Genomic DNA, 288,358 nt, shown 5'->3' with positions numbered 1-288,358 from the left:
CCCCTGGTCCGGTGGTCTATAGCAGACTCCCACCACTAGATCATTCTTGTTGCTCACACTTCTAAACTTAATCCAGAGACACTCAGGTTTTTCTGCAGTTTCATACCGGAGCTCTGAGCAGTCATACTGCTCCCTTACATACAGTGCTACTCCCGCACCTTTTCTGCCCTGCCTGTCCTTCCTGAACAGTTTATAACCATCCACGACAGTACTCCAGTCATGTGAGTTATCCCACCAAGTCTCTGTTATTCTCTTGTCATTTCCATCACTGTTCTTGTCAAGTTACAAAACTTTGGCCCAGATTTTCAGTGGGTGTTAACTGGTGTAGCTCCACTGGTTTCTGATTTTCTCCAGCCGACGACCTGACCCCCCATATATTTTTTAAAAAGAAATTCCTTACCATGTTGTTAACATGATCTTGAATCAAAAGTGAAATAATTTTGAAACTAGTACATTTACTTTTTCTTATATATTTTCACTGAGACACTGAAGAGAACTCTCAGATGTCTCTCATTAAAATTCCACCACCAAACTGAAGGAAGGGTTGTGATGATTTCCCTGTTTATGATGAAATTTGGCCCCCTCTTTGGGAACTGCTAAATTATTCCTGCCACGGTTGCCTTTATCACTCAGTTCATAAAAATACTTAAGAGTGGGGTGGGAGGCAGAGGGGTTGGGAAAGAACCCCCAGCAATGTATTGGGAGTCTAGTTAAGTCAATTTTTACAGTCTACAATCATCTCTTCCTCCTGAAGAACAAGAATTCTAGCCGCTGTGGTGTCATGTATAAATGTGGCAGATGGCCCCACCTAGAGGCAGAGAACGGCATGACTGCTTCTGGGAGATATTAAGCTAAAACAGCTTAAATTGTTCCCATTGTTAACTGCTGTGCTCACAGATCATTACCTCATATAACCAAAAGTCTCACGAGCACACATGGCTCACTCAAAGTATACGAAGACCAATTATTCAAGGATCATGCCTAGTTAAATATACTCAAGTATGGTCCATGCCGTATTCATGTGGGATCCTTTACTTTTCCTGGTATGGAAAAGTTACCCAATAAGTTCTAGCTCCCTCTAATTGCACAAAGAGAGTAGCAATATAACATCTCCCCTTATATGTAGATTGCATTCAACCTCAGCATCAGTATAAACAGCCAAAGATATAATAGCCTTTGTCAAAGTTTAAGGCCAAAAGGAACCACCAGATCATCTAGTTTGAGCCTCTGTTTATCATAGGCCACCAACACCACCCAGTACCAGCACGCTAAACTCAACAACTGAAATTAGACCTAAGAAATACAGCCCTCAAGAGACTAGACTATTCTATTCCACAGGGAGTGAGTAGGAGTGACTGAAGTTCACCAGTGCCTGAGGCCTCCGCAGTCAAGGTGGCCACTCTCATGTTCCCGGAATACCAAACATTCTCGTACTTTCAGGAACAGTGTGGGCCCACCCCCATCAGCATGACGGTGGATGCGAAATCACACCGCATAGGGAGTGCCATTTTTAAGAGCCATTGGGGGCAGAGTGGCATCCGCTGGCCAATACCAGATAAACAATGTCTGGTTTTGTCCCGGTACCGGAGAGGGACAAACCTCTCAAAGAGAGGAATGTCTGGTCTACCACCCGAAGGCCCCCTCTCCCCTGGCTGGAGGAGCCCCAGGCTGGGCGAAGCCCTGCATCCACTCCCTGTCAGCTGGAGGACCCCTGGGCTGGCTGAAGCCCCAAGGTCCCCCCCCCGCCCTCCCACCTGCCTGGAGAAGCCTCGGACCAGCCACAGCCTGGAGCGCCCCCACCCCCCTCGGCTGGAGGAGACCCGGGCTGGCTGCAGCCGCCACGTGCTTCCCCTTGCTGGACCCAACCTGCCATGGGGAAAAGCGTCTGTTAGAAAACGCTTTGATTTCCAGGGTGTCTGAGGCGGAACCTGCATGGGGCATAATAAAGCAAAAACTTCACTGCCAAACCCCGCATCCTGTGGGTCCAGTGGCTGCGCTTACCACACTCCGCCCAATGTTAAACTCACCTTCTGGTTATTAGTACATCTTGTGCCCTGATTTATATTGTTTGTCTACTTAGTAAACTCTATGGGGCATCAACTGTGTTGTTCTTTATATTCTATATGGCACCGAGCACACTCTCAGTGTTTAAGTATTTCTAATATTGTTTATGGTTGGTTTGAAGTATAGTTCTACCCTGAAAAATGACTTTGTGAAAATCTTAATGGGAGGTTCCATACTTACCGTGTTTTATTGATTTCAGACCAAATTTACTCAGTTTATAATTAAAAAGCTTTCTAAGTGTCAGCCTTGTCAACTCTGTCTGGGATCTGAAAGTCAAGCTGTTTTTCTCCTTTCTGGTTCATGTGTCCTCAGTGATAAACATTTTGTAGTTCGTAAGCACATTCTGTTTGTAAATGCAGGAGTCATAGTAGACTCTAGCTCAGCCTCTCATAGCTGTGTTGGCTCTGCAGTACCAATAAGAATAAAACGTAATCAGATCTCCTTTTAATCACCAAAGAAAGCAGCCATACTCCCAGGGAACAGATCTGTTTAGCAAGAAGGTACCATATTTATATTGTTACTCTTCTGACAACAACAGCTTGTTGTTTTAAAAACTACCCTTCAACAGATGGATGCATATTTAGTTTAGCAGCTGGTGAGGAAGCCTTTAGTGTTACTGGTGCAGACAGGAAGATGACCATTTGCACTTTGGCTCCTGCTTTGCCTGAACTAGGTTGCATAGGTGGTTCATTCAGTTCCATTTTAAGTCTTTTTGTTCTTTTTTGTCCAAATGAGGTTTATCCTTAGGCCAGAAAAGTACAATAGGTAACTAGAGACCTAATTAACATAATAAAGGCGACCTAGTGAGATACAGTAGAATGAATTTAGCATTAACTGGGGGATTAGTGAAGTACTTGCTGATATGAAATCCTTCTCCCAGTCGTACTGGAAGCTTAACAGGAACATTCTCACACGTAGCCAATTTCTGTGCATTCTTTTTTCAGAAACAAAGCTTCCCTGCTGGTTCCAGTGTGCACCTGTATGTTGGAAAATCCACATGGCTTTGACATCTTGTTCTACAAGACAAATTTTAAATAATCAGTAAGAACTAGAATTAGCAGTAAAGTCAATTGTGGTGATGCAATGCAATTTAGTGCCAAGAGTCTGCCCGTGCATGAATTAGTATTTCATTTAATTGGCCATAATAGGAAATCCCAAGATTCTCAGTTCACCCTGTCAGTTAATGTCAACTACAGGTTTCAGAAAGTGTTAAAATAATAGAATGGAAATTGAATCCCACTGAGGCAACATCAGCACTTCACAAGGAATGCAAATAGAGCTTAATTGGGGACTGTTGTACTGACATTGTTGGTTCACACCAATGTAGGGCTTGCCCATCACACACTGGAAACAGTGCAATACAATTAATTTGTAACATGTTGTTCAGTCAGCTCACAGCAAGTGACAGGAATGGAGGTGTTACCAAAAGAAAACAGGAAAGTAGGTAGAGGCGGAAGACACAGAGGTAGCATATGATGGCTGACCACCTATCCTGTTTTAAGGAACATCCTTTATTTGAGGTCTAATGTCCAACAGTCTGTATCCCATAAGGAGCATATAAACACAGATAAAAAAGGACCATTCGATCATGCAAAGGATCATAGCTTGTGATACAAATCTCTGATTCTGTGCCATGGGTAAAATATTTTGGTGCCGTCCTTCAAAACAAGCTTTGTCTTGTCTCTTTCTTAAACTTATTCTTTACAGTCTTGCAACCTAGGAGTTATGGTCACCCTGTACACAAAAGTCTGGTAATAATATGCACTGATGTCAGGGGAACTTTTCCATCACTTACTGAGTGCAAACAGCGAACAGGATAGGCAGTCAGAGAGAGAGCAGGCTTCTCCAATTGGCAAAGGGTTGGAAATTAGAATTTTTCTGTAAAGATTTCCTTCTGGGTGAAACTATGATAGGTTTGCACACAGTTGGGGAGAGCTATTTCCCAAACTATAAGTGACAGAAGCCTAGATAGACTCCTTGAGTGCAATAACCCCAGGGTCCACCAAGCATTTGCTGTTGTCAGCAAAGTGCTGGCACATCATTGTCTTTGCAAAGCAGAGCCTCACTGTCAGAACAAAACATTTCCATTTTGAAATTTTAAATAATTGTGTTTTAGTATATTGCACAATATAATACAAAATAAAAAACAGTTGAAGTTGAAACATGTTTCAAACAGCCCAAAACAAATTAAAAAAAAATTATTTCTCAGAGAGTTTCAAAATTTTCAGGTTTTGCTCCAATTCAGAATGAAGCCAAATGTCTAAATCTTGAAATCCTCCACAAAATGGAACTTCCACTTTCCACAAACCTCTAGAACCAGAGTGTAGACAATGCCCCACATTCCTACTACCATACTATTTAAACCTGTTGAAAGCTGGCCTACCTGATACAATAATAAAAATAAATCCAGCATAGACCAAATTTGAGTTTTCTAAGGTGAAGCTTTGCTGAGGATTCCTTTCAACAGGCAGCACATTGCTTTTTAGGCTGACGGTTATACATTTTATAACAACACAGGGCAAGATTAATCAAAAATCTTTTTTGCAGCTTCCACCCCTCAGAAGCCCTCTTTTGCGAGGTGGTGGGGCTAACACAGTGTTTTTTCAAAAGGAAGCCCGGTAGATTCTTTTGCACTGAACTGTGTCAATAATGATTTAATCATAAACATGGATCGTAATGCAATGGAAGCGCTGGATGTCTAATTTTACTGCTCATGTGTATTCCCAGCCTTCTCTGTTCTGTAGTCTATAACCTGAAAAGTGTCCAAGTAGTTCTGACATGATAAACCATAATAGCACCAAATGCCAGTGGGAATAACTTCAGTTCAATAGACCTCACTGGCTCCCTTTATTAGGTAGTGATCCTAAGAATAATTCTTTAAATTGGCCTTGACAAGCCAGAGCATCACAGCTTCTACTTGTATTGTGGCAAATGTTTGCATTTATATAAACCGCTAGTACATCCAGTATTTACCTGATAGCTTTCAACACATCAGCAGTAAATACATTAATAGGGTGTATTTAAGCCATGAATTAATTTTATCTTCTGGTATTCTGGTACAGCAATAAAAAGTATATACAGACTATGTCACTGATTTCTCCTATGGGAACCTGACCTGGACATCTGCTACCACATGACAGAGGGGCATTCTGGTGTCAGTATGCGACACTGGTGTTAGAAGAAAGGGCAACAATATTTTTTCTAAGGAGTGCATTTAGTTTAGGCAATGGTACATCCAACACTTCCCTTGGAAGTCTATTCAACCGTCAAATAGGTCTCACCATTGTTATTATTTATTTATATTGCAGTAGCTTCCTGAGGCCACAAGTCAAGGATCAGGGCCGCGCTGTTAGATGCTGTGGGGCTGAAACTTTGTGGGACTGCAAGGTTGGGCCACTGCATCACCTTGGGAGGCTTAGGCTAGGATTCCACAGGAGGACCCTGTGAGTTGGGTTACCATCTGTCCAGGTTTTCCTGGATAAAGCCTCTTTTTTGAGCATCCTCTCTCTGTCCGGGGTGGATTTTAAAAATAACAGGAAATGTCCTAGGTTTTTGTGTAGCAGACATGCTGCAGCTCAGAAACAGCCCTGATTGGTCCACTTCCCAATTGGTCCCTCCCCTGCATACACAGCTGATTAGTTTATTCCCCTGTAGCCCAGTTCCCAGCCCTGGAGGGAGATCCTTCAGGGAGTCACTGACTGAAGACTGGCACCGGGTCCTGGGCTTATATCAGCCGCATTTCCACCATGACAGGGAGTACCTCTGCTGCAGGTACTCCCTCCAGCCCACTCCAGGTCCCCTACCAGTATACACACAGCCCTTCTGCACCTACAAGTATCCCCTCTGACACTTCCCAGATACCTCTCTCTGTACACACACACTCCTCCAGCACCCACCCCCAATGCCCCCTCCAACACCCCCAACTATACCCCCACCACTCCAGCAGCCCCACCAGTGACTTCTTTTGAAATATGGTTACTCACAGTGCAAGGCAACTGGAAGTGGTGTTCATTTCCATCAAGGACTGGAAGTGTCTGCCTACATTTTGATAAAAATCCTTCTTCAAAATATGGTGTGTGTTTTTTTTTTAAAGCAGACTTCCTTTATGCGGAGCAAGGGGGCTATCAAGAAGCTGTTTGGGTAAGTTACAAATACGTATTCTTAGTTGGTTATGTTCAAGGAAGAGCACTGTATGTGCCACAGGCTCTCTTTCTTAATAGAGTGTTGGGATGAATATTGACACAGTTGCCTGACTGCACTGTTGCATTCCTAAATGAAAAGGCTAGGTACAAGAAAGTCCATCATTAATGACAACAGGTCTTAACACGGGGAATTAAGAATGTGAAGGAAAGATCTAAAGAAGATAAGGGAAGTGGCAAGGACTACATGCAGGCAAAGATCCAGAGAAACAATATTAGCTCAACAAGCTTAAAATGACTGGGGACTTGTTTGCTTAGCATAAACATTTCCTCTAACCTTGGATTCATGATTTAGCATTTCTGATGTAAATAAAGTGGACTGTGAAAGAACAGCAACTCCCTCGGGGACGGAAGTGAATTTGCATCTAAACTGAAGGACATCCTTTCTAACAAGGGGCAATTACAAGGCCTGTAAGGAAAAACTAAGGCCTTAATCCTACAAGCACTACAAATCAATGGGACTACTCAAGATGATAAAAGTTAAGCGGCTACAAGATGCAGATGTGTTTGCAAGGATCTGGGACATAAGGTGGTATATTTGTCACAGTTGCTACCTGGCTGTTGGAACCCAGATTACATTATGAAAACTCTGGATGCTAACCCATGAAAAGACCCCAAACAGATTTTGGGGAACTGCTCAAAATCAGTGTTATGAGGTGATAATATTTACACCTCCACTGCAACAAAATTGTAATGACATCAGGACATATGAGTAGTCCTTCAGGATAAACCATTACAACAACCCTAGGCTGCTTCCATATGACACTTTTCACACAGCTCTGAGCTTTCCTTTTTAAAAATTTGTTTGTTACTGTTAAATAACAGAAACCACATTATACATCATGGATCAGACTCTGATTTCCTGCCAGTTTTATACTAGTTTAACTCACTGTTTAAAAAAGTTATCACTAATTTATACCAATCTAAAAAGAAAAGGAGTACTTGTGGCAGCTTAGAGACTAACAAATTTATTTGAGCATAAACTTTCGTGAGCTACAGGTCATTATGCTCAGATAAATTTGTTAGTCTCTAAGGTGCCACAAGTACTCCTTTTCTTTTTGCGGATACAGACTAACACGGCTGCTACTCTGATACCAATCTAAGTAAGGCCTCATATGCATATCACACATTCATATACACAATGCCTTCATTTTCCCTACACTTACTGTAGTGTGAAGCAAGAGTTACCCCACTGATGTCAACAGAGTTACACTGATGTAAATTGGGCTACCTTCTGGCCCAGTATGTATATATAACTATGCTCCCCCCACCCACATTCTTCAAGTTACTTCATGCTGCATGTAAACAGTCTGAACTGTTAACCAATGTATTCTACTGAAAGCAGATTCCTATCTGAATCTGCACCCCACCCGCCACAAGACAAAGAAGGAAATGAAAGGAAACATCTTCTTTCCTTCCTTTTCAGTGTGTCTGCCAGATTCTGCTCAGGTTGACTGGATCAGTGTCTCTTAACCTTTCCAGACTACTGTACCCTTTCAGGACTCAGAGTAACAGCCGTGTTAGTCTGTATTCGCAAAAAGAAAAGGAGTACTTGTGGCACCTTAGAGACTAACCAATTTATTTGAGCATAAGCTTTCATGAGCTACAGCTCACTTCATCGGATGCATACTGTGGAAAGTATAGAAGATGTTTTTATACACACAAAGCATGAAAAAATGGGCTCATTTCAGGACTCTGATTTGTCTTGCGTACGTCCAAGTTTCACCTCATTTAAAAGCTACTTGCTTACAAAATCAGACATAAAAATACAAAAGTATCACAACTCACTATTACTGAAAAATTGCTTACTTTCTCATTTTTACGCTACAATTTTGAAATAAATCAATTGGAATAAAAATATTATACTTACATTTCAGTGTATAGTATATAGAGCAGTATAAACAAGTCATTGTATGACGTATTAGTTTGTACTGCCTTTGCTAGAGCTTTTTATGTAGCCTGTTGTAAAACTAGGCAAATATCTAGATAAATTGATGTACCCTCTGGTTCATGAAGATCTCTGTGTACCCCTGGTTGAGAGCCACTAGATTAGATCATTTTAAATACTTCCTATGATTATGCATAAGGACTTTGTCATTCAGATCTCCATGAACGTAGATAGTAAAGGATTTCCATATGTCATAAACAGCGTCTGGCCTGTTTTGCATAATTATTTCATGCTCCTGAGTTAATTACTAATGTCAAACAGTCTAGCTACTCTGCTTCTGAAGAGCATGGATCTTCTCAGCTGCTGATAGATCTGTCTTTCTGTCTCCCTTTCTAGAGACCTTGCCTCTTCAGTACAAATGAAGAACAGGAGAGTCCAAGGTGCTTTGGAAAAATATAGCCTTGTGGTTACAATCCTGAACTAGGATTCATGAGCCTGGGGTTCAACTCCCAGCACTACCTCAGACTTTTCTGTGTGACCTTGGACAAGTCATTTATTGTCTTTGTGCCTCAGTTCCCAATCTCTAACCTGGCAATATTAATCCTGTCTTTCTCCTATCTTTTGTCTGTCTTGTCTATGTAGATTGCAAATTCTTTTGGGCATGGACGGTCTCTTTTTTGGCTTGTATAGTGTGGCAGAACAGGACCCTGCTCTAAGCTGTTACTGTAATATATATATATATATATTATATATATATATATATATATATATTACATAAATATAAAATAAAATAATATTTTATATATATTACATATATCCAAAATAAACTTCCAGACCATTTCTATTTTGTTTCACAAAATAGCAAGTAGAAGCATCAAACTTTCATATTCTATCAGTGCAGAATATTTTGGTCCCTCTCTCACACCCCCGAAGGAGCTGCTTTAAAGGCATTACCTCCTCCCGGAGTTTCATCAGCTGTTGCCACTTGGGTTATTAAAGAGGAACTGCAAGCCAAGAGCAAGCCTTCTCACAGATGGAGTTACAATGGAATGTTGATAATCCCATAATGCAACAGTGCTGGCTGTTGTCCTATTACACAGTATCTCCTTAAAGAGGAAGATGAACATTTATGTCCTGGCAAATGTTTTTTTTGGAGGAAGATCAGCAACGTTATCCCTGGCATTTTCTGGAAACTCCATTACATTACTATAACATGCAGTTTTGCGTTCCTATCTAATGGTGAGTACTACTTACTCATGTCAGTAGCCTCATTGACTTCAATGACTAGTTGCTTCAGAAAGTGTTGCAAAATCTGGCCTATAATCATAGAATATCAGGGTTGGAAGGGACCTCAGGAGGTCATCTAGTCCAACCCCCTGCTCAAAGCAGGACCAATCCCCAACTAACTCATTCCAGCCGGGGCTTTGTCAAGCCTGACCTTAAAAACCTCAAAGAAAGGAGATTCCACCACCTCCCTAGGTAACGCATTCCAGTGCTTCACCACCCTCCAAGTGAAAAAGTTTTTCCTAATAGCCAACCTAAACCTACCCCACTGCAACTTGAGACCATTACTCCTTGTCCTGTCATCTGCTATCACTGAGAACAGTCTAGATCCATCCTCTTTGGAACCCCCTTTCAGGTAGTTGAAAGCAGCTATCAAATCCCCCCTCATTCTTCTCTTCCGCAGACTAAACAATCCCAGTTCCCTCAGCCTCTCCTCATAAGTCATGTGTTCCAGACCCCTAATCATTTTTGTTGCCCTCCGCTGAACACTTTCCAAATTTTCCACATCCTTCTTGCAGTGTGGGGCCCAAAACTGGACACAGTACTCGAGATGAGGCCTCACCAATGTTAAATAGGGGGGAACAATCACGTCCCTCGAACTGCTGGCAGTGCACCTACTTATACAGCCCAAAATGCTGTTAGCCTTCTTGGCAAAAAGGGCACACTGTTGACTCATATCCAGCTTCTCGTCCACTGTAACCTCTAGGTCCTTTTCTGCAGAACTCCTGCCTAGCCATTCGGTCCCTAGTCTGTAGAGGTGCATGGGATTCTTCCGTCTTAAGTGCAGGACTCTGCACTTGTCTTTGTTGAACTTCATCAGATTTCTTTTGGCCCAATCCTCTAATTTGTCTAGGGCCCTCTGCATCCTATCCCTATCCTCCAGCGTATCTACCACTCCTCCCAGTTTAGTGTCATCTGCAAACTTTCTGAGGGTGCAGTCCACGCCATCCTCCAGATCATTAATGAAGATATTGAACAAAACCAGCCCCAGGACCGACCCTTGGGGCACTCCGCTTGATACCGGCTGCCAACTAGACATGGAGCCATTGATCACTACCCGTTGAGTCCTACGATCTAGTCAGCTTTCTATCCACCTTATAGTCCATTTCTCCAGCCCATACTTCTTTAACTTGCGGGCAAGAATACTGTGGGAGACTGTTTCAAAAGTTTTGCTAAAGTCAAGGAATAACACGTCCACTGCTTTCCCCTCATCCATAGAGACAGTTATCTCATCATAGAAGGCAATTAGATTAGTCAGACATGATAATGTTTGCATAACAAACTTGCTCTTTCTCAGACACCTTCTGCTTGCCTCATCTTGAAGCAATGGCTGAGGGTATGTCTTCACTGCAGTGGGGAGTATGCCTCCAAGCCCAGGCAGAGAGATGTGCTAGGTCTGCTGGAGCAAACACATTAAAAATAGTAGTGTGGCAGCCCATTGTTATTGTTAGCATGGTAGCTCAAACATAGCATGTCTGTCTACCCTTGTATGGCACTGATGCCACGTGGATTGTCATGTCACCAACTCTGAGTCTGCACTGTGTCTTCACTGCAGGACCTCTGAACAGAGGAGGAAACTGACCAAAACCATACTACTGTACACCTGGTAGGGGAATACATGTATTTAAGACTGTTCCCTGTTCAAATTGTTCGTCAAGGAACAAGCTCAGTTTAATAAAGTGGGACAGGGTGACATCCCATTCATTCCTTGGGCTTGGTCTTCACACACTTAGTCGTATCATTTTAATGATATCATTGCCACACCCTAGTCTGGATGCAGTTATACAGGTATAAAGATGCTTATATTTGTATAGCTTATTCCTCGAAGGCATTATAAGCACCTTTATACATAGATATAACTTGGTCCACACTAGGGGTTTTTACTACTTTATCATTCTCTAGAAAAAAGCTGCATTTAGACAAGCTCCTTGTTTAGTTCCTTTTTTACTTTAGCTATGTGTGTATAGGTGGGGTCATGGGGAGTAACAAGGCAACTTTGGCTTAGTCCACCAGCTGTTCTTCCTTTCACTGTGGGTGGAGACAAGAGGAAAATTAACATTTGTTGTGAGTAGCATTGACTCCTGTGAGACAGTTTGGCATTGACTGGAGGGCTAAACTGGAGAGCATTTGAAGACTGATAAGCACAGGAATCTGTGAAGTGAGTCATGTACCAGCCAAGTAAGTAATATTAAAAGGAGATTTATTTATAATACACTGCACATAACTAAAATGTAACAACTGAGGATGCACAAATGCATTCCCTGGCTAGTAATAACCATTTACTCTTCTCATTGTCGACAACAAAATGCAATGGCATTTTTCCACAAGATTCCCCAAAACACCGCATTTGTTCAAAATTGATTACTATAAAAGAAATGCTTCACAAGAATGATTTATAGCCTTTCTACACTACAACGTTTATAACTGTGTTTGTAAGCACTTGTGTGACAGCTGGCTCTAAATATGGCTTGTGTCTGCACAGCACATGGCTAAAACTCAGTTTGTAACTTGATCAGTTAAACTTGTTTTGCCCTGCCAGTATCTTAGGTTGTAGCCAGGTCAGCATGCTTTTTTGAAAGATGACAGGAGCCCCATCCATGTTTATCTAACCACTTTGGCCAGTCCTTTTTCTTCCCAGTTTCTGTTCTGAAAAATATCCCATAGTGCTTTGCTGCATATGCTGAACACCCACTCTTTCACAAATCAAGCATTGTTAAGGTGTCTAGTTGAAAACTCCGAAACGGAGGCACCCAAAATCATGAGTCACCTTTGAAATCTTGGCCATTATCTGTCTTTTTTTCTCTAGACAAAAAGCAGAATTACCCCACCTGCTGTTTCTGATCTTTACCTGCTTCAGAGAACTCGTGGTTTGTTTGATAAAAATAACAAAAGATTCAGTGGCATGTTCATCCAATCTGGCAGCAGTTAAACTTCAAATTACAGAGAATAAAAGAAGCAGAAAACCACGTAACCATTTCAGAGTAACAGCCGTGTTAGTCTGTATTCGCAAAAAGAAAAGGAGTACTTGTGGCACCTTAGAGACTAACCAATTTATTTGAGCATAAGCTTTCGTGAGCTACAGCTCACTTCATCGGATGCACACTGTGGAAAGTATAGAAGATCTTATTATATACACAACCATTGTTCAGTGCATCGGGAAATGGGATGACTTTAAATGCAACAGAAAACACATTTAGGAATGCAGTTCTGTTTTATTTAACCAGAGTGTAATTTTCAAATTTTCTGTTTTTATTATTATATATATTTTTGTTTATTTTTTTAGGTTTCAAATCTAACAAAAGGTTAAAAATAAAACAAAACAAAAAAGAGCTACACCCACATAAGTCACTCTTAAATGGAAATGTTTGTGTCCACACAGTTTTTCACCACTACAGTTTAAAAATCACACCTCAAGTTAAATTGGTGTAACTTTCTCATGTAGACAAGTTCTAAGTTTTAAAATGGACTTCGTTAAAACTTAGTTACAGATTTCTCAGGTAGCCCAGCCTTCCTTCAGGGTGTTAGCCCAAGAAGTCAGTTGTCCCTCCCAGTCTTCTCAAAAGAGAGCTCTCTCTCTCTTTTTAACTGCCCCCTCCAAACCAGCCTGAACTCCTTCACAGAGTTCCTGATCTAAAAATAGAAGTATGACACAATGCAATTGCTTATCATTTTTCTCTCTCTCGTTAGGATTCTTTGCAGACTGTAATTCAGATTGTCACAGAAAGTTTTGGACAGATTGCTGATCATGTGTTAATTTAGGTCATATATGCAATTCTGTTACTGATTTCTCATAGCTAAAGGCACATTCTGACTTCAGATCCATAGAGATTTTATCCATGCTAGGAATCTGCTGCATATTCTGCACTTGATCCTTATGTGCAAATCCCATTGAAGTCAAACTCTAGCCTACATCTGAAAAAAAATACTCTTACAATAATCATCCAAGGCAACAATGACAGGTTTCAGAGTAGTTTGGACCGTTACTGTCCCATTTATTATTTGCACCACAATAACATCCCAATGATCCCATCTGATCCTTGGAGGAGATTCCAAAGCCCAAATGGTTCCATCTTAGTGGTGCTCCTATGAGGAAGTCCCACTGTGCTGAAGTTAATTCTCGGCCAGGGTTCAAAGAGGAAGGCATTACCTGCTGGGTGCTAATTACTTACAGATAAGCCTTTATAGACTCTCAATCTTAAATAATGGGTATTGAGAAGGAGCCACCAAAGGCAATCCTGGAGAGATATAGATGTTGGTCTTTCTTGGTTTATTGCTTCTAACACTACCTAGGACAGGATGCAGCTAGGGACTGTTGCTAAACTGGCAGCAGTCTGGATTAGACCCAGACCCCTTGCAATAATTCTCTACTTGGGGAGAGTGATTTACTCAAACCTACATTTTCAATGAATGTTTCTCTCTTGCTGTTCCAGTCCTGGACCTATGTCAGGGCCTGTGAGTGACTGGGCTGGCTTAAGGCTTGTGACAAATCACTGCACTGCATGGACTCTGGTAGGGAGCAAACCAACAGAGGTTTATTTGGGAGTGGTCCTTCCCTTCAGGGGAGGCCCACTGACTGCAGTAGTTCCATTCAGACCATACGCGGGTCCCAGGCAGAACAGAAAACACAATACCCCAGGTCAAAAACAAAACACAATAATCCTACAACAGGCCTACCTGCCCTCAAGAAGGCACTGGCATGTAGCAGTCTTTGGTTGGCTCCAACTCCTAACCTCAGCCCAGCCTTCCTTCAGGGAGCTAGCCCAAGAAATCCGTTGTTCCTCCTGGTCTTCTCTCAAGAGAGCTGGCTCTCTCTTTTTAACTTCTCCCCTCCAAATCTGACAGCTCTTGCAGGTGAAGTGGGGCAGGGCTGAGTGAGCTGACCGCAGCTGATTAACCCTTCTCTATCCAGTATGGAGTTTGTACACCCCATCACAGGGGCCTATTGTCCTGGACAAACACAAAGTAGACACGGCCCTGTCCCACAGAGTTTAAAATCTAATTTGGTCGATACTGTGCAATTTTACTGTAAGGAGCAGGAGAAGATCAGTATAGAATTTATATGCTAATTATGGGATAGATCTGTGGTTCTCCACTTTTCTGTACCTTGATCCCATGCCACAACAGAAAAACATTTTGAGACCCTTTCCCCATCTAGCCATAAAGAAAGGAAGGGTCCTGGCCATTTTCATAATCCCTTCCCCCAGGCTGAGAACATATGCAATAGGGATTCACTAAGAATGAGCTGCTGGCCCGTGTTTGCTGTTGGGTATTCTGGACTCCTCTCATGTCCCAGGAATTCTCCTCACTGGGATTGTTGGAACATTCAACCTCTTTCTACTGGAGCGGTAAAAGATTATTCTGTCTGCTCCTGTTTACTTAGTTGAATAAAAATTATTTGAATTAATGATTTTACCTACTTTGAGGAGAATGTGCATGTACATGTGTTATCCTTTCATAACGACTGAACATTTTCAACTTCAGTACAGTCTGCTCCTTGGGGGAAGAAAACAAAGTGTTAACCAAACGCTTCCCTTGTAATGAGACCACTAGAAATGTAAGCATTGTGTTATTATACATTGGGTCAAAGTGTTTCATTGTGAAATATTCTGTATTTTTCCACTGTTCAGAATACACTACTTCCACCTAGTTTAACAGCCGGTGGCAGAGCATTCAGGTGCATGGCCAAAAGATTCTATAGCATGCATTCCCCGTGGAACCAAGGGGGAGAGGCAAGACCAAAATGGACTTCCACAGTTTCTCTGAGGGAAAAAGACAGGACCAAAGGGAAGGTGTTAGCTTCTGAATATATTTATAGGACTCTTGTACATTTTTAATCAAAGATCATGGTAAAGAGGACTGAGTGAGGGTGAATACCAGAAAAAATGCACAGAACAAGAGAAACATGTAAATGGAGCAAGAGTCCCCTATGTCTTTTTAATGATTTTGTGGCCCACAAAGTTTCCTAGTAGGCCTTGGACACAGCCATTTTAGTTCCTTCTATATCAGAACACCCTTCTACTGGTGCACCTTGTCAGTCAGTCATAATGGAAGTAAATGTATTCCATCAAAGATGATTATGATTCAGCTAGTAAATCATGTGGTAGCATATAATTTGTGGTGCTAAAGAATTCTTGAACACAAAATTAAAGGTGGGCAAAAAATCTGAATCATTCCATGCAATAGTTGTTTGCTTTCCACAGATTATTCTTCTGATGATCAGATCCACTTCTTTCCACAGGAAAATAAGAAAAATAGCATTTTTTTTGTGTAATATACAATATACAAATCCCTCTTCTTATAAAGCTAAGTCAGTTATTCTTCCACAGGGACAGGGAGAGCACAAAATGAAGGAAAGTTTGAGCGAGAGACAGGAAAGGAAGAAAAAGGGCTTATCTACATGACCATGTAGTTCGCTGCAAGCGGGGGTGTAAACCACACTAGCCTGCTGTACACTAAGGGCTAGTCTACGCTGGCAATGCTAAAGTGCTGCCGTGGCAGCGCTTTAACGTGGCTTGTGTAGTCGCAGCAGAGTGCTGGGAGAGAGCTCTCCCAGCGCTCTAATAAACCCACCTCCACAAGGGGCGTAAGGCTGGGGCACTGTCTACACTGGCGCTTTACAGCGCTGAAACGTGCTGCACTCTGGGGCCTACTCTGCTGCACTCTGGGCCTAGGGTTTTTTCACACCTCTGAGCAAGAAAGCTGCAGTGCTGTAAAGTACCAGTGTAGACAAACCCTAAGTGTGGAATCTGCTGCCACACACTAAAATTTCTCTAGTGCTTTGATCTACCCCAGGGGTGGGCAACCTTTCAGAAGTGGTGTGCCGAGTCATTTATTCACTCTAATTTAAGGTTTCGCGTGCCAGTAATACATTTTAAAGTTTTTAGAAGGTCTCTCTCTATAAGTCTATATTATATAACTAAACTATTGTTGTATGTAAAGTAAATAAGGTTTTAAGAAGCTTCATTTAAAATTAAATTAAAAGGCAGAGCCCCCCGGACCGGTGGCCAGGACCCGGGCCGTGTGAGTGCCCCTGAAAATCAGCTCGCGTGCTGCCTTCGGCACGTGTGCCATAGGTTGCCTACCCTGATCTACCCACTTTGAAACTGGAGCAGATCAAAGCACACTTGAGAACTTTTAGTGCCTGTTTTTTTTCGAGTGCTGCCGTGACTACACAAGCCACGTTAAAGCGCAGCCGCAGCAGCACTTTAACGTTGGTAGTGAAGACGTGCCCTTACTGCAGAACAGGGTCGCGCAGTTATACCCCAGCTTGCCAGGAACGAAATGTTCAACATGTGTAGACAAGCCCTAAGAGATACCGCTTGGGGAAAAAAGGAAGAAAAAATGAAAGGCGGGGGGTGGCAACTAACAAAGGAGGAGAATTAAGTAGAACAATGAAAAAGATAAGAATAGAATAAAGTGAGAAGAATAAAGCTATTTTCTGATTAATGGGTTATTAATTGTAGCATAACAGGAAAATTCTAAACTAGGTGACTCCTAGTTTGATCTCTTAATCACCTTCCACAGATCAAGATCTTTTTGGAGGAACACTGAGCTACATATCCCCAGCACCACCGTCACAACACACTCTTGTGAGTCTGACAATAGCTATTTCCATTCAAAAGACTCCTCTTTCCAAAGCTTGAGGGTTCATATATTTTAAAATAATGGTTTGATGTGTATAATATTATGAGGTAAAATGCCTTGTGTATACCAATCACTTAAGGAGCAGTAAGGTGGAAATACAAAGAGTGGCTACAAGTTACTCGGTACTGTAATACATTCATCCATTGAAGTACATTCTTCTGTGGGGGAGAAATGTGCTTCAGTTGATTACAGGAAGGACAGGGGACCAGGACTCCTAGGTTCTATGCCATGCTCGACCCTGGGGAAGCCCCCCCAGCCAGCAGGAAGGGCCAGGGTAAAAAGAAGGGTAAGGGCCCTGCAAAAAAGACCAAGCCCTCCATGGCAGCGGCTGTCCGCACTGCTGTGGCCCCACCACCGGCCGCAGAGTCCCTCCCCGTGTTTCCCTCCACCAGCTCTGCGGGTGTCCCTCCCCCAGCCCCCTGGGCATACGCCCAGGTGGCAGCAGCCCCCCCGCCTGCCGCTACATCATCTCTCCCGCCCACCGCCTCTGCTACCATCTATAGCGGCCGGGGCCCCTTCCCGATCTTGACCAGGAAGCACGGTGTCCGTTGCCTCCTGGTGCCCGCCTCGCCCCACGTGGAGACCTACGTGCGGGCGTTGGCGAGGGTGGTGGGGCCCACGGCCATTGTGGCGGCCTCCAAAATGTACGGAAAGGTCGTCTTCTTTTTAGCATCGGAGGCCGCTGCCCAGGAGGCGGTGGAGAAGGGCCTGGCAGTGGGGGCCATGTTCATCCCCCTACAGCCGCTAGAGGACCTGGGTGTCCATCTGATCCTGACCTCTGTCCCTCCCTTTCTTCCCAACATCACCCTATTATCCGCTCTCTCCACCCTGGGGAAACCCATCTCCCGTTGGGCTGCAAAGACCCCACCCTCCATCACGTCCTCTCGTTCCGCCGGCAGGTGCAGCTTCAACTGCCGCCGGTGGCGCTTGGCGGAGAGGCGCTTGAGGGGTCATTCTTGGTCCCCTACCAGGGGACCCATTACCGGGTGCACTACTCTACGCAGGAGGCCCGGTGCTGCTTCTGCCGGGCAATGGGGCATGTCCGGAGGGACTGCCCCTTGGCCCGGCAAGGAGGGGCATCCGGGACCCCCGAGCCCCGGCAGGGCACTGGCCCCGTCATCGCTGGCGCCCCTGGCTGCCCGGTGCCCGAAGCCACCCTTCCTCCTTCCCAGTCCACCACTACTCCCACTCGGGCCCAAGGGGCACCTCCTCCACTATGCCCAGACGAGCGGGAGAGTCCCGTCTCTGCTGCTTGCAATCTGGCGGGGCCTGTGGAGGAGGGTGCGTCAGGGACACCGCCGGGCATGGGAGAGGGCCCGCCCCAGAGGGAATCTTCCCTCCCTCATGCTGCCCCACTGTTACACCCCCGAGTCCCTGAGCCATCGCCTCTGCCCCCTGACACAACCCCTGCTAGTCAGCCCCCAGATGATGCCATGGAGGGCTGGGCCCTAGTACTGAGGAAGCGGGGCAAGCGGAAGGCTCGAGCTCCGCTCCTCCCATCCGATGTGGAGGCCCCCCGGAAGACCAGAAAGGGGGGCACCGATGCCGAGCCTTCTGCTATGCCCACGGGTGTGTTCCATCCACTGGTGCCGGCTGGGGAAGACATGGCAGCATTGGAAGGTAGTATCTCCCCTCCACAGGAGTCCCTCCCCTCCAAGGCCCCCGAAGGAGCCCATCCTGCCTCGGTACCATCTGAAGCCCCTGTGAGCCCCGAGGTGATCGTCACTTCGGGTGATGGCTGGGAGAACCCCGGGGTGGCGGAAAGTGATCTCTCATCCATATATGAAGAGATCGAGGCCCTGGGTCTGACACCGGTCACCCGGGGGAGGACGATCCTTTGCCAGCGGGCCTCAATCTGGGCGACCTCACTCCAGCCCCCCTTTCCCCATGCTCCCTTCCCCTGACCGTTGCTTCCGCTCCCACCTGTGAGGAGCCCCTGGACTCCTCCATCAACCCGGCCGCAGCAGGCACCCCGCTGATGGCTGCCGAGCCTGTTCAGGCGACGGCCAATGCCATGCAGCCGGGACCTGAGTCACCAGGGGCACCCCTCGTTGGTGTGGAGCAATCAACCTCCTTCCCAGGCGGGGGCTCTACAGAAGACAGTCCACCTCCTGATGCCGTGGCTGCCAAACCCACCATACAGCCTGCGCCTGGCATCGCTGCGAGCCCCCTCCCTACCCCCCCAACCCTTGAGCCCAACCGAGAAGTGCCACAGCCCAGTTGCTCGGCTTCCGGAGCTCAGAATCTTGCCTCTTCCCATACCCCTGCCCCCATCCCGGACCCCAGCCCTGCCCCTGATGCTAACCCTGTCCCTATCCCCTCCACTTCCCACGATGTTATTGCCGCCCCTGGGGCTGTCTCCTTCCCATTTCCGGTAAATGACACCCAGGGAGCGGCCTTTGTGTTTCCCTGTCCCGACCCACTAGGGGCTGCTATCTTCCCTCTGCCGCCCCCTATTGCCCCAGAGTTCGAGGCGGGCCGCGGGGCGCCAGCCCATCGGGTGCCCCGTCAGGGGTCCGTACCTTGCCTGCCCGTCTCAGTGGGCCACGGGGCTGTGCCAAGGGCCCTGTCAGGGGATGACCAGGAGACAGTAATCCCACCCCCCCATGCGCTGCAAGAGGAGCTGTGGGAGTTTTTAGAAGACGTTCGTGGCTCCCGCAACAAGGTACAGCTTGCTCTCCAGCGATGGGGGGACTTTCATCAGATCCTCTGGGCCGCAAGGGCCCTTATGCGGGAGGGTAAAAGGACCGGGAAGCAGGCTGCCGCAGCCTACCAGCAGGTCCATGGTTTCTGTGACTCGTTACACACCTACGGGGTAGGTCACAGTTTGCTGCGTGGCCCACTGGGGGCCGCGAGCATCCCTGCCAGCAAGGGATGCCAGCCCTCCTCATGGCACCGCTCACCATCACAACATTGAACACTAGGAGCTGTAGGATGGGTCTCCGCAGGTCCCAGGTGCTCTCCTTCCTTCGGAAGGGGGGTACTCTGTGGTCTTCCTGCAAGAGACCCATATGGATCCAGCCGCCAAAGACAGCTGGCAGCTGGATTGCGGGGACAGGGTCTACTTTAGCCATCTCACAGTTCGTACAGCTGGAATGGCGACCCTGTTCTCCCCCGACCTACGGCCCAAGGTGCTGGGGGTCGCTGAGGCTGTGCAAGGCTGCCTGCTGCACCTCTGGGTCCGTATGGAGGGGCTCATGGTCAACCTTGTTAACGTCTATGCCCCGACATCAGACCCGGAGCGGCTGCAATTCTATCAGCAGGCGTCCACCTTCCTCGGCACCTTGGATCCTCACAAGTGCCTAGTCCTGGGTGGGGACTTTAACACCACCCTCAACGAGCAGGACCGCTTGGGGATCGAGCAGTGCCCAGCCGCCGCGGACGTCCTCCAGGAGATAGTCGAACACCACTCCCTGGTGGACGTCTGGCACGACCATCATCCGGATGACATTTCCACGTTCACCTTTGTCCGGGAGGAGGCCCATTGGTCGCGCCACTCCCGGTTGGACCGCATTTATTTATCACGCTTCCACCTTTCACGAGCCCACTCCTCCAGCATCCGGCCAGCCCCATTTTCTGACCATCATTTAGCCACCGTGACGGCCTCCCTCTGCGCGGAGAGGCTGGGGCCAGCCTATTGGCATTTCAACAACAGCTTGTTGGAGGATATGGGCTTCGTGACGTCCTTCCGGGAGTTCTGGCTGGCCTGGCGAGGGCAGCGGCGTGCCTTTCCCTCGGCACGGCGGTGGTGGGACCTGGGGAAGGTGCATGCCCGACTCTTCTGCCGTGACTACACCCGGGGTGCCAGCCGACGGAGGGATGCGGCAATAGAGCAGTTGGAACGGGAGGTCTTAGAGCTGGAGAGGCGTCTGGCTGCCAGCCCCGAGGATCCGCCCCTCTGCAGAGTGTGCTGGGAGAAGCGGGAGGAGCTCCAGGCCCTCGACGACCATCGGGCCCGGGGTGCCTTTGTTCGATCCCGCATCCGCCTCCTACGGGAGATGGATCGCGGCTCCTGCTTCTTCTATGCCCTGGAGAACAAGAGGAGGGCCAAGAAACACGTCACCTGCCTTCTGGCAGAAGACAGCACCCCCCTCACGGAGCCGGTGGAGATGTGCGGGAGGGCGAGAGCCTTCTACACAAGCCTTTTCTCCCCGGATCTGACCGATCCTAACGCTTGCAAAGTGTTCTGGGAGGAGCTCCCTACGGTTAGCGTGGGCGACTGAGACCGGCTAGAGCTGCCTCTCACTCTGGCCGAGTTCTCGGAAGCCCTCCGTCGCATGCCCACCAATAAATCCCCGGGCATGGACAGGCTGACCGTGGAGTTCTACCGTGTGTTCTGGGACGTCCTCGGCCCAGACCTAGTCACCATCTGGGCCGAGTCTTTGCAGAGCGGGGTCCTCCCTCCTTCATGCAGGTGAGCCGTGCTCGCCTTATTGCCGAAGAAGGGGGACCTCCGCGATTTACGAAATTGGTGTCCCGTCTCGCTCCTCAGCACGGACTACAAAGTCGTAGCAAAAGCCATCTAGCTCCGGCTAGGGTCCATGCTGGCAGACATGGTCCACCCAGACCAGACCCACACTGTCTGAGGCCGCAGCATCTTTGACAACCTATATCTGGTCCGGGACCTTTTGGAACTTGGGTGTAGGGATGGTCTGTCGTTCGCCCTCCTGTCCTTGGATCAGGAGAAGGTGTTCGACAGGGTGGACCATGGGTATCTCCTGAGCACTCTGCGAGCGTTTGGCTTCGGACCCCAGTTTGTGGGTTTTCTCCAGGTGCTGTATGCCTCCGCAGAGTATCTGGTCAGGTTCAACTGGACCCTGACTGAACCAGTCAGTTTCAGGTGAGGAGTACGGCAGGGGTGCCCCCTCTCAGGCCAGCTGTTTGCTCTGGCGATGGAGCCCTTCCTCTGTCTCCTCCGCAGGAGGTTGACAGGATTGGTGCTGTGGGAGCCGGAGCTGCGGCTGGTCCTGTCGGCATACAGTGATGACGTGCTCCTCGTGGTCCAGGACCTGGGCGACTTGGTGCGGGTGGAGGCTTGCCAGGCCATCTATTCGGCAGCCTCCTCCGCCCAGGTCAACTGGGTCAAGAGCTCTGGCCTGGTGGTCGGGGATGGCTGGCAGGCGAGTTCCCTCCCACCCGCGCTTCAGGCCATCCGGTGGAGCATGGGTTCACTGCTCTATCTCGGCGTTTCCCTTTCTGCCACGCATCCCTCTCAGCCGGAGAACTGGCACGATTTAGAGGGCAGGGTGATAGAGCGGCTCCGGAAATGGACAGGACTACTCCGGTGCCTCTCCCTTCAAGAGAGAGCACTGGTGCTTTATCAATTAGTCCTGTCCATGCTCTGGTACCGGCTCAACACCCTGGTCCTGGCCCCGGGTTTTCTGGCCAACCTCCGGACATCGATTCTGGAGTTCTTTTGGTCAGGACTGCACTGGGTCCCTGCAGGGGTTCTCCATCTACCCCTGGAGGAATGAGGGCAGGGCCTGAAGTGTCTGCACACTCAGGTCCATGTCTTCCGCCTCCAGGCCCTGCAGAGGCTCCTTTATGGTGCAGGTAGTCCGGCGTGGAGCATACTGGTGCATGCCTTCGTGCACCGCTTCTGAGGGCTCCGATACGACAGGCAGCTCCTTTATCTCCATCCGAGAGGTCTTCCGCGAGACCTCTCCGGGCTGCCAGTCTTCTACCAGGACCTCCTCCGGACCTGGAAACTGCTTTCAACGACCAGGTCTATGGCAGCCACCAAGGGGGCAGATCTCTTCGCGGAACCCCTGCTACACAAGCCCCAGCTTCGCGTGCAGGTGGTGGAGTCCCCCTCGGTGCACCAGAGGTTGGTCCTGGCGGAAGTCACAAGAGTTGGAGACCTCCTGGACTATGACCGGGGAGACTGGCTGGATCCCCTGATGCTCGCTCAGCGCATGGGGCTCTCCAGACCTCGTACTCCCCGGCGTGTACTTCAGGAAGTGATGGCTGCTTTGCCGCCCGCTACTTGGGTTTACCTCGACCAGGTCCTGCACGAGGGTGTGCCCCGCCCACCCTCCATCCCAGGCCCGCCGGACCTTTTCATTTGGCCCGTGCCCCGTGAACCCAACCGACCCCCCCCACCTCTTCACCATGAGCCTGCTGCACAAGCTGCAGCCGGTCTGCTTCCGGACCACGCCAAGGAAACATCTATACATGCTCATGCTCCATACCCTTCACGCCCTCACCCTCGTGTCCCGCCCCGATACAAAATGGCAGGACCTCCTGCCACCTTTGGAGGGTGAGGAGCCCTGGTGGGCCAGCCTATATTCCACCTTGATCCCGAGGCCTGCTGGGGATATCAGTTGGCAGCTCCTTCATGTAGCCGTGAGCACGGGCGTGTACTTGGCGCAGTTCACCCCTATCCCAGACATCTGCCCCTTTTGCGACATGAGGGAAACCCTGGCACACATATATTTGGAGTGTGCCAGGCTGCAGCCCCTATACCGGTTCCTCACCAATACTTTATTATGCTTTTGGTTGCACTTTTCCCCTCACCTTCTTATTTATACACTCCTTATCCACGGCCCCACAAAGTCACGGGATCTCCTGGTCAACCTCCTCCTGGCCCTAGCTAAAATGGCCATCTATAAAACCAGAGTGAGGAGGTTGGCTGATGGAGTCTACTGTGACTGTGGGGCCTATCTCTGATCCTCCGTCCGTTCATGTATCCGGGTTTCCTCTGGGCGGCATCCACTGACTCCCTTGACGCCTTTGAGGAGCAGTGGGCACTGTCCAGGGTTCTCTGCTCTGTGTCCCCGTCCGGTTCCCTTCGTTTGACCTTTTGACCACACTCCTGTTCCTGTTATTTCATTAGTTGTCCCCTGCATTTATTTGGTGTCCAGGTCCTGTGGATCCCCCTCTTAGGCTGGGAGGGTCGGGGTGGGGGATCCTTTAGCACTTCCCGGATCCCAATAGGATTACTCTCCTGTAGCCATCTGGCCCGACCTTGTCACACTGGTGAATAACATTCTTCCCACCTCCCACCCATTTGCTGAAGAAGACCACACTTAGAGGAAATGTCAGCTTTTCTGTACCTGCTTTTTGTATTAGCAATTGCTGAATGCTATTGAAAAGCGGAGAAACCACTCAAGTCTCTGGTAAAACATGACAGGCATCTACTGTCAACAAAAAATATTTGGGGGCCATCTAAATGTTATAAATCTAGGCTAAAGAAAGAATTCTCTGCCTTAAACCTGTATGGGAAAGGGTTCTGACCCAAACAGGGGGAGTGCTGTACAACTGAGCAGCTGTCAATGTTGATCTTTCGGACTGAAGAGAGAGAGAGCAGGAAGAAGAGACTTGCTCTACTCAGGTCCCATTCTCACAGGACAAAGGCCGCAGGTGGTCAGGGATAGAGGTAGTCTAGGAAAGGCAGAAGAGTTTGGGAAGTGAAGTTGGACTGCTTCAGGGCCTGAGATGGGAACTGGAGTTCCTCTCTCCAATTAACACTGAGGGACTGCTAAGAGACTACCCTTGGATAGGCAGATATATATATAATATATATATAACTCCCCCACTGAACACACTAACAATTTAAGTGTGAGATTCTAGACAGATTCTAAAGTCTTGAGTACAAACTGTCACCAGAATAACAACATTAGTTTTAATTCACACTTTCAGTTATGCTGGTGCAATATTTGGGCACTCTTATTTGTTGTTTTCAATACTGTACCTTAAACTGATTTATTTTAAATGTTTTTTTCCTAATTTAAATCAAAACAGGTACTTGTAATCTCAAATAAGTGTGTCCATACTTTCTACCAAAACGAAAAAAGGTGTGAATTTAAACTGATATCATTATTTTGGTGGCAGTTTGTACACAAATCAGCACCTAGTCTCTGACAAGAATAATCTTTTAACTTCCTAATGACAAACCAGCATACAAATGTTCCAGTTCCCATCTTCTAATGAGTTTCTTTTTGCAATCTCTGTTCCCAATGTCCAGAATCTTCCTGTCCTTGAACACCACAGCATCTCTCATCCCCAACACTTAAACCATTATTAAAGGTTACATTTTCACTAACCACAAGCAAATCTCCCTCTTCAGCACCATCTATTAACGTTGAGAAGTGAACATAAGAACAAAGTGTCCTAAATTTTCACACTAACTCTGCTGCATTTCCAAAATTTTTAAAAAACATGCTTTTGTGTTTGCTTCAGAATTATTCTGGAACAGAATCTGAGCCCTGTCACGAACAAGCAGCTCTCGCTGGTGTGTCTTACTGAGTGATACTGAGGGCTTTCATATTGGTAAGTATTGGCTGAATTATAAGACACAACTCCAGTCTGACCACCATTTACCCCCGTTTGTGATATTAGCGGTGTCAGATGATCTATGCCGCACTCAAGTCTTTTACACTGTGTTGGATAGAGAAATAGCTCTTGAATTGCCTTAATACTCAGCTCCATGGAGGCAGGTGATTCTTCCACCTTTTCAACTTTTTCCCATATTCAGTTTTTTTAAAAAACCTCTTTTCTTCCAAAAATATAGTAACTAGAAGCAACAAATGGCATACACTTGTGTATAGCTAGGGGAAAGGATGATAGCAAAAGGGAAGACAAAACATTTCCCAAAGCAGGGGAAATCCCCGTAAAGAATTCTCAAAAGATTAGATACTATGGTAATGGGGGACATACAATATATGTATCAATCTCCCAAATAACCAGGGAGGGAGAGAGACATTAAAATGCAGACATTTAATGCACAACATTAAAATGCAAATAAAGGAACTCGTCTAAACGCAACAATGATAACATTTTGTAAGTGCTAAGAATCATCATAAACATTATTTCTATAAGATTCCTGTTAGTTAATCTTAGCTTACTGTTGAGTTAGGAATACGGTTTTTTGTTTTGTTTGTTTGTTTTTTTCCAGCACAAATTGTCTTGTGCCCATAGACAAGATTTTATTTTATCTGGCATCTTATCCTGCTCTAACTAATCCACTTTGGAAGCAACAATTCTATTACAGAATGAGTGATATTCATATGAGGTTTATATGTGCATATCCCAATTTCAGCTTCGCCATACAGCCTCAAGCAGTCTGTCCAATACTATTCTTTGCATTGCTGCACCTGGACCAGCCTGTTTTCTTACCTGTGTGCCCTCTACTGCTCCAGGGTCACTTTGAGCAGATGTCATCTCCTTGTTTAAATACTGGAACCCAGTCAGGTGCACCACTTTAGGTTTCCAGATGTGGCGAGCTCACCCACACAGAGTCCATTGTAGCAGCCAGGCCCCATGTTCCATCCAGAGGTCCTGGATTTCCTTATCCTCTGGGGAGAGGAACCTGACCAGTTCTATTGTGAAGCTCTATGATCAGCTAGCAGAGCAAATGCAGGTAAAGGGATACTCTCAGCACCCCAGTATCACACCAAAGCAAAGGGGCTCTGGCAGCATTACAAGAAAACTGAGGCCAGAAACAAGACCTCCAGTAATGTTCCTATTATCTGCCCTTACTATGAGGAGCTGGACCGGAGTTTTGACATGTACGTCACCACCAAACCCCAGTGTAGAGGGCATAGTTTGACCACAGCACTGGCAGGCACCCAAGCGACCACAGACCCCAGCCAGGAGGAGATCCTCCCAAACAACCAAGATCTCTTCACCAAGCACAGTCCTGAGCCAGAAACCCAAGCAAAGATAGCAGCCAAGATGGGCCTCTGAAACCCAGGCAGACAGCCAATATGACAGTGCTGCAGAGGGGACCTCGACTAGTAAGTATTAAAATACAACTATCAACAACTTTGTTCTGGATACTGTTTGGGTGCCACGTTGGGTGGATATGAGCAGTGAGCCTCTCTCCACCTGCTTAGCTTTTATTACCTCCTTCCCTCCCCCCAAACACACACACTTCAGCATGCTCAAAACAGCATCCATACAAACGTCAAACTCAAAACAGTTAATTCCCCTGAAATATCAAATCCCATTATAATCAGGACAAAATATTCCTCCCTAGCCATTCCAATGCTGCTTGATGCTCCCTCCTAGAGGACCATGTCTCTCTCACACACCCCTCCTGCTTTGCCCCATCCCTTCCTATGCTGCTTGATGCTCTCTATCCGTCCTGGTGGACTGCTCAAGATGGTGGCACTGTGGGGTTACAAAAACTATGTACCTTGCATAGCAGACATTGCCCTGATTATTTTAGCTCCCATTTTCGCTTTCAAACACATACTGGAATAGGAGGTAAGCTGTCCAAAGGAAGGTTTCAGAGTAACAGCCGTGTTAGTCTGTATTTGCAAAAAGAAAAGGAGGACTTGTGGCACCTTAGAGACTAACCAATTTATTTGAGCATAAGCTTTCGTGAGCTACAGCTCACTTCATCGGATGCATACTGTGGAAAGTACAGAAGATGTTTTTATACACACAAACCATGAAAAAATGGGTGATTATCACTACAAAAGGTTTTCTCTCCCCTCACCCCACTCTCCTGCTGGTAATAGCTTATGTAAAGTGATCACTCTCCTTACAATGTGTATGATAACCAAGGTGGGCCATTTCCAGCACAAATCCAGGTTTTCTCCTCCCCCCCCCCCAACACACACACAAACCCACTCTCCTGTTGGTAATAGCTTATCTAAAGTGATCACTCTCCTTACAATGTGTATGATAATCAAGGTGGGCCATTTCCAGCACAAATCCAGGGTTTAACAAGACGGTCTGGGAGTGGAGGGGGGTAGGAAAAAACAAGGGGAAATAGGTTACCTTGCATAATGACTTAGCTCATTATGCAATAACCTATTTCCCCTTGTTTTTTCCTACCCTCCCTCCCCCCAGACGTTCTTGTTAAACCCTGGATTTGTGCTGGAAATGGCCCACCTTGATTATCATACACATTGTAAGGAGAGGTTTCAGAGTAACAGCCGTGTTAGTCTGTATTCGCAAAAAGAAAAGGAGTACTTGTGGCACCTTAGAGACTAACCAATTTATTTGAGCATGACCTTTCGTGAGCTACAGCTCACTTCATCGGATGCATACTGTGGAAACTGCAGAAGACATTATATACACAGAGACCATGAAACAATACCTCCTCCCTCCCCACTCTCCTGCTGGTAATAGCTTATCTAAAGTGATCATCAAGTTGGGCCATTTCCAGCACAAATCCAAGTTTTCTCACCCTCCGCCCCCCCCCCCCCCCCCCCCACAAACTCACTCTCCTGCTGGTAATAGCCCATCCAAAGTGCAAGGATAGGTTCCTGGGTTAGTGGTTCTGTTGTGTGGTATGTGGTTGTTGGTGAGTTATTATTATTATTATTATTATTATTCCCAGAAGTCACCTACTACAGGACAGGCCTAACAAAGAAAATAACAGAACGCCACTAGCCGTCACCTTCAGCCCCCAACTAAAACCCCTCCAACGCCTTATTAAGGATCTACAACCTATCCTGAAGGATGACCCAACACTCTCACAAATCTTGGGAGACAGGCCAGTCCTTGCCTACAGACAGCCCCCCAACCTGAAGCAAATACTCACCAACAACCACATACAACACAACAGAACCACTAACCCAGGAACCTATCCTTGCAACAAAGCCCGTTGCCAACTGTGCCCACATATCTATTCAGGGGACACCATCACAGGGCCTAATAACATCAGCCACACTATCAGAAGCTTGTTCACCTGCACATCCACCAATGTGATATATGCCATCGTGTGCCAGCAATGCCCCTCTGCCATGTACATTGGTCAAACTGGACAGTCTCTACGTAAAAGAATAAATGGACACAAATCAGATGTCAAGAATTATAACATTCATAAACCAGTCGGAGAACACTTCAATCTCTCTGGTCCCGCAATCACAGACATGAAGGTCGCTATCTTACAACAAAAAAACTTCAAATCCAGACTCCAGCGAGAAACTGCTGAATTGGAATTCATTTGCAAATTGAATACTATTAATTTAGGCTTGAATAGAGACTGGGAGTGGCTAAGTCATTATGCAAGGTAGCCTATTTCCCCTTGTTTTTTCCTACCCCCCCCCCGCCCCCAAGACGTTCTGGTTAAACTTGGATTTATGCTGGAAATGGCCCACCTTGATTGTCATGCACATTGTGGGGAGAGTGGTCGGTTTGGATGAGCTATTGCCAGCAGGAGAGTGAGTTTGTGTGTGTGGGGGGGGGTGAGAAAACCTGGATTTGTGCTGGAAATGGCCCACCTTGATTATCATGCACATTGTAGGGAGAAAAGGAGTACTTGTGGCACCTTAGAGACTAACCAATTTATTTGAGCATGAGCTTTCATGAGCTACAGCTCACTTCATTGGATGCATCCGATGAAGTGAGCTGTAGCTCACGAAAGCTCATGCTCAAATAAATTGGTTAGTCTCTAAGGTGCCACAAGTACTCCTTTTCTTTTTGCGAATACAGACTAACACGGCTTTTACTCTGAAACCTGTCATTGTAGGGAGAGTGGTCACTTTGGATAAGCTATTACCAGCAGGAGAGTGAGTTTGTGTGTGTGTGTTTTTTTGGAAAAAAAAGGGGGGGGTGAGAAAACCTGTATTTGTGCTGGAAATGGCCCACCTTGATTTTCATGCACGTTGTAAGGAGAGTGGTCACTTTGGATAGGCTATTACCAGCAGGAGAGTGAGTTTGTGTGTGTGGTTTTTGGAGGGAGGGGAGGGGGTGAGAGAACCTGGATTTGTGCTGGAAATGGTTAGTCTCTAAGGTGCCACAAGTACTCCTTTTCTTTTTGTTCTAAGGAAGCTACACAGACATTTCAGTACACAGAAAGAAGACATTCAGAGCTAAACAGATTAGAGGACCACACTTATTTTCAATCAGACCTTAAGTACTGTTAAGCCTGCTACAGAAAAAGGGTTCAGACCAATTACTCTGTCTATTTTGCAGTGTACTTTGTGCTGATCATCAAGTATTATAACAGAATTTAAGGCAAAGATAGTCCTTTATTTTGACATTCACATGGCATACACTGCAGCCCTCTTGGGACTAAAGAGGCAGAACAAAAAATACAGAGGAGAGGGACAAAAATTCCACAAATTGAAAATTGAATTATTTTTGGTTTTCAAAAACCAAACCAAAACATTGTTTCATCTCAATATTCCAAATCTACATTAAAATTTTCATTTCAAAGTATTGTGTTGAAATGAACATTGTGTTTAGTTTCTATACAAATTTCCATGGACTAACTAAACAGACACTGGATTTATGGTTTATTACAACCATCTGTAACCCGCTAACCTCCTCTTTGTCCTATGACTGCAGAGGTGTTAATGGACCACTCTACCTTGAATGGTCCCTTACAATATGTGTTAACTGCTTATGCTAAACAACTTGTTCCACCTTGCATTTTGCTGTATGCTGCTGGGAGTACTTTTCCAGACCTGAAGAAGAGCTCTGTGTGGCTCGAAAGCTTGTCTCTCTCACTAACATAGGTTGATTCAATAAAAGATATTACCTCACTCACCTTGTATCTCTAATATTCTGGGACTGACATGGTTACAACTACATGGCATGCATGGAAAACCTGAGGTTTTTTGGTTTAAATATCCCCCCCCCCCCCCCCGCCAAAAAAGTGTATTTTCCAACAACTATCCTCAGAACACAGGGATGTAGGCTTTACACCCGAAAGCTCAGTTTTCAGCTGTTCTAATATTTTCGTTTTGTTTTTTTAGCCTATCCTGATGCCACCCCCAGTAAAAGTAAACTTTCAGTTTTGCCCTTGGGAACTATATCTCTGCCTTCTGACTTGGTTCTCTCTCTTCTTGCAGCATGCTAGTTCGTGACATTTTTCAGTTTCACATGAGAATGGATGTCTCTCAAGAGTGCATTGTTTTCTGAGCCTCTCAGCCCCATGTTGCTAAACGGCCAGTAGCACAAGTTCATTATCAGTGAGAGGTGCAGTGTAAGTAAGTTCAAGCCTGGGCTATCAAAATTTGGAGGAATAAACTGATAAATTTCCTCCCTAAAGCTTCCTGGGCAAGAAAGAAGTAAGCATAATGATTAAAGAACAAACCCAGAGGGAAGATGTCCCTCAGGATCCATAAAACTGTGAATGTGATGATCCTTTCTAGAGGAATAGGCTTAGATAAAAAGCCAAACCATCTTTGTTCAATAAATTATTACTAGATGTTTTTTCCTGTGTCTAGCATTTTTTTCTTCTGTAAAATATTTATTTTCTTTTTTTTTATCTCATACTTTATAGGTGCTGGAAATTAGAAAAACTTGTCTTAATTTTTCACGCCTGTAATTTCTATTTATAAGGGATTATTAATGGGAGAGCGATTAGATACCCTCAAACAACTTTGCCATCAACCTCCTCATCACAAGGTAGTCCTCTTGAGAGTCCTTTCAGGACTTAATCTCTCTCTCTCTCTCTCTCTCTCTCTCTCTCTCTCACACACACACACACACACACACACCACACACGCTATCTCTCTCTCGGCTCCTTTCACCACTGCTGTGCTTTTATTATATTCTGTCAGCAGGCCACAGCTTGTAGTATTATTTAAATTCTATATTCCATTCCCCATTTACGGCTGAGGAATGGGACTGTACTAGTAGCAACCAATCCTGCCTACCTCAACCTTCCTGTAGGCTCCCTGCTCTCTCCCAGAACCGCCTCCTTGTCTGTTTATATAATCCCAGCTGCTGGGGGTTGCCTCCACCTCCATTAACTCCTCCACTGTAACTCTACTCAGGTAATTGACACCCTTTTATCACCTGTCTTCCAGGTAGGTCCCAATGAATATACATGGGTGAGTATTAGAGTGACAGTATACTGAGTTAACTCCTGACTCAGCATGCCCTGTTTACACCCATTGTATCTCCATGAAATGCTCAAGTTTGTCTTCCCAAGCCCTGCCTATAAATTACTGTTACACAAATAAATACAGGGATTGAGGAGACAAGCTTGAGCATTTAATAGAGATAAAATGGTAGTAATGTCAACAAATTCAGTGTTTGCCTCTAGAAGAGATCGCCAATTGCCTTGATTATTATTGTTAGGTCCTGCAGGAGCCAGCCCTGAAATTCTAACTCTCTTTGAAGATATTTACCTGGAATTTGGGGGAAAAGATAGTGCAAGTGGGTGGTGATGGCTTCGTCAACATCCTTGAGGAAGAAATTGAAGAATTAATTGAGAGCCATAGAGAAACATTGACTAAGGAAGAGTTAGAGGAACTGATAAAATCATCGACAGAAGATGAAGATAATGACGACGAACAGGAAGAGCCAGCAAGTTGGAATCTTCATAAATTTGATGAAGTGTTCCAAGCAGCGAAACATTTGAATAATTTAATTTCTGAATACGATCCCTCTATGGAATGAAGCCTCAAAATCACACGTAGTATTACGGATGATTTGAGACCATATCAAGAAATGTTTGAGCAGCTCAAGAGACAACAGCGACAGTTGCCGATCATCGTGTTTTTCAAGGAAAAACAACCAGCAGCAGATGAGCCTATGCAATCAACTTCTCAAGCTGAACCAGAGCCAACCACTTTGTCTACAACTCGCACTCCGTCACCTCCATCTCCTGGATCGACATCAAGCCCTGACGACCCTCTGTAATTACCCCCCTGTAGTTACCGCCTGTAATTAAAAATACAGTACTGTAAAATTATATTTTGCATACGTACTCTTTATTATATACTGTACATTACTGTATACATTATACATTTATACATATTACTGTACAAGGTTGTATACACAAAACCATGTACAGTATACTGTACTTTATGGGCGATTTAAGGGATTTTCAAGGGTAATTTTGACTGTACGCGATTTTCGCCTCACGCTCTGACTTTAGAACCTAACCCCTGCGTAAGATGTGACTCCATTGTACAACACCACTACTTCTAATGAAGCAAATAGACGCATGATTTCTAACACTACTGATTTACCTTTGGCAGCAGCATGATCAAATGCTAGAGTTAATGTAATCCTCAGACAGCTTGTGGGGTCTCTTGTAGAGACCACAGATGTGGATGCTTCCTTTGCATAAAAGGCCAATTGGAGCAAAGCTGAAATAAAACATTTAGTGCTTTGGTTGCAGGGGGTGGAGTTATGATGAAATTAAATAAAAAATGTAATTTGTGTAGTGGGGGAAGGAAAGAATAACAAACAAGTTGTCTGTAAGCAGATTAACATGAGATCTGGCATCACTCATATCTAAAACAAATGAGGGAACTGACAGGATTTGGGCAAAGAACATTAGAAAATGGAGTCAAAAACATCTCTGGTGATTTAGGATTTGTGAATGTGTTTGAAGATTTGGTTTATAGGTCTTATCAATTTGATCCTGTACATAAAGATGAATGTCATACAATTCCTATCCCCAATCACTTAGATGTACTGATTTCTACACTGTAATATACAGAACAGTAGTACATAAAACCACATGGTGTAAAAATCAGGCACCATTCAGGATCCAAGATTCAGAGGCTTTCTGCAGGATAGAAGCAGCTGAATTATTGAGTTATTCACAAGAAAATGTGATGGTTTTCAGGGAGACAACTGGGAGAGCAGCACAGAGTGGAAAGCAGGTGCCTGTGGGTCTTTCCTCTTGCTTTTAGCATTTTCCACCCCAAACAAAAAGCTAGATGGACTGCCGTTGGAGTCAGCACTCACTGGATGTCTAGGTCCTGTATGATGAAAATCTTTAGCTCATTTTCCTCTAACCTTCTGTTTTCCTTTCATGTCACCCCACCACCTGCACCAACATTTGTTTTCTCCCTATAAGAGTCTCTTTTCACTCAACAAAGGACAAAATGTGCTAGAGATACATGTTGTAATTCCCTTGGGGGAATTGACGACTCTCAGCCTAGGAGAGCTCTCCTTCAGGTTGGGATGCTGTGACGTTCCCCTCTGGTGTTATCTGGACCAGTGATCGGCTAGGTCACTCCAATCCTTGACTCTGGGAGCCAGCCTTATCCTGCTCTGCTGTGAGAACCCCCACTCCTGGGCTGTTCACGCACAGCCTCTGGCATGTAAGCTGCTTGCAGCCGAATGACACTGGACAATATGTCCGATCCTGGACAGAACCCTAGGAAACTCCATCTTGCAATGTCCAGTTATGCCTGCTGGACGCTGCAAGCTTATACGAGTTTGTCAGTTTAACAAAGAAATTGATATGTACCAGGCTTGTTATCCCAAGGGAAGACTCTGTCACACTTCAAACCAAACACACTGCATCAGGTAGAATAAACGAAGAGATTTATTAACTATAAAGATAGATTTTAAGTGATTATAAGTCAAAACATAACAAGTCAGATTTGGTCAAATGAAATAAAAGCAAAATGCATTCTAAGGTGATCTTAACACTTTCAGTGCCCTTACAAACTTAGTTGCGTCTCACCACAGGCTGGCTGGTTGCTCTTCAGCCAGGCTCTCCCCTTTGATCAGCGCTTCAGTCGCTTGGTGTGGTGTCTGTACGTATAGGTGGGAAAGAGAGGGCATGGTAAATGTCTCTCCCTTTTATCATGTCCTTTCTTCCCTCTTGGCTTTGCCTTCCCCCCTTCAGAGTCAGGTGAGCATTACCTCATCTCAGTTCCCAACTGACCAAAGGAAGAGGGGGGACTCCCTCGAGAGCCTAACGGATTCTTTTGTTGCTGCCTAGGCCAGCGTCTTTTGTTCCTGTGAGGCTGGGCTGGGTTTGTCCCATACCTGCCCTGATGAGGTGTGAACGGCCTCTCTGCTCTTGGAGAGTTTTTGCCTATGCTTATTTTAAACCATGAGGATATGTTTTCAGCCTCATAACTACATACATGAAATTATAACCTATAACATTACTGTAACAGTTACTATAATATCACTATAACAACCATGCTCAGTGCATCATGAGCCTTCTGGAGACACCCAACATGACAAACTTTGCATGACTACTACACAATCATTTTATAAAGATGAACATGGAGATGTAGGGTGTTCCCCCGAGGTACAGAGTGTCACTGATGCTGAATAGCATCTTCCTTATATGGTCATCGGAAAAAGGTGAATGTGCAGGACCGGTGACGTGAGTGCATGCATTGGGGATAGAGAAGTGGGTTGCATGGAGTAACATTGCAGAGAGAGCAATTGCTGAAACATGCACCTTTGTGCCCCGATTCAGATTAGGTACTGTTGGTAGTAACTCAAGAAAAGCTGTGTGAGAACTGGAATCTCAGAGTGGGCCCCTGGGAATGCAATATTCAATGTTACCTTAAAAATATCTTTTGATGAAGGCTTTCAGAAACATCCCATGCCATCGACTTTCATTACTAATTGCACTGAAGCTAACAGCCCCCATTAGGGTCACTCAGCAGCACTGAGTGGCTGAAAGGCCTAAGAACTACGACACTGAGATTCAGCTAGCCAGTATGAACTAAGAAAAACCTCCACTACATGGGCCTGATTCTCATTTACACTAAGGCCCCTTTCCATCATTCTGGTAATGTAAAAGGGGCCTTAAAGTGGGAATACAGTCCAATTACACACTTTTGACACTGCCACAGTGCTGTAAGGGGGCCTTAGTATAAATGAGAATTAGGCCCTGCATGTTCTTCCTGCCAAAAGCTTCACAGGATAACACACAATTTCTGAAATGTGTGGTTATTTTTCACTTTCTCCGTAAACGATTTTAAAACTGAGAGGTAGAAAAGGAAGTTGAGCTTAGTGTGACTTTAATTAGTTTTAGCATGTATTTTTCCTGTTTGTTTTTAAACGCAGACTGACCGCTAATCGTAACCTATAGCTATACACAAACAGTTTTGCATCTGAGTTAATTTGATTCCTTACATTTCTGGCATAATTGTATGTTTGCATGTTCCTTAATTGCAGAGGATGAAAATTAATTCACCAGCACAGTGAAGAAATGTAAGACGACTATTATTCAAGTCAGCTAGTAAAATCAACCTTCCCCCTCCTTCTCTTTTTCTAGTCATATTAGGATAATGTGTTGCTATTATAATGCAGATTTAAATCTGTCAGAAGCAAGAAGATAACATTGTTTTTAAGTGGACACCAATTTTATAATGTAATGAAACAGAAGCCTTAATTTGAATGGGGCAAGGGCCTAACTGGGCATGTGCAGACCCTGCAGGCTTTTATATTTAAATGGAAGCTGCTGGTGCCGCTTTTTGCTAAGCTGGAGAGGGAAAAGAAGCAATCTGAGGCTCTACTGAGAAACCCTGCATTTCACATAGTTCCAGAGTAGAAAAGCTGACACCCTGCTCAGTACTAAGGGAAACTGGGGTTAATGTTTAAAATTCAGAGCAGAGCTTTTTTGTGACATCTGTTGCTTTTGGAAATTGCTTTTATTTCATCCGATGAATATTCAATCCATTCGAAGGGGCATCTTTTGTCCCCCTCAGAACCCCAACTGCACCAGTACTGTGGAGTCCCTTAAGGGTGTCTGGAATGATACAGAAGCTAATGCCTACAAACTGGTGGACCTGCCTCCTGTAGCCCCAACAGTAAGTGTGGCACTAAATAGTTTTTCTGTGGATAAAAGCTGTAGCAAATAGTTCTGCTGGTAAAAGTTGCCATTAAGGGACATGGACATCTAAGGTGAGTGTTGCCTGCTCACATTTAAAGGTAGCAATGCTCTAACAAACAACATAAAAGGAAACTTAGGAAATGTCATTTTTTGAGATTCTTGTAACGATTTTAACGTTATTGTCAGCAGGGTTACATGAGCAGATGATGAAGTGGAGTGTTTAATGTTAAAGTATGTACAGTATATTGTAAAACTATCAAACATAGTCCACTCCTGAATGTGAAATGATTGGCTCAGCAGGTTAAACACAACCACCTCTTCTGTAATAGCTGTGGGAGGGAAACCCAGGACAGTTCTATAGTAGGCTGTTGGTACAAAGAGAGGGCGTACCTGAATTACAAGAGCTGCTATTTTCGGTCACCTGTAATGAAGTCTGGTTGGAGTTTTTCCGTGTACTTCCATGATAAGTTCTACCAGAGCCTTTTTTTTTACAATTGTTAAATTCTAAATAGAAGGAAACTGCTTTTTTAAAAAGCTCGAGGGTGAGGAGAATCTATTGCACTGAGATTTCACTGAGGTTTATTCATTTGAGGAAATTAATAAAATGAGAATTTCCTCAGGTTTTCTAAAAGTCCTACAGCAACCAAAAACGAAATAAAAAAAAAGTAAAAAGCCCTTCATCAGTGCATCGTTCTGGTTGCTCATATTTTGAAAACGTGTCTGCAAACACTAGTAGGAATGGAAGTTTTGTTTGTTTGCTGTTTAAAGCAGCAGAGTACAACATTTTCTTCAGTAGCAACAAGTATCTGGACCATTTAAAAAACATTAATAGAAATGGGTTCAAGCTGCAAAATTCAGTTATAGATTTTGTGAGCACTCATACTTGGTTTGGCCCAGTATAAAACAGGAGCTGTTTGCATAATTTGTGTTCAGGTTACAAACACCTGAGGGAAGGGGGGGTACTGAATTAGGTGTTTTGGTTTAGTCCAATATTTAATAGAGCAGAAAATATTTTCTTATTGATGTAATTGTATAGGAAGAACAAAGTTTGATTATTACTTTTTTCTGTAACAAAACTGATGTGCACAATGTTTTAGAGGCCAGTAAATAGGTAACTTCCCTGTGCCAAGGAGCTTACAAGCTAAATTAGATGGATAATGTGAAAGAGGATAGCAGACCACAGCACGGAGGGTGAAGAGAAATGAGAGAAAACAAGTGGAAAAGGAAAAAGTGCTTGAGTGAGATCATGATTTCCCAAAAAACTTCAGACTTCCTCTGCTGAAAGACCTTTAGAAATCAAAAGACTTTGCTTATATTAAGTTCCTTTATCGTTAAAATTTCTAACAGTTTTTAACTTATACACAGTTCTGCTTAACAGAATGCTAGAGGGACTGCATATCTTTTTCAGGATTTAGACAGGAATCTGAGATGCAACACTAGTTGCACAACAGGACAAAAATCATACAGCAGAGAGCCTCACTGCCCACTAGATATTGGGGCTTAGAAGTTGGCGTCACCCTGCTGAAACCATAATTGCAGTAGGATTACTTTTTTTGCTTCTGCTCCTAACCACAAAGAAAATGCCTATGAAAGCAAGCTCTGAAAACAGATCAAGGAGATGTGAGGAGTAACATGTTTTATCAGACATATGGGGCCTATTGCGATGGCAGAACCTATAGCCGACGTTCAGAATTTCTGCTTTGTTTATTTTTCTGGGATGTATAATTTGCTCCAGTATAAAATCATAACTTGTAATAAATCTGGATGACTAAACCATCCTAAACTGCATAGGGAATTCCCCTGTCTCCATTAGTATCAGCACCCAAATTTGGAACAAGAAGAAGTGCCAGCTATGTGATTGAAACTTATTACCAAAATCTGAGGTATTCTTGGAGCCAGGCTATATACTCTGTTAAAAATGGGCACTTCTCTGAACTAGTGAATTCAGTTTGAAGCTAATTTATATCAGGAGGGCAGTAAGATCTTAGTTCCTGTTTCTTTTTTTCTTTTCTTGTTTTATCTTGTTATACATACTAAATTGAATTCCAAATTCCTCTAGTACCTCTGAGGGGAGTACTTGCAAAATGCCCTGATCCTGCTCTGTTTACTTCACAAAGCCTTTTCAAATGCTCTGTATAATTCTAAACACTGTGGACCAAACCAGGTCACTTGCATACAATATCATGCTGTCATTTTTTAAAAAAAGATATACTTCTCAAATAAAGCCATGTGCGCATAACAAGGCTTAACACGCGTATGCAGAGAGGGATACTGAAATACATTCAAGTCCCAGGACAATGTCCTGAAGATTCAGTTTCCCTGTAAGTGAAAATTAGATCTTGCATCATATCACTACTATTAGGAAAGTGTGAAAAGTAGAAAATCATTTCTTTACACATAGAAAATAAATTTATGAACAAACACTTGCATATATATGTCTGTTGCTGCAGACTTCATTCCCAACTTCAGTGGGACTTTTTAATAACTAAAGTCTCCAGGATAAGACTTGTTAAATGTATGATTTTTTTTTTTTTTTTTTTTTGGTTTACTGAGCTGGAAAAATAGAACTCTCTCTTCTGAAAATAGTTTGCAATTTATTCACTACACTTTTCCTTCTGTGTCACAGAAGGAAATGCCAGCGGGAAGAGTCAGACTTTAAAAGGGTATGTGTCCTTTCATTCGTGCAATTAAATTAATTTATTCAAAGGTGAACTGAACTTTTAAAAGCTCACTTTAAAATAACTGCTTAAGAGTCCATCTTGTTAGAAAAATACATGTAAATGCAGTGCAGACTAGTGGTTAGAGCAGGGAACAGGCATCTGGGACAAATACTGGTTCTGCCAAAGACACTCACTGTGACATGGGGGAACTCACTTAGGGCACAGTTGTGCCTGGTCTTCTGCAGGTAAGGCTCCTTCCATCCTCTTCTCTCACACCTTGTGCCCATGTACAGGGACTGGACAGGATCCCATTGAAGAGTGCAGGTCCTCTCCTTTCCTAGCATCCTCCATGAGTGGTAGCTACCCTGGCTGGCTGAAGTTTGCCCCTCTTCTTCCCCTGCACTAGCCAGTGGATCTGGCCAGGCATGGAGGGGTGTAAACATTGCCCCCTTTTCGGGGTAGTCAACCAGCTATTGCATTCATTCCTCAAAGGTTCCTAGAGGAATTCTGCCTTAATTATAACCAGTTAGGGCCACTGATATTTAATACAGAACAATAAGGGTCTATATCTTTTTGACCTCCAGTGTCAGGTCTAGAGGAGTGAGATTTGGACAAACTTGTCTGGCTATCAAACATTTCCTTTTCTCCCAACCCCCAAAAGTAACCCAAGCCTCAGAAAAGCTTACTGCATATTAACTAAAAATATATTCACTTCTGTTTTAGATGTTGTGTTAGAGGACATTGGCAAGTATTAAGTTCACCCCTCAGAAAAAAAATACTGTTCTCCCTGTTTCTACTCCTTGTCTTCTGCAGAGTACCATCCAAACACCAGCCTTCACTGCAATTACAAATATATTCACTCTATGTTTTAGGTAGTATGGGCTTGATCCTGCACTCTTGTCACACTCCAAACTTCCATGGATGTCACTAGGAGTTAAGTGTCCAAGGAATGTGTGATATGCATTCACATCAGGAAACCCAGACTTGTCCCTTTCTTCTAGTGCTTCCACAATGACACACTTAAAACTGCTGGAAAGAAAGGTATGCTAACATGATGAAACTGTGGAATTCCCTGCCACAAGACTCTATTGAGGCACAGAGCATAATGGGATTTAGAAAAGGATTACATTTATACGGATAATAAAAATATCTTCCTTTAGGATTATCATGTACAAGAGATAAAACAACCTTCCAGCTTCAAGGTATAAACCAAATGTTAAACTGCCTAGGGTGAGAAGAAAATTTCTTCCATAACTTACACCTTTCTCTAAAACTTCTGGTACTGGCCACCGCCAGAGGTAGGACAGTAGTCTTTGGCCTGATCTGGTATGGCATTTTCTATATTCCATAGCAAGCAAACGGTACCTAAGAAAGCCTCCAAACCAAATGTGGTATGACTGCCAGAGCTGAAAACCTTGAACAAATTGCTGTGTTATTATCCAGGTTTTCATATACGCTTGGGTATTACTGTAAAACTAACCTTCACGTTCACACATATCCCTGAAATGCAGTCCACACCTAGATGATTTGATTCTCTAGGTCTTGCCTTGGTATAGCCCCTGTAATGGAGTGGGCTCCCTGCAATCTATTTCCTCAATGATTTTCACAATGTCAATATTTGTGTTACTGAGAGACATGTAACATTTAATTGTGTAATACAATACGAAGGAAGCCTGCTTTTTCCCAGTGAATTGTTTCTGCAAATTTAGTACCATGCTAACACATCCTCAGCACAATGAGCCTGTATGTATACTCAAAAAGAAAAGGAGTAAAGGAGAAAAGGAGCTGTAGCTCACGAAAGCTCATGCTCAAATAAATTGGTTAGTCTCTAAGGTGCCACAAGTACTCCTTTTCTTTTTGCGAATACAGACTAACACGGCTGATACTCTGAAACCTGTGTGTATACTGGCACCCAGTGGTAAAAAGCCTCAGATGCAAGTGTCTTTATTCCCTTCGCTCTTGGTTGGCTCAAGGAAAGCTGAGGGACATTCTTAACCTGCAGGAAGCCCTTAACCTTTCAGCTCACAGTTTTAGTTTCTCCATAAACTAAAGCTGAGCCACGTTATATGAAACAAAAACAGCATTTTCTGTTTTAAAGGGTAAAATATGTGGTATGCTTTGTTGTTTTTCTTGCCTCCTCTATAACCTGGATAGTGAAGGAGTGCTCCGTAGAAGAATACATAAGGGAACAGTGCTATATAGAAACTCAATCTGAATGCTCCCACCGAGTTATGCAGTCAACGGGTAAGGTACCTGTAACCTTGCCTTGACAAGGACCACAACAATGGTTACTGCATTCTTTTTTAAGTACTAATACCTTCAGATGACAATGGGGAACAGAGACTAAACAAGGCCCGTGTGGTGTGGAAACAATAGAGAAAAGCAATATGAATTGTCTTACTTTTTGATTGTCCAGCTGACCTGATTTCCTTAAGCAGTTTCTCTCCCTCCTCCTCCTCCCTCCCCCGCGGCTTCTTTTGACCTATAATTCTATTTAGAAAATCTAGAGCCAGATTCTACTCAGTGATGCAAACGTTTTGTTCCCCTACTGATGTCAATGAGAGCTATGTATGCTAACCCAGTTTTGAGCGCTTAGGACCTGATCCAATGCCTTTTAAGTCAATTAAAGTCTTTCCACTTTCTTTTGATAAGGCCCTTACTTTTTAGGAAAAAATATGAAATGAAAAATGTTTTAAAAGTAGGCATTATCCTCCTAAAGAATGGCAAAAATTAGACTATGGGATCTGAGTCCCAAACATTGGGAAAATTCAGATTGTAATGTAGATCCACATTTTGTGACTTTGGCCCATCTTTAATACGTCTCTACCAAAAATTTTTCTTTTGCCATTTATTATATATATACTTGTTATTAAGCCTTGACATTTACTTTTGGTCCTGAGTGATTTCCTTCCTAGATGATTTGTTTCAAAACTTGTATTTTCCTTTAAATAGCCTTCCTCTCTAATTGGACTTTACTTATTCATTGTATATGATCGTTTTTGTACTTAATCCTGGCTTGTAGTTATTTATTATTTTAATTCAAATCAAAGGCATTTTTGCAATTTGTTCTTTTTAACCAAGACAAGTTCCTTCAGTTGTTGTACTTCTATTATCGTGACCCAGGTCTGTGTAAAAAGACAAATACAGGCACACACCACAGAAAAATAGAGAACTGGTTTTTCATACAGAAAACCTTAATCAGGTCTGTGTATTATAACAATTAAAAATGTTCCAATCTCAGTTTTACTGTGTTAGAAAAGGAGATTTATTTTCTCCTGTAAAGTAATCTGAACGCAGACCCCTATTATTGATACAGTATTTTGTGTTACTGTACTGTACTGTACTGTCTGAGGGCCAAATTATGCAATCTCTACTCACGCAAAATCCCCATTTATATTTCTGTGCTATGTGGCTGAGTCATACTTGCTGTAGAAACCTAAACTGTGAATTTCTCAACTCTTACGAAATTAAACGGTCAACCTTAATGTAATATTAATATTTTCCCCTACAGATAATCTGCCACAACCATGCCTCAGACAGCTTGCCATATGTTTAAATCCCATTAATGTAGAAACACCAAGGAATGTGGCTTACTGACTAGTCTAGCTGCAGGTAGGTCCTCTGTAAGCAAGCAGTGATAATCACATTTAAAATTCCACAGCCACTCCTGTGGCCAGGTTTGGCTATCACTTACACCAGTCTAAATTCAAAGTATCCCCATTAACGCTAGCTGACACAGCCAACCTCACAGGGCTAATTGAGAATAGAAGGTAGCCACTATTATCTGAGAATTTGCATAACGTTCAAAATAATTGGGATGCCACTGACACAAAAGGGTACCACCATAGCAATGAGTGCCAGGTTATAGAAGGAAACTAGAGGGGGAGACTGTGAGGTAAAGTCAGGAGGGGCTGGCCTCGGCCCAACTCCAATTAAGGTTGCCACCTGACCTCTTTTTAACCAGCCTGGACAGTTTTTCTCCTGAGTTGCTGGACTCAGGTATTTTCAAATTACTTGTAAGTTTCAAGTGAACCCCTCCTCCCAGCACATTGCAATTGGCAATCATAGCTGCATGCACATAGAGGGGTGCCGGCAGCTGCTTCAACTACAGCCCACAGGTCCCATAGCATATGTCTACACTGTAATGTAAGACCAGGGTTAAGGGGACCCAGGGCTGGACCATCTACACTGATTGTAATCCCTAGGTTAAGAATTGTCTAGCCCAGGCTTGAACCCAGGGCTCTGGTATCCACACTACAGCACATATACCTGAGTCAAATCAACCATATCCCAGAGGCCCTAGTGTTCTCCCAAAATGTGGTCACTCTAGCCCTTTGACTGTGGTGCACCACAGAAAAACTTTACTGTCCTCCCTGCACATTACAGGAGGTTTGAATAGACCACCAGCACACCCTGCCAAGGAGTCATTTTGGTCTGCACGCTTCCAGTTAATGTAGCCAACAACATGGAGGATGCATCTTTTGAAGAACTTCTGTTGCTTGTGCTTTCATCCTGTGACAGGAAACAACATTTAACCATTGCGAGGCAGGCCAGCTGCCATTACCACACCAAAATACCAGAAACAAGAGAACCTTAAAGAAAAAAGTGCATGGACAAGTGCAAACAATGAAGCCATGTACAATACAGAAACCCCCCTACTGTTGACTGTCCCCTACATTCTCCTTTCCCCATGAACCTGGCACTGGGCAGGAGAGGGGTGCACTCAACTGCATGGGCCACTCAAGCTGTTTCTGGTCTGCATCACAGTACCACTGAGGGGCTCAGGCCATGATATGGGTAATGCAGCAGGAGCTGATGCTTTTGCGGCCAGTAGTGATATGAACCACTCAAGCAATCCTTTCTGCTGAGCTCTGTCCCCCTCCCTCAGCCACTGTTCCTGTTCCAGGAACTGTGAAGCAAGTGCCTGCTCCTGTGCTGAAACCCTGTCCTCAAACTGTGCAGCCAACCTGCCTTTCCTCTGGCTGTAATTCCCTTTGTCTTTGGTACTGGACCTGTATGTTGGCCCTGTCCAGAACTTCAACCATAAATTCATCATGGAAATGCTTTCTCTTGGAATGGTCTGTGAAGGTACCTGGGGACAAGCTTGCACTGAACTGTGGGTGAGCTGTGGAGATGCTGCAGCCAGGAGAGATTGAGGGGCCTGGAACAGGACAAGACACAGTGGGTTATAGCCTTAAATACCCCAGAGAAGGAGCACAGAACAAGTCCTTGTGAAACTTCAAGGACATAAAATGTTACTGTTCAAGACTGAACTTTAATAGATTCTGAGAGGGATGCTTCAAACCAAAGAAGCTCCTTGGACATGGCCTGATTAGTCACAGCGAAATAAGTGCAGAGATGTTCTTTTCAAGACTGAACTTTAGTAGATTCTGAGTGGGATGCTTCAGACCACAGAAGCTCCCTGGACATGGACTGATTAGTCACAGCGAAATAAGTGCAGAGACGATGGTAAGTTTAAAAATTCAAAGCTGTTTTCTTCTCCCCTAAAAATTGCAGAACTACTTGGGGTTGAGCCGGGGGGGGGGGGGGGGGGGGGGGGGGCGGAGTCAGTGGCCATGTCACAAAAGCTTTTTCTATCATTTTAGGCCTTCCACATTTTGGAGGACTTAACAGTTCGAGTGGGGCCCAGTTGGCAAAGGGCGATGTTAATCCAAGCTGTTGGTGGGAAACCTGCAGTGTGTGCAACCGAAGTATTCAAACATAAAGTGACAGCACATCTATGGGCAGAGTGGATCGCTCAGCTACCAAGGAGGGCCTGGAAAATAAGTCCTTCCCTGAAATGTGACGAACTATCTGGAGTTCCTGCTTCAGGACAAGTTTGCAGATATCCACAAAGGGATATCAAATGATTTTGTCACCTATGGACTCCATTTAACTAAAATGGACTCGATTTGTAAATGGAACACACTGCCCCCTCCCCCAGTTCACTGTTTCCATGTGGTTCGTCAACTGCTGGGTGGTTACAGAGCAGCGTAGGTACAGGCATGGCAATGTAAGGTTACTGTTTTTAAGAAACAGGAATGCCCTAGCAAAAGTCTGTGCCTTCCCAGTAAAAATTCACTTTCAAGGTGTGTTTACTGTTTGCATTTCCTGGTCACCATTTTGAACTCCACGGAGTAACAGGGGGGAAGCCAAGGCACTGATATACAATCTGCACTAGCAGAGATACCCTGCTAGCTCGGGCTTCTAATAACTTTGGCTTTGGGTCCTTTGGGGGGCATCAAACAGCTCCTCTGAGTACAGCCCCACCAGGTGCCGCTGCTGCATCTGTATCAAAGGCTCCTCTGGATCTAGTTTCAACAACAGAGTCATTTTGCTGGCCTCACTCTGCACCTGCTGCTGGCTCTCATTGGTCCCCATGCTGGATTCTGGGGCCAGCAGAGTACCATCCCACATGGGCAGGCTAGCATGCACCAGCATTGGCTCTATGCAGTCAGATCCCAGTCAAACTCCTAAAATGGACATGCTGTCAGCAAGTTGCCTGAGGTGTGGGTCTTGTTTTCCTGTACACAATCTTCAGCTGCTTAATCTGCTCCTTGCACTGGTCACACCATTCCAGTAAATTTTCCGTGCTGCCAGTTTCTTCGCTATTTGCTAGTATGCATGATCATTCTTGGTGCTCTTACTAAAGTCCACTGTTTTGAGGGCCTCGTACCAGAGATTTACCAAAATCTGGCTGTGCTCCCACAAACAGGAAGCAGTGCACTTTCCAAAAGACTTCTGTTCTGTCTCCATTGCAAACACAGATGGCTCTGAGGTATTTGCACCTTGGCAGTCAGAAGGGTTAAATGCCGATTCCCCAAACTGCTGCACTACACCAAGGGGGGCTGTTTCCATTTCCCTAGAGTCGATTGTCCTCTCTATCCCAAGAATTGCCAAAGGAAATTGGCCCATGGGACTGTGGGATACTTTTGGGGGACTCCCAGAGCATGAGTTCAGTGGGGCAGCATCTACACTGAAGAGCAAGAGGGCTGAAACTCTGGGTCCCAGTTTGATGCAAGCTCGAACCCTCAGCCCCCACAGGATCCTGTGACCCTAGATCCAGGTGCAAGAGATTTGCGTGTAGACAGAAGGAGTTTTAGGTCAAGTCTGAGTCTGGGCTCACATTGCAGTATAGGGTATGACACTGCAGTGTATGCCCAGGGTTTGAAATGAGTCTAACTCCCTCTTCTATCTATCCCAAATTGCTCTAACCCAGGGCTCAGACCCAGGGTCCCAGGACCTAGCTAGGGTGGAAAGTTGAGTCTGCATCAAACTGGGACCCGGGATTCTAGCCCTATTGCTCTGCAATGTAGACGCAGCCCAATGGGATTCATGCTCTGAATACTCCAAAAGTATCCCACAATCCCATGGGCCTATGTTTTTGTCCTCTGGACAGTCATGTTTGGTGGACAGTCAAGTTTCCCCCCCCCTTCACCAGGCATAAACTTAGAGTTGTCAGGTTGTGGGTGGACACTAGGAAGTCTGGGAGATATGGGTGGTTGGACACGGGTCCGCATAATGCAGTGTAGCCCGGGGTGGGGAGGGGCACAGGCAAGTGTGGGAGTCGGTCCCACAGAGGGGAAGAAGAGAGGGTCAGTTGGGTGCCTGGGAGGGATACGGGGGAGTTGTAGTTTTCTGCCTCAGAGATGGCAACCCCATGTCCTAGCTGCCTCATCCACTGGCAGGCCTCCTTTATTAGGATGGCTGCTATCAGTTAGTTCTAGCACAGATAAGGAGTGTTAGGATTAGCTGGCAGCTAGTGCTGGCGGGAAGTAGGCCTGTTCCTACCACTCCACCCCCATTTGCCAGGAGATGCATATTGTCTGTTCTGCATTTCTGGGAAGACTGCTATCCCTGCCCTCACCACACCACACAACACTCTAGAGAACCCTACTTTCCATCCCTTCTCCTGCATTCTTGGTAGGAGATGCTCCAGCTGAGCTCTTCCATATCCCTCTTAGCAACATTAAACATGACAATTTAGAGACATGTTTTCCAGCTGCTTCTACTAGTCTGGGCTGCTCCTGTACTGCACAGGAAATGGAACACCCCTGCCCTCTCAATTTGTTGGCAATCCTGCAGATGACTGCTGGGGGTGGGGAGCTCATACCTTCCTTCCTTTCCCCTCAGGGATTTGCTTGGATCATCTGTATTTACAGCAGGGTCACCCTGCACAGCACTCCCTTCTGTCTCACAGCACCTTCTGGCCCCTTGTCTGTACCCAGATGGAGCATTGATAAGTAAACAATGGTCCCATAAAATAGAAGGGTCTTCTACCCTTTCTGGGCTTAGTTCTTTTATGCTTTCTTACAGATCACTGATTCTCAGGGTTCCCCAGCCCCACCAGTCTGGCTCTTCACAAGGTAGATCCTTATTTCCAGACTATTTCCTGGCCACCTGCCTGGGGTTTAACATGGCCACATGCCTCTCTCATGCTGTCCTATCCCCACAGGACTAGTCACAGGAGAGAATCCCCCTCCTGCAACACTCTTCCCCAGTGGGGTTCTCCTAGCCTTTTATGGCTTCTTCCCACTTGGATGTGATAATTGACCCAAACCATCTGATCCCCAGCTGATCAAGATCAGCAAGTAAAGTCATGAGACAGCTACTGACTGGTCACAGGAGAGGCTATGATCTGGATAGTAGGCATCCTGTGCTGGGCTCAGAAGTGGGTGGCTGCATGTCAGCAAGCATCTCAACTGGGCTTTATTCTGGACCAGTCTGATTCTTGCAGTTCAGTAATCATGGCATGTGATGGCATCAGCTAACTCCCTTGAATTATGAGCTGTGATGACAGCACCCTCACCACCTCAAAGTTATTGTTCTGCATCTCAGAGTGGGAAAAGCTTGGTTGTAGATAAGAGAACTGAGCTGTTAATCCATGTGAAACAGGATTGCTCTTTGCTTTTTCCAGAGATCATATTAGTGTGGTCTGAGCTACTACTATTTTGGCACATGCAGATCAATGGCAGTGGAATAGGTGCAGAAAGATATTAACTGACTGACGAGTTTTAGCTCCTTCATCTGGGGGCCAGAGGTCTGATTCTGAATCACAAGAGCATTACCTATGATGGCTATGGGCTCTTTTGACCAGGTGATGTGCACCTCTTGGACTGTGAAGCCAATATTTTCAATCTGGATATACCATCTTGGACTGAGAACTGGTGGCAAGGCTATAGGCATCTGTGGTGGCTTGTCCTGGCATCAAGAGTTAAATTCCTTTCGGGGAGGATTAGAATTATTGCAGGAGAATAGATCCTTGACCTCACCTATGCTGAGGTGCAAAATACCCTTTCCTAATATTTAGACATTGACTTGTTTATGTCTGAAAGAGGTTAGGTCCCCATGTAGCACAATTTGGGATTTTCCTGCAAATTAGCTAGCCTGGGAGGACTGTATCTTGCCTATGCTTCTGAATTGTGCTGATCTATTAGGACCACAGAAAGTTACATGCTCAGGGTATGCATGTCAAAAGTGGGCAGGGTGGTGACACTTTGGGCATCATTCCCCTTCCATCTTCCACTGCTATCAGGTCACCATGCCTCTTAGCTGTTATTGTCTAAGTCACAAAGTTGGGGCCATGATAAAAATGGAACTTGTATCGAACACAAATGTTTAAAAAAATGTTTGTTTGTTTTTTTCAATCCTCAGTTTAATCTGTAAGGAACAGTGTTGTTCAACACTACAAGGTAATCAGGTCATGAGGGTATTAGTAATTCAGCACTGGTTAGTCAATGGGAGAAACCAGATTTCTACTGTATTAAAGGCTTGAATAAACAAGTGTTTATCGACTGGACTTACCATTTTCACTAAAGATGTGTAATATTTATTTATTAGAAAACTAGCCAATGATTTAAGGAAATAATAGAAATCAAACTTTACCACAGGCATTGAAATTCTCATAGGATGAAAATTACAAAGAACAAACTTGCTGTTATTTACAGCATTCCTTGAGGTCAAATGCAATAGAGTCCCAGTGTATTTCTGTCAACTATTATGTATTTTGTTCTGTTTTTGTTTGCTCCTTTAGATTTTCCAATCTCTGAAACACTAAACTGGTAGTAAAAACAAAAAAATGGCCCTTGATTCAAATGTTGCTGATACAATCATGCCTGCCATGTTTATTTGCAAAAGAGGAATAAAAATAAATGTAATTTGAAAGGGATTAGTTTACTCCAAAGTGTTTGTTTTTATCCAGCTTTTAACCTCCTTTATCCATCTCATCTCCCAGAAGAATAGCAGATGCTAGCACATTCAGTTAAGTACCACTGTGCATTTATGAATTCCTGCTTGTTCTGCAGGAAATGACAGTGCAAGATGTTCCTCATGCCTTCCCTACACTGGATGTTCCAGACCATGCCCACTACACAATTGGAACTGTCATTCTGATGGTGGGGATCACCGGAACGCTGGGTAACTTCCTGGTCATCTATGCTTTCTGCAGGTACGTATACATCTCGTTTGTTCTGTGTGTCTTAAATATTCCTGTGGATAGACTTTAATACTGGTGGGATTGTGTTAAGGAAATGTGGTACAGGAACACTATCATTATGATTGTACTAATGCAAACTAATGAGCTGTGCATCAAAGTAACCCAGATCCATGGCCTTGTATTTCTTATCTTGCATATGAAATAGGCCTTAATGAAAGGTGAAGTATAATTTGCTGCTAGTGGTTTTGATAGTGGAAGTATCCCAAACCAATCTCTCAGATTTTCATTACAACTCCCTGTGATAGTTATGCAATATCCTGGATAAACCTTATTGAATTAAGTTAAACCTTATTTAATTAAGCTGAATACATTTGGGAACCATTTATTTAAAATGCAATTGTTTATGTGTTATTGTGAGATTGTATGTAACTTCTCTAGGTGGAGGGTTTATGCTAATGTAATTCCTCTGGATATCAGCCCTTTGAAGGCCTGTTACCTATTCACAGTCTCTTCAAAGGTTCAGACCGGATTCTAGAGACCAGTGGACAAAGAAAGGATGTTGGGATAAATAACCTGGTGGTAAACTGACTCAGAGCTTTTTGTTCAGATCCAGCAAATGGACAGGACTTCTGGTCCATAGAGGGCCCCAATCCTTAGGAAAGGGTTGGAAGGACTTTGGCCTATTAAGGCCCCATAAGACTGTGAGTGATGAAGTAGAAACCACATGAAAACCTTTGGGTAGGGCTTTCAAGGACTGCTCCTGCCAGAGGCCATGTTGAAGGGGTGATCTCTGGTGAACTTTTAGCATGCGTGTAGGTTCTTTTATTGTTTTTAGTGTTTTCTCTATAATGCTTTTCTCTGAAGAACAAACTGTGCTTGCTCAGAAAGAGCTATGTGATAACTTATAACAGTGGGCAATTCACCGTGATTAGTCTATGAAGAGAAAGCAAGTACGTCTGCTTAGACAGCCTGTCTTCTGATGGAAATAACACTTCAGCCTGGAAATACCCTGGTCAGATGGGACAGAGATGCAGATCTCCACCCGAGTGAGGAGATGACTGGGGAGCCATAAGCCTAGGGGTGCTCTTCATGGACCATAGAAAGAGAATACAGGTGCAGTTGACCTGAACTACGACCTCCCCCTCATCTAACATTTTCTGTTATGTTTCATAGACTATAAGGTCAGAAGGGGCCATTTTGTGATCCTCTCGTATGTGTCCTCTGAGGACAAAACTCAGGACCTTCAGATTATGAGACTGATAAGCTGCCGACTGAGCTAGGCTGAACAAGAGCATTTATATCAGATATTGACCCTTCTGTGGTTTTGAGACTTGGCCTGCCCACCCAGGAAGATGCTACCATATAGCCTACACAGGGTGGGGGAAGAATACAGCAGCAGCTGGGAGAAGACTAGAGCAGTATTGTGGTGTGTCCCACTCTAGAAGAGGCAGCTCAGCAGGAAATCTGGCAGCAACAGCTGTGTCTGTGGTAGGGGACAGGTGTGGGGCTGGCTGTCTCTCTCCGTGGAGTTATCTAAAAATGTAGAGGTGGGTGGGGAGACTAGAGTAGAACTGCAGAGCTGGGGGTGCACTGATACTACACATACCCACCACTGATGCGGTATCAGTAGTTGCATAGCAATAACAAACCACCAACTGCCTAAAGGAGTTAGTTTGTAAACAGTTACTGAGTATTTTGCTGCCCCTAAAACTGCAATTGCAACAGTACTTTAAAATTGGTGATTGTGGGCTGGTCCAGGGAACATCTGCCAGTTTCTCTAGGAAAACAGAACCTCTTGAGACAGCCTTGTAATGCACAAAGATTGTCAGGGGCTGGAGGGGAGTGACTGAAATGATGTGTGCCCCTGGGACAGCTCTAAGTTACACTGGGGGCAAAACAGAATATTTGCCCTACACACTGATCCTCCTGGAATACATCTTCTATGCTACAGCTCTCAGGAGGTGCAACGTATTATCTGGCCAATTGTGTCTGAGACTGAAAACTCAGGAAAGCAGCTGTAGAGACATTAGATAAAGTGTCACAATTTCAAACAGAATAAAAAGCCAGAATCATTAAGTACTGATATTAAGAACTCTCAATAGCAAATAAGTTTGTACAAAAACACTACAGGACACTCTATTTTATGTTTGCGCGAATAATGTATGGAGGTGGGGATGTAATAAGTATGGCAATAGGTCCCTTCAAACTCAGTGCCTGGTGCCGTTAACTGCCTGTCATGGAGAGGAGTTGAGATAAAATAAAATGCTGCATGTGGTATAAAATCAGCCTCCTTAATCCCCATATTTGGAAGTTGCTGTTAATCTCATCAGCAGTGGAAAATGTCCCCTCAGCTCTGCATGACCCAGATCTAGAAAATCCATAGAGTACATCAACTTTAATTTCCTGTTAATCATGGACACAGGGTGCAGTGGGTCAAAGTATTCAGAGAACAATGTCTTTTATTCCTGTTTCTGAGCTGGTTATCAAAACCAATCCATATCCTCTACTAAGGCACAAAGAAGTGTAAGGAGTTTGCTATTAAAATGATGGTGTCTCATTTAGCTTGTCTCTTCAGGAAAATCAGAAGCCAGTTTGATGTAGCTTGACATATTCTACACCTTGATATTTGTGAAGCTGCCAGTGCTCACAGCAAAGCAATAGAGAGCCAAGGTGGGTGAGAGAATATATTTTATTGGACCAACTTCTGTTGGTGAGAGAGACAAGCTTTCGAGCTACACACAGCTCTTCTTTGGTTCATGAAGAAGAACTCTGTGTAAGCTCAACAGGTTGTCTCTCTCACCGGCAGAAGTTGGTCCAGTAAAAGGTATTGCCTCACCCACTCTAATCTCCTGGGACCATCATGGCTACAATAACACTGCATACAGCAAAGAGCAATGGCATAATTACCCACAGATCAGCGCTTAGCAATGTTCCTTCTGATCTCTTCTCTGTAGGAGTAAGAGCCTTCGAACTCCAGCCAACATGTTCATCATCAATCTAGCTATTAGCGACTTCCTAATGTCCATCACACAGGCTCCAATTTTCTTCACTACCAGTCTCCACAAGCACTGGATTTTTGGCAAGAAAGGTTTGTACATATATCTCCTGAAATATAATTTAGTTTGTTGTCCATGGTATGACTTCAAGTTAAGAATTGACAGTATAAGTATCAAAGCTATGCAAAACTATAGTTACTAAAGCTGAAAGCACATAAAACCTGCCTGGTTTCAAGTTTTGTTGAGCATTCAGGACTTAGTCCAAGTTTGTCAAAAGGTTTAGAACAAGCTTGGGTCTGTACTTGGAGTTATTTATATTTCAGTGGTATAGATATGATAACAGCTGAAATTTGACAGTTTTCAATGAGTTTGATTTTGAACAGGTGTATGACAAGGAGTTGATACAGATGCAAAAATCAAAATTTGTTTTCATCTTTGTCCTTTAAAAAACCCAGAGGAAATTACACTAAAAACTACATTAAAAGAAGGGTATTTAGGTTGTAAAGTCAAGCATTAAAAAGTTAAGAAATGCCAGATTTATGATGGTCTGTGTGACCTTCAGTGAGCCCCTTTGTGCATGTGCATTATGATACAGTTTTAATTACATGATCACATACTTTTTTTTCTCTAGAACGTTTGTCTCCTTCAATGCAAATACTGGATGCACAAGAGGGGAAATCCAGTTTGCATGGGAAACCATAAATCTGGTATTTCCTAACTTCTGAGTGCTTGACTTTGCAACCTAAATTACTTTCTTCTAATGTAGTTTCTGTTTGTTATAAATATATTTACATCACTAAGTCTATACCATTACTGCGAGAATAGTGAGATAGAAAAAGGTCTTCTCTAATGTTTGATAAACAAAAATACTCTCTCACAGCTCGCATTCACTCACAATCATCTCGCACCTGAATTTAAAAAAGAGAGGAATAAGGCCCAGGAGCACCTGCTCCCAGCATACCATCTGCCACTGGCACTAATTAATTTGAATATGGAATTTTTATCTTGATATTTCTGCTGCTAGAAAGCCTGACAATAAATGTAAGTTTTTACAATGTAAATATAAACCAAATATTCTCAGTGTGGTCAGTGAATATGCTTTGTATTTCACGCATTGGGTCTAAACTACCAAACATCCCTCGTCAAACATGAGTTACTGTTGTTTATGTGACAGCAGTGCCCAAAATATGCTAAGTGAGAGAGAGGCATACAGGAAAACACAGTCCCTGCCCCAAAGAGTTTACAATCTATAAAGACAAAGCCAGACAAAAGGTGGGTGAAGGGGATACAAAATCAAGGAAAGTGATCTGGATAGGAAATGGAACATGATTTGGTTTATTTAAATATACATATGAACTATCCACCCCTGGTCCTTTCTCCCCCTCTCCCGCTTGGTTTTAAATGCATGTCAATTACCTTTTTATTTTAAACTGTCTACTTTCAGAGTCTAATCCTTGCCTCTTAAACCTTGTCCAACTATCCTTTCCAGTGACCCATCCCTGATTCTCCACAGGCTCAAACCTATGTGCTGCTTCATTGAGCACTCCCTTCCCCCTGCCTACCAACACCAGAGATTCAGATTTAAGGTGAAATCCTGGCTCCTTATAAATCAATGGCTAATCTCCCAATGAGTTCATTGGAGCCAGGATTTCACCCTCTGTGTATGAGACAAATATACAGATCATACAGCCAGTCTGATGGGGCCCATCTGTTATACGGCCTAAGCAAATCTGTGGAATAAAGACTCTTCGGGTGGGATTCAGAAAGGTATTTAAGTGCCTAACTCCCATTGAAATCAGTGAGAGTTAGGTACCTAAATACCTTTGTGAATCCCACCATTTGACTCTTTCCATGCAGGGGCTACTCTTCCTCTTGCTGCAATTATTTCTTGCATGCATGGGTGGGGAAGGTGAACAAGAGGAATGGTATTGAAATGTTGGTTATTGTTGATTTGCTCATTAAATTAAGCAGATAATAACAAATGCTTGTTTCTGCAGTTCTTCATGTTACAAAACTGAAAAGACTATACACAGATGTATAAACAAACTGTCTAATCTCTAGAGCTGGCTGAATAATTAAAAGCAGACTTTTGAATATATTAATGAGTATGTCCTCTATGGGTGTTGTACTATTTGTATAATTGCAGATATTAATGAAAAAGTTGGTGCATCTCAAACACTTCATGAATTTACATGTTTTAATCCCCATTCATCATTAATTATTCTCTTAATCTAAAGATTTCTGTCCAACAGCAGAAAACAAACTGTGACCAATCATGTTCCACAAATAGCAAATAATTAAAGTAAACAACTGACAACCAATCCATTGTCTGAATTATTTATTGAAACTATGCTGACCTCCTCTTGGGATATGAGTTGCTCCATGGTATCTGAGTGACTATAGAAATACTTTTAACTAAAATAGGTCTTTCCATGGGAGTTAGAGTAAAATGAAAGCTAAATGAGCTGCCATGGGATCTCTGAAATACTCCCACTAGAAACTTCAGAAGCTGAAAAGTGAATGTTAAGTGAATATATATTAAGTCACTGTCTTGAATAATAAAGGCAGGTAAATCTTTGAAGTTTACATCCATGAATAATATAATTAGCAAGGCCAGCCCACAGTTGGAAAGTATATTGCTACTGGAAAAGTGAACTTCCTGTTGCTTTAAGAGTTCTGAAAGTAATTAGGTAATGTGTTACTAGCCTAAGGCCACAGGATAAGTGGTCTCCCAGGAATACTCCTATAACCAGCATGGATGGTTAAAACTGTTGGTTAACCCTATTGTACTCTCCATTGAAAGGCTGTGAACTGTATGCCTTCTGTGGAGCCCTTTTTGGCATTACATCCATGATCACATTGATGGCAATCGCACTGGACAGATATTTTGTGATCACACGACCACTGGCCTCCATTGTGTTGATGTCCAAGAAGAAGGCTTTGATAATCCTTCTAGGAGTCTGGCTGTACTCTTTGGCTTGGAGCCTCCCACCCTTCTTTGGATGGAGTAAGTGAGATAGAATTCAAGTCTATTTTCTGATACCAGGAGAAAATGGGGGGATTAAAGAATGGTCTATTAGACACAAGGATGAATAAACAGAATTTACATATTAGGATGAAGTTTGAAGAAATCACTGTGAAGGAGATTGCTTATAGCTAATGAGTCTTAAGCAATTTAATCAGCAGAAAAGATTGCAGTGCACATATCCCATTTAATTATCTTACTTTGTCACTTTTGCAGGGAATCTCATTAGCATGCTGTATAAAAAACATATAAAATAAAGGGCAAAAAATAATGCAAAACAGGCTTCCCTAATAGTGCATAACCTTCTGCAATCAAGCAGAGTTGAACAATAAAAAGTAAAGGGGACAGATGAGCACAGTTTTTAAGTTTTCAAAATGATTTTCAGTGCTCAGAATGACAGCCTGTGGAACCTGAATTCCTCTATTTATACCTTAAAGCGGTACAGTATGGGCAGCAAGAGTGCAATTTTCCACACCCCTACAATGTGCCTCAACCCGATTAGCAGGGACCAATTCTAGAGGTAATAGTGTTGTTTACTCTCTATGCCCATTTAGCCCTTGACATCTTAACAAAGGATGACAAGTAGTAGTAATTAGGTAGCTGATTTGCTTGCACACGTTAATTTTGTGTGTGTAAATTGGTATGTGTTCGTATTTCACATCTTGACAAATTGAAAATTTGGCCCTTACTGTTGGCTCAGATAGCAGTATTTCTGTTTCTCTGTTAGAAACTAGACTAATACCATTAACTTGTTTCACTCAGGCCACCAACTTACAGTCAGCATTAACCTACAGTAGGATGAACTTGAACCTACCAGTTAATCGCCTAAGCGCCAACATTACCCACCCCTGGAGCAGGCCTGGTCCCCATTGGTGGGGCAAGGTAGGGTTAAATTGAGGTGAGAAAGTAGCACTTTCTCACTTGCCTACCAGGCTGTTGCAACAGGGTCAGACATTATTGAGTTATTTTTGTTATTCATTTTTTCTCCCCCCAAATGTGTAGCATGCATAGCTGGTAAATTCCAGCTGTTTAACATTATGGCTTTTAGCTTAATGAGAGAATTTCAAGAGAGTAATATGACAAATACTCTTAGATGAGAGAACCTTAATGTGATGAGGCAGAATAATTACTTGAAGGGTATTATAACTGCTGTCTTATAATTAGATTCTAATAGTATCCATCAGACTGAGTCTCATACAATAATGAGACATATCTGAGCATAGCACCTGGTGCAATATTTTCTAGACCTGGTTCCACAGAAGTTAGCATTAAAAATGCTGGCAATTAAATTAATGATTAAAAATAGGTTGGTGTTGAATTTGCTTTATTCTTTAACTGTCTGACACAGTTTCTCTAAGGAGAATATTTCTTATTTCAGGTAGGAATGTGCATGTGTTTTTTACATTTATTTCATGGCAAAATTAATTGGAATTGCACAGTAAACTTCTGTTGTCTGCACAATTTAAAAGAGCAGAGGTTAGTACAGTCAGTTTCGTTTCACTCCCAAGCAAGAGAGGTGATAATTTAAGAGAAAAATTGAGACATTTTAATGATTTTAGAAACATGGGTCTGATCCAAAGCCCAGTGAAGTTAATGGAATGAGTCCCATTGACTAAAGTGGGCTTTGGATCAGGTCTGAAGGCTGGAATGAAAAAGAATCATTATTTTATTAGTCTAAAGATTGGTTCATTAGATCTATTAAATTCTAAGAGCCTATAAAGCAGTGGAATCAGTAATGGTAAGAAGTGCTTTAAAACAAGAAACAGGTGCCCTTATTAACCATCTTCTCTCTACCAACAGAGCCAGGTTTGATCTTTTTCAAATCCCAGGGATATGCTGAATTCTTTTTCCACTTGTTCCTCCACAGAATGCCCAATAAAAATCTTTTCATGGCTCATGTGTTTTTTTCTTTCTCTCTTCCTAGGTGCTTATGTTCCTGAGGGTTTGTTGACTTCCTGTTCCTGGGACTACGTGACCTTTACCCCATCAGTCCGTGCCTATACAATGCTCCTCTTCTGCTTTGTCTTCTTCATTCCTCTGATTGCCATCATATACAGTTATGTCTTTATCTTCAAGGCTATCAAGAATGCCAATGAGTGAGTTGTCAATAGTCTAGGTTTTCATTCCTTGCTTGGGGGAGAGCCTTTGTTTTTATGGGTTTATATATATTGTTATATAAACCCCATAAAAACAAAGGCTCTCTCTCTATAAAAGGCTATATATATATATAAAACTTGCAACTCTATTTTAACAAGTTTTTTCCTTTAATGGAAATGGGTAAGAGACAAAACAGAATAGGAACAGACAGTGAATTTTCAACATGGCAAAAATGTTAAATGTGTGTGGAGCAGGGTGGTCTCAAGGTTTGGTACTTAGCCCGCATTGTTTAATACATTTACTAATGATTTGGGAAAAGGTATGAATAGAAAGGTGGGAAATCTAGCAGATGCTACAAAACTATTTAGGTTAGTCAAGTCTAGATAAAGTGTGAGGAACTTCAGAGAGGCCTAATAAAGCTAAGTGATTGTTCAGCACACAGGCATATTCAATGCCAGCTTCTTTGGTTTGCTTCAGCCACTTATGCCATGTGTACATGGCACAAAGTGGCCTTGAAACAGACAGGGATATCCAGTAGGGAATTTCCCTTGCATATGGGTCAACAGAAGGACTCTGAAAGGACTCCCCTGCAAAATGTCATCGGTCTACAAGTGAACAAGTGGAAGTTGGTTATGAACTCTTTGTTAAAAAAGGTGCAGTGATGCAAGATGTAATGTGTTAAACCAGCGATTCTCAACCGGGGGTTCGCGGGCCATTTCAGGGGATCTGCCAAGCAGGGCTGCTCAGAGCCCTGAGCCCCGGTATCCAATGCTTGGAGTCCCGAGCCCCAGCACTCTGGGGGACAGAAGCCCTGATCCCAGACACCCCACATGGCTGAAGCCCTGAGCTCCAGCACCCTTAACCCTGGCAGAAGCTGCCCAAGCCCTGAGCACCAGCAGAAGCTGCTCCTTTCAGCTGAAGCCCCAAGCCCGGGTGCCTCAAACCCCGGCAGAAGCCACTTGGAGGGCTGAAGTGCCAAGCCCTGGTGCCCCCCAGGTCTGAAGCAGTGGGGCTGAAGCCCTGAGACCTGGCACCCCGTGAGGCTGAAGCCCCGGCAGAAGCCACCCCACGGGGCTTAAGTCCCAAGCCACCACCCACCCCAAGGGGCAGAAGCCCCAAGTCCCCTGCCCTTTGAGCCAAAACCCTTAAGCCCTCCATCCCGTGGGGCTCCCAAGCCCCTCCCCAGCAGCCTTGAACCCCCCACCCAACATCTGAAGCCAGAGAGCCCTCCCACAAGCTGTGGAGTTTTTATAGCATGTTGGGAGGGCCTCCCAAAGAAAAACGGTTGAGAACCCTTGTGTTAAACGAAGTGCAACAATTTGCATCAGGAATATGTGAAATCAGAACTACTGGAGTATCAAACCAGGGCCCGATTCTGCCATATTAACTCTTGGTGAGCAGTACCTTACTACATGTTCAACCCCATTGATTTCAATGTATCTACTCACGTAACAGTGTGAGTAAGGGTGCCAAAATCTGGCCCTAAGAAGTAAATAAATAATTTTCTCCTTCCACAATTAGAGGTATCATGCAGATTAATCTGGGTACCTGAATAATCTGAAGCCTTATTTTGGAAACATATTCCTCACATAGCCCTCCATCCTGCTCCTGCTGAAGGTTTTGCCCCTGATTATTGTGAGCGGGAGAGGGCCTCTACTGTGGAAAAGCAATTACACATAATCTACATACATCATAGTATATTACCTTGGGGGAGAGGGGCTGGAGAGGGTTGGCATGATCTAGTTAAAGACCAGTCCTTTGTTCTATTTTGTTAAGTTGTTTGCTCAATTTCTCCCATATATTTTGCATTGTAATTATGGTTTATTTCCCTTAGGGCTGTTCAGAACATTGGTTCTGATGCTAATAAAGTATCTCAGAGACAGTATCAGAAGATGAAGAATGAATGGAAAATGGCCAAAATTGCCTTGATTGTCATCTTACTTTACATCATTTCCTGGTCACCATATTCTATTGTAGCTCTGGTGGCTTTTGCTGGGTAATTATGAATATATTAGCAAGAAAAACATCAGTGAGCCCAGAAGGTGTGAAATTGTAAAAGAAGCTAATTATGAAAGGCCAAGTAGTTGTCAACTTTAATGCTCAACAATGGAAATGGGAAACCTTCACATATTCAGAAGTAATCCTTTGTTACACATTTGGTAAACGGAGCACATGCTGGTTGTAATTTTTCTCAGTTTGATTTTTCAGCACAGAAAAGCTAATTATTGGCAATACATGAAATCATGCTAAATTAATTCTAAAATAAAGTTTCACAATGCTAAAATATTTGAACATGACCATATGGCTATTCCAGGTTGCAAAACAGATTCGTAACTTGTTTTGATTTATTTTCTCTGGGCCTGATTATCCACTCACTTACACTAGTCTGATGCAATAAATCCATTGGCTCCAGTGGAATTACCCCTCAATTACAACAGTGTAAGTGAGCTCAATATCAGGCCCTATAACTGGCATAACTGGCTTTAGTTCTTTTGGTGCTGCACTGAAAAGTAACAATGGATGACCTAACCTTAAATATATTTCAAAAAATCCTGGAGTATGTTGCGTTTTTACCTCCTATTTAACTGCCAGCATTTTATACAATCATTTTCAATAAAGACATAATGTCCATTAAAAAAAGTATCCATTAATATGGACTGGTTAAGAGCAAGGGATAAGCAGTCAGACTCCTTCCTGGGTTCTGTTCAGGCTCTGCCCCTGATTTAATGTGTGACACTGAACAAGTCACTTAACCACCCTGTCCTCCATCTACCTACTTCTAAATAGATTTAATATCTTAAAGCACTTTGATGTCCTCAGGTCAAAGACCCTATACAAGTGCAAAATAAAATAAATTAAAATTAATGATTATTAATTAAAAATTAATAGATTAATACTTGCTGGCAGGGTTCCCTCCCCACTCTGAACTCTGGGGTACAGATGTGGGGACCCCCATGAAAGACCCCCTAAACTTATATTCCACCAGCTTAGGTTAAAAACTTCCCCAAGGCACAAATTCCATTCCTCGTCCTTGGACGGTATTGATGCCACCACCAAATGATTTAAACAAACATTCAGAGAGGGGCCACTTGAAGCCCTATCCCCTGCAAAATATCTCCCCAAGCCCCTTCACCCCCTTTCCTGGGGAGGCTTGAGAATAATATACCAACCAATAGGTTAATAAAGTGAGCAAAATCCCTGGTTTTTAGGACACTGGAAATCAATCAGGTTCTTAAAAGAAGAATTTTATTAAAAAAAAAGTAAAAGAATCACATCTGCAAAATCAGGATGGAAGATAACTTTACAGGGTAAATAAAAAGATTTAAAACCCAGAGGATCCCCTCTGACTTTGCTTCCCAGTTACAAAACGGGAATAAAATTACCTCTTAGCATAGGGAAAATTCACAAGCTAAAACAAAAGATAATCTAACGCATTTCCTTGCTATTACTTACAATTTCTGTAATTTCAGATGTATCTTTTTAGGAGATGCTTTTTCCTGTTTGGTCGCACACAACAAAAGAGCACAAACCAAAACGTTCTCCCCTCCCCAGATTTGAAAGTATCTTCTTTCCCCCTTGGTCCTTCTGGTCAGGTGCCAATCAGGTTAATTGAACTGATTAACCCCTTAAAAGTAAGGGATTCTGTACCTCTGGCCAGGAGGGATTTATGTTACTGCATATATAAAGGTTGTTATCCTTCCCTTTATATTTATGACACTTGCACTAACCCACCACTGCCTCTTACTTATAATTTTCCAGTCATCTGATGAGAAATGTGCATCTGAAACTTAACAACCAATACAGGATAAAATTGACTGTGATAGAGTTTATGAGAACTGAGGCAGGAGTTACTGCAGACACTAGGAAGCAGAAAACTGCCTTTGTCCTCTCTGTCAACCTTTTCAGTTTGGGGCTATACCTTTTTGTTCCCCTTGGGAGCCACTGTGGCTTCTCAGGGATTAATAGACCAAGTCCCAAAGTCTTATGTTGACTTTACCTTGACAGCATTGTCACATACAGCATAGATTAGGAGACAGACCTAGAAACTGTGGCTACAGTCTTGCAGTCATTGAGGGTGGCTGGTCTGATAGATTAACAAAATGTACAATAGCAAAGAATGAAACCTAATAACTACAGTACATGCTGTGGGAGTGGAAGATTTAGCTAACATGATACAGGCTCAGTAGGACTGTTGCACTCCAGCCACCATGACACAGATGTTGTTTTTCCTGTGTCTGGCCAGCAATGACAGAAAGTTTGTGTCACCGTTTACCTCACTGAATGCACTATTGACTAATCTTACTAAAGCATCCGTCCCCTGAAAGGTTACTACGACCTTAAAATGGGAGACAGCATTCCAGGACATCCTGTGTCGCCAGCAAGTACTATGTTCTTCAAGGAATTCATCCTCTAGATCAATGTCCTAGGAGCAGGGGTAGGGGCCACCCTGTCTCAAGAACTGCAGGAAAAAGAACACACTGTGCTCTGGAAACTATCACCAGAAGTGAGTCTTAGGTTAGTGCTGGTAGGAATGCCTGCAGTCAGCTGCCCCATGAAGACACTCCAATATTATCTGCTGGGGACCCATTTCCATTTGGTCACATAACACACACTTCTCCGTTGGCTGAATGTGATGGAAAACTCCATTCCAAGGATGATGAGCTGCCTCCTTAGTCTGCAGCCCTGTTCCTTCTTGGTGCAGCAAAGCATTGGGGCACAACATAAAGCCACAGGCAACTTTCCCTGGGAGAGAGGGAAATGATTCTACAAAGTGTGCTGCTATTCCCACTGCTGAAGGAAAGACCCACTCAGGGTCTAGCTGATGCAAGTTGACCCTGCAATATTACTGATATTTAAGTGTAGGTTCCACTACTGACTTTATTTTTATCAAGACAACCTGAACAGGGCCTGACCTGGTCTGTTAAAGGGGTGGTACCAGCTAGCAGCACCACAGTCAGAACTTCCACCATCTCCTCTAAACATACATGTCAGGTGATGAAGATCCTGCAAACTCTCAATAAAACATAAAACCACCCTCCACTGCATGAGGATTCTTTGACTTTGGTTCCCAGCTTTCGGCAGATAAAGTCAAAGTGTAGGTGGGAAGCTGATTTATCAGGTACTCTTGTGTTAGCTGCTTTTCATGCAACACCCTCGTGCCTTATTCAGCACACCTGTTAAATGCCATATCAGTGCAGGTTATGCTACCTTAGCCCTTACAGCTCTTTTCTGACCAACTTACACCACCATTTGGGTCACTAATGAATTTAGCTCATAGACTCCAAAGGAACAGCACTTGCTTATTAAAGGCTGAACTTGTCCCATGGTCTTTACCCTACTGTAAACAATCTGGGATTAGCTTGTGGCCTGCTTAAGCCACAACCATGAGTAGAATATGGTACACAGCAGCACTTGTAAAGAGGAGCACCAAAGAGATTGTACCTCTCTGAAGCACAGTCTGGCATGATCCTTCAATAAAATGGGTATGAAATCTGTCCCATGCGCTAGGCTGAAAAAGAATGTTCCTTGACGGTATGTTGGTCCTGCTCCTTGCCCCTCTTATTTCATCCTACCCTCCTGGGAGAAGAGGAAGGGAGGGAGAGTGGCAGCAGTAAAAAGCAGTCCCTGCACTCTGTAACTAATTTTTGTTTTTTACTGTGTGCTGACTATGCAGTAAAAAATAATCACTTTGCATTTCTTTAGGTATTCCCATCTCCTGACACCCTTTATGAACACCGTACCAGCTGTGATTGCCAAAGCTTCTGCCATTCACAACCCCATCATTTATGCCATAACTCATCCCAAATACAGGTAAGGTTGCTCTCTTCAAACACAAATAACATAGCAAAGAAAACCAAATCTATCTCTGATACAACTTTCTCGGATTCACTGAAATCCCGTTGTATGCTAGTGCCTGAGCTGTGCTTCATCTGCTTGTTTTACCTTTATGCTGGGTTTTTTTACCTCTGCAAGTGTGCATGAAGCCAAAAAAGAAAACAGAAAAAGCAGTTCTAAATGCCCTATAAATGTCAGTGGAGTTTGTACTCCGAACAAATTACCGTGCAGATGGGAGCTAGAGACATTTATGGAAGGGTGATAGCTGTACTCATTGATCATCTGATAAAGGGTAGAGACCTTTCCTGGCTAAAAACAAGTTTTATGGTCTTTTGCTTTGAAATATTTCCTTGGGAGATGTACCCATTTGTCAATGTTGCAAATAGCAGTTTGTCAAGTTACCCAGACCAATGAGAGTTGGAGTTTGGTAAATGGCTCCATTTCTTTCATGTGTTGTGGGCTTCCCATTCCTCCTTCGCGCTTCCATTGTTCAGTCATCTAATAATTGTTTTTTAGTTGTAACATCCAGGTCAACCCCAGTTCAAGTTCAGATGAGGGACACGTGATGTGAACAAGCACAGCTAAGCCATGCAATATTGCTTCTCCCCTTTCAAAAGCATTCTGGGGACTCTGGGGATTCTGGGGTGGGGAAAAGAGCAGTGTAGTAAAAATGATCCCTTACCCGTCATCTAGAAAGAACAGTTTGCTTTAGAGTTTATACCACCACACCGATACTAAGTGAGCAGATGCCCAGGAGGAAGTTAGAATAGCTGCTTAAGGGGAGATTAAAATAATTCTCTATGTGGTAATTCTGCATAGTTCAGTTTAAAGGGCCAGAAGCTTTATTTTTATCCCAGTTCGTCTTTAAGCAGATAAAACATTTTAATAGCTGGTTTCAGTGAAAAAATTACATTTTAATATTCTTCTCCCCGCCCAGCAATATTAGTAGTAAATTCTGACTCAACAGAATGCTGTAAATCACTCATGTCTTGTTTCTTTAAAATTGTCTTGAAGAGAAGTTGCACACAAAGCAGTATCTGAAATCTGGGAAACTTTTCAGTCTTTGCAGCATGTGTCTGTCTGAATGAATTTCATGTTTATGGTGAGTGGCTTTTTGTGCTGGCAATTTTATTTAGGCAGAGGGAATTGACTGGTTGGTTCTATTTTGTATCCACTAGAATGGCCATTGCAAAGTATGTGCCGTGCCTTCGACCCCTGCTAAGAGTTTCTCGTAAAGACTCCAGGTCTTGCAGCAGGTATCTCTCAACCAGACGATTCACTATTACCAGCCAGTCTGAGATAAGTGAACTGCAGAAAGGAAAGAGACGGATATCCTCTCTCTCAGACAGTGAATCAGTAAGGAAAACCCTTCAGATATGTTTATTTTGAAAAAGCAAGTAAATAATTTTCATACAGCATCCTTCGAAGTGGTAGGTAGATTAGATGGAAAGATGCATTGTGGAGCTAGGTACAGAGGCTCTCTGAGGGGGTTAATTGGGGATAAAGCAGAATTTAAAAAAGGAAGTTAAAGTTTAAAAGCAGGATGCAAATAACATTGATATTCTTACAGGTTTGTGTCACTCATGGGAGAATGGACAGATGCACTAATTGGAAGACAAAAAGTGAATGGGACTTAGTGTGTGGTGCTTCAATGACCACAGATCTGGAACTTGGATACTTAAAAGTGAAATTGCAGTCCCCAAGTAGTGCTTGGAGGGAGGCAAGGTTGTAAAGAAAGAGCCAATGCGCTTTCTGAATGTGAAATGGGCTGCATTTAGAAACAGATTATTTGGCAGATTTAGACAGATCAACAAAATCCATCACAGAACTATTTTTCCAGAAGATCTCAAAAGCTTGCTGCTGCTGCCAAACTAAGTATTGCGAAATGTTGTTTCTGCATGGTAGCCGGAAGCAGGTCAGATTTCTGGAGTCCACATCTCTTTCTAGGTTATTAATGGCACATTAGTGTTCTATTTTCAACCATTTTTATGATTCCTAAAATGGAAAAATGCCATTATGTTCTATGTGAGTGTTCATGTTTTCAAGTTAATATCCTTTCAGATGATGTAGTCAAGCTCTGAATTCTGACAGTTACTTTTAACTGTGATTTTTTCCAACTTTTTTTTAATGTTATACTTCTGACTTATCAAGCCAATCAAAATTAAACCCATCAGGCTAAAAGACATTGTTCAACTTGAATGTTTTGAAATTCACTAACAGTTTCTGACAAAACACCCTTTAAATGATGTATCTTGAATTTTTAAAAAAGAAATAATCCTTCAAAACTATTAGTACGCTCTCCCTCTCCCCTTCTCTACTACCCTGCTGATATAAGGATTTTTCAGCAAGGGAGAAATCTAAGGCCCTCATTCTGCAACCGGATTTGCCCAATCAGACACTTGCAGTCATGTAGATTGAAGCCTGGCTACACAGGGAAAATAGTGAAACTGACAAACTGCTGTCAAATTCTCAAAGTATATAAATGTTAAAAAGTTGAATTTTTTTCCTAGCTAACTTCTATCAGGCATCAGTAACCTTAGGTCTGCTTTGGAACTACAGTAGATACAAAATTAAACCTGTCAAACAGAAATGTTATTTTCCCCCCCCCCTCCCCCCCCTCCCTGCTGTGTCCTTTAAATTGTTAAGTTGAACACATCACACCCCGATTTCATTAGGAATTCTGACTCATCACTAATTTAGTAGGAAGTTGAAGTTTGTCACACATACCCTTCTCTAAATACTGAAGTTCAAGGGGAAAGCAGGTATGACTTTAAGACAGAATTTGGCTAAATGTTGTTTTTGACAAGTTTTTCCTTGATTAATATGTTTGATCATCACATGCAATTCCATGAAACCAGGAGTTTCCTTTCCCTAGACATGTACAATACAAAAAGGCAGAGCAAAGACATATTTTGTGCCAAGGTTGGTCAGTCAAGTTATAACTGGCTCTAATTTAGCACCCCCACAAGCAGTTAAATTCTCTATCTACAACTTAGTTGCACTCAAAAGAGTGCAATTTTTTTTCATGCCTTTGAAAAATCTCAAGGAAAATAATTTCCAAACAGATCTTTGCAGTAGAAAGTGGCCAAGTACAGCAGTACAAGAAGAGACTGGCTTTACAAAACAGAACTGTAACTCATTTTATAGCCAACTGATCCAATGCAGGTGGTGATAATTAAATCCATTGTATATGTAAAATGTGAACTATAGAATGTGTGATGTTTCACCATTAGGGTGAAAACAGAACAAAACTGGTGACAGATCCAAAAAGGCATTGAAGCAAGTTCAGCCCCGTCGGAAGCAGATGCAAATTCTGTTGAAGTCAACAGAATCATTACAGGGCTGACCTTCCTCTAGATGAGTCTGTATCCTTTTGATAAAAACTTATATCAAGGTTTTTATGCAATTTTGAACAATGGCCCCATGAAAAGGTCTCTTATGTGTCTACTCTTTTTTATTCTAACATGTACCAATTTAAAAGGACATTGTCAAGATATTTTAAAACATATTTTTTGACAATTGCTTATAACAACTTCCTTGAGTTTGGGAGTGAAATCTGTGTCCTAACTAGTGTTACCCTTTATTAATATTTGGTTTGTTGTTGTAGGGCTACTCACTGCTTATGAATATTTGCTATACACACTTTTCTTTCTTTGTTTTACACTCTCTCTTGTGCTCTCTCGCTCTCCCAATATAAGGAACAATTAGAGCGGATAGAAAACACGAATTTCTGTCTGGTAGGAAATTCTGATATTTTGACACTTTTTTAAAAAAATCAAATCTTTTCACTGAATGAAAAACTCCAAAACATTTTCCAGTAGTGAAATGTCAAAACATTTTGATTGACCTTAATCTCTGCTTCCACTTGAGCTGCTGTGATGCCTCATGGGAGTTGTAATTCTGCGTCTCTCATGTCCCCATTCTTCCCAGAGGGTGCTGCTTCCTGGCTGGACTACATTTCTCCACTCCCACACCATGGAAGTTTCAAAAAAACTGATAGGAAAACTTGATCAAAATTTTTCAACCAGCCCTAGAAAAATATGTAGACCAAGTTTTAGGCTTTCCAACCTTTACAGTGTTGTTTGCACTAATCTAAAACTTTTTGGGTGTATGATGTTGTGTATAATCAGCTATCTTCTTTGAAATATCTTTCTTATAGTCTTTCCCCTTTATGAACCATGTCCATGTAAAATGTAACTTCATGTTATTGGCCAGAGTAACTGAACCCAAAGGCAACCTAAAGTGCTTGTTTCCGATGTATTCATTGCAGGGCTGGACTGATACAGAAGCTGATGTCGTTAGTGTGATCTCCAGACCAGTCAGTAAACAGCTTTCCTATGAAACTGGCAAATACGCTGTTGAAACCAGTGACACAAAAGCCAAATCTAAACCGAAAAGCCATGATTCTGGGATTTTTGAGAAGGTAATAAATGCTGTGCACCATCCAAGCCCTCAAACAACCAATGAGTTAACAAATCTGCACATTTTTTCATAATTAGAATAAAGTCATAGAAAGGTAGGGCTGGAAGGAACCTCAAGAAATGATCAAGTCCAGCCCCCTGCACTGAGGCAGGACCTGGTAAACCTGGACCATCCCTCACAAGTATTTGTCTAACCTGTTCTTAAATGTCCAATGATGGAGATGCCACAACTTCCCTTGGAAGCATAGGTAATAACACCATGGGATGCTCTGGGGAGGGAGCACCCACAGGAAAAAAATAGTGGGTGCTCAGCACCCACCAGCAGCCCCACGGATCAGCTCCTCCTCCTCCCTCTCAGCGCCTTCCACCTGCTGCGATCAGCTGTTCAGGGGTGTACAGGAGGCGTTGGGGGAGAGGGGAAGGAGCAGGGGCAGGAAGAGGGGGAAAGGGGTAGAATGGGGTGGGAAGAGGGAGAGCAGAATGGGTGCAGTAAGAGGCGGCGTGTGGGTGGGAGCTTGGGGGAAGGTGTAGAGTGGGGGCGAGGCCTGGGGCCGAGTGGAGGTCCAGCACCCCCGGGAAAATCACAAAGTTGGCACCTCTGCTTGGAAGCCTATTCCAGATCTTAATTATTCTTATAGTTAGTTTTTCCTAATATTTAACCTAAACCTCCCTTGCTGAAGATAAAGCCCCTTACTTCCTGTCCTACCTTTAGTGGACATGAAAAACAATTGATCCCCATCCTCTTTATAACAGACCTTAACATATTTGAAGATTATTATTAGGTCTCCCCTCATTCTTTTCTCAAGATTAAACATGCCCAGATTTTTTAACCTTTCTTCATAGGGGAAGTTTTCTAAACCTTTTATCATTTTTGTTGCTCTCCTCCGGACTCTCCAGTTTGGCCAGATCGTTCCTGCAATGTGGCACCCAGAAATGGACATAATACTCCAGCTGAGGCCTGACCATTGCCGAGTAGAGCAGGACAATTACCTCCTGTGTCTTGCCTATGACACTCCTGTAATATACCCCAGAATGATGATAGCCTTTTTTGCAACTGCATCACATTGTTGACTCATATTCCATTTGTGATTCACTATAACCCCCCGTTCTTTTCAGCACTACTGCAACCTAGAAAGTTATTCCTCAGTTTGTAGTTGTGCATTCGATTTTTTCCTTTCTAAGTATAGTACTTTGCATTTATCTTTATTGAATATCATCTTAATTTCAGTAATGAGGGTTCCTACATAGTGGGGGAAAATAACCCTGAGGGTTAACTTTATGTGGTTAAAACACTTTACAGCTTGCAGTGATATGAATGTGATGAGTAATGACCTTGAGGTTGTAAAAGGTCCTCAGCTTTCTATTTTCAGCACTGGTTCATTTTCCAGTTGTCTTTGTTACATTTGCAAGGGGCAGAGGAGGCAGGATGTTTGTTCTTTGCTTCTGAACGTCTTGTATTTTTGTTTTTAAACTGTCATTTGTTGCTTATTCATCATGTGTTCTGCAGTGTCTAAATTACTTATCATGAACACACTTTTTTATGCTCTGTAGTCATATACTGTAACTAATTAACTGAGATGGTGGCTAGAAATACAAAATAACACTGACCTTTGTAGTTCACTATATTTCAATCCTCCGGTTTCCTCCCCCGCCATTCCCCCTTCTTCTATTTCACATGCCACTTGGTGTAGAATATTGTGACATGCCTGTGTGTCATGTATGGGCTTTTTTTCTCATTTATCTTTTAGACTTCTGAAGATGCCGATGACATTTCCATGGTGGAGCTGAATGTCAGAGAGTGCAGTTCCTCTCCTGTTGTAAGTATTATTTTAGTATTTGTCAGGAGTTGAACTGAGGAAAGAAAGCAGTGATTTTTTTCTAATCTCTGAACACAGACTAAGCTCTGCCCCCCACTGTTGACTGTGCAAGATATGATCATAAGTAAGGATGTGAGTTTGTCACAGCGGTCACAGATTCCATGACTTTCCGTGACTTCTGCAGTGGCTGGTGCACCTGGCCCGGGGGCAGCTCAGGTAGCCCCTGCAGCAGTCGCACCGACCAATGCTGGAGCAGACTCGGGCCACTGCTCTCCCTTCCTCCAGCAACAGCAGGAGTTTGGGTGTGGGAGGGGGAAGGGGGTTAGGGCCTGGGACAGGGTGAGGCAGAATCTGTGCTGCGCTTACCTCAGAGGGCTCCCTGGAAGCAGCAACATCCCCCTTACTCAGCTCCTAGGCGGAGGCATGGCCAGGCAGCTCCGCACGCTGCCTCCACCTGCAGGCACCGCCTCTGCAGCTCCCACTGGCCGCGGTTCCTGGCCAGTGGGACCTGTGAAGCCGGTGCTCTGGGCGGAGGCAGCGCGCAGAGCTGCCTAGGAGCTGAGTGAGGAGGATGTCCCCACTCCCAGGGAGGAGCGGAGCCAGGTAGGGAGCCTGCCAGCCCTGCCCACCCCAGCACCACAGGAAACTGGGCCGTGCACTGCTGCCCACCACCCCCAGCACCAGTGGGGGTCCTGGCCAGGCTGCGCGCCGCTGCCCCCCCAGCACCTGTGGTGCCCCTGGGCCACACCCCAGCACCCACAGGGTGCCCCCCCCAATTTAGTCAGGGGTATATAGTAGAAGTAATGGACCCCACTGGGCTCCTCACTAGTGCTTAGAAGCCCTTTGTGCTAGGTTCTGTATGAACACATATTGTAGCAAGATGAGAGGTTCCTGCTCCAAATAACTTAGTCTAAAATACTAAACAACTAAGCTAATTGTAAAATAGTTTGTTAATTAAATGTTAAACAGGATTGCTGTTGGACTATCAATTGAAGATAAAGTATACTATATAAGCCTTAATTATATCTTGAAACAAGTAAGATGAATGAGGAAGAAAAGAGTTCTCCTGATGAACTTTTAAGTGGAAATCATGACTCTAAAACTTGACTGTGCCCTTACTGCTGTCCGAGCCATAAAGTGTCAGCAAGAGTGCAAAGGAAAACAGAAGGAGGATCCTCAACTCATAAAAACCCTAGAAAATGTTATAGAAAATATATCTTTGCTTGCCTCTTAGATTATTTAAGCAAAAATTGAAAAAAATTCATATTCTACAACAGTTAATGCTGTATTTGGGGTCATAATTGTAGCATACTATGACAGGTTTTGCAAGGGCAGTTTTGAAACATCAGGTGCTTATCTTTTTTCCTATCCAAGATGGATCATGCTGGAGAAAGGAAATGGTATGCAAGAGATTTATTTACTCTCATGCATTTAAGATAAGGGCATAGTAGTCCTGTTGTGTCTTTTTCTTTAATAACAGACACTTCCTTTCCAACCCCCATTAAGAAAGAAAAAAATATTTTCTGACTCTTGTTTTGTAGAGGATTTGCTTTGGAGTAAGGTGTTTCTTCCTACAAAAAGTCAATATTCCACAGTCACTGAATATTGCTGTCGAAAAGAAAGCTGTTAACCTTTTGTTACTCTTTGTGTAGGCCCTGCCATCTATAACCTATAGCCTTGAGGAAATCCAAGTAAGTGTTTTTCGGGGCAGGGGGAGAGGGGGGTTTGTGTGTGATTTTTTTATATACTTTTACAACTTGGGAGAGCACCACCCTTTTGAGCAATCCCATACTAACGTATTCTTATCTGATGACGATGCTGTGGCACAGCGATAATTTTTTAACACATCCCATGAGTGGATTAACTCTAATCCATCTGCCCTAAATCCAGCTAGATGAAAAAAAAAAAAGAGAGAAGAATTATTGGCAGAAATCAGCATTTGAGTGTGAATCTGTGTTATCTTTAGACTGCACTGTGAATGCTAACACACGTGCCTGAAATAGATCTTTTCATAGTTAGTAGTAAGCTTTACTATTCTCTCTACAGCTTTATGAAGATATCATTCCAACACACTCCTTTTCTTGGTCCTTCACTAGTATCATCCAGTATTTTCCATTGCTGAATTAATTCTATTCACCTTTCCACTGTTTCCTCTCTTAATTCACTATTTACTTCACTATTTGGTGTCTCATTTCAAGGCCTCCATGCTGTGGTTCACTTTGGTCTATCTTTTATCATCTCTAACCCTGATAATGCCTCATCAATTGCCATCTGATTTGATTAGATTTTTGGAGGGAAGTAACCATCTATTTTCTGGAATTCATGTGTACTTCTAGCTTTACCAGATCCTTACGCTGGCTTCCTTGCACTATTGTTCACAGAGGCATGTGCTATTATTAACCCGAACCTTCATCAGAGTACTGGGGAGTGTGCCTGAAGTATCAAAGTGTTAAGGAATGTAAGCGCTGTGCTTTGGTATATTAGTTTGTTTAGTAAGATATTTCTCAGAAGTGACTCCTGGGATACATCAAAAAAGTTTCTAGGTCAAATTCTTTCCCATTCCTATAAGATTTGTTTTGGTTTAGCAGTGGTGATTGTCAGAGTGCTTGTCCAAATGTTTGTCACTTTCCCCTTTAGTGGACTGTTGCAATCTGATCATCTTGCAGACAACTGTGTTTTACATTTCTCTTAAATCCTTGCATGCTTAAGACAGGTGAGGGCCTGAATGGCACTGGACTACGAAAAGGAGACTCTCACTCTAGACCGTCTGCAACCCAGATACCCAGCATTATAATAACATACAGCAACGTCCAGGGAATGGAACAGCCTTCTGAATACAGCTCTGACTTCAGGTTCCCTAAGAATAGTAGCCACAGCCAGGATAAGGACTACAGTAGCCAACCAGACAGACTGTACCAGGGTGTTGCCTTAGCCAGTATCTCAGGAGAAACCACAGATCAACTGAGCGCAGAAGACCTTCCAAAACTGCTCTGATCCACGGAAAGCCACCATTCCTACAGTGACCCAACACGAGATAAGCCAAGGGTAAAAAGAAGACACTGAAGCAGCATCTGAGCTCTCTCCAGTGGTTGGTTTCCTGTTCTAGCTCGTATGTTAGAACAAGTATATTATTTCTCCACAATCTAGATCATGAAATTACACTTTTCACTCAGATTTCACTCTGTTCAGGAATTAGCAACTATTGCGTGAACACCACCTTCAGTTACAGTATATGCAGGCTTCATGATAAGACTTCATTCTGTGGGGTTAAGATTCAGATAATGGTCTTTGTTCATTGCCAGATCTCAGCCACAGTTACTATACCAGAAAGAAACACTTTTAGAAGGTAAATTATAGAGTTGAGAGTATTTGGGAAAACGTACAGTACCTGGTGGAGAAGGTTTCTTATTTTTGTTAAAGCTCTCTAAGTAGACCATGTTTAAGTGCAATATCAGTGCTCCACTCCCTTCTTAGTTCCATGCTTTTTCTCAAGCTCTTGTATGGTTTTGTTAAAAAGCAATGCACTTAAAAAGCAGTTTGAGGTCTAAGATCATTGTCCTTATCTCAAGGAAGGGAAATCATTTTCAAGTGTGGCCCATGCTCTCCTTCCCTCCTGTCTTCCTTCTGTGTCAGTTATTAAGTGACCAGTCCAATCCTGGCTCAGCTCACTTGCCCCAGAACAATATGAAAGATTCTGGAAGCTAATGAGCTTCAGTCACCATGTTTCAAGGCTGAGGAAGCTGTAATTAAATGTCTTATTGGTAAAGAGCTGCTGCTGGCTCAGAAAGGTACTCTATTAAGAAACTCTTTCAAAATTAACTTAGAGCTCAACGCATTCTGGTTCTGATTTTTCTATTATGAGGGGAAAGGAGGGTTTGACACCACCACCCCAGGCACCCACAAAACATGGAATCCCCATTACCTCAGCATTTAACCATGCTTCTTACCTCTTCTGGACAGCAACAGTCAGGGCCTCCTTCAACTGTAGCTATCCCGGCTACTCAACACATGTGAGTGTGTGTGGGTGTGTGTGTCTCTCTCTCAGCACACAGGAGGAAAATAGCTGTCTGTAGTAATAATTTATGCTGGCCTTCCCCTGTAGATCTTTCTAGGGTATCAGGTAAAGGGGTAGAATCCAGATGAAATCTATGGAGTCAGTATTCTGAGAAGACTTAGGCCTGGTCTACACTGCAGAGTTACATTGACAGAAGGCAGCTTATGTTGACCTAACTCTGTGAGCATCAACACTAAAATGTAGCTCCCACTGATGTAAGTCACCTACTACATTGACTTAATAATTCCACCTCCACAAAAGGCATAGCACTTAAGTTGATATAGGTAGGGCAACAAAGGGTCAATGTAGACACTGCATTACTTACATTGCCTGTTAGCTATCAGCCCCAAGGCCGGGTGGTGGTGGTAGTGGCTCCAGCTGTGAGCCCCATGCAGGGCTCACAGCTTGGGCTGTCAACCCCCAGCAGCAGGGCTCCAGCTGAGGACGCACACCACCAACGGCGGGAGGGAGGTGGGGAATAGTATGGACATGAAAAACCTCAGTAATTAAGTCGACTAACTAAGGTCGACTTCATTTTGTAGTGTAGTGTTGCCCTTAGATAGGTGGGGAAAGCATTCTGCAGAGATGGTACTTATATTTTGAGCACCACCAAGCCTGGATCTGTGAGGGCTGATTCCCCTTTGAGCACATTGGTGGCAAAAAACAAAGTGGGTTTTATTTACTTTAATGCCTCTTTACACCAATCTGGTACCATAAAGGGCCTTAAAGTGACTGTAAATGTAATTCCAGAGTGGTGTAAAGAGGCCTCAGTGTAAATGATGTAAATGTAAATGTAATGTAAACCAGGTCCTAGGAATGTTGATTTGAAACAAACCTTTTGAGATTTGCTCATCTCTAATTATAACCTGTGTTTGTGACATGACCATAACTTCTGCAGTAGCTAAGTGTGACATCACAGATAGGACTGTGAATTCAGGAAGGGAACAAACTGCAGGAGGAAATAAACTATTCAGAAACCAAGATGTTTTCATGTAAATGAAATAAAAGGAATTTAGAGATGGAAAAGATCTATCATAACTCCTTCACCATTAACTTGCCTGGGCAGGATATTGTCCCCAGATACAGCACATAACAGATATTAAATTGATAGAACAGATACTGTTAGTTATAAAGAACAGGGAAAGAGGTGAAAAAAGGATATTGTATCTTAACAAAAGGTGTGTTGGAAAATTCCCATCAACTATAAACAGTTCTTTAAGAGCTATTATTCACGCTATAAAAAATATTTTAAACACAGAGGGTCTGATTCACCCCTTCCTTCCCACTTGTGTAGCCATTTGCTTTTGTACAAAATAAGTGTCAAATGCTACCAGATGATTATGCTCCACTCACACTGGTGGGAGTTTTGCACCCACTTCTTATAGGTGTAAATTAGGTGCAAAGCAATGGTGAAATCATGCACAGAGTCTATTAAGAAAATGTTCAAAGCTCATATACATTCTATTGTGTATTAATAAGAGACATGAGAATACACTATGTGTCACTAAAACTATCCTCATCACTTGTTATGATTTTATTCCTCTGTAACATACTTGGAGATAATACTCCGAACTGTACTGCATTGCCTGCTGCTCTGGTCAAACTTTGCTTACAGAATATTTAAAAGAATACCTCCATGACTGGGAAAGCCTTCTGAATCTGCAGCATGTTGTTCTCCATTTCCTTCTTCTCAGCATGTACCAGAGATTATTCTGCATCTATAAAAAAAAAAATTACAGCTCTTAGCACTTGTCTGCTTACAAAGACATTGAAATGTGTGTATTAATTAGTGAAGAGTGAAGCATTAGTGAAGCATTTCAAGTCTCTTCTGTAAAGTCTTGTGTCCATGAAATCCAGTCCAGCTACCCCACCTCTCCCAAAACTATGGAAATCATTCATGGCATAGACTAGTAAATTAACTTCATCTATCTTCCCCTGTCAAGAATGCTGTAATCCCCACCAGCATTTGTAATAAATAAATAATTAGTTCACATTTCATCTAATTTTAGTGGCTTTATTTTGTCCCCTATCCCTGACTTACCAGCCACTCTTTTTGCTTTACTGTCTCTTTATACTTCCTTAAAGTGGACGACCAACTGGATTAAAATGAGTTAGGACCGAGATGATTTGTGTTTCAGTGAAAGTTGGCTGCCCAGTGTGATTTCCACTGGAAAGTGGACCTGTTGTTTTACACATGTGCATGTGTGTGTTTCAGAGATTGGGATGTAAAACAGAACTATAATGAGGCAGAAGCACTTCCCTTTGGACTTTTGTGCTGTAACAGGTATTCTGAGGCCAATCTATTGTCAAGGAAATCTGTGGGTTGTGCTATGAGTTAGAGTTAATTCATGCATGACTTTGCACCTCCAAAGAGTTGAGTTCAAATTCTGGCTTAGGTCCCAAGTGAAAATGTGTTTGATGGTTTCTTCTATTCATGCACAGCACAAAATCACTATGCAATCTGTTACAATTCATCATGACTGGCAGTTCCCACTAAGGAGAGCCTGAGGACTGGAAAAGCAGGAGGCTGTTGCAGGTCAGGACTGAAGTGCATTTGCACAGCTTCAGAAGATGCTTACGGGCAGACAACCGGCACTGTAGTCAGTTGTAGCCCAGATTCTTAGTCCCTTGCTCTCACGGACTACATACTCACTTTCCTTAAAAAAAATACCTAGCTATTATTATTATGGAAACTGTTTTGCAACCACTACTGTAATGAGGGCTGCAGCAACTGCTGTAATTAACAAACTGTTACATTATTATTTTGGTGGCTGGCCACAAATATCTCAGTGGTGGTCTTTGAACAAGCGCAAGGGTTCAATGTAATAGGGATCCTAGTACTAGCAGCCTTCTGTTAGAAATAGGCTTATATAAAAGAAACTCTAAAATAAGAAATGTATTAATTCCCTTAATTTTTCTATTACTATTTCTATGTGAAGCTCTTAGTCGAGGGCTTTATGTTAGCATATCTATATTCTTGTAAATACTGTGGCTTAAATATATCACTGGTAATTCCATTCAAGTCAATGAAGTTTCTCCAGAAGTGAATTTGTCCCTGAGATTCCACTATGCTGTGTTAGAATTACAGTCCGGCCTTGTTTACACTAGGAAAATCTTTCTTCAGTGGTTCAGCTCCAATAGTTCTGCCAATGGTAAGGGTTCTAGTATAGAACCACTGCAGAATTTCTTAGAGCTATGTCCTTTAAGAAGGTAGGTGGCTACCTTCTTAAAGGAGTGCACCTCTACAGAAAGGCTCATATGTCTTCCAAGTGTAGATGCTCCCTGACTGTGTATATACAGGTGAGGCTCCCGTGATACTTGCCATATGTGCTGGCATTATTGTTGGGTGGCAGATCCTCACTCACTTATTGGCTATAATTTTGGCACCAGTATTGTGGGGATCTTTCTGCCCTTGCACAGCCAGTGCATCAGTGGTTGAGACTGAGGAGAGAAATTCAACCCCCAGATGCGGCAAACTTTGTTTCAGTTTTTAAAGCAAACAGCACATAGACATTAAGTGTTGAACATTTCTGTGCTCGCTCTCGGGAGAAGCACAAAGATGGCAGCTGTGAATGGTCTCTAATTGAGAAGGTTGGGATGAGGGGGAATGCCTTCTTATGCCCTCCCCTTGGTTGGGCACCTGTGCTGTGGCTGGCCATAAGCTATCTTTGATCAGACAAACACAGAAACTGACAACAGAAAGGGAAGGGATCAGGTTCAAGGTAATCACTGGATAAAAAGATGCAAAATGAATGCTGTCTATGAAGCATATTTGGGCCTGATCCAAAATCTGTTTGAGTTGATGGAAAGACTCCTGTTGACTTCACTTGGTTAAGAATTAGGCCCTAAATGTGTTTGTAAAACCTAAGCAAACAGAGTGATCTTACACTCAGCTTTAATTTTGACAATCTCCTTGCTTTGGTCTGGATCTCACACAAAATTAACATGTAGGTAAAAGCTGATATTGTGTCTTATTACCACTGTTTGTTATGGATTGGGATGTGATCTTTTGTTTGTTTGTTAAAATTTATCATAAGGAAAAATTGATTTGCAATAACATAACAAGTCGTAGAAACTTCTGAAAAACAGAGGAGTTCATGTTGTGAAACAAACCCACACAGCAGAAGACAGGAACTTCACAATTACAAATGAAATTCCTGTTACTTTACAAAACCAGCTTCCACTGGGTAAATTTAAGCCAGGCTCTTCTTTGTACCTACATTCTGGAATTGTCCGGTAGTTGTGGGATTGTTTCACAATGATAAGGTTCTTTTCATGCAAACTTTATTATGTGAATCTGCCTTTTCCTACATGTAATTTGTGGGCTGATGATCAATAGTGTCATGATTTCAGTAAATAACTATATATGTGTATATATAATTGCTTAATAAAATATGTAAACTTGATGCGTAGTTATGTAAAAAATCATTAGGAACCCGTGCTGAAAAATTATATGCATTAAATATATAGTTCTGACTGTGGACTCTGTGCATGGAAAATGAAAGCTGCCTAGTTCTGAGAGAGAGAACAGATGGAGTTTAAAAGATATGTAAAATGTGAATTTTTGTTTGGTAACTGAGGCTGCACCATTGTGTAGCACAAAATCCATCATGCATAACTTCATAAGGGACATTTCATTACAGTAATGGTTAGTCATGTGGCAGTTTCAAACATTTTGTTGCAATCACTGTATATTTTTCAGTGTTTAGAGCAGGGGTGGGCAAACTTTTTGGCCTGAGGGCCACATCGGGGTTGCGAAACTGTACGGAGGGCTGGGCTGGGTAGGGAAAGCTGTGCCTCTCCAAACAGCCTGGTCCCCACCCCCTATCTGCCCCTCCCACTTCCCGCCCCCTGACTGCCCCCCTCAGAACTCCCAACCCATCCAACCCCCTTGACGCTTCCTGTCCCCTCCTGGGACCCCTGCCCCTGCCCGCCCCCTGGCACCGCACCCCCTATGCAACGCCCCCCCCCCCGCTTCCTGTCGCCGACTGCCCTGACCCCTATCCACACCCCTGCCCCCTGACAGCCCCCCCAGGACTCCCACCCCCTATCCAACCGCCCTCTGCTCCTTGTCCCCTGACCGCCCCTTCCCAGGACCCCCTGCCCATAACTGCCCCCTGGGATCCCACCCCCTTATCCAACCCCTCTCTGCTCCCTGTCCCCTGACTGCCCCCCCACCCCTATCCACACCCCTACCCCCTGACAGGCTCCCAGGGACTCCATTCCCAACCCTCCCTGTTCCCCGTCCCCTGACTGCCCCCCCAGAACCTCCACCCCATCCAACCGCCCTCTGCTCCCTGACTGCCCCCTGGAACCCACCACTCCCTTACCATGCTGTTAAGAGCAGCAGGAGCTCGCACCCCTGCTGGAGCCAGCTGTGCTCCCCCACGCTGCCCGACAGGAGCGGCAGGCCAGAGCGCTGCCATGCGGCGACATAACTACAGGTGAGGAGGGAACAGCGGGGGAGGGGCCAGGAACTAGCCTCCCGGTCCGGGAGCCCAGGGACTGGGCAGAACAGTCCCGCGGGCCAGATGTGGCCCACAGGCCATAGTTTGCCCACCTCTGGTTTAGAGTGAAGAACTGACAATCCAAATCATACAAGCAGGAACATGCCTTAAAAGGTGAAACATAAATTGCCCATGCATCTAATGTGGCAGCAATTCCTGTGAAACAAAGTAAAGTCCAGTACTGCGAACGCTTGCAGAAGCGCCTAACTATAAGCCTGTGAGCAGAACAATGGATTTCAATGTGGCTTCTCATATGCACAAAGCTAACTACGTGCATAAATATTTGCATGATTCGGCCCTACAACTAAACTAGGTAGAGCGGTTATACAGGACTAGGGTTCCAGTTCTCTTAGCTCAAGAAGAGCAATACAGTGTGGTTTAATTTTTTAATTTTGTGAAATTTTATTCTTAGCCTAATATTTCTGATGACAAACTGGAGCATGGGTTATTTGCCTCCTAAATTATAAATCGTTCAAAACAGAGGCTCATATTGAAAGCATAAGCACTCTTGCTGAAGCCTGAACTGTAAAAAGGAAAGGCTATCATATTTGTTTTCAATGGCATTCACTTCAGTGAAAGCCTGTAACAAGCATCTACTGCAAGAAGGAAAGATACTCTTGTGGTAAACATACAGGAGTGGGAGTCAGGATGTCTGGGTTCTATTTCAGAGTAGCAGCCATGTCAGTCTGTATCCGTAAAAAGAAAAGGAGTACTTGTGGCACCTTAGAGACTAACAAATTTATTAGAGCATAAGCTTTCGTGAGCTACAGATCACTTCATCGGATGCATACAGTGGAAAATATAGTGGGGAGATTTTATATACACAGAGAACGTGAAACAATGGGTGTTACCATACAGACTGTAACAAGAGTGATCAGGAAAGGTGAGCTATCCCCCTTCCCCGCTCTCCTGCTGGTAACAGCTCACCTTTCCTGATCACTCTTGTTACAGTCTGTATGGTAACACCCATTGTTTCACGTTCTCTGTGTATATAAAATCTCCCCACTATATTTTCCACTGTATGCATCCGATGAAGTGAGCTGTAGCTCACGAAAGCTTATGCTCTAATAAATTTGTTAGGCTCTAAGGGGCCACAAATACTCCTTTTCTTTTTTTGGGTTCTATTTGTAGCTTTGCCACAGAATTCAGCAAGTCACTTTACTTTGATGCTCTCAGTTTTTCCGTCTGTAAAATGAAGATAATACCTACTTCACAAGGATGGTGTGACACTACATTCACTGTTTGTAAAGATCTCCAAGATCCTTTGACAGAAATGCAAACTTATCTCATTGTTTAGTTATCAATATTTGACACACACACTGCAAAAACCAGTGTATGTGAATAAGGGATGTGTAATAACTTTTTCCACAGACTGGGAAATTCAAACAATACTGCCAAGATTTAATTAAGTTGTCAACTCAAGATGCACTGTATGCATGTGTTGTGTATACCAGAAAACATTTTAATACTAAAATGTGGTTTAACACTATGTATCATAATTCTGTACATCGTTTGAAGTGGCCTGTGTATAATGTATTTATTGGACAAACTGTATATTAAAAATATCAGACCAAGTTCTGCTCCATTACACACAGGTAAAAGAGCAAAAATTGACGGGGAAGGGGCCAGAAACAGAGCTAAGGTGAGTAGAAAATAACCTGAAAGTAGTTAAAGCAGACCAGTGGGACAAATGTTAGAGAGCAGGCAAATGTGTACTTGATGGCCCACTTAACTATTATTGGCCTTTACACAGTGAAGTTCCTAGATAAACATTGTGGTTGCTCAGGACCAGGCCCTATATCTATTTAAACAATGACTTTCTGTAATATTACACTATACTGATTGTGAATTTAACTGCAGGTACATGTGAGGGCCATGTTCTTTCTGTATTCATTTCTTTAACACAAAGCGAGCCAGAAAGATTTGATTTTTTTTTTTTGTCCGAAGAACACTGAAAGCAAGGAATATGAGAAGGGGGAGGGAGAGAGAATGGAGCAGCAAGGATGGTAAAGCAAGAGAAAGGACAGAAGCAGCGATATAAAGCAACAGCTTTTAGGAAGGTGATCACAGTGATTGGGGAGGGGAATGGAATGCTCAACCTGCTGATTTTTTAATCATTCTATAAGACAAGACATATTATAGAAATTAGACAGTTATTGCTTTTGGGATGACGAGGCCAATCTCAAACACCAGCACTGTCTACTGATGCAAGGACTATAAATAAGAAAAGGAAGCGGAAACACTCAGATTATTCACTCGTGAAATCAATAGCTTTTGAAGGGCAGCTATAGTATCCAGGACCTGAGGGAAAGGGGCTATGCTGTCTACTATTGCACACACAAATGTCAAGAAAAGGAGGAAACCTCATCATCTGAATGAGAAAGTGGTTACAAGACAGAGATTCAGAAGAAAGTCAAGTTTAAATAGACTTTGCTGTGGACGTGCTAGGGATCTGTCTAGGTTTGGGTTTTCACTCACAGGACCAAATACTCTTCTCATGCATGTGAATTGTACCTCCAGTAAATTCAGTGGATTTCAACAGGGGTCACGGAAATCAGAATTTAGTCTCTAGGTTGACAGGTGTTGGGTGTGCTGTGAAGTCTCAGGCCTTGATGGCAAGAAAAGAAAGGGAGGGGCTTGGGTCACTTGACTCCTTTGGCTGGTTAATAGACACCATGGCTAGGTACCATGAGCATTCCCATCCACAGTGAAGAATGGTGGCTTCAGGGCCAAGACTGAAGGGGGATGAGATTTTGTTTTTTTTAAATGCTGCTTTCCCACCTGCAGCACTTGGAACATCACATCTCCGTCACAAGGGTGTCGCAGTGGAAATGAAGCACATTAACTTTCTTTGAATGGAGGTGTCAAGCTCTGTCACCATATCTGTGAATGGTATCATCTGAAATATAGATATGGCAGGTAGTTAAATTATGATAAAACAGTCTGAGAAAAAGTCATTGTAGCTGAGCTGCTTAGTTAGTTAGCAGCTGAGCATAAATAGAAGGCAGTATTTTCTAGTAGTTAGGATGCAGGCCATGATTCAGCCCTACAACTAAACTAGGTAGAGGGGTTATACAGGACTAGGGTTCCTGTTCTCTTAGCTCAAGAAGAGCAATACAGTGTGGTTTAATTTTTTAATTTTGTGAAATTTTATTCTTAGCCTAATATTTCTGATGACAAACTGGAGCATGGGTTATTTACCTCCTAAATTATAAATCGTTCAAAACAGAGGCTCATATTGAAAGCATAAGCACTCTTGCTGAAGCCTGAACTGTAAAAAGGAAAGGCTATCGTATTTGTTTTCAATGGCATTCACTTCAGTGAAAGCCTGTAACAAACATCTACTGCAAGAAGAAAAGATAGTCTTGTGGTAAACATGAGTGGGTTCTTGATTCTATAAGTGGATCTGTCCACAACACAGTGTGTGATTTTGAGGAAGTTAATTAGGGCTCAGTCCAGCTCCCACTGCAAGCAAGGGGAGTTGGACTGGGCCCTTTAACCTGTGTGCTACTGTTTCCCACTCTGTTAAATGGGCATAAGGCTAAAGACACTTGCCTTGCACATTATAGACCTACTTCCCAGAAGCAGGCTATACAAGTGCCAAGTATTAGTATGAAACCCATATTACTTACATAGAGGGTGATACATAAAGTATAGCCCTTCACATGGGAGGATGCATCTCACTATTTTCAAGTAATATTTTCCCACTGAATTGGCCTATATTTTGTGTATATTACAGATAAATCAAGGGGTCTTGATTTGCCTTTTTTTTTTTAAAGGTGACCTACAACCATTTAAAAATAATTGTTTGTTTTAACTGCTTTTAAGTTTGAGGAATACAATCAATTTCCCCTACATGTGGTCACTCTTGGATGCCTTTTTTTGCATATAAATAAAGGGAAGCCAGGTTTGAAATCATCCTTAAAGTGCTTTTATAAAATATTAACTCTTCGCTGTTGTCTGCTGCTGAAGTGTTTGGGCTACAGGAGTATATAGCAGCATTTTGAAAATCAATAGATACATCCCCTCCAGTGAGCTGATGTTCCTGAATCACTAGATAAAAAACAAACCTTCCTGTGAGCTGAGAAAGAAGCAGCACCGTTGTGGTTAAGGTGCTGCCTGGGACACAATGAAGTGTAATGTGATATTCATTGTGTAGATTTCCCCTTCGAAACCCACTCCCCAGAAAAAGAGAGTCACTGGTCTTTTAGGCCCTGGATTATGATGTACAGGCAGATGAGAAATAAACTAAGAGTTAATTACAAAAAAATCTTCCCTTAGAGCACTGTAGGGCCCATTCATTTCTATTGGAGGAATTAAAAAAAAAACAAAACATGGAAAAACGATCTCATGTATTGAAGGCACTCACATTACAAACTCCATTTCAATAAATTACACCCATTTTAATTCTACTTGCACTTACATCTGTCACTTTAAAGCGTGACTGTAAAGAGGTAAAGGAAAGGGGAACAATACAATTTTGGACACTAATACTGCACCATGACACAATGACTGCAAACCAGAAGGGAGTTCTGAAGAAGCATATGAAAACATATAGCAATATGTACAGAAATCTGTCTCTTCTCTTTCCTGTTATATTCTGTTATCAGCAAAGGATTTCAGAGTTACCAGTTTTCTTCTTGATTTCTCCCAGACTCTTCTACCAGAACATAACACTTTCCACGCGTGTAGAAGGCCAGGGTATGCCATTTGCACAGAGGCACCTACTGAAGCCATGACAGGAGTTAAAATATCCCACTTGGCATCATCCCTTAGTGTGGCCAGTCCACCCCTCTGTAGGGGAAAGCATCCCTCCAAAGCTGAAGCTGCTGCTTTTCTGCTGGATGATGGCACAGAAGGCAGTTGGTTGTTATATCAGGTCTCACTGTGATCTATCTCAATTCGTCCCCTCTGAAGAAAAATCGTAAGCAGTCTTCCTGAAGAGGCGGCAAATCCAGTAACATCCCTATATCTTTGGAGGCCGTAGCTTCACCTGCACTCAGCTGGAAAGTTTTCTCCTGCACTCCCTCCCGCAAGTTGTAGCTAAACTCTCCTCCACCCTTTTTCTCTCCCACGTGTTTGGTATCACCAATATTTGGAGCACTTTTTTCCCCTCTTCCCATGGGTTTGATCCTGGGTTCTAGCTTAGCAGTTGGTTCCACTAAAGTGACTCCTCACCGTACCAAATACACAGGGCCATTGTCCCTTGAGAAAGTCAATGATAATACTACTACTGGCAAGAAAGTTAAAGTCAGTACAGAGGACAATAAAGTAAAAACCACCAACAAAGCAATATCACTCTAAAAACCAATAGTATAACAAGGTTGCAGTCGGGTTGTTTTTATTGGCAACAGGAAAATAGGATTGGAGGAAGGAAGGGGTTAAGGTTAATTTACAATTAATAAATATTTATAAATAAGCTGAATTCCCTACCTCCTCACATTCACAAACTCATCCAAATCTCAGCTCCCTCCCTAGCATCTTCCCAAAGTAGATGATACAGCTGAATTTGCATTTCCTGAGATGGAGGGTTGCAGCACTATGGCCAGTTTAAACAACAGTCACCATACTTTTTCTTCTCTCTTTGATGGGGCAAAGTCCTCTCCCAAACCCAAGCACGGTAACTGGTTTCCCTGGTCTCAAATACTCCTTGCTCTCAGCAGTCAGCACCAGGTCAGCTCTCTCTACTTGTAGATGCTGGCTGCAGCAGTGCTGGAGCTGCTGATCCATGCAGTTACAGTCTCAGAGCCATGCAAATGCCCACTTCGGGGGAATTTAGCAGGGACTCCCTGAGCTGTGTTGTGTCTCTCTCAGCTTCCAAAAAAAAGGCTCTTTTTCTCAGGATGCTAGTCACTACGGTGATGGAGCTGCCTAATCCATACAGCTGAAGTCACAGAATAGTGCAAAAACTCCCTGGAGAGAGAGGCATCAGCAGGAACTCCCTGAGCTACACTCTGCCTCTCCTAGGGTTTTTGTTTGTTTTTTTCCCTTCAAATTTGCTTCCCTTTCAGCCAGGATCAGCTGTCCCCTCTCCTGTTAACATGTGGGGGCTGTGCAGCCCTTACTTGTTATTGGTGTAGCCGACTGCCTGTCCACTTCAAGCTCCCTAATTGGCCCCAGTGGGGGTTTCTGGTTCCTTCTGTCCCACCCCTGACTCCAAGCCTGCTGCAAGCCAGGGGGCTGTCATAGGCCTCTGGTAGCCATCTTGGGATAGGGCCTTGGGATAGGGCCCCCTGGAGGCTGAGCCCAGAGCTGGGAATCCCCAAGTGAGGGTTCCATCCCCTTTCTGCGGCCCTCAGGAGCAAAGACAGAGAAGAGGAGAGAGGGGAAAAACCAGACAGGCTGCTGGCAAGCTGGGGGAGAGAGCACCACTGGCTCTGTGCCAGAAGGTAGGTCTCTGCCTTTAAGTTTCTCCCTGAGCTCCAAGGAGGTGAGACCCCCCCCCCCATGCTTTAGCTTTTGGCACCCACACTTTTAATTTAACAAGAAACCAAGTGGGAAGGGATTTATCTAAATATCATCTTCTTCTCCCTTTCTCTGCACGTGTCTCCTCAAAGCCTTGCACCATAGGTCATGCCGGTCAGCAGTGGCCGCAGCGCACCAGCCGCAGAGGGAGATGGACTTTGGGAGGACATGTGAGCACCAGAAGTAAAACTGCCTTTTGATTGGGAGGTTGCATTCACTAGGGCCTACATCTTGCAGCATTCGAGTCCATGGGAGGTTTCCCATTGACTTGAATGGGAGCAGGACTAAGCCCTTTCTGAGCTATGTTGTTTCTCATCTCCCGCCGCCATTTGCTCCTCCATTAATTTAGGATGAGGAATTCTGCCCAGGACTCTTATGAGAACCCATAATCTTACTGAACCTGTGTAATGGATGGCTGTAGAATAAAGTCTCCCAAATTGGGTGGGTTGTGGTGGGTGGCCACTGTGAGGTTATTGGGAGGGGGCATGAGGACCTGATGGGAATGCGATGAGGGGCCGGGATTAACAGGGGGCTCTGTCCAGGAGAGGAAGTGGCCGGTTCTCTGAGAAGGTGCTCTCAGCTGCTGAGACCATGCTCCCTACATGTCTTGCTCCCCTACTGGCATAGTTACCAACTGGCAGTTACCCTCCTCTGCTGAGGAGGCTGGCAGGGACTCTGCACGCTGTGAGTATTGATGCCCCTGTCAAACAAAGGCCCCTCCTGACTCCAGTCCCTGGCCGTTCTGCACAGAGCCCCAATGCACAGAGCCCCATCTGCTTCCCCTGCCAGACAGAGTCTGCATAGGGGAAGTGGATGGGGCTATGCTGATGGGTCAGGGCAAGGAGTGGTCTGTGTCTGACAGGGGGCCAGAACTTACGGGTGTAGCCTTCTGCTCCCGACCCTTCACCATGACCCTTCACCACAGCACTGCTTACTTCCCTACACAGCGGGGAGCGAGACAGGCAGGGAACCAGGTCCTGGCAGTCAAGACCACCCAACCGCTGCAGACTGCAAAAGATTTCCTCATCTGCTGCATAGTGAGTACCCACCCCCATGGTTAGTAGGCACTGGTCCTGCTACCAGCCACTGTGGGTACTGGGCACCCTCTCCCCATAGAAAGCCCTGCAAAAGCTTGTATTATTGAAGCCTCCAGTAAACCTGTGTAATAAATTCATGTAACTTTCTTTTAGCTACTGTGATAGAACTGAGGCAGTTGAGAGATTTTTCCTTACATGGTGTTCCTTTCACTTTGTCCTTCATTCTGCTCTCCGCACAAAAACATTGCGAAGTGCAAATTACACAGGCAATTTGTTAATTCCTGTTTGCTCTTATGTGATTTATACATTTCTCAAGTAAGCAGAGTCAGGATGAGCTCCACCCTGACATCTGGTGGTGAGTTGTGGCAAGTTGTGGAAAAGAACTTCAGGGGCTGATCTCATTTGCCTAGCATGAGCCCATAGCTGCCCAAATGGTCACTTTGGCTGCTGTGGGATCCCCAGTTTCTGTGTTATTGGGGCAGGAAGAATAAATTGTTATTATCCTGATTATGTGAATCAAGGACAGTGGAACTGTACTTGGCCGTTTGTTATGATGGAGGGACTTGCCATCAACTAAGTAGCACTCGCTAGGCAAGGGACATGGGTTCCAAAACTCAGTGAATTGAGAGAGGTTGGGGGTGAGTATGGGTCCCCTGGTGAGGGTTCTACATGCCAATTACATCTCCTCTCTCCACTGTGGAATATCAGAGCTAATTTTGATTCCATTAGGAGTCCAGTTACAGGCTGCTGAGCTGAATTCTCTTTGGGCCAATGGTGCACCAGCACTGAGGCTCCCCTACTACAAACTGAAATCACAAAAGAGCTAACATTACTAAGAGCTGAAATCACTGAGTGTTGTGGTAAGTAGTGGCGGGGGAGGCCTGAAGATATATTGCGGGACAGCTGGAGCGACTCTTGGGACAGCTGGCAGAGCAGAGCGGCTGGTGGAGCCGAGCAGTTTGCGGGGTGGCTGGCAGAGCAGAGCGATTCGTGGGACAGCTGGTGGAGTGGAGTGGAGCAGAGCGGAGCCCCACGGAGAGGTGGGGCAATCTGCTTCGGACCACGTAAGGTGTTCCTTAACCCCCAATCTCCACCCAGGTTGGGAGGTAAAATTCTGCAGATAAACTTTCGAACTCTGGGGCTGCACTGACCAGGGACATAGACTTTTGGGACTTTGGGTGACTTTTGGGTTGCTGGACTCAAGAACCAAACGGAAAGGACACAGCCCAATTTGCTTAGGGTGGGTTTTTTGCTCATGGGTTGTGTTATGAATCCTGTTGGTGGTGTTTCCCCAACATAATGACACATTGTTTCTCTCTGTTATTAAAAGGCTTTTGCTACACTCAGACTCTGTGCTTGCGAGAGGGAAGGTATTGCCTCTTAGAGGCGCCCAGCGGGGGTGGTATATAATTGTCCCAGGTTACTGGGTGGGGGCTCAAGCCACTTTTGCACTGTGTTATTGGAATGGAACCCCTAGATACTGAACCCGGCCCTTGTTGCTGCCAACTCTGATGGACAGAAGGGTTACATCATCTAAGCATCAATATATTGCTGATCTTCTTTCCTCTCTGCTGCAGAGAAGTAAAAACAATCTTTCTGCATACCTTTTGAATTGGAAAAGTTTACTACTTGGAAGAACAAAGCTAACTGAAGTGTTAAAGATGTCAGTATTTTAGGCGTCAAGGGCTGGAGAAAATTGTATGGTTCCTGTATTTGATGGGCCAGAGGTTTTAGTCACTTAGGTTTGTCTCACCTGAGCCATAGGATTTTTTTTCCCCCTTTTGTATAGTGATGGGGCTGAGCCACAAAATTTGGACCAGATTTTGAATATCCTAAAATTGAGATTGGGTTTTGAGCTGGGATTTTGCTTTTGTTCCATGGCATAGAAAGGATAAGTGATATGCCCAAAGTTACACAGTATGTTAGCATCTCATCCAGGATTAACATGCTGACTCAAAAGTCCATGTCTTACCTAGGAGGCACATTGCCGTAATGGATTAGTCACTCAACTCTGAGCCTCAATTTCCCCCAGAGTTGTCTGATTTAAATAAAAAACGATTTAAATAACTGATTTTAATCTTGATTTAAAGCAGCAAGCATGAAATCTTGATTTAAATAATTGATTTTAATCTTGTTTTGCATTTGTACTTTTTAGTTATTTACCTAACAAAAAGTTTAGTCCTGTTGGTTGGTAACCATTAAAACATATTGATTTGCAACTTAAGTATAGTTTTTACACTCTATTTGAAACATATTTTTGCTAACTAGGAAGATATAACATATTTATGTATTTATTTAAGCAGTTATGTAGCTTAAATATTCATGTTCTTAGTTTTTAGATTTTGTATTATGTTAGAAAATGGTTCATGATACATTTCTTATTTGCTAGATTAATTTTTTATTTATGATTTGGGTCAAGCAATGTATGAATGGAAATTGGAATTCAATTAAAAAAGCACTAAAACATAATATAATAATGTTTCATTTGTTAAATAAAACTACCTTAAAACATAAGGAAAAAAAAGATCAAACACAGTTTTGCATTTAAAACTAACTGCAAAGCAAAGGAACTATTTTATGTAGTCACTGAATTGACGTGATTGTTTCTGATCACCAAGCCCTTCAGGGTTTTAGAACTGGTAGATCTCATCCTCTCAGACCTACTTTTTATTCACAGAATTAAAAAGGAAAAGAAGCTTTCCTTCTTTTCCAACTCCCAATTAGTTTCTTAACTTTAAATGAACTAGACATTGAACTGAACTAGTTGAATAAACAGAAATGAAGAAATATTCTTTCTACACTGGCAGAAGAGAGTACTGCCATCAAAAGCTGCTTTAGCACTTAAACAGTCTTTGGTTCCAGGTGCTAAGCGAGTGATTGACACCAGTCCAGTGGTTTAACTTTCTTTAAAAGTTTTTCAGCAAACATGTACTGCTTAATTATTTTAATTTATTTTATTTTATTTTAGTTTGGTATTTAATTTAAATGATTTTAATAGATTATAAAAATTTAGGCCTTAACACAGGTTTTCATAATTTCAAATTTAATTGGTTTAGTTTTAAAAAGAAAAATGTCTTTAATTTAAATTTAAAAAAATGATTTAAATAAATCTCATTTTTAATTTTTTTTTACATCAATTTTTATCCACCATGGTCTCCCCATATGTAAAACGGAGCTAATGATAGCTATGTAGTAGACGGGAGTTACGTGAGACATAATTGGATAATGTTTGGAAAATACTGTACAAACTTGGGAGCAGATTTTAGGACGCTAGGCAGTTAAATACCATGTATGCGTGCTTCACAGTACACACTTTTGCTTGAAAGTTAATGCTGTTTCTTACTACATGTTGCCATGGCATGCTTTCAAAGTTCATAGATTTCATATTTCAAAACCATCCCCCCCCCCCACCCCAACTTCTGTGAGCTTATATAGGTCAGGGACTATGCATGTGTGACATTTAAAATTTGAAGGTTCCGCTGTTTTTTGCCTTGGGAAGAATTAATAATTTAGTTTTTATATTGGTGAAAATTGGTTGCTTGGCGTTTTCTTATTATTTTGCTCTTTCTCATAACTAAACACTCTAGTTGAAGCAGTTTATCATGAAATGCAATGGATCGTATGTCACTGAAAGTTTAAAATCAAGACTGGGTGCCTTTCTAATAGATATACTATAGTTTATGGACAAGTTATTGGGCTAAATGCAGGAATTACTGAGTGAAATCCAATGGCTTGTATTATGCAGGAGGTCAGACTAGCTGATCACAATGGTCCCTTCTAGTCTTTAAATGAATGAAAAATGGAAGATTTTTGCCAAATTATAATAGAAATCAGCAGCAGGCAGAGACATATCATGGAAAATTTCAGTACCAAAGATAAAGGTTTTAGAAAGTGATGAAGCCGTGAAAATGGTTAACAATGGAAACTGTTCTGCAACATTAACTAAAGTGGGCACAATCAGTAAGTCCTATCATACACTCACATTTCTATTAGCCCTTCTTCGACAAATCAGTGTCATGTCACCATTATTTCAAACCTCTGTGAATTATTTCAGTTTGATTTGTCATATTGTCCAAAAAATCAGTTTGCAGCATGTTCATTAGGGCTCATGCTAGATTGAGACAGTCTGCCTGTACACAGTACTGTGACCTTTAATCTAGCCGTAAGCATCCAGGAACTGTTCCAAAGGGATTTATTACAACACATCTCCTCTATCTATAAATTGTTCAGGCAGCTCTATCTCAAACTGTTGGATTGCCCTCGGGTTTAATTCAGTGCCACATTCTGAGGCTTAATTCCCATAGCTAGAGCTGAGGAGACTATATGAGCTATAAAGATTTGAACCACAGCAGCTAAAAATTGTTCCCAGTACTGTACATATGCCAAAGCTAAAGAATACAAAGAGGGTAGGGAAGATTGGCTCACAGTGCTTACAGATTCATCCCTGGTGTATAATATAACTCCACTGAAGTGATGGTGAGATTAGCCCTTTGTCTAGAACTGGGTGAAGTTTTTAGACTGAAATTTTTTCAACAAAAATGCAGATTCAGTGACTGAAATTAATGTGTGTCAATTTTTACTGAATTGTTTTGGTCGAAAAAAAAACTTTAAAAATCAAAAAATGTTTGGTTTAGACAATTTTTAAAAACTAGACCCGTCTGATTTTTCAATTAAAAACAACTTTTTGTTTCAAAATTTCCTTAATTTTATTAAAAAATGTAAGACATTAAGAAACCTCAGAATTTAAATGCAACATTTTGTTTGCCCTGAAACTTTCTTTTCTTTTTTTTATTTTTACTGAAAACTTTGAAAAATATCATTTTTGGTTTGACACAAAGTGATTTTTTTTCAGAATTACTAGCAAACCAAAAAAGCTGTCATCTATCCAGCTCTATTTCTGTCTATTGCACTGTAGTTAGTTGATGGTAGGTTAATTTCTGTCCTCTGCCACAGCACAGTAGGTATAATTAAAAACAGAATGAAAGAATCCCTCCAAGTGATGAGGAGAGTGAGAGAATTAGGCTGAATCATCATTCAGTGGCTCAGTCTTATCCTGAAAGCACCTTACTCACTGAACATCTCTGCTAGAGTCTTCTAACTGATGCTGGGTGCCAAATGTTACCTTGTATATATTCTCTGTCCAGTTCTGGTTGATGAGGCACATCAAGACCACAGCTGTATTAGATCTAAATTGTCAGGCATATATTTTGGTCTAATCATGAAAATCTGTCCCCTGCCCTATTTAATAGTAAAATTAATCAAAATATAACAGACTTGCAGTTATTGGCCCAGCTGGTGGCGTTAAGAGGGAGAGGGACAGGATGCTATCCTACAAATATCCAATGAGAGATAGCACATGGCAGCGGCCATTTTCCAGAGTTTGCCATTATTATTTTTAAATCATTATCTCCATCCCTGACTATCGCATGCCAAAAGTGATACTTTGCAGGCACTGTGAGAAAGGCAGTTTATGTGTCACATCTAAAATAAGAGATCCAAAATTCTTGGAAAAGTCTGGGTAATTCTTCCCATCCCTGGAAAATGTTTTCTGCAGATTATCGTAGTGAGTGCACTGGTGAAAGAGCAAAATATTTCTCAGCTCTGGATTCTTAAAGTAAGGGCCTGTCTATACAGAGACTTAGTGTGTGGCAAGCGGGGGTATAAATCTACAGCACACTAGCTTGCAGTGCACTAAGTGATCTCATGGATCGTGCTGCCACACAGTTAAAGTTCCATTGTGTGCTTTGATATACAGCTGTTTAAGCTAGTGCACTGTAGATTCACACTTGACTTGCCACATGCCGCACTCTGTATAGATGAGCCTTCAATGTGATGAGTGTTATGGTCCGTTAAGGTATTATATAGAGGTCACATCCAGTTTGTAATGCATGTTTTAAAAAGCCTTGGTTATTGTTTTTAATGATCACATGATTTTAGTGTTCATGAAAAATGCTCATGTCTGAGGTCCTTTCTCCACAGAAGAGGTACGGCATGGGCAGCAGTAATGCAATATTGTCAACATTACATTATACTTGGTCCCTCCAGCTCAGGGCCAAAAGAACCGGAGTACCTGTGGCACCTTAGAGACTAACAAATTTATTAGAGCATAAGCTTTCATGGACTATAGCCCACTTCATCGACTGCATAGAATGGAACATATAGTAGGAAGAGAGATATATGAAGTTGGAAGTTGCAATACAAACTGTGAGAGGCTAATTCGTTAAGATGAGCTATTATCAGCAGGAGAAAAAAACTTTTGTAGTGATAATCAAGATGGCCCATTTAGACAGTTGATAAGAAGGTGTGAGGATACTTAACTTTAGGGAAATAGATTCAATGTGTGTAATGACCCAGCCACTCCCAGTCCAATTCAAGCTCAGCAGTTTCTCCTTGGAGTCTGTTTTTGAAGCTTTTCTGTTGCAAAATTGCCACCCTTAAATCTTTTACTGAGTGGCCAGAGAGGTTGAAGCGTTCTCCTACCGGTTTTTGAATGCTATGATTCCTGATGTCAGTTTTGTATCCACGAAAGCTTATACTCTAATAAATTTGTTAGTCTCTAAGGTGCCACAAGTACTCCTGTTCTTTTTGCAGATACAGACTAACACGGCTGCTACTCTGAAACAGCTCAGGGCCGACCTCTTGGAACTAGAGGATAGTTTACACTTCAGGCCATTCAGTCATTCACCTCCCTGCTGAGTCTGTCAACAAGAGGGGGAGGGGCAATTAGTGCCAGTTGTTATGTGGTTTGCGTGATAAGTGCTCCTGTCTACAGGGAGCCAGGCTGAGTCCAAGTCATTGCATGGAGGCCACCAAACTATCCCTTGTTAAAACTACAGATGTCTGTCTATTAATATTTGTGCATATATGTTTGGTTACTTTCACAAGTGCTATCTCAGTGCAGGAGACAACAGGACACCAGAGAGTTTTCTTATGGCTTTTGGGGTGTAATATAGTGGGATGATGGCAGTTGTTAAAGTCAGAAATTTCCAGATAGCAAACATGCTCTAGAAAGGAAGGATGATCCACAGGGTAGGGTGCTAATCTCAGACATGGGCGCTTCTGGTTCAGTTCCTTCCTCCACCACAGACTTCCTGGTATCCTTGAAAAAGTCACTTAGTCTTTCTGTGCTTCTGTTCCCTATCTATAAAATGGGAATAATAGTATTTGCCTACCTCATCTGAGGATAGATACATTAAAGATTATGAGGCCCAAAATAGATAGAAAGTTCTAATCCCAGCTCTGACACTGACTCCCTCTGCGACCTTGGGCAGATCACTTCACCTCTCTGTCCAAGTTCCCTCATCTATAAACAGGCATACTATTGTTTATCTCACAGAGGTATTGTAAGGCTTAATTAGTTATGAGAATGCTAAATATTATTTATATTATTATGGGTACTGATTTCTGGAAAAGGTAAAAATTTAGATGTTTCTTTCCCCTATCCTGACACACATGAATCAGTCTTTGTCTTAATAAAGATAAATGTACATATTAATCAGCCATGAACTGTGATGTGAGCATGGGAAGGTCTCTAGAGAGAGATGAAATGGAAGGGATGGACAATGCCTGTCACTGCATAGATGGCAGACATATGCCACTGATTATTTACTGCCTCTATTTATTGGGAAAGCTGGATATCTAATTTAAACTTCAGTGAATTCCTGTTTTCTGTTTACATCTGCAATTGGAGCATCAGAATTTATTTTGTAGACAACACACTGACATTTAGAGACTGGTCTGAACCCAGGGGGAGTTTGGGTTGTAAACTGCACTTTTGTGCTTGGGTTCATTTCCACTGAGACTCCACCTTGACTTGCACTTAAATAATGGTGTCTTGTCATACCAGGTCTTGGGATGTTATGTGAATGGTGCAGCTCAGTGAATTGACAGAGATTTCCAATGGAGATTACAGTATTTGACTTCCTCGTTTTTTCATTTGTGAGGAAAACTCTAAGGCAGAAGTCAGTAGGTAATAATGTTTTACTTGATTTCTGTATAACAGCTAAGTTGTCATATGGGTAATATTACAAATGCACCTTTTAAAAAAGTGTATGCTGAGCAAAGATTGTTGCTAAAACTGATGCAATCCTATGGTAAAAGTGTATAAAGTAATTAATGTAGATGTCCTGGAGTTCTTCATCTCATTTACAGCAAATCTGAATATCCTCTGAGTTTCACTTTGACTTGTTTTGCAAAATAAAATCACTTGTAAAACTCTAAAATAGTAGATTCCTTCTTTTATGGGTCAGTTTGGCATTATTCAGTAACTATGCCATATCACCATTTGAGCCAGCCTTTGTATTGGACACTTCTGTGGTCCTGTTTTTAAAGAAATTCCTTGCATTCTTTAATCAATAGGGAAGTGAAGATTGTAGGTTGGTTTGAGTCAGTTTATTCATCATTCACAAAGGGAAGAGCAGACCATTGAACCTTATACTTCTGCACTTAGCACTGGGTAGAAGATACTAGGAATCAATGTTGTTATTAAAGTGCTAAGCACTGTACATGATCACATGGTAAAAGCCAAGCTTTTCTGTCCTTTCTAAAAACTGAATGCAATGCTTATTCTGCAATGTGACCAATTGATAGCATTGGAGACTGAAATGCTTCATTTATTAGAACTGGTATAGTATGTGCAAAGTATAGGCAGTGCAAGTTTCACTTGTGCTTCTCTGCCACTGTACCTGATACCTGATCACCACTGAGAGTGAGTCTAGATCACTATCAGTGCTGCCCATTCAGTCCTTGTTCTTTTAGGCTGCCAGCTGATGCAATTTGTGATCCAAACACCTGACCACTAGGAAGTGGACCAAGTCATTTCACAGACTTTAGAATTTTTCAACTTGTCTTTAGTTGAATCAGTGAGCAAGAACCGAAAGACTCTTATGCCATTAAACTAATCCCATGAGCCATCCAAAACATATACATGTGAGCGTTTTCTACAGTCTCAGAGATGAGTTATGGGTAAAGAATATTCAGATGGGTAAGACAGTCCAACCACTTCTCAAAAATGTCTACCTCAAGACTGGCCACCGGGGCAAATTTGCAGCCACCTGTCTTTGCAGAGTGACCAATGACCAATGCCACAGAACTGCATGTTGCTAAAAGTCTGTTGTAGAATTTTACATTTGGGATCCTACATTTAATCTTTAATACACTCATTGCAAAGGGTCTGCCAGTGAGAATGTCTGGCCGCTGACAGTTTCATCCTCTGCTTCATCAGCCATTACGTTCCCTTGGTTACAACTGCTTTGGTGGATCATACAGAGCAAGAGAGAGCTCCACCCACTGAGGACTTTAAAGATTTGGCACCAGTATACCACTGCAGTTGAAGCCAGTGGAGAGCACCAGGGTTATGTGCAACTCATACAGTTGTCAGGATCAGACCCAAATGAAGGGTCAGATTCTGTCCTCATTACTCCCACGCAATCCTATTGAAGGAAATGGAATTGGAATGGCATGGGTGCAAATGAGGATCTAATCTTGCCCAGACTATTTTCACTTCTTCTCTTGGCCAGTGTTGGGAAGCTTGGTGGCACACAAAAGAAATGGGTTAACGTTAACCGAACCTTCTTGAACTCCAAATATAGGTTCATTTGACAGATATGCAAAAATTTGGATCTATTCTTATTTTATTTCTTGTCCCTCAAAAAAAGAGAAGCAAATCTAAACTAAAACAGTGGAATTTTCAAAAGCGGCCTCCCTCTGCTCCCATTAAAGTTAAAATTTTCTATTGACTTCAGTGGAAACAGAATCAGGCCAATGCTGAGCTCTTCTGAAAATCTCACTTAACATGTTCCTAATCATTCAAGTGGTGATGCCAAAATTGTTATAACTTTCCTCTGACAAAGATCTCTGAGAATGACACACTCAAAAATCTTAGTGGAAATTGAAGGATGCCGTCAATAAGATTAACAATGAAAATTAAAATTAATAATTGGATTGTGTACATAGTGTACATGTTTGCTTATAGCTGGCATGCATTTTCCTCTCAGCCAAAACTGTTGGAGTGTCAGTCCTGCTCCATTTCTGCATGTGGGAGAGAATGCCTTCTGCTTGTACCTCCCCTTTTCCCCTGAATCTCAAACTCACAGAAGTTTCATAGAGTTGGTACATTTTATTTCATCAGCTGGAAGCAACCATTGTTGCACGTATATGTCTATTCAATGACCACACATGACAATTCTTACTCATGTGAGTAGTTACATTTAAGCCAGTGTGGCTACTCACATGAATAACAGTTGCAGTTTGGGTCTAAGGGTAACATGATCAGCACCTGCTGACTACCCAATTTCATACAATTCAACTGTCCCTATTTATTTTAGGGTTAAATATTTGTTTTGTTCCCAAAAAAGTTCTCCCAATGAAATGGAGTGAAATATGTGTTCCAGTTCCCCCACCCCAAACTGTAGATTCTGAATGTTGGCCAGTATGTGGCCAAAAGGTAAAAACTAACCAAGTTTAAAGCAAACTCTAAAAATATTTTAAAAGAAATGTGGCACTGTGGCTTTAAGAGATCCACCTTAAGCAAGCTCCCCCCCCCCCCCCCCCCCCTTTTGGCCTGAGTGGACTACGTCACTGGGGATGCAGGGATCAGATAAATCTGCAGCTGGAGCAACAGGAGAGCCACAAGAGTACCAGAGGACACCTGCAGAGCTACTCTCAGGTAGAAGTGACCAGCGGGACTCTATCTAAGCATTGTCAACTATCTAGCTACACTAATTCTTTTCCTAGTAACCAAGGGCTTTTCTTTACTACTTTGCACTTACTGCATGTTGTTTCTATCTCTTGCTGATAGTTTTCTTCCCTTTCCTCTCAGAATGGAGCATGCTAATTTTATTTACTGAAGTGGCTGTCATGTTGTTTGCATTTCATGCTTGTGCCTGTTGGGGTATTTAATCAGTCTGATGTGCTAGCTGGGATTTACTTCAGACCATTTGTTCACTAATCACATAGGATCAGCTGTTCTTTTTTGTTCCCCGCCCCCCCCCTCCAAAGCACACAGGTCACCCAGTATTCAACAGGGGCTGTTAGCAGCCAGCACATCATTCCTCTCTCCCTCCCTTCCTCCTTCCTTCCCCCGCAACAGACCAAAAACTACTTTTAAGCCTCCTTCTACATTTATCATTTTATTTTTCTAATTAGTTGTATGCTAGGGGGTGTGTTTGTGATACACTTGGAATAATCCATTTGTATTTGCCAAACTGTCTTATTTTTAAAATTTTGAGCCAAAAATTGCTTCTGAGCTAGTCTCAAAAAATGTTTTTAAACCTATATTCTACAGCTAACTAGCAAAATATATTCTATTATTTGTTAATATGACCCATCATCAGATTTTGTTCATGAAAGCAATAAGCTGATGAACTTTAATTTTAATTGTATTATTAAAAATCTGTAGTCTTTTTTTTGTCCCCTTTTTTTGGGGTGCCAATCCTAGTTTAAAAGTCAATTTGTTTTAAAGCATCTCTCCAGCAGCAGCATAATTTCTATACATCCCTCTGTGAAGACCTGCACCATTTAAATAGTGTAACTTCTATATTGCATGATATTCGTAGGTTAAATGCTATAGGTATGTGAATTAAAGCTGGATGTACATACTGAGAACCCATGATCCAAACTGATAGTACTATTTCAAACCTTTTCTAATGCTAAAGGATGCAAGAATATAAACAGACATGCTGATTATCCATACGTAGTTTCTCTGTGATACACATCTGCTCTTTTCATGTTATTTGAGGCATTAGATCTAACAAAGCTTGTAGCTCCAATTAATAAAGGATTTATGCTGGCATCAAGTAGAAATGCATTACAATGTCATAACACGAACAAAGCTGAATTTAACAATCCCAAACTGCTGACCATTTAAGCAACAGTGGCTGGACATTATTATGAGGAAAGACTTACAGTTTCTAACTGCTTTCCTTCTTCTGCAAAAAAACCCCCCTCAGAAATAACTCTGGAATTGGAACAGCATAGAAAAACATAAGGTGAAAACTCCAGCTCTGCCCAGAGATTGGGTATGGTACACCCTAGCCAATGGAAGGACGTTGCCATATGCACAAGTAGCATATATAATTTGTAAATGAGCTGTGTATAAAGTGGGTTGCTGTGTATTTTTATAAAATATCCTTAGACATTAACATTTTTCTTTATTGGTAGACATTACCAAAAAACAAAAAGCCTTTGGTGTTGTGCATGTAAAAGCTGTTGAGCAAGTTGTTTGAATGTTGGTCTGACTTGATCATTTTGGGATCCGACCATCAAAATAAAATTCTTTCAGTTTATCCACCTCTGAAGGTGAAATAGTTTACAGGCCTCATATCACCAAATCATAGAGGACTACATTATGAATGATATATTCATTTGCAATCAATAGATTATACTCTTCCTACATATAAGACCAATCTTGTTATGGCTCAGGTGCCCTTGACTCTTTGTTTTGAAAACCATGGGAGTAGACGGTGCTCAAACTCAGGATTTGGTCCCATATTCTCATTTTATTAGAGTGTTTAGAGTAAATCCTAGTAAAACATTTTATAAAAGACAATTTTTTCTTAGTACTGTAGCATTTGGTAGAGTGAAGATTTTACTGCTTCCTGGTTTTACTGCTTCCAGGTAATTTGCTCTTCATGTAGCATTTCCACTTCCAGAGTCTCCCAAAATAAGGAAGTATCCAGAGGCATAGCAATTAAAACTAAGAACCATCCAAGGTGTGTTTGAATATGGAGTAAGCTTTGTGTCCTGGATCTACTAGTGGATTGCAGTTCACATCACAAATGGCCATCACAGCTGGCACAAATTGTCAAGCTTGATGGCAGTCTCAATACAGAAGTCGAGTGACTTAACTACCCACTCTCACCTATAATAGTGGGTCATCTGGGTAAGGAACAAGGCATATTGCTGGGGCCATGTGGGTAGACTCACATGGCTGCTGCCCACATGGTACACATTCGCTGGATAAGTAAGGGACCTCAGGACTGTCAGTCTGACACTTCTCATGAAATGTTTGTTTTTGTTTATTTTTAAAACTCCTCTGGATCTCCAAGGAGATTCAGATTTTTATCATTATTCTTCTGATGAAGTTTGAATCAGTTATTTTATCTGGACCAGTTTTCACTTCCCTTAATTTTGAGGCCCCAGTTATAAACACTTTAATCTTGCACATTTGATTGCCTAGCATTATATAGGCAAACCTCAGCATTATAGAAGTTCAGGGGACTTTAAGGGTGTCTGAACTCCATAGGCCTAATGCTAAGCTCCATTGAGGTTCCTGAACCCCACTTAGGAGCTTAGCCTGAAATACCATTCCTACAGGATCTGATTTGAACTAACTGCAGCCATGGGAAACATAACTAACCTTTGCTTAAACCAAAGATTTGGAATATCTGGGATTACCGTAACAGAACATCATACTTAAAATAGGCATATTAGTATATTGGATTGATTTCCCCCAAACAGATGTGTTGGTGAGTGCAACTAACCTAGTCACTTGCTTTAATGATTGGATATGTTAAATATTATTGGCACCTTAGAGACTAACCAATTTATTTGAGCATAAGCTTTTGTGAGCTACAGCTCACTTCAAGTGAGCTGTAGCTCACGAAAACTTATGCTCAAATAAATTTGTTAGTCTTTAAGGTGCCATGAGTACTCCTTTTCTTTTTGCAGATACAGACTATCACGGCTGCTACTCTGAAACCTGTTAAATATTATTGTCCTCATTTGACATATTATACTGAGGCAAAGAGATATTGAAGATTTAATTTTGAAGAAGGAAATTTCATTCAGTTTACCAAGGGGATTGTTATCAAAATAGAAACAGTAGCTTCTCTGAAGGACTATCTTCTGCATATGCATAGAGCTCATTGCAGGATCAGAGCCTAAGTCAAGTGTCAACCAACCTACCTCTGCTGTAAATATCTTGGAGATTCTTAATCTTATAGATCAGTGGTTTTCAAACTTGTTTCTGGCAACCCAGTTGAAGAAAATTGTTGATGCCCACAACCCAACAGAACTGGGGAGGAGGGACTTGGGATGTGGGAGTGGCTTTGGGGTGGAGCAGGGGGTTGGGATGTGAGAGGAGGTCAGGGCTCTGGGGTGGGGGTGAAGGCTCTGGGGTGGGGCCAGGGATGAGGGGTTTGGGATGCAGGAGGGGGCTCTGGGTTTGGGGGGGCTCAGGACTGGGGCAGGGGATTGGGAGACAGAGTTGGGACATGGGCTTACCTTGCGTGGCTCCTGGTCAGCAGTGCAGTAGGGCTGCTAAGCCAGGCTTCCTGCCTGTCCTGGCACCGCGGACAAATGGTCAGCAGCAGGTCTGGCTCCTAGGCGGAGGCGTGCAAGTGGCTCCGCGTGGCTCTTGCCCACAGGCGCCACCCCCCAGCTCCCATTGGCCAGGAACCAGCCAATGGGAGTGTAGAGCCAGTGCTTGGGGAAGGGGCAGTGCATGGAGCCCTGTGGCTCCCCGCCTTGGAGCCGGACCTGCTGTTGGCCGCTTCTGGGGCGCAGCATGGTGTCAGAACAGGTAGGGACTAGCCTGCCTTAGCCAGGCAGCATCTCAGACATGACTTTTAACGGCCCGGTCGGCGGTGCTGACCAGAGCTGCCACGACCCAGTGCCTTAGATTCCAGGACCCAGTACTGGGTTGCGACCAACAGTTTGAAAACCACTGTTATAGATGTTACAATTTTGTTCTCACAGTAATGTTCAGGGTACTAATTCACTGCTGCAAATAAAATATACAGGATAAGCAATGTGACAAAGTTAATGTAGTCAAAGAAACCTTGTCACTTGGAATTTCTGTGACTTGATTAGTGCTTACTTCCTCAATCTTAACTCTGCATTGATGCTAGGTTTTTGTCTTTCCATTCAGTTGATAGTAGTGTACTTCCAAGCGTCAGTCATAACTTTCCTCAAGCTCTTTCTTTATAGTACACCAATGTAGTATCCAAGCATTTACGAATTGTTTCCACTACTCATGAATTTGCTATTAGTTGTCAAACCATGACCTGGTTCTATACTGAGACATTACTTTGAGGTAACCATTCTCCCCCTTGCGCACGAGATACATTAGTGTCCACGTTAGAGTATCATTGTTACCTTTACAGTTGCATCTCCTTTGTGACATGAATTCACAGCTGTTTCTATCAATCAACTGCTGGGCAACACTGGTGGGACTTGCTGAACTCTGGATAATCCTTCATTTTGATATTGGAAGAGAAAATTTCATCCTGTTCCCTGAATTTTTTTTTAAATGTTGTTAGTCAAGTCTGTGACCTTCTCGTCTGATTAAACATAATTACTATCTACGTACATCTCTTGTTTTAAGGGGAAGTCTAAGCTGAAGAATGTGGGGGAGGTGGTCACCATTAAAGATAGTAAATGCCACCTGCTTGGGCAAACTAAAAGACTTTGAGAAAGATGCTCTTTAAAGGCATATTAAGAAACTAAAACAAGCTGTAATTAAAAGTCATCAGAAGTTTTTTTTTGACAAAAACAAGGGTGTTATGTAGAATAGTTTATTACATCATCAGGTTTCCTAAAGTGCTTTACTAAGCTCTGAGTTAATGTGATGGGGTATAAAAACCCCACACTAGGATGGAAGGGGTTCAAGAACAGTACTGGGCTCAGCTAGCCCCGCCCCTCCAACCCTGCAGAGCATGCTCCAATTCATAGGCAGGAGTTGTAGACCAACCTGGATGAGCAAGCATCTCAGAGAGGTGATTAAGAAAAAGCAGAAAGCCTACAAGGAGTGGAAGATGGGAGGGATTAACAAGGAAAGCTACCTTACTGAGGTCAGAACATCTAGGGTTAAAATGAGAAAGGCCAAAAGCCATGTAGAGTTGGACCTTGCAAAGGGAATTAAAAGCAATAGTAAAACGTTCTATAGCTATATAAATAAGAAGAAAACAAAGAAAGAAGAAGTGGGACTGTCAAGGTTCCTCCCCCACTCTGAACTCTAGGGTACAGATGTGGGGACCTGCATGAAAAACCTCCTAAGCTTATCTTTACGAGCTTAGGTCAAAACTTCCCCAAGGTACAAAATATTCCACCCTTTGTCCTTGGATTGGCCGCTACCACCACCAAACAAATACTGGTTACTGGGGAAGAGCTGTTTGGACATGTCTTTCCCCCCAAAATACTTCCCAAAACCTTGCACCCCACTTCCTGGACAAGGTTTGGTAAAAAGCCTCACCAATTTGCCTAGGTGACTACAGACCCAGACCCTTGGATCTTAAGAACAATGAACAATCCTCCCAACACTTGCACCACCCTTTCCTGGGAAATGTTGGATAAAAAGCCTCACCAATTTGCATAGGTGACCACAGACCCAAACCCTTGGATCTGAGAACAATGAAAAAGCATTCAGTTTTCTTACAAGAAGACTTTTAATAAAAATAGAAGTAAATAGAAATAAAGAAATCCCCCCTGTAAAATCAGGATGGTAGATACCTTACAGGGTAATTAGATTCAAAACACAGAGAATCCCTCTAGGCAAAACCTTAAGTTACAAAAAAGATACACAGACAGAAATAGTTATTCTATTCAGCACAATTCTTTTCTCAGCCATTTAAAGAAATCATAATCTAACGCGTATCTAGCTAGATTACTTACTAAAAGTTCTAAGACTCCATTCCTGGTCTATCCCCGGCAAAGACAGAATATAGACAGACACACAGACCCTTTGTTTCTCTCCCTCCTCCCAGCTTTTGAAAGTATCTTATCTCCTCATTGGTCATTTTGGTCAGGTGCCAGCGAGGTTACCTTTAGCTTCTTAACCCTTTACAGGTGAGAGGAGCTTTCCCCTGGCCAGGAGGCATTTCAAAAGGGTTTACCCTTCCCTTTATATTTATGACAGGGACCACTTAACACTGAGGATGGAGTGGAGGTTAAGGATAATGTAGGCATGGCCCAATATCTTAACAAATACTTTGCCTCAGTCTTTAACAAGGCTAATGATGAGCTTAGGGATAATGGTAGGACCACAAATGGGAACGAGGATATGGAGGTAGATATTACCACATCCGAGGTAGAAGCCAAACTCGAACAGCTTAATGGGACTAAATCGGGGGGCCCGGATAATCTTCATCCAAGAATATTAAAGGAACTGACACATGAAATTGCAAGCCTGTTAGCAAGAATTTTTAATGAATCTGTAAATGCAGGGGTTGTACCGTATGACTGGAGAATTGCTAACATAGTTCCTATTTTTAAGAAGGATAAAAAAAGCGATCCGGGTAACTACAGGCCTGTTAGTTTGACATCTGTAGTATGCAAGGTCTTGGAAAAATTTTTGAAAGAGAAAGAAGTTAAGGACATTGAGGTCAGTGGTAATTGGGACAAAATACAACATGGCTTTACAAAAGGTAGATCTTGTCAAACCAACCCGATCTCCTTCTTTGAGAAGGTAACAGATTTTTTTAGACAAAGGGAACACAGTAGATCTAATTTACCTCGATTTCAGAAAGGCATTTGATACGGTTCCACATGGAGAATTATTAGCTAAATTGGAAAAGATGGGGGTCAATATGAAAATTGAAAGGTGGATAAGGAACTGGTTAAAGGGGAGACTACAGCGGGTCACACTGAAAGGTGAACTGTCGGGCTGGAGGGAGGTTACTAGTGGAGTTCCTCAGGGACTGGTTTTGGGACCAATCTTATTTAATCTTTTTATTACTGACCTTGGCACAAAAGTGGGAATGTGCTAATAAAGTTTGTGGATGACACAAAGCTGGGAGGTATTGCCTATACAGAGAAGGACTGGGATATTACAGGCAGATCTGGATGACCTTGTAAACTGGAGTAATAGTAATAGGATGAAATTTAATAGTGAAAAGTGCAAGGTTATGTATTTAGGGATTAATAACAAGAATTTCTGTTATAAACTGAGGACGCATCATTTAGAAGTAACAGAGGAGGAGAAGGACCTCGGAGTATTGGTCGATCACAGGATGACTATGAGTTGCGAATGTGATATGGCCATTAAAAAAGCTAATGCGGTCTTGGGATGCATCAGGTGAGGTATTTCCAGTAGAGATAAGGAGGTGTTAGTACTGTTATACAAGGCACTGGTGAGACCTCATCTGGAATACTGTGTGCAGTTCTGGTGTCCCATGTTTAAGAAGGATGAATTAAAACTGGAACAGGTGCAGAAAAGGGCTACTAGGATGATCCGAGGAATGGAAAACCTGTCTTATGAAAGGAGACTCAAGGAGCTTGGCTTGTTTAGCCTAACTAAAAGAAGTCTGAGAGGAGATATGATTGCTCTCTATAAATATATCAGAGGGATAAATACCATGGCGGGAGAAGAATTATTTAAGCTCAGTACCAATGTGGACACAAGAACAAATGGATATAAACTGGCAGCCAGGAAGTTTAGACTTGAAATTAGGCTAAGGTTTCTAACCATCAGAGGAGTGAAGTTCTGGCACAGCCTTCCAAGGGAAGCAGTGGGGTCAAACGACATATCTGGCTTCAAGACAGCCTAATTTTGGCAATTAATTGATCTTTGACTACTAGTGGTAGGTATGCCCAATGGCTTGTAATGGATGTTAGATGGGGTGGAATCTGAGTTATTACAGAGAATTCTTTCCTGGGTGTCTGGCTGGTGAGTCTTGCCCACATGCTCAGGGTTTAGCTGATCGCCATATTTGGGGTAGGGAAGGAATTTTCCCCCAGGGCAGATTGGCAGAGGCCCTGGGGGTTTTTCGCCTTCCTCTGCAGTGTGGGGCACGGGTCACTTGCTGGAGGATTTTCTGCACCTTGAAGTCTTTAAACCACGATTTGAGGACTTCAATAGCTCAGACATAAGTTAGAGGTTTGTTACAGGAGTTGGTGGGTGAGATTCCATGACCTGCGTTGTGCAGGAGGTCAGACTAGATGATCATAATGGTCCCTTCTGACCTTAAAGTCTACGAATTGGTGACAGGGTTGAAAAGGGAGCAACCAAGCTCTGGAGGCTGCAGAGGAGTAGAGACGTATCCTAAAGGCTCTTCCCAAAAGGAGCTAGAGATGCCTTCCTGACGTGCCAGGACTATGCAATGAGCCTGGTTGGGGTTGATGGTTTGGTTACCTTTTCATTTGTCTTTTGCCTTATCTGGGACCAGAAGTGGAGGGAAGTAGTGGTAGGAAGTGACCCAGGGAGGGTAACTCAGAGGGTGCCCCCACCCCCCCAGAGGTCAAATGCTGCTGACCTTCTTAGGACCTTGGGTAAGAGCCTGGTGAGTAGTGGGCCTGGGCTCTGCTATCATTTCCCCATCGAGTGGATGCTAACCACTAGGCCTCACAGCCCACTGAGGACCCTATTACAGTTACATACTAGTGGCAATGACTTGCTGCTGGATGGTACTACACACTGCAGTAACCTATTTGTCTCTCTTTGCCCCAGATTCTCCCTACGGTCTTAGGGCCTGATCCCCCCACCGATGTGTTGAGCACCTGCATTTCCCATTGACTCCGGCAGTCGCTGGGTCTTTGAAAATCAGACACCATCTGATCAGCACAGAGGGCGGTGGACTTTATTTCATTTGTAGTGACACTCATGACTGCATATAACTGACTGTCACACCACCAGTCCTCTGCTCCAGATGCATGAATATGCACAAAACTAGCACCGTCTGTGCTGCAGGACTTCACAGCAAACTTGGTGGTATGGAGAAGGGAACAAGAAAGAGAGGTAGGTGAGGCAGAGTTAGTGGGGAGGGAAAGGGACACAGTAAAGGGAGAGCAGGGAAATGAGCATTCTAGAATCCCTTCTCTACAACGCTGCTGTTGGTACAGTGACTGTGTGGGAAAACATGGAAACATAGTTCACACTGCCTTGGGCATTAGATCCTGTTGTACTGAAAGGGAATGTTGGCCAGGACAGAAGAATGTGTTCCCTACATTCTACCTGAAAATGCCAAGCTATCTTGAACTTTCACATGGATATGGAGAACCACCAAAAAAATAGGCACAAGTGACCTCAGTTTAACAGTGTCTGAATAAGTGGCGTCTTTTATTTCTCAAACAGTAAACTGAACAGAGGTAGCCATTCAGGGATTTTACTCAGGTATTTTCCTGTCCCCTACTGCTTTTTAAGCCATTTTTGTAAACATCATTTGTTTCCTTTATCTGATTAAATCGTACAGACTTTACAGCTGTCCTCAGAGTTCTGTTTCATAAACTGTAACATTGATTTAATGATTTTAATTCCTTTTCCACAGCAGTATCTATTGTAGTGAGTCAGTGACTCTGTGGTCCATGAGAGGATCTCTCTCATATAGTGGTCCACAGAATGGAAAATGTTGAAGAACCATAGTAGTGAGACACTAAGTTACTGTGTACTTGGTCTAGTGCTACATTAACATTACGTAGATCTCGGTCACACAAGTAGAATTGTAATAGCTAGAGATGGAAGAGACCTAGTATGTTATCTGCTTCAGACATGGGTGCCAAGTTTGTATAATTTTTGCTGGTGCCCAGAATGGGTCCAAGAAGAGCCGGGACTGACTGGGGCAATCGCCCCGGGCCGCTCACATTGGGGGGCCCTGCGCTTCAGGGGGATGCAGGGTCTAGGGTGGCCTGAGGGGTCAGTGTGGGGCCTGGCGCTGGCAGCAGCAAGCGACCCGGCCCCAGGCCGCCCCTCTCCACTGGCTCCTGGCATCGCTCGGTGGAGGGTGTGGAAGCTGGAAAGAGATAAGGCGGGGGTAGAGGCTTGGGGGAAGGGGTGGAATGGGGGTGGAGTGGGGTTGGGGCAGGGCAGGTCAGCACCAGGCCCCCCACTGCTGCCAGGACCCCTGCTAACCCCCCAGGCTGCCCTGAACCCCATGTACCCTGAAGCATGGGGCCCCCCAAAGCTCAGAGCCTGGGGCGGTTGGCCCAGTCCATCTTATGGACGGAACGGCTCTGATTAAATATAAGCTCAAACATTGGTGGAGCCATGCACCACGGGCCCATATAACTTGCCACCTATGGCTTCAGACCTCTCCACATTACATGAAACACACTGCAGCTGATCTTTCTTTGAAGCTCTTCCGCTACATGTTCTGAAACTTGCCACAAATTCACAGGAGGGGAAGGAGGAGAAGACCATAAAGTCTCATTCTTTTTTGTCACTATTCTAATAAATTAGGGCTTTAAAGTGTTTGACCATTTTTTCCATAATTTGACAATATTTGGTCAACTGACCAGTCAATTATTTTTGTACCATATATATATTGGGTTGGATTACTCCATAATTGCCCTAATCTGTACACCTACATGAAACTTTGGTACAGACCGCTGTTGGAGAAAGGATACTGGCCAAGATGGACCATAGTCTGACCTAGTATGCAGCTTTTATGATCATATATTACACACAGCAATATATTTTGGGCCCTTTGCAGCATGTTTTGGAGGTGTCTATCTTGCATTTGGGTTGGAGTAAATTCTATTATTGGAGTATTATCTATTATCAGTGGTAACCCAGGGCAGCATTTGGACCTTTGGTAGGAAATACAGAGGTGTGATTTAAGCCAACTCCTTGCCAGTACACGATTAATCCCTGTTGTACAAATTGCTCTTCTGACAAACTGCCAAAATAAGCCTAAACATGAATACTTTCCTTCTTTATTTCCTCCTGGCTTTAAATCTTTACCCAAGAAATACTAAATAGGGCAGTGGTGGTGTTTTGCTCTCTCTAACCTCTCTACTGCATTTAGGATTTCAGTTGTAGCAATAGTGCCACTTACAGACTGACCTCCCATCAACACTTTTAACTGATTCTGGGTCATTATGTACCTTTGATTGTCTCAAGTTTATCTGAGGAAATCTGCTGTTTGTTTTTCACCAAAACACAAGGGATTACTTACATTCATCTGGGATGACAAGAAGGAACTATGTAGCTTCTTAGGAGGTGCAGCAAATGAAGAACATATTGTGCTTATTTGAAATTAAAGGGGAATATAGATAAACAGAATGCAATTACTCAAGTTGGAATGCAGCCAGAATTTTGGAAATAACAACCTTATTCCTGTAGAAAGTGCTATGGGATCTCTCTTCTTCAATGACCTGGACTAATTAAGTTCTCGATTTTTATGTTTCATTTGAAAGACAGTACCTGTGGCTGCATGGGTTCAGTAGTTTCTCCAAGGGAAGACTGCCCCCTCTAACACCATGGTCCCCTATACAGTATTACACTGTATTGTCAACACTGAGTAATTAGCCCAAGTGAGAGAGTAGCTGTTTAAACTTTATGACCTTCTCATCCATAACTGATGGTGTTAACAAATGAATTGTTTTAGCATCAACAAGTGAGCCCTGCAGTGAGGTGGGGCTTAAATAAGCTGGTGTCGTATTTTACAGAGACTTTGGGCATGTCTACACTGCACAGTAAGCCCGAGTCTGTGGGACCTGGGCTTGTAGACAGTGTCTCCAAGCCTGTGCCGGAGTGTCCACACTGCATTGTAAACCTGGGTTTACAGTTGGTGGACCCAGGTCTCACAGCCATGCTAACGTGTCCATACTGGACTATGCAAACCTTCTGACTCTGGTCTGCTGCTTGACCTGCATCCCCACTGCAAAATGACAGTGCTTGGACCCAAGTCACAGTGGGATCTACTTCCCCCAGCAGGGTCCTAGGATCTGAGTTCTGGCTGACCCATGTTAGACTGATTTGTGTGTGGATGGAAGTGGGGCGTGGGCTCAAACCTGAGTCAGAACTTGGGTTTCGTGTGCAGTGCAGACATACCCTTGGAGTCTAGCCATAGTAATGAATAGGCAGGTACAAACTGTGAATCTCTCATAAATCTGATCTTCCCTTTGAAGCCATGTCCACTTTGGTGCTGTGTTGATTTTAATTACATGGGTATTGTCCTTCAATTGTCCTTCAAAAACAGTCCTTCAAAAACAGACTCCAACGATAAACAGCAGAACTGGAATTAATCTGCAAACTGGACACCATTAAATTAGGCTTGAATAAAGACTGGGAGTGAATGAGTCACTATACTAACTAAAAACTATTTCCCCATGCTAATTTTCCCCCTACTGTTACTCACACGTTCTTGTCAGCTGTTTGAAATGGGCCATCCTGATTATCACTACAAAAGTTTTTTTTTCTCCTGCTTATAAAAGCCCACCTTAATCGGCTGGTCTCATTTAGAGTTGGTATGGCAACCCCCATTTTTTCATGTTATCTATCTATCTATCTACTGTATTTTCCACTGCATGCATCTGATGAAGTGGGCTTTAGCCCACAAAAGCTTATGCTCAAATAAATTTGTTAGTCTCTAAGGTGCCACAAGTACTCCTCATTCTTTCTGCTGATACAGACTAACACTGCTACCACTCTGAAACCTACACCACATGGTGGTTGAGAGATGTAGTTTAATAATGTTTGCATAGCGTCTTAATATCTTCTGACTTGCTAGAGAGCAAAATTTTTTTCTTTAAAATGTCCAGTTTACTAAGAAATGGAGACAAATTATCAAACCTTCCAAAAATAAACTAGAAAACAGTGCTGTGTCCAAGTGTATTGTCTTTAGCTACTCTTTTCTTAATTGACAATTCTTAAATGTCACCTGACAGTAACATGATCAAAATGCTTTAGCTGCACAGATCTTTTCTAAATCAAAGGTGACTTTATGAAAAACAATAAAAAGCCACTTCTGTTGCATGATAACAGAATAAATTATATTTTTCCCTAGAAGAAGTAAAGGCTGTAGAAACAAGGGACAAACATCTTTTCATGAATTGGTGGGTGCATGGGGCAGATATTTTTCCAGTGCTGCAGCAAATTTTCCAGTTTACCAGGTCAATGCAGAGAGAGGAGCAAATGCTTCCCAATTCATATACTTGGAATATAAGGAAAGGGTCAGTATAAAAATAACTTAATTTGTAGTGCATGAAATCTCAGAATGAAGTAAATATGAATGTATGCTCTGTGGAGCAACAGTTATAAGTGGCTTTGGAAAGCAAAAGTCTTGCAATTGTTACCAGGGTATTAATGTTCGGACTTCTAGTGAATCCTAAATTGGGTACTGGGGTTGCTGTTGGTAGTGGTTTTTTGTTTTTATTTAATATCCCCCCTAAAGTAGTTCTGAGCATGAAGACTGACTTGGGGAGCCTAGAAAGATCTGCTAACCTCCCAGGGGGCTATATTAGATCTGTGAGTCATGGAGTCCTTGCATAGTAAGTGTTTGGTTACAAGCCTTTTATGGGCCACAGCTCAGCTGGGATATCAGTATCTGTATTATAGCTCCTATCTATTCTTAGGTGGCACTTCAGCAGGACTGAGCAGGCAAGGCAAAAAAGAAGCAATTATTGTATTCTCAATATTTGTAAATGTTGTCTTTTTTTCTTTATTTTTAAAACCATTTTCTTTTATCCCTCCACCCCCCACCCCTTTTCTGTAGAGCCTTTTTGGTGACCTGTGTAAAAGAGTTACAAAATGTCTTACAACGTGACTCTCAATGGACCTGGACCATGGGGTTTCCGACTGCAAGGGGGAAAGGACTTCAACATGCCCTTGACCATATCCAGAGTAAGTGCTAGTGAACAAAAAGCCTTCTTGCATTTGCTTAGGTTAGAAAGTAGCAGCAAAGGAATTGCTAAATGCACGCTCTAACCTGGACGAAATTAAGAGATTGATCAGTCTGTTTAAATAGATGCAGAAGGGACTGAAAAAAACAGAGCATTTTAGAAGAACTAAAAATAATAGAATGTTTTCTTTTAGCACATTTAAACTTCCTGATTCAAGGCATAGCTGATAACGCCAAGAAGCGACATCTTAGATGGACTGTATAAGAAAGATGAAGCTGCATCTTTACTCAACAAGAGCAAAAACCTACTTTTAAATTAATGTTTCTGACATGCTATAAAACAATTTTATTTTCCGTAATGTTGCTTCTTTGCTGTGGCCAAAGGGCCTTATTTACTTTGTAATGGGGTTTGTTGATGGAGGGAAGGAAAAAGAAGTGATCATAATAAATCAAATGAAGTTTCCAAAAAACGAGCATGTAGCTCCCTATAAATGTGTATTGTTTGGGTTTTGTCAGACTTTTTTGTTTTGACATTTTTTCCCCGAAGGCTTTTCATCTGTAGTCCATCAAGCTTTTGGACCTGTGACTATTTCTTTTTCTTACTTGGCACAGAATAGTGTAGCCACATTTGCTAATAAGACCAATGTCAAAGATGATTTCAGTAAACTCCTGTTTTTGAGAAGAACATGGTGGTAGGTTTGGGGATTTTGTTGCCTTTTTTTATTTTTAATCTTAGATTTAAATAAAACTTGCTGAGGTTTGTAATGGGCTTAAAAGTACACAGAATGAAGCAGAAGGCCCCATAGTGCTGAAAATATTGTCTTAAATTGTACAGGGACCTTCTATTTGCTGATGAAAAACAGTGAATGATGTAATAATTAATTACTCAGTGCAGTTATTAAGTATAAATCAGTCCATTGCTTGCAGTTCCACCTCTTTATTTCCTCTAAGAGTAATTTTTAAAAGTAATCCAGGGGCATGCTCCAGTTATTACCCGACCTATTTTACTAGTTTCCTAAAAGGAGAGAGGTGTTACAAAACCTCTCAACACTGAATACTTTTGAATTTGTAGATGGGAAAGATTTCCTCTCTAATCAGCAACTAAGCAGTTATTTAACAGTTCTAATTTGGCAGCTGGAAATTTTGCTCCCTATTTGATTTTTGTTAAGTCAGTTTCAAGTATTATTTCAGACTATTTAGACATAAACACAGAAATGTACAGTCCAAATGTGTTCTGATTCCTTCACAAAATTAACTGCAGCAGGAGTTCCAGTTTTTGTGGTGGAGGCAAGAGAGGTTACTTATTTAACTAAGTGTTAAAAGAATAACAAACTGATCTGCTCAGATAAACAGGTAGATGGCAAATAAAAGAACTGTTTGGGGTGCTACATACTATCGACACTCATTTGGAAAGCTAAACTTTATCTGATCCTCCAGCATTTAAAGCTTTTAATACAACATTTATTATATTGACTTTTGGAAACAAAACTGATTATCTTTGCACCAGTCATGAGTCAAAGACTTCAGCAAGCTTTTGAAATCCTGGGAAGCTATCCATTTTAACCTTTACGCTATAAAGCTCTGTCTTATTTGATCTCCCTTGTGTATAGGTATAGTGTGTGTCTCTCTCCGTTCAAGGCTGAGTCTGCATTAATTTCAGGTTGCTAAATTTATATGCTCCTACTCTGATAGGAGGAACCCTTTCTTTATCCTCTCTGCAAAGGTGTCATTGTTCTGTACTGTTATTATAGAAGGCTGCCCTGTTGTCAGCATTACAAAAATATTGTCAGAAAAATAAAAATTACTTTTCCAGTTTTAAGCTAATTTTAGTACCCTAGATAGTGCTGGTCTCCCCTTATCCCGCACAAGGTAAGGATGTAGACTGCTTATGGTAGATTTGCTAATATCATGTAGACATACTTGTGACATTTTAGTGCCCTTTATTGTGAGGTCCTAGTTATTTGTAGTGCCTAGAGGCTACCAATCAAGGATCAAGGGCCCCATTTTGCTGACTGTGTACACACACAAATGAAAAGACAGTTGTTGCCCTAAAGAACTTAAAATCTCAGGCCTGGATCACTGTGAGAGACCCATTGACTTCAGTGGGACTGCTGAAAGCATATAATTTAAGCATGAGTGTAAATCTTTGCTGGATCAAGGCCCAAAAAAGTGCTTCAGCTCCCTCTGAACACCCTCAACTGCCAGTGATCTTAACAACTTTGAGCCCTTCATGAGGCTGACTTTCGGTTGCAGTGATAATGTCAAATATGATGTGAGACTGTTTGAAATCTTGCCCAGTGAAACATTGTTCTTAGTTGGGAATATTACTCTGGAACTGTGTTTTGTATATAATATAAAATAACAGCAGATCATGGTCTGTTTCTGTACATGAAAATGTACACAGACTTTTCCCTTCTCAGAGAGGGGGATGGGTGGGAATAGGAATGTTTGGAAACTGTGTTATTTTTTAATTGGAACATTGTGTCCCGTAGCTTTTGGTGATAATAGTTTAATAAACCCTGTTTTTTATATAAATATCGCAAAACAGATCAAGAGACCCCCCATTGTCAGCAATTAATTTGCAGTCATAAGCGAGGCAAGCGGTGAACTCAGTCATATAGCACACACAAAAATGTTTTCGCAGGAATAATATTGTACTTTAAAATTATGAGCCAAGTTCTGTTCTGAGGGAACACAATGCTCCATGAATCTCCAAGTGCTGTCAATGGAGATTACACATGCTTATCTGAAAACAGAATTTGACCCATAGAAGCATGTGATGGGACCGGAACCTCCAACTCTTCCCAAAGCAGCATATGCGAGTAGGTAGAGCCCTGGACTGAGACTCAGGAGTCCTGAGTTGTATTCCCAGCTCTGCTCCTGGATGACGTTGGACAAGTTACTTCACTTGTTTTGTGCCTCCATCTCCCTTCTGTAAAATGGGAGAAACAAAAACCTATGTTAAAGCCCTTGGAGATCTCACTGATAAAAAATACTATATAAGAGCTTTTATTATGATTTTTCTTCCTAAGACTAGCATTTACATTTTAAATCATGGGCAATGAAGGAGAATTGCGCCTTGCCAAAAATAAATGGTCTGATGGCTGGTTTGTTTTTTAATGCGCTCTGAGGCACTATCATTTGTTCTCTTCTGGGAGGTCCAGGTGATCAAATCCCTGCCAAGTCTTCAACAGCTTGAGACACAGGAGTCCCAGTCAATCAGCTGAATGACAGGTGAAGACATATCTTGGTGTTCCTATGAAATGGAGCATTGTGCCTAATACCCTGTTCTTCATCTAAAAATAAGTGTCTCTGTGGTGTCAGCTTTGGGGTAGGGGGAGAAAGCAAGCATGGAAGATTTAAGGTAACCCTGCAGCTTCATACTCCTTGAACTATGGAATGGAGTATTCATTAGCAAATAAAAGAGAAACCTTTGTAGTTTCACGTTTTTTTTCCCATCCCCACCTCACAGCTCCTCACACCCTCTAAGGCTAACCTTGCCATGCAGCAGGATAGGCAAATGTCTAGGGTAGCATTTTGCTCTATTCTAGATTTCAGTAGATCTGAGTACCTGTCACTCCTGTTGAAATGAATGGGAGTTACAGGTGCTCAGCTCAGTTACAGGTGCTCAGCCAATGGCCTGATTGTGTGAGCGATTCTGGTCCTTTCTAAATTGACGAGGCCAGCAAAAATCCTAGTGCTGATGTAATCCATTTTCTTCTAAGCCTGCATGTGCTCTTCATTGACTGGTGGTGAGGAGGAGGAGGATGCTCTGAGACAACAATTGCATTGACACATCTAATTCTCTATTCTTCCCTGTGTAAGAAGGGGGCTGTGTTAAATTTAAACCTTTTGCTGCTGGTCTGCCATGTTACCTAATAGGCTATCTTCATTCCAGTGCTTAGATACCATGGTTGGTGAACGTTATATTAAAAATCTAAGATAGGTAGATTCTCTTCATGTTCCAGTGAAATGTAGAATGCCATCAACAGTCCAGAGAGAAACAAGAGGCATGTGAATTGGCTTATATTGAAACCATAGTTTAAATTTGAGTGGAGAGATTTAATCATGCTCTGAGATGACCCTAGTGATACACGTACAGTGTCATTACATATGGTTGATCAATCTACAATATGGTATTTCTAATTCATCCACCACTGTATTGGCTGGGCACTATTTATATAATATATAATTTTACTGTTGCCTTCAGTGCCAACTCAGAAGCCAAAACTCTGGGGCTGGGAAAAAAGGCAAAAGACATATGTGGTTTTTTTTTTTTTTTTTTTTTTTTTTTTAAATTAATACAATAGAAGGTGTAACAGGATGGTGAGCATTATGGGTGAACAGTGGGAAGAAGGAAACTGAAGAAATGGAACCTCCTCACCAATTCATGTAGTTATGCTGGTAATAAGCAAAACACTATGGGGCTGCTTAAATAAACCATTTTATATGGCACTGGAAGAACACGAAAGTTTATTTTTACCATACTTGCTAGGCTGACTTTTTTTTTTTTAACCAAAATCCTTCCCTCCTTACTACCTCTTCCACCCCTACCACCACACACACAGAGGTATACACCATCCTTCATGAGGAGATATTAATGTGACAGCACTTCCTCTTTGAGGGACTATAATGTATATGAGAGAATTCCCCTGTCACTTTTGTTTAACTTGCTGTACAGGGAGGCTCCTCACCTTGCGTGGTGTACTAGTGATGAATGATGGGAGCCCCCCTTAGTTTTCTTCACGACTGAAGGAGGTGAAGCCTGAAACATCTTATGAAGCAACATTCCTTCCCCACCATCAAAGTGATTTGTCATTTCATCATCTGGACAGCTGAGTGCTACTGCATGTGAACTGCCTTCAAAAGGGCAAAATGTACCTGAGTAAATTGATAACATAGATAGAAGCTCTGTAGAGGAGCACAGAACTCACTGGAGGCATTAAATGGGGAAACGATAGCATAAATGATGAATTTGCCATGGTGCCTTATCATAAAAACAAAGCATCTTTTGGACAGCAGATATCTGACTTTCTGTTTAGTACACTGACTTCATGCTCTATCTCTGCCTGGTCTAGTGCAGAGATATAACCTTTGAAAGGGTAAGGGTACCACGGCCTTTTTTGGTATGGAATATGTTAATCCCATTCCAGCAATTCCTGTACTGTTTCCATGACACATCAATCTGTTCTTTTCTCCCTCTTCAAAGATGAAGCAATCAAAAATTTCCTCGACTCCTGCTCTTACTTACTCTAGCTAAACCCAAGAAACTTTGCTTAAATAGTAATAAATATTTACAAAGTTTAAGAGCATTAAGCTTTGTATGCTAGGCTCTTCCCATCTCCCGCACAGATCATTCTAGCTACCACTCACTGCATAGATATCAGGATGATTTTTTATTGGCAGGTGTACCAGATTTTCCTGTTGTTTAACTGTGGCAGTAGGCAAGCAGGTTTGCGGAAGTGTGTTTGAGTAGTAGCTGTGCATATAACTTTGTAACCTTGGGTTACACTGACTAATGTCCAAATTCATTAAAAATTATATAATCCTATATGAAGAAGCACATCATATGTAAGTGTGCTGTGTATGCATCCCATATGTGGAGCTGATATTAGTATGACAAATGGATAGAGTGCATTTATTATACACCTTTGACCATCTCTGACCACCTCCCCGGATCTTTACTCATTGATCCATCTCTGCCAAGATTATTTCTAACCTTCTAAAGTCATATTTAAAAATCAGACTTTCAGAGAAAAGATTCCTTGCTTCTCCCCCAAATGTGGAATCCTCTGCAATACCTAAACCTACAGCTCAGGAAAGATAATAGCTCGCGCTAGACCACAGAGAAGCTAAAGGTCTGATATCTAGCTATCTGCCAATATTGGAAATGGGACCTTTTTACCACTGGTAAGCAGAGATTTCTCTTTTTTTTCCCAATTAGACACAAGCAGCCCTTGCTTTAGGCTCTGGAAGGTCCAAGCTATTGGACTTTAATGTCATGTTATTTTCATAGCTAGAAATGCTATTTTAGGTTCTTTTCTATAGAGTTTTAAATTGGTATCTCTCTTTCCTGGCCCTCCACTGTTGAACTCTCAGTTAACAGCTAGTGGAGGAATAAGGGGCATCAGACAGTCCCAGTGCAATTTTTAAGAACACTCAAAGCATGTCTAGTTATATAACAACAACTGTACGTGTTTCTGATTCATGCTATCGGTGGCATGTAATGTGGTGTATACAGGGTTTATCAGCGTTCCTTTGGGATGACCTGCTTAACTCACAGATGACTTAGTGAGTAACAAAGCCATCCCAAACCACTAAAAACCTTTATGCCACACAATCATGTATTTATACTCTGTTTATGTATCATTATTGTGGTCAGCTGGAAACAAAGGTACCATCTAGGATCTCTCAGTACATAAGGACTCGTCTTTTTCCACCTTAGCCTTCTCCAGTAATTATTCATACAATGCTGTATGTTCCTCCTCTTAGATCATTAGTTTCCCTACACTCTTCCCTTCTTTGTCTTTTTAATTTTAAGTGATTTTCAACTGCATAATGAACCTAGTATTTGAATCTGATTTCTTCTCCCCCACCCCCACCCCCCAACCGCATGCTGCAACACCATGGTGTACAAAGGAAATCTTCTGGTTTTCTCCCTTGGGGAAAGCATTCTAAAAAAGGACACATGCATATTATTTGGTCTTAGACTAGGACTTTTGGAATCCATGTTGTGCTTTGAATTTCAATCCTTTCAGCATCATTGTGTAATGTACTGGTTTTGTGTGTGGTTTGCATGTGAGCAATGTTGCCCTCTGCTGACTGGCCCACAGAGAGGATATGGGACCAACTACAAAGGTTGGCTAAATGGACTCTCCTTGAGATCAGGTTGACTGTGTGTATTTGGAGCCAAAGTACAAGGTATATATTCATTGTAATTCACTTCTATGCTTGTTGCCATAAGCTAGCAGTATGTAAAAGATGTAGCAACTGTGAATATACAATAGATATCTTGCATCCATCCTTTGTGTGGCTCATAGTTTTGTTTTGTTTTTTATTGAACACCCAATTTCTTGGGTCTGGACATGTTTTTAATTTCAGGTGACATATTTAGTATTGTTAAAATATAGGCCAAAGCAAATGGCATTCTTTCCAGCACCTGTCACAATAGCTGAGGCCCTGGGCTAACTGATGGTTGTATGGCTGTATATAACAAAACCCTCCATAGCATAGCCCATGTTGGCACAATCATACCAGTTATGTCCCAGCAGTCTTTCCTTTCTGTTTCAGCTGCAGAATGCAGCTATTCTATTTGTGTACTGAACGAGATGGGCTGTTTATTCATTAATACCTATTCTTGCCTTCTGTTGGATCATCAATCTGTGTGTGACATCATCGGATACCACAATAAAGACATTGAAATCACAGATCCAACATTAAGAAAATGGTTTTCCTGTCCGGTGAGAATTTTTCTAAAAACTTCCATTACTATATCAGATGAAAAGCCAAAATTGCAAAAAAATTCACAAACCAGCAACACACAAAATAATTCAGTTCAGGTCAATCAAAATATTTTGTTTTGCAATTTTCAAAACATTTCATTTCAATTTGTCTTTTTTAAAAACTTGTTTAAATCTGAATTTATTAACTAATCAACAGGTTTCAGAGTAACAGCCGTGTTAGTCTGTATTCGCAAAAAGAAAAGGAGTACTTGTGGCACCTTAGAGACTAACCAATTTATTTGTGCATAAGCTTTCATGAGCTACAGAGTGAGCTGTAGCTCACGAAAGCTTATGCTCAAATAAATTGGTTAGTCTCTAAGGTGCCACAAGTACTCCTTTTCTTTTAACTAATCAACAGTTATTTTTACTCAAACTGAAACTTTCTGGTTGTTTTGTTGTTTTTTTTAAATTTTTGTGTCTGGAGATTAATTGAAACTGACCCCATTTCACAAACTGTTTCAGTTTCTGATAGGCATTTTGGGGCAGACAAACGGTTCATTGAAAAATTTCCAGCCAGCTGTAATTATGATCTCAATGTAGGAGATTGTAAGAAGATAAAATAGAAAGAAATAAACACTGGATTAAATCATTATGCTCAAATGGAATTTTGTACAGGGATGTTGTACAGTTACTCACCAAAAATACAAACTTATTCTCATGCATTTTCCTATACCAGGCTAGTAATGCCTCCAAGGCTCAGTGTTCAGTTGCAGCCTTTGACTCCCATTAAAAGATGCGGAAAGATGATGAGGAAATTGTGTGGGGGAAACCTGGCCTAACATGCTGAAAATAGACTCCTGCAAGTCTTGAGGCACTGAAAAGCTTAATTTGTGACAAAATGTTTGAGATGCCACCTTTTATATCAATTAAAGGAATAATGCTAACTGAAAATGGATGATTTGTACATAAGGAGAGGACAGCGTGTGAAAGGACAATTTCTCCTTATTGGATTATAATTAAAGCCTGCATATTAAAAAGGTTACCCTAGGAAATAAGAATTAGATCTTGTACAATCTTTTAAATTCTTCAGTTAGAATTTAATGTGGAAAACCTTGGTAATCTTCAATAAAAAGCATTTAGTAAGAAACTGAATTAATGCCTATACACAGATGGTAATACTAGATTGTTCGTGGTATGCTATTCAATCACACTATTTGTATTTAAATACATTGAATGATGTAAAGCTCAAGTCAACACAAACACAGTGATATATTCTTCAAAATGTGTTAAAACATGGCTAGCAGATGATAAAACAAAAAAAAATGTACTCTTCATTGTCACTGTCACAACTTAACAGTCCAAACCAAACGAGAACTTCTTGCAAAACAGTAATAGCAAGGTCATATATCCGCTAAACATGGCCCCAAACTCAGTCCACTGCTAGAGACAGGTATTCTTTGGGAACAGCATTCAAACATTATCCAGTTTTAAGGCCCTAGAGGAGATCTTTTTAGCCTTGTCATAGATTCTGAGTCTTGTGGGAAAAGGAAAAACCACTTCTGTGTTCTGTTGGGAGGTTTTTTTTCAGCAGCATAAATAGTCAGCACTTCATCTGTGTTAGTTTCTATAACTGAAAAAAAATCCCCCCCGCCCCCCCAAATTCCTTCCATACATGCAACTCTAAAAAAATTTCCATCTTTGTGTCTGGGATTGAGTACCATGGAAATAAGTACCCACCAGCATATTAACTAATAGCTCTAAATGGCATCTTGAATTGTTCCATATAAAATTATTCCTGTTTTTTAATGATGGGGTAGTTGGCAATCATTTTTTCCAGGGCAGCAATGAGATCTTGCCCTTCTTCTCCCTTCAGGAAAACCTGACAGGCCAAACGTGCTGCTGTCATAACTGTAAATCCATCAGCAAGGATGGAGTTACCTTCTGCACCTCCCACGCACATAGCCGAGACTGGTAGCATCTGCATTAGAGGATGCCTGTACTTGAATACTGTGAATAAATAGGTTTTGTTCTTTGTTCAGAATCATTCCAAACACACTGATTTGTAGCAATGGCAGCTGATGGATTAGGAAGAATTCTGCCTTTCATGATACTGGAACTACGTCATCCAGTCTGCCTTGCTAAGAGTCCAAATGCCAGTTGCTGAGCTATTTTGGCTCCCTCGCTGCTGCTGTTGGTTGGCCATCCTTGCTGTTAATACTGACCTAAGCCTTTTCTCTTAAAAGATCATCAGCTCAAGGCTGTAAATTAATTATGAGCTACCTTTTGCTCATTGATGTACAGCCAGTGTTAGTCAGAATTACTATGCAGCATGAAGACAAATAATAACTGTAAGGCACTATATAACTGGTACCTGGACCAGGACAAAAGTACATCCCTCTAAGTCCTCTATGGGGACTGACATTCTATATTTAAAGCATCCTGTAACATAGGAAGCTATTTTGAACTGGAGCTAATGCTCCATTTACTTCACACCTCTGGAATGCTTGCTTGGGACAGGGCATCCAGAACTCCCAAAATACATCTTGTAACCCCAGATTCTTGCACATCATGCCAAATCCAGAATGCTATGGTGTTAGGGTGCATTTGGGCTGCCTTCCCTTCATCCTGGGGGGTGGGGGGGAGCAGTTGAAGCTGTCCTCTAACTGAGAATGTCAGCATTCCCTTCTAGCCTAGTCACAGCTGGTTCCAGAATGATAGAGAGCAGGTGGTACTGAAGGGGATGATTTTAAAAAAAAGACAGCTAACCCAAGGGAGGATCTTTAATCAGAGCTGGCTGAACTTGGTTGGACTAAGATACAAACTTAATGTGCTTCGTGCTGAACTTTAGTTAGAAGTTGCAAGAGACAAATACCTTTCTGCTCCCTTGTCCAGTTGCCTTTGTTACAAAAGCCTTTTTGTGAGGTGATTGTTTTGTCAGTGTTTGAATGTAATGGCCCTCTCTGGAAGTATTAATCGGATTTCTCTAGGCCCCTTCTAGTGTAAAGAATTATTTGGGATAAAGTCTCTTACCTAACTAAATGTGCTGTTCACAGGGGAGATGGAGGTAGAATATGATCATGTTTATCCTTTTTGTATTCTGATGACAATGTAGGTCTGGTGTGGCTTCCATAAATTTCACTGTATGTATTCCTTTATCTTTTGTACTGGTGTGATTTAGAAAGTGAGGACTTTATATCAGACTGAAAATAGTGGCATCAAGAAGATATGCTTTCCTAAACATTAAAGAAACCATGTGAATGGTGATCTGTTTTCATTGATCGATTGTTCTAAAGTTAACATTTAATTTTTGCATACCACTTACAGAATTAAAATGTATGCCTTGTCCGTGTATTGTATTTATGGCCATAGTTAAAGCTGTGTGTTGATAGCTCAGGGTTAGAGTGAAGACATGTAGGTGGTGGGAAGGAAGTAGTTGACGTTGAGAAGGAGAACTGATGAATGGAGTGAAGAGGGGCATTCGAATGAGTCCGGTGCTTATTTCCTGATGTTTACTCTGTGTCTGGTGAAATACACAGTCTAGCACCCTTAACTCAAATGTAACAACTTAAGTTTGTGCAGCTTGTTTTTCTGGGTGGGAATATCTCATTTTTCAATTGTGTGTATCGATTATTGACAGCCAGCTACATGTATAGATATCAATGTTACTGTGTTTATGCTCTTTTTTTAGGGGAACTCTGGTGTCTCCTATTGGCCTCCTTTCCCACCCCAGCACCCTCCTCCTGGCCCCATGCATAGCTTCACCCCTCTCTTTCGTACACTTTCAGCCCTCCACCTATAGAAACCTATTTTTCCACCTGATCCTCACCCACATCCCTATTCCCCACCACGTGCAGACAAGGACGCACACCCCCTCCCCCACCGGCACTGTTCTGTTAATTTAGATGGAATGTATGAGCCCCAAGAGTTAAAGGGGTTAATATAACCCAGTCACTGTCCAGTATTTAAACAATGTTAAAGAAGGTTCAGAGTTGCATATACAGCGACCTCACCCTGCTTACAAACACTATAAAATTCATGCCAAAAGTTAGAAAATTATTGATTGATTGACACACACACAAGGAAAAGAATCAAAACAACGTAAAGAGCATTGGAACTACAATTAATTATTCAAAATAAACTTTATCAAAACCCTATCAAAGTCCCTTTTTTGGAGTCAATGAATATTGATTAAATTCTCTCTTCAGCCAAACAGTCTTTTTTGGGTGGGTAAGAAAGGATTTAGTTCTGTAGTTCAGTTCTATGTTGGAATGATAGTCACTTTCCTGCTTAAGATAAAACAGACAGACCCAGAAGGGAGGGGGAAAAAAAAGAGGACAGTAAAGATGAGGGAAATGCAGCTTTTTATTAATAGTCTGAGGATACGGGGAGGCTCATCAGTCAAGGACAGGTGCTTTGGTCTGGCAGATAAGCTAGGACAGTTGTTGCTCTAGACCCCGTCTTACTTCCCAGGTCAGGGACATCATCTGGTTGGTCTGGTCAGGTTCCTCTCCTTCACTGCTCCTCAGGTCAGGCAGAGCTGTGTGGGCCATCTCATCTCACTGTATTGGTGCTGTGCAGTACTGTTGATTTCAGGATCAGGTGAAAAGTTTTGAGAGCGAGGACAAGAGGAAGATGGGGGAGGGGGCAGCCACTACACAAACAATGGGTTAATGGTTGTGGGTGGGTATGTGTGTATATATAAATTTTATTAGAAATATATTAAAAGGGTGATTTTCATATTCACTTGTGAATCAATACAGGCCTGATCCAACCCCCAGTGAAGGGACTCCCACTGACTTAAATGAACATTGGATTGGGCCCTAGATGATCATGAATAAATCTAGTGTGTCAAATATATTTTGCTTTATATAGCTTGCACAAAGAAGCGTTCTGTGTTATGGGAAGCACAGAAGCACAGTAACATGTAAAAATATCAAGGAAGCAAAAGTTAAGCATGCTTTTGAGAGCCTTTAAATTTGGAACTGTTCTTACTCTTTCTGGTCTGGTTCTCACCCCTTTTTTCATAGCTGAAACAGGAAGGCGTTGGGAATGAGTAGTACACTTTCTTGTTCAGTGCATGGGACTACTTTGTGATGACCCCATCAAATTGTGTGGAAGAACATTATGTTAGGATTTGTTATAATGTTTGTATAGTTTTGGGGAAGCAGTGGTTGTTTCTGCTTGAGAGTATTCATAGGGCAGAGCAAAAAGTGATCATTGTTCCCACGGTATTGAATACATATTTCCAATTTGATTGACAGACTGAGATGGTGGGATATCTTCCCTCCACATATCAAGGGGCTGCATTGAATGAAACCAAAACTAGAACTGAGATGCTTTATTTAGCCACTGAACAGGTGCAATGCAGGCAACTGCAGTGTGAGCTTTCATCCCCTCCACCCATAATTCCCTACAGTTAGTGTGTCCAAAAGGCTTACTCCGGAAAGGGGCAGGACACTCCCTTGTACAGTATTACATTTTTATGTATAATAATACACACACACACACAGCGTCAGAGATTATAGTGAGGAAAACCAAAGTCATAACAGAGTCTCATGCTATTTTATGAGATTTGTGGGTATCTTTTCTCTCCACTGACCTGAACTTTTGGTTAAAATACTTAATTATAGTTTTCTATCTTTGTCTGCTTAATAAAACCCTTAAATGTTTGGGCAAATGAGGAATCTGAGGCATAGAAACCATTTTAAAAATCATTCAATAAAAAAACCACCTACATGTTGTGTCTGTTTCTTATTAAACAGACAGTCCAATTCGATTTAATCTGAGGTTATTTAGGCAAGAGAATTTTCAAGAAAAGAATTACTTTTGCCAAAATAAGGCCTGATCCAGCTCTCATTGTCCTCAGCAGGAAGTTGGATTGGGGCCCCAAAAGAGGCATTTTTGAACTTAAACATCTATATACATGTTTAGGCACTCAAATTTGGAGATTTTGGCCCTAGGTCTAAAACTTGTCACATGAGAAAGTTATATTAGTGGGCTACAAACCTTCACGCATTAAGATACAAACCAATTTATAAATTAAGGGGTAGGAAGAAACTTTCTTTGTGGCCAGGCTATTCTAAATCATCTACTCTGTTTGTGAGACGCAGGGGCAGTTCTTTGTTTTTTACCCTCCTCTGAAGCATCTGGTTCTGGCTATTATCAGAAACAGGAAACTGGAGTAGATGGACCATGGGTCTGACCAAGGTTGTCTGACCTTTAAATGAGCCAAGAATGATAAGGTTCCCTTCAGCACAATTTTTTCCATGTAAACCGCTTTTTTTTTTTTTAAAACAAATCAGGGACTGGAATAGAAAGGGCTGAATTTGTAGGAATGTATATGGGCACTTTTAGACAAAAGGCACAACAGCAGGATATGTGGTCTCTTGTGAAATTGTTACTGTACCCTTATCTTGACACACTTGCATACTAAAATGAAATTCAAAAGAAGTTAATTTTTTCATGCTTTCATTACTTATTTGTATCTTTCTGACTGCCTGTGGCTTTAAGGAGTTAGGGTGACCACCTTGAAAATGTGAAAGTTGAAATGTATTTGTTTAATAAATTACAACATTGAACCCTCCAAAGCCCCCAGGTTTATTATTTTAGAGGAAAGTGAGGAAATAGGAGCTCAAATAAAAGCACATCTGTTTGGAAAGACCGCAAACCATGAGAATAAATGGATGATGCAGAGGATGATGTTGACTTTTGGTGTCTTTGGTATATTTTCGTTTTGGTTTTAGTTTCACATTTTTGGTTGGCACCCAAGAAGTGTCCCCTCTCCCCACAAAAAATGAAATGTAAATTATACAGTAACTGCATTTTATCTTGTGATTTACGTGGGTCATAGAAACTTCTCCAGCTTTGCTCTTGTATATCTAGATGAATCAAGAGAGCCCCTTGATTTAAAATATACATCCTTCTCTCTTATTTCGGGCCACATTGTACGTTACTCTTCATTGCTACTTTCTTTTCTTTCAGTACAAGAATAAGTAAAACATTTGGCTTGCTCCAGTGGGATAGTTTTAGTTAGATAACAGTTCATCTATCCTGTCAACTGATGGGCTAATGGCTAGGGTGCTTGGCTGGGAGACTAGAGATCTGGGTGCTGATCTCAGCTCTACTACTGACCTACTCTGATCTTGAGCAAGTTGCTTCATCTCTGTGTCTCTTTCCTCATCTCCTGTTTCTTTCTTGTCTGTTTAGATTGTATGTTCTTCAGGGCAGCGATAGTCTCTCACTGCATGCGTACAATGCCTAGTACAATGGGGTCTCAATCTCAGCTGGGACTTTTAGACACTACTATAATGCAAATAATAAATAACTACTAATTTGACTCTCTTGACAGTTTCACGTGTTTTATGAGAATTCTTCTAGTACGTTGCATGTATTCCAAATGGCTTACACCATGACTTTTCTCAATTTAATGAGACATTTTAAAAAAGTGTGCCAGTGCCCCTCTGTTTATGGAGAGCTGTGTATTAACTGCACTTAAAATTTCCTGTATGAGTCTTAACCTCCATTTAGCCTTCTATAATCTCTGATTTATTGAAAATTATCCTCTCTTCCTTTCCCCCATGTCTTCAAACCCCTATGTTCACCCTTTTACAGCCAATTTAATTACAGACTGTGACAAAGTCAAAGCAGATGGCTGTAAGAGAGTAGTGGAAGGCAGGTATATCAGTCCTAGAATGGTAAAGGTCCTTTTTCATATGAGCTGAAAAGAGTTTAACTCAGGTAAACTAGGGACCCCTGAGTCCAATTAAAGGCTGCCCCGACCTTTAACCATCCCTATTCTCCTTCCAGTGAGCAACAGGGAGGAGAGAAGGGAGAAAAGCTGCAGCAGGGAGAAAAGACTTCTCCTGGGTGAAAGGCTGCTCTCCTCTCCATAGAGGAAGCAACCAAACTAACTGCCTGTTTAAGGAAGGACTGGCCCTCAGAAACCAGCATAACAAGACAACAGCCCAAAGAGGGGGAGGGAAAGGTATTCCCTTTTTGTGTTATGAATTTGTTTCTTTGGTTTGGCTGAAGAGAACTCCTTGGGCCTACCCTTAGGCCTACCTTGTAAAATACTGAAAAATAAAACCTGAGTGAGGAATAAAAATTCTCCAAAGGGTGACTGGTTTGCTCCAGCTCCCCACCACCGGAGGGGGAGGTGAAGGAGGTGCCCTACCACCAGACTGAATAATCTCTTCCACAAGAAGAGGTCTTCTTTCCTTGGGCTAAAGTACATGTTGCCAAATGTATCAAATGAGTCCATTGTAGATCCATAGGACTGGAAGGGACCTTGAAAGGTCTTCTAGTCCAGTCCCCTGGACTAATACATAGTCTAGACCATCCCTGACAGATATTTGTCAAAACTGCTCTTAAAAATCTCAATGATGGAGATTCCACAACTTCCCTAGTCAATTTATTCAAGTGCTTAATCACCCTGACAGTTAGGAAGTTTTTCCTAATGTTCAACCTAAACCATCCTTGTTGCAATTTAAACCCATTGCTTCTTGTCCTATCCTCAGAGGTTAAAGAGAACAAATTTTCTCCCCCCTCCTTGTAACAACCTTTTATGTACTTGAAAACTGTTATCCTGTCCCGTCTCAGTCTTCTCTTCTCCAGACTAAACAAATCCAGTTTTTTCAATCTTCCCTTGTAGGTCATGTTTTCTAAATCTTTAATCATTTTTGTTGCTCTTTGGACTTTCTCCATAGTTAAGTTTCTCATCATAGTTAAGATTACATTGGAGCTTTCACTGAAACATTCTGCCAACCTCCTTCCATTTTCACAAGCTTTTTGAAATTTCTGACTTCTGTCAAGTACTGACACACCTAGGGAGTGTGATCAAGACTAGGCAAATAACACTAACATTTGAAGTGGAATAGGCATTTAGGGAGGGGGTGGTGTTAGCAAGCAAGTTGTCTGCTGCTGGAGACTAGATTTCAGATCCTACCTTAGATTGTAAATGGAAATGACCTTGATAATTCCTATCCTACATCCTAATGTTAATAAAACTATCAACACTTGGCATAGTCAAAGCATACATTTTCTATTCAGAGTGGAATATTTTGTGGAGGCTTAGGTTGGGATTGAGGTATGTTAATAGACATGTGGGAACCCAGGTCTGAACTAGCAGAGAGTACTGCAAGTCAGGAGTATGTGGCAATAATAGAACCATATGGAGGCCGTTTAAATTCTGCTTTGTTCTAGCTACTAGTAAACATCCCTTTTTAACAGCAAATTCACCTGCTATTTTATTTTAAACAAAGAAGTAGAAAAAGTGAAGAAAAATAGCCTTCTCTTCCTGTTTACTGCTCACTCACATCATCTGCATAATGACAGAGAGTGAAGTTGATTTTTAAGCACAGCACCAAATATCATTTTAAATAGTTAAATAAAAATGAGTAACAGGGAAGGAACACTTTCACATTTTACTCAGGTAAATTGTATATCCATTGAGACTGAGACCAAATTAATCCCTTGTTTTAGGGGTTGCAAAACAATTGGCTTCAGTGAAATTGAATCTGCTTATGGTCCTCTAAGGGCCTGTCCAAAGTGCACCGAAGTCATATGAGTTAAGAACACAATACAAGTGGAACACTCCCATTGGCTTTATAGGGTTTTGGATTGGGCCCTAAATCTTCCTGACATGCCATGTCACAAATGTCACAGCCCTTGCACAGAACTTGATATACTCTCCTCTTTTTCTTTTATCAAGGTACAAAAATATTGACTCCAGTAAGTTAGAGGATGCTGCTATTGTTGGCAAGCCTTCGATGGGGCACTCCTGGAATTTCATTGCAGGAGCTGTGACTTCTGTTTTATTTAACATCTCACTGGCTCTTGATGACAGACAAGATCTGTTTTTAGCATTGCACTGAAGGTCAGGCAAATGTTTCCCAAATAGAGAGCGGCTGAAGATATAGGGCCAAATTCATTCCTGCCATAACTCTACTGGCTCTGTGAAGGTAGCCAAAGAATAAAATTGGTTCATGGAGTTTAATGAACGGGGAGACATCTTTACTGTTCACAGTCACTTCGGAAGAAAGATAGGGGATGAAGAAAGTCGTATTTCATATAAAGTTAAAATTCCTTTTGTGAAAGGAGGATTACATTATCCAGGAGTAGAGGGCCATATCTTCAGCTGATTCACTCTGGGCGTAACACCACTGAAGAGGTTTGTACCATTGAACACAGTGGAGCTATGCTGACTTAAACCATCTGAGTATCATACTTTAGAAGCAAGAGATGGGAAGGATAGGGCTAGAACTATTAACTGCTATTTTCAACTTTATGTATCCCTTGTGGATTACCTCGGGGAATATACCCTGAACTTTGCTCTTGAGGTTGACACCCCCCCCCAAATGTTCTGGGTTAATTTCATCTTTCACAAATCATTAATTTTCCCCTGACATAAGGTAAATGATAAGCTTTTAAATTGCCTATCAAGTTGGCTGGGTAGATATATCTCTTTACTTCCGCTAGTTACTGATGACCTTAAATTCATATGCATGGTAGTAAAGTGATCTGGCAAATGACTTACAAAAGGTCACGAGTAATTCTGTAGAAATGAAAAAATTATGTAGAATTGTATACACATTTGGAAGGAACTACAAAGACCAGTGAAAAGGCAGGATATTATGAAGGTCTAAGAGTTGAGAAGATTAATTGGCTCTTCAGAGGAGTTTGTTAGAGGCAGAAATCATCTTCCTCCTTATTTGCACAGGTCAAGACCTTGATAGCCAATGATCATGTTGGTTTGGGGTTTTGTGTGTATTTTCATGTGTGGCCAAGAAGGAGGGTCATCTCCTCTTACTCTTCATGATGGTGGCATCGAGTCATAGGAGATGCTCTGTTCACTCCAGGTTCACAGTAGTAAAGAGGCAGTGCTTTCTGGACGACAGCTAAGTTTCTGGCTGCAAGAAATATTTATGCAGGGGAAGAATGTGAAGACCCTGGTCTCAGGCTCCTGACTCAAACCCAGGCTTGCTGGGCTTTTGGGATGCAGTCTTGGCTGTCATGCCACATGGACTTACTGAATTACCGGGGAATGCAGACTTGGGTAGGCCAGCCTCAAGGGTTCCGTGACGTGCTTCCTGATTGGCCACGTGATCTTGACCCTGATTGGCTGGTGACCATATTTAAACTTTCTGCTTCTTTTCTGGATATGTCTGATTAACAACTTGATAGCTGCTACTCGGACCCTTCGTGACCGTGCCTTGCCACCTTGCCTAATTCTGGCTTGCCACCTCACCTTGCCTTGCTGCCTCCCCCAACCCTGCCAACTGCCTTGCTGTAACCTTCCCCTTGAGTTGGATCTCCAGGCTATCAGATCTCTTGCATAAACGCTGACCACTTATCTGGACTGCCCTTCAACTTGTCTGACCGCTGGACATTACTAAGTACTAGTGATATGTGAAGTCACATACTCTGATACTACAGTAATAGGCGCAGCAGAAGGCTCTAAATAGATGAAGTGGGTCCATATGCTACCCATCTTGGTATCCCAATTCTTTGGATATGAAATGCCAGATTCAGTTTTGATTACCAGCTTATGGGAAGGCTGGACTTGGCACAAAGATACAAGGTGGATGTCTTATAAAGAGGGTATTTATAAATCAATGTGGAATAAACACATAGCACACCTCTGGATGTTGAAAAAATAGGCTCAGTTATTCTTTGTTTACAGCTCTGTATTTATTTTAGAGAATTTATTTTTACCACAATCTGTTATGTCAATGTTTTACTCTCATTCCCACCTGAAGCTCATACTTGGTGAGTTTTTAGCTAACAGGTGACCCAAATTTTCTTAGCATAAAAGTACTCATGGTGAACATAAGTAATAAACAGCTGTTGCTGTGCTGATTCAGGATTTCTTCAAACTCCTTCAGATAGGATTCTATCACACCCATGGCTCTACTCTTTCTGATCATTCAGGACATACGTCCTTTTTAAACCCGTGCAGAACACCACCAACAGTGTGCTTGCTCCATATCCGACATTACAATATCAAGGCAAATTTATGCACTACCATATGGTGCCTCCCAGGACACATTGTTCAAATACCTTACAGTAGCACTAAGCACAGCCTTGTATTTAAGGGCCTTTCAGCGGATCTGTGACAAACCCCATTTTGGAAAAACGCATAGCTTTTCCCAGAATGAATCAAGCGGCAAAACTTGTCATAATTCATAGGGGAAATTTGGCTGCCATTTGCTGCTTGGAGTGACTTGGACTGATGCCGTTTGAGGGAGAGGGGTGTGTGTAAGTGTATGTATTTTTAACCAGGCAAGTTGCAAATGATCCAGTATTTTTTAAAGTGCCTAAGAGAATTAGGCTCCCAAATCCCATGTCACTGTAGTGCCCTTGAGCCCCTTTGAAAATCCAAGCCTATATTTTTAAATTTTGAGTACAAACCATTGTACCATCACAGTTTAGGTTATACTGTATGGTTATAGCAAGAAAGTAATCCCAAAATAATGGGAAGAGACATGAATACCACCTTGCTTTATCAAGTATTTTTGTGCTTCAGATTTCTCCTCAAAATATACCTTGCTAACATCAAGTCACTCCAGATTATGTATAGTATGACTTCTACCATCTAGTTATTGATATCTTCATACTGCAGATTCTCAAATGCTTTGCCCATTATTCACACCAAACTACATAGGAACTGCATCATATGGTGTGCTGTATGGCATTATGCTTGGATCTGAGATCCTGCAATGCCTTAGTAAATAAGGACTGAAGCTTATTTCCCGAAATGGAGTTGCTTTTGTATATTACATAAAGCTGAAAAAGGAAACAAACTTTGGTTTTCGGGGGTGGGGGTGGGGGAGTGATTGCTTCGAATACATTCTCATTTACCTTGGAAGCTTCTGTAATCTTCCTTGCTCTGTTGTAATCTGCTGTTGAATGCGCCCTCCTAATCTGCAATGCAAGTGAAACAGAATCTCTCTTGAATTTCATTGCTCACATTTAGTATTTTTATGGATATCAATTACTCCATAGTTTCAAGCTGATAAAACCTGCTCGTTTAAGGGGTTTCTGAACAGAAGTTTAGGGAAGTCTCTTCCCCTGATTCTATGAACCATTCTCCTGACTTGCTGCTGGCAGCATACTTGCTAGCTAACTCATCTGTGTCTTTCTGAAAACATGCTTTTGAATATATTCCAAACTCTTTACTGCTCAGAGTTTGCCACTGCCCTTTTCTACACCCCATCCCTCCAAGTTCATCATTCTACATTGTTGGTCACAGTTTTGTTTTTGTTTTGTTTACAGCAATCCCTTGCTAGTATTTACCTTTCATACTGTACATCAACTGGTACTGGAGAGCAAGGACAGTAGAAACCCTCTCTGCAGTTCAGCTACTGTGGGGGATTTACATTTGACATTTGTAATGTTTGTGTAACTGGTTTAATAAAAAACATACTGGACTGCTTATGGCCAAACTGGTTGTCCATATGCTTGCTCCGCTGAATCAGTGCATGATCTGGGGCAGTCTAAATCTGGGAAATAAAATGTGAGAATAAAGTTATATGTATATTAACTTGAAATTTTTAAATTGAGTTTTGCCCTTAATATTCCATTTCTTGACACTAGGTTTTGAAGGTGATTAAATCCAAAGAGAAATAAGAAAGAGACTGGCCCAGCCTAGGTGCTCTAATGCCACAGGAATATACACAGTAGAAGTAACTAGATAGTGTGGCTGATGCAATGAGGGCCAGGTCTATATGTGGTGCCGTGTGCTTGTAGCATAGCATACGACCCAGCCAGTTCTTCAAGAGAAATGAGTTTTCTGTGGCCTCAGCCTTAGTGTACATTTCTTCATGTTTCAAAACAATGGCAAAATATGCCAGAGCTGCCAGTTGTTAATTTGGGATTAGAATACCTGGGGTGTTGCCATACAGGACTCAGGTGTATGGGAACACTGTGCCATGGCTGTCCATCCTCCTTGACTTTAGTCAGAGATATGAGTCCCACATTTCCACATGCACTAATGTTCACCAGACAAGGTCCAACATTTCAAAAGGGGAAACTGGAGCCTTTACAATCCAGGATAACACTAAAATGTAAATCCAAGGCACACTTTCCAAATATTATTTGAGAAGGAACCGTTGATATATTGGTAGAGACTGGAGATACGGAAATTGATTCTCCACAGCCCTGCAGCTTGTGCAGTTATTTATATATGGAATTTTTGCTAAAGTAAAGTTTTAATTCTGAAGCTTACACTCAAAACAACTATACCCTTCCTACTGAGATGGGAAAAGTCAGATTTGGGGTACAGGGGGAAGTCCCACAAGGAATTTATTTCCTGCACTGCACTGAATTTTTTTGCCTTCTCGACTGTCTATATTCCTGGGAATCTTAACTCAAAACCTAGTTGATAATGTATTTTCAACCATGCTGTTTCAAAGTCCCCTAAATCCGTAGCTCAGAATTACCCTATGTTTTGTCTTCTCTGGAAGGATTTAACCACTTTTGACATTTAACATTTAGTGCTCCATTTTGGTCTTTTGTGATGACTGATTATCAGATACCTGCTAGCATAAGCACAAGACCTAATTACATGCTGATATAGTACAAACAGCGCATTAACTTCTTATCGCCCTTTACATAATACAGACATGGCTCTCTATCATTTCTGAATGGCAGCCAGGAAAAGCCCAGCTTGACAGCCTGGTGCCTTTTCTCTCTGGACTATCACATTGCACATTCTTACAGGGTCATGCCTGATAAAAAGGGATAAGGAGCCTCCCAAGGGACATGACCAATATCTCATTGTCTGCAAAGCTTTGACCTCTAATTTTCTCTGGTTCCCTCATTGCAAATTCACCTAAACCAACAAGTCTTTATAAAGTGGTGAGAGTGAGGAGACGCAATATGGTTATAGCTTATACGACCAGCCAGGGGATCATAGTGGGTTCTGAAACTGATGCCTTAGTCTTTGAGGCTGTTGGCTTTGAGATCAACACTGTCAACTGAGGCGTATTAGCATCTCAAAGTGGACATCAGAGCTAGTATCCTGATCTCCATCATATTTAGAATCTTGTCTTAAAACAACTTTTTTCTCTTTTGCTTAAGTCTCTTAATTTCTTCTTTCCCTTTACTGTTGGACTATAGTCATTTAACTTATTACCCATGTGGCTTCTTTATACCACTGTTTTCGATTTCTTATCTGGATATATTGTCTTGTATTTCACTCTCTAAAGCAGTGGGATTCCCTATTTATGTTTTTTAATTAATTATTTGTATTACAGAAATGCCTGGAGGCCCAACATGAGATCAGGTTGCCCGTGGGTTAGGCCCTGTACATAGACAATTTCTGCCTTAGAGAATTTACAGTACAAATATTCAAGACAAAAAATTATCCCCATTTTACATGTTAAAAACTTAAACACAAAGATTAAGTGACCTGCCCCAAGAAATCTGTAGCAGAATAGGAAGATGAACTCAGGGCTCCTCTCAGGTCCCAAATTAATGACCTAATCACTGGGATATCCTTCCTCTCTTTCCCTTTATTAGCTCCTTTCTAATGTACATTGGAAGTCTCTTTCTAGTTCTGATTTTGGATAGCTTTCAAATAACAGCATTGCTATGATATCTGACTTACTTGCTGCTTTCTGGAACAGAGTGATGAGATCGTACATTTGTGTGGGGCAGCGGGGATTTCTGTTGAAGTTATGTTGGGTAGGATTTGACCAGATGTGTTGAGACTACCTGGAATCATGAGGGAGCTCCTTCTTGTGGAATTTGTGTTTGGGAAGTGGAGAAACTGTCAGTACTGTGTATGAATTCCACTTAATCATGGGCTACAGTGTCAAGATGGACAGAGGGAAAGGATTTGTTTGGAGTGCCTGTAATCAGCTGAGAGGACCAGATGGGACACTTCTTTGTATTGTTACTTAACTAATATTTAGGAAAAGCTGTGGGAGTGTCCTTAGATTTCATTATGCAGTAACATGCAAAGTCCATATGCTGCTCAAATGTGGGATGCTATTGTAATTTTACTGTCCTTGGGAGAGCTGTATAACTCATAAATAGGAGTCCAATGATAGGGTTTAAGCAGGTTGTTGATATTACTCCATTTGTGGAGCACATGTGTCTCTTTCAGGAATCTCCCCAGCTGCATTCTTGATTTTGTTTCTTTCCTCCCTTTGGGACATGAAGTTGTTAAATGGGTTCATGTTGACTGGTGAGAAATACAGTTCTCATGCTGCCCCTGGGCTTGCCAAATTCTCAGAATGCAGCATATCAAGGCCCTTTTGCTGAAGATTATTGAACATTTTTCCTGCAAATACGATTCATCAGACTGAGCAATGTTCCCTCTGCTATGTGTGCCTGAAAAAGAGAGTAGAAAAGAGAGAGAGGAGTTGGGAGGATTCCAGCCAATCATTCATTGGGTAACCCCCTGAAATATGGGGACTTGAGAAAATGGGACCTTGACATGGCCAAACTTGACTGATGTTTTGCAGCACCAAAACCATCAGTTTTATCCACATGTAGACCTACCACTGTAGAAAAATATTTCGTAAATATTCCTGTGCCAGCAGATGGATGATGTGACGGGGCAAGCCCAGATGGCTATAGAAAAGTAGTGGGAGATAGATATATTAGCTCCAGGCTAAACAAATCCCTGGTACCAGGATAACTGAAATGGCACCTGGGGCCAATTAAGAACTTTCCAGAAGGCAGGGAGAATTCTGTGTTGATTGGGACACCTGAAGCCAATCAGGGACTGGCTGAAACTAGTTAAAAGCCTCCCAGCCAGTCAGGTGGGTGTGCATGTCAGGAGCTGTGGGAGGAAGTTGTGCTGTTGGAGAGACTAAGTAGTACACACCACATCAGGCCCAAGGAAGGAGGCCCTGAGGTAAGAGTGAAGTGGAGCTTGAGGAAGTGAGGGTTGCTGTGGGGGAAATAGCCCAGGGAATTGTACGTCATGTTTCTAAAAGGTCAGCTACTATAGCTGATACTATTAGGGTCCCTGGGCTGGAGCCCAGAGTGGAGGGTGGGCCTGGGCTCCCCTCTCTTTGCCCCCTGATTAATCACTGAGACTGGGAGACAGCAGAGACTGTGCAAGGAAGAATAGCTTCTCCTTACCTCCCTCGCTGGCTTATGATGAAAATGGCTCAGTAGACTGTGACCCTTGTCTCTAGAGAGAGAAGAGTTACGTGGAGGGTCACAGTGAGCCTCTGAGGCTAGCGAAATCCTCCGGGAAACGCGGGATCCACAGAGGCAAGGACAGAGCTTTGTCACAATGAGTATAGGAAAATAACACTGCAGGTATTGTTGCTCAAATATAATGGACTGGCATGTCTGCTGTTGTTGCAGTATGATGAGTTAATCACATTAAGGCAAATAATTAAGAGTAATAATAAGCTGAACAACACTTGTAAAGCTCTGTGCAACACTAAGTATGGGATAGTGGTTCTGCTGGTTTTGAGGCACATCTTTGATTATTACTTTTTAAATGTAAGGTTTTTAAATTGAAAATTGTAAAACTTCCATGGTTGCTTGAGACTATCAGGTGTAGCTAAGTTAGATCTCTGTCCCTTTTTGGAGTACCATTGATTCAGTTTGTATGAAACCAAAGTGCTTACATCTTGCTTTGCACTTACTGTATTTTATTCTCTCCCAAACAGCAGCATGAATTGATAAATCTGCACTCTGATGTGGAAAAGAAGACTTTGGGTGCATGTATTAATGTTGTTTCCGGAGCTGGCCAGAAAAAAACACTTCCATTCCATGAAACATTTTGGTTTTTATTAAATGGCTTTTTTATTGAAAAAAGTTTAGGCTAACATTTGTTGACCAGCCCTAGATGTATGTGCTCAAAGCTCCAGGGTTTTCTGACTTTTTTCCCAGATAAAAGAAACCAATTAATTTTAATAAATGGTATCTTTTCCATGATGTGTTTTCACTGGTAGTAAAAGCCAATTGAGGTGATGTAAACAATCTAATGGATAAATGTAGGAGTGTAAAGTCATTTTCAAAAGTAATGTAAGCACTTAAGAAATCTAATGGAGTGCCTAGGTCACTTTTGAAAATGGGATCTGTTCACCTCTCTTATCCTCTCCCTTTGATTGCAAAAGCAGGCGTCTCAGTGTGTGACAGTTCAGTGAACACAGGGCAGACTTCTCTGCTTTCCTGAGTCTCTTTCTGATCCACCAGTTGTGCAGAGCCTTTGCTACCTGCGTATGGAGAAATTTCCCTTTTTCCTGATGGAATGTAAAACCTATTGTCAGAGGTGACTGTGTAGCATAGCAAGGAGAGAATTGTGCTCTAACTCCTTAGACAAGCAGAGGACAAATGCTGGCTAAGTAGCATTACAGTTGCTTGAAATTTGAGCAGAGCTATGAAAATAACCTAGCTCCTCCATCAACAGCATCAGTACAACTCTCCTGTTTTAACTCTTGCACATAGCAATATTTCTTTCCCACAATGAACTACGGTTATATGCAGCTGACTAAGCAAGCTGGTTAGCTGCACATGCTTTGTAGTTACAGGTGAATCTCCAAAGGTTTGGAGTTTGAATGTATCCTCTCCCATCAAAAAATGGCTCTTTATCCAAAGATTACTGGGCCTGCTTGAGCCCCTTGGTTCTGAGCTAGGATGGATATCTTGTGCATTCAGGCTCCTCTCTTTGGGATGGAATGCCACCAGAACAGCTTCTCTTGTTATATTTTGGAATATGTGAATCTAGTCCCAGTCAAAAACCTGGATTTAGTGAGGTGCCTCAAAAGTAAGTGGCATGATGACAAAGGTAAATAATACTTTTTGGAGCCTCACAAAGAGGTCTCTTCATGTGAAGATCCATTTGTGAGGTGGGAAGTTTATTTTATCTCTAGATTAGTTTAAATCTTAGTGCCAAAGTGCTTTCTAAATGTCCTGTTTCAACACCAGGTTATGGCTTATCAGAAGTATGAAACATTCATATTAAAACCTAATTTCAATGGCTCCCTTTCCTTTTTCCTTGACCTTTATCTTGAAGAGTTGTGCTTGCAGTGTGCTTGCTCTCTCTCTCTCTCACCCACACTCACCTCTGCCCTCATGAGTTATTAGAGGTAGTTTAGTGGATGCTTTGTACATACTAAGCCATGGGGACTGTCAGCTGGGAATAGCTTTTTCTCCTCTCTAAAGTTCTAAGAGAGTTTGTATGTTGTGTCCTCCCTGGTGCTTACCAGACAGGAGCCAAGGGTGGGGGATCTGGTTGAAGAATTTCTCAATCCTGTCAATCCAGGTTATCTTTCTTTGTACTGGCACAGAAAGAAAAAATGTTGATTGTGTAGCCTTGTCTGTTCTGGGGGAAATCCTCTCAGAGCTCACTTAGTTTTTTCCTTTGGCACATCAGAAAGTTGCTAGGTGGGGTATAATGGGTATGAGAGGTTGCATGCAAACAGAATTGCTGCATCTTCTCTGTGTCCTTTTATAATTCAAGTGGTGTATGAATGAATTAGTGGTGTAACTTAGTGACATTCCTCCTTTACCCCCAGCTTACTCACTGGACTTTTATCCTTGAATCATCAAAAGCCTTGGACAGAGAAATGCTAAAATTCTTTGTCTTTACAGATCTTTAAAATATCTGATTTCAAAGTATTTTGTTTTTTGTTTGGAAAGCCTCAAACTCTTCCTAAATCATATTAAGAATGGATACTGTACAGCGTACACTAGTACAGTGAAGTCTGCTGGGTCCAAAACACACAGCATTTTGGGGAGACTTGGAGCTTAATACTGCAAGGTCCTAGAGCCCTCAACTCCCACTGAAATCATTGTGGAACAGGTGAGGGCACTCAGCATTTCACAGGAAGTGGTTAGCTACTTGCAGGATTAGGCTCATTATCTGTGTGATATGGAATTGAACTGGAATTGATAAATGATATGTAATAACCTCACACAGACAGCATTTTTACCCTGAGAAAACTGTGTATGTTGTTTGCTTGTACTTCGTCAAATAAACATTACCTGTTGTGGTAAATCAGTCCATGAGACTCAGCAAATTTTAAATGAGAAAATTCAAAGTTATTGTCAAGGCAGATTTGTAATGGATGTATTTAAAACAAAGAAGAGCTCTGTGTGACCTCAAAGGTTTAAGTGAGCTGTAGCTCATGAAAGCTTATGCTCAAATAAATTTGTTAGTCTCTAAGGTGCCACAAGTACTCCTTTTCTTTTTGCGAATACAGACTAACACGGCTGTTACTCTGAAACCTTTCTCACAACAGAAGTTTTTCCTATCAACGATATTGCCTTACCCACCTTGTCTCTAATACTTTCTGTGATAGTGTCTCTTTCTCTCTCTCTCTGTCTTTCATACTGTAGCCAAAAACAACAGCAGCAACACTCTAAAAAGTGAATTGTAGCCTCAGCAATATCTACACTTCTCATTATTCAAGACTAAGGGAACAGATAAAGCAACATCATTTTTTGGCTAGACAGTTTTCTTTACGTTTAAATTGTTTTGCTTTTCATTTTCTTTTGTCTGCCTTTTCTGTCCAGAATAAAGACAAATTCAAGTATCACTGAGGCAAGTTACCTCTCTTCTGTTTTTTGAGGTCCTGCATTCTTCTCTTTTACACAGATATGCTTCTCAGTGGCTTCCCACTACATCACTGTTACAATGGGAGGGGCACCTATACACCTGAGAGCAGAATTAAAATAGCGTTTTTAAACCACGAGATTTTTCATTTTAAATGACAGACATTTTCATTTACCACCATCTGTCTACTGAACCATCTGGTGGTATATATATCTGTTGTGACATTGGTGTTTATGTGATACATCTTTAAATTTCCAAGGACCCCGCCTGCATGCAGGGTTATCTGCCATTTTGTGAGGCAAAGATGATGCAGCATATTATAGAGATGACTCATACTGTGCTTTCTCATGGGGACTTCACTTTTATTCTTTCTTGTTTCCCTTAATTATAAAATAAATCATGCAGCCTCTAAGTATGGGAAAATAGCGAGGCGACAGCAAAATCTGCATCTTTCTACTCAGAGAGGGCATGGAGGAGCTAGCCAGTATAATACAGAGGAAATGCTTTGCACTATCCTAAGGGATATTGGGAATATTCATGCTCCCCTGGTGCACTGGTAGTTCCAGGAGGTGCAGTCCTACATGGGGCTCTCTCTGGGTTAATGTGGCTCATACACAGCCTTGAACATGAGAATAATGGCCAGTATGCTGAGGTTCTCACTTGGGCTTCCCAAAATGGGCTTTGGAACCTTTAGACTTCCACCTATACAGTGAAACAATGAAATCATAGTTCTGTGGCTCTTTTGGGTAATGTTGATCACTAATTTGGCTCCTGAGCCACTGAGGTCTGAGTATCACTGGTTTAATGTCTCCAGCCACAGACGTCAGCTTTCTCCTTGCCTCCAAGGGGTGAGGGTGGGGATGCTCAACCCCCACTTCTCCCAATGCCCTGCCCCACTCCATTCCTTCCCCCGCTCCACCCCAGGCCCGCCCCCACTCCGCCTCTTCCTGCCACCCCTGCCCCGCCTCTTCCCACCACATTCTGTCCCCTCCCCCAAGTGTGCCCCATCCCTGCTCTTCCTTCTCCCCTAGCGCCACCTGCATGCCTTGGAACAGCTGATTGCAGCGGACAGGAGGTGCGGGGAGAGAGTGGGAGGAGCGGGCTAATTTTTTTCCGTGGGTGCTCCAGACCTAGAGCACCCACGGAGTCAGCACCTATGTCTCCATCTGCAGGGCAGCACCTTTGAAAGTACCGCTCCTGTCATACATCTCTAACCTCCCTATTAGCAGTACACTACCACGTCAGCTGCGGGCAAGGTGTGGGAATGAAAGCTACCCACTTATGGTTCAGAAATGAGACTGCAACCTGCTGCATCATACTGACAGCCAGCATTATGCCAGTTATTGCAGGGGGTTCCTGGTAGATTGTGGTGAAAAGAGCCTGCTGAATTAAAAGAAATATAAAGAATAGCTTGAGATTAAAATGATCTTAAAAAAATGTAACACCCTGCAACTCTGCATATGTATAATAAAAATTCTAGTTAATTGACTAATAGGACAAGACCAATCATTTATATGGGAGCAAAATTTGTGTCTAGAACTTTTGAACATATTCAAAGTCAAAGCTATTTTGAGTTGCTGAATATCAAAAGTGGCTTCAGGCCGTTGAGTCAGTGAGTACCAAATTAAATCTCTTCCTATTATCTGGAGTGCCCTTTTAGGACATGAGTTCAGGCCTCATTTTTGTTGAATGGGTCACTATTCAGTTCTCCACTTAAACAGGACTTCATTTCTGCAAGATATTCTATAGCACATACCAGTAAAGAAGACAACTAACCTGTTTTATACCAGAGAAGAGCATATTGAACTATGACAGGTTTCAGAGTAACAGCCGTGTTAGTCTGTATTCGTAAAAAGAAAAGGAGTACTTGTGGCACCTTAGAGACTAACCAGTTTATTTGAGCATGAGCTTTCGTGAGCTACAGCTCACTTCATCGGATGCATAGCATATCGTGGAAACTGCAGAAGACATTATATACACACAGAGACCATGAAACAAAACTTCCTCCCACCTCACTCCCCCGCTGGCAACAGCTTATCTAAAGTGATCCTCAAGTAGAGCCATTTCCAGCACAAATCCAGGTTTTCTCACCCTTCCCCCCCCCCCACACCCTTCGTGGGGGGTGGGGGCGAGAGGAAATGTAACCTGTTCGGGAGATAAAGCTTCTTCCTCTCCTTCATCTGTGGACCCTTGCCTAAGCTGTAGAAGGAAGATGTGCTGTCTGCAATCTAGAGCAGAAAACTTGGAGTCACATGGTACTGCTTCTATTCCTGGCTCTTGCACTGACATGCTGTGTGACCTTGGTGCGTCACACTTTCAGCAGCTTAATTTCCCACCTATGAAATGGGGATAATGTTTACCTACCTCACCCAAGTGTTGTGAGGCTTAGTGTATGGAAAGAATGTCTCTGCTGAAAGCCGCTCTATAAAGGCATAGTCTCACAATTTTCTTCTGTGTTGTCATGCAGAAATTAAATCAAAAGAAACTAAAATGCTCAGTTCTTCATGGAGCAGATGTATTTTATTTTCTAGCTGTTCTCAGTATCTATCCTTCCATTCATTTTATTTTAACAGAAACCATAATGGTTTCTGACATCAAATCACATAAATCATATTTCCAAGACCTTTGCTGCAATCCCAATTTCATAGTATTTCTGACTATAGATAGGATCTTTTCTTTTCTTTTTTTTTTTTTAATCCCAGATGTTTTGGGAAGAATTGCTCCTTGAACAGTAACTGTATCTATTAGATTTCTTATTCACAGGTACCTCAGCTCATCTATAATGCTAATACTTCTTTGCTTCATAAAGCTTTATCCAACATAGTGCCAGTTAGTGCTTGGCCTCCGCCTCTGCACAAGTGGAGGAGTCTGAAAAAATCCTTTAGTCTATGGAGTAATTGATATCCATAACTATGGAGTAATTGATATCCATAAAAATCCTTTCATCCCATTGGCCCAGCTGTCATCCTAGAGTTAGAACTGCTCTTCTCTGCTGGCTACCCCAATAACATCCTAAATCCTGTGTGTAATTTTCTGTCTTTTGGATTGGGAATTCCTTTAGGATTCCTTGGGGAAGGGTGTATATCTCTGACTAGCTGCTTATATGGGCATTCTCATTAATATTGTAACATTAATCTCCTGTGCAATATGACTGGTCCAAAGTCTAGCCCCTTGCCTCAGGGCAAGCCACAATCTGTATCAGGTCATGCTCCTCCACGGCCAGGTACAGTGTAAGGGGCGGGAGGGTGGGAGAGACTCAGGTCTGCCCACTACTCTGGGTCCTCTCTGGCTGCAGCCATGTCATGCCCTCCTTCTCTGCTCTCTACTGCTCGCGCTCCCTCGGCCACTTCCCCTTTGGCCATTGCACCTTCTCGGCCCTTTCTTTCAGGGGCCTCAGCCTGGCAGGTATCAGGCTGGAGCTTTCCCTCCACTCCCCTGAGCCTGCCCAGCACTGCTCTATCTAAGGTGCTCTCCCTGAGAGCCAGTCCTCCTCCCTTGCTTGTCAGGGGAGACTGATGTCTCTCTTCTGCGTTGCAGCCTTTATATAGGGCCGTGCCTGGCTCTGATTGGCTTCCTTTCTCCTCTTCTCTGATTGTCTGGGTTCTGCACAGCTGCACCAAGGGCTGCTATTAACCCTTTGTCTGCCAAAGTGGGGCAACTGCCCCACTACACTGGGTCTTATTTACCTTTTATAGAAGCGTGGACCTAGATTTGAATCCAAACTTTCAAGTTTGTTTGGGGACCATCTCTCACTGGTGGCCTCCAAACTTAAATAGAAGTGATAAATTAATACACATCCACTGTACTGTCCTAAAAATATTGGCAGGCTTGTAAAGAAGATGAATATTATAATCTTGCAGCGGACTCTGCATGGGTGGATCCCCTGTGTCTGTGTGGAGCTCCAGTGACTTCAGTGGTGCACTGCATGGCTGTAGGGGGTCTACCTGAGCAGAGACCATTGCAGGACAAGGGCCTAAATGAGGACATTTGTACAAGTGACTATACAGACAAAAATTAACTCCCTTCCTGAGGCACTCACAATTTAAGACCGCCAGGACCAGAATACACTGAGAGAGCCATAGAATGGTGATAATTTAGAACATTTTGACTAATATAGATGGCTGTGGTGATGGTGTTATATTGACAAAGGTTGTCAAGAAAGTTTTAATTGGATGCAGTTGGACTGGCACACTGGGATATGGGACATTGTTCTAGGCCTAGTGAGAGAAGCAGGGAAGAGGACACAGACTATTTGGAGAAGGAAATTAAGGGAAAGTTGAGGTTGGCATTATTTGTGGCATGAAGAGACAAAATGAGATAAAATAAGAAACAAGAGCAGAGATTTAGGCAGTGTCAAATTTTGCAGAGTTTTAAGGGTCAGAACAAGATCCTTAAACTAGATTTGGTTGGTCAACAGGAGCCAGTGGCTGGACTCAAAGCCTGGCACTTTAAGAACCAGAGTTATAATTAAGGCTACGATTCTTTCATGGAGGTTGTGGAAGTCACGGATTCCGTGACTTTCCGCGACCTCCATGACTTCTGCAGCAGCTGGTGCGGCTGACTTCAGGGCTGCTGCTGGAGTGAACCGGGGCCAGCTGGTCCGGCGGTCCTCGGGGCCAGCAGCACTGGCCGCTGCTCAGGAGACCCCAGGCAGCTGGCTTCAGGGACTGCCCAAGCAGCGGCCTGTGCAGATGGTCCTATGGACCGCTTGAGCAGCGTTCCTGGGGGTGGCCCCAGGGAGCGCCCGAGCAGCGATCCTGGGAGCCATCCTGGATCAAGCTGCACCAGCTGCTGTTCGGGCAGCTCATGTGACTGGTCCCAGGGACCACCCAAGCAGTAGTCCTGGGGGTGACACAAGGGAGTGTCTGAGCAACGGTCTTGGGGGCTGCCCCGGGGCTAGCTGCACCGGCCGCTTCTCGGGAGGCCCTGGGCAGCTGGCTCTTGGGACTGCTGGAACAGTGGCCAGTGTGACTGGCTCCAGGAAGCACCCAAGCAGCAGTCCTAGGAGTGCCCTGGGGACTGCCCAAGTGCAGCAGTCCCGGGATGGCTGGAGCAGCGGCCTCAGGGGCACCCGGAGGCTGTCCGGAGAATGGTCCCCGGGAGCAGCAGCTTGGGGGCAGTCAACCTCCAGCACTGGAGCAGGAGGGCCCCAGAAGTAGAGATTTAGTTAGGGGTATTTTTGGTAAAAGTCATAGACAGGACACAGGCTTTTTATTGACCTGTTCATGACTTTTGCCAAAAATACCTGTGACTAAATCTTAGCCTTAGTTATAATTAAGCCCCATTGTAAAGACAGGGTCCATTTGCAGCGTTAGGATCTAAGTTCAGATCTGAAACACCTGTGGAGTCTGGAGGAGATGCGAGTTTTTATTCAGGTCTCTCTCTACTCTAGGTGAACTCTTTTAAAATTTTGCTGATTTTTTAAATATTTTTTTATCTGGAAAAATAGTACTTAGAACTTCTGGCTTTGTCTTCCTGAATTTTGTTTTGTTTTGTTTATTAATTTAATGAATTAACAGGAGACCAGAACTGAATTTTCAGAACAAGAGAAGGCATCAGTAGAGAGAGGGCCATGTTTTCCATTTCTTTTTGCTGGATTTTTAAAAGTAGGAACAGAATAGTCCCAAATGTACCTTGACACTTCAGTCCTGGCTCCACTTTGTATCCATCAGTATGCTGGAACTTTGCCCCACAGTGATTACTAAATGTTCTCAGTGCTGGCCCTAGTTGCATATTGTTGGTTCACTTGGAAGTCTATCAGGGAAGCCAGTTAGCTTCTAATTATAGTGATTTTAGGTTTTTACTTCAAGATAATTTTTTTATTTAAGTTATAAACCCTGACCTTTAGGATCTCATATATTTCAGCTCCACTGAGCTGAACAGTTTTCATAGCAAAGTTGCTAGTCCACTTGTCTTTTGTTTGTAATTGGTGTTTCTTCTTTGAGTGCTTGCTCATGTTGATTCCATTCTAGGTGTGTGCGCACCCACATGCGCAGCCGTCGGAAATTTTTGCCTTAGCGGTATCGATAGGGTTGGCTGTGGCACCCTCTTGAGTGCCGCACTCATGCATCAGGGTATCAGGCGCCACTGGCCCTATGCCCTCTCAGTTCTTTCTTACCACCCGTGGCGGTTAGAGCGCCTTTTCCTTGCCTAGCAAGGGCTAGCAGTTTTCATCTCTTCTGATTTCGAGCCTTAGGGCTTGTAAATAGTTTGTTTACAATAGTTAGTGTTTAAGTAGTTCTTAAGTGAAGTTAGAGTCCCAACGGGGATCTCACCCCAGGCAGGGCATGCCACGGTTTCTGTGGTTTAAGCCCTGCTCAGACTGCAACAGGCCTATGCCTCTTAGTGACCCCGTAGCACCTGCCTGAAGTGCTTGGGGGAGTCACATGTGAAGGACAAGTGTTGCACTTGCAAAAACTTTCAACCCAGACTCAGAAAGAGTGTGACATCCGTCTGAGGTCCCTCCTTATGGAGGCTGCTCTTCGCCCAGCTTCCAAGCCTTCCCAGCCGGACTCTACCACTAGTACCTCTGCCTCGGTATGTAGCATGCCCCGGCACTGGGCTCCGCCTGGCACTGCTCTCTGTCTCCAGTGCCCAAAAAGAAGGCCAAGAAGCATGTCTCCTCAGCACCGGGCAAGAAAGGCCATGGAGTATTGGGTAAAGGACCCAATTTGCGCCGCCCACCCACACCAAAGCCACATAGGCGTGCCTCCCCAATTGGGACCACTAGGGATTCCCTCCCAAGGGATCTGCCTCTGACTCCCAGGAGTGGTAGGGGATCCAGATTTGTGATGGGGCCGACTCCTTCCCAGGCACTCCCGGCGCCTAGAGAGCAGAAGCCTCTACCAGTGCTGACGGTACTGCGTGTGCCTCAGGAAGCAGCAAAGGCTGCCTACGAGGGCAAGCCAGCTGTCCAGACCCCCTAAGGGCAGTTGAGTGCCGTCGATCCCCAGAGCCGAAGCAGCGCTCTCAGACTCCATGCCGCAGATCTCCAGCTTCACAGCCCAAGTCCTCTGTGGCTCGCCCAAGATCACTGGCACTGTGATCATGGTCTCCGCCCTCTTGATGTGGATTTCCTAGGGGGAGGCGCCGGTCACCGTATCGCTGGCACTGTTCACCCTCCCTCTGGTCATCTTCTCAGAGCAGATCCCCATCCCCCGCACTGGGAATGATCTCCGTCACGGTACTGGTCCCCCCGGCCTAGGCACCAGTCCTCCTATTTGAAGCACCAGTCAGCCGACAAACGCAGGCATTGACAGCCCCACCGTGGTCGCCAGAAGGGGATTCCTCTGGCATTGAGAGGGAGTTCAGCCCCTCACCAAGGCATCATGGCACAATTGGGCACCTGAGGCTGTGTTGACCTTTGCGATGCCGCTTTGGCAACATAGCCAGTGGCCAGCGTAGTGGCCCTATTGGAGGGCATGGAACACACTTGTGATGCCGATGCCACCTTCGCACCATTCGTCAGCTGCTGCCTCGGAGCAACAGTTGGTGGCACCGGGCTTGGTGTGCGACGCGCACTCAGAGATCGGGGTAGAGGAGCAGGTGCCCACCCTGAAACGCCCTTCTCCCATGGGAGATGATATCCCAGGGCCTCCCCCGGCGGTACAGTCGTCGTCGTCGTCCTCATCCCCGGGCAAGGCGGTGGTGGGGTCCTTGAGTGCTAGCCCGCCGGATGATTTTAAAGAGTACCAAGCCCTGCTTTAATGGATGGCCGAGAACTTGGGCCTAGAGGTAGAGGAGATGGCCGAGCAGGAGGATACCCTGTTCAATGTGCTCTTGGTGTCTACCCCTGCCTGTATTGCACTACCAGAGCATGATGAGATCTTGAAAATTGCTAAGGCCCTCTGGCAAACCACATCGTCCATCCCTCCCACCTCCAGCAGGACTGAGAAAAAGTACTTCATCCCAGCGAAAGGGGTTCAAGTACTTATATGCCCACCTATCTCCAGACTTACTGGACATCTCTGCAGCCAACAGAAAGGACAAGTAGGGGCATACCAGTTCAACCCCAAAAAATAAAGAGACCAAGAGGCTGTACCTTTTGGGGAGGAAAATTTATTCAACAGCCAGCCTTCAGTTCCGGGTGGCAAACCACCAGGCTCTCTTGGGCAGATACAATTTTAACTTATTGGACTCCCTCCATAAGTTCAAGGTACTATCCCAGGACTTGGCTCAGGAGTTTGGCACCCTGGTGGAGGAGGGTACTGTGGCAGCAAGGTGCTCCCTTCAAATGGCGTGGAACGCAGCTGACTTGGCAGTTATGGTGGTCCTGTTGGCAGTGGTCATGAGGCACAGCTCCTGGCTTCAGACTGCTGCCTGTCCCAAGAAATGCAGGCCTCAATTCAAGACCTCCCATTTGATGGGAATGGTCTCTTCGTGGAGCAGACAGATGCCCGGCTGCATAGTCTAAAGGACACTTGGGCCACCCTTCGCTCCCTGGGTCTGCATACGCGGCAATCAGCGAGGGAGCAGTTCCAGCCGCTGCCGCCAAGGCCTTGGCAGTCTCAACAGGGGTCTGTGAGGAGAAGGGATAGGACCGGGGTGCAAATGGGCTGGTATGGCGCACCAGTAAGAAGTGGCCTCTGGTGCCAGCCCGTATGCAGCTGCAGTTAAAGCACTGCCATGGCAGTGTTTTAACATCGCTGCTCCTTTGGCCTCCCGCCAGTCGGCGGCCCTGCCAGTAGGAACCCTACCAGCAGGACCGCTGACGGGGGGTGGTAAAAGGGGCAGCTGCCCCGAGGCCTGGCGGTTTAAAAAGCACGGAAGCGGCCGGAGCCCTGGACCCTTTTAAATTGGTGCCAGAGCCCCGGGCGGCGCAGGCCAGGCAGTGTGGATGGGCTAGCTGGGGGAGGCTGACCCTAACTCCACCCCTTCCACCCGAGGCCCCGTCACTGCCACCCGAGGCCCCAGACCGGTAAGTCTTCTATACTACTTTCACCCCTGGATAGGACGGCAACGACAAAAGCTCGTGTCTCTTTCTCCTCCCACTCACCCACGTAGCCCGGACTGGCAAAACATCCCAGGGGCCAGAAGCCCTCATTTTGATGGTGCGCTCAAGAGCGATGCCCCAGTCAGCTCCCCGGATCCACCGTGTTCTTTCCTCGATTGTCTTTGTCCCTACCATTCAGGTTGGTCACAGGTCACCTTGGACCGTTGAGTGCTAGAGATACCCTGCAACTACATCTTTGGCAGGATCTGCTGTCCCAGAACCACGGCAGTCTTCTACACACGAACCTGGCGGCATTGGACTTAACAGCATGGCTACTGCATGGCTGAATGCAGAAGAACGGGAATACTTGTCCCATGTCCAACAGGTCTTGTTGGGTAGCACAAAGCCCTCCACCAGAGTGACCTACCTGGCCAAGTGGAAGAGATGCACCTGCTGGAACTTAGGCCAGAGTATCTGGGCCAAGCAGGCTTCTCTGCAGGTCATCTTGGACTATCTTCTGCACCTCAAGCTCCAAGGTTTGTCCTTGTCGTCGATCAAAGTCCACTTGGCCGCTATTTTGGCCTTCCACCTCTGCTCCAAGGGAGGTTGGTCTTTGCTCACGACAATGGTCCAGATTTTGAAAGGTCTGGAATATCTCTACCCACATATCAGGGATCCCGTCCCTCCCTGGGACCTGAACCTCAGCTGTTGTGGCTCATGGGTCTTCCCTTCGAGCTTCTAGTTTCCTGCTCCCTTATCCTCCTGTCCTGGAAAGTTTCTTTCCTGGTTGCAATAATGGCCGCCCACAGAGTCTCTGAGATCAGGGCACTTATTTCAGAGCCGCCTATACGGTGTTCTACAAGGGCAAGATCCAGCTGCAGCCATACCCAGCCTTCCTGCCCAAGGTAGTTTCACAGTTTTATACCAGTGACATATACTTACTGGTTTTCTTTCCGAAGCCTCATAAATCGGAAGAGGAGCACAGATTGCACACCCTGGACTTCAGGAAGGCTCTTTCCTTCTACATCAACAGGATTAAGCCATTTCGCAAGTCAACGCAGTTGTTTGTTGCGGTGGCGGACAGGATGAAAAGTCACCCAGTGTCTGCTCAGAGGATTGGATCATGGCCTGCATCCGTTACTGCTATGACCTGGCAAAGGTGCCTCCACCAGCAACCGTGACTGCCCACTCGACTAGGGCACAGGTGTCATCAGCAGCCTTCCTAGCACAGGTACCGATCCAAGAAATCTGTCGGGCCACTACCTGGTCGTCCATCTACAAGTTTACGTCTCATTATGCTCTTACCCAGCAAGCCCGAGACGATGCTGGCTTTGGCAGAGCAGTGTTGCAAGCCACGTGGCCCTGAACTTGGAGCCCGCCTCCAGGGATATTGCTTGTGAGTCACCTAGAATGGAATCAACCCGAGCAAGCACTTGAAGAACAAACTGTTACCTACCTTTTGTAACTGTTGCTCTTCGAGATGTGTTGCTCGTGTCCATTCCATTACCCACCCTCCTGCCCCTCTGTCGGAGTTGCCAGCAAGAAGGAACTGAGAGGGCGTAGGGCTGGTGGCGCCTGATTCACCGATGCATGAGCGCAGCACTCAAGAGGGCGCCACGTGCATGTGGGCTCATGAACACTAAAATAGAATGGACATGCGCAGCACATTTCGAAGAACAACTGTTACGAAAGATAGGTAACCATTTTTGGGGTGGAGGGGGCTATGCTGGTTCTGAGTTACAGATCTAATACATTCGTTTGAATTACATTTTTATATTTATAGGTTTAGTGGGTGTTTGAAAAATGATTCAGTAAGTGCTGGAAGTGCTGTGCAATCCCTTAAATGGACTTCAGTCCATTTAAAGAACAATGATTATATATGGATGGGACAAACTGATTAGAAAAAGTAAAAGTGTCTCTGAACATCATGCAGTTTTACCTCTGCTGCCTCATGACTTGGGAGAATGCAACATGATTGGCAGACTCTGCTCAGAAGAGTCAAGGGGCTAGAATAACTGGGATATTGAAGGGCAGGTGAAGAGTGCATTAGCGAAGCTGTGCAGGGCCTCAAGACTGGAACACAAAAGTCTACTGCAGAGCTGTATGGAGAAATCTTGCGCAGAACCTGCCCTCGCTATCCTTGGCTCAGGACATGGCTACTAATCCCTTCACTTTTGTAAACATGCGGTAAACTTTCAAATGAAATGGAGGCTGTCAAGACTTGACAGGCCACAACTTTGACCCCTTCCCCAAAGAGCAATCTTACCTTTAAAATATGGTCCTACTATAGCTCGTGGCCTCACGGATGACTGTGATGGTCATAATTAGAGGTTTGTATAGAGCACTGTGCAAACCCAAACCCACTCAGGAATCTTTAGTATTATGAATGCCTATCATGTGGATGGGGTTGAGTTAGTTAGTGAGTCAGACATTCTCTGCTTGTGTAAATGAGTGCAGGTCCATTGAAATAAACAGTGTTTAATCCATTTACACTAACAGAGAATTTGGCCCTTTAATTTTAAGACAGTTATAGCCCTCTTCTATACCAGGGCTTATTTAAAAAGGTAATCCTTTATTTGGGGTTGGGTGAAAGGAAGATGTGGCCCGTCAGTCCTGTTTCAATCCTCTTTGTTGAGGTGTTTAGCTCTTTTTGTCCATACTATTTAAGTTTTTGTTCCCTAGGTTTATTTAGTTCATAAGATGGGTGGGAGGGCAGAGTGGAGAGGTTTATGTGTTGAGTAGGAATTCCACAGTTAGGCTAGCTTTTTCAGTGAGAGGTTTAATGTTCAGCAGTGAATCTTTTTTCTTGATAAGCACAAGCAGGTGTGCAGATCACTAGGAGTCACCTGGCTGAAGTGTGGAGGTGTCAGCAGCACAGCACAGTTAACATTTTTATGACAAGGGCATGCACGTTTTCTGTGGCAAGGGAAAGTGGTGTCTTACAGATGGCTAGAGGTTTTTTTAATAGCCTTTATCAGCCAAGCTCATATCTTGGTGTCTGACTGCTTGGAAAGTACTTTCCTTTCAGTGAAGAAAGAAGTTAAAGGGATCACTCAAGACACGGTGTTCAATCTGGTATTTAAAAGGAGTTCTGCTAGATTATTTGACTCTGATTGAACTGGCTGTTTATTTGATCTCCTTTCCATTCTAAGTTATTTTCCCCACCTTCTATTTTATGTCTTATTATATTTGACATATTTTGGGAATTTGAGAGGGGAAAGGGTCCCCTATTCAGTGAAAACAGAAAAGTACAAGAGGGAATGGATCTATATTATTAATGAAACCTTTAAATCACATGCAGGGAGCTTTAATACATCTTTGGCTATTATTTTTTCTTCAGAGTACACAGAGCTATTCTTGTAATGCTATCAAGGCTAGCTCTGATAAGGAGCTAAAAAATGTTCCCTATTCTGGTGTAAGGTTGTCAACCACAGTCTTCATGCTGGAGTTCGAGGTGATTTTTTTTAAAGATATGCTGTGCCCAGATCATTGATTACCTAGAACACAGGGAGTAAGGAACAGATTTTTAAAGTCATTTAGGTTCCTAAAAATGAAGAAAGGTGCCTATTGAGATTTTCAAAAGCACCTGGTGGCCTGACATTGAAATCAATGGGAGTCAGGTGCCTAGGTGCTTTTGAAATTCCCACTGGGTACACTGGTCTGCATCTTTAGGCACTTAATTACCTTTAAACAGCTGGCTCTAAGACCTTGAACTTGATTCAGTAGTTTATGGGAAGCCAGAGTAGAGAGCAGAGGACAGGTTTGATGTGCAGTTGGTAGCCTGTGTTGCTGAGGAATTGTGTTGCAGCATTCTGTAGTAGTTGGAGTTTCCTAAGGGCTGATGGCTTCATGCCTAGCAATATTACATTGCTGTAGTCCAGATGGAAGGTACAAAGGTGTGTCTAACTGAGGCCAGGATATTTTCTGCCTTGATGAGATGGCATCTCCTAGCCAACTGAAGATGGTAGAAATCTTTATTTGTGGATGCTGCTATAGGAGAGCTAAGTGTCTGTGAGGAACCCAAGAGTGTTCCTAAACTATGGATGGAATTGACCACTTGTGGGTGTGTACCTTCATCCAAAGGGCACTGCTCCACCGCTCCCATTTCAAACCAATAAAATTGATTTTGGGAAAATTCAGTGGTAAGGGAAAGAGTGACAACAAATTTATTAATATGTTCTGCACCAGGCATAGTGGAGCTTGATCCTGATTGGGGCCTATAGGCACTCAATAATAAATAACCATTAAAATTTAAGGTTTCAGAGTAACAGCCGTGTTAGTCTGTATTCGCAAAAAGAAAAGGAGTACTTGTGGCACCGTAGAGACTAACCAATTTATTTGAGCATAAGCTTTCATGAGCTACAGCTCACTTCATCGGATGCATACTGTGGAAAGTGTAGAAGATCTTATTATATACACACAAAGCATGGAAAAATACCTCCCCCCACCCCACTCTCCTGCTGGCAATAGCTTATCTAAAGTGATCACTCTCCTTACAATGTGTATGATAATCAAGTTGGGCCATTTCCAGCACAAATCCAGGTTTTCTCACCCCCCCCCCCCCCCCACACAAACCCACTCTCCTGCTGGTAATAGCTTATCTAAAGTGACCACTCTCCTTACACTGTGTATGATAATCAAGGTGGGCCATTTCCAGCACAAATCAAGGGTTTAACAAGAACGTCTGAGGAGGGGGGGGGGGGTGGGTTAAGAAAAAACAAGGGGAAATAGGTTACCTTGCATAATGACTTAGCCACTCCCAGTCTCTATTCAAGCCTAAGTTAATTGTATCCAATTTGCAAATGAATTCCAATTCAACAGTTTCTCCCTGGAGTCTGGATTTGAAGTTTTTTTGTTGAAGAATTGCAACTTTCATGTCTGTAATCGCATGACCAGAGAGATTGAAGTGTTCTCCGACTGGTTTATGAATGTTATAATTCTTGACATCTGATTTGTGTCCATTTATTCTGTTACATAGAGCTATTACCAGCAGGAGAGTGTGTTTGTGTGTGCGGGGGTGGGGGTGTGAGACAACCTGGATTTGTGCTGGAAATGGCCCAACTTGATTATCATACACATTGTAAGGAGAGTGATCACTTTAGATAAGCTATTGCCAGCAGGAGAGTGGGGTGGGGGGAGGTATTTTTTCCATGCTTTGTGTGTATATAGTAAGATCTTCTACACTTTCCACAGTATGCATCCGATGAAGTGAGCTGTAGCTCACGAAAGATTATGCTCAAATAAATTGGTTAGTCTCTAAGGTGCCACAAGTACTCCTTTTCTTTTTTCATAAAATTTAAAGCAACTTCGGATGTGAAAATAAATGCACTTTCGAGCAACATGTAGAAACAAATCCAATTCTGATGTTTATTACACAATAGGTGAACTTCCTGCACTCTCTCCATGCAAGGGAGATGGTAGAACATGCCTTTCAGTGGTGAGAAATACTTTTGAATCTAACTGTGTATTTATAATGGACTAGATCTTCAGCTGGTGTAAACCAGTGTAGTTCGCTTGGGCAAAATCCAGGCTGATGTTAAAAATATTTTAATTGCTTTAGACAACTTTTTATAAATAAACTGACAGTTATCTGAACCTGATGAGTAACATCCATCTTGGGTTAAATGGGAATTTTCAATATATACAGAAAATGCAGGGGGATCTACTCTCCCTTAATTGAGGGTGAAGTTTGTCCCTGTTTAGAGGGGCCAACACAAGTTATATGAACCACTTAAGCCCAAAATAGGGCTTAAGTGAAATAAAGACCTTGTGTTGGACCTCTGAAGAAGATGAATTTCACCCTGTTTGTCTAGCTTCCATTAGTGTCATTTTTTGCAGGGATCGAGGAGGGTGAGGAATAAACTCCTCCCATAATAACTCTGGACTGGACTTGTTCTCTGAAACCAGTTCACACAAAGAATAAAGTCTGTTTTTCTTTTCTCCCTCACAGATCACCCCTGGCAGCAAAGCAGCCCAATCACACATGAACCAGGGGGACCTTGTGGTAACCATTGATGGAGTCAACACAGATGGCATGACCCACTTAGAGGCCCAGAACAAGATCAAATCAGCCAGCTACAACCTGAGCCTTACCCTTCAAAAGTATGTTGAGATAAGTTAATACCTGCATGAGCCGCAGAATTGTTCTGGGAAGTGACAGACCGAGGGAGTGATAAACATCAGAGTTTTGTCCGTTAGGTTTTCTTCAAGAATCTGTGAAGATTTGGACATAAGATTAAGATGAAGGGTCAAATTCTGCTCTGATTTACACCATGTACAACCTTACTGAAATCAGTGGGGTTTCACAGTGTGCTAGCCTGGGTGGAATTTATCCCATTGAATATAGAGGTATGCTAATGCTTCCTTAGCCCCCTGGGAAATTTTTAAAAGCATCCTGTTCCAAAGCAATTCTGCTTATAATTGATTTTGTTCTTTCTTATTACCTGGCTGGTGTTAAACTATTTTGTTTGTTGACATCATGAATGTCTGCTGTGGAAATGATCCCCTCAAATGGAGGCTTATGACTTCAGATGAAGAACAAGGTGAAAAATCCCACCAGACATTTGCATCAGGTCCCTTGACTGATGGCTACTAGTGGCCTGATCCTTCTTTCTTCTGGTAGCAGCAGGATTGTGGGTGAGGGTGGAGCCTAGCTTCATCTGAGAAAGGTGCGGTCTGAACACAGGACTGGGAGCCAGTACAATTGTGGGGAGGAGAATCTCCCTCACAGAGATGGGGAAGAAGCTTCCTTACCCTAGAGAGTGCAGAATCACTCCACATGATAGATCTCCTGATTCCTCCTGGCTGGCATTGCTTCCTTGCACAGCATAAGAGATATTTCATTTTTGAGAGCCTTGTTCTAAAATTCAGTAACCTTCTTTGACAGTGTGATTAGATTTAATTAGAAAACTTTCTTAATACCTGTGTTAATATTTAAAGCTGTGTAATGATAGGAGGCAAAGTAACTGCTACTTACATTGTATTGCATCTTGGAGGGAATACTTTGTATAAAGCAGAGGAAGCAATCACTGGGCAGGTTACAATGTGTAAATCGTAAATGTGTACAATGTGTTATGTGCTGAGAACATAACAAAGGCTCTGTTGAGCCAGTTATCACCAGGAGCAGACTAACTGCTAAGGGTCACAGATCCTGAGTTGAAGTTTTCAAAGCAGTGCAGGGGATTCTAATAGATGACGAGTGGCTAAATTCCCTGAAACTTCCACTTTTTTAAGCAGATGTTCCTGTTAATGCATAAAATAAGTAAATGAAAAGAAAAGGCAGTAGGAGAGAGTTCCTAATGTATAGAATATGTCTTAGGTTTTCATGTGGTGTCAGTTGCTCTTTACAAGGTACGTTGTATCAGATGTGGACTGGAAAAGAGAGAGTTACATTTAATAATGAAAATAGCCTAAGGAAGTCTGAAAAAGGTTACAGTCCATCTGTCTTATTAATTTCTCTTCATTCCAAATCTCAATACATCAGGTACAGGGGCATATAGAGTTATTTCCATCACTACATGTAATGTGGATGTGTGTCTCTAAGGTCCGCAGGAAGCAGACTCAGCCAAAGTTAATAAAGGGCCAGACCAAAGGCCTGATACAAAGCCCACTGAAATTCATGGATTTCCATTGTCGTCAGTGGGCTTTGGGTCAAGCCCCAAGCCAATAAATTGATAAGACTAATTTTATTTCATCCACAGCCCCCTGGGCTCCCAAACAAATGCTACCCCCTTGTAGACTAGATCCAGGAGGGTCTAGGTATTTGTACAAGTGAATTTCCACCTGGTCTTCTCCGATGCTATACATGTGCAAGTGTACAACTTCTAGCCCTTGCCCACTAAGGGTTTCATTGTGCTGCTGTAGTGGATGTGAGTGGATTTCACACAGATTTGTTTTGTGCTTTTTAGAATAGGATTTTGGATTATTTTTTCCCTTGAGGGAAATCCTTCCAATAAAAAAGTCTCTCTTCTACTGGATTCTCATGTTTCTTGCTGAGGGTTTAAATTTCTTGGTTTTTTTTTAGGCCTCAAGTTCATTCAGGAAAAGCAATGTTTCCTTTTCTTTTTCTTGGCATTATTGTGTACATGTATTTTTTTTCCAACCATCTGCAGTACTTTTTACTCTACTTTTTAATAGCCGTGAAAAGTACAATAAATATTAACCTTTTTTTAAAATTTATTTCACTAGTGTGGAAATGTAACAATATTTTGATTTCTGCAAAAGGAATAGATGGTCTCAGATTGCTTCAAAGAGTATCCGTATCACAAACCCACCAACACAGCTGGCACCTTTGTTGGAAGTCTTAGCAGAAGAAGGATAGAATAGACATCGAAACAACGCTAACTTCTTACAAAAACTGGCCGATTTAATGAATTTGTTATGAAGGACATAAATGCATCTTATTTTCATGAGTAATAAAACAATAATTTTATACAAAAACCTCAGAAAATGGTTGTTAAACATGAATGTTAGCAGTATGTGATGTCCCAACTTAGTGTTCTCCATGTATCTTGGATGTATTTAATGCAAAACTATTAATTTGTTGAACTCAGATAGTGACTAAAGAGTCTTGTGTTCATATATGTGAGTTTGCTCTGCTGTTATTCATGTGGCCATCTTGTTCCTTGTTTGACAGGTCAAACAGCTGCCAGTGTTTGTTAAAATATTTGTAAAATCCTGAAAACTTCAGATGTTTTAGTATAAAATAGATTTGTCTGAAAACTCTTAATAGAACTGTGATGTTCTCAAACCAATAGTACTTTATTGCTATTTGTTCTATTATTTTTAAAAAAAAATTATGTATCCATTCACAGCTAAAAAACCCCCATATCATGTGACTCAGGTGACCCGTCTCTCACTGTGAGTAGTCAGAGCAAACAGTTTCAGAGTACCATATAGGCTGAAATGTATTTGCATAGATTAATGTATTCATGTTAATCAAGATCAGTTTGTGAACAGGAAAGAGCTAATATTGCAGTGAGCATTTATTAATCACAAAAAATTCTAACAGCTTCTGTATTCACAAAATTTTACCTTTTACAGATGCTCTTGCTCTGAATGATTTTTTCACTAAATTTCCTTTTGTTCTGTTGCCTCTTGATGTTGGCCATCAGTGAGAGGTGGTGGCTCCTTCTGCCTTGTTAGACCCTTCAGAGAAAAAGAAATGATCAACAAAGAGTGTGAAACCAATGCAGACCTTTTATAGTAGAGTCTGGTACCTAAGCAGATTTACGGACACATATGAATTTAGTGTCAACTGGATGTCTAACATAGTGAATGCCAGTGAAAATGAGGTATGGTCTGAGGCTAAAATAGGGAAAGAATAAGTTAAACATTACACCTCTACCCCGATATAACGCAGTCCCCTAACCAACCCCTCTGCTCCCTGTCCCCTATTGCTCCCCACCCCTATCCACAGCCCCCGCCCCAACAGGCACTCACCAGCAGCGGCAGGAAGTGGAGCAACACGGCCCCAGCCGTGGTGCTCCACTTCTCGCCGTCGGTGAGTGCGGGGAGGTTGGGGGAAGGATGCCCCCTGTACTCACCGGTGGTGGGAAGCGGAGCGCCGTGGCTGGGAGCTGGTAGAGTGGAGCAGACCGGGCTGGGGCCGGGCTGCTCCGCTTCCCACCACCGGTGACTGCGGGGAGGTTGGGGAAAGGACGCCCTCTGCACTCACTGGTGGTGGGAAGCAGAGCGACGCGGCCCCAGCCTGCTCCGCTTTCCTTGCCCCGGCCCCAGCTGTGTCGCTGGGGGAGGGGGTGGGGTGGTTGGGGCAAGGTCCCACACTCACCTCCAGCGGGAAGAGGAGTGCTGTGGCTGGGAGCTGGTAGAGTGGAGCGGGCTGGGGCCAGGCTGCTCTGCTTTCGCTGCTGCCAGTGAGTGTGGAGGGGATCCCTTCCCCCAAGCCCTCTCCTCCGAGCGACACGGCTGGGGCCGGGGCTAGGGAAGAGGAGCGGGCTGCTCCTGGCCCCTCGCTAATCCTCCGGGACACTCTGGGACTGTGGGGCCCCCAAAAGTGCCCCCCCACAGCTCCTGCCTCCCACACCCGGGGGGGAGCCCCTGACCGACCCCAAGACCCTTTGCCCCTTATCCAACCCCTCAGCCCGGGCCCAGCCCCCTTAACATGTTGCTCAGAGCAGCGTGTCAGAGCTTTGTACTGCATTGTATGCGAACCTGCGTTATATTGGGTCGCATTATATCGGGGTAGAGGTGTACTTAGACAAATTAGATTGTCTTCAAGTTGCCAGGGCCTGATGAAATACATCCTAAAATACTCAAGGAGCTGACTGAGGAAATATCAGAGGCATTAGCAATTATCTTTGAAAACTCATGGGAGAAATTCCAGAGGACTGGAAAAGAGCAAATATAGTGCCAATCTATAAAAAGGGAAATATAAGGACAACCCGGGGAAGTACAGACAAATCAGCTTAACTTCAGTACCGGAATGATAATGGAGCAGATAATTAAGCAATTAATTTGCAAACACCTCGAAGATAATGAGGTGATAAGTAACAATCAGCATGGATTTGTCAAGAACAAATTGTGTCAAATCAACCTAATAGCTTTCTTTGATAGGGTAACAAAACTTGTGGATGCAGGAAAATGGTAGATGTGGTATATCTTGCCTTTAGTAAGGCTTTTGATATTGTCTCACATGACCTTCTCATAAACAAACTAGGGAAATACAGCCTAGATGGAGCTACTATAAGGTGCATGCATAACTGGTTGGAAAACCATTCCTAAAGAGTAGTTATCAATGGTTCACATATCGAGTGGGGGTCCCCCAAGGATCGTTTTGGGTCCAGTTCTGTTCAATATCTTCATCAGTTGTTTAGATAATGGTATAGAGAGTACACTTATAAAGTTTGTGGATGATACCAAGTGGGAAGGGGTTGCAAGTGCTTTGGAGCATAGGATTAAAATTCAAAATGATCTGGAGAAATGGTCTGAAGTAAATAGAATGACATTCAATAAGAACAAGGGCAAAGTCCTCCATTTAGGAAGGAACAATCAGTTGCACACATACAAAATGGGAAATGACTGTCCAGGAAGTAATACTGTGGAAAGGCATCTGGGGGTCATAGTGGATCACAAGCTAAATATGAGTCAACAGTGTAACACTTATTTTAAAAAAAAAGCGAACTTTATTCTGGGATGTATTAGCAGGAGCGTTGTAAGCAAGACACGAGGTAATTCTTCCACTCTCCTCCACACTGATTAGGCCTCAACTGGAGCATTGTATCCTTGTTCTGGGTGCTACATTTCAGGAAAGAAGCACACAAATTAGAGAAAGTCCAGAGAAGAGCAACAAAAATAATTAAACATGACCTCTGAGGGAAGATTGAAAAAATTGGGTTTATTTAGTTTAGAGAAGACTGAGGGGGAACATGATAACAGTTTTCAAGTACATAAAAGGTTGTTGCAAGGAGGAGGGAGAAAAAATGTTCTCCTTAACCTCTGAGGATAGGACAAGAAGCAATGGACTTAAATTGCAGCAAAGGAGATTTAGGTTGGACATTAGGAAAAAATTCCTAACTGTCAGGGTAAGTAAGCACTGGACTAAATTGCCTGGGGAAATGGTGGAATCTTTGTAATTGGAGAATTTTAAGAGCAAGTTAGATAAACACCTGTCAGGTAATACTTAGTCCTGCCTTGAGTATAGGGGACCGGATTAGAAGACCTCTTGAGATCCCTTCCAGTCCTATGATTCTATGAAGTTGGAGTCATATACACTAACCAAGATTTCACTCAGCACAATCCAGGATTTAAGCGACCCTCATCCCATTGACTATGGAGTCTTTCAAGACTTACATATGTATTCCTGCTCCCTTAATCTGCCTGGTCATTTTCTGAAAGTTCCTGCATTTCTTACAAGGTTGAAGGTTGAGCACATGGATAACCGAGGTTAATAAGGTTAATTCAGTCTTCAGAAATCACCGTGGAAAACTTAGTTGCCCAAGTACGAATCTACTCTCCCACTCTGTAATATGATTAATGGTGATGAAAAACTTGTGATATTTAGTCACCTACCAAAAAATTACTCCTTTTGAACAAATCTTACAAGTTTGGATTAATTGCACAGGTGAGTGGAAGAATAATTTGATTGTATTTCACTTCCTTCCCTACAAGCTACCCTTTCACTACAGGTTTCAGAGTAACAGCCGTGTTAGTCTGTATTTGCAAAAAGAAAAGGAGTACTTGTGGCACCTTAGAGACTAACCAATTTATCTGAGCATAAGCTTTCGTGAGCTACAGCTGTAGCTTTCCTATTGGCAATCACTGAAGATAACTGCACTCCATTAGCACGCTCCTTTAGGGCTCAAGAAAAGTCTTACAGTTTTAAACCGACTGAATGATCATAAGAATTTCATTAAATTCTTTCCCCCTCCGATCTTAATCAGGATTTTAAAGTTTGGATAAACAAAGCAGATTAAGAGTTAGCTACTAAACTCTCCCATCAGATTTCCACAGCTGTTGGACAGTGTAATGTTTGGTTTCTACCATCCATCATTCCACTGATCCTGCAAACAGTATTATCCAAATTCACAGAAAGTACTGTTTGGATTCTGAGAGTTGCTTTCACAAGATGTACTCCCACCACCCTAATCAAGCTGTGGCTTTTAATAAGTGGGCTAGAGAGAGAGTGGGGTATGGAAAGAGGGTGGTCACAATGGCTTTCAGTGAAGTGTGGTGCTGATGCTCAATCACTTTTACTTGAAGGCTATTATATGACTCTACTTTCAATGCAGATGGACTGAACTTGCTTTGCTTTTCTTCAAATCTGTTTAAAGGCCCAAATGCCTTCATTCCACATTCTTTCCTGGAAGTGACTGTGGTCTCTTTGTGACTATACATTTTTGCGATGGGCACTTACACTGCCAGGTTCATAAAGGAATCCACACCTTTTCAGCTACGCCGCATCACTGGCCAGCTACATGGCAGAAGATCTCTGTATTCCTCTGATGCATCAACAATGCCTAGGATACATGACTTGATGTGATATGCGGTGGCAAATCCTATATCCCCAAAAGTGATTCTCACAGCCAAAGTAATTGCCCAGTGCCCTTATTTAAGGGAGAAGGAAAAGAGATACTGACCCAGGGGAGAAAGGGGGGAAATCTCTCTGAGCAGGAGAGAAGGCAAAGAGAGTTTCCAACCAAACCAAGAACCAAAAGGGAGAGAGGAGAAAACCCCTCGGACCTAGTAGCCAGCAAAGTGACCTGTGATAATTGAGACATCTGGGGCCTATACCTCCACATAACCCTCTTCTGGCCATGGCTTGTTTGGAGTGAGGCTAGCATGGAAAATCTTAGTACTGTGGATATGAAATGGAAATCCAGTTTTTCCCCAAGACTTTAAAGAAAGGTGGAAATGGGGATGCATAAAAAAAAATATCTGATAGGTACATTAAAGGTGAGAAATCTTGGGAGATTTCTTTTTAAAAATTATTACGTAAATAGTTTATTTTTCTGTTGCCCTGTATTACAGTAAATGTAGGAGAAGGGAGTATCTGCTTATGGAATGAGAATATGGTGGGGCTAGTGCCTTTTAGGGCTTTGGATGGAAAAGCCCTATCCCTAGATTGAGATTATTTGGGACAGTAGTGCATGGTAGCAACACTGCTCTATAGAGAATGATCCTTGGTAGTGAAATTCCCAAACTATGTCAGGAAATTAATAGTTTTGTTTTGCTCTTCAAGCACTGTTGATCAAATGGAGCTAGCTTGCTCACTTCCTCTATCTACAATGCCAGAGAAGAGAGGAATCTCATTTTTAAGCAACGAGATATGAAATCTAGACATTTTCACTCCCAGACAATTTTTTTTAAATGGCTCTTGGCTCCAAGAGCAGTGACATTTTCTTTTATAGATCTTGGCCCTGAAGGTTTCATGAGCATTGTTTATAACATGGCACCTCAGATGGAGTATGCCGCCGCTTACTTTTATTACCACACTTACAGGCCTGGCGGTTTTTTAGTGTGGGCAGGTGGTTGTTTTTTATTTGATTATCTACAAAAATTGTGCATTCTGGAAACAGTTGTGTGGGACATCAAATCAAACTGCAAACATCAAGCCTCACACAGCGCACTCCTCTTCTCCTTTTAGATTGCCTGCCTATACCAAGGTGAATCTGAGTTCCTTCGGTCTAAATACATATAAGTGAAAGATTTTCTTCAGGTTAGATTAATCCAAGTTGTTGAGTGTTCAGTTATCATAAATACTGTAATAAGGTACTTGTTGTGCCGACCCTGATCAAAGCGGATATTCAAGTGGATATTCATGTGCTTCCACAGATATCCCAATAATCTCTAAAGAATATTGGTATTTCCAGTCTTTCTGTTCTGCATTTCTCATGACCAGATACTTACTGTAAGAGGCAAGGTCAATGTAGCTGGAGCAATGAGATAACAAAGAAATTGCAGGAACACAAAACTCCAATAAAACTATGGCATACCTAATTATCATCATATTTCATAGGGATTTGTGATGTTATTGGGAAAAATTTGGACCATTATTTTCTTGGGGAGGCCTATGATGATTTTCATCCATAGTCTCCTAGCCCTGTATTCCTGCATCCTAGCAGGGCTCGATGAGGTTTACTTCATGGACCTTCAACACTGCTTATAGAGACACCATTGTCCTACATATGCACTTTCCCCCCGGCACTCCTATCCAGTGAGATCAGTGGGCACAAATGATATTAACAGTGTTGCAGAATTTCCATGGGGGGAAAAAAATCGATTCACTCAACTTTTCTCTTCATAAGGGGAAAAAGCCCCTAATGCTGTTTGCCCCCTCTTGGCTGTTTCCCACCCCTGACCACTGAGGGATAGAACTTTGCAAGCTGTAATGTGACCTCTTCCAGGGCCTCACACCACATGCAGCATGCCCGTCCTGCCAGCCAGAGTGCCACCTGTCTATGGCCTTTCTGATTGGTACAGGAACATTGAGTTCCCTAATTTTCCTTCCCCCATTCCCTGCATGGAAAGTTAGGCCTCAGCTTCATTTTCTGGCTTCCTATTCTCTTTAGTCTGCCATGGAGCTCACAAACACAAATGCAAATTATGTTACCAAAGTCTAAGAGGGTTGCATGGAGGCAGGGCATGCAGAGGTGGAAGGACTTGGTCATAGGTGGGACGAGATATGTGTGGGGACCTTCCAAAATAGAGTCCAGCCATGCCCCAACTTTCCTCTAATTCAGAAGGCAAAAGACTTTGCCTAGCAATTGAACTCTACTGTCTCTTGTGATACAGAGGAGTATGTGTGGGGGTGGGGGAGGAGAAATAGCTTTTTACATAGTGTATAATTAATCAGTGGAACTCAGTGCTGCAGGTTATTATTGAGGCAAATGGCTTAGTAAGTTCTTAATTTTTGTAAAATAAATATGATTAGATGAATGCGTTTCTCACACACCTGCACTGGGCTGAACACACAGAACTGAAGTTCAGTGCTAATTCGAATAGGCAGTGGCATGGAATGCTGTAATGGGACTGTAAAGTCCTGAGAGCACTAGTAAAAGGAAAATGTTACTGCTTCAATTTTGGTATCCTTGTGGTTTACTTGTGTTTAATTGTCATTAGTATAGTATTGAAAATAATTATCAGGTTCTAACAAATTATTTAAAAAAAAAGCCCCACAATTTTACAATCAGGCATTTAAAGTACATGATGGTGCCTGACAGCTTCACTGACATAGAGCCACAAGCTTATTGCACTGCTGTGTGCAAAATATAGATGAAAAACATAAACATGGGAAAAATCTATTTACATTCAATACAAATTGGTTCTTTTCCAACTCCCAATAAATGCATTGCATGAAAGTGCAGTATTATCTATCTAAGCACTAAACAAGGACTTGGGTCTTCTCAGAAGGAATCAGGTCACTGTCTTTGGAAAGGATTCACCAAATGCTCAGGTTTAGTTCTGGAAAGTGCAGTAACATGAGATCACCTTATTCTGCTCACACAAGTTTTCAGAACGCTTCGTAAAATGTCCGCCTCCTGATCTCCAACAAGTGTTGCTGGAGTTGAGCAAAGGTGATAAAACAGTTTCATTGCAGTGTACATACTGACGCATGCTCCATTTTCCAGTGCTGTGACCAGCTGTTAAATTGAATCTAGACAGGTTCAGACTGGAAATAACGTACACATTTTTGATAGTGAGGGTCTTGACTAATATATGCTGGCACACCACATATATTAGTATGCATTAAGCACAAATATTATAGCACTGATATAGTCTAAACTGGCCTCTGATTTTTATATAACCCTGCGCACTTCAGCTAAGTATCCGATAACCTCTTGCATTCACTGAAGTTTTTGCTTGAGCAAATAGGGAAGCTGTCAAGATCCAGACAGATGACTATTTTACTGTAGCAATAGAAAGGGAGTTACTCTCACAGGCCTGTGCTGGAATGTCCCAAAGGAAGAGGACAAGACATATGATTGTTCTATGTCTTAGTATAAGCTGGGAAATACCGCCATGGACCAGTCCCTGGAATGTTAGTATCTAAAACAGAGTTAAGGAAGGAACAGAACAACAAGCTAGGGAACTGGGACAAACTGATGAGTTGGATTTTAGTGATGTGTAAAGAGACGTGTAACCTGTAAAATCATTATATAAATAACACCAGCTTAAATGTGTGAGTATATAAACGCTGCACGAGACTGCTTCTATCATATAGAACCTTTCTTCTGTACTAATATCATTATTAGCTTATCACAATAACCCTGACTGACATTGGTTATTTGGTCTCTTGAATATATTTCATAATGAACCAAAGTGTGGCCAAGCAACTGAATATACAGTTTATCTACAGAATCTGGTAAATTGCTTTTCCCTACTTGAAGAATGAATTGTTTACAACCACAGGGCTAATACTTCTCGCAGTTTTTTTCTTGTGTAAGCCATGAAAGTCTCCTCTGCTATCCCAGAGTTTATCGTCCCACACTGGCATCAGTGTATTGTAATGGAATATTAAGAGATCTGGAAAAAAAATTCATTCATTCTGTCTTTAAGAGTCTGTGGAAAGTACATGAAAGGCCCATAAGCCCTTCAGATCAGTGAGCTGATTCTGCTGTATACCTGATTATGAGGTTTTAATAGAAAAAAAAATTGTTAGAGATCCATACATAATTCCAGCAGGTTCACCTTTAGCTAGTCATATGGCAAGGCGCACTCAGGAACCAAGCTTTGGTCCATCCCAGGATTCCATTTTTGTGGCTACCCTGAAGTTGAAGAGCCTTTTTGGGACATGAATTTGAATATATTCAATATATATTCAATATAATAAAAATATATTCACAATAATAAAAGTAATGATAAAAGTTAGCACTTCTCATTGTCCTAGTGCATCATAAACTTTAATCCTCAGAGTTCTCTCATAGAGGTGTTAAGTAAGTAGTATTCTTCCCATTTAAGGAGGGGAGAGCAGAGGCAGATTAGTTCAAGGGCATATTTCTCACGGAGAAATATTGGAAGGCAGGCCACAGCTCTGCTGTGAGAGATGTCAGTTTGCTCAAGGCCACAGAGGGAGTGACTATCAAAAATGATGTTCGTACTTGAGAGCTTCTACCCTCCACTCCTGTATTCTTCCAGTAGGCTGTGCTTCTTTAGTACAACAAAACAGATTAATGATAGGGCTGTATCAACAGAAATATGAATCCACTCTAATCTGACATGTTAAATCTATTGAAATGAACCTGAACATCAAGAAATTTGTTCAGCAATCAGAACCCATCTCTTGGGAGCCCATCCATGGATTAAAAATAGAAGCTCAGAGTTCTACATGTTCATCAGTGACAGAACTCTGTCCTCATCTTTTCCTGGTTCTCACTGCCCTCTGACTACCCACCACAATCTTCACACTAAGGAAGCTGGATCCCTGGAATCATTGCACTGTTCTGGAATGTGGGTGTGATTCCCAAAACCAAGCCTTTGCTACCCATACTGAGAATGCTGCAGTAAATTCAGACATGGCAAGTTGGGAAGTACCTCATGTCACACCACAGCGCATCCTTTGCCACTGGTAGGGGAGCCTCTTCCAGTAATCCATGGCCAGCAAGATGGTAGTTCCTAAATGAAAGGGGAAATAGGGGGATCTTTAGGTTTCTGGCAAGGATGTAGAGGGTCTCTGAATCTTTGGATGAAAGAATCTGTAACTTTGTCAGACTGGAATGGGCATGTATCCTATCAGAACATATTACTTAACAGTTCATAAGATATTCATAGACATTCATAAAGTGATGATGCGCATATTTCATCCTAAATTTGATAGAATATCTCTTGTAATGATACACTGATTATTGTAGTCTTTACAGTCTATTGTAGTTCTTAAGAGTTTTATTTAAATCCTCCTAGGTATTACTATAATTTTGTTTTTATATAGAAATATGCCATAGAAGATATAATTTATATGATACATAAGAAAAATTAAATACAAATATTTTAAAAAAAGAAAAAAGTTGCCTTCTCTAGAGCTGTCCACCTCAGAGTTCCGTAGAAACTTGTATTTAAACACAAAAATTGTGGCCATCAACAAGTTAATAAAATTAAGGAAACTTTGGCTGAATATTGAGGGGAAAATGAGTGAACTGTTATAGGTATTAGATCTCCTATGTGATGGTCTCTCAGTGGAATTACTTCACTGAAATAATTAAGAACTGGACTGATCAAAACACTGAGGAAAATATAGACTGTGTATGAAAGAATTTTCCATTGATCTGTTATGGAGCCTCTTTTGCAGGTGAAGGGAGAATATTTTCTTCATTTCAGTTTATTCAACTAGTTCAATTCACTGACTAGTTTATTCAACTTAAGAAACCAATCCAGAGTTGAAAAAGCAGGAAAGCTTGTTTTCCTCTTTCAATCTATGAATAAACACTACATCTGAGAGGATGAGATCTACTAGTTCTAAAATCTCGAAAGACATGATGACCAGAAACAATCTGTTAAATTCACTAAGTACAGATAATACTTCCTTAGTTTAATAAATCTGCTGTTGGCAGCTGGAGGACACTTACATGTGCAGGGGTAATGTCTTACAGACAAAGTTGCTGGCTTGTGAGTTCACTCTGGGGGAACATTCTCCAAATTGCATAGTATGGTTAAAATGCTGGAATTCTGGTAAAATAAAAACTTCCTATGCTAGTAATAACAAGAGTTGTGTGGTGGCTGAAGAGAACCACTTCTAGTATGGATCTAGGGAATGTTATTTTAATTCGCCTATGTTCCGTTTCACACCTACATTTCCTGTGGTAATAAATAGAAAAAAATTCATATTTTGTACCATATTTATAATGTCACTAAAATAAAAGCAAAGTTAAAATTACTAAAGAATGTTTTATAGGCAGAACAAGTTTATAATGTAAATTACACGTTGGTGGGCTATACTAAATAAAGTAAGCTTGCACCACCTGGTTCATACTTTTAGCCTAATATTAATAGCTGTTCAAATAATTACAACTACTGTGGTCTTGGGAATATGTTCCAAAGTAGTTAACTCAAAAACCAAAGCACAAAAAACAAAAATGTGATGCAAATAAAACAAATGCTAATATTAAAAGAAAAACAAAAGCAGTGGAATGCGGGCTTGGCTTGACATGAGAAATTGGACATGGCTGAGGCCTCATTTCTTGGGAGAAAGATTAGAGAGGTAAATGTATCAGCTGGCTGAAAACAGAATGTCTGTACAGCTAAGATAAGGAGGAACACCCAGAGAACCTTTGACAATGGGCAAGGTAACAATGGATAAGATAAGTAATGAATGTAAAGATGAGGTTAAGAGTTAATTGTACATGGACTGTGAATGGACAGAGCAAAATGTGTCATGCAATGTATACTAAATGTAAATGTCTATAAGGAAAGAGGTTTGCTGTATAATTTTGGATACGTGGTATGCTAACCCCTTAGGCTTGGGTCTGATCAATTCAGCACTTTGCTGTATGCCAGATAAAGGAAACTGAGTGACAAGACTGGAGTTGGACTGAATTCTTGGGGAACCAAGTGTAAGAGGTCTCAGGGGAACCCCAACAAGTTGCAGTAAACATGTATCAATAGTTACCAACTTTGCTTTAGGAAAAAATAAAAAGTACAAAAGCAAATTACAATTAAAATCAATGATTTAAATCATGATTAAATTTTATTAAAATCACTTTAATATAAATCAGTCCACTCTGTATACTTTATTCTTCTTAGCTAGAGAACAGACTGACAATTGACTCTAGAGCTTTGGAGAGCTGTTTGCCTGTGGTGCCACCAAGTTTCTTCTGCGTGTCTGCTGTTGCGCTGTTTTGAAAGCTCAAAGAGCACATCTAGCCCCCAGACTATGCTAACAGATAAAGAATTTTCATGAACCTTGCCAGTTTCTCACAGGCAGCAAAGACGTCCTTTCCCCACTTGGATTTCCCCCCCCCCCCCGCCCTCCCCAATATTCAATCCAATTATACATCCAACTGTCTCTGAATTAGACCACATTGAGAGGATAACATATTTCATTGTTACGTGGCAGATTATAGCCAAGGCAGTGTTATGCGTTATCCTTTTGGGATAGCAAAGTTCATCAGTTAAAATTAACGGACGCTTTTTCCATGGAAAAATAAATAAAATGTCAATGCTGATCACAGCAATGAATATTTATTTTCCTTAGATGCGCAATTTAATTCAGTTACTTTCTGAATGGACTGCTATTTACTTATACTGCATAGAACATGTGCTTATTAGTTTCAGAGAAGAGCCAGGAAATCATGGATAACTGTGATGGCTTTAAAGGGCAATGAAATCTTCATTGCACAGAAGATCCCACTTAGGTATTAGAACAGTTCTCAGCATGCACATCACTTTTTGATTGTTTTGGGTTTTTTTTTTCAAAATGTCATTTTAGAAGTAAAATTAAATTGTGAAGAATATTCCCTGGATGGGTTTAAAGTTAATCTGCAGGTGAGTTGTTCCACAGCGTTGCATTGCATTCAGCATGAAAAGGTCATGATGGGATTACTGGTACATCTCATTTGAGTTGATGGGCTGATACAACATACTCAATTAACATGACAGTTTTATAATCTTTCAGACACACAGTTATTGATTACATTCTGAAGCAAGGAAGCTAATGTTACCTATAATGCTATTATAGATGAGATGGCCACAATGTTTTGAAGATTGAGCCTTTTCTCATTGATTGGTACTCATTAGCTCACAAAATTGACTCTTAAGTGCAAATTGCACGTCTGGTGCTAACTAACAGGAGGAGCCTATTGCAGTCCACCCCAATGATGATAACGTAGCCACAACAGCAGTGGATATTTAATAATGGTGAGAAAATACTTGTCTGTTTTCTTTCAGTTATTCAGCAAAACCTGTGCAGTGTCATTTGAATCAGATGAGGTTTGTCTTAAAATTCCAGAATGGTGTAAAGTAATTACAGAATGATATATTTGACTTCTGATCCAGTAAAAAAAAAGTAACGTAATCAGTATGCGGGATGAAATGGTGCATTATTTAAATGAAAATAGGAGCCTAGGTACTTGCCAGCATAATCAGCCAGAATAAATGGAGTTAAACGCTACTGGTTAAAAAAGAAGAAGAATAGCAGAGAGTATTGATCCAGACACAGTTTTTTAACTGGTATTTCAGTAAAACTCTTTGTAAGATTCCTCCCATATGTATAATAATGTAAAAATAATATGTAAAAATAAGGCATCAGACATCTATAGTAGTTTAGATCAAGAGCTGGTTGACTTGTAGGATACAGCAAGCGTTATAGACAATGAGCCAAATCTCATTGTCAGTCACACTCTTGCACCCACATTGAAATCCATGACAGCTGAGTGTTTGGGAGAATCAGCACAGATAATTATTAGTATTGCATCTGTGGGGATAGGAGTTAAAATAGAGCATGAGTGAAAAGCGGGCTGCTGGTTTCAAGTTAGTGCAATCTCTGCAAAGAGCAGCTGAAGGCTGGAACAGCATGAGTGTTGCAAAGTAAGATGAAGGTGCATTGTTTACACAATGACTATGTTCATGATGACGACCTTAGCTGCCACTCTTTATCTCTGTCTTTCAAGAGTACTAAAAATTCACCATGAAAATAGTTAATTATTCTTTTGGTAGAATAATACCAGTCTGTGTTTGGCTTTGTCAGAGGAATACACAATAGTTACCCTTGTTTGAACATTTAGAAGAATTGATGAAGAAAGGAATGAATGAAGATCTCATTCTGACATGTTTTCTATTTTGGAAGCAGAGAGAATTCAAAGGCCCTGGATTAACTGAAGTGCAGCTATAACATAATTATCCACATTAGGAACTTTTTTTGCCCCACATACACCAAGGATAAATGCTCTAAAAGCCTCCAGTGTACATTGAAATGTCCACATTCCAAGTAGAAATTAGAATGAAACCAGCTAAATAAATATTATGTGTTAAAAGCCACAGGATATTGAAGAATGCAATTTGTTGTTGAGATGCTGGGAGCACCCTAACCACTGCTCCTGCAGTTAATGAGATACAAACAGAGGTACAGGGATAAATGGATTCCATCTTTGTTAGCCAGTGATTAGAAATTCTTTTGGAACCACAGCATTATAGCTTCTGTGTGTGCATAGAAAGCTGTCAGTTGGATCTTACATTTTCTTGTGCCTTATGTTACCTTTTTGAAATAGGCGGGATGCTTTTAAGGTTTGGTTGTAACTCCATGATTCTGGAAGCCAGGCCCAGCTTACTTTAGATCAGAATGGGGGTTGCTATAATCTATCTCTGATGGCTTTGGCCCCAAGAGGCTATTTGCCAGTCAGGAATTGCTCGCTTGTGCCAGGACTTTCAGGAGAAACTGTGTAGGAGCCAGCTGTACTGGTTCTGTGCCTGCTGGGGATTTTTCTATACTCGGAAACTGGGGAGATCTTTCTGCTTCGCATCCCTATGATTTCTTTGAAATACTTATAAATCCTCACTCCTACTTATTACATCTGTTTCTTCACACATTATGATTATTTGTTTGTAGTACAGTAGTGCCCGGTATAGACTAGGACCCTGTACAAACCCTGTTCTAGGCTCTGTACAAACACTGAGCAAAAAGATGACCCTGACAAAAAGGGCTTATGGTTTAACTTACTCCTTCTATTAGCTGTTATCACTGTGGTGGGGGGGGGGGCGGGGCAGGGCAGGGCTGAGATTAATATTTTCCATTGTTGTTGCATACGGCACTACCTCAACTGAACATCTTTCCATACCCTGTATACTTTAATTGGATTCCTTCTTAATATTCATTTATAATCCTAAATAATGAATGTAGAAGTAATTTCTCTAATCTTTTTTTAATAATTTGGGGCCCAGTTCTGCAAGCCCCCTGTACGCTGAGATACCAAAGATTTCAGTGGAGACTGTGCGTTTGGAGGGCATGCAGGATCAGGCTCTGAGATCCTAGACTGCTTATATTATTGTGGTTGCCCTTTGCTGTCCCACCTTAATTTCTACGATAACCTCTTCTATAGCAGTGTAACCAGAGTTCTGCACAGCATTCAAATACATCTTAGCTAGTTCATTACCCATTGCGAGAGTAATAGTCTCCATTTTATGTTTATGTCTCCCTAAATTCTTGCAGCATTGTGCTGAAGGCAGCAGAGTTTTATTCATCTTAATGTTTCTGACAGTATTTTAAAGGAAGGATTGAGGTAAAGTCATTGTCCTCTGATCAGTAATGGTGTAAGGAAATGTCTATTTGTGGGAGGGTGCAAAGGGAAGAAAGATTCCCTATTCCCACTCCCAAAGACACACATTTTTAATGTAGTTAAAATGTAATTCATTTCTAAATACCACTCTCTTCAAATTAAATTAGCATAGGTAATCAGAAAAGCCATGTAAAACTTCTGTAATAAAACCAGAAGCCTAATGAAACTCTCCTAATTTGGATTTAAGTTAAAAGTTGAACTTCAGATCAGATTCATGATGATGTCCAATCATAGGCCAATGTTTCAAGTAAACCTGGACTGATGGATGGTTGACGTATCCTTTTGGCTTAGGAACTGGATAAAACATGGTGGTTAGATGCAAAGCAAAGCAATGAGAACCAAAGCAGAAGGGGTTTGTATGATAATATAGTGAAGCCACCAGGTTTTGTAAACTGTAGTAAATAAATACATGTATCAAGTGACACTCTAGTTGGTGATTGAATGTTAAAGGTAGCTCATCTCAGACCTAATGTGATCTACGTAATTCTTTTGGGAAAATTAGATGTAGAACTGGTGTAAGTTCACATAGCTTTAGTGAAGTCAGTTCACATATGCCAATTTACACCAGTTGAGGATCTGTCCCTAAAGTTATAAAATGAAAAAAATGAACATGATTCTTTAACTGTTGGAAATGTTACTGGGATGAGGCTGTCTTTTCAGGGGTTACTTTCATTTCCAATAGAGGCAAGGAGAGGAATTGTTTGGAAATAGTTTGGGAATAAAGTAGGGCGCAGAAAGGAATAAGAAGAGAGCAAGAAAGGAAACCATGGAGCTGGAAGATAGGCCTTTCAGGAGCTTCTTGAATAGGGATACCAAGTGTAGTGTATCTTGTATGATACCCTTTGCCATTTGTCAGCTTTTGCATGTCTCCCCTCTGCCCTTCTGGGCTCTCATGCAGAGATTCCCCTGCAGTTTCTTCTTGTGGCCACTGGGTGTTGCTGTGGTGGAGGGATTTCAGGTAGTTAAGCTGTCTCTCATCCTCAGCTCCTGTCGCTCGACCTGCTGATCGAAGCCAGCACACAGGAGCTAGGAGGAGGAAGAGGCAGCAGCTACAGTTGGTTGCGCCAGGATCTGGCTGCCAAGAAAGATGAGGCCATATAGGAGGAATAGAGATGGCGAACAAAAGAAGGGGGCAGTAAGATAGAGACAAAAGAGAGGATGAGGGATGCATAAGTAGCAGAAGAGAGGGAAATAGTTAAAGAGGGACACACAAGGCAATGGGCTGTTTGGAAAAAGGAATAGAAAGCCTAATGGGAACAAGAGCAGAGTAGTGGGGAGGCTGCTTCAGTATTTCCTGATCCATATCATCACTCAAAAATCTCCCACGTTTACCCCAGCAGTTCCTCTCCTCTCAGGCTTTCCCAAGCTCCCTACAGCTTCCCATTCACCTTTTTCCAATAATATCTCCCCCATCATGTGGGATGTTCTTGGCTCCCCCAGCATTCCCTCTTGTTTCTGAAATAAGACAGAGAAAAGACATTCCAAAATGAGTCCATTTTTATACAGTTGTATTTGGCTGGCCTCTCTTTTGCGAACACAGTTTATGCATGAAAAATTTGTGCCCATATATCATGTGGGTGCAAACATTAACACTTGGAAGGATAACTGCCTGATTTGTAATCCAGCCAAATATAGCATGATACAGACAAATAATTTACAAATCAAATAGTTATCCACCCAAATGCCAATGTTTGCATTCACAATCAGCTGCAGATGCAATTTGTTAGTGCAAGTGTTGAGTTTTGTATTTTTATTGCAGGCACAGGTGATACCCACAAACTGGTACTCTTGGCCGAGCTCAAAATTTACCTCGCTTATGTTTGAAATAATATATAATCTATTATGAAATATTCAAAGAGATATGGAAGGATTTGCCTTTATGATCCCTCTTAAAGTCAGGGGAGCTTTTTTAACTAAAACTCCATACAGTACTTGAGAACTTGGACAGTAACATCACTAGAATAAAACTTAAACTTTATAGTAAATCTTTAAAAAAAGACAAAGTTTCTATTTTTGGGACAGTAAGTATATATTCTTAGTTCGCTTTAAGGCTCTACTGACCGATTATTGGTTTTAACATTTATAAAATGGACAGTAGGGATCAACAGGCCTTAAATTTGACCTGTCCCTCTTCTTTCTCTTGTTTTTTCACAAATAAAGCCATTGCTATGTTTGTTTCAAAGCAAAGAATGTCAGAAGTCCAGTTCTGCTCCCTCCACTGTTTTGCAGCCTGCCAGTGGTTGCATTTCAGTGGTGCGGTATGAGTGATTTGTAAAGTGCTTTCTAAGCTGAAGTATTTCTATAGTGCCTATCCTCTTAATATCTCAAGCACTAAGGAAATGTAAGTTATAATAAATACCTCCTACTTATGCTGAAAGATTCCCCAACACTTTATAAGATAGTGCTCACACACAGTGGAGTCAAGGAAAAAATCTTCCGTAAGAAAACCCGTTTCAATTTCAGCCTTCCAAAAGGTTAACAAAGAAAAAGCAATGCAAACATTGTCAAAATTATGAAATATACAAGGACCATTTCCTTTTAAAGGTCAGCAGGGATCATGGTACATAGTAATGGAAAAGAGCTACTCGCTGTTAGATTGTCATCACTCTGCATATACAGTATCTTCCTCCCCTTACAAAGGACACACATTAAACGGACATATTATAGCCCTATCTTGCAACCCGTTCTTATATGGGTAGTTTTTGTTAATACATTTGGTTCCCATGGAGTCCTTTATTCATAAAAGTATGGATTTCAGCATTGTCTTGAAGAAGGTGAATATTTAATACTGTTTAGTAGCTGAGCTGCAGCAGCTGACATCCAGTGCACTAAACTTTACCCCAGTGGTTGGTGGTTCTCAGTTAAAAGAGTGTGACTTTACATTTACACACACAGTTACAGACTTTAGAGAAAAGATAAACAAAAAACTGCAAATATTTTTAAAATTTCCCTCCTTCCTTTGCAACATATTAAGCAATAAAGCTGGTCAGGGAAACTTTGGTGGAACTGTATTCTGGAATATGCCATTCCAGCCAAATCAAAACATTTTGTGAAATTGAGTTGATTTTGCCTGAATTTGGTTTGGTAAGACAACTGGTGTGGGGGGGGAAGGGGGAGAATTCCAACAATGTCATGTTTTGATTTTTCATTTTGAAATAATTTTTAATTTAGATGTTTTTTTAAATTTGTGTTATAATTAGAGCTGGACAAAAAATGTTTGGACAAGAAGTTAATTTGCCAAAAAGGCAGTTTCAGTCAACGGAAAACTATTTGTGAATTTGACACAAATTTTCAGACTAGTTTTTAGCCAAAAAGCCCCATCATTGTTTGGGTTAGATTTACAAGGGGATAAGACACCATTCACAAAATGGCAGCAAGAGCAGGTGGTGGTGCCTCACTTATAACCTTGGCCCACTTGGGATGTGGTGGCAGGACTTGAATTTAGGTCTCCCAGCTTACAGGTGACTGCCCAAACCATTGGGCTAAAGATTATAAGGAAGTCAACCACCTCTTCCTGCTCCTTCTCTGGCTGTTTTGTGAATCTAGTCTTTAAAAATGCTCAGAAGCAAAATCTCTCATGTTGAATGAAACATTTTGTATGACCCAAAATTGATGTTTTGTTGACTTTTTCAATTCACTGAAAATTTAAAAAAAAAATCATTCAGATTCAGTTCAGCCTAAACCAATAGTTTTTTCACAACTGCCAGCAAATTAAAAAAATAACTTATTCAACTAGCTTTAATTATAATACAAAACAAACAAACAAACAAAAAAGTCTAAAATGAAACAAAATGATTTTGTCAACATGAATCTTTTCAGTTGACCTGAAACAGTTTGTTTGGGGGATTTTCCTTCATGGAGAATTTCAGAATTTTTGGTTTTCACTGCAATTTTGGAACAAAGCCAGATTTCAAAATCTCACAGTCATTTGCAAAACTGGACTTCTGTTCCATGCACAGCTGTAATGAACAAATAATATACCCTTGGGATCCCAAATATTTAATGGAATGTAAGTATAGACTTCAAAATTACAAATGCATTTATATTTGAAAGCATTGAGTGGCACTATGGTTATTGTTCTATATCACTGCATGAGAGACTTACGTTTGATTATTGAGGCCAGCATTTCATTCTATGAGCCAGCAAGGACTAAAAGCGCTGTTCACTTATGGTTACTGGAGAGAACACCTCATGTCACTCTAGTTACTCCTTAGTCCAGTGTAAGGATGGCACCAATGGGCTATTCGGGAAATTCCCATTCACCTCCCTTCAAAAAGAAAGAATTGTTTCTGCAATGCAGGGCCTGGAGGAAGCAAAGGTGGAAAAGTGCAAACAAAGCATAATATGGGGGTGGCGAGAGTGACTCTTGGTGTCACTCCCGGGGGAGCCATAGGACATATAGAAATTGTTTTAAATATTCTCAGTTCAGTTCCTCCCTCACTTTCCAGATAAGCCTTAAGTGCAAGATGTTCACCTTGCATTAGTTGAAGCAGACTCCAAACTTACCTAAAGCAAAGGAGGAGTCATTTGACAGTAGAGATGGACAAGACCTGTTAGGTGATGGGAATAAGATTGTTCTTTCACATCAAGTATTTCTTAGTGCATTCATTTTTCCAGCAATACCTATGCTTTTCTGTTAGTTGTTTGCAATGTCATCAATGGCAGTTGCAATGGAAACCTGGGATCCTTATCTCAGGATTTATAAATGAAAGGGAGGAGGAATTTTGTTTTAAGATGAATTATGCATAGGAGATGTGGAGGCCACCTTGTCCAACTGTGCTGCCCAGATCCCTTTTGAGGGCCTTGTGCATAGGGTTGCCAACCCTTGATGATTGTCCTGGAGCCTCCAATAATTAAAGATTAATCTTTAATTAAAGATTAATGTCATGTGATGAAACCTCCAGGAACACGTCCAACCAAAATTGGCATCCCTCCTTGTGCAGATGACATCAGCCCTGACTGATCTGGGAATCCAAAAAGACTTTTTTCAAAAATATAACTTAGTCTTTCACCTTCTACACTGATCTCTCAATGATCTGTCTGTGGCCCCCACTTGAACCAGATGGCAGAAGTGAAAGCAAAGGATAAATGATCTAGAGCGACTGAACTCATGTTTTTAGTGCATCTCATGGAGAGAAAAACTGTAAACATGTGACCCGTTCTTTCTATGTGATTCTGTGATAGAACAAGTAAGAAGAAATACTGTGAATAAAATAATGTTGCCATTGATGGAGTAGACTTTAGACTTTGTTGTGGAAAATGAGTCACACCATCTGTTTTGTTCAAACAGCCTGAGGTCTTTTATTGAATACAAGCATGCCGGGAGAAGGAGATAGAGATGGTCACACACAGGTGCCACCCCAGTCTCTCTCTGTCCTGCCTCTATAATACCAGTCTTATATAGGTTTTCAAATCCAAGCCAAATGATACATTTCCTTATTTTTTTATCACTCAAGCATTGTTAATAAAGCCTTATAAGGAGATAAAATAAAACAGTTTCATGATTAGCACTGTGCTGATGCACTTCGTTATTATCAAGATCTGCGGTTTGCTCATGGCAGCGTTTTGTCAAGGGACTTTTGCAGGGTTGTGGGGGGTGCATATTATGGACAGCTAGGGACTTTAGGCCCTTTGGCTCTTTTCTAGCTAGAGGTTGGCCTAGTCCGTTATCTGGGTCAAATGCCACAGCCCAGCATAAGCAAATGCTTTTAGCTTAAGCTAAGTCTTACAGGATGCAGGCCTGTAGGCCTCTTGCGTTACCGCTCTTGCCTATGTTGCATATAGTGCATAGATCTTGATGCAGAATGGGAGAGGGTCAGGTCAACAATAATTTCCCCCACAACTTCAACACACAAGTGTACAATGGCAATTTATTCACTTTAAAAAATAGAACAAGTCATGAACGTAATTACTAGGACTTGACTATCCAATGAGGGGTTTGAGGAAGAAAGTGCCTTTGAATTTAGACATTCTCTGAAGGACAATGGCCCTCTGTGAATGCATGAGTTTTCGTTTACATTGAGGGACTTCACCTCTTCTATCCACCCGTCCAACTCCAACTATGCTAAATCCAGCAAGTCTTTGTGTTCTTTAATAAATGTCAGAGCTGTAGTTGTTGAGTGCAGAGTTATCTAGATGCCTTTTTTATTTTAATGTGGTGCTGGTGCCTTTGAAAGCTTGTGCAAAGTTAATGTGAAAGAAAAGCCTCAGCTGGGCAGCATTATGAATGACAAATGAAGCATTTCAGTAATGTGTGGAACAGATGATATAGCATGTTAATGACATCCATTATGGTAAGGTGGCAACTAAAAGAATAAATGGTGAAAGTGATGGCGCAGTTTAATCAGTGAATCCCTTTGCTACAGGGATGTTTTCCAGAGGAGCCTCAAAGTGATGTGTGTGTGGTTTATGACTGCTTGCTGTATCTCTGCAGTTGACATAAAATATTTGCACTGCTCACTGGGTCTGAAACAAACATTCATAGTTCACACATGTGCACCAGATAAGATGCTCAGTGGACAAGGGAGCACATAGTACTCCACGTGAGGACATAATGCTGATCTATATAATGGCAGTACAGGATTATTTTTTATTCCATCTTTGGCGCACTCCAGAATTTTCTGTTATATTTTTTGACCACCAACTGTTCATTGAGCAGAAGATTTCACTGAGCTGTTCTATTCTATCCTATCTAGGTTCTTATACCACCCCTTTCTACATAGCTTCTGAACACCTTCCAGCAATTAATTAAGTGGCATAATTAATATCTGTTGAGTGTGGTTCATTTTCTCTCCTATGCTCTCTTTAGGGGGAGAATGTGTGTGTGTGTGCAGTGCAGAGTTTTATTTTGGTAGCGTTTTGTTTTTAAATGTACAGTGCTCTGTGTTTATGTTAGAGAAGGCAGGTCAAAAAAGTGTGTCTTGCAGATGGAGCAGAAGGTGGTGTGGTTTGTGATGGTCCTTAATTCTTGTGTGAACTGTGCACTGTCCAAAATGAAGCCCACAGTCTCTCTCTGAGGAAGAGAGGAGGATTTGTAATATGGCATAAGAACAGCCATACTGGGTCAGACAAATGGTCCATCTAGCCCAGTGTCCTGTCCTCTGACAGTGGCCAATGCCATGTCCTTTAGAGGGAATGAACAGAACAAGTAATCATCAAGTGATCCATCCCATCGCCCATTCCCAGCTTCTGGCAAATAGAGGCTGGGGACATCATCCCTGCCTACGTGGCTAATAGTCATTGATGGACCTATCCTCCAAGAATTTATCTAGTTCTTTTTTGAACCTTGTTATAGTCTTGGCCTTCACAACATGTTCAGGCAAAGAGTTGACTGTGCATTGTATGAAGAAGCACTACATTAATTTAAACTGTCAGTAACAAAAATCTGTTCACGTACATAATGCTGAAGGTCAATATTTACAAAAGTGTCCTATGATTTTGAGATGCCTCAAGTTTAGAATGTGCATCTTAAGACACAGTGGACCTGCTTATCAGAAGTGCTGAGCACTTCCAGCTTAGGCTGACTTCAACTAGAATTGTGGGCGCTCAGCACCGAGACAATCAGGCTCCATATATCTAGGTCTAGGCACCCAAAAATTGAAGCTTCCCAAAATCATCTCTCATGACACTTTTGAATATTTTGGCCTGTCAGCATTGCTAAAAATTATAAGTTTAATTCAGATTTCCAAGATCTCTCTAAAGTAGGGTTGCCAACCCTCCAGCATTGTCCTGGAGTCTCCAGGAATTAAACTTTCATTAAAGATCAATTTTTATGTCCAGGGATAGCTCAGTGGTTTGAGCATTGGCCTGCTAAACCCAGGGTTGTGAGTTCAATCCTTGAGGGGGCCATTTAGGGATCTGGGGCAAAAATTGGGGATTGGTCCTGCTTTGAGCAGGGGGTTGGACTAGATGACCTCCTGAGGTCCCTTCCAACCCTGATATTCTATGATTCTAACCAAAATTGGCAATCCTACCCTAAAAGCAGAAGGGAAGATCTTGCCTATTGATGGAGACAGAAGGTTGGTGGTTGACAAGAGGTTAGGCTGGATTCTACATATGGCTTTCACTCTGGATAAAGGATAATTTTTCAGTGCGATATAAAAGGTGTTTGAAATGATCTAAAAAATAGGAGGTGAGGTTGTTCTGACTATTAATCTTTTTTTGGAATGTTTTGATCCCCAGATCTAAACGCCCAGCTCCAGTTCCAACAGCCACACCTAAAGTTGACTCTCCCAGGCCTGTAATTCCCCATCAGAAGGTATGTAACACATTATCTCTTTAGTGCTTCTTGTTATTTGACTCTAACATAAATCACATAAACATAAATCGTTATCCGGTCTAATCCTCTCCAAGCACCTGGGGCATTTCTGATTTTTTTTTATTCTGTTCTCTTCTAGGCATAGGTAGCTAAGCCTATCAAAGCTTCCCAAAATATAGTCATTTCCCAAAGCACTTGAGGAAAAACCCCGTTAGCATATGGCTCAGCTCAGCTAAAAATTGACTAAAACTGACAATGTGTTGACTTGGCTAGACTAGATGACATTAGGGCATTTTACAAGCTTTATTAGTAGCTGTGCCTTCTTGTCAGGTCAGTTAATAAATGTCACACCAAAAAATAGAGGATAACTTAATGTAAAGACGAACAGTGAATGATGAGGAAAGTGGATGGCTCAGGTTTCATGGACTAAGTCCATCTTCTAGGATATAGATGTCCAAAAACCATCACCACCACTAGCATATGCTGTCTAGTTAGCAACTGTGTCTGCAGTCTCTGTAGGGTGGCTATGAATGGCTGCAATTGTGTATCTTCCTATCCCTAGATATGAGAGGTTATTCCTCCAGGTCTGATATGCGGAGGGGACATGATAACAGTTTTCAAGTACATAAAAGGTTGTTACAAGGAGGAGAGTGAAAAATTCTAGTTAATCTCTGAGGATAGGACAAGAAACAATGGGCTTAAATTGTGGCAAGGGAGGTTTAAATTGGACATTAGGAAAACTTTCTAACTGTCAGGGTGGTTAAGCACTGGAACAAATTGCCTAGCAAAGTTGTGGAATCTACATCATTGGAGGTTTTTAAGAATGGATTAGACAAACACCTGTCAGGAATGGTCTAGTTATTAGTTAGTCCTGCCTTGAGTGCAAGGCACTGAACTAGATGACCTATTGAGGTCCCTTCCAAGTCCTACACTTCTATGATTCTATGTAGTGCATTGGCAGAGCAGTGTGGAGGAAATTTGGACTACCATTGCCCAGGCTGTATTCCTATTGATTGGATAAACAGGGAAGTGCAGTCCCTATTGTCAATCCTACCTACACTGTGAGGATTAATTTCACACATAAACACCCAATGACATAAAATAAGAAACAAGACAAACCATTTCAGATCCCAAATCAATAACAGAGTGTACATGTCAACTTCAAACATTTCTTATAAATACTGTGCATTCCAAATTCTGAGCTCAGGAGATTTGTGTCTTCCCTGCAGCAGCTGCTGACATGTTGAAACTAACATACAAGATATCCACTTGGGGCGAAATGTTTGGCTTTTATTTATTTATTAATTTTCTGAAAATTTGAAAGGAACCTGCTTGGCCATTTTTGAGTCAAGTCAGAAACAATATTATGTCACTCAAGTGCCTTATGGGTATTTGGGCAGGGAAAGAAGAAATATTAAAATGTATCCTGCAGGGAGCTGTTCCCCTTTATATATTTTTTTCTGAAGAGTACAGAGGGCACTGAGGGAAAGGAAGAGGCATCAAAGTGTATGTCCATTTGCTTCATCCCGACAGATGATGGAAATGTCTGCCTCTTCTCATACTAGAATATTATGGGGCTCACCAGGTGAGAATGTAATTCTGTGGGACAGAAGGTTATTGGAGGGGAAATACGGAATATCACTATGAATTTTCATGGAAAAGAAGAATGTTCCATTCTTTTGTTTAGAACTGTCTCCCACTTCGCCAGCCCAGTAGGGAGTGTTTTGTTCTGTATTTCCCTGAAAGGAAATTGTCAGAGAATTTTTAGCCTCCAAAGCAGCCTGAGTGACCTTGTAAACTGTTCATCTCTTCATGTACTGGATCTTCTCCAAGGCTTCTACGTGACACACTGACTCCCAGGAGCATCTGCATGGATGTGACAGACCTGCACAGCTCCAGAGCTTGCTAATTCATGGGCAAGCTGTAGTTTCAAGAGATCACTGATAACTCAGTAATTAACTATACTCCATGTCTGGCAAATGTCAATTTAAAAACGTCCTAAGTAGTCACTTATCTTACCAAAGGTGTTTCTATCTGGTAAATATGTAAGAAGGGGGAGGGGGAAGGTTAAATACATATTATCAATTCTTTAAAATATTGTTGGTTTTAAAAAAAGTCATAAAGATATCTTTAATATAGTTGCTGGAGTGTCAGCTCAACTTGTATTTTCTGTTTTAGCCCTTCAGAGTGTTATGGGAATTAATGGTCTGAGATTGCCAAAGCACAGACATTTAGTTTCTAGGTACATGTCACCTTAAAACTGAACATTCTATAGGTAAGGGAGTAGGTTGGATGTAGAATTATTTCTGGTATTTGCTAGGGGTTTTTCAAAGAGCTGGGATGTGGGTCCTATCCCATTTCCAAGTGTGCTAGGAGATTTCTCAGAGCTGTGGGTCAAGTTGGCTAGATCTCTTGTCTGGGAGTATGGTGTATGGTTAGTGGCAGCTAGGAGTGGAAATGTTGTTGGGGTAGTATTTCTGGCAGGACTGAGAGAGTTTTACACCTCAGAGGTGGGTCATGGTATTTGTCCAAGGTGATACTGGAAAGAAAGTGGCAGTTGGAGGTCAGCTTAGGGTGCTTGTTCAGGGATTCTGGGAGACTTGGACAGTTGGGATGGGAATGATGATGCATGTCAGAGAGCAAGGCGACTGGGGGTCAGATGTATATCCAGAGGTTGTGAGGGAGTTCAGTCTCTCTCATGTTGGGCTAGGAGGACTGCAGTAGATGCATGCCAGATCACGTGTGGTTCATGCAGAGGGAAATTGTCAATGAGTTCAGTAGCTGAAATGAGTCCTCTTTAAGCATGTATTGGGAGGGAATTATGGTGGGAGCATGAATGTCTTGAATCACTAAAGCAGAGATCTCAAATATGGTATAAAAAAATCTTACTGATGTAAACTAGGATTTCATGTATGTTGAGGTCAGGTATGTTACAGTAAACATATTGTTAAAATAAAGTTTTGCTTAAAATAAAGTTTGTTACTTTTTAAAAACCATCTTAGAATAGCCTTAGCACTGGGGGACTGGCTGGTTTGGGGGACTGTCAATGGGACACAGAGCTAGGTCTCTAGCTCCAGTTGAGGTGGGTTGTGTTAGAATCTGATGGCTACTGCAGTGGCCCATATGAAATTAGTTTGATTTCATTTCAGCTCCCAGAGAGCAAGTGGCTACATTATAAAACCGTCATTGCCAAGCTGTTCTCTCATCTGTAAGGGTAGTCTTTCTGGGTCAGGGATAATGCATGCAGCTAAGAACTCTTGCATGCGCAGACAAGTTCAGTGGCTGATATAAACCATACACGTTATTTCTGCTGACCCAGTTGTAATTTCTGCTCATTTGCAAGCATGTATTTCTTTTCAACTTCTGTCAGCAGCTGATTATATTTTAGTATAAGAACTCATATTAGGTGCAACTTCAGCCTATTGAAAGACACACTCAACACGTTTTTTTTCAGTTTGATAGAAATGCTCCCACCTCCCCAGTGAAGCCCACTTTCTCCTCATTTTCTTCAGCTAATCTGTGTTTTGAGCTGATGCTTTTTGTGTGAATGTTGTGTGATACGTGAGATCAACTGGGCTCCGGGGCTGCTGAAGGGAACAAAGGTTTGATTGAATCACAGTTTACACTTTTTGCTTACCAAACAATTCAAAACAAGATTAATCATTTGAGAGTTCAATGAAGCTGTTTGCGCAGCTCTAGGCATGAAATATTGAAAGAGTAGAATGATATATCCAAGACTGAGAACATCTGTGATTAGAAGTCATTCAAAATGGAGGAAAGAGAGATGGGGAGTCTTCCAGAGAATTGAACTAAAGGTTCATAAATGCTCTTTGTTCATGCAACATTAGGGTTCATAGTTAAGCATCTACAAGTAAAGAAATATGAAATGTAAGGGTCAACACATAGCCTTAACTCTGTCCTTTTGCATATAGGCATTATGATATAGTGTTTATCTATATGATCACATTCTGTACTATTTATGAAATAAGACACTATAAAATTATTAATTAATATGTCTATTACTGTAGCTCTCAAAGAGTCCCAGTCAGAATCTGAGCCTCCTTGTGTTTATGAATAGTGTATTCTACAACACTATGAACATGTATCTAAAATAACCAGCAATCATAGTTGGAGGAATGATGGTCTTGTTGAATAAGGCACAGAACAGGAGATCTGTCTTCTATTCCTGACTGTGCCACAGACTGCTTGTGTGACTTTGGACAAGTCACTTAATTTCTCTGTGCCTCAGTTCACCTGTCTGTGAAGTGGTGATAGTAACAACTAGCTTCTTAATATGGGTGTTGTAAGGCTAAATTAATTAATTAATGTTTCTAAAAACTGAAATCATTCCTGTAGACGTGCAAAGAATTGGTATAATATTCTAATTAAAGACTGTATCCCAGAGCATAGTAAGGTCAGAGTTAACATTACCTATCATACTTCCTGACTTGAGTGCTTAACAGTGCAGTCTCAATGGTGCATTAACACAGTGCCCTGCTGTGGGTCACCCTACCCAGATGCCCCTTGAGTCCCACCTTTGTACTAGAGCAAAGTTCACACCATGGAATGAATCCATGCAAGTTAATGTTCATTCAGTCAGCTCTTGTTCACCCTGGTCCATCCCTCCCCACTCCCACATACCTAACCCCACACAGTGCCCATAAAGAGACTTCTTTGGGGTGAGAAAGAAGGTGGAGCAAGATGACAAACTGGCATACTGTTTTGGTATCTCCCACTCTAGAAGCCAGTGGTGTCCATGTTGAGGTTCCCTTCCTGTCCCATAGGTGAAGGGGAGTGTTCTGTCCTTAGAGAAGTTAGACGAATATTAGAAAGTAAAAAAAAAAAAAGGTTTTACTGAGAACAAAGAATGGGCTCAGCTAATGCTTCATAGTAAACTCCTTTCACCCCCAAATGTTCCGTGTTCTCCTCTACATAATCATTTTTAAGCTCATCCACTGATGTAGTATCTCACCGTTAAACTGGGAAATTAGAATCCAGCTGCCTGACTTCTCCACGTAGCAAGGGATCTCAGCAAGGTGACAGGATCTTTCTCTAGGGAGGAAGCCAATGCCCAGTGTTAGAGCCTCCTCTTCTGGTCAACAGAAAGGTAGCATCAGACTTTTATAGATGAAAATGTTAGTTCATTTTTCCAGCCAGAGGGATAATTTGATGAGGTGGAATGGGGGGAAAATGGGGAACAAGGAAATGTTAGTCACTGCTGACTACTTATAATTTCATTAGATATAATGCTAAAAGATGTTCATTATTAAAAGCCTGACATTCAGATTTCAGAAGTGCAATACATTTTTCCTTCATTGGTATGTTCTTGCCACGAGATTGAAACAAACAGAACAATAATTTAATCTAAAATATACTCTTATGAATGAACCAAGTAACAGGTACTTTATCAATCATGAGAGGAAACAGCCAAATAAGCTGATCAGTGGAAAATGGTTCTTTTAGGAAATTTATACTGATGCTGAAAGTCCATATCCCCATTTCTCCGCTTTATCCCACAAATTGCCCCTTGTCTCCAAAAATTCCCACAGTCCTAACTTAAAAACATCAAATGCTAACATGGCCCCAAGTTTCCAGTGTAAATTGTAGGACATAGTTCTGTTTTCCTATGCCAAAAATGAGCTATTACAATAAATCAATACCAATATGCAGTTAAGAAACCTAGCTAGAAAATATTTGAGGAATGTAACCAAAATTCCCCCCAAAGCTAAAGGATGGCAACCCCACCAGCCTTCATTTTCTGTCCCCTTACCCACAATATTTCCTTTCCGATAATCTTCCCTTTATTTAATCTACAGTTCTGCCAAATATTATTAGGTTGCTTTTTATTGATTAAAAATGTTGCTCTCTTCTAGAGCTCATGCTACCAGCACCTAATATTTTTCCCCCATAGTACCCTTCCCTATATCAGAGGTGAGGGGAAGGAGTCCTACATTACATTTTCATTGATTCTAAAATGTTTTTTCTAGTTAGCCTACAGATCTAGCTCCATCAGATACTGTCTGTTCCTTCTGTTGTTGTTGTTGTACTTGTTTTACCTTGATTTTTCCATCCTGCCAGGATGTACAGCTTTCAGAAGGAGAGCATCTATGTAATTGGTAACTCATTATTTGAGAAAGGATTGTGCATTTGTCCCTCTTTAAAAATATATATTTTAGGTGGAAATCCTGTTTTTTATTTGTTTAATGATACTTGGAAGCCTGTAAAAGGCAATTACCAATGGTTATTTGCAGACTTTTTTTGAGGTCAGAACATTATGACCGAAGTGTGTGATTAATTACAAATACATTCAGAAAAAATGGACAAAATATGTAAAAAGCAGTAGTTTGAAATATGCTATTAATAATTTTCCATAGCTTCAATGGCATCACACCAGAAAGCCAGCATAACAGTGGATAATTAGACCCTGTGCGAGTAACTAATATTCATTGACAATGACATTGTTACCCACTCTATAAATTTCAGTTTGAAGGCCAAACTCTGCTCAGGCTTACACCCTCTGCAACCCCATAGAAGTCAGTGGGGTTGCACATTTGGGATGTCTAAATATGATCCTGCAAGCCATTATAGGTATGGGGCACAGTGCCCCCAGGGGTCACTGAGGGACTTACGCTGAGTAGCAGCTCCTTCAAGACCTTTGAAAGGTTTAGCCTGGAACTCCAGTCTGGAGCAGTGTTCTTGGCCTTTGCTGCTGCATGAGGTACATCCCTTTTTAGATACGCTCCCCTGGGATGTGAGTCCTGGCAGGAACACAGACAGGCATTCCAATCTTATGCTTCCAAGAATGTGGTTATTAATTATGGCTTCTATGTGTCCACATGCACAGGGGTGGGGAAAATGTGCCCCCTCTACAGAACTGAATCAGGTCAGTGTAAACTAGCTGTAAGTCAGGACTCTAAGCTTCTGGGATAAATTGCAAGTTGATATCACATATACCCTAAGAAATCCACAAATTCCCCATTCATCCAAATGCTTTATCTAGTGCCGCACTATACACTGGCGTGCAACAGATACAGCAATCCCTGAAAATGTCTGCTGCGGTCCTGTTTCTTTCAAATCATATAAACAAACAGAAGGAAAAAATAAAGCTTACAATCTAAGTATAGTAGAAGCATTTTACAAGAGGTACATGCACTTAAGATTGTAATCACTTTTTGTTCTGTGTGCGGAGCACAGTTGGGTTCTGGTCCATGCCTAGGGCTCCCAAGTGTTATGGTAGTATATATAATAATTATGCTGATTGCTCCTGGATATTCCATTATCAAGTGAGCTGCCAAAACATAACATAGAAAAAAGTCTCACAAAGACACCTTCCAAGAGGAGAGTTTGAACTACTGAGCTGAGGTATTGACCAGGCTAAAAGATGAAAGGGAATGGATTTATTGGAACTAGCTTTGGTTTAATAGCAAAACCGGGTCACAAAAAGTTGGGCATTATGAAGACAAAGACATGCTGAACACTTGTGTGGTGGATTTACGAATTAGGTTTTCCAAACACAAATTGGAAAACCATGTTCTTAAGATCTAGATGGTCTTTTATTTCAAATTAAGGAGAAAACGAAGAGACTACATAAATTTAAAATGCTCATGAGAGTTAATACAGAGCATCTTTCTCTTGCTCTGTAAGATCCTTCATCTTTAATTTTCTTGCAGCCATTCCCTCTAGCAGAAAGAAAGACTTCTTAAAGAAAATACAAAAATCAATATCCTAGTTATGGTGCACCACAGTGAGCCAATGATTTACTTTGATGGAAATATAGGCAATTTAGTTGGATCTAAAGATTTCGTCCTGCCAGGTACTCTGTATGTCCTGAGAAATGCTGGCTGCCCTCAACTCCCACTGACTTATGTGGAGTTACACCTGGGGTTAATTTGCACTGAGGGGCACAAGGCAATGATCTAGAGTTCTCAAACTTCATTGCACCACGATCCCCTTCTGACAACAAAAATTACTACACGACCCCGGAGGGAGGACCGAAGCCTGAGCCAAAGCCCAATCCTCACCACACCGGGTGGGGTGGCCAAAGCCAAAGCCCAAGTCCCACCGCCCCGGATGGGGAGGCCAAAGCCGAAGCCCAAGGGCTTCAGCCCCAGCGGGGAGCCTGTAACCTGAGCCCTGCCACTCAGGTGGTGGGGCTTAGGCTTCAGGGAGCCTGTAACCTGAGCTTCAGCCCCAGGTGGTGGGGCTCAGGCTTTAGCTTCAGGCCCATGTGGTGGATCTCGGGCTTTGGCTTTGGCCCCAAACCCCAGCACATCTAAGCCAGCCCTGGCAACCCCAGGGTCATGACCCACTTTGTGGTCCTGACCCACAGTTTGAGAACTGCTGATCTAGGTCATAGCAAGCACCAGCTCAAAACTTTTGAGTGGGAGGGAGTAGGGAGAGGAGGTAGATTGTCCTTTTCATAGTTTATGTTCTAATTCTCTTATGATCTGCTGATTATTTTTTGTGTGGAATGTGTTACTGAAAATGTCATTATTTCCTGTTTTCAGTATTAACCTTATTTAATCTGTACTTTGCAGCATTAGTAGGAAACCATTTATTGACATTATATTTAACAAAACACATAATTTCCTATTATTTTCTAGAGTGGGTTTTAGAAAGTGAAGATGTGCTTCTAATGTGACGCACCAGCAGGAGTTCTTGCATATGTCTGATATTGGGAGGGCATCTTGAGACCCTCACAAAGACAATATTCCATAGTGTCCTAGCTAGAAAAAAACATCCAAATCACAGATGTGGAATTATACTCCTAGGGTGCAATTTCATGCTGTATGCCTGTTTAACTTCCATTCATTTAAATGGAAATTATGCGCACGCATAAAAGAGAAACTATACCTGCTGGTTAATACACCTTCTTGAGTTCTTTCAGCCTACTTGCTAACCATGTTGCATGGCCTTATTAGCATGACCTGGAGCCTATGAGAACAATGCAGTATACGAACTTCATTAATTTTAGGACTGTTTGTGAGAAATTGAATGCTGTGATTTCAGAAACATTAGGTCTTACATTTCTAGCTAATAGCATAGATTTTTGTACTTGTATATTATTGCCTCAAATGGGGCTGACCTCAAACCATTCAGACTTCTTTAATTATCATAGGAATGAATGGAAGATATAGTCTATCAAGTGAGAGCTAATTATATCTTCAGCTAATAACATTAAATTTTAACTTATATGTTTCAACTAAAAAAAAAATACTTGAGTGTATTGTCCCACCCTATTGAAAGAAGATCAACTGAATGTTCTGTTTTATCGAAAGGCTGGCTACCTTGGCCACTAATCTGTTTGTCTCAAGTGTATGAATATATGCAGAAAGCGATAGATATAGACATATTCTTTTTGCATGTGTTCTATGATTCCTCTTTTTTTCTTTTCTTGGCCTGCATGTTTGCTGCTACAGGACCCTGCTTTGGAAGTCAGTGGCAACAGAACAATCTTCAGTCCTCTAACTAGCACAGCGACTGGGCCTTTGGGTAGTATATTAGCCACCAATGGAACATTTTCAGGCTACCTCAGCAAGCAGGAGATCAGCTGTTCAAATAGCTCTTCCTTCTTAAAGACTACTGCAGTTAGAACTTCCATGGCCTCTCTGTCTGTGACACCTGACATTTCACCTGCAAAGAGTGACCTAGGTTCAAAACTAAGCCCTGTGTTCACTGATGGCAGTAGTCCTAAACACCAGCTGAGCCCTGCAAGGCAGTATAACAACCCCATTGGCCTTTACTCAGCAGAGACTCTAAAGGAAATGGTTGAGATGCATAAATTAAGTCTCAAACGAAGGGCTTCAGAAGGTGGACTTCCTAGAGGGTAGGTAACATGGTGATTAATTCAGTGTTTCAGTAAGTAAGTAATTAGCTGAAGAATGAAGTATAAAACCAGTTACTATATTGTGAATTTGTCTTGTAATTATGATTAATGATGTCCTGAAAAATAGTTATTAAACCTTTCCCCACCTCAAAAAGGACACATAATACTATTTCATAACAACTCTTGGTCTTTGGTATCCTGAATTGTATTACAGATTGGCTACTGGGTATCCTGGCATGAGGAGGAACACTGTGGTTAAGGTACCTGTGACTAAACTAGCGTGTTGGTATTCTCCAATTTAATTTGCTGTACTTAATCTGGTTGACCTGAATATCAGCTACAGGCCTGTATGGAAGCTGCTGTAAAAGGGATCTTAAACTCCACTTTCCTAAAAAGAAATTGCCTGGAGCAGCTAAGATAACAGTCTTAATCTATTGCAGTGAACTTCTATAACTCCTTTCTCAATGTAGTCACTTTCCAGTGCAAGTTGAAATTGAATTGTTATTAGTTCGACCCCTTGGTTTGAATGTCCTCCAGCTCAAATCTAAGCACTATTCCACTTGTGTGTGGAAATAAATAATCAATAGTTATTATCCACCTGGTAAGATATAGAGATGATCCTACCGAGTTTGACTTCAGAATATGAAGTTGTTCAATGCTGTACTGTATTTGCAGGGCATGTATTTTTGCCACAAGCTTGGACTACATTACAGAAATATTGAAATAAATGACGGCCATGGGAAAGAGTTACTTTCTAACCTTTCTACTTTTATTTATGATTTACTAATTTACAAATAAACCTCTATAAGTCAGTTATCCCAAAGCTGTCTTTATCTGAAATGAAGTCATGTTTCCCAATGTGTTTTAGGAAAAATAAGGAATTTTCAGCACCCTTATCTGAATAAATCCCATGTCCGCCTTTCTGTTGGGATAATTAAGGTCTGATTAAGGAAAAGAATATTTCAGATAACAATGCAGAAGTATAGTAACAGGTAGGTAAAGGGAAAACTTCCCTGAGACACAATTTAGTCACCAAAGCTTTCCTTTAGCTCAATATAATATACAAAATGAGGGGCTGAGATCAAGAGGAGAAAAATACAATAGGGGCCTGATTCTCCTTTGCCCAGTACCTTGCGTAGTCACTTACATGAGAGCAAAGTGGATGTAAAATGCTATTATTCTGAGTTGATATTGTTTTACACCAGTTTGACTAAGTTTGCATTAGTGTAAATGACTACACAAGATGCAAGACAGTGAGCCTAGCACTCACTAGCACAATCAAGCCCTAGCGCTGTAAACTCGGAAGTGCTATCTACATTTGGTTATAAGAGACTTAAATTCAAAGACATTTTTCAACAGAAACAGACCAAAAAAAGCTTTTGTTTTCATTTATATTTTTCATGAGGAAAAATATCATTTCTCTACCTGCTTTAGCACTTACAGCTCCTCAGTAGCACATCTTACCTCCCTTGTCTTGGCCTCCTCACATCCCTTGGTAACCTCCAATTCATAGACTTTAAGGTCAGAAGGGACCTCATGATCATCTAGTCTGACCTGCTGCTTTCTCCTTGTATTTTCCTTTAGGTAAATTTTGGACAGATGAACTGCCTAAGTATTCCTACTATGTTCTGTTACAAAAAAGTACACACTATAGGGCTGCATCTGCCACTCATTGACATTTGTGGCAGATGCAGCCCTTCTTGCCTCTTCAAGACATGGGAGCCTTTCCATTGATTTCAATAGGCTTTGGATCAGGCCACATAATAGAACCATTTGTGCTTACGGAGGCAAACAAAATATGGACACTGAACCAGCTCCACAGTAATCCCCCTACCTCATAGCACTGCCTTTCTATATGTGCCACTTCTTCCCACGTATATGCACAAGCACTGTCACAAAATAGTTTAAGCTCCTCTTGGTGCACATCTGTGGCCTGCTGGTAATATACTGAGACATACCATAAGTAGGCTTGGCAGAATTTGATTTTTATTTTTTTATAATTTGGATGGATAATATTGATATTTTTAAGCATTTTAATTTTTTTTTTCAATTTTATATTGCAGTAAATTGGGGCAGGGGTGTCAGACAATAGTTATTTAATGACTGTAGGCATTGAGATTCAAAAATTTAAAACCTTATAACCATTAAAACACAAATTGTCAACATCACGTGTCAAAATATACAAAGGAAATATCCTTAAATCAAACTCTAATAAGTTCTCAAGCAGCACTTTTCTTTCTAACATTGCCGAGCTGTAAACTTGGATTATTACTAATGGAAATATTTTTTTCATCAGGGTGTGTGTGTACATCAAAAGTTACTGACATTTACTAATAAAAATTGAATCTTTCCAAGTTTAAGTGTAAGATGCCCAATAACAAAGCTAAAGCTTTTATCATGGTACCCTCACCTGAGATTTCATTCTGAATTTGAATATGGTTTTGGGGTGCTTTTGTATGAGTAGCTGTAACATATTCATAAAGTATAGCCAATTCTGCCTCCTTGTTTTACATATAAACAAATGGGGCAATATGAAAAAGCATGTACAGTTAATGGACCCCACCCTGGGAAAGAAAGAGCTGTTTTGATAGCTGTTAAGCACTCAGCAAAGTACAAACAGCCTGAAATTACTCAGCTCAAGTGTCTTTGTAACGGTAGCATGCTGTGAAAATTCAGTGTTCCCGGGCCCCCATTCCCACTTGTATGTTATCCATGAAGTGAGAAGCCCTGTGGACTGCAATCTAAAAAGGAATACTAGCTTTCTTGGGATCTGCTAGAGCAGAGATGGGCAAATTACGGCCCGTGGGCCACATCTGGCCTGCGGGACCCTCCTGCCTGGCCCCTGAGCTCCTGGCCCGGGAGGCTAGTCCCCAGCCCCCCACCTGCAGTTCCCCCTCCCCCACAGCCTCAGCTCACTGCGCCGCCAGTGCAATGCTCTGGGTGGCAGCGCAGGTGCAGAGCCGCGGCCTGACCCGGTGCTCTGTGCTGCGCGATGGCATGGCTGGCTCCAGCTGGGCAGCACAGCTGCCTGTCCTGGTGCTCTGGGCGGTGTGGCTGTAGCACCGCCAGCCACCGGTGCTCCAGGCAGCTCAGTGTGGGGGTTGGATAGAGGGCAGGGGAGTTTGGGGTGGTGGTCAGGGGGCGGGGGTGTGGATAAGGGTTGGGATGGTCAGAGGGCAGGGAACAGGGGATCCGGGGGGCAGTCAGGAAGGAGGGCGGGGGATTGGATGGAGCAGTGGGGGGCAGTCAGGGGCTGGAGTTCCAGGGAGAAGGGGTGGTTGGATGGGGCAGGGGTCCCGGGGGAGCAGTCAGGAATGAGAGGAGGGGTTGTCAGGGAGCCTGGGGGTGGTCAGGGGAAAGAGAGGGGTAGATGGGGCAGGAGTGCTGGCGGGGCCATCAGGGGACAGGGAACAGTGGGGGTTAGATGGGGCAGGAGTCCCGGGGGGGCTGTCAGGGGGTGAGAAGTAGGAAGGGTTGGATTGGAGGCGGGGGTGGGGCCACACCTGGCTGTTTGGGGAGGCACAGCCTCCCCTAACCAGACCTCCATACAATTTCAGAAACCCGATGTGGCCCTCAGGCCAAAAAGTTTGCCTGCCCCTGTGCTAGAGGTTTAGTGCTTATGTTATCCATGATTTTCTGCTTTTTTGGGTTTGTACATTCATAAAAAGCAGTATATGCGCATAAGCAAAACAGGCTCTGCAAGGTCATCTCTGACTCTGATTGGTACCAGTCTATAAGTGATACTGTATAAGAACCTACATAGGCAGGTATATCCCAGGTGTATTTTATATTTAAATGTTTGGGATTTTTTTTAACTTGTACCCTGTGAAACATCTAAACAGATCCAGTGATGTGCTGGAATGAGTATCCATACATGAGAATGGACTCTTGGGAGCCCCTTGTTAAAATTCTGCGCAAAGGAAGATTGGAATGATTTCTGTGTCTCTTACTGAGTTCCCAGTCCCTTACTCCTCTTATGCACTTCTGGAATTAAGGGCTTATCACAGGGCAAGGGTGAACATTTTTTGCAGGAGTGCGTATTACATTATCAGCAGCAGATCTTAATGGAGTAAAGGTTCTGCAATGGGGAACATTAACACAGATTGAGAATGAGTCATAGTTTCTCATGTATGGATACTCATTCCAGCCTGTGTTATTCTGCACGTCTTTGGCTAGGGCAGTAAATACCTGTCCCGCATGTTTCTGTGTGTCAGAGGGGTAGGATTACCAGTTGGTTACTCTGTGGCATCTTTGAGTGAGCGGGTTGCATATTTTGCTACCTGCCCATATTTAGAAATAAACTAAAATGATGTGTGGGACTGAGCTGGAAAAAATTGTATCATCTCAACCCAGCATATCAAGAGAGGCTAAGCTTTGCTGTAGCTGGAGGGAGCTGTGATAATCTGTTTAGGTCTGAAAAATCTTTGCGGAGATTTGAGGCTATTGACCACTTCTGAGAAGACTCATGTGTGCACAGTATTTTTTTGTCTATGAAACTATAATTTACATGTGCATGTTCTTCATACTCCACCATCAAAGAATTGGTTGCTCTCTCTTTTAAGAGGTATTTTACAAACTCCAGTTCTACCTTAAAAATATTGTTTTCTATGCACAAACGTGGTTGAGAGGATTAGAATAGCCATCAGAGTTCACTTCAGAAAATGATACTATTACACCATGTTTCACGGTAAGCGGTTGCTCAGCTGTCTTGCACATACCTAAAATGGATATAGAATCCCTGATCTGCTTACAGGCTACAACTTGTTCCTAATATATCTCTACTGATTCCCTGTAAAAGCTAGATATATTTGGCTCATTGCATGGTTTACAGAGCTGGCAGAATATTCTCGAACCTGAGAATCTGAGGGGCAGACACTGAAAAAAAGTCATTTTGTGACTGTATGTCCAGACAAATGCAACAGCACAGAGCCCCATGCCACAGCTTTGGCTCGCTGCACTGGTTTTTGTTAATTAAAAATAAACTTGGGTGACAGAGCTGCAGAAAAGCCTTATGTAAAGAAGCAGCTACTCCAAAGAGTCACTGAGATGACAGCAGGGGGAACCAAACCAAACTTGTGGGCCAATCTAGTCGTAATGCTGCTCAGCACTGCTATGTGGGAGACCCAGATTCACTCCCAAGGCTGGAAATGTTGCAGAAGCAACTGGGAAGATGGTGATGCGCAGATCTATCAAAAGTGTCTTATATAGCCAATTAAAAAATAATGCTGTTGACTATCTCTGCATGGAATCTTGTCCACTTTTTCCTTGGTCACAGACATGATCTCCTATTCATGATCCAGAGGGATGGGGCAAGAAGGAGGGCAAAGGTGCGTGTTCTCAACTCTTGGAGAAAGACGATGTGAAAATGAGCATCAGATCCCATCAGTACCGCTCTCTGCATCCATTAGCATAGGTCATTGGGGAATGATATAAGGAGCTTCCCCTTAACAGGGGTCTGAGCTCCTTGCCTCTGTCATGCTCCCAGCTTCTGCCTGCCTGAGACCTAAATTCTGATCCCTTGGGTTGTGCTGCTTTTCAATTGATGGGCAGGCTACAACCAGTTATTGTTAATGCAGTGGAGAAAGATGCTACATGAATATTGTTTTCTCCTGCATTATGTCCTGTTACTGACCTCAAAAAGACACAATATTAACGCTACAAAGTTAATGCGCTCAGGCCTTGTTACAGAGTGGCTTGCTGCTCCTAAAGGACTGGAGGGCTTTGGGCTAGCCAACCGTGATTATCAAAAGGGCACGCCTCGTTTGGTTCATGTAATTTCTTATGAAGGGCAGCGGATGGCTGCAGGGAAGTGCGAGGCTCAGGAAATAAAAAAGGCTTCTGCAAAGATGACCCTGATGCCAGGGGGGTTGGAGCCAAAGCAGAAATCTTTGGCTCTAGACCTGAGCCCAAGGCTACAGCTAAGCGGGGCTGGGGAGTGGCTTGCAAGGACAGGAAAGGCCTCAGTCAAGAAGGTCTGGGAGTCTGGTAAATTGGAGACTGTTAGGGACTGAGCAGGCTCTAGCACAGTGGTGGGCAAACTACGGCCCGCGGGCCAGATCCAACCCCTCAGGGCTTTGGATCGGCCCACAGGATTGCCAACCCCGTGGCGCCACGGGCTCCGCTCCGGGAGGCACCCAGCACCACATCCCACACTCCCTCCCACACCGCAACCCTCTGCCCCAGCCCTACATTAATGACCCTGGATGCAATTTTCCCATCCCAGATCCCATCCCTCGGTCCAAAAAGTTTGCCCACCCCTGCTCTAGCAAAAAGACCTAGGACGTGGGGTTTCACTACTTAAAGTAGGAAAAGCCTGGGAGTGACCTGACAAGAGGTTAAAAATGATTAACTGTATTTTGGGACACCACTGTAAAACCAATATAAGTGAGATCAGATTCAGGTCAGTAATGTGTTAAGTAGAGGGGCTTTTCCCTTCAAATATCTGTTGATATTTTCTTTGGATATTCTTCAGCAGATCCTGCTCACTGGATTGGCTATATGGGGCCAGGCTGAAGGGACTGGCATTACATACATGAATATTTGGTGTCTGGGGAGGAGGATATAATCTCTCCCACTCGTGTTATTTCAAAAGGAGTATACAGCCTGCAAAAAGTTTTGCTTCCTTGCTTCCGTAACCCTCAATAATAATACTTCCAGTGATGCATAGTAATAAAAATGTTGTCAAGGATCAGCCAGAATGCCTTGGTACCTTAGTAAGTATCTGTGGATAAACTATAATCCCTACATTTTTCCTCTCTCTTAATCCATTGTGGTTTTTTAGGCATACAGTTTCTTTCTATTCCTATTTGTAGATGGTTTGATAAAGCTTTATAAACCCTTGTTAATACATATTGCCCTTGACACTCTAAAACTATTGTTCCTTTTGTTTATTTGTTCTTTCTCTCTTCCCTAGGTCATAGCCAACACTGCTGCCAAGTTAGTATCAAATAGTGTGTATGTGTTATGCTGTATGTTTGGGGATTTGTTTTCTGGGGTCGCATGAGCCCATATGTTCTTGCTGTGTCTATTTGCAAGGTGAAAGCATTGAAAAAGACCAGATTGGTGCGGCAGGCATCATACATGGCTACTATATCCAGAGGTGGTTCTAATCTAACAATATTTCTGAAACTCTCCTGCTTGTTTAGACTTTCATGTTGATATCCTAACTTTGCAAATATAACTTGGATTGGAACTTGCTCAACTCTTGAAGAGCTTTTCAGATCTTTTTAATTCCCTGGAGTCATACATGCATTTCTTCTTAATTCTTCCAATAGTCTTCATGCCCCTGAGATTTTGTGGGCTTTGGGTATAGGCTTTTTATTATATAATTACCAATGTGTTTTTAGCTTCAGGAGATAGATCCAAATCTTGAAGTCCAATTCCAGCCAAATTCCCATTGACTTCAACATTTAGCTCTTAGGTTTTAAATATCTAAGAAGTACTTTTCTTCAGCGGGAATGCTGTCTGAATAAGGAGTTAATATGGTCTTGAGGATCACACCCATCAGTTTTTGGGCAGGGAAATTCCCCCACCTCCCCTTCAACTTTGACCTTCAATTCTGAGGAGAGAGCAGAAAGATCCCTTCTGAATTCCTGCTTGACCTCTCTGGATTGGAACTTGCTCTTGCCCATGCAACATTCTGGACGTCCAGAAACTGATGGGAACTCAAGATTGGGCTAAATTCAACAGCGAAGTAAATGACGAAGAAAGTTAAATGTCAAGTTTAACTGATAAGAGGATGGGTGGAAATGACAGAGTAATTCAACTTGAATTGGCGTTTAGAGGATGAGCAACATAAGTGTAATTTACACTGATTTGGCAGTGTGTGATGACCACGTTAAGCCATTGATGTAGCTTGAAACAAATGGATACAACTTCCATTGAAGTCAGAGGAGCCTTTGCCCACTTACACTACACTAGGACTGAATATTTCCCTGGAGTTGTAGGGCCAATGTATCAGAAATCAAAGTATGGGGCTCTATTTTATCTAACACTCTTCTGTTACATTTCCTGCATACTTCCAGAGGTCTGCTACCAAGCTGTATTAATTTTGCACACCTGCTGAATGCCTGTCAGTATTATCTTTTGCAGAGACCCCAGATGTGTAGCTCTTAGTCTCTTGCTCCTGCTAGAATTGGCTCCTAACCTCTGCCAAAGGGTCCTGCAGTGAGCATCCTGTATTGACATTAACATTTCCTCCCCTCCCAACAAGACACTGCCGTAGAAACTCTGCAGTTGAAAGAGACCTTTTCTGGTTCTTTCTGTGGAAATGCCTATTGATTTCAATTGAAGTTTTGCCTTGCTAAGAACTGTAGTTTTGACCCCATCCTGTTAAGAGAGCAGTGAAATTGCTTCAATTCCACATTCCAACATGGAAATCAGTAATTTTTTTGCGAGCCTAAGCATCCCTGAGACCTCTAGCCCTTTTTTAGATTGATTTGTTGAAGCCAATTGCCTAGGACTATATTTTCATACACATAGCAGCTTCAGTTTAGGTAAACTGATGCCTTCACTGAGTCTTCCCTTCTCTTATTAATGGAAAAAAGGGAGAGCACTGAATTAATGATCTCCAGGGTCTATGAATTCCATACTGTTCCCCGTGGCTTGATACACTGTGGGGATAAGAGAAGCCACCTCTATAACAAAGCATGGGGATTTTCAGAAGCCAATAGTAGGCATAATGTGCAGTCTCTCTTTCTTTGTGAGTCACTCTACAACAGGGGCGGGCAAACTTTTTGGCCTGAGGGCCACATTGGGTTTCCAGAATTGTATGGAGGGCTGGTTAGGGGAGACTGTGCCTCCCCAAACAGCCAGGCATGGCCTGGCCCCCAACCCCATCCAACCCCCCCGCTTTTCACCCCCTGATGGCCCCCCCAGGACTCCTGCCCCATCCACTCCCTCCAACCACTCCTGGACCACCCACCCCTGACTGCCCCCTGCCGCCCCATCCGACCCTTCCTCTCATTCCTGACTGCCCCCCTGGGACCCGTGCCCCATCCAACCACCCCTTCTCCCTGTCCCCTGACCGCCCCCAGAACCCCTGCCCCTGACTGCTCCCCGCCACCCCATCCAACCCCTCCTCTCCTTCCTGACTGCCCCCCTGGGGCCCCTGCCCCCATTCAACCCCCCTGTTCACTGACCTCTCACTGCCCTGACCCCTATCCACATCCCCACCCTCTGACCGCCACCCCTCCCTGCCCACTTACCGCACTGCCTGGAGCACCGGTGGCTGGCGGTGCTACAGCTGCGCCGCCCAGAGCACCAGGGCAGGCAGCCGCACCGCCCGGCTGGAGCCAGCCACGCCACTGCGCAGCACAGAGCACCAGATCAGGCTGCGGCTCTGCAGCTGCGCTGCCACCCAGAGCATTGCGCCAACGGTGTGGTGAACTGAGGCTGCAGGGGAGGGGGAACCGCAGGTGAGGGGCCAGGGGCTAGCCTCCTGGGCCAGGAGCTCAGGGGCCCGGTAGGAGGGTCCCGTGGGCTGTAGTTTGCCCACCTCTGCTCTACAAGATGGTATCAATAGAATAATGTTATCGTGGTTATTAAACGTGTTAATTAAGAGACATTTAAAATGGTGAAAATGTTCAAATAAATGCATGTTTTTTATTTTTACCGAATGCATAATGAAGCTTCTTAATTCCTTCAAAATGTCAATGCATGTATTTCAGGACTGTGTTTGCAATAAGGTACGTGTGCATCTATACGCGCCTGTCCCTGCTGCATGTTACTATCAGTGCTCTTCTCAAATATTCCTGCAACAATGCACAACTATATCTCTCCTGTTGGCCTCAGTAAAGGCATCTCACCAAACAAAAGGCTATTATAGGAGTTGGAATCCATTGCCTGGGAGAGCAGATCACCTATGATAATCGGTGCAAGTCTCAAGTCAGTTGTCTGCTGGGAGTCTTCACAACTTGTGGGAAGAGTTTTTCACCCCCTTGATTTTCTTCTCTCTCCTTTAATGACTGAGGGCCATCTTCTATTAACAAACACTCTAAAAGCCCCCATACTGTTGCCCCATCCTTCTGACCTGCCATGAAAATTGCAGATTCCTTTTCTTCATTGTTGCTCAGTAAACTGGAAGAGTTACTCCTGAGCACTGTGAAGCAATCCCTACCATTCAGGGATGAGCATATAGTGTCTGAAGCACCCAAAACACTTTCTTTTCTTGGTGAGCTGAGGGAGGAGGTGAGGGTGACAGATGAGAATTTAACACTGGTGCCCCATATGGTAGCCAAGAGCAGTTAATTAAATGACTGAAGAGCTGATTTAAAATGTTACTTGGAAAAACTTAAGCTAAACTCTAGGAGTATAACACTGTCTACCAAGTATCAGGGCGTAGCCGTGTTAGTCTGTATCCACAAAAACAACAAGGAGTCTGGTGGCACCTTAAAGACTAACAGATTTATTTGGACATAAGCTTTCGTGGGTAAAATACCACTTCTTCAGATGCAACTGAAGAAGTGTTTTTTAACCCATGAAAGCTTATGCCCAGATAAATCTGTTAGTCTTTAAGGTGCCACTGGACTCCTTGTTGTTACTGTCTACCAAGATGCTGAGAGACATGGCCTAATGACCTAAGTTTAGGATTGACAGTGAGGAACCCTGGTGTTCAAATCCTAGCTCTGACACTGATTCCCTCCATGATTTTGGGCGTGTCACTTAAACTGCCTGTGCCCCATTTTCCCTAATAAAAATCCTTACCCATACGGAGGTCACAACAGGCAACTATCTCAGGATAATGAGTCCAATTGTCATATGGTCTGTGATGTAGACGGATTTAGGACTGACCTTGCAATAAATTTATCCTGGAGTGGTTACATATTTTGGTAACCTCCACATTTCCTCACAGAGGTGCTCTAAGGATTAAATTATTAATATCTGCGAAGGGCTGTGAAGATGAAAAGCATGAGTACTAAATATCACCATGATGAATTGTCCATATAGAAAAAAACCGTAATTCTGCATAAGAGAGAAGCAGATGTTTATTTCAACTCATTAAACTTTCTCGTACCTTTTGAAGATCCTTCTAAAAAGATTGAAGGAATACATGGGGACTTCTTTGGGTGTGTAGACATATATGTACCTACATATGTATATATAACAGCTATATTTGTCATAATTTTTATTTCGTGGCTGCAACTATCTCAAGTTTAGAAAACGATCAGCCAACACAAAAACCTCATTCTATAGTCTAGCCCCTGACCACTTTCCTTGTTATGTTATCCATTACGTTGTGTGTTATTTCTCTCCAGCAGTCTGAACAGATGCTTTTGTGGTGAGATGTTTTAGGCACATGCATGCATTCCTCTGCTGCTGCTTTTTTCTTTTTATAATTATCACTTGTTTGTCCTTATTTTCTTTTCTTTCTCCCCTTGTCTCTTCTCCAAACCTCACTCTCACATAACCCCAGCACTGAGTATGTGGAACGCTTCAACCCTAATGTCCTGAAGGACTCTGCCCTGTCTACACACAAGCCCATTGAGGTGAAAGGCCCAGGTGGCAAGGCCACTATAATTCATGCCCAGTATAACACCCCGATCAGCATGTATTCCCAGGATGCTATCATGGATGCCATCGCTGGCCAGGCACAGGCCCAAGGTGGTGAACTTGCTGGGTAAGGTTTTTTCTTGTGTAAAATGGCACCTCTCTGGAGGATAGATGAATCCTTCCTCTCATCCTTTTTTCCCCCTTGCTTGTTTGTTTGGATTTGGGGGGGAAGGAGGAAGTAGCTTTATGCACTGCCCTGAAAAATACAGATTGGTGTTTTCTTTAAATATATCAGGTGGAATTAACATCCTTTGAAAGATAAAAGGAGGAGGGGTGTTTAAAGTAGAAAAATTCCTTTTTCAGTATTCTTCCTAGATTTGGAAGCTCTAATGACTTGGAGAAATACAACATGGTTATATAGAGAGGTTTCTGTCTGTAAAACTAAATGATTCTTCCTTGGTAGCAGAAGACATTCTGAGGTGAGGGATGAACTGTAGTCATAGAAAAACAAACCCAAAAAATCCTGCCACTAGCTATTTCTAAATACCCCCATTAATTGGGTGGCTTTTTCACATCAGGCCAGATTATGCTACTGTTACTCACACTAGGTAAATGAGGCTACTCACAGACTAAGGCACTGTTCACTGGGAGTAATGGTGGTGGAATCAGGCCAGTTTATGTATGGTACTTGAAGCAAAAAAGGAAAGGCATTTTGACTCTCTCAATCTGTTCCTTGGTTACCCTTGGTGAGAGATGCTTTGTCAGGTAAGTTAAGTCCCAGTTTTGACCTATGAAAAAATTGTTAGAAATTACTGGGGGCATATCTTGCCCTTAGCCTGTCCATTCATTTCCCTCTGATATGGTTGTGGGTTCCACACAGGGAATGGAAACTAAATATACTTTACTTTTCAGTACTGAGAAACTGGAAAGTATGCAAACTTGATACGGAAAGAAATTTTTTTTAAGCTTCTAAAATGGTATTACAAAAATGGAGACTAAAAATATTAGTAAGAAAATTGGTAGCACTTTTTAAAAGGTGATGTGCAAACTGTTAAGTTAATCTCCGTGGTTTGAATATTCCTCCCAGCTACTTGGGTGTAAATCCAGAGTAATTCCACTGACTTCAGTAAAGTTCTCCTGGTTTTACATTGGTATAAGTGACAGCAGATCATGGGTTTTGTTTATTTTTTTTATTATATCCATCATCAAGCTCAGAGAAACAGATTGCTGCTAAAGCATAAGGGCTGAGGTTACTCAAGTAGAATATTGCTATCAGCACGTTAATAAAGAGCAACTTGGTACGTTTCACCTGGAGAAAAGGCTTGTGGAATTGGAAATATGGATAGTTATTGTCTTAATTATGCCTATTATAACAACCATACTTTCAGTCTAATAACTGCATTGATTACATAGCACAACAGGCATGGAAAATGGAGGAGCATTTGTCATTGGTATAAAAAGAATGTAAGATGCATATTTATTATTGGTTATTGTTTGATGTTTTTTCAAAATGAAGCCCTACGTTATGTTATCCCTCTTGGGGATTTATATTTAACAACTGCTGTTTAACTGAAACCTCTAACTTAGGATAAACAGGAGTTTGTATATTTCACAGTTGAGAAGATATTTAAGCTAAAAATGATGTTTCTGCAATACTGTATGCATCACTAAAAAGTAATAATTTCTCCCAACTGCTGATTTAAACCAGAGTAGTGTGATTATGACCCGTCTCTTTTGTTGTCTTTAGCAGACAGATAGCGGTTTGTGTATAAAGAAAGTCGGGAAGACAGACAAGATACTCTGTTGATCCAAATACATATTTTTCACTTTTGCAGTGCTGCACAGTATAACCAGTGATGAGCTGCCAAAATCTTAGCAACGGGTTCCCTCCTCACCCCATGAGGGGGTTGTTGCTCACCCCCACCCTCCGGGACTCCTGCCCCATCCAACCCCCCCACATTCCTTGATGCCCCCCCTCCCCAGGACCCCTGCCCCATCCACCCCCCTCCCATGTCCCCTGACTGCCCCCAGAACTGGGCAGGAGGGTCTTGTGGGCCACTGTAGTGGGTGCCCACCCCACCCCTAAGAGCCAGAGGCACCTGCCATGGGGCGAGGTGGGGAGTCCCGGAGGTGCTTACCTGGGGCAGCTCCCAGGAAGCATCCAGCAGGTCCCTCTGGCTCCTAGGGGTCGGGGAGCGTAGCTAGGGGGGGATCAGTGGGAGCGGCCGCTCCCCCACTGATCACATCAAAAGTGGTGCCTTAGGCACCAACTCCCTGGGTGCTCCAGGGCTGGAGCACCCAAGGGGAAAATTTGGTGGGTGCAGAGCACCCACCTGCAGCTCCCCTCCCCGCGCCTGGCCCCAGCTCACCTCACCTCGGCTCTGCCTCCGCCCCTGAACACATCGCCCCGCTCTGCTTCTCTGCCTCCTCCCCCGGCTTCCCACCAATCAACTGTTCAGCGGGAAGCCGGGGAGGGCTGAGAAGCAGGCGGCAGCTTCCTGCTCAGGCCGAAGGTGGTGGAGGTGAGCTGGGGCGCACAGCGGTTAGCCTGTGGGCCCTCCCTAGGTTACCTGCTGCAGCGTGGGTGGCCCTCTTCGGGGCCCCCCCCCTTCCCAGCTCACCTCCGCCTCCCTGGGCCTGAGTGGGAAGCTGCGGCCTCCTTCTCAGTCTGCCCCAGCTTCCCGCACGAACAGCTGATTCTCAGGAAGCCTGGGGGGGCGGAGAAGCAGAGCAGGGCAACGAGTTCAGGGGAGGCGGAGCAGAGGTGAGCTGGGGCCGGGGGTGGGACGGGGAGCTGCTGGTGGGTACTCTGCACCCACCAAATTTTCCCCTTCAGTGCTCCAGCCCTGGAGCACCCATGGAGTCAGCGCCTAAGGCACCACTTTTGGCCTGTTAAATTTAGAAGCTCTTTTAGAATCGGTTGTCCCTCGCGGACCAACTGGTTCTAAAAGGGCTTCTAAATTTAACAACCGGTTCTAGCGAACCGGTGCGAACCGGCTCCAGCTCACCACTGAGTATAACTGCTTTTCAGCAGTGAGAAGGTTCATGATGGTGTGTGACAACCAGTAAAGCAAATATATAAACAGTCTTTCTAAAAACACTGAAATTTAATCCAATATGAAGAGTCTAAAATGCATGTATGTTATTCAAAAATGTTATACAACTAGTTTAAATATGGTGTAATCAAGGACCCTGGGTGCTGTTTCAGAATCCTTAGCTCTGTTAATAGCACTTAATAATTCTGTTTTCATCTAATTTATGTTTCTATCAACCTCTGAATTCTAAATTATCCTACGAGGGAAATGCAATTTTTTCCTGAAAATTGTTCTTATTTCAGACTGAACTCAAAATAATTTAAAAGAAAATAACTTCTTAGATTTGTCCTGTAAAAAAATTGAATTCCAGATTGAGCTAGATTTTTTTAATAAATCTCTTTTGCCATTTTTAGGGAAAATGTAATATAACAACATTTTCTAGTTTAAGAAATGTTGTTTCTAGCGATGACTCAAAACCAGCTGTAAATTGCCAATAGTCAGTTGACAAGCTCTTGGTCTTTAATATAATGTACATGTAGTTCACCCTGATACTGTGAAAAAAACTCCTAAAGCATATTCTCCATGGGCCTGATCCTGCAGTCCTCATTCATGCAATTTCAAGTCTTGACTCAGCAAGGACTGCAAGGTACAGCCTAATATATGCTGTAATTACCGTATATACTCATTCATAAGCCAAATCTTTTTGGTAAAAAAGTGACACATCAAAGAGCAGGGGTCGGCTTATAATCGTAAAATTTGATGATTTTAAACTCTATGAAATCATTGAATTGAATATCTAATACATTGTCGTTTTGTTTACCTGGAGCGTCTGCGGGCATGGAGCCCCTCAGTTCCCTGTGGCTGCGGTTCGCCATTCCCAGCCAATGGGAGCTGCGGGAAGTGGCGCGCACTTATAATTTTGAAAGTGTAATTTTGAAAGTGATTGTAATTTGAAAGTGGATACATATTTGTTCAGTTATTGTTCAGTCAGGGTAAGCTGCTGGCGGGTTGGGACGTTTTGTTTACTTGGGGCGTCAGTAGGCACAGAGCCCCGCAGCTCCCAGTGGCCGCGGTTTGCTGTTTCCAGCCAGTGAGCTTATTCAAAGTGCTAACATTTTTATGTATCTCTTTGTGCTCCTTTTTATTGATCATTTCTTTTCTTCTCTCTTTATTCAATTCTTTTCTTCACTAATTTCTGATACTAACATTACTCTGTTGTGCACATCCCAATGCTCCATAATGATGGATCCCACACAATGCCATTTGTTGGGTTTTGACCACATGACTCACAGTGAATCTCCATTGGCGTAAGTAGATACATATTTCCAACTAGTAAAACACAATGAAAGTACAGTGTATGTGTGTTCTTTTAAAAAGGTTCACTTCTTTCATATATCTGGATTTTAGAGGCATTTTATTGTATATGCAAAGTCATACAATACAAATCATATAACTTTTAAACTGCCATTTAGACGGTCTCATAGTTATAAAGTTTCACTGTTGAGCATGTGAAGTCCTGGAAATTTCATAGAAGACACTTAAATGAGATCTGTCAAATGCAGTTCAGAACAAAGAATTTGCCATATTGGATCAGACCACTGGTCCAGCATGCTCCTCCTATATGAGGCCAGTCCCTGATGCTTCTCAGAAAGGAGAGACTGCCCCTTCCAGAAAATCCCAGATAAAATGAGGGAATTCCACTAAGTGCAGAGGGAGATGGGAATTCAATGTATTTTCTAATGGGAGGGGAAAAGGGTGTAGTTCATTTAAATATTCCTTAGTGTTAGAGAATTCTGACATGGTCAGTCTGAATAATGATAAAGGGTCCAAATGATGAACACTAGAATAAAAGTAAATATAACTGTTTAACTGGAAACAAAAGGAAATAAACATCTAGATAAAAACCAGGAGTCAGCCCTTCTGTTGTTTTACATAAGACATAGCACCAGTGAAGTCAGTGGAGCTATGCCAGTTGACATCAAAAGAAGCTTTGTTCCAATTTTTTTTCATTTTATATATGAAATTTTAAATTTTAGAAATTAAATAGTTACTGACATTTATTTTTATGTATCAGGCAGTTTAGTGAACTGTTACTTTTTGGAAATATGCCCATGAAATAATCTTCCTCTGTAACCTCAAGTAGAAAGCTAATCTGGAAGCTACACAATATGAACTAGCACTGAAGCCTTTCCTTCATCTTTGGAGAGTGATTTCTGAGGGCTTGTCTACACAGCACGGCAAAGTGCTCTATGGGGGTATGATTTATAAAGCATTCTAACATGCTGTGCTCTAACTGCCCTGTAGAGACCTTTCTGGCATGCTCTAAAGGTACTTAGTTGTGTTAACATGGTCCTCTTTCAATCCTATGTTAACACGAACTAGGTACCTTTTAAGTTACATCGACACTACAAGCTAGACATGATTATTCCCCTACTTTTGTGCACATACGTGCACTAGCTCACATCCATTAGTGTAGCCAGGGTAGTAGGGGCGGCAGCAGCAGCCGAGGCACAGTTTAGCTATAAGACTATAACAGGGTTTAAAAGAGAACTGGATAAATTCATGGAGGTGAAGTCCATTAATGGCTATTAGCCAGGACGGGTAAGGAATGGTGTCCCTAGCCTCTGTTTGTCAGAGGGTGGAGATGGATGGCAGGAGTGAGAACACTAGATCATTACCTGTTAGGTTCACTCCCTCATTGGCCACTGTCGGAAGACAGGATACTGGACTGGATGGACCTTTGGTCTGACCCAGTGTGGCCATTCTTATGTCGAGTACCAATCTACCTGAAACCAGTGGGTACATACCCTGTGTGGCTAAGCTGTGCCTTCACTGCCATTACCTGCGCTACCACAGCTGCACTACTGTTTATACTTGTGCTAGCTTTATGATACAGAGTGCGAGTATGTGGACACAATGTATTGCATTGAGTTGTAGACATAGCATATTGTAGATGTAGCCTTAGGGTATGTCTGCGCTGCAGTTAGACACCTGTGGCTGGCCCGTACCAGCTGACTCGGGCTAAGGGTCTGTTTAATTGTGGTGTAGATGTTCAGCTGCAGCCTGAGCTCTGGGACCCTCACACCTTGATGGTCCTAGATCTCTGGCTCCAACCTGAGCCCAAACGTCTACACCGCAATTAAACAGTCCTGCAAGCCCAAGTCAGCTGGCAGAGGCCCGCTGTGGGTTTTTAATTGTGGTGTAGACATACTGTTAGAGCACTCCAGCAAAGTCTACTCGGGGCAGTTAGGTGCTTTACAAATTACACCCCTGTAGACTGCTTTGCCATGCTGTGTAGACAAGCCTTCAGTCTAATATTAATCTGGATCAGAGTAGTGCTTCTATCCTGTGCGTTCTCAGACTCGACTCTTTAAATATGCTTTGCTCAGTGCTACAGCCTGTTGGCGCACCTTTCTTTTTATGACCTTCCGAACTTCTTACTTAGTGAATGATAGATTCTCCCCAGTAGATTATATGCTATGCTTTTAAATTTAGGCGTTAAAGCAAACCTTCTACTCTTCTCTCTGATCAGCATCTCAAAAGTAAAGGCCTGGCCAGTGATTGGATTATATTCATTTGATCATATCATTGGCTTGATCCTTCAGGGTGCTGCTTGTGCCTTCTGTGATATGTAGGCTATTCTGAACTCCAGCTTACTATAGTGGAGTTGAGGCTATTCATCACCTTGGTTGTTCAAGCCTGAACTAAGCATTTTGCTGCTAAATATGAAAATAACTATATAAGTAGTAGTCTTACTGGTAGCCAAATTCTCCTTTAGTCCTCCTTTAGATTCAGTTCTCTGCAGAGAATTTGGCCCCATATATGTAAAAGAGTAAGAAGATGCAGACTTCAGATCTCAAGAGTGTAGGTTCAGCTTGAGAAATAATACAATAGGCAATTTCTGCTATCTGAAGTCCTTGAAGCACTGTGCACACGTGTGTAGCAATGAATAATAATAAAAATATAAACTCAGTGCCTGGGGCCAATTTCTGATATAATCATTTCTGTCAATGGTGTTAAAGCTGGGGTAAGTAAGGTCATCAGGCCCATGTTGTTTGAAGTAAGAAAATCATTCAAACATACCAAATCAATTTATTTATACTGGAATTATTCAAACCCGCATGCCAGGACATCAAGGTAGCAGAGTGAGAATGCCCTGTCTGTGTGTCCTTTTTTATCATTCCTGTCATTGTATTATAACTCATAACATACCAAGAACCAAGAGTTGGTGCCCATAAGATCATGTACTCATGTGTTTCATGTACATTTCAGTCAAACCTCTTTTACGAGTCATTAAGGATTTTTGGCCAAATTTGCTGCAGATATAAGCAGACATAATTTCAGGGACTTCAGCAGAGTTGCACCCAGCTAAGACCGGCACTTGAAATTAACCCTTTGAGTGTGTAAACTGAATTAAGCAACAATAACAGACTCTAGATTTTCTTTATAACAAACAAAAATGGATGGCTATTTTACAATTCCTTATAAGTGTTTGATAATTTCTGTAATTGCTTTTGTTATTACTTGGAATCAAAATGCCATCCATTCAGTATTTATATGGATCGAATACACTCCTTCATAGAAATTCAACTGTATTTTTACATCAAGGGTCAAATCCTGAAGCCCTTACTTAGCTTTTACTCAACCTTTTGTTACCTGAGTAAGAACTGAGTTAAAATTAAGTAGACTTCAGTATATGGCCCACTTGTTGAGCCATAGTTTATAATAAATAGAAAGTCACAGACTCTTTACACCTTATTCAAAGAGGTTTGATTGTCTATAGAGCTTATATTGGTGCAAATTAATTTTGCTGTGAATGCATGACCCACTTAATGATGGGAACAAAGGTATAATTTTCTATTCAATCATAGCAAAATGCCCTAAATTATTTGGGCAGATTTTTTTGTGTGCACACACACGCTAGGAAAACAAACTTTAAAATGAAGAAAGGGCATAGTAGTAACTGATACGTCTCCCCCCCAACCCCCCATTATCAAGTTTTCTGAAAGAGTCAGGTGCCCCATCTAAGCTTTTGGAAAGACCATAACCAGCCACAGTGTTGCTCTGGATTATACACTGCCATTCCTACTGGTTCATATATCCCAATACTTATTTGTGGTATAATTATGATTCAAACAAAGATAAAGGCCTGTTGCATTAAAGTCATAATTGGAAATGTTCCAATATGTTTTGCTCAACTAGATAACCTAGTTTGGCTTAGAGTGAGGCACTTCATTCAGTGAGGGAAGGTTAATTTACCCGAATCCATTTCCTGTCTTTATTGTCTGCCATAAAGATATTAATATACCCTGATACATATTTCTATTCTGAAATCTCAGACTCAATCTCTACAGCTGCACAGCCACATGTGAGCTATTGGGCATTTTTATATTTATAGTTTTAATCAAATTTTTTTCTGTAAGTCCATCATAATACAAGAACAAAGCAGTGTAAGTAGAGGATTTAACAAAATGAACTTGACTATCTGTCCATGACCCAAATGCTAGTACTGTCACAGTAACACATAGCTGATCGTTGAAGTCAGCAGTACCATCCATCCACTGGGTTTTACTATCCAGTGTCCATCATTCTGCAGCAGTGAAATTTGCCATCAAACACAGCAGTGTTTTAATCTCCTGCAGGATCAAAGTGTAAGTCTGGGGATATAAAGTTAATCAGTTGTTAGCCAGTAATAGGCAGCCAGTCATCCATTACAGTAAAAAAGCAAAAGATGCTGCTTACTCAATAGAAAAATGAACATATGAAGTGTAGTTGGAAACATGAAAATTTTACCACCAAATTGGAAACCTTTACTAAATCATTTGCTGTGAGGGACAAAATGTTATTTATATTTTTTATTTTCATGCTTCTCATGGAGAGTAGTTTGCTGGGTGAGACATGAAAATTGAATGACTGTAATGTAGGCTTCATTTCTTTCCTTTCTATTCACATTACAATTTAATATAAAATATAAAATTTCTTCATTAGCCCTCAGACTAAGGATGTTTCTGATACAAGGCTTAATTCACTAGTGCCTCAGTGGAAGGGGAAATTTATACCTCCCTGAATTAGCAAGTCCTGCTGTTGCACATGGAAGATTCAGTTAAGGGAGGCTGATGCTGTCCCTCCCCATCTTCCCTCAGGGTCTCTAGGGGGATGGGATGAGGGAGGGATGCAGCTTTAGTTTACAGCTGGAGCCACACAGGAACTTTGCTGGTGAAGACTTCAGAGGGATGTTCAGAATCAGTGCTACCTTTGCAAGACACGCTAGTCCCCCAATGTTCCCACACCTGTCAGCACTTAGATACCATGGTGATGGGTACTATAGAAAGACATAAGGTAGACACCAAAAGTGAGGCGTTAGCTTCTTTCTGTTCCTGCACTCTTCCAACGTCTTCCAGACATTCCATCTCACTTCTGTGCACTGTGGCAGGGTTTACCCTGGTAGAAGCCATTTTATGGGCATAATCTAATTTATGGTCCAACAGTGAAAAATTAGTCCATTATGTTAAGAATGTTCCCCTTTTGTGTAAGAAGTGCAAAAGAATGGGAAATGTAAGCTTAGTGTACTGCTTCCTAGCATTCTGTCGGATTCTCAGGAAAGCTGGAAAGTAGCATATTCTGGGGAGGGTGGGAGAAAGGAACAGCTGCAAATACCCCCTTTAGAGATGAGTCCATAAGGGATGATATACACTATAGTGCTCTTTCAAACTGGCTTATGTAGAGAATAGGGATACATGGCATATTTAAATACAGTGTTTCCAAGCCCCTTGTCAGGGTGGTTGAGCACTGGAATAAATTGCCTCGGGAGGTTGTGGAATCTCCATCACTGGAGATTTTTAAGAGCAGGTTAGACAAACACCTATCAGGGATGGTCAAGATAATACTTAGTCCTGCCACGAGTGCAGGGGACTGGACTAGATGACCTCTCAAGGTCCCTTCAAGTCCTACAATTCTGTGATTCTATTCTGACATGAAACACACACATCCCCATGCTTTTTCCTGTGGCAAATTATATTATTGTCTGCACAGTGTCGTGTCAGTTACTTTGGCTTTTCCCTGACTCCTCTCACATTGTCAAACCACACCCCCATTTTTGCTTTTTGTGGGTCTTCTCTAGAGAATTGTATCTTGCCAAGTAGGAAGTTTGGGCAACTGCCTGGGCTTTAGAGGAAGGTTTTATAGCAGGTGGCTGCTCTGATTCCTTGCCCTTTATGGCAGGGAGCTCGTTGGACAATATGGCCCTTAATTTTTAAAATAGCTATTTCTCAATTTTCATGACATCGAGCATGCCACTTCCAAAGCTCTGTAAGGCATGGATCATACAGTTACAATGTAAATCACTCACTTCAGAAATAATCTTGTATTTAGAGGAGTCCTAGACCCAAGGTATGACATGACTGCACACATCACCATCAATGTATGTATCTGCAGCTCTATTAATATTTAACTGCACACTATGCAAAAGTTATTTTGATGGGAAAAAACTATTAAATGACCATGTCTACTTCCAGCTTGTGTCATAAATCAAATTAGAGGTTAACTCAATTGGTGTTGTAGGATGTCTCATGAACTTTTGTAGTTTGGGCTCTAGGTATGCAAAACTGAATGGTTCTTCCTATACAGTCTGTGCAAGGTCATCAGAGGGATCATAAACATTAGGTATAGCTTAATAATGAAGGTTTGAAATATGAAATAACTAGAGAAGTGTCTGAGCTTTGAGTTCGAATCCAGATTTTCTCATGTTCTGAAGTGTTTGGATTCAACGTTTTGGTACCAGCCTAACTCTGGAAAGAATTAAAAAAACTGTATTAAATTAACTTTTTAATATCAAAATGTATTTTCTCCTTTTCGGTGTAACCTTAAAATAGTCCAGTTCCACAACTGCAATAATATACTCTAGGGTCAGTTAATTAGCTCCACAACATGAGGCATTCACTATGCACAATTAGAGGGGTAACAATACTCAATTGGTCCAGTAATCTTGACTTGCTGACCATCCTTTATTGCTTTATATTGATATATTACTGCCATAATTTTGTGGCTGTGTTGGCTTGGGGGTCATGGACAGACCAGTAAACATATTGGTTTGAATAATAATAATATGCAATGTTAAAGACAAAGTGAACTGAAATGTTCTCGATTCACATGTTTTTGATCTACTGTAATTTGTTTATTTCTTAGGCAAATGGTTTTTTTCAAAAACAATGTTTTTGGTTTTTGTTGTTGGTTGTTTTGGGGTAGAAACTGCAACATGAGGTAGGGTAGGGGGGCAAACCCAGTATGTGCTGTTTTATAATGCGCCCTTTTCTGCATTGCAGTAGCCTTCCTGTTAAAGATCCTCACATAGACAGTGCCTCTCCAGTGTATCAGGCTGTGCTTAAAACTCAGAACAAGTCTGAGGATGAGCTTGATGACTGGACTCGCCGTTCTGCCAATCTGCAGTCCAAGTCTTTCCGCATCCTCGCCCAGATGACAGGAACGGAGTACAGTAAGTCAAACAATGAAGCCCCAAATTTGTTTTAAGATTAATTTTATTTTTCTTTCCTCTTTTATACACTAGCTGTTGAGTCTCAAAGATGACTCCCTTCCTTCAGTAAAGCTCCCCAATGTGGGTTAAACTCACAAAGCTCTAAATCTAGTTCAAAGGGGATTAGCAAACCTAAATGCTAACTATCACATTGTTTCCTATAAAGGAAATATTTGATCAGCCATGAGTACTATTCTTATTTTATTGTGTGAGTGCTAATAATAGTCATTAACTAAACAAGATCCTAGAATGTCTTGGGCTAGTGTAGGTTCCCCGCCCCCCAACAATCTAATGCAGGGGTTCTCACATTTCATTGCACCATGACCCCCTTCTGACATCAAAAATTACTACATGACCCCAGGAGGGGGACCAAAGCCTCAGCCACACACCCCTCGCCGAGTGCAGCTGCCCCAGGTGGGGGGCGGGGAGGGCAAAGTCCAAGCCCCCTGGCAGGGGGGTCCAAAGTCAAAGTCCAAGGGCTTCAGCTCCAGGCAGGGGGCCTGTAGTCTCTGCCCTGCAACCCCGGGCTGAAGCCCTCGGGCTTCCACTTCGGCCGCAGGCGGTGGGGCGTGGGCTTCAGCCCTGGATCTCAGCAAGTATAACGCCAGCCCCAGCAATCCCATTAAAATGGGGTCCTAACCCACAGTCTGAGAACTGCTGATCTAATGTAATTGGTATAATCAAGTAGGAATTCTCACTTCTCAGGGGGCTAGGTTTACAAAACTGCTAATTCATTTGAAAGGCAATGATCATCTTAGCATCTGTTGTAATATACTTTTACACAGTGGGCACACTGAAATCAGAAAATGGAACCTCATTTGCACCATACCTTTGATTTTCTAGCAGCCATGTTACCTGGACACTAGACCCTGACCCAAGTCCACAGATGACACAGGAGGTTGAGGTTCTGTGTTTATTGCCCATGCAATTCTTTTTTCTGACCATCGGACACCAACTTCACATCTTATTCCTAATTTAGATAGCAGGGAGTTTGGGGGATTTCATGACTACTCTCATTCCATCATTGGGAGACAGGCACTATTTACCCAGTGTTTCCCCCGCATGAGCTCTACATGTGAAGCTGCCACTTTTCCAGGCTCTTCCCAAGGAGCAGAAAGCCCACTCTGGGTCCTTGTGCACAACCAAGACAAACTATGAATCAGCTGCTGGTAGGTGGCTGAGAAAGTAGTACAACTGCAACCTCTTACCACTGCCCCACTTTCTAACCCTATAAATTCCACTGAAGCCAGAGTTGCTCCTGCTCACTTTATATCTCTGTGTGACCTAATGGTGGAAAGCTGCCATGCTTATCCCCTTAGATGTTATTTTCTTTTATGCTTTTCTGGTAAATTGGGGTTGGATTGTGGGCCTCATCTAGTAGGTTTTTTTAACGGAATCATTTTCTCTTCTGCAGTGCAAGACCCGGATGAAGAAGCCCTGAGGAGATCAAGGTAGGCAACTAGCAGCAGGCATTATGGCCTTCTTCTTACTGATAACCCACTACCTAATGCTCTAAAATGGCATTAATATGAAAATACAAAACTAGATTTTTTTTCTTAAATATTCTAACACATTTACTCAACAATCACTAAAATGAAAATGCTGTTGGCTTAGAAATCTGCAAGAAGTGCTCGATTGAAAGGGTAACAATGTGACAGTTAGGTGTAATACAGTACAAAATCCTGGAACGAGTACTCAGTCTTGCAAGCTCTTTGCACATGGAATTCCCATTGACTTCAGTGGGAGTGCTGTTTGTGCTGGGCTCATAGGATCAGGCCCTATGTGACTGCATTCAATTCTGTAACTAGATGAAAATATATGATATTGTGGTAGTGTTGAAATTTAATGTGCAATTTATTTGGATGATCCTGTGATTGGCACTTGATTCAGCTGACATGATATAGTAATGTAGTTGTTTCCAATTACAGACATGGAATAATCATCACCTGAATATATTTTATGTGAAACAGAAAAAAATTATATTTTTTTTAGATAATACACAGTATGAGGATACAGGACTGCTTTTGCTACTGGAGAAAAGTACATATCCATTTTCAAATGTTCTGCCAGTAAGGATTTTACACATTCCTAGACTCATAAAGGCCTAAACTGTAAGGCTATTACGAACAGTTATGATCATCTGGTCTGACTTCTGCATAACACAAGCCATAGATTTTACCCAGAGATTTCTGCATCTAGTTCAGCAGCTTGTGAATGAACTAGAGCGTATGGGGTTCTAGCCTGATGTATTCTATTTACATATTCCACATCCGTATCTTGGCAAAAATGTTTTAAACAGATTGTTTGGTTTGTGACCTGTCTGGTATTTTGCCCACCCAGTGTTTAACTTGTGTTGTTACGAAATGGTTTATATGCAAGGTTTTGGACTTTCGATTCTTCTGCACCTAATGTAGGGTTACAGATGATGAGTCGATGAGCAAAAAAGGAACGTTTTTACTTACAATATGAAAATACAAATCCAAGGGATATATTTTCAACTGGATGTATTTCCTATCCAGGTTCCACAACAGTTCATTGAAAGTTGCATAGCTAGATACCTCCATATCAGTTTGAGACTGTGCCACCCTTGCACTAAATTCTGTCTTCAAACGTGCAAACACAATTCCTGTTGATTTCATTGTAAGTCTCGATTCAGCAAGTATGTACTGAAGTTCTGTTAACTTCAGTGGAACTTAAAACAAATCCTGCAGTATCCAAACAAACACTATGTACAGGAAGGACCTTCATTAGAACTAAATTCTGTCTGCTGATTCAGGGGCCTGGCTCCCATACATCTGTTTATGGGCAGAATTTAGCCCTTCATGAGCTTTAGCTGTGGTCCATAAATAGAAGATGCATATTGAAAGGTCTGGGTGTTGAAAAAAACACTTGGAATTGGATAGATTTTAAAAGAATAATTGGTTAATAACACATAAGTGTTTGTACTGTAAATTGCACTTATTATTTGATGTAATTTAAAGTACATGATATTATCCTTTGTGTATTTTATGTTGTCAGCATTGTGCACTTCTGATGTATCATTTTCCATTATCTTTTTTTAATAAGGAAATGTTAATGACACTGAATATGAGTCACTGGTGAATGTTATACAAAGACTTTTAAAGGTGCGCTTGTCCTTCTAACCAATGCTGAAGGGAATGTAATTTGGACAGTTACGCACACATTCTTCCTATCCCCACCCCCACCCCCATCCTTCTCTCTGCTTTTATATGCAGAGAACAACCTGTGTCCAAAGATCTAGTTTTGGAAGGCATGGAAGGATGAAGTGACATATCTATAGCATGCTGCCCTCTTCTTCTGCCCTCTTACCCAATACAGCAGAAACCCCTCCACAGAGTCCTAGTTTCAAAAGGTCAGAAGGTATAAACGGGTGTGCATTATGCTACGCTCCACCCCCAGGCTCCCAGCAGCATAAATTACTGTAGACAGAGCCTGCAAAATTATACATTGTTACTCTTTCATGGTTTGAAATCCACAGTGGGGGTTTCTGGGGCAGCCAAAGGAGGGGATCTCCTGGAAGTACAAATCCTGCAGGAGTCCTTGCTGTTCTTTAGAGATCCATTGGTTTGAGCTCTATATCAGACTGTCAGATGCCATCCCTTATGGAAAAGTTTCATGTACACACAAGTTAAACTGTCAGAATTCTCATGTAACGGAGAATTTTGGTCCAAAGTCATGCCTGCCAAGAGTGCTCTCTTCTCTCTTGTGCTTTTCCTCTGTTCTCTGTGTATCAACTTTGTTCAGTGTGAACAATAATAAGGATTGACTCAAACTTAGTGGCAGCTCCATGTCTACTTTTTTCTTTTAGACATTTTCAAAGAAGGAAAACACAAGTAACTTTCCTATATGGGGGACCTCTTTTTAATGCAAGTGTTCATCCCTAGACTTGGTGCCTATTGTCATACATACTGGCATGTACTTTGAACAGAGCCCATAATGTGCAGGAATTTTCTGATGGGAAAATGCCTGTTTCACTTCATATTAATAAGTGTGTTTTATGGCTCTTTTGTTCAAGTTATACTGGCAGCCACACAGGCACATGTGGTAGTGGATGAAAGGCACTTTTTGAGGTACTTTTGATGTAAGATTACCATTTGTTATGAAACCTTTCCTTTACATTGGGATTGTAATGAATGTTTTGTTGAAAATTTGATAAGTAATTTGTCTATCGCCAGTAAAACAGACATCTCTTGAACTAATACCCTTCCGTAAATGGAGATGGAGGGATATATCTTCAAAACATTGAGGGATTTCTTAAACTTCATGATTCCTATTAAATCCAGTTGAACTTACATAGCTACCACCCTGCACATTGCTTTGAAAAAATACCTCTCAAAGTTGCAGCATCACAGCTAGGGGTATTCTGAATCATTTTATTTTTATAAGCATAAAGTGGCATTTGAGAAATCATACATCAACAGTCCCTTAGAAGTGTTATTTGTATCATATTATGCTGTTAGAAACTGAAAAATTAAAAAAGTTAAAGTACTTGTCACCATTTACAGTACTCTGTTGTTGTTGTTTTTTTTTTTGTTTGTTTTTTGTGCTTTGTAAAGCTTGGAAAGTGAAACTACCCGGTCTGTTTATTTTCTGTTTCTCTAATCAGTTTCACTCTCTGGCTCTCCTGCATTAATACAGCGGTTTTGTGTTTGGATATCAGCCATTCAGGAGAAATGAACTTGTCTGCTTTGAAACAAACACATGCACAAATCAAGTGAACATTTTAATTTCCATTAGGGTTTGTAAAGTTCTCTTCTCTGCTCCTCCACCCCCCTTTGTTTATATTTTTAACTTAAAAAACCTGGGGCCTAAACCAGAGGCAGTATCCAGAAAAGGTCCAATCCTGAAAGAAGTAGAACACCACCTGTGAGGTGCTGAGTGCCCTTCTGTCCTATTGAAGTTGATGGGAGTTGAGAATGCTTAGATATTGGAAGGAGGTGATCAGCACCGTACAGATTCTGCCTCTGTGTTGTTCTGTTTTTAACTCAAATGACTGGAGATACTTATTTAAATACCAACATTTGCAGGATTTCAGGTTCTCGTTGCCTAATCTCTAACAAAAGCAAAAAAGCTATGAGGAAACATCGCTCTAATTTGCAGCTTTTGGTCCTTATGAGAAAAGATATAGGCTGACCTAGATATTACAGGATAGGAAATGTTTGCAATGATTTTGTCTTGTACTATGTTGACTTTCACTTCCTGCTCAGCTGGAGAAAAAGCTGAGAGTCTGCTGGCAGGAAAACAGTAGAATTATGCTGAGAATTTCTAGCAAAAGCAGCCCTGTCAAACAAAACCAAAACCAAGGAATACAATTTTTTGTTACATTACAGCTCAAAATTACAAATCTAAAAAGCTTTCCAAAATTTCTCTGGAAAAGGATCACCCAGCCTAGTTTGCCTTTATTTTGGGAGGTAACATAAATCCAAATAAATTGCCATTGCCCTAGTTATAAAGCAGGGGAGTGGTGGCTACATTCCCTAACCCCTTTCTTTCTTCCTTCTTCTCTCTCTCTGTCTTTTTCTTTCTCTCTCTCTTTCTCCATGCCACAGGGAAAGGTTTGAAACGGAACGTAACAGCCCACGCTTTGCCAAATTGCGCAACTGGCATCACGGCCTATCGGCGCAAATCCTTAATGTTAAAAGTTAAAAACCCATGTGTAACAAATAAATGTGGAAGATATAAAATTACACTAAAGAATTAACTGCTTTACTGAGTTAGAACCTAGGGGTATCATATATATACACAGTACAGACATAAGATAGGGGGTTTTCTCTGAGTGCCTGCCTTTATTGTTTTCTGTTGCTAGCCCAATATTTCGCCACTATCACACACACCCCCCCCCAAAAAAAACCCCAACTAAAAAAATCAGACCTACAAATGATCTTCATTGTAAAGGGGATTTTTTTTTTGCCTTCTGATAAATTATAACTTTAAAGTATTGATGGGGGAAAGATGTAGCTATTATACTTTATTTAAATACAGAGAGAAACAAGACAGAAATGATTGTCAGATTTTCTTGGGGGTTGAGGGGAGATATACTTTTCCAGGAAGTGTTACTGCTGTAAGAAAGTCAAACTGGAGCTAGATAGTTGGGAAGAAAAACATACTAAGCCGAGCCGAAAGGTTCTAAATACATAGTCCTTTTAATTTATTTCAATATTTAAAAAATGTTTCAGATAAGACCCTAGATGTGATAAGTTTATTTTTCTTGGATGTGCTATATTGTTAAGAGTCGCTGCTGGCAACATTGCTTATAGTTTTCCCTTTGAAACCAGAATTTGTCTTGGGGAGAAAGATAGAGGTAGAATGTGGCAGCTGTTAGACTGTGAAGAAAAGGGGACTATATGACACTTTGTTAGAGATGGTTTAGAAGTAAAAAGAATATATGAGACAATTCATGTACTGAGTTTTTAAAAGCATGTTGTAAGTTTCAGGCAAAGTGCTGCTCATTCTGTATTGCTCTTGTTTTGATCCCTCACTTTTTCTGTATATAGCAGCATGCTTTATCTGAAATAAAAGGATTTTAAAAACTAAAGTAATGCTGTGCCTGTTTTACACAAGTACTTTACTCTGGAAAATAAAATAAACCTTGGAAGTATATGAGAAGGAGAGGAAATTTTCTTTCCACAATAGAGAACATTGTCAATAAGATTTTCTCAATTAAACATAATTCTTACAGGTCTCAAAATGATCTGAATTAGAAGGCTCGGTGTAGCCTATAAAAGGACAAGAATAGAACTGAACACATAAATTCTGAGTGACAAAAGAAAACAGGATATTTTTGTGGATTTTGGAGAGGGAATTAGAATAACTGCACAAATTCCTTTGGTAGTCTGCATTCTCTGAGGTGTTGCTAATATTGACTTAGTGCATACCTGCTGTGTTGACATGTGGGTCATTGCTGGGGGTTAGAATGAGGTAGCTTTGTTTCAACAAGTATATTGCAAACATTGCAACAATAATTTTATTTTAAAATATATAATCTGAAATCAGGCAGGTCTAACAGAGAGGTCCATAAATAAATACCCTTATTCTCTGCTAATAGGATATCAAGAAAGCTCCCATTGCTCTTTCATATATAGTTAATGCTCTCTTGGTCATATAAAAAGAATGTAGTCTAAATTAAAGTGTGTTCATGGTTTCCGTGGAGATAACTGGTGTTACTGTAACAATTCACGCCATGAGTCATCAACAGGGATTGAAGTAAGGACCATCAGCACTAAAGCACAGGTCTCTACCACTTGAACTAAAGATTTTCTCTGTTGGGGCATTATCCAAAACCTACTGGAGTTTGTCCACTGACATCTGTGAGCTTTGGAGCAGGCCTTTTAGCTGGTAGCAATAGTTGTGGATCAAACACTAAGTCAGTGAGTTACATTAAAATTCTTCTTGTACTTTTTGCTAGTTCCCAGCCTTCTAGTTCTAATATCTGACTCTTCATGACAGGGCTGAATTCACTAAAACGTCTATCTGTCTTCTGTGCCGTAGAAGCACATGTAATGCTGCCTCAGTTGGAGAGGTTTGCATGGGCTTCCACAACATGGAATACTGTTTCAGAAATCGAGCTGTATTAAAATTCCTTAGGAAGAGTGTTTAGAGAGTGTGGGCAGTGGTTGCTTTTGAAAATGCCATAACTATTTTTTTAAATAATCACCATGGCAATCCAATTACAAATTAAGCCATATTATAAATATTTATTAATAATTTTAACTTATGGAAATGCCAAGGGCCAGATTCTGATCTCATTCACATCTGTGTAAATCCAGAGTAACTCCACTAAAGTTAATGCAATTATTCTGGATTTTCCCAGGGTGTCACTGAGAGCAGAATCTGGTTCAAATAAGTGAAAGTCTATTTCACGTAGAAGATTTATAGAGAGTTTAAAATATCAATATATAATTTAGTGTATTCATTTTTTAAAAAATGATAAATATTTCAAAGCTAAAGTATTTTGTGTCTAGTTTAAGATTGAAGTAAATCACTTCTGAATTATTAAAACCAGAGTGTAAATGTTAATAGGAATTGTATGTACTTACTATCAAAACACTGTAATGTATTTAGTTTTATTAGTACTGGCGGGTGCCACTAATAATGACAGAAATAATCCCCAGAATTTAAGTGCTTTCTATCTAAACATAATTCTCAGTCTTTGTAGGTTTTTGAATAATCAGAAAAATGAGATGTACAATGTATCATAACAGTAACTGAAAGAAGGGATTGGTCTCCCCTAGTTCTTCCTAAATGCACATCCGAACTGCTTAATTACCATAGCCAGATTCAGGGGAGGCAACACATGCAACCAGCTAGTGAGTCGGGGAGAGGAGGGGGCACTAGAAATAGTTGTCCTCCTCTTCCCTGGAAAACATGCAGAAAACATAAACTAAATAATCTCTAAATTTATCAGCATTTAATTCTTTAATTGTTTGTATAGGGCTCATGTAAAATTTTGTAGAAAAACGTAACTCTTCTAAGGTTTGAAATGCAATCCGAGAAATCAGAGACAATAAAGACCTATTACTGAAGATAATCCATCCGCCATTACTAATGCAAAATTATTTCATATAGCACATATTCTAATGTTTTGTTCAGTCCCATTTTAACAGACTCAAATGATGGATCATATTCATGAAACCATTTGAAAACCAAATACAATTATTTCTGTTTTTTTTTCTTTTACCAATTCATTGTAAAAGGAAAATTCCTTAAAAAAAAATCTGCACTTCAATTAATGTTTAGATTGTGTCACAAACCATCAAAAGCCAGAAAAGTCAAGCTAAAGCAGTTTTATGTCATTAACAGATCTTCCACTTTTTCCTTGTGATTTGGAATTAGGTTTTCACTGTGAAGTGGAGAAGTTAGGCCAGGAGTTGTCTTCTTACTCAGTCCCACTGCTCAAGAAAGTAATGGACAGAGAACTGATGAGAATTTGCAGGGGGCATCAGAAAGTGACTAGCCTTGTGATTAAGGCCAGCTCTAGCCTGGATGGGCTCCATCACTAATTTATACAGATTTTCTTAGTTCATAGTACCTTGCTACTGCTTTGCCAGAGCTGTCCTCTAATCTTTTTCAACCATAATACCATATTCAGGAGCCTTTTGTTTTGTCCTAAAATAGCAAGTTAAGGAGAGAGAGTATGGAGACGTATGAACATTAGAGTTCATTTTTCAGCACCCTGTGAGAAGGTCTAACTTTTGGGAGTGACATTTGTGGTTGGCAGGTGTATCTGTCTGTCTTTAGGGTATAATCTGAAACATGATTGTTTTGTTCAGTGGAGGAATGTTGGTGACAGTGCAGCAGGCTAGCTTCAAAGGGTTGTTTTGTAAAGAGCCCGCAACCCAAATAAGAAGACAAAATGTAGCATGTGGGCAACGATACCATCCCAGCAATCTTGCCCAAAAAAGCCCAATGTTTATAACATTTAATGAAGATACAGCCAAGGTGGTGCTACTAGGAAATCAAAACCAAAGGCCTTCCAGGTAAATCTGCTTGTCTGGTTATGACACAGGGAAATGCTCATTTTCTGCTGTGTTCTAAGCCTGTTTGATCCCAACTAATCTGTTTCCTAAATACCCTTGTTTTGCCCTTCAGTACTCTTCAAATGCTCTCTCTCTCTCTTACCCTCTTCCAGTGACTAGACTTGCAGCAGGAATACTGACTGCATGCAGTGCATGCTGGTACGTGGCAAGCGTGTGTTTGTGAGAAACCAGGCTTAAGAACCTGACCTCTCATGCTTCCTGTATGAATGGATGGCGAGAGAGGAGATGCTCTGGGGCTACTTTCTTTACTTGCCCCTTCTCATACCCTGCCTATGTGGGAAGGATTTTAAGCTTTTGCTATACAGTGATTCAGTGAAGAGGTCACTTTCTCTAAAACATGGTTTCTCATGCATTGTGTGTGAGACAAGTGGAGATTGTATTTGTTCAGTAAGAAGGGATGGATATGTAGGGACCATTTTAGCACTGCTGGAAATTCAAATACTTCTGTATTAGAACTGCTTCTGAATTCTTCATGCAAAGATAGCAGACGTGAGACATTATAGCGTACTCAAACTTGGGTTCCTACAAGAGAGTGATTAGATTTTGAAGCTTCTTTAATACAGTCTCTTCTGCCAGACTCATTGACTGGGACCTGTCAGTGTGGTTTCAGCAACTACCTGGGTGTCTTGCACACAATTTTGCTTGTAAATGTGACAAGCTAGAATTTGATGTGTTAACAACCATTACTAACTCTATGAATGTATTGAATATCTGGCTGTGGTGCCCTCATTGGTCAGGCACTCAGGACCTCCCCTTCTCAATGTTCTATCACGATCTCCAGCCCCATATTTGAAAATGAATATACCCAAACCCCACTCTCAGTTGTAAGAACCTGTGTCCCGTTTAAGCTGGTAAGAGCCTTCTGACACACCCAAATCAAGACAAACACCTTGATCCTCTTTCCTCATTTGCTAAAATCTCCAGTTGTTAGCACCCTCTGACCCTGCCCAATTGCCAAATCTTCCCATCCATGAATATGCTATGTAGACTACTGAAATCCTTAGGTGGACCCATGTCTTATTTCACAGGGGGTCTCACAAAAAGAAAGCCAAGTGTGTAACTAACTCCATCATGCAGGGCACCTAAGTGGAATTGGGAAATAATGAGAATTTCATCAGTTTTATCTTGTGCCATCCCCTCCTCCTCCCCCTTGACACACATAAGAGTTTCAATGACCTAAGGATAGTGAATAACCTTGATTGTTTCTGGTTAATGTGGAAACCTGGTTGATGTCAGAGAAGGCAACTTGACGAAAGCTGGTGGCAAAGTGGCGCCACAAACTGTTAGTCTGGTAGTTTTGTGGGAACAATGAATTTATGGCCACTTGTTTCCATGCCACCCCTTCTGGAGAGGTGGCCTGATCCAGGACGGTGATGATGATTATTTGTAATCTGTCTAATTAATATTCATTTAAAATGAGGAATCCATACAAGGTTAACAAAAAGAGTGAACCCATCCTCAAATCAGTCTGTAGAGGGGAGCACATGTAAGCCAACAAACCTCGTCATAGCTCTAGGTCCACCATTAGCATCTGTGGATTGAACTGCATTGGGAAAGAAAAGACTGTTCTTCACCTGTCTTTGTCTTCTACATTCTCCTGTTTATCACTGACCCTTCCTGCATGAACTGTAGTTTTAGTTTAATTTTCATTTGTCTCTTAAGTGCAAGTTGCATGTATGTGTCCTTCCACTGATGTTGATCTCACTGTAGCAATACTGCATTTCTCTATGGATTGTTTGAATCCTTGTGTTGCCCTCAGTATGGTAAGGGAGAATTAGTTCTTGAATGTACTAAGTGTTACATCAAGCATGTCTAATCCAGAGGTTTTCAAACTGTGCTCTGTGAAGGTTCAGTGGTTCACAGAACATTGGTTAGTAGTGCATGGCTGATCATATAGTACTGGCTCCTCTTCATTACTCCCAGCTGCTGAATTGCATTAAAGACAGCTAAAAATTTACTAAATATTTTCCAGGTAATTGCTGTAGTTGCTACAGGAATATCATGCAATTATAAATGGAAGGGAGGAAAAGTAAGAGAATTCACAAGACAATCTCTATATTAACTGTGATCTGTGTTATGAAAGAATTTGAAAACCCCTGTTCTAATCCATACCATTCAGTTTTTGGCTTAGAAATTGGGGGAATTGAAAATTATCTGAGGCAGAGCATGAAATTTAGGGCAATAGTGAGCAGAGAGGGTAGAAAGTACTTTAGAACTTTTTTATTCATGCCCATTTATTTTTAAAGAATTATCACTCATCACTAAGACTTATTGGAACTGATTCTTTTCCCTCTTACACTGGTGTAAATGAGGAGTCAATGGGGTCATGGTGGTGAGAGGGGAATTAGGTCCAATTATGCGGTCTCTAGATTTGAACATTGGCTCTCATTTATCTGCAGCTGTCACAGATGTAAAACTAAGGCCCTGATCCTGCAATTGGATCAACAGTAGCAGATCTCTGTGGCTTACCCAAGGCTGGAAGTAACCATGCAAGCAGATCCAATTGTAGGATTGGGACCTTATATTTCTTCTATATCAGATGGGTGGATAAAGAGAAGAGCTATCTGAAGTGAATTTATTTGCTTCTCTGAAATGCATTCTGGGCATATTTCAAACTCCTCCTCTTATTCATAATTTTGTAAGCATAACTGCTTACTAAAGTAACCTGATAAAATATACTGAATTAGTGCTCAAAACCTGCCTGATAGCAAATGCATTCAAATATAAGTTAGGACACATATACTTGCATGCAGAATATGTATACATAAATCTTGGAAAGGAATTTAAGGCTGTATCTTACACTTATTATGCAATCACATACAACAATTCTAGACCTGTTACATGGCTGTTTCCTAACACTACAGCATATTTATGAATGGCATCAAAAACACACACAACAGTTGCTTTTATTTATTTCAGTACTGACTGTTGAGCAAATACAGAATTGATTGCTATGTTCTTCACCTAATGTATAGTAATTTTTTCCTCTTCTGTGTTGGCTCAGTCTGTGCTAACCAGGATGCCTTCTAAGAGAGCAATATTTCCCTAAGGTAGACTTGCAAGCAGACTTACTGGCAGGATATACTGCAGTCAGTTTTAGAGTAGGTTGCTCCACTTTCTTAACTGCAGTGGCTGAGAAAGAGACACTGGCTTTCCTCCTCTCCCCCTTTTTCTGATCACTAAAGTCATAAACTAAACCAGCATGTTAATCACTGTAACTTTCAGCGTTGTGTCCTCTTCTGTTAACTGTTTTTTCCTTCATGTTTTGTGCTGTCTTTGTTGTCAAGTTAATGAATAATTACAGTTACAATAATACAACTTCAAGAAATATAGGGATAAACATTCACACTTCTTTGTGGTTTTGTGCTCATGGTGTCATGGAACAATCCCTACTCAAACATAGGAACAACCACATTAGATCAGAATACAGGTCCAGTCTAGTCCAGTATCCTGTCCCTGATCTTGCCCAGTACCAGATACTTTGGAGGAAAGTACAAGAAACCCTGTGGTAGGCAATGATGAAATAACTTGCCCACAGGGAAAGTTTCTTTCTAACCTCCATTAAATATTCACAGACAATTCTCTTTGTATTGTTACTTCTGACAAGGAAATCTAACTTGAAGACAAATATATTTATGATAAAAAAAATAAGAAAACAGTAAAGGATAAATAAACTATATAAAGGAAAAACATCGGAAATTTATTAAGGACCAGATTTTCAGCAAACATCTAGCATATTTTGTTTTTCCATTTATTGACATGGGATTTATGTATGTAATGCCCATAACCATCCCAGGTATAAATGGGAAGATAGAACCTTTAATTGCTAGAAATGTAGAACCTGGTAATCTATAAATTGTACTTTTCAGTTGTTTTATCTTCAAACCAGGCACCTCAGCCTGTGCTCTGGCAGGTAGAACAGAAGACTATTTAATGGTCATAGAGCAGAATACTGATAAAGGGCTAGCTATAGCCCTCTCATCTTCTTGCCCCTTTCTCATACTCTGTGTTTAGGGTCCAATCTCACAAGTGTTGCTGAGTATCCTCAATCCTCACTGACTTCAAAGATGGGGGACATTTTAAGTGGGATTCAGAACAGCTTGATTCAGTTCCTAGCCTTGCCACAGACTTTCTGTGTGACAACAAGCAAATTACTCAGGGCCTAATTTTCAGAGGTGCTGAGGACCAACATGTCCAGTTGGAGTGTACGGGAGATTCAGGTGCTCAGCATCTCTGAAAATTGGGTCCTTAATCTCTTTCCACTTCAATTCTTCCTCTGTTATACAGCAGTAATACTTCCCTACTGCACAGGAATGCTGTGAGGATAAATTCAGTAATGTTTATGTAGCACTCAGATATTACATTGATAGCACCCTAAAAGTACCTACAGAGAGAAAACATGAAGGCCTCCTAAGAAGCCTTCAGCACCTTGCATAATCAGGCCTTTACTACGTATAAGGTGCCCTATCTCTGAGCCTGTGACAATGAGGGAAAGAGCTCTTCAGCTGAATTTAAAATGCCTGGATATGAAGAAATATCCACTGAATCACATACTATATTGAATTAAACGGTGCTGAGATATTTAAAGGAACATTTTCAGATTTAAAATAATGTTTTTAAGAAGGAATGTCTTCACTCAAGTTGCTTATACTACTTTAGATTATTACAAATGAAAGACTTTTAAAAAAAAATCCTAATTCACTTTTCACCATTTACTGTATTGGGCTTGTGGACCTTTTGCAGTTCTTTCAACTTGAATAATGTGGACTAATCAGTTTCCCTTTCACTGATAGTGTCTCACACTCCAGCACAGAGTTCCAGTTGTAAACACTGCAGGAGAAAGTTTAAATCCAAACTTTTTTTGTTTTTAAAAGAACTGTTCACTGGATTTTTTTTAAAAAAAATCTGTAATAAGCCCACTCTTGCTCCCATTGAAGCCACTGGAAGCCAAGGGCTTGTCTAGAATTACAGGGCTGCAGCGGCACTGTTGTAGCACTTCAGTGAAGATGCTACCCACACCAATGAGAGGGCTTCTCCTGTCAACGCAGGTAATCACCTTCTCTGAGAGGCAGTAGATTGAAGTCCTCACGTCAACGTAGTGCTGTCTACACCAGGAGTTAAGTCAGTATATTTGCGTCACTCAGGCGCATAGGTGACGCGTAGGGAGGAATTAGGGAGGGTCAAGTGCCTCCCCCCCAGATTTCTGCTTGGCCTGCTGGGGGAGAGGGAAGGGGCTCTGTCCTTCTCCTGCTGTCCCTGCCCCCCGGCATGCTTGGCCCCTGCCCATGGCAGCTGGGCCTAGGCAGGGAGCGGAAGGGGTGGGACCAGCCACTTCCCATACCACTGCTCTGGGTTGCTGCTCTGTGCAGCACGGCAGCTGCCTGAGAGAAAGCCCAGCTGGGGAGGCGGTGAAGAGCCACCCCCGGCCTATGCTCAGCTGCCGGAGACCAGGGCCGAGCGAGCCAGAGCACTCACTCCCCTGGCATGTTTCCGGCTCGCTCAGCCCCTGTCCCCAGCAGCCGAGCCCGAGTAGGGGACAGCTCATCGCCCCCACCACCTCCTCAGCCGGGCTCTCTCTCTCAGGCAGCTGTTGCGCTGCACAGAGCAGTGAGCTGGAGCGCTCAGCTTCAGCTGTGTGACAAGTGGCTCCATCCTGCTCCCCACCCAGGCTCAGTTGCCAGAGAGAGCAGCCGAACATTCTGGGCGAGAGGCATAGCGGGAGAAGGGCAGAGGCCGTCCACCTCGTGCAGGTAACTTTTGGGGCGGGGAAAGCGCAGTGGCCCCAGGCTGGGCGCAGGCTGAGGAGGGGTCACACATATGGGGAGGCATCAGTGGTCTATGCTAAGGGGTGTAGATTTTCCACATCCCTGAGTGATGTAGTTATACCAACATGAGTTATTCGTGTAGACCAAGCCTCATCATACAGTTCAAAGTGCAGGAAGGCAAAATTAGAGGAACTCCTCTAATACAGCAGCACAGATGGGTTCTGAGTTAGGGAGCTGAGTCCAGAAAAAAGATAGCAAAGCAGGAATGAGAACTGCAAAATAGCTCTGACCCACAATTTTTTTCTTTATTCCAAAATTTATTTCTTTTATTTTCTAATCTGTCCTCTCTGTATCTGCATGATTTTAGAGGAACAGTAAGGAATTAGATGGGTTTCAGAATAGCAGCCATGTTAGTCTGTATCTGCAAAAAGAAAAGGAGTACTGTTAGTCTCTAAGGTGCCACAAGTACTCCTTTTCTTAGTAAGGAATTAGTTTTGTTAATTCTGGAGAAAGTCTATGATTCTCTTTTTAGGAGTGAGTGGAAAATGTGATAGCTCTGAGTTCTCATGTGCTTAACTTGAGTGCTGGTTTAACAATGTTTTACATTTGGTTTCTAAGTGAAAACAACAGTAAAATATACTATATGTTGTTCAGATTCTCTAAAATCCTTATTAAAGCTCTCTAAAGTTCAGAGCCTTTTGGCTTTCAACAGAAAGTAACAAGTGTGTTTTGTAAATGTGTATGGCAAATGTGTATTGCATTTTGTTACCTAATTTATTAAAATTCTTAAGCTTGATAGTTCAGTGGGTGGTTTTTAAAAGTCTTAATTCCATTCGCTCAGTCTGTCTGCATGATCATTTCATGCACTGTATTATCAAACATCCCCTAATTTCAACTATATACTGCACTGTGTAACTGAGACTAACAGTAGAATGGACAAATATATGTTCTCTGATGCACATATAAAGCTCCTACTGAAATCTGTGGGAGTTGCCACCATTTTGTTACAGGGGACATTATACAAGGCCCTACTATCTAAAGCTGGTTCACCTGTGTGGGAGACAACAGGGACTGAAGAAAGCCCAGGTTTGAATCTCTCCCTGATACCCCAAAACTACTCTAAACCATGTCTATACTCATATTTGTGTGATCAGCCTGTATAATCACAATACAAAAATAGTTTAAATCTCATTGGGTCAAATTCTTCCTTGATGTAGTTCCAATGACTTTACTGAGCTTGCAGTAGGGATGAATTTGACCCATTAAATACAATAAGTGCAGTGGTTTTAGAAAGCAAATTAAGTTCAGCATTCCCATAGTGGAAAGGCTTAGGTTTGGTCTGTTTCATCTTCAAAACCCTCTGTCAATACTCTGTACCAATAGCTAAGTCCAAATTCCAGTTCAGCTGATTCAACTACAGGAGTTGTTCTCACTCACAGAGAGGAGAATAATCCCTGATGAAAATGTGTTTTGTGCATTTGAGTTTGTCTTCTCCCTTTTCTCTCTGCTCTGAATGAGTTTTTTTCTCCCTGCTTTGTTCTGTGGAATTGTGTTTATTATAATTGTTCCATACCTCTCTCTCCTTTAACATCAGAACGCCCCTGCCACCATTATTAAGCAGTGCCCTACACTTGCACAGTTAGTGAAAGAGTTCAGGTGAAGTGCTGACCCCAGTGAAGTCATTGGGAGTTTTGCCATTAGCTTCAGTTCAGCCAGGATTTCGCCCACCTCTGCTGTAGCAGGAGAGGGTGAATGAGATTAACCATAACTGCAGTGGCCTAATGCTACTAGAAGCCTTATCCCAATTGCTTGTCTTTTGGTCTGGACTGTTTATTTTTTTTCATAACCCATTTTGCTGTACTGGAAATAAACCATGCTTCAGATTTTTCAGGCTATGAGTTTGTTTTTTAATATTCTTGCATGACTTTGGTTCTTGGTGTATTATTTTAGCACTTCTTTTCTTTCCACAGACTAAATCTCTAACATATCCCCCACTTTTTTCAGCCTGGCTACTTGATATATTACATTCCGGTGAACTCACGACTCGGTCATCTATAGAGCTAGTGTTTGGTTTGTCATCACTCTAAAGAGGTGAACTGATCCAGCTTGGGGATTCAGTTTTAAGCCAGTATCTTCCATTCTGAGCAGCATGACATCCATATTAAAGGCAGACAAACTTGTTCTGCTTAATTTCTGACATAGTGGGTTTTGAACATTTCCCTTGGACTCATACACTTTTGGGTTTGCCTTTTATTTAGGAAATATGGTGAGAAGGAGGAAAAGGAGAGACAACACAAATACAATGAGTCAGACCCACAGCTGTAAATTAGAGTAGTTCATATGACTTCAGTGGCACTCCACTGAGTTGCACCTGTTAGGTGCAGATTTAGTCTGTTAGGGGTCTAGTTTAGTATATTCATATGTAACATACATGCACAGCAGTGACTAATACTAGCCCACCTTATGAAGAGAAAGGAATGGCTCTTCTATCCCTACTATGCTACCTACCTTCCCTTTAGCAAAATAAAAAACAGAACCACCACCAACAACAAACACACACACATACCACTTCCTAGAGGGGAAACCTTCACGAGCACACTTCCCCCTCAGAAAATGAAAATTCAGCAGCTGCTATCAGGGATTTCTGTTGTCCAAAGGGATGCAGTCAGAGCTGGCTCACTGTGGCTATAAGAGGTATCTTACTTTATCTTTCTACATAGTACCTTTGAAAGCAAACGGCTTCTTAATTAGTATTGTATTATTAAATAACATGTATCCAGATTAGGAACAGTCAAACAGTATATAATCAATGGTAATAAGTATAATCTACAGAAATACCTTGTGAAACTTTTTAAATACCATAAGCAAAGTAGAAAAATGACTTGGCCTAACAAATTAGTACATTTAAAATTTACATTGCATCTTTTTTTACTCTTAGGTGTCAGAATAAGCATCCCTATTCGAGATAGCATTTAAGCATATACTTAGGTCTCAATTAAATCTGTGTAAATAGTAGGCATGGATGTAAGCCTATTCTTAAGTGCTTTCCTGAATCAGGTCCTAAAAGATTTTAATTAGTTGAAAAATTATGTTTCAGAATTGTAAGATGGAGTATTAAAGTCTTAAGGCCCCAGTCCTTCTAACAGTTATACACATATTAACTGTACTCATATAAATAGTCTCATTGACTGTGCTGAAACTAGTCTGAAGCTTATAGTTAAGCACATGTATAAGTGTTTGCAGGACCAAGGCCTAATTCTGTACCACTGAAATCTGTGGGTGTCTTGCCATTGACTTCAATGGGAATCCTTCATTTGACTTAAATTGATGTTAGACTGGGGCCTTAGTGTCTTGTCCTTCAGATCCTGTGTGGTTCACATTAAAGTAAATGGGAGTCTTATATGTATTACAAGTTCAAAATGGCGCCTCATAAAGTCACTTGCCAGCTCACCCCTCCAAGTGGCTCTCTTTGCCTCCGTCTGTCTCTTTCCCCAGCATGAGGACCATGGAGGGGAATGCAGGGCTGGAGATGCCCCAGGTGCCTTCCCTTCCTTCATTGCCCCCCAAAATGAACTTGATACTTTTGGGGGAAGGAGGAGAGTAAATGCTTGGTAGGGAGGGGAGAAGAGGAACCTGACAAGGGTCTCTGTTGCATGTAGCCTCACTATGTTGCTCAGCTCCAGTTGAGCTCCACACTGCGGAGGCACAATCCTAGGCTTTGTCCCTTAGGGCCTAACTGGGCAGGATGAATGGCCTCTTACACATTTTTAAGTGAGCCCAGACGTGTAATGCAGCCCATCTCATAGGAGTCCCTGTAAGCCATTAAAAAACAACAGCTTCACATTGAGCACATACTGGTAGTGCACATCTTTTCTAAGACTGGTTGCCACTTCAGAACATTGGATACCCAGGGACAAACCAACTCTCACTGTGATTGTCTTCACAAACTGGAGTTGGCACATGAGTATGTTCTACTGGGATACTAAAGGGTTATTTTTCAAACAAGGCCATTACTGAAGCCAAAGCTTCCCCCAAATACACAGAGCGGTTGATTTTTAGTGTGTCGCTGAGCCTCCATTTTACTTTAACAATGAAATAGAGTTGCCTACAATTAACAAAGAGAAAGGTTGTAAAAAAAATCACACATCTGGGTTCCAGCATATTTTCTATCTAATTCTTAAAAAGAAAAAAAAATTGATTCTAGGGTATTTCTCACAACAACAATAGTCATAAACATGGAGAACATAACTCTAAAAGGCTTTTGACAACCAAACATCTGTCCTCACCCTGCCTTCTTTTGCTGCTGTTCTTCCTTCTGCCCCCACCACTGGTACCTGCACTTGCTTTATTCACACTGTATCCCCTCCTTTCACAGTGGCAAGGAAAATGTTGCTGCAGCAGCTGAAAACAGGTAACGTTTGCCGTGTATTCTTTTTCCCTCGGACTTTCCACAGAAAGTTTTTACCTACAAACGCATCTGATGTAGTCACTCTTTGAACAGATGCATTATAGTGGTATTTCAGCTGAGATGATTTGCTAGAGATGTGCATTTTAATGCAGATATCTGAAAGATTCCTGGCCAGGTGGCAGACTACATTGGAAATGTGCAAAATATACCACATTACCTTTAATTCTAGAAAACAGAAAAATAAGCAGCATTTGATCCATGTTTTTGAAGTTCAATATTATAGTTATTCAGCAGAGGCGAACAGTCCAGAAGTTCAAGGACCATTTCCACTTTTAATCAGATTCCAGTGTTGTGGTCTGAGCTGCTCCACAGTTTTTTTAAATCTAAATTAGTTGAATTTCTTGGCATTTTAAAAGCAATTCTAACTCTGATTCTTGAGTTGTATTGATCATGGATTAAAAAGATACGAATCCATACTATATATAGTATTTTCTTGCATTTATATAGTGCTTTTCCTCTCAAGATTCCAATGCACTTACAAAATTCATAATCTATCTACGTGTATATCTGTGTTATATACATTTATGTAGATGTAGATAAAAATAATTTCAGCACCGAACACGAAATGCAGCTATTTCTAGGATGAAGCACTGCCATTATTTATCAGAGCATAGCAACTCTTCATAAGTTCAGAGCATAGAAATAAAGATTTAAGACAGTGCCTTCCTCTGATATCTTAATTACTCCATATGGAACAAGGTTTTATGTCTGCTTTTAAAATAACCCATATTTGAACAAGTATTACAGAGAGTTAAAATCAGAGTAAGTGCGAGGATTGTCACCACTAACAACATGACCAACCGTGACTGGCATTCCCAGTAAGGAAAAAAAATTCAACAGTTGACTGGGTCATACCAATAAGATGGAACAGAGGGGGAAGGAGTTGATATATGAAATAATTAGCAACCACATTTACAGGGAATGAAGGGTAGTAGCTAACACTATTGCTTGTGTAGGACTGACCACAAGATTATACTGTTGCTTCACTGAAACTTAACTGCAAATCTCTCTTTGTTGGACTATCTTGAACAATTTCAGACGTCTGTCTGTTTTTGGTGTCACACTATATCTACTGAGCCACTTATGGTTGGTTGTGTTGTAACATGTCTTCACCTCCAGTGTCTCATTTCTGCTAGGTCTTGTTTTGATACTATGATGTCAATAATGTGGTCTCCAGTTTTAGCTGAAGGATGAAGAAGACTGTAATGAATCTGTAGATCTCTATCCTGGTTCTCAGAACGACTCCTGACTATAGTCTTTAATACGGCATTGAAGATTGGTATGATTTCACATGTGACTCTGCAGTGATATCAAAGGGGACTTAAGGGATAAAATAAGAGGACATTGGAGATTTGCTGATGTAAATCTCTTCCCAAATAAGATGTCAGTCAGAAAACTGAAGCCTTCTTCATCAAACCAAGAGCTAACCTGGCTTTTTTTAATGCTGAGGTTCAGCAATTTCTCACTCTTTTTCCTTAAGGCCTTTCCCAGTGCATTGACATTCTAAGTCCTACGTCAGAGGGGTAGACATGAATGTTCTGAAATGATGTCCCATTTGTTAGATTACATGGTAAGCGTTTGGATCTCAGAAAACTAAGTGGAACAAATACAACACTTCTCACTTAAAAGCACTGGCTACTTTTTTGGCTAGAACTCTTCTTCACTCTCAAAGACCTAATATTCATTTAAGCAACTGGTAATGTGGTTAAAAATATATCTCATGCACATACACCCTTCTAATCTTTGTTACCCAGCCCTACAGGTTCTCATCATGTGGCACAGTATGTGACCTCAAGTGTTTGGCATCCTCCTAAGTCACGCACCATGGATGCCAACATTGACAAAGCTAAGCCAGTGGCCTCCAAGGGTTCCGTGAGGTTTGGAACGGGTTCAAGTCAAAGGGAAGCCAGTTACATCAGGACTGGCCAGAAAGCCCCTCTGACTTCATCCAATAATCAAAGGTACACTGCAACATGTAACTCCATAACTGACCTGGCTTGTGGCTTTGGTATGGTTTTGTAATAACATTCTCTAACTCTTTCATATGAAAAATCCCATTGCCTAAAAGGTAAATATCTAAGTACTATAAATTTCACCAGCTTTTAGTTCATATGCTTCCTGTTGTAAGTGACTTTCTTAATGGCTTCCTCTACCACCAGGCAGGTGACAGTGACATAGGAACCATCTCCACAGAAACAGCAACCCATTCTATTTAATGGATGCTCAGTTGGCATTTGAATAGAGTTCTCTTTCTACTAATGCAAGTCCAAAACACATCCATGTTGTGTTCTACTATAAATGCAATCTCCAGCAATTCCATTATTAACATATGCTACAGTAGAAGAGATTAGTTCTTTGACTGCACATTTTGTTTTATCTTCCCTACAATTTCAATCCTTACCCTACCAGAGATTTCTTTGGAGCACCTGAAACAAAAACAACTTTGTGCACTGCTTAAAAGAGACTAACTACTACTTTAATAACCTGCTCTTTAGTTACTATTGCAAGACTCTTAGACCTGGAATTTCATAGGGCTAGGACTCTTCTCAGGCAAAGGAGTGTAGTCTGTACTTATTTTTAGGTGTGTGTTTGTGTGTGTGTTTTAAATATGGTTGTTAATCATTATCATCTGCTTAACCTCTGCTGAACTGTGTTCCTTCTCACGTGTGAACATCAAAATGGTAACAGAATATACGTACATGCGTGTGTATATTCATCCACATAACTTTACCATGCTGAAGATTTCATTTTATAGTTTATTAAGGATATTGAGCTATTTAAGAACTTACATTTCCTTTGATTATCCCCTTAAAATATAAAATACTGTAAAGACTGATGGAATGGCGTGGTTGGTTAAAAGTGAACTGGAGAAGAACCAGTAAGGAAATAACAGTAAATCACTTTAAGGTACTTAATCATAAAATTATTATTCATGCTCTGATATACAGTAGCTATTTCATTTTATAAACTATGACCTCATCCCTAGTCAATCAGCAGACACCTGAAGAACTGCTAGGAACCTCCTGGCTCTGCCACTGATTCTCATGGTGGTCTTTGGTTACTCTGAATTCTGCCCCAAGTTGCACCCATTCAGTGGGCTGAACATATTAACTGAGGGCAGAATTCCCTTTGGATTTGTTTACCTATTTCTAAAAAGAAGAGTTCTAAGAGTTAATATATATAAAGAGCTTTCAAGCTGCAGACATTGTATACGTGCTAAGTATTATTATTTCTACCCAAAAAAGAGAGAAAGACTTGCTAAATCGCCACATATTTCTACAGCTTGCTCTTTTGTGTGTATGGAATGTTCCTCCTGAAAAAGGTGAAATCCTGGCTCTGGCGAAGTCAATGGCAAACCACCCTTTGCCTTTAGTAGACCAGTATTTCCAGTCTAAGGTTTTGTAGGGGTTAACCCAAAAACTGATTGTTCAACGCAACTACAAGCATTCATAAAACAGGGAACAACCCATTTCTGCTGTCATTACACTGTGGTAAAGCTGGAGTGATTCCAGTAAAGACAGTGAAGTTACTCTGGATTCTACTGGTAGAAGTAAACAAAGTATTAGGTCCAAAGTGCAGAAGTTAAAGGTAGCAAGATCACATTGCTGACTTAACTATTTATATATGCTTTGTGTAACTATTTTCTTATTCTCTGGAATAATGAATGCATATCCTAGTGATCTGCAGTTGCAGGAGAGGGATTCAGGCCTATGTGACTTTTAGGTTTCTAGTGCCTAAGTAAAGAAACCTTCAAAACATGTAACATTATTGTTTGATGTCCTTATAATGTATTTTAATGTGCTTGCATTCAGTTTTATTATATCTACTATAACATGCCCATCCGCCTCAAACCTGCCCGCACACAAGTACATGTCCACATAAGTTCTTAATGTTCCTTTGTTTGATTAATTATTGGATATGTGTTTCAGTTCACATTTAAAAGATTCACTACAAAAATTGAATAACCATACCATAGGCTTATTACCCATGGAGTGAAACCCTGACCCCAGTGAAGCCTGTGGCAAAATTCCCATTGACTGTAATGGGAACAGGATTTCACCCATGGTTTTTTGTCTTGCTCATTTGTGTTTCCTCTTAAGAAAAAACATACAGTAAATCTCATTTTGTTTGAGGCATGGTTTCAGTCCATGCAAATTTGCCAAACCTACGTTATAAGAGTAAAATTTAGAGTATCTCCACTTTGGTGTGATATCCATTCCAAAAAGAGGAAATGCAGCTACCACACTGCTTGCAGAGACAGTCAAATACATTGTGTTTTCTTTTATCTGTAAACATGGTATTGCATTCATAACTCTGAAGCCAGAGCATTGTACAGCTACAGTGTTATATACTTTAAATAATACATAATGTATTGGGATAGTGGCTGAGGCAAATGAATCCACAGCATGTTAAAATATGGCATCAAGAACAATGAGGATTAGATCTGAGTTTTGCATATGTGTATGAAGGTTGGAAAATTTCTACGGAAAAATTTGAAAACCTAAATTGTCGATGTGGTGGATATTTTCACTAGCTTATTCATTCTGTAGCTAATGGTAAATACAACATATAAAGAGAAAGAGATGGGGGTTGTTTCCTTTTCCTGTTTCTTTCTTTTGAATTCTGTTTGTTTCCTTTTCAAATGGGATAGTTCCAAATGACTCAGGTGTGTTTATTTCATTTACTGACAGCTGGCTAGTAAATTCACTATTTGCCTTCCGTTTTTTACATGTGTCATTAAAACATTTCAGCCCAGGACTTGGAGAGTTCCTCCTCAATGTAGCATGTGCTATTCATGCTGGGCTATGGTCTAATCGATAGGCGATGGCCTGGGACTCAGGAGACTCAGGTTCAGTTCCCAGATGAGCCACAAACTTCCTCTGTAGCCTTGTACAAATCAGTTAATCTACACTGTGCTTCAATTTCCCATCTGTAAAATAGGATAACACTTCCTCACCTCACAGAGTTGTTGTGAGGATAAAATCCATTAACAACTGAGAGGTGTTCAGGTATCATTGTGCTGAGGGACATAGAAGTGCCTAAATAAAGTGTTACAATCAATATTTTGTACTCAAAAAGACTAGATGTAGTTTTGGTTTCAATAAGCCTATTTTGTCATCAGATAAGGGAAGATAGGTTGCTCTGGTCTTCTCCTGCTCCACTTGTGTGACAAAGGGAGCAGAAACTAACTTCATCTCCCAAGCAGGCTTAGGAATGGTATAGCAAACTCATATGCTGCCCCATCCCTTCTTTCAGCCCTGCTGTTGGGGGTGGTGCGGGGCATGTCAGGGATATGGCTTGCTTCTCAAACTTTTAGTGGGATGAAGAGTGCTGAGCAGAGAATGACTGAGCCATAATTAGCTCTCTAGCACTGTACCACCCTGCACATTGCACTGAGGAGATTACACCCCGATAGTTCCTGCTCAGTAACATCCAGAACAGCAGTAACTTGTATCAATTCTGTTTATTCAGGCCTATGACGATATTGTACAACTGGTTTCCTTTCATCAATCTAATTTTTTTAATGCTTCCACCTAATGTAATCTCTGATCCGGAAGTTAACATTATGCATAAGTGAGTGAAATTTACCCTAGCACTGAGGGTTCTTGCAGTCCTCTTCACAACCACCTAAGTCTCACGTTCTGGGAGTTTTTTTTGCCATTAACTTCAGTGGGACCAGGATTGGGCAGTAAGGCCTTATGTGCTGTGGGATGAATTTCACCCAAATGAGAACATTATTGAACTCAGGATTAAACCTAATTTTAGTCCTAACGCAGCTACAGAAAAAGCTTAACAAATGTGCTTTTGACCTGCCATATCTGTGCTTTCCCCCCCAATAATACAGCTTGTCACTCTGTTCGCAGCTTTTGGGGCCAAACACAGTAGGTTTTGTGCCTTTACACAGTAAACATACACCTTTTTAAGATGCTTCTTGTTTTATTTAATTTAACTCTAATTAGTACCCCTGTTGAGCATGCGCCAGTGTCTACCAGCTCTGCCTCTGTTCCTGTACCAGTTGCTTCAGCCAATCAGCCTGCTACTGCTACTCAAAACACGTCCAATCAGATGACACCACCATCAGCCACTCCTATCTCTGTAGTGCAAGATTCCTTCTCTTCCTCTTTCCAAAGGTAATGCTTTTTTGCTTTGTCTTTTTGCAGATGTCTCCCTGTTTGGTGTTTAGAAGTGCTGTGAGTGTGTGTGTGTGTGTGTGTGTGTGTACATGGGAGTGGGGGGCGGAACTTTTTCCAAGTTTGCAGAATATCGGGAAAATATGTTGCCTAGTTTTATGTATTCTGAAGTTGTTTGTTGTTGGAGTGTTGAATTTTTGTTTGGAAGGAAATTGCAAGATGCAAACTGATCTCAGACAAAATTAATCAAATATACTTGCAAGTGAGGAATATAATTTACATTTTCAAAAAAGAAAATCTGATGTTAAAAATAGAACTGTTTTGTCGCCAGTAGTGAGGACACCAAAGTTTCATAATTAAAACAGCGAGTGAAAATCCTTTACATTGCATTACAGCAGTGTTAAAATTATCAAGAAATAAACAGGTTAATAAATTAGGCAAGCTAATACAAAGATCCATCTGGATTTTAATATACCTAAACAGTGACAACGCCCTTTAGAGTTCAAAGAAGAAAATGCAAAATGCAGTTTAACCCTTTGGGTGATAACACACTGTGTATAGTAGGATTTTTGATATTTACTGTAGTGTGACAGATCTCAGTATTATGGGATGTGCCATATACAGGATGTCAGTAGATCCATTCATTTGGTGGTTGACTTCTCTATAAAGGCACTAAGTTGATTCATTTCTATTTAACTGTGTTTTTTCTAATAAGATTTTACTATATAATTAATACAAGATTTAAAAAGGAACAAAGATATTAATTCAGAGTCTATTCTCACTTCACTGAGTATTCATAATTGCTGTATAATACTGAGAATTATACATGTATATCTAGAGTGAACAGACTCCTCAGACTGTGGGAAAAATGGGTGAAGTTTATGATGTTGCCATTTACATAATAATTGTCAAAAGAATAAGAATGAATTTACGTTGTATCTTTTTTCTTTTCTCTTTTACAGTTTTTGCTCCTAAAAGCTTTGAAAATCATTTACCTTGCACATTTTAGCCCACTTTAAGTGGCCAGGAACAAAAAGTCTCCCCTTCAATAATATGAACTACTCTCAAACAATAGAGGCTCAAAATGTAACCTACAGTATCTTAAAATGGCATAATTTGGTAGGAAATGTCCTTTCTGTTCTAAAGCTTTTTTTTTTTACCTGATATTCTCTCACCAAGACACTTGAAAAATATTTATGAATACTGACTTTTTTTAGCTACTAATATCTCAAATTTCTTTCAAAATACTTTTTGTTTGACTCTGTATTTTTGTTCTGATGCCATAGAGCCAGACATCCAGCCAGCAAAGGGAGACCAAGCAAAGTACTACACTCTATTTTCCTAATTATATTGATAACATCATTGCTTGAGAAGCATTTCACGTACAATAATTGTTTAAATAATTTTAGCCCTCAGTATATCTTTACTTAAACTGCTGCACGAAGACAATGAAGTGTATAACACATTCTTGAAAAAGCAAATCCCTACTCCATATAGGTAAGAATATAAACAACCTTTTGGGATTGATCACAACAAAAATGACCATAAGACCCTTGTGCTCTTTACTCTGGCATTAGCTGAATATTGAAATGTTTGTCTTGACTTCTGATTCAAATATATTGGTCCTTACAGGGTAAAAATGTATGCCTTCAAACAAAATACTTGTCTGAACTACCACCTTTCTGAGCTATCCAGAGAGTCCTGTTTTAATATTTTTTCTGTAACTTATGTGTTTTGTCTTCTGTAGGAATGTGCTTGGTTGTGCTATACTGTGGGTCTGCAGATGTATTCCATAGAAAATACATGTGTTGCTGGTAACTATAGAGTGGTTGTCTTATACTTAAACTCATACATGGCTCAGTTCTGAGATGTCATTCTTGTTCTCCTTGTAACATTCTTTTGTACATGCTTTCATGCTTTTACTGTGTCCTCTGCAGAGTGCTTGCAGGCCCCAGCTCTCTGTCACAGCCTAAACCTTTCCCTGGGTCCAAGAACATGTCACTAGCAGCTTCCACTGTTTCGTCTGCTATCTCTGCTCAGTCTAGGTATTTTTGCAAACATCTCTCATTTTTCTTTTTAGTTAGATTGTTTTCACTCTTCATTATTCACTCCAGTTTGAGGTTCCTAACTTCTTAAAAGATTGGCTTGGGAGAGAACATTGAGAAGTCAAATTTACTCCATGGAGCAGCCTGTTTGTTTTGATGTTATCTGAATTAAAACCAAGCTAAAAGAAAACCTTGATCTTTCAAGTATTAGGTTTAAAGTATATGACTAAAAAATGTTCTCAGAGCTCATATAGCTAGTTGTATGTCAGATTCAAATTTGTCTGTTTGTATGGTGTTTGTCTAATTAAGAGAGGTGGCAACCCCAAACTGTGTTTTACTTGGTGAAAAATTTGGATCATAATGTGACCAGCTGACCCCGTTTTTAAAGGTTCATCAGACCTACTTTTATTGTATTTTAAACAATGATTAACTAATGACAGATCACTGGTGGGAGAAGGGTTAGAAATAGTTATCATTAGAAACAAAGAATACTACCATAATGCTTTCTGCCAGGCTTTCCTAGTTGCTTTGGAGCATTTACATTTAATCAAGCTGAACAGTAGAGAAGGCAATGGATTTTAAGATTTATTATTTGAGCACAATTAGATGATGATGATGATGATGATGAGAGAGACTGAGTCAGTCAGTAATGTAGTTGAGATAATAATTATCCAAGTGTGCTTTATCTCAACATAAAACAGACAGAAATCACCTCAGGGCATTGTTTGCAGTGAAAAGAGCACACAGGTTTGAAGGCTAAATCTGGGGAAATTTTATATATAAAAATCTTATATTATAGAAAAAATAACTGACCCACAAGCATATCTCAAACCTTTCAATATGTTGTCATTTCTCTAGCAACAATGCAGAATTGAAAGAGCTCTGGGATGGAAAATCGTTATTGGTTCTGGAATGTAAATTTGCGCACTAAGCACTCCATCTGTTTCTATAGTTCCCATATTAAGCAAGCTAAAACAAACTAGGCCAAATTAATTCTTGGTGTAATTCCACTGCCTTCAGTGGAAATACACCAGAGATGAATTTGTCTCATTGGGCACTACAATTGACTTCAAATTTTCCCCATTAACTTCTAAAAACAGAGTAAGGTCCTAGGTCAAATCTGCAACCAAGGGCATTGCAAATAAATAAAAGCAACCAGAGCTGTAAGAACTCATGTGGAGAAGTGAAGAACTAATTGATGTGTTAATCTGGTACATACATTTTCACTTTACGTAAAGTTAATGGGTCACTGGATTAATTTTATATATATATATAAAGTACAGCAAAATAATTGCTAGGGGAATTCACTGAGAAGCCAGATGTTGCCAGGAGAGGAAAATCGTGCCATAAGACCTTCAATATCTTGAAAGGGGTCCTCTTATTGACATTGCACCACTTCACTAAACAGTTTTACATGTATTCAGATAAGTGTTGATTTTTAGCTTTCTGTGTGTATGACCAAGATTTTTAAAAGTGACCAGTGATTTTGGGTGCCTCCATTACTTTTGGGTGTCCAACTTGAGACATCTTAGAGGCCTTATTTTCAAAGGGTGGGTGCTCAGTGTTTTCCAAAAGAATTCTTTTACTGCATTTGCATCCGACTCTGTGTTTGGTTACACTTGTAAATGGTGCTGGGGCTATCTTGTTCGCTTGAATGCTGATTTTAATTAGAATTTATGTGTTTGAGAATGGGGTCTGGGATCATTGAGATTGATAAAAAAAATTTAATTACCAAAGAAGATCTCTTACTTGCTTGGGGAAAAAAATACTACATATAGTTAGGCATCAAAAGCTATTTCTTTTGAGGACGTGGTCCTAGCTGCCATGTAAGCTCATGGGAAGTATTTCTCTCTGTTTGTAATTAAACCTTATCCATAGATCAGAACAAAAATTGTAAACAAATGTAAGGCCTGGCACTTACTCTTGCAAGCCAGGAAATCTGCATCAAAATTTTGTCAGTCTGTATTCCAAGCCTTCCAGATTGCTACTATGGGGATCTTTTTTAACATGGTTGCAAAAGGGATTTGCATGCGTGATTCCTCTTGGCTCTAATGGGAGTTACGGATGTAAAATCACTTGGACATGGATAAATGAAGAGACACCTAAATGTGCGAGTCCATTCAGCTTCCCATCGTAAGGCAAAGAAAGCAGAAACAGATTAGAATAGTGATTGTTTGGAACAATAGATGCACAGAAGCTGCTTGTAGCAAGTAGCAAATAGCAGCTTAGAAGCAATTGCTCATTGTTAGTCCACAGCAGAGGTAATTGGAGTGGAAACTGCACATTGGCTCCAAAGAATTCTCCTTTGAGTTTATTTTTACATTTATTGTACACAATATCTCAGGCCCTCTCTAAATCATTCCAGGGTAGGGAATCAATACAATATACAGCAAAACTACCAGTGCATTTTTCCTTTTGTAGACTACTCGCCTGGAGAGTTAGGGATTCATTTTTTTCCATATCCTGAGCATGGATTTAACTCCAGGAGTACTAGGTAGTTGTGAGGCTACATCCATATGTAGCATTCTGAAAGTTTGTTCCATCTAACTGTTTTAGATACTTTGGACCATGTTCATCCCATTAAAGTTACTGGTTTTACACCCGGGATTACACCTGTCCCACTATTTTGATACTTTTTATTCCATTCAAAGAAAAAAATATATTGGTCTGTTTCCAAATATTTGTGGTCTTAGCGCCTGATCCTTCCAACATTTAACCATGTAGTAACTTTCTAAAATTTCATAATGCAAATTTCAGGTTATTCCGAGGAGCATTTATTTTATTAACATAGCTGATTATTAAGATTGTTTGTTCATAAACCGAAGCTGTCTCCTTTATACTCAGCTTCTCCCTGCTGTCTGATTTGTTCAGCGATGCCACAATCCAGTGCTTCTGACATTGACATTTAACTGCCAGAGAAGTCATTATGTTGTCACAACTGCTGGGCTGTGAGGCATCACTCAGCAGCGAGAGAGAGGTAGGATATAAAACTTCTGTTTGTGTGTACAGTCACTGATAAATCCATCAGAATGAGAGGGAAAGAAATCCAGAAAAAATGTGATGGCTTCAGAAAGACTTCGTCACAACAATATTTTATAGCAGGTCAGTGATTTCTTAAAACTACCCACACAGACTGACCTCACAGTCCTGTCTCAGGCACCGCATCTACTGAAGTATGGATAAGACAGGGAAGGGTGGATTGATCCAGGTAGGAGTTACAGAACAACCCAGTTCCCAAGGTTCTCTGTTAATTGTTTCTTCCAGGTGAGGGATTCATTCATTGAAAAGCAATGCAAGTCTAGTCTGTTGTCTATAAAATCCCAGAGCTGAATTCTGCAATCAGACTTAGTTGGATGGGCGAGTTGCTCTTCATGAATAAAACTAAGGGAGCGTCACCTGAATCTAAAATCCTGAGACACAAAAATTATCTGATGTGTGTTTTCTTGACTGTGGTCCAAATTCTTCTCTCATTTACACCCATGTAACTGCATTAGGCTTAGCCTGGTATAATTGAGGGCAAATCTGGTGACTGTGTGTACACACAATCCTAGTAAGGTTACTTACTTCCATGGTATATTAACTGCTCATGAGGCCAACTATAGATTCCGTACAAACTGGTGCCAGCTCTTTTCCTCCAAGAAAATAATGAGGGATGTCATCTAAATGGAAATGAACAACATTGTGGGAAGGGAAAAAAATAAAACCACAAATACTTTTTATGTTTCTTTTTCTGGGCTCAGTTTGTAACGTTGTCACCAGTTTGCTTTTATTGCCTAACCTTAGTAAGAAATGCATGTCTACTGGTTGACTTGGGCTAAAAGACAGATTTGTTGTGCATTGTTGATTTCTATTTCTAGGTTACTGATGTAGGGAAGAGAAAGAAGACACCAAGCTTTAAAACTGTCAGTTCTCCAGTTTAAGGAATTGGTTAAAATCACTTCAGAATTTGTTTTTATGATTATGAAACTGCCTGCCCTAGTCAATAAGGACCTCTAACGGACTCTGAACAGGATGAGATGCTGTTAATTACCTGTGTCCATTCTAAATGTCTAGTCACTGGATGACAGCACTCTATCCCTTATATAAGATCCTTGGAATAGTTGCACTGCAGACAATTATCTTTTTTAACTTCAGTTTTTCCTATGAATGCTTTATTATTTTGCCATCTTCCTGGTTTATTTTTAAGTAACAATCAGTCCAGTAAAGTTATGCTCCTAAACAGTATCATGCTCTGGAGTGAAAGCACAGGGTAAATCAGAAAGCTGTAAATTCTTGGGCTCAATTAGCATTACACAATTTGCTGAGAAACTACCAAATCAAAATGTAATAGTTTCTCTTGAAATGTCATTGACTAACTGTAGCTTTTTCTTTCTTTTTACATTTTGTCGCATTAATGCTAGACATGTGTACAAGTATACAGCGATAGGCTGCTTGTTATCATTATGTTATTATTTTGTTATTTCACTTTTTAATTTATCCACATTTGCTTGTCCGATAGTGTTTTGGAATCAACTTCACTGTCAGTATTGTCGCACTCAACAAACCAAACCAAAGCATCAGGGGCCTCTCACACTTGTGCAAACCAGCAATAAGTCCATTGACATCTGATGGAGTTACAATTACTGGTGTATGAGAGAGGAGAATCAGGCCCACTTTGTGTACATAATGTTAACTTGTGTCAGAGATTAAAATATTAAAGGATGACACATTGTCTTTAACTTGGGTCTCTGAGTTTTGGCAGTGTACCAGCATACATTGTAATGAGAACACACTGATCTAAGACCCCCTCCTTTCTCAATGTATGGGTTCAGGTACAATAGTGGTAGTTTTTAGCTTTTGTTTGTTTGTTTGTTTTTGTTGGTTTCCGATTTTGGTATTTAAATACAACAGTGTTAGTGTATTAAATTCCTTGGGTCTGATCCTGCCATCCTTACTTAGACAAAACTCTCATTGACTTGTGTGCAGGAGGGTTTTTAAAGTGTAGTGTTTAAAAAAAATCAGACTAATAAACACTAAATTATAAAAGAAAAATATCCTCCTAGAAGACTATGATGGCAGCAGTGTTAGCTCTTCTACATTACTTCCTATCTTGTATATATGCACTAACAGGGTTTTAAAATAGGGGATTATCTAAATAATAGCTGTTTAAGAACTTTTGAAAAACTGAACATTAAATTTATAGATTGTCATGTAAAAATTCCTGAAATTAGGATTTTCAGGAAGAATGAAAGTGGGTTTTCACATAATGGCTCTTTAGCTGATTGTGTGTATATACTTTTTAAAAGATAGATTTATCAAGAAACTGCAACTACTCCTTTGTGTAGATCCCTGAACTAAGACTAACATTTTGTAAATCCCAGCAAGGATGTTTTTCAGTTTGAAATATGATAACTGAATTTTTCTGTCATTAATATCTGTGTAACAGTTACTCTGACGGACAGGTAACTGTCAGATGTCTTTCACTTTCCATGGTACTTTCCATAATCTTTAGTTGCACAATTAACTTTTTGAGTAATATATTCTGGTTCAAAATGAATTATGTCCATTTGTGCTCCGAAAATGATAGTTAACCACTCTCAGAACTACAAATCACATGCTAATTACATAAGATTTTAATATAATAATATGTAGCAACAACTAATTAGTAATTAAAGATCTAGACACCATTTTGATCACATTAATTGCATCGCTAATTCAACCTTTAACTATAAACTTATTAGTGTGTTTTATTTGATCCTTTTTCCATTTCCCTTCTATTCACATCCCTTTTCATTTAGACTTAGGAAGCACTCTTAATCCTTGTTCCTCCAAATAGATATGCGCAGGTACTCATGTGCAGCCCCACTGAATTCTACATAGGCAAAAATGTCTGCTGGTGCATGTAGCAGTTTGAAGGTTGGGAACTTAATCAGTAAATGAGAGCAAGCAAGTTTGCCTTGAGCACGTATAAACTCCCTTACTACTTAACTACCTCTTTCTGCTTCTCAGTAGCATCCTGGACCATGATACCCCCCTCACCCTATCTAAAAAACAACTGAAAATTGAAAAGAATAATTATTTAAATTAGCATATTCAGAATTACAGCTTGCCACAATCAATTATCTGAGCCCAAGACAGGGGACCCAAAGAGGGCTACACTAAGAAGTTAGATATGTTAGTGCCCTGAAATCTTAATTTGCACTCAAAATGGAACAGCAAGAGGTGACAAGTTTCTAAGTCCTCATATTGTTATCAGCAGGCAAGGGATACACTCCCAGGTTAGATCTCCCATAGATGTACAAGGTGCAGTAATGCAGCAGGTCTGGAGATTGAAGAGCTAACTGGGACCTCAGATGAACTGTATAAAATTAGTTTCCTTATAGTTACAGGTAAAGAGGACTCTGAAGGGGTAGAGCTCCATACCAGTGGTCAGAGGGCTGAATTGTAGCTGGAGTTGGATTCTTTCTCTTTACATAGAAACCTTCTTGTTTCTTTTGTTATAAACTGTCCATTCAGGAGCATACCAAAGATTTTTTTAAATGGGTGCCTATAATTGGACTCCTAAATCCACATTTTTGCACCGAGATAAGTAGCCTAATCTTTCAAAATACTGAACATCCAGCAGCTCTCATTTAAAAACAAGGCAATTTATTTAGGTGCTAAAATACGACCTAGTAAACCAACTTTAGACACTCATCTTTAAAAATCTTTGCTCTAAACCTTCAGGGAAAAAAGAAGTTGCTGGCAGTAATATCTTTGCTGCTGCTGTTGTGGGACGATCTAGTCCATTCCACCGGTTTAATTGAATTTTTCACCTTAAATCTGGGACAGGCCTAGTTTCTCTTAGAAGAGCCTTCTCCTCAACTTCTTGCACAAAATTACTCAGCTACAATGGGATGGAGATTTCTCCATTGCCTAATCCAGGCCAATGGATTTTCCCTGGATACTTAAAACAAGTCTCCCAAGATGTGTGTTGCAGCATGGAGCTTCTTAATCAATGTTCCTAACTAATGAAATCTGATCTAAGAGAGATAGGTCAGTTTCTTTAATGATTTCCCTTCAGTTAAAACACACTGTGTTCCCCAAGAAATAGTTTCAGGGAAAGGGATTACAGAATTATTTTTGGAGCCTGTCATTAATAATTGATTAATCGTATTTTCCCCTTATTTTAAAGCCTGTAATGTTAACCTGATTCTTTCACAGCCTATCTCACAAGGTTTAAAGCATAGATAACTAAATACCTAGTTCAATAACATTGTAAAGACATAGGGTGAAATCTTGGCCCCATTGAAGACAGTTGTAGAACTCCTATTGATTATAACCGATTTAGGATTTCACCTGTAATATATAGCTTGACTTTGACATGAATCTGATGGACAAATCTGTTGTCATTCATTTTTTAACATTTTAGAAAAATACATCCATCATTTCACAAGATCAAATCTTCCATAGACTTTTAAGTGTTATCTCTGCAGGCTGATCCCTTTATTTTTATCCTTTACAGTTCCACCAACCGAAAAATGCAGTCTGGGTTGAAAATAACTAGGGAAACGCGCAGGGTTGAAAATAACCAGGGAAAAGTTGGGGGTAGTAGCCTGATGCTGTGGTTTCATTTACATTGCCACTTGTCTTTATTATGGGACAGCTGTTTGCCTCGCCACAATTATGGTGGAGCTGAGCTCCCAAGTTAAGAAGTGATGTTTCAATTCAAGGTTCACATTACTAAGATTTTGTGCAACTTACTTAGGAGTATCCAGATTTGTGGACACTGAAACAAAGCAAATGTACCTTTTTTATTTGTGTTAGTATTTAGTGAATGTCAAAGCAAACTGTCTCTAATTGCAAAACTAAAATCCTACAAGTAAAGAATTAACACCAATGTATAAAGCTAGTGATTTATGGGGCATTTTAGTCGATGAATCAAATTGTCCTCACCTTATTAAGGCTGTAGTGTGATTTCTAGTCTGAATAAGATGAGCAGGTTTTGGCTCAATAACAGTAAAACATTGTTTTTGTAACCCAGATAAAAAGTAGTGCATGTCATGTACTTTAACATGCCTCAACATACTGCTTATTGAATATAGTATGTACTTCCTTTTCATAAGGAACTCATTGAAGGATAAGATGCCCTAATTATCCTGCTATATTTGGTTCTCAATTTCAAATGACATTTTCTTTTGCATAAAAACACAAACTTTTGTCTTATTTTAGCTTCAACCGGCATTCTTCCACCTCCATCAGCTACCAGTCAAAAAAGAGGTATAAAATATTATCTTTTGCAGCTACTATACATTAAAAGTATTTAACACACCACTTTAATGCTACTAGTAGACTTCTAGTGAACTATTAACCTAAAAGTGATCTTATTAAAAATGTCTCCTCTCTCCTTTTCCTGATGACTAATAGTTTTCAAACGTAGTATTTAATTCATTTCCTCTCACATGTTATTGTCTGTTACAGATCCATTCGGTTAAGATTGGGCACTTTCAGTGCCTTTCAGAGATGTTATCATTTTACTGTTCCATTAAACCATCTTCAGTCCTCAGGATATCTTTTGTCACCTGCTTAACCACTATTTACTTTCTGCGGCAGAAATTACAGCTGGTAAATCTTTCCAAAGCTGATTTAGCTTCACTAAAACCCTTAATGATGTAGCTCAATGCTTTATTTCTCTCTTACAGGAGTCTTTTCCTCTCCATCACTAAATCTAATCTGCATCCTCACTTTGGTTGTCTTCATAAACAGTTCCATAGTTGGTTATTGAACTCAGTGGTGCTGTTGTTTTTCGTTTGTTTGGAGACAATTTTTTTATTTACTCCAAGTGATTTTCTCTTTAGCAGACACCAGTTTCCTAGAAGTACAAGGAAATCTAGGGCAGAGTTTTAAAGTGCTATAGATATTGAGAAATACATGAGTAACAAAGCAGTTATTTTTCTGCATGATGGTCTAAACATGAGTAACCTGACTCAGATTTCCTAATGCATTTTGCAAATTTAGAGTCCTAAAAAGGGTCTTTACCACTGAACCCAGGTGTATGAGACGAGAACATACTCAGCAATGGCAGATACACTCGAATTTCAGATATGGTTTTATAATAAATGTAATTTATAATATCCTACCGTACACAGCAAGTGTTGATCAGATTCTTTAAAAGTAAGTATGTTGTACTGTTTCTTGTGTAACTGTTTTCCCTTTGAATAATAAGGATTAAAGTAATGAAAGATCTTCAGATTGGCTAAAACATACACTATCGCCTTTTGAAATCATCACATAAGGCCAAATCTACTACTGAGTTGTTTCCAGTAACCTTAGGATGCCACTGAAACAGAGTCCCATAAGCTCTTACATTTCAAAAAAATTGGTGTCAGTATTGGATTAAATGGACACTGTCTGTAAGGTATTTAGGTTGAGCTTTTTAGTCATTCTGTCTAGAATACAAAAAAGAGCAATGATTCTGTGTGAGTTCTCACTATTCTCCAACTGAAGTTCAGTGCAGCTGGCAGCTATATGCATAAGACACTTAAGAGGGGACAGCAACAGGAAATAACTGTAAATGCAAACAATTTCATGAATTTTGATTCTGTGTCTTTGAGAGCAGCTTTGATAGTTACAGAATTGTGGCACAATATAGCAGAGTCCACAGTAAACTCAAACTCATGAGAATAGTTTGTCAAAATCAGTGCCTCATATTCTCCATGGCACAATGGAACCAAATTCAGGCCATGTTTACACTTAAGTTATGTTGGCATAGCTAGGAATGTGTAAACACAGTAATATCGGGGGGGAGTCTTATTTCTTATTTTATTCAGAGAACTGGTATAAGCTAGATGGGCAAAAGCTGTCTTTTTTCCAGTATAAGTTGTGTCTCCAATAGGAGGGTTTGCGAGGATATCTATTCCCTTTTACTGTCAAAACCTTTCTAGTGTAGATAAGGCCTCAATGGTCAGAAACCCTAAATCCTGCAGCACATGTGGATAAGAGTCTGAACGAGGCCTTGGGGATCCTCCCCATGTGAGGCTCAATGAAATAGTGGGACTGAGGGAAAAAAGGAGTTTGTAAAGCAAGCATGGTGTTGAGGAAAGCAAGTGAACTGTTTAGCCCCAGCCAGGGTTTAATTTACTCTTCCTGTATGGATTACGGAGCTTGCTGCAGAGCATAAACTTCAACATCTGCTGACTTCTGCCTGTTCTCCTCTTGCGCTTCTTCTTTTCCTTTGTTTTCCTCTTTACCCCTTCCCAAGGCAAGTTTTCTGTCTAATCTGATCCCTGACTCTCTGGTAGTTGTAGAATTGGGGCTTGAATAAACTGGAGAGTCTGCAGCCTATTTCCTCTTCCACAGTACATAGAGGAGCAAGGGCTCTTTACCTGCGTGGAGGCTGCTTGCTCAGCAGAGGGGAAGGAGAGCTAGAGCTAGGTGATTGGAGTACCATGTACATGGCCAAGTAATCTGATAGAGCATCTGGAAGAACTATGTGAGGAGTGGGGTGGGCAGGAGCCCTCGTTTGTAAACACTGTTCAGCAGGCATAGTCTGGGGTAGAGCAGGGAAATCATCTCCAGATGACCAGATTGCTTGAGTAGATAAAGCTGAAGATTTGCAAGCAGACAACTGTAGATCCTTCTGGTACGACTGTAGCTCTTGGGACTCCTTCGGAGGTCTCAGGAACATCCCTGAACTCTTGCACCTGAACCAGAGAAGTCACCCTATGTTAGAGTGAGCTCTAGGGGCTGCAAAATAAAAGAACCACTGAAGTTGTCTGAGAGCTGTTATTCTGTGAAACAATTGAAGACAAGCCACTGAAACCAGCCACAAGCTCTGCCCTTCCCCTGGAGACACTCCTCTGCAACTGCACTGTGAGCAGGGAAGGAGGAAATGTAGCTGGTTTCATCTGTTCCTCTCACTGATTCCCATGGCTAAGATATCTCTCCCCCAGCATCCTGTTTCCCTTTAAAAGCACCTAATAAAATAAATCTCCAAAACCTACACTTGTGCAACATTCAAGACCACAAAAAAGTATGGGTGTGTATGTACTTATGTGCGTGCACACTAATCCACATGTTAACAACTGATTTAAATATTAACATTAGAGGTTGGGTGCGAATACCAAAATTAAGGTATTTTGTGAATGTATCTGAATTTGTGCTCCCAGACAGCTGCATCCACACTTTTGACAATCTGGTCTTATAGCATAAGTAGGGTAATATATTTGCCATGAAAAATGTTCTTCAGTGAAATGTATCTACTTTTGCGGTCATCAAACACTTTATGTTTCTTAAAAACAGCATGATCAAGGAGATGGATTGAGCATAGGCCTGGGAACCAGAAATTCTTATTCCCACTTATTTCACTGGCTGTCCTAATAAAAATTGATCTTATATCCCAGTGTACTGGTAGGACCTTGCAATATTTAATTAATGTATGCCTCACAAGACCTCTCTGAGGTAAGTGGATGTTGCTTCAAGTCCAGTGCTCAGTCCTCCAGACTAAATTGCATTCAACTCATTTAATTAAAGTAAAAAGGTTGCAAGTGTGAAGATCAGTAAATCCAAGCTGCAAATAATGCTGTGGTTTACTATTATCAAACTGAGGCCTTGGCTACAATACTGGGGTAAGTTGACCTAAGTTACGCTACTCCAGTTACGTAGCTGGAGTCGATATAGCTTAGGTTGACTTACTGCGGTGTCTACACTGCACTGCGTCAATGGGAGATGCTCTCCTGTCAACTTACCTTACTCCTCTCATTCCAGTGGAGTAACGGAGTTGACCAGAGAGCGCTCTGTGGTCGATTTAGCAGGTCTTCACTAGACCCGCTAAATCGACCCCCGCTGCATCAATCACAGCAGCATCGATCCCTGGTAAGTGTAGACATACCCTCAGGTTCATCACCTGTACCATAAGAAAGTGCTGGAGACACGAGTGCTGGAATAATTTTTATAGAGGTGCTGAGAGCCATTGAACCAAACTGTAAACACTGTTTGTGATGGAAACCACTTCAAGCCAGGGGGTGTGGCAGCACCTGTGCGTGGAGATAAACTCCTCAGGGGTGACTTTCCTCATTGAAATCCCTCACTGCTGCTATTTGGAATCCTTCAAAGAGTTTCTCAATCCAGGAGCATAGGGGAGAGATCTTGTAATTGCAGATCAGAGGCTTTTGGGACCCTCCGAACTTAAACATTAGAAAAATAAATGAATAGATTATAACCTCATCCTAGACCTGGAAAGGGGCTAGTTTCAGAGATGAGATATATTTTTCTCCCTGCTTTCTAAAGGCCAAGTGCTTGGTCCCACTGAAAAGAGGTGGGTTACCAGTTCTCATAGCACTAGTATAAATCACTGAATTGTGTTTGATTTTGCTCCCATTTAAATCAGTAGCAAAACTCCCACTGATTTCAATGAGACCAGGAGAAGCCTCTTTGTAGGCACTAGGCAAATGGACCAAGAATCTCATTTTCAGATGCCTAGCCCTGACATCTGAAATGATCAACCCCTGCTAAATGGGATCTTCCTGCAGTTGGTCACGCTCAAAACTAGAGATTGATTAGGTCCCCTATTTGGCTAGTTTTCCCAACCAAAGGGATTGATTCTGTAAAGTTGCCAATGTTAAAGATACACTGACAACAGGCTCTTTTTCCTCATTAAATTTGTTTTTAAAGCAGTCATTAAAATGCCAGTGATAGGGGCTGCACTGGCTGCCTTCATCACCTATAGTGACCAAAAAGGCTAATGAATCTCACATTCTTCTCTCTGTGCCATTAAGGAAGCATCCCTTGGGGTGGTATGAAAGCTGACAAATCTCTTGATTTCTTAATCTACGGCTCTTGATGTCTGGAAATTGCTCACAGCTTTGCTTTGCTTTTAGAGGTACGGGCCAGTCCTATACATCAACACCGGTTTTCCAGGGTACCGCTCCTTCCTCAGGCTACAGTGAAAGTCCAGTTCCTGCTCCAAAACCAAGAGTTGTCACTACTGCTAGCATAAGGCCCTCTGTCTACCAGCCAGGTAAGGTGATTTCAAAAAGGTGAAAGCGTCCATACTAATGTCCAGCAGCTTTTTATGCAGAAAATGCAAGGCCTTTTTACACACAAAGGACCAAATTCTGTTGGCCATGTTAGAAATTAGCTAATTTGTTCTGCCTAATTTCAAACCCACCCTAATATTGTGACTTCTGAATTATGTTGGGTTTTAATTCGGCTTAGAAGACACTGTCAGAGGAAAGGGACTTAGGAAAGCAGAAAGGAGGGGGTTAACAAGAAACCAGAGTGATCTAAATTTCCCAGTGCGAGGCATCTGAAATGCATCTGCAAACCACAAGCTGTGTACCCAGTAAGCAACAAGGGAACTTATGTGCACTTGAATATTGATAATAGGGTTTAAGAATGCTAGACCCTCTGTGCACCTAAATGTGTTAGTGAAACAAATGAGAGATGGCTTAAGGTATGACAGTCTATTAAATTGAGTGAGTATATTTGCAAAATAGGTAAGGCCATAAATCGAGCGTCTCAAACTTACTTCCACGTGTAAGGAATGATGTATTCTTGAAAAGCACTTTGTTTGCAATGTTTTGCTTCCCATTCCCTGCAAATCCAATTAGTGAGGGGGTATATTTGATTATAAACTTATTTAGAAAATGTGTTAACTCTTGTTTAAATTTCCTTTGTATTAATGTGTTACAAGTGGAGCAAATCGACCACAAACCTCCAAAACCAACTATGACCAAATATGTGTAACCCAGATTGCACAAATTAAACCATAAGGACATAAAAATCTAAACATACTTACCAATAAAAAAATTCTATCCCTATCCATCCCAGTAACACGCTTAATTCAGTTAACAAATAAACGTACTGTACTCTTGGCAAGAGCGCTTCAAGGATGATTTACATCTTGCAGTCCAAGTAAATAAGAAAAATCTGCCAAATCTGCCTATAAATCCCAAGAGTTCAGTGTCCTCATCCATTCTAAAGTTCTGAGAGAGAAGAGACGGTATCTTAAATTAAGGGGGAAGAGAGGCAAAAAGCTCTCATGGGGAGGTATAGATGTGACATAAGCCAGCTAATATCTGACATATTTTAGGCTATTTAAAGGAACTATTTCATCATTGGTCTCAACATCATTAACAATAAAGCTTTAAACTTCTACTAATTTTGTTTTTAGTTACATATGCCAGTCCGTATTCTCTCACCACTCAATAGGAATAAATCCTATTGAAGCCAGTAGGAGTTACTGCTGTCCCGCAAAGGAGAACAAGGACCCCATTCATTTTTTTAAAGGAAGAGTGAATCTATTCCCATAATACAGATGAGAGCACAGAGAAGAGGATACCTAAAACATCTCTGGGATATCTGATGATAGACTGGGTGCTCAGTTAGAGTCCTGATGGACCTAATCCTGCAAATCCTGAGTACTCAGGACTCTCATTAAAGTAAATGAGTTTCAGAAGCCATTGCAGGCAGGATTTGGGCCCTAAATTAGGTGTACCGTTGGGCAGAGGGATGCCTTTATTTTGCATTGCCCTGGGCACTTCTTTTGCAATTCTGCAGATAGCTGTCTTTGTGCATCATTGCCCCTAATTGCAGACTTAAAATGTGCGCTTTAAAAATCAAGCCCCGCATGGGTCTCTGGACACAATGTACTTATTTCAGATCTTCATATTGTCTATGTATATTATTCCATGGATACCACAGGAGCATAATGTCCCCCAGAGGGCAGGAGGAATTCAGAGCCAACATTCAGAACATTCATGCTATCTATTAGAGAGAAAAAGAGGAAAATGCAAATTGTGGTAACCCCGGCAGAAAGCACCCTCCACTGGTAGGAGCTTGAGAACAATCACAAGGAGATTTTTAATATCTTATGAATCAACCTCCCCCCCCCCCCCCCCCCCCAAGGTTTCAGATGCAGGAGAGACTGTATTTTACATATGTGTTAGAAAATAATAGCGTTTAGACCAAAGGCAATTTATTGTAGTCACTCTACAACATATTGCTGCTACTTAATGTGGTAGCAACTGGAGACTACATTTCTGGATATAAATTGACACTACAGGCAGGAGACCTGGACTGTTCAACAAGGAATTTATTGCTTAGAATGGGGGTTGAGAAAACAGCTCTGTGGTGTTTATGGAAGTGATGGACCGACAGTACTGATTTAAAGCCAGCTGTCACATAGTGCCATTAGGCATAGTGGAAACTTCCCCTCAAAACTTTGCCAATGCATACCTAGCCTGCAGTATGTATTGCTATTCCATTTCTGAGCAATATGGACAGCTATTCAAGGACCAGACTTGAGATCACTAAATCCATTTCTCTCATGTCATCTAAATGCAACCTGAGCTTCATTCTTCAGAGGTAAAAGTCTTCTAATTTACAGAGCCACACTCCCATTGTAGCGACTTGGTTCTCTGGCTTCATTTTCTACAGTCCACTGCATGCAATGGTGAGACAGTGGAGACTGTTATCAGAATTTGCAGCTCACTGAGGCATTGGGAGATGCCAGTCCCTTGAGGAAGATTAGGTGTTTGGAGGGAGTTATTTTTTCATTCATGCCTATCAGCCACTTGCAGCCTTTTAGCTGGTACCACAGTATTCCAAATCTCACCCTTGTCATAAGTTTCTTCTGCAGAAAAAAAGAAGCAACAAACCAGTGTGCGACAATATTTCACCTCCTCAGCTGCAGTGGTTGAGACTCTAGAATAAAGAAAACTAAAGATAATTGGCATTGTGAGGGCAGTCAGGATGCCAGGGCATTCCGTAAATAGGCAACCCAGGATTGTGACGGTCACATTGAGACATCTGCCCACTTTGCTTCTAGTAATTTATATTACCGTAGAGCCAAAAGTCAGGACAGATCTTTTTTCCTGTGTGGAATGAACTTCTGATCTTAGTCCAGTTCTTAGAATAAAGATATATATGCTGCCAAAACCATCAGCACAATTGGTTCTAATTAGCACCTATAGACTGAATAGGTATCCCATCTGAACTAATCTTTGTCCTGTAGAAGTAGTCTCACTAGCTCAAAAAAGGATTACATCGGTGGCAATGTGAGGAAGCTTGCACTATCAGCTGACAGTACTAAGGCTGTACCAAGGATAAATATGAGTTCATTTCTCTGAGTTGTCAGTCTGACACCTTTCCAAAGTGTGAGATTCACTTTTAAAATATCTAACTATTAATTGTGTCTGTTCATACCGTAAGGCATTTTCTAGTTTTTGTAATTTATTTATTCAGATTCCTAGTACTCTAAACAAAAGTGTGCCCATCCCAACCTCTGGGTGCCTTTGGGAGTCTATTTAATTATGTATATGTTAAGGCTCTGATTCATCAAGGTTCCATAAAAACCGGTCTAACTTCAAGCATGTGACTAATGCCTTTGAAGTCAATGGGACTATTCATGTACTTAAAGTTAGGCTTGTGCTTTTACACTTTGCTGAATTGGGGCCTAAGAGACTATTATCAGCAATTACCCTCAGATCAAAATACCCATCAGTGTTACAATATATATAATCTCTCCCTAGAAAAGCCAACCCAAGAAGGTTTCTACAAGCCTGCCACCCGCATGGTTGTGGAAGATGACAGAGGCTATTTTTCAGAAAGAAAGCATGGGATGAGATCCTCAGCTGGTGTAAATGAATTACAATGGAACTACACCAATTTAAATCAGCTGAGGATCTGGCTCGTGTGGGCCATTACTAATAAGAGGCTGTACTTCAAACCAGAGGGGTGGCCACTAATCCATGCTAATCCCTCAAAGCACTGTTATGCTGCTAGATGTTTGCCTTGTTTGGTGCCTCTGGGAAAAGCATACTTTGCACATCTCCTGGTGTTGAACAGAAATCCTTTTTTCAAATATCATCACCCCTTTGACAAGGATTGTTGTTCTCTATGAATGCCACTAGGTGGCAGGAAATACCTAGCTCTCTCTCTTTCAACTGTGATTTTTTAGACTAGGACAGTGCTTGGGTGTACAGAGCGATTTATAGGGCAATCTTTTATTCCACAAAGCAGTGAGATAATTGAGAACAGTAAAAGATAAAGGAGATCTTTCCTTTTAACTCCTTTGATCAAATAGAATGACTCACATGTGTAAAATTACTCATGTGTAAGTGTTTTCAGGATCGAGGCCTAAGGCTGTAAACTCTCCAGGGCAGAAACTGTATCTTCCTGTGTGTAAGTGTGAGGACAGTGTCAAGTAAGTTCTTTGGAGCAGCCATTCTCATTTACCAGATATTTGTACAGTACCTAGAACAATGGGGCCCTGACCTGCATGAGGCCTCCAGGTGCTAGCACAATGTAAATGATTATTACTACTAATAATAAATTGTGTTTGCTACCAGAAAACTACTATGACAACTATCAATAATGATGCATCAGATCAAAAAAACCTCATGTGGTAATTGCATTTGTTAGTTTCTTTCTGGTGGTATTTTAAATTCAGAACATGTAGAACAAGTGCATAGGTCAGTGCACAGATCATTATAGGGTCTAAGAGAGTAAAAGTATCTGAACCTAAATAAATGGAACTAGGCTCTGCTATTTTGGAAGCTAGTCTTTTTTTTTTTTTTCCCCATCAGAAAATTGTTTGTTGGGCCTAACTGCGACCCTGAATGTGAGTAGGAGGGTGAGAATTGGCTAAGTCCTGTGGAGGCAAGGACTCAACTTCTCGTAATAGTGGTTATATGAGTAGTTTCCCCATTTCCATACATCAGAGAAAATAACAAAGCTTATCCTTTCTTTTGTGTTATTGGAGAGGCACAGGGTGTTTAAAAGTTGAGTGACTGAATCATTATAAGAGTTGTTTTTTTAACAGGATATGGGTTAGTTGGGTCAGTCTGTTGGCACATTTTGTGAATTTTACATTTTATATGTTCAATCTAGTACTTCTTGTAATGGCACCGAGAGTTGGAGATCTGAAGGCTAGTGAAATAAATAAAAATCAAAGGTGAATTTGTATGTGTAGAGCTACAAAGGTCAGAGTAACATTCCAGGTGAGCCAGGAAGATGTTTGAAAACTATTTATAAGGTCAATATACTATTCCTTCCTCATCAGAATGGCTGGAATCCCAAGGTTGGTGAAATCATTCCTAGCAGATAGTGACAACACTCTGCTAAAAGTAAAAACAATTATAATAATCCCAATTTGTTTATATGGGGGGAAATATTTTGTACTGAATCCTGGCTTTCAAGATGAAATGATGAATGACTGAAAAGTTATAATTATCTTGCGAGAACTAAAAGCAGGTTATGGACACTCATGACTGTCATTTTGCACCAGTTCTCCAGCCAATGTATTACAGTGATTGTGACATGATTCACCATATTGCTTTATTTTTTAATGGCAAGTGGGTGGGATGGAAAATCCAGAGTGAGAGACCCTTCCTCATTTCAGTTCATTTTACAGAAGAGACCCTGGGAAGAGTTGAACCCAGGTCCTAGAGGTTAAAAGGAGAGCATTATAACTATTACTGATCACCACCTCCCTACTCCTACACTTAGCCCACTAAGGGTATTTTTAATTGACTGTAGTTCTTGTTTGAAGAAGCAGTTATGTCACAGTTATACACACGTGCTGTCTGTTGAGATAAAGAAAGCTGCTAAAATGCGGGGATCCTAGTGCAAGTTAAGAGTGATGATGAAAAAGCACATGCAGCATCCTTGTCTGCAAAGAGGCAACTGGCTAAATACTCCCGGGTTAAAACACACTGAGTTAGTATCTCTGAGCCGAGAAGGATACTAATCTTGATAATTTTAGCTAGTGTCAACCTAAGAGTGGTACTTATACTGCTCACTGAGGCTCCCATTTGCTCTCTGACTGAAAAAAAGTTTACTAAAGGATGTTGCTATTGAAGCTTAGTGTCTGACTATCTGTGAAACTTGAGATGATATTATCAGGTCTTCTGTGGTATACATTGGTCTGTTATGCTTTACATGAACAAACTGACTTTTGGGGAAAAAATTCATCCATAAAACTGAGTGAGTGAGAAATCACTATCTTTAATTATAGAGCCCCATAGGTGGGAGCCATTTGAACTCATCAATTAGAGATTAAATATTGCTTTCTAATTCTAACTGTCTTAATACTATAATAGGTAAATAGTTACAGCCCCAGGGCTTTAAGAGATTGAATATAAACTCCTTGTGCTGAGATCTTTAAACACTGTTTACAATTCCAAGATGAAAAAAAGAAGCCTAAAGCTAAGGTGGGATGCATAATTATGAAACAGTGAAATGGCTGATGCTGCAGTATAGGAAAGTTTTTTAGAGAAAATGTCTTACAGTCCTGTTTGAACTCAGTAAAAAGAAAAAACACATATCGTTAGTGTGATTTTAGTAGAATGATGTACATACAATTCAAGCACCTGTAATTCCCAATAACCAATGACTGTCATTCTCTTACACATGGGAGGGTGTGAGCAGAGGGAGGAATGTTAAGCACTAAATAATCTTCTCAAAACTTTATTTTCTGTAGAGATCTGTGTTATAGTCCAAATTTCTTCCTGCCACAATTAAGGTACTGTCCCACCCCCTACTCTGCACTGACCTGGGGCGTTCTGTATTCCTCTCAGTGCCTTGAGCCCACCCACTCTCCCCAACATCATCATCTTATAAACAAGGTGGCCTAGAATATAGAGCACTGGACTGGGACTCAGCAGGCCTTTGTTCCTTTCCCAGCTCTGCACTGGCCTACTGAGTTACCTTGGGCAAGTCACTTTACTGCTCTGTGCCTCAGCTTCCCCATCTGTAAAATGGGTATAATAATACTGTTTTCCTTTGTAAAGCTCTTTGAGAACCAGTGATGAAAAGCATTGTATAAGAGCTAATTATTATTACTATTATTTTATTTTAGCACATTCTCAAAGCCCCATGCCATGTCATGGCCAATATCTTCCTGAGGAACAGAGCTTACTTTGGAGCTACTGCTGCTTGGTTACTCTTAAATTTCACTTCTTCAAAAGTAGAGCTTGCCACCTCTGCAGAAATCTCGGCCCTGCTAGAGTGGAGAGGCTAGGATTTTTGTCACACTTGCAGGCATTTCTAGAAAATCTTTAGCCAGTCTTATTTAAAACAAACACACACAAACCAGAACTTTGAGGAAATCTGCATAGCCGCTACTAGCACAGCAGCTGACTCCACTTAAGGATACTGATTCCACAGTTACAGCTGTAAGTGAGGAGAGACTGAGACGAGGAGGACCTGGGATGTGGGGGCAGGAGGTAGACAGTGACTGTGACTGTGTCAGGGAGCTGAGGGTGGATGCAGGGGCTGGGAAGACTAGGACTGGGATAGGCTGGAGGGGCCAAGGGCAGAAGGGCTGAGCCTTTGAAGGTGGAGACGGGAAGAATGGACTCTGGCAGCTAGAGTACATTCTCCTCAGAACCTGTCATAGAATCCAGGATTCCTGAGTGGCACCATTCCTTTGCAGTCAGCAAATAGCTGTGAAATCCACTAGTAAAATGTTTGCCTTTTCCTGCCCTAGTGGCTGGCCTTCGAACGGGATGACAGCTTACTACAGCTATAAGTTATTCTGTTAACTCAAGAAGCAGAGTTCTGTACCGTGGTTCTAACCCTGCTGATGAATCACATGGCAGTCAGTATAACTGCATATCATGGAATTTCTGGGGTTTTTAGTTTGCTTTTTTAAAAACCCAAGAAATGACATGCAAAAAACTACATTAGAAAAATAATCAGATTGCAAAAACAAGCATGCAAAAATTAGGAAATGCCAGTAGTAAGGTTGCCTGTTCAATAAAATATTTTATTGAGCTGCTGTTACAAGGATCAGTGTGGCCTGTGTTAGCTATATTCATTGGTTTCTCATGTTGTAACTTAATTTACCCAGGGGTGGTATGCCTTAAATTACCAGAGGGTCAATGAGATAAGAAAAGAAGGGAGGAAAACATTCATCTAGATGGCATTGTTAAAGAAAACTACTTGCACTGATATTGTCAATAAACAAAAGAAAGACTGGGAGGAGATGAGTCTAGTTTGTTTAAGGTCTTTATTTTTGTTGGAAGAAGGGTCATTGTTGATGACTATTTTACTCCCACTATAGAGGCTATTGAAGCATCAAAGTCTGTCTGTCAGAACACAGTATCAAGAATCTGCACAATGGTGACATTCTCCAAAAGCAGTTGAGTTTCAGTGAAGAATGGGGAGAGATCGGGAAGCCAACATGCAATGCCCACAGCTGGTCTGTCAATGAGTAATAGAGGGTTTAATTGCTGCCAGTGGATCAGATCTAAATAATTCATTAGAAGAATAAGCTGACTTGGAGAAGAACCAGAAACGAGTAAGAGGAGGGCCCATTTCAGAAAGCTAGGAGGGCTCCAAAGCTTTTAATAGTAGGGGATGTAAAGTAGGAGCCAGGAAGCAGCATGACTAAGAAGGTGAAATACTTTCCATTCCAGACAGTGAGCCCCCTGCAGCCTCTTCTCTTAAAGGTACACACTGCACTGTATTAGAGCTGCAGGCCTTGCTTGTCGAAGGATGGAGAATTTGCCCTGACAAGTTCTTTTGAAAATTCAAGATTTTGTTGAAGCAAAAAATATATAAATAAATAAAATCTAATCTCTAACCAAACTACTAAGGAACATTCTACGGCGTTTTAACACTTTCAGAAAGAAAGAAAGATAGATAGATAGATATTACATGTTTATCTGACTATGGCACTGAGTTCTGCAGGGCTAAAATACAAAAGTCTTTTGCATTTTATCTTTGGTGGGGAAATTTACCAAAAAAATTGTGCCAGTAATTGCTGGGAGCACCAGCATAGACAGGGCTCTGGCAGCTTCTGGCATTTTTACTGCTGTTTTAGTGAAACCCAGCTCACCCTTTGCTAGAGCCCCACTTACTCTTTCTTTCATTTCTGTTCTCTACCTCACTCCCTAACATCCCTGCTCTATTAATGTTCCTAAGTCAGATAGGGGAAATCAGGATGGGCTCTTCACATCCTCACAGAGCATGCCCTTTCTGAGGCTATGGCTACACTATGCAGCTTTTAGTGACACAGCTGTGTCGCTACAGCCATGCCGCTGAAAGGCACACAGTATAGCCGCTGTTTGTCAGCTCTCCTGCCAATAAAAAACTTCCACCCCCAACGAGTGACATTAGCTTTGTCAGCAGGAGAGCGCTCCCACCGACAGCATTGTTCACACCGGCGCCTGTAGTCGGCAAAACTTTTGTCTTTTGGGGGGGGGGAGTGGGGGTGTTTTTTAATACCTCTGAAAGACAAAAGTTTTGTTGCTCAGTTGCCAGTGTAGACATAGCCTAACTTGACACTTCCCTGTTGGTGAAAAACAAGAGCTTTGTCAGTAGAGGAAGCTCCCTGAAGAGAGGGGCTGATAGCGTGGCTCCTGAGACAGCTTCAGGGACAAGTCCCTCTCCATCTCTTCCTGACCCCTTGCCATCTTTATGGGAAGTTTGTCAGACTTGGATTGCTTGTCTTGAGGAGAAGCATGTCCTCTAGAGCAGCGTTTCTCAAATGCGGCCACCATGGCCGCATGCGGCCACCGGGGGGGAGTAGCTCTCCCTGTTGCTTCTGGATACACTGCCTTGGTGTTGGTTGCTGGGGCCACCAGCAGGGATTGGGCCTTGCCCCCCTCTGGAGTCGCCTGGGGCACAATGCTGTAGGAACAGGCAGCCAGCAAGTTCCCCACTTTCCATGGGGCGGTGGGGTTCAGGCTTTGGGCTTCTGGATACAGGGCTTCAGGCTCCGTCCCTGGGTCCTTTCCTCCAGCTGCAAGGCCTTGGGCTCTGGCAGCGGGGTTTCAGACTCCAGCACCCCTGCTGCCTTCCCAGCACCCCACCCCCATCTCCCCTGACCTGCATTGCCTTTCCCAGCCCTCCCTCCAGGGCTTAATTTGTCCCCAGGCTTGCCGGGGCTGAGTAAGTCTGCTGTGAAAAGTGATACTTGTATGTTTGTAAATATCACTTTTCACAACAGACTTACTAGCTCGTAATAAATAAATGACAATGATTTGGACATGTATATGTGCATAGTTGTTTGGTTTTCCTAAAGCTCATTAAATATTTTAGGAAAAAGTGTGAGAGCGGCCACCAGCAAGTTTTGTCCTGAGAACTCCTGCCATAGAGTTAGAAGTCATTACTGGGAGGGGCAGCATGGGGGCCATGCAAAAACTAAGTTCTCCCCGCTGATACTCACTCCTTCTTGTTAATTGTTTGAAATGGGGCACCTTGATTACATTGGCCTCATTAGCAGTACAAAAGTGATTTCCACCCCTTCTTGTCAACTGTGGAGAATAGCCCACTTCCACCTTAATTGAATTGGCTCGTTAGCACTGATCCCCCACTTGGTAAGGCAAGTCCCATCTTTTCATATGCTGTGTATTTATACCTCTCTACTGTATTTTCCACTCCATGCATCTGATGAAGTGGATTTTAGCCCACGAAAACTTATGCCCAAATAAATGTGTTAGTCTCTCAGGTGCCACAAGGACTTCTTGTTGTTTTTGCTGATACAGACTAACACGGCTACCACTCTGAGATCTTTTTCTCTATTCCTCAGGTATGACTTCCCCTGCTTCCTCCAAACAGGAAATGCTGTATGCTCCCAATAATTGCTCACTCCCCTCTAAAGATGGCTGTGAATTCCACAGACTCCTCTGCTGTTCAGTTTTTCTTCCTTAGCTTGTCAGGAGTCTGTGCTGAGCCCAGTTGGTGAACCAGAAAGCACTGAAAACAGGAAACACTGTAGCTCAGTGGTTCTCAACCAGGGGTCCAGGGTTCCCTGTGGGGCTGCAAGCAGGTTTCAGGGGGTCCGCCATAGCAGGCATTAGATTGGCTAGGGCCCAGGGCAGAAAGCCGAAGTCCCGCCAGGCGGGACTGCAGCCTGTGGCCCCGAGCCCTGCCACCTGGGGCTGAAGCCGAAGCCTGAGCAACTGAGCTTCGTGTTGCCCCCTATGGTGTGGGGGCCTGGGCAATTGCCCTTCTTGATACCCCCTAACATCAGCCCTGGCTTTTATATGCAGAAAACAGTTGTTGTGGCACAGCTGAGCTGTGGAATTTTTATAGCATGTTGGGGGAGGGGCTCAGCAAGAAAAAGGTTTGAGAACCCCTGCTGTAGCTGACAGAGCTGGAGCATTCTCTTGTATATTCTTCATTTAGCATTTTGTTATGGTGAAAATGACGTACGTTTTCTGCAAAATTAACAGAACGTTGTTGATATCTGATCCTACATAGGAAGTTATAATCTGTTGTAGCAAGTTTGGTATAAATCTGTGCAGTCGTTAGTCTGTAACACGGATCCAAAAAAAGGTGAGACATGTTGAGTTCAATTTCTTGAGTGATTTTTTTTTTTTTTAACATTCATGTGTTATCCCAGGAGGACTTGTCAATTCAATAAGTACCTTCCAAAATTCACATACACTTCAATTAGTATTTTGGTGTGGTGTTTTTTTAAAACGGCAATCAGTTTGACCTACACAAACTTGCTAACAGTGTTCCCATAATACATGTCATGTGAGTTAAGATGATCCTAGCACTTGCCAAATGTAAAATCATAACTAACTAATTTCCCCTCAAACTTTGCCTTCATATTGAGGCCATGTTTGTAGGAAATTGGTTGAGTTGTTTAAAAGTTATGGGTATTTTAAGTCAGCAAAACATTTTTGAAAATTGTGTATGTGACGGGGGGCCCTATTATCAGGCCAAGCTGCCTCCATTGGCCTCATGCGGAGTTGGTACACCCCGCCACCCAGTTGTTGGGATTCCCTGTTAGATCAGGTAATTGCAGTACAGTGGGCTCCAGACCCCTGCTGGGGCCGAGAAAACAAACAGTCAGTAGCCCCTGAGTCTCCAGGCTGGGGCAGACAACAACACTTGGAGTTCTGGCCCTCTGGGTAGGACGGAGCAATGGTCAGCCTGTAGCCCCCGGACAGGGCTAGGCAAACAAATAGTCTGTGGCCCACAAGCCTCCTGGCTGGAGCAGGCAGTAGCAATTGGGGTTCTGGCCGTCTGGGTGGGATAGAACAGCAATTTAGTCTATAGCCCCCAGGCGGGGCAGGGCAAACACTTAGCCTATAGCCTCTGAGCCTCCTGCGGCAGGCAGTTACAACTGGGGCTCTGGCCCTGTGGGCGGGGCAGACCAAACAAACAGTCTATAGCCCCTAAGCCTCCTGGCTGGGCAGACAGTAGCATTTGGGGAATCAGCCCCTTGGGCAGAGCAGAACAGCAACCAATCTGTAGCCCCTGAATGGGGCAGAACAAATAAACAGGCTTTGGTCCCTGAGCCCCCAGACTGGGCCAGAAAGCAAACAGCAACCACACCTAGTGGTCTGTGGTAAGGGAACCCAGCCCCTCCTGTTCCACCACATTCTGACCCAGGGCCCTATGAAGCTGGGGACTTCCATACTAAGGGTTTAGGCATCAGCTTCTACTACATCCCCTGGGTCACTTCCTACCACAAGTTGCATCCTAGGCACCTCCTCATCTGGTGGCGGCCTGGTGTCTCTAGCAGTCTCTGCAATCAGTGAGTTGCCTGCAGCATAGTCCGTGTTCTCGGGCTCTACCGCCTGGAGCATCACAGGCGCCTCTGCAGGAACCTATAGTACACATCCTTCCCCCGCCTCAGCCAACCCCTACTGAGCTGGGCTGCCTCTTTTTAACTGGCTTTTCCACCTGCAGCGTGCGCAGCAGGGGAAAGGGGACGTTGCTTCCTGGGCCCACAGTGATTGGTCCTTCCCTGTTGGCCCAGTGCACGACTGGTACACCTCGTCACAGTGTACCTAACTAATTCACAGATACACACTATGTCTCCCTTTCAGGGCCAAATCCTGGTCCTATTGAAGCCATCATGAACTTTTTTATTTACTTTATTGGGAGGAGGGACTGGACCCTGTGTGTGCACCTGTAGACTTTTTTTTTAACATGAATATGTTCATACAGTTAAAATTATGGTAAAGAAACACGTTTTAAAAAAATAAAAGCAAGCAAAGGCACTATTCCTCAAAGAGGATCCTATGCAGTGTTTCAAACTTCATCCAATATTTTCTGCAGCAGCCAAACAGTATGTCTGGAATCCTTAAAAAACAGGAAGTGATCTGTTTCACAGTTCCTGATCTCAAACAGATGAGGAATTTTGCTCACGTCAACCCAAAAGAAAAATTCACCTTTAGGCAGACATCAAGCATAAGAATGTTGAGCCCAAAATAGGACTATTTGGAAAAAGTTATCAGAGTATGTTATCAGGGTGCTAATATGGGTCATTCTACTTACAGTTAATAATTTTCCCTCAGTAGTTAGCATCAAGCCACAAGATAATAATTATCTTCTACAGCTCATTCAAAACATCTTTTACACAATTCTGTACAACATGCAGTTCCACAAGTATCAGCACAAATACACATCTATGTAAACATCTCAAAGTAACCATAATGCCGTCTGTAATGTCTTCAATGATAACAATAAATTAAAATGTTACTAATTTAATTCACTTAACATAAATATTATTTTAAAAAGGCTTGAAAAGAGGGTATTTTTTATCAAGGCTCTGGAGGTCTGCACTGTATTCTTCTTCTTGATCGCTGGCTTTCCTTGTTTTCCTACTCTCTTGGGTTTTTTTCCTTCAGCTGTTCCAGAATACATCAATAAATTTTTTGTTTCCGTTTTTCCTTTCCAAAGTAAAGAATATATTTGACCTTTCTACACTGTGACTGGGAGATGTGGCAGTTTCTCAGGTGAAATCTTCAGTTTTACCTAGATTTCTGAGACTTAAGTCTATAGTTTTAAAAAGAGAATAAGATAATGGGAGGGCTTTCCAGTGAGTACAGACTCTAGATCCTGATGATTATTTGTATTAAGTCTCCACCCAAGATTAGTCCATTGTGCTAGACACTATACAAACAGATATAACAGTCAGTCAATACCTTACAATCTAAATAGACAAAACAAAGGATGGGAGAAAGAAAGTATCATTTTCACCATTTTACAGACCAGACCTGAGACACAGATTATGACTTACAGGAAATCCATGGCAGAGTCACAGGAAATCCATGGCAGAGTCAGGAACTGAATTGAGATCCTGAGTCCTGGTCCAGTACCTTGATCATAGGGACATTCTTCTTCTAGTTGCTGTTGATTTTGCCTTGCTGGCCATGTGATCTGAGTATCATGATAAATGGAAGTGGAGTCAGAGTGCCTGTGTTCCCTGGAGGGGCTTTTATTGAGGTTGACACTAGGTGAACAGGGAACAGTTGTAGTTAGGCTGGAAGCAACTCAAGCCACATGGACAGAGCAGTGCACAAGGTTTAATAAAGTTCCACTTGTTCAATTTAACCTGCATTCAGTTTCACTTTTTGAAAATTAAACAATCTGTATTTGTTTCCCCAGCATTGTTTTTATTGTTCTCTTTCAGCCTCTGTGTTCTGTAAGTGTGGCTATTTTCTTCACTAATCCAGGTGTAAAACTTCTACAAATTACAAATAAGAGTGAGAATCTGTGGAAAAATCCACATCTTCAGCAATCTCATGATACCAATACTTAAGCAGAAACTATTAAAATCATGAGGAGTTCTGCCTAAAAGCTGATGGCTTGATCTGGCCATTTGAATCTAACGTGCCACTGTATTCTGAACCTAGGTTACTCCAGGTCAGAGGGCGATAATCACAACCATATACATGCACTCCCACTAACTAAAAACTAACACTGCAATGTCCTTGTAAGTGATCTTAATAAATTCAGTGAAAACCAGTTGATAATGGTTTCTGTGATTTATTTGGATATAAATCAAGGATTGTGGTGATATTCTGGAACTCACTCCAGCTCTGATCTGTGCTAATGGGACAGACTACAATTAGAGTCATCTAAGTGTTATGTTTATTTATGGAATGCAGTACATTTTGCTAAATGTTGTTGTTTGCAATCTAAAAAGAAAAGATCTTAAAGCATTCTTTGATTTTCTTTTGGATGTTTATAACAGCACCAGCACCAGTGCATTCTTATACACCAGGGAAGGCTGATCCTTCGTGCCGCCCTCCTTGGGTAACAGATGACTCCTTTTCCCAGAAATTTGCACCTGGAAAAACCACCACCTCCGTTACCAAACATACCCTACCACGGGGTGCTCCGGCACCATCTCCTGCCTCAACTTCAGCCTACTCGTCTCCTTCAATATCAGCCTCTTCCCAGACTCCTGCTGTAGCCAGGGGAACAATTCAAAGGGCTGAGCGTTTCCCAGCCAGCAACCGAACTCCTCTTTGCGGACACTGTAACAGCATAATTCGGTAAGGTCATGAGACTCTTAGGAGAGGGATGGAGGCAGGAGAGAAAGTATCACAGAGCAACTGATTATTGCATTTTATTATACAATCTCAGAGCATGAGACACAGTTAAATAATCCAGAGGGGATGTCTGTTGTCTGCTTGATTCATTTAAGATTTCCAGAGCTCATCTTTGCCATCGTGTGGTTCACTTTTTATCACGGCCAAGTTATACAAGGTCATTGTTTTGGGCACCTTTCCTACCAAAAGCACTGCCTTTTTCTTACAAATTTCTGGTCCCCAAGGTATCTCCAGAAATAAAATTGGAAGGACACTATGTAAAACTATATTGGGTTGGGGGAGTGAGATATCAGTTTGGAGACAAATGTAATTGCTGCTTTTGTGTCTGGAGAAAGATAATGCACACACTCTGTTACCAGTGATTCACTGCATGCTTCTCTTCTCTCCTCCCCCAGTTCACTCTACTGGACTGGTGCCCAGTGTTACCCTGTTGATTGCTGCCTGACTTATCGTAATCCGTGCATTTTTAATGACAGTTTCATCCACTAAAAAGGAACTGGTTCAGTGGTGTAGGGCTACTGATTATCATTCTCCTGTCTTCCCAGAAAGAAATACTCCAGTAATACAAACAATATTCTGATCACTACATCTAAGGGAGCAGGGTGGATTGACCGGGGAATGTCATCTAGTTCTGCTGCAACTGTCTGCATGGGGGATGGGAGAGCAGGGGATGACTTCACTTGAGTGAGGATACCTGAGCCTGTAACCTGAGCTGGGAGGGGGTTGGACCCAGGTGACACCTTTGCCCGGGAAACTGCACAAAGGCAGGGGGAGGAGCCAGGGGGAGGAGGAGTGAGACTGCGGGACTTGACAGGTTTCAGAGTAGCAGCCGTGTTAGTCTGTATTCGCAAAAAGAAAAGGAGGACTTGTGGCACCTTAGAGACTAACCAATTTATTTGAGCATAAGCTTTCGTGAGCTACAGCTCACTTCATCGGATGCATAAGTTTCAGTTTTGGGCTGGCTGCGAAAACGCAGGGAACCACAAGTCTGGGGTCTAAGCTCCTTGCCCCCCAGAGGGACCTGGCTGATGGGTCCTGGATGTACTTACAAGCCCTGCTTGGAACTGTGTTCCTGTCGTCTAATAAACCTTCTGTGTTACTGGCTGTCTGAGAGTCATGGTGAATCGCAGGAAGTAAGGGTGCAGGGCCCTGACTCCCCCACACTCTGTGACAACTAACAGTAAATCACCAACATGTTTTAATGTGGCTGTAGTATAACTAAAGGATAATCAAACAGCAAGTTGCCATTTTGACAATCTGATGTAACATAGTGAATGCAACTTTCATTCAAATGCACAAGAAAACATGAGACTTTCAAAGCTATTGTAAAGTATATGTGTATTACACCTTTCACCAACTCTGGAAAGTCTCCTGCTTTGTCATGTTTTCAAATGGTAATTCTCTACTCTGTGTCATACTCATTAGAATGAGGAAACTTCCCATTTGATTCCTCCACCCCTTGTTTTATATTTAACACTTCTGAACTTTTGATGATTTGTGGGTTTTTTGTTTGTTTTTTAAAGAATGCATTTTCAGTGCCCTACTCTACACAAGCAGTTTACAGCTGTTGATGGGAAATATTAGCAACATGGGAGTTCTCACAAACACTATTTATAGTTATGGAGATTTGGAAACCATGGCAGTATTTCCAACAGATGTTTTGAAAATTCAGTTAATATATTAACCTATAAAAATGATTATAACTAATCCCTGAAATTTTCTTTTAAAAAACCTTGAAAAGAGACCTCTTGTCAGCAGGTTATAGTGTCTTATTTTAAAATACATCCTCATTAGTATTGTTCATCAGTGCCATTAGATACTTCTGCAATATAAATATAATAATGATGTTCCACAGGGGTCCTTTCCTGGTAGCCATGGGCCGTTCCTGGCACCCAGAGGAGTTCAATTGTGCTTACTGCAAGACATCTTTAGCGGATGTGTGCTTTGTGGAGGAGCAGAACAGTGTGTACTGTGAGCGCTGTTATGAGCAGTTCTTTGCACCAACCTGTGCCAGATGCAACACCAAGATCATGGGGGTAAGTCAGAACAGCATGGCCTCACATCTAAGTCCTCACTCCATTGAAATCAGAAATGGAATACTTTTGATTATAGGCAACTAATTAAGTATTAAATTCTTCTGCTTTCTTCAATAGTAATTTCCTAGCCTAATAATTATCCCAGAATAAGACACATATAGGCTTACAGAACTATGTTTCTATACTGGCTGGAGATTTGGACATGATTGTACTGTACTTATCAGCCTATATGGAGGAAGTTTGTAATATGAATAATTTTTTAAATTGTTTTTTGGTTTATTTTTCTCTCTTTCCTGCTCTTGCTTTGGTGACCTCCTAAAATGAAAATGTATTGCTCTTGTGCACCTCTTGCTAAAGTTAGGCAAAATGTGGGCTGATGCTATACAGTCTTCTTCAGATAAGGCTTAATCCAGAAACTCCACCGACTTCAGAGTCAGTGGACTTTGATCAGGTCCACACAGCTATCAGTGCATCCATGTGCGAATAGCAAGACTCCTGCTCTAGAGAAATCATGATGATTAGATTTTTAAAATAAGATACAGGCATCTGAACCCCAGAAAGGCGAGAGAAGAGCCCACTTTTGTTTGTCTTATACACTCCTACTAGGCTTCATGCCTAGATACTGTGGTGACTGACACTCTATAAATACCTGAACAAGCTGATGAGGTGGTTGGAGCAGCAGATGATGATGATGATGATAATCTTAGCGATGGATTTGTGTACACAGTTGAGAAGGAAGATGAGACATGCAGGGATGCCTAGGGGGGAGGTCTAGGTTAGATATTAGGAAAAACTGTTTCACTAGGAGTGTGGTGAAGCACTGGAATGGGTTACATAGGGCGGTGGTGGACTCTCCATCCTCAGAGGGTTTTAAGGCCCAGCTTGACAAAGCTGGGCTGGGATGATTTAGTTGGGGTTGGTTGAACTAGATGACCTCCTGAGGTCTCTTCCAACCCCAATCTTCTATGAGTCTATGCCAAAGATGTGACCAAGCATCTCTCACAATTCTTCCAGACTGGCAAATGAAGAGTACAATATTAGTTATCACTACTCTGCCTCCACTCCTGACATCTGTCTCAGTGTTGGGGAAGTCAGTGCTTTGCTCCCTGCTAGGAAGCGCATCATCAAACACTTGAGGTGAAGTCCTGGCTCTAAACAAGCCCTGCATACTGGCGCTTTCGGGGGAATGTTAAAACAAAGCCACTGAAATACTTACTTATCTAATTAATGGAAGAACAAGTCAGCTCTCCTCTGTGGATTTCTGTCAGTAACATAGCAAAGCTGCCAGCTGCCTCTGTTTACATTTGTAAGATTTCTCAATCTGTCTTTTACTTCTTAGTACTGAGAGGTTTATAAATGGATCCAAGCCTATTTGTCAGCTATAATTGTTTTGCAAACAGTAACAGAAGTTATTAAATCTCACTGGTGATTCTGTAATGAGATGTATGGCAAATATAAATGAGGCTGTGTTGTCTAGCAAGTTGGTGCAATGGACTGAAACCCTGGCAACTACTTTCACTCCCTTGTGCCTCAGTCAGTAGAGATTAAAAAACAAGTAAACTGTAAGAAACTCGCTTAGAATCAGATACCCCATAAAACAGGAAATAAAATACATCAAATCAGTGACTCTCAACCTACCCAGTCTACTGTACCCCTTTCGGGAGTCTGATTTGTCCTCACAAATCAGGAGTCCAAATTTCACCTCACTTTAAATCTACTTGCTTACAAAATCAGACATAAAAATATAGAAGTGTTCCAGGACACTATGACTGAAAAATTGCTTACTTTCTCATTTTTACCATATAATTTTGAAATATATCAATTGGAATATAAATATTGTCCTTACGTTTCAGTGTATAGTATATGTATAAACATTGTCTTTATGAAATTTTAGTTTGTACTGACTTTGCTAGTGCTTTTTATGTAGTTTGTTGCAAAACTAGGCAAATATCTAGATGAGGTGACATACCCCCTGGAAGACCTCTGCATACCCCCAGAGGTAAACGTACCCCTGGTTGAGAACAACTGCATTAAATAAGTCACAAATCACGCAGTCTGTTGGGTAACTACTTTGGCCCAGATCCTCAGCTGGTGTAAATCAGTGTAGCTCCACTGAAGTTAATAAAGCTAAATCCCGTGTCTCTGTCATGTGCCCACGCTTGTGCGTACACACAAAACAGGAGAGAGATTAAAACTTTCTTTTGTGCAGGGTCTCCCAGTGAGGAGGGAGCCATGGGTTGTGTTGATGCAGTCAACTGGCTGAATTGAGCTGTTTGGTGGTTTTGTTTTGACAATAAATCATATTAGGAGGTTTCCAATGCTCTGAATGGAGGCAGAGCTTTCCCACAGGAGTAAACATTTGCTACTGAGTTTTGTATTTCCTCATTTTAAAAATCCCTTGAGTTGTTGAGTTTTATCTTGAGCAAAAGAATTGGCTGATTTTAAAATGAGAAGCCCAGGGTATCCCAGCTTTGTATTTGTTTTCCTGTATGTGGGTTTAGTGTATGTGGTATTTTTCTGTTTTTGTTTTTCAGGAAGTGATGCATGCTTTAAGGCAGACTTGGCACACAACTTGCTTTGTCTGTGCTGCCTGTAAGAAACCGTTTGGGAATAGCCTCTTCCACATGGAGGATGGGGAGCCCTACTGTGAGAAAGGTATAACACACAATAGAGCCACCATATCTTACTGGATAGTACTGCTCAATACTAGTGTCCTTCATGTTATCTGGCAGAACCACAGAAACAAGTACTCCTGTTCCTTTTTTTACAGAAACAGGGCAATTGCCAAGCAAAATCAGGCCGATAGCCGATCTAGTCTGGTAGCTGATCTTTAGCGTCAAGCTATACGAGTGTTCCCTAGTCTGTGTTTTCCCACAGCTTCCCTTGCCTCCTTGTGATTAGGCAGGCTGTTTGTGGGTTTTAAAGCAGACAGTCCTGCTTTTGTAGTGTTTGTCCCGCATCTGGTACTGAGACAAAACTGGACATGGTTTTGTCCATTATCAGATGAGGAACACTGTAATGGAGAGCGTGCCACTCCACTTCTGTCAGTGTGACCTCATGTGCACTGAGGCAGGACGGTGTGCTCCTCAAAATGGCACCCTCTTTGTGGCATGACCTTGCACACACAGGTGCTGACTTTTGATTTTACGCGGTACGTGCTCCACTCTGAGGCCCTGCTCCTGCTTGGCTTCTTTTCCCAAGGCCCCCACCCTTGCTCTGCCTCTTCCTGCCCCCGCTCTGTCCCTTCCCCCAAAGGTCCCCCCGCTGCTCCCTTCTCTCCACCCCCCCTTCCCCAAGCACCTCCTGCCAGCTGCTTGCTGACCTGTGGCCAGCCCTGAGGGCCTGTTGAACAGCTTCGCTCACCAGCCCTGGGGCCGGAACCACTGCAGAACACCCCCTATTTTTTTTTCGGTGGGTGTTTGAGCCCCAGCGTACCCATGGAATCGCCACCTATCCTTGCATACATGACACTTGCGGGGGAGGGCCCACACTATTCCCAGAAGTGCCGGAATGCCCGGTATTCCAGGAATGGGCAAGTGGCCACCCTACAAGTTGTGATGGACAGGCAGATGGGTGCGCCCTTCCCAATGCATAGCTTCTCCCAGCACACTTCTGCCTCCTTTCTCTCCCTTATCTATTATTGTCTCTGTGGTTCATCTTTTTTCAAATTAGGATGTTTTTTTATTTCGTCCCCTAGTGGTTCCCCCTTGCCAGGCAGCTATATGTTCCCGGCTTTGGGAGGGACTTCAATTAGGAGCTCCACAATGCCAGTCCGGGATGGCTACTGCCTAAATCACTTGTGTCATGACCTGACTGTGACCTAAAAGGGGAAGCATGCCCACAAACTTGGTGATACTCCTCTGCCCATGACTGGCCAATACTAGTAAAGGCAAAGCTCTCCTGGGATAAGCAACAAGGGGCAAGTGAAACTCTTCTATCCTCTCGCTGCTCATACTGCCTGAATTCTGCAACTGGTAATCAGATTCCAAGCGCAACTGTTTCTTGACAGCTGAGAAGGGATGGGCCCAGACTGTTGGATACTACGGTAAAGGAGAGCATATGGATAAATAAATGGAGCTAGCAAGGTGAATGAGCTATGAGGCAGGATCAAGGCTAGACTAAATTGTGAAGTGGTCCTTTCCTCCATGTGCCCTGTCTCTGCTCCCTCCTGCATTCCTGGCCTCATCTCTCTCTGGTAGTGAGAAATAGAAACCTGAAGAGTCAAAGAGTACCTCCTAGGTCCTGGATTTAAGGGGGGGATAAATCTAAAATGGCTTAGATTGGGGGCCCTAAAACGTACTCTCTTAAAATCGGAGCTTTTCACCACAACCCCAATAACCTGAATAATTTTTGACTCTCTTGTACCTTTTTTATTTCTGCTGTATCTTTTCTGAGATACAATAACTCCAGATTGACATCAATATTCAAAGTTAGGATATATTAACCAATGGATACAGTGTTGTTATATTTTCTATTTAATGCAAAAATTATGGTAGTCCAACATTAAACTGAGAATATAAATATACAGCAGGCAGGGAAATCTAAGTGGTGCTTACACAGTGCTCATCATGTCATCGCCCTGGTCCTCGTATAGTATGTTGTATAAATTCATTTTGTGCTTATGATTTTTCTGTAGTGTGTGTGATTATAAATCAGTCTATCGATGGCCTGTGGGAAACATAACTTTGAATTTCCTGAATTGTGTGTGTTTATGTTCACAGCCATAATACTGCATTAAGTGGGTTTTTGCAGTGAATTTCTGTGTTTAAAGAAGTAAAGGAAGGGGGTGGGAGGAGCTGCTCAAAAATTTCACCCTTGGAGAATTTGAGTGGGATGTAGAAAAGAATTCTACACAAAAATAATCCCAAGAATCACTACTAGGCACATCTCTGTTTCTTTTGGGTGTAATATGCTTGTGTTCAGTGTTCATTCTAAGTTTGCTTTTGTTTTATTTTAGATTACATTGCTTTGTTCAGCACAAAATGCCATGGCTGTGATTTTCCTGTTGAAGCAGGAGATAAATTCATTGAAGCCCTTGGACACACTTGGCATGATACCTGCTTTATTTGTGCTGTAGGTATCTACATTAAAATCTACATTATTATTCTATAATCTTATTAGAACTTGTGACATAATACTGTAAGAATTCAGTTTAGTGGTGGTGGTGGGAAGCGGTTGATTGGTTTTAATTGCAGATGGGGGTTGTTTTCCTTTCCCTCCTCTCCCCACACCCACCCCCGTTTTCATCAGAATAGCTAAATTTGATCTATACTGCTAATGCTCAGAAACGCTAAGAAAACACTTGTGCTTTTTGGAAGAGTCTACAGAAACTGTGTGGGAGAGCAGTGCTTGGTATTCTCTTTAACTAAATTTGCACAAAGTGGTAAATCAGGATTTAAAATAGATCTCAGGCAATGATATTATCACCAAATTGAATAGTGTGAAATATAGTGACCAAATGTTCTGTTTATACAGTTGTGCAATTTGCATTTCCACACAGAAAGGAGTCAGTTCAGAAAAAACAAAAAGTAATTAGTACAGATGTTAGCATTCTGTCTGCTCTTGTGTATGTGTATACGTAGGTAAAATTTATATAATAATCAGCACTTATCACCCCTGACTGTCTCACCTGCACTCATCCACTAACTCATTTCCCCTAGAACTATCAATAATATTCCAAGTCTCTCATCAGCTACAAATAGTACACTGACATGGTCAGAAAGAACAGTTGACAGCCTCACTGATTCATTTGGGGCCATACACCTCTCTAATGAACTTTAGGAAGTACAGAATGGATTGTTCATGTCAAATGTTAAATTAACCTACTGGCTGCTGTTCTCTCCATGAGACATTTTCTTCAGTAATATAATATGCTCCTTTCCTGAAATTGGGAATGTCTGAAGTTGATACATGCATTTGTGTTAGTACACAGACTATTGCTTGCGCAATCCAGTAGCTATTTTCTCTTGATTCAACATCAGTTTTGTCATAAAAACGTATTTAATTTCTTATAAAAGACACTTTCTCTGAATATTTCCTATTCTGGTGCATTTGCATTTTTAGGTAGCTTCTCACCCATTTATTTTAGTTGGCAGGACCCAAGTGTTTGTAGAGGTGATACTATCTGTTGTTCTGTTAATGTAATTTTCACAGCTGTCCCATCCCAGTTTATCCTAATTGTTTTACTGGCATATAAAGCCAAACAGAAAAATCCATGTCAGTCTATCTTTGCATTTCTAACGTGCTCATCCCAATGTTATTAATGTGCATTGCTTTCCATCTAGCTGCAGTACCACATTACTGTAGTTAGCACCAGTGGTGAGCTGGAGCCGGTTCGCTAGAACCGGTTGTTAAATTTGGAAGCCCTTTTAGAACCGGTTGTTCCACGAGGGACAATCGGTTCTAAAAGGGCTTCTAAATTTAACCGGCCAAAAATGGCACCTTAGGTGCCGACTCCATGGGTGCTCCGGGGCTGGAGCACCCAAGGGTAAAATTTGGTGGGTGCGAGCACCCACCGGCAGATCCCTGCCCCACCCCCGTCCCCAGCTCACCTCCGCTCCGCCTCCTCCCCTGAACGTGTCGCCCCGCTCTGCTTCTCCGTTCTCCCAGGCTTCCCGCGAATCAGCTGTTCGCGTGGGAAGCTGGGGCAGGCTGAGAAGGAGGTCGCGGCTTCCTGCTCAGGTCCAGGAAGGCGGAGATGAGCTGGAGCGGGGGGGTGCGAGGAGGGCCACCCGCGCCGCAGCAGGTAACCCGGCGGGGGGGCAGGGGAACCGCTCCCCACCCCAGCTCACCTCCGCCACCCTCGGCCTGAGCGGGAAGCCGCCTCCTGCTTCTCAGCCCTCCCAGGCTTCCTGCTGAACAGCTGATTCGCGGGAAGCTGGGCGGCGGAGGGCGGAGAAGCAGAGCAGGGTGGCGCATTCAGCGGAGAAGGCGGAGGTGAGCTGGGGCGGGGAGCTGCCGGTGGGTGCTCCAGCCCTGGAGCACCCAGGGAGTCGCTTTTGATCACTTTTGATGTGATCAGTGGGGGAGCGGCCGCTCCCGCTGCTCCCCCCCAGCTATGTTCCCCCGCCCCTAGGAGCCTGAGAGACCTGCCGGATGCTTCCTGGGAGCTGCCCCAGGTAAGCACCTCCGGGACTCCCCACCTCACCCCCCGGCAGGTGCCTCTGGCTCTTAGGGATGGGCACCCACTACAGTAGCCCACGAGACCCTCCTGCCCCGTTCTGGGGGTAGTCAGGGGACAGGGGAGGGGGGTGGATGGGGCAGGAGTCCTGGGGGGCGGGGGTGGGCAACGACCCCTTTGTGGGGTGAGGAGGGAACCCCTTGTTAAGATTTTGGAAGCTCATCACTGGTTAGCACTTCCAGTCTACACTGGCAATGCTAAAGCGCTGCCGTGGCAGCACTTTAACGTGGCTTGTGTGGTCGCAGCGCAGTGCTGGCGCTCTCTCCCAGTGCTCTGAAATAACCACCTCAACGAGGAGCGTAGCTCCCAGCTTTACAGCGCCACAACTTGCTGCCCTCGGGGGGGTGTTTTTTCACCCCCCTGAGTGAGAAAGTTGCAGCGCTGTTAATTGCCAGTGTAGACAAGCCCATATCACCTAATATTGATCGCTGCCTAAGTCCTTAAGTGGTCCTAGTGAAATTTATCGGACTCTCATGGAGTATGGTGCTACTCATTGTGAGTCAGCGTATCAGAATCTAGTCCTCAAAGACTAAGGAGCAACAAAACTGTTACTAATAGCTACATTTCTCTTTGTGATTCCTGATTGTGTTTAATCTTTAATTTTAGGTGTGCCATGTGAATTTGGAAGGTCAGCCATTTTACTCCAAGAAGGATAAGCCACTGTGCAAGAAACATGCTCATGCCATCAATGTCTAAAAGAAGACCTCGAAGTCAATGGCACTGGGAGAAAATTGGCAACTAACTGAGAAATTGCAAAAAGGATAACCCCAACTGACATTTCTCATTGAGGGGAGGGGAGGAAGGCTAGGAAGCTACTGAACACTTCTGAAGTATAATTTTAATCACTTTTATATTTGCAGAACATCTTTTTGCATGGTCCATACAGAAAGCTGAATGAACACTCAACGGCAAATTGGTCAATCCGAGTCAAATATTACTGCAAAAGTTAGAACAAAAATTAAAGGGATTAAAATTAATTTTAAAAAATGTTTTATGTAAAAATAAGTAATAGAAATACCCAGACCAGCCTTAGAGCTGAGACCATACACTAGTGTTTAAAATCAATTGAAAAATCATTCTTGAAATTTGTTACAAGAAAATATTAAGTGCCAGAATATTAATTGTAAAAGAATTTATAGAATCTTAGCTTTCAAATTAAGATAAGTAGATCAGAATTTCCTCACCAAAAAGGAAGCTTTATTCCATTATTTATGTCATGGTGCTACCTCCAAGCATCAATTTTTTTGACTTTTGAATGAACGAGAGGCATCCCATAGGTCAGGGGTTCTCAACCTTTTCCTTTCTCAGACCTCCCTGACCCCAATATGCTATAAAAACTCCACGGCCCATCTGGGCCACAACAACAGTTTTTCTGCATATAAAAGCCAGGGCCGGCATTAGGGTGTAGCAAGCAGGGCAGTTGCCTGAGGCCACACGCCACAGGGGGCCCCATGAAGCTAAGTTGCTCGAGCTTCAGCTTCAGCCCAGAGTGGCAGGGCTTGGAGCAGCGATGCTTCGGCTTTCTGCCCTGGGCCCCAGTGAGTCTATTGCCAGCCCTGCTTGGCAGACCCCCGAAACCTGCTCGTGGCCCCCCAAGGGGCCTCACACCCTGGTTGAGAACTGCTGCCATAGGCTTTCCCAAACAAGAAGTTTGTCTTGAATCCTAATAGAACTACCATGCTAAGAAGGAGACAGTGAGTGACCGAAAGTTTGGGAATCAGAATAAAAATTCAATGATGCTAAGCCCTTCCACCCACCCCCAACAGCATTGAGACAAAGTTTTCAGTTAAACCTTGATCAGTGCATGTGGCCTTGTGCATGCACAATGGATTATTTCATTTTCTAATCAGAGTAGAAAAAGGGAACTGGCTTTCTCTAATTTTCTCTTATATGAAATGGGCAGGGGGTGGTTGGAAAGGATCCAGGTTGTGTTTCTAGTCAAAGCTGATTCATCTTTCCATTTGTCCTGTGAATGGAAAACATCTAGTTACTACTTTTTTAACACTGCAGACCCAGCCTCCATTTAGCACAGCTAGGAAGGGTAAGAGTGGAAAATAGCCTGGGAAGGTTCTCGACTCAATCCCAAATCCTTGGAAAAGGGGCACCCTTTTTTCTTCCTATTAATGTTAATGAAAACTGATAAAACACTTCATAGAGCAGCACGAAATCACAGGCACATGCTCTTATTACTGTGATTATTTTCTGTCAACGCAACACATCCCAAGTGTGGTTGTGGTTGCTGCTGTAAGAAGATACATAGGCTCTTACACATAAGATAGGGTTAATATATCACCTGTTCTAATATTTTAAAATCATCTGACACGTTCTTGCAAGTATTTTTAAAAGCTTATATATTCTTGTGAAAGGCAGCAACGATTTATAGGACTGACATTAGCTTTGGATTTTAAAATTTAAATATCAGCGATAGTTTTGTATGTGAGACAGTAGTTTATTGCTGTTCAGCAGTGAAAGATAATCATACTTAAGGACAGAAAGTTCCATCACTCTTCAAGTTTTCAGCTATTTATTTTTGAGCGAGCATTCTGATTCTATAGTGATTGACAGCATACCGTATTGACAATGTTAAGTCAATATTTCTCAGACTCCAGCTACCCAAGGATGTAATGTATGGGCCCTATTTTAATGCCACCAGCACCCCAGTGTGTCTTGAATTTTTGCACAGTCTAAATATAAAAGTGGATCATTTGGTGGCTGTCTTTTCCCTCCTAAAATTCTATGCCCATTTTACAAAACATGCCATATTTTCTTAGAGGATGAAGAGCATATCCAGTTGGTGGTAGGAGGGTCAAAATAAAAGGAACTTTTATCTCTAGTATGCAAGTTTCTAGTATGCTAATTACCCTCAAATATCCTGAAAAAAAATAGTGCCTAGGTTAAAACTGTCCTCTGGCAGCCCCGAGTTGTATGACCTGTATTTATGCCACAGAGAATCTTGTTTTCACAGATCTTAGCATTTTCACAAGGGTCAGATTTTTACATAGATGAAGTGTATTCTTAAACAGTTTTGCTAACATATTAGGTGCAAATATTTTTTTTCTATAGTAGGCAATTCTTTTTCCATTTATTGGCTTGATCTTCAGCTGGTGTAAATCAGCATAACACCACTGACTACTCCTGCCAAGGATCTGGCTCATTGCATTCTCCAACAGGATAAGATACAATTAATTGAAAAAACACACCTCATTTTCCGTTCATGTTCGATTTCTGTTCCCAAGACACTGATGCAGTGTTCTTGCATCTACCAGTGTTGCTTTTCAAAAATTGCAAGACCTTTCAAGACTTTAGTGCCATTTTACAAATGATAGTGTTTATCACTCTTCATTACTTAGCAGTAGAATTAGTAGCAGGATCTATGGTACACTATGGATAGACAACATTGCAGCAGCTCTGTCGGGTGGTTTTTGTGTATTGCCTACTGGCAGGGATTAGCGTCTAGGATGATGTCTATGCTACAAGCAGTACAGCAGCACAGCTGCAGTGCTGCAGCTACACTGTTGTAATGCTGTAGTATAGACATTTATTTTAGCAATGGAAGGGGGGTTTCCATCACTGTAGTAGATCCACCCTTTTGAGAGGTGGTAGCTAGGTCAACAGAAGAACCTTCCGTTTATCTAGCTGCAGCTACAGTGAAGGTTAGGTTGACCTAACGTCACACAGGGCGTAAACTTTTTCACAGCCCTGAGTGATATAGCTAGGTCAACCTGTTTTTGTTAGAGACCAGCCTAAGCAGTAGCAAACAATACATTTCCTATTTTGACCTACATTGCTTTCTAATATGATCCAAAAATAAGGAATCCAGTTACCCACACTTGAAATCTATATTTAGACACCTTTTTTGCACAAACCTCAGCCAGAAGCTGGTGCACGGTAGTGTACTATTTTGAATCTCTTTTATGTAAAATACTATGTAATCAACTTGAGTAATCAACACTCCTAGGACAAATAAGATACATATGCATAACTTAGAATAGGACCCTTACATTATATATCACTATTGTAACTGCTGCAGAAAAACATAATTTTCAGGTTGAATAATGTGTATTATTGTTTATGTCTTGTAACAATTACCTGGGATTAAGTCATAAGACTTCCTAAAGTAATCTTTTCATTCTAATTCACATGAGAAATTTTGCCTAGAAGACAAAAATACTGTACCTCTGAATGGCCAAATGATAAAACTCTACAAGAATTATGTTTTTTATCAAAAGATTTGCAAAAGAACCCATCTTAAGTCTAATTAAAAATAGTCTTTAATCTCTATGCAGCTGAAAGTTCAAAAAATAAGCTTAAGACTGGTTATATTGTTTTTTCTTTTTCTATTTAATTGTAGCATAGAAAGTAAATTAAACACTTCAAAAGAAAACTTCACTGTAACTGTTGAAAAATTCTCTCAACTTCTTAAAATAACGGTTGGTTTTTTGGTTCATCAGATTCACACAGACAGAAAGAAATTCAACCAAAATAAGAAAAATCATTTAAGTTTGGTCCTTCAGTGGTCAGTAACATGGGTGAAATGTTTTATTTAAGGTTATTTCTTTTTATATTTAATAATGTGAATGTCTACAGCACTAAACACACTTATTAGTGTCTAATGCTGGACAGTACAATGTTTATTTGCAATACTTGTCTCCTAGTAGTAGACATTAATTTGTTTAGTATTTATAAATGGTTACATTTGCAACTGAGTGATTTAATGCCTGCAGCGATCATGCTAGGAGTCTAGCTTTTATAATATACTGAAATGTTGACTTTACACCACAAGTGCCCTTGGTTTTAGATTTTTTTAAAGTCTCTAGTTATTAGTTCAGAAACAGATTGTAGTGTGGATTTTGAGGTGTGAGTGAACATATCTTGCATGGATTATCTGTGCCAATATTCTAGCAATAAAAGGGATGTGCAAATACATTTAGAGCTTTATGTTTTGGATATATTTATTAATATGGTTTTTCAGCAGTTGACAGCTTTCAGCCAAGAAATGCTAGTTAGGAGACATAAGTAAATTTATATTTTCTATGTCAGAGCCTTAAGATTTAAAAAAATTGATTGGTTCAGCCTTCCATTGCTGCATAGCAATACTGAACATGCTGGTAAGTAAATTGCAGTTTGTAAACAAACAAGTGTGAGTATATTCAAAAGATGTAGTGACTAGAAGTTGTAACTGGGCAAGACTTGTAAATTTACAGGCCTTATCGTGTCAGCAGATGTTACTTAAAATAACCTGATAAGCAAGAGGCAAATTTTGTCCTCAGTTACAAAGGTCAGAACTGATTTACATTGGTGTAATTGAGGGCAAAGTTTGGCCCCAACTAGGCAGGTTTTTATTCTTTTGTTTCTAACCAGAAATGGTTTTTTAGACTATTCAAAAAAGATCTAACCCATCTGATTTAACTCTACTGCCATGACAGACTGGCAAATAATAAATAAATCTTCAGATAATATTGTGGTTTATTAAAACAGGCTTTTTTGCACATTATTACCCCCCTCCCCTCAAAATGCACAGTTTTAAAGCGACATAGCTATAGCTAATCATTAAACTTGATCAAAACATATATATGAAACAGTAAAGGGACAGACGGCTTTAAATGCCATTAATGAGTTCCACATCAGGAAGTGAAGCTCCATACACTTTCATTTTATTTTACAGACATAACTGTTTACAACTTATGTGTGGAAAAAAATTAGAGCTAGTTAAACTGAAATTAAAATTTACTGGAAAATGAGTCTACAGAATGAGCAGAAGTTACACAATTTACCTTTATATCAGAATCACTATCTAATTATTTCTATCTTGACCTTTTCCCGTTTGCATTAATTGATTCTTAATGGAAGAGAAATTGTGCTTTGTCTGCTCTAAAGATGGTCTATAGTTTCAAATCTGGGGTTTTTCTTTGTAAATCATAAAGTCTTCAACTCAACCAGAGACACTGGTGACTAACTAAGAAAGAAAAAGAGGAGCTGTGAAAAAATTGCCGCCAGCCACCCTTGGATACACAATGAAATGCTTTGTTCTCCTGGCCAAATCAGAGAGCTATGGCTGAGACTGAGATTAGAGATAGGCTGAAATTCCCTGCTTTAAGCCTATAAAGCATGTCTTTAGACATCTATAAAGGTGAAGTCCTCACTTCTCTGAGGAAGAACTGAGAGAAAACATTAGATACACTAACAAACTTGTTGCATTACAGACTAAATTGTAAAGAATTCTAACATTATTTCCCCCAACTTTTTGTAGTAACAAATGTCACATGTACAGCTCAATCCTTAAGACCGCCTTGCTATTTTGTTGACAGAGGGATTCCTCATCTTTCTCTGGCATGTGTTTAGCCCCGTAAAAGGAGTGTGTGTCCAATGAGCTGCAAGGATCTCAGGACACCTGCATAGGACAGGATTCTGTGTATGGAGCTATAATACATGTAACAGCAGGAGCTGTGTTATCAGCCCATGCTCCACAAAATCTTCCTCTGATGGATTTTCCAGGTGTACTGCTCTAATTGGACATTTGTCTGGACCCAAGGAAAGCATGCCACAAAGATTGGCTGCTTCCCAACTCTTCATTACATGAACCTCAGGGCCTTGGAGCCTCTGTGAAGTGGTGGGGCCTCCATGCTGTGAGGGACCAGGGAAGCATGCAGGAAAGCCATTGCTATACCCTCATTACTCTTTTGGGGTCTTCTCTGGGATATTTTGCTTTCCTCTATACTGTGCTGCAAAGGAAAGAATTCAGAGTAGCAGCAGTGTTAGTCTGTATCCGCAAAAAGAAAGGAGTACTTGTGGCACCTTAGAGCTCACGAAAGCTTATGCTCAAATATGTTTGTTAGTCTCTAAGATGCCACAAGTCCTCCTTTTCTTTTTTTAGAGGAAAGGAATGTGGCCCTCAGTCCTTCCTCTAACAGAACGCCTCTTAATATCCATAGTAGTTTTGCCCAAGTAATGACTTTCAGATTGGCCTGCAGACTTTTTTAGGTAGTAATGACAACCAGAAATAAAAAATGCCTTCATAAGAGAAAAGATTCTTCCAAATTTCCACAGATTTTAATTTTCAGGAAGGAATTGATTCATCTGCAGAAAAAAGAATCATTATTAATTTGAAATTAAATATCTGACTTATAATTCTACCTTATTTTTTCCCCACCAAGAAAAGCATTTTCCAGTTTAATTACCGGTACTTAAAAAAGCTACTCACTTTCAAAATGCAGATTCTTTTTCATTAATGGAAACAAAGTATGGAATCATTTTTTCTTTTACTAAGTGCCATGCTTTTATGGAAGCCATTGGGGAAAAAAACAATTGAATTACTTTAGCTAAACTGATAACTACTTTTTTAAGGAGCTGGGGGGAGAAAGGAGGGGTCAGTTTGAACAAAGGGGATGGTTCATCGAAGGATGTATGTGGAATGAATATTGCCTGTTATAAAAAGTCCACACAACTGTGGTTGTGGCAGTGTATTAAATAGCTTATTCTGGATTTTTAAGACTCAAGAAAGTTGTTTTTTTTTTTTTTTTTTAAAAAGGGTAGAGTGGGGGGAAAGCACACAAAATGCAATATCTGTTACTTCCAAGGCAGTTGAAAAAATTACAGTTCAGAAGAGCAAAGAGTTGGTATAAGGGGAAAAGATTATTTGGTGGGCTTCAACAATATTATTGTCTGAACATATGTTAATTGGAAAATTAATATTCTTTATGATTAAGATTTAGTTTAGTTTAAACTAAAAGGATGTTATTTGTTTAAAGTAAGTGTGCACATGCATATATATGTAAGGTAGGCATATGTGTACTACAAGGGAAATATTCAGAATTGAGGCATGGACTCCTTTATGGGGGATGCAGTTTATGCATGCAAAATTTGAGCATGCATTTTTGCACTCAGAATTAATTACATGTGGAAATCTGAGTACACAAACCTTTAACTACCTGATTTGTACCCGTGGTCAGGTAGGTAGAGATTTGTGGTTTATGATGTAGTGACTTTTTATACATTTGTGGCTGCAACATAATTGTAGAAGCAAAAGGAGGAGCATACTTTTAAAGATTTGGCTCTATATGTAAAATATTACCTTAAGAATAAAAAAAGTTTTCTTATAATAACAAAAGGCAGGGATATTATTTCAGTCATTATTTTCACAAGGCATTTTTTCTATTCTCAGGAAGTATTTTACTGTGTAAACTTCATCAGTGAGCACAAGGTCCTATCTGGCATGCCATACTCTGGGGAAACTTCCATTGTATTCAGTGGAATTTTTATTTTTATGAGTGAGGAGTGCAGGTTCAAGTCCCCTGAAAAAGCAGAGATACCTAGTGGTCTGAGCATGGAACTGGAAGGCAGAGTCTCCCTTAGTTATATAATCTTGGCTCTGCCCTCACTGTGTGGCCTTAGATCACTTAATCTCATTGTGTGTATTTTCCTATCTGTAAAATGGGGATAATACCACTTACTTTGCACACTATTAATAAAAAGTATTAGCAAGTGAATGATAGAAAAGAACTCTGAAGCGGAAAAGTTGCTATGCAAGTGCTGAATAATAATATTTACTCATATGAGAGTACCCCAGAATGATTTAGCTAAAAAACAAACATTTTTGCCTCTTGTATTTCCTAAAAATGTAGTTATATTTGTTACATTTTAATACTCATTAAAATATATCTTAACAGAGAAGACCCTTACACCAGGCTGTCCAACTTGTTCTGATTAAAAATGTGAGGAATCCCTTAAAAGGAAACTGAAATTATCTTTAATAAATAAATACAAACAATTATGTATGATCCTAAATAGTTTAGAAAATACATGAGCTTATATGAAAATATTTTTAAACAAAATATTTTAAAATAGTTTCCTCATTTATCTGCCAGCACCTGAGTTCAGGTTTGGCTTGCAACAGCTAATACCATCTGATGTACCCATTGCAGAATAACAAATTAAGGTTCCTGCACTTTAAATGTGATATTATTAGCTCCTTCAGGAGACACACGCAAGCCTGAACCAAAGTCTTGGCAGGTTAAAACAAACAAACACGCATGGATTCCATTAAGCTCGACTCAGCTACTCTGACCAGTACTGTTCAGTGTAAGGGCAGAAAATTCACACTATTACTGATTTTGGAATTTAAACAGATATTCTATCTCTTAGTTTGATAAAAAACATTTCAGTTTATTTTCAGTAGTGTCAATATTGTCTAATAATATAACACATAAGGGGCAAAGAGTACGTACAGTGATTCTCCATTGCCTTGCATGTATCATATGCCTAGTGAAGTGCCAGTGTTCCAAAGAAACACTGCCACTTAGGCCAGTTCTATACTGTGAACTATGCTAAGTTCCAGGAACTTAAAACTGAACACCTGCCATCAGAGAGGGAATCCTGGGGAAATAAAATAAAAATATAAATACGAGAGACTTAAAATGCAAAAGAAAATCGCTTTTTGAGATGATAGTTAGCCATCTATTTTGGCCTTTCCTTTTTCATCACAGGATAATTCACTGTAAATGAATTAATGGTGAAAGGTTCAGTAAAAGCCTTTAGTAAGGAAATAGGAGCAGTGTATCAGGATATCCCTTTTCCGCACCAGAGTACCCAATACTTTCAATTTTATATACAACGGAAGTAATTAACTGTAACAGAAAGAAGCACAGCTGTGTTTCCTGATGGCCATACATGCAACAGCCACTATTGTTTAAGGTTCTGAGAATGTGTGTTGAAAATTGCTCAACTGCCTTGAGATTTTTGTTGTTCTCTGAATTTAATTTCTAGTATAAG

The 288,358-nt window shown here is 41.8% G+C and overlaps 2 protein-coding genes across 4 annotated transcripts; both read left to right on the top strand.

The window, feature by feature from the left end:
* Positions 1 to 36,174: 36,174 nt before the first annotated feature.
* On the top strand, positions 36,175 to 78,283 carry OPN4 (opsin 4). Its single transcript, XM_043552053.1, has 12 exons — positions 36,175 to 36,515; positions 49,503 to 49,645; positions 52,588 to 52,721; positions 55,433 to 55,636; positions 57,579 to 57,750; positions 59,586 to 59,747; positions 63,455 to 63,562; positions 64,765 to 64,942; positions 67,857 to 68,009; positions 69,756 to 69,824; positions 71,477 to 71,515; positions 72,534 to 78,283. The coding sequence occupies exons 1-12, from the start codon at positions 36,369 to 36,371 to the stop codon at positions 72,816 to 72,818; spliced, it is 1,794 nt and encodes a 597-aa protein (XP_043407988.1). The 5' UTR covers positions 36,175 to 36,368; the 3' UTR covers positions 72,819 to 78,283.
* A 7,282-nt stretch (positions 78,284 to 85,565) lies between these two features.
* LDB3 (LIM domain binding 3) lies at positions 85,566 to 286,127 on the top strand. 3 transcript variants are annotated; one of them, XM_043552186.1, is made up of 20 exons: positions 85,566 to 85,774; positions 111,256 to 111,383; positions 154,233 to 154,384; positions 180,184 to 180,259; positions 189,679 to 190,085; positions 195,361 to 195,412; positions 196,999 to 197,021; positions 201,499 to 201,702; positions 205,903 to 205,917; positions 212,932 to 213,101; positions 214,555 to 214,591; positions 238,891 to 239,061; positions 240,999 to 241,106; positions 249,297 to 249,344; positions 253,943 to 254,082; positions 269,014 to 269,317; positions 271,230 to 271,410; positions 273,945 to 274,065; positions 276,368 to 276,483; positions 279,197 to 286,127. In XM_043552186.1, the coding sequence occupies exons 2-20, from the start codon at positions 111,291 to 111,293 to the stop codon at positions 279,284 to 279,286; spliced, it is 2,508 nt and encodes an 835-aa protein (XP_043408121.1). In that variant the 5' UTR covers positions 85,566 to 85,774; positions 111,256 to 111,290; the 3' UTR covers positions 279,287 to 286,127. The 3 variants fall into 3 exon arrangements, with proteins under 3 accessions (XP_043408121.1, XP_043408122.1, XP_037761137.1); XM_037905209.2 differs by lacking the exon at positions 85,566 to 85,774 and adding an exon at positions 111,086 to 111,140; XM_043552187.1 differs by lacking the exons at positions 85,566 to 85,774; positions 195,361 to 195,412; positions 196,999 to 197,021; ... (1 more) ...; positions 205,903 to 205,917; positions 240,999 to 241,106 and adding an exon at positions 97,455 to 97,553.
* The last annotated feature ends 2,231 nt before the right edge of the window (positions 286,128 to 288,358 follow it).

Source organism: Chelonia mydas, chromosome 7 (genome assembly GCF_015237465.2).
Source record: "Chelonia mydas isolate rCheMyd1 chromosome 7, rCheMyd1.pri.v2, whole genome shotgun sequence".
Classification (NCBI taxonomy): Eukaryota; Metazoa; Chordata; order Testudines; family Cheloniidae; genus Chelonia; species Chelonia mydas.
This window is presented reverse-complemented; position numbering and strand designations above follow the sequence as displayed.

Excerpts from the sequence above, each read along its gene's own strand:
- OPN4 (XM_043552053.1), top strand. The coding sequence starts at position 36,369 with ATGAATATTCAATCCATTCGAAGGGGCATCTTTTGTCCCCCTCAGAAC. Across the intron at positions 36,516-49,502 it reads TGCCTCCTGTAGCCCCAACA|GAAATGACAGTGCAAGATGT; the intron begins GTAAGTGTGGCA and ends CTTGTTCTGCAG. Across the intron at positions 49,646-52,587 it reads GTCATCTATGCTTTCTGCAG|GAGTAAGAGCCTTCGAACTC; the intron begins GTACGTATACAT and ends TCTTCTCTGTAG.
- LDB3 (XM_043552186.1), top strand. The coding sequence starts at position 111,291 with ATGTCTTACAACGTGACTCTCAATGGACCTGGACCATGGGGTTTCCGA. Across the intron at positions 190,086-195,360 it reads GAAGGTGGACTTCCTAGAGG|ACATGATCTCCTATTCATGA; the intron begins GTAGGTAACATG and ends CCTTGGTCACAG. Across the intron at positions 213,102-214,554 it reads GATGACAGGAACGGAGTACA|TGCAAGACCCGGATGAAGAA; the intron begins GTAAGTCAAACA and ends TCTCTTCTGCAG.